The following is a 288,358-nucleotide window of genomic DNA, read 5'->3' on the forward strand; positions in this document are numbered from 1 at the left end:
CTGCACACAGTATTATGTCCCATAGTGACCCCTCCACACAGTATTATGTCCCATAGTGACCCCTCCACACAGTATTATGTCCCATAGTAGCCCCTGCACACAGTATTATCCCCCATAGTGGCCCCTGCACACAGTATTAGGTCCCCTAGTGGCCCCTGCACACAGTACAATGTCCATAGTGGCCCCTGCACATACAGTATAATGTCCTATAGTGGCCCCTGCACACAGTATAATGTCCCATAGTGGCCCCTGCACACAGTATTATGTCCCATAGTGGCCCCTGCACACAGTATCATGCCCCATAGTGGCCCCTCCACACAGTATAATGTCCCATAGTGGCCCCTGCACACAGTATAATGTCATATAGCGGCCCTTGCACACAGTATTATGTTCCATAGTGTCCCCTGCACACAGTATTATGTCCCATAGTGTCCCCTGCACACAGTATTATCCCCCTAGTGGCCCCTGCACACAGTATTATCCCCCATAGTGGCCCCTGCACACAGTATTATGTCCCATAGTGGCCCCTGCACACAGTATTATACCCCATAGTGGCCCCTCCACACAGTATAATGTCCTATAGTGGTCCCTCCACACAGTATTATGCCCCATAGTGACCCCTGCACACAGTACAATGTCCATAGTGGCCCCTGCACATACAGTATTATGTCCCATAGTGGCCCCTGCACACAGTATCATGCCCCATAGTGGCCCCTCCACACAGTATAATGTCCCATAGTGGCCCCTGCACACAGTATAATGTCATATAGTGGCCCTTGCACACAGTATTATGTTCCATAGTGTCCCCTGCACACAGTATTATGTCCCATAGTGTCCCCTGCACACAGTATTATCCCCCTAGTGGCCCCTGCACACAGTATTATCCCCCATAGTGGCCCCTGCACACAGTATTATGTCCCATAGTGTCCCCTGCACACAGTATTATACCCCATAGTGGCCCCTCCACACAGTATAATGTCCTATAGTGGTCCCTCCACACAGTATTATGCCCCATAGTGGCCCCTGCACACAGTACAATGTCCATAGTGGCCCCTGCACATACAGTATAATGTCCTATAGTGGCCCCTGCACACAGTATAATGTTCCATAGTGGCCCCTGCACACAGTATTATGTCCCATAGTGGCCCCTGCACACAGTATTATGTCCCATAGTGGCCCCTCCACACAGTATAATGTTATATAGTGGCCCCTCCACACAGTATAATGTCCCATAGTGGTCCCTGCACATACAGTATAATGTCCCATAGTGGCCCCAGCACACAGTATTATGTCCCATAGTGGCCCCTGCACACAGTATTATGTCCCATAGTGGCCCCTGCACACAGTATTATGTCCCATAGTGGCCCCTGCACACAGTATTATCCCCCATAGTGGCCCCTGCACACAGTATTATGTCCCATAGTGGCCCCTGCACACAGTATTATGTCCCATAGTGGCCCCTGCACACAGTATTATCCCCCATAGTGGCCCCTCCACACAGTATAATGTCCCATAGTGGCCCCTGCACACAGTATAATGTCATATAGCGGCCCTTGCACACAGTATTATGTTCCATAGTGTCCCCTGCACACAGTATTATGTCCCATAGTGTCCCCTGCACACAGTATTATCCCCCTAGTGGCCCCTGCACACAGTATTATCCCCCATAGTGGCCCCTGCACACAGTATTATGTCCCATAGTGTCCCCTGCACACAGTATTATGCCCCATAGTGGCCCCTGCACACAGTATTATATCCCATAGTGGCCCCTGCACACAGTATTATGTCCCATAGTGGCCCCTGCACACAGTATTATGTCCCATAGTGGCCCCTGCACACAGTATTATGTCCCATAGTGGCCCCTGCACACAGTATTATGTCCCATAGTGTCCCCTGCACACAGTATTATGCCCCATAGTGGCCCCTGCACACAGTATTATGTCCCATAGTGGCCCCTGCACACAGTATTATCCCCCATAGTGGCCCCTGCACACAGTATTATGTCCCATAGTGGCCCCTGCACACAGTATTATGTCCCATAGTGGCCCCTGCACACAGTATTATCCCCCATAGTGACCCCTGCACACAGTATTATACCCCATAGTGACCCTTGCACACAGTATAATGTCCCATAGTGGTCTCTAAGGTGTTCATTATAAATTTAGTATAAATTTCGGGTTGACGGATCCCAAATTTTTGGACGCAGATTCCTCATCAAAATCCGGCCCAAAAAATCCCGTGTGAACTCAGTCTCAGGGTATTTGCCCCTCATATTTTTCCCCCATGAGGTGCTGTCAGAAAAATAAGTCTCCGTACACCACTACTGTGTCTCTTCAGTGAGAAACCTACAGTAGAAGCCCGCAAGGTGAATGAATGAATGAAAATTAATGTTGAAATAAAAAGAATGAATGAATGAATGACGGAAAAGGATGTTAGAATAAAATAAGAGTGATTGAATAATGAATGAAAAGGGATATTTGAATTAAAAATTGAATTAATTCATGGGAAAAGATGCTTGAAGAATGAATAAATGAATGAATGAGGATGTTTGAAGAAAAATTTGTAAACAAATGAACGATTAAAATAACAAGTTTGTTTATATAGCACCGACATATTCTGGAGTGCAGAATGAATGAACGCTAAAAATATAACAGAAACGAATGAATGAATGAATGAATGAATGAATGAATGAATGAATGTAACAGTGTAAGTTATTGCGTCCATCCATTATAAATCTGCACAGAGCCTTGAGATGACTCGGTCAGTGACTTCCAGGCCTCCTCCTCCTCGAGCCTTGCAGTCGGCCGGACACATGTGATGGCTTTTCCTTGGTCCTGTGTCTTGCTGCAGCCTCTGCAGGAATGTGCGCTCAGTCTTCAGATTTCCTGTTGAACTGTATAGATTTCCTGAAATCCGTCCTCTGCACCCCAGGGCTTTCCAGGCTCTCCCTCTCTCACATGGTAGATTTTCCTTCCTGTTCTCCTCCAGCTGAAGTGTGAGCAGACAGGAGAGGACAGTCCATGGATGCAATCCCTACAATGTGCCTGTGCTAGGATTCTCTGGATCTATACGTCTCTAGAGGTGATTTCTGGATTCCATATCCTCCGCTCAGCCCAGTTTTTTCGCACTCGTGTATCATGGAATAATGGATTTAATTCCGGGACATCAATTTGGAATGGAAATTCGAGCTGAACATATCCTGGTAAGTTCTGCTCCGGCTAGGCGTGGTTACTATTGTGTTAACTTTACAATTAGGCAGATGTAGCAGAGCTGGATTTGTCCGGGATCTGTCCTTTATGTGAAGCGAGAGAACTTTTCGAGCAAAGATTAGCTGCAGTCCTATGTAAAACCACTGAGCCCATACATTGTAACTTTGGTGTCTGACAAATCCAGCTCTGCATTATATGACTATATGCTTTGGAATTGCAAAAAAAAAAAATCCATCGGTTTTAGATTTCTGCAATCTCAAAAACACCGGTATACAATATCAATATAACACAAGCCTGTGAATTGTAGCTTTAGCCTGCCGCATACTCAGCTCTGCTACATCTGATATAACCACTGTGCTTTTTGAATTGGAGTTGCAAAAAATCCAACCAGTTTGGATTTTTGCAATCTAAAAAACACTGGTACGCCAATGGTGCGTGCGATTTTATGCGCCGCCCATTGGCTCACCTCGATGTAGTGCAAAATTTGTGACACGTAAAATTCCCATGGCCATATGATAATTCACTTATCCGTTATGCGGATGTAGCAGAGCTGAAATTGTCAATGAGGATTTTTGTTAAGTGAGAGAACTTTTGTATTTGGTCGGTGTACGGGCAGTCCTATGTAAAACCTCCGATCCTTTGTAATATGCCCATAAGTGTCAATTAAACAAAAAACGTGCATCCAGCAATCTCAGCTCTGCTATATCTGACAAAATTGTCACTGCTACATCATCAGTTAGAGCTTTGCAATATGTATACTTGTGTAGTTTTTTAAGGCATATCATTGGGGGAAGGGATGATAGCGCATGTGCCCAGGAGGGAGGGGCAGGTAGCAATGAGTAAAAGGGGTGTTCCCATTTTGGCCATATATGGCATATCCATAGTGTACGGTATAGATGCCCACACTAAAGTCTCTGACCACCACAGTGACCAGAGAGGTGGTCGTACAAGTGCAACTCTCTCCATTGACTTCTATGGGAGTTGCGAGCATGTGCAGCCATCTTTACAGGTACAGCAGGGGTCTCCTTCTTGAGACAGAAGCAGGTCCCTCCTCTAGCCGGTGAATAGGCCATGAACGTCCGAGATGTTAATACCCCAGGTGAAGAAAAGCCTTCCCATACCGTACGTGGTAGTATTTCATATAAGTTACACCATTGTTAACCTCATGGGGTTTACTCATAAGTAATATCAGGTGACCTTTTCACGTTCTTGTAAATTCACAATTGCAAAAATTCTCACACCGGAAATTTTATGAAGGCTCAATACAAGGAATTTTTTGTTCCAGTTTTTCATATTTTCTATTGTTTTATGTTCTCAGTGATGCTCTGGTATCAAAGGTCATGTCATCAATCAGATGAGGGCCGTACAGTCAGAACGGGAGCGCATATATGGGGGCTCTGGGGCAAAACATTTTGTTGGGGCAGACACTTAATAAGCAGAGGAAAATGTACAGGATGTGCTATAAAATAGCTAGTGTGTGTGTATATATATATATATATATATATATATATATATATATATATATGTAGTGTGTGTATATATATATATACAGATAAAGAGCTCAAAACTGAGGTGATTCTCATACAAGGCCCTAGTAGTAGTGGTGCCATATAGCACATTCTATAGTATTAGAGCTGTATACTGTACACTATGGTACCAGTGCTGTCTACTGTACACTGTAGCACTGGTGCTCTATACCGTATTCTGTATTATCAGTGCTGTATACTGTGCATTATGGCACCAGTGCTGTCTACCGTATGCTGGTGCTATAGCCTGTATTTGATTGTACTGGTGCTGTACTATACACTATGGCACGCACTGGTGCTGTACTGTACACTATGGCACGCACTGGTGCTGTACTGTACACTATGGCACGTACTGGTGCTGTACTGTACACTATGGCACGCGCTGGTGTACTGTACACTATGGCACGCACTGGTGTTGTACTGTACACTATGGCACGCATTGATGTTGTACTGTACACTATGGCACGCACTGGTGTTGTACTGTACACTATGGCACGCACTGGTGCTGTACTGTACACTATGGCACGCGCTGGTGTTGTACTGTACACTATGGCACGCGCTGGTGTTGTACTGTACACTATGGCACGCGCTGGTGTTGTACTGTACACTATGGCACGCGCTGGTGTTGTACTGTACACTATGGAACACGCTGGTGTTGTACTGTACACTATGGAACACACTCGTGCTGCACTGTACACTATGGCACGCACTGGTGCTGTACTGTACACTATGGCACGTACTGGTGCTGTACTGTACACTATGGCACGCGCTGGTGTACTGTACACTATGGCACGCGCTGGTGTACTGTACACTATGGCACGCACTGGTGTTGTACTGTACACTATGGCACGCATTGATGTTGTACTGTACACTATGGCACGCACTGGTATTGTACTGTACACTATGGCACGCACTGGTGCTGTACTGTACACTATGGCACGCGCTGGTGTTGTACTGTACACTATGGCACGCGCTGGTGTTGTACTGTACACTATGGAACACACTCGTGCTGCACTGTACACTATGGCACGCACTGGTGCTGTACTGTACACTATGGCACGTACTGGTGCTGTACTGTACACTATGACACGCACTGATGTACTGTATACTATGGCACGTACTGGTGTTGTACTGTACACTATGGCATGCACTGGTGTTGTACTGTACACTACGGCACGCACTGGTGCTGTACTGTACACTATGGCACGCACTGGTGTTGTACTGTACTCTATGGCACGCACTGGTGTTCTACTGTACACTATGGCACGCACTGGTGTTGTACTGTCCACTATGGCACGCACTGATGTACTGTACACTATGGCACGCACTGGTGTTGTACTGTACACTATGGCACGCACTGGTGTTGTACTGTACTCTATGGCACGCACTGGTGTTCTACTGTACTCTATGGCACGCACTGGTGTTCTACTGTACAATATGGCACGCACTGGTGTTGTACTGTACACTATGGCACGCACTGATGTGCTGTATACTATGGCACATACTGGTGTTGTACTGTACACTATGGCACGTACTGGTGTTGTACTGTACACTATGGCACGTACTGGTGTTGTACTGTACACTATGGCTCACACTGGTGTTGTACTGTACACTATGGCACGCACTGATGTACTGTACACTATACCATATAGTATATCAATACAACAAAATCCAGCTGAAGTATATCGTACACCTGGACACCTGACCGGCAGTAAACCGCACACACACAGGGTGAGGCCACTGAAATAGAACTTTCCATCTCATTGAAAAGGCAATAAACGCAAAGCCAAAGTCCAAGCCAATAATCAGCGCACAAAGTAATTCACCAGTTACTACTTCTTGGGCACACAAATTACAGCCAACACCATACGGGGCACCTGCAAATATAGCGCCCAGTCCTAAACCATAAATGAGAAGGTCCCCGCAAGCCTAACCTCAGGACCACTATTCTAAATGACTGGGCCTGTACACTAGTACGCCTATAGGTCCGACCACCGTCCCAATATACCACATGTCCATCCACCATATACGGAACTCTTCAGGGAACTAGAGGTGATAAAACACTGCGGCGATATGTCGTGGGGCCCGGCCTGGGGAAGACTCAAGCACCTCTCAGTATTTACTATTTACCACCATAAAGTGGCCAAATCTAAAGTGCTATATACTATGTACTGTACTGTGCAAAGGATTTAGGCAGGTATGGAAAAAATGCCATCTATCCTATCCTACTAATCCTACTAGAAAGTTTGTGAGTTTGGATCTTTGTTCCTCAATCACGCAAAAACAGCTGAATGGATTTGCATGAAATTTGCTACATACATAGATAGGAGCACCGATTAAAACATAGGCTACTTTTTATCCCGGTAAATGATGTCACTACATGACCGCAGTGAAGGAATGTAGGTTCACACTACACTAAAGATGCCTGGGACGCATCCTACATGCCTTGTATTCACACTATAGATCAGTTCAGATGAAGGTCTACACGACCGAAATGTCAACTATTGTGATCTATTAGTCTTTTTCATATTACTACGACCCCTATGTCCAAAGGCACAACAAATGATGTACACGGTGTTGTAAATAAATTTATTTCCCTTTTTGGCAACAAAACCTGTGTGTGCGACAACATTTTTTGATTAATCTGATTGTGGGGTCGAAGGACCCTTTGACGTCTGCACCACACTTCCTAAATTTGTGAGTGTGCGGCACCATTGCCTTTTTTTTCACACTACACTAAAGGACCTGTGATGACATCATCACAGGTCCTTGAGCCATTCTCAGATAGGATCATACTAGGCAGTGGGCGGAGCTACACATTATTTTGTGGGCGGTGCTATATAGGATGAAGCTGGACAGTGTGAAAGCTGAAGAAAATGGAGTCTCATTGAAGATCATGAGACTACAGAACATGCAGGCTGTGTGAGGTCAAGAGGACTATATCGGGTGTAGAGTTTCAGTAAATACTACAGGGAATGTGTTGTTCTGCCTCTGATGGGGGAGGGGGAGAACTTTGGCACATTTCAGCAACATCCGTTCAGCCCTTTGTAACACAGAAGCTGCTCAGACAGTCACATAACAAAACCCCTGTAATCACAATTGCCCGATGTAGCAGAGTTTAGGCAGTGCTGTAGCACACTTCTATAGGCTCTCCATATGCAAACATGTACACACAGCTGGGTATCCTATACATATGCATCGATGTAGCAGAGCTGAGACGCGGGAGCAGGCTGATCGAACTGTGACAAATTTCTGCAACATCCGTTCAGCCGTTTCCAACACAGAAGCTGCTCAGACACCGACATAAGAACACCCCTCTAATCCAAATGGCCAGATGCAGCAGAGCTCAGGCAGCGCTGTAGCACAACTGAGTACGCTCTCCATATACAGAGATGTACATACAACTGAGTATGCTGTGCATATGCAGCGATGTAGCAGAGCCGAGACGCAGGAGCAAGCGGATCATCCACAACAGCAATTGGCTAAATATAAGCGGCTCAGCGCCAACAACAACCCGCAGATGAAGTCGCGTGCAGATGCTAGTTAAGAATAATTCCAGAATTAGAAGGGTTAATCGTTTATTACCAAAATAAAGTGAATGAAGAAAGGTGTGACCTTTACCATTTGGAGGAGGAGTCCTGGAAATGATGATCCAGCCCCCACAGATATAGCCCTGATCTCATCATCCTCCAATCTGTCTGGGATGACATGGAGCGACAGACGGATTGGAGCAAGCAACATCCACAGAAGATCTGGGCTTAGTTCTCCAAGATGGATAATACTACTATAATACTACTCCTATGTACAAGAATTAGATATATTCTAGTATATAGGAGCAGTATTATAGTAGTTATATTCTTGTACATAAGAGTAGTATTATAGTAGTTATATTCTTGTACATAGGAGTAGTATTATAGTAGTTATATTCTTGTACATAGGAGCAGTATTATAGTAGTTATATTCTTGTACATAGGAGCAGTATTATAGTAGTTATATTCTTGTACATAGGAGTAGTATTATAGTAGTTATATTCTTGTACATAGGAGCAGTATTATAGTAGTTATATTCTTGTACATAGGAGCAGTATTATATTAGTTATATTCTTGTACATAGGAGTAGTATTATAGTAGTTATATTCTTGTACATAGGAGCAGTATTATAGTAGTTATATTCTTGTACATACGAGCAGTATTATAGTAGTTATATTCTTGTACACAGGAGTAGTATTATAGTAGTTATATTCTTGTATATAGGAGCAGTATTATAGTAGTTATATTCTTGTATATAGGAGGTAGTATTATAGTAGTTATATTCTTGTACATAGGAGGTAGTATTATAGTAGTTATATTCTTGTACATAGGAGGCAGTATTATAGTAGTTATATTCTTGTACATAGGAGTAGTATTATAGTAGTTATATTCTTGTATATAGGAGCAGTATTATAGTAGTTATATTCTTGTACATAGGAGTAGTATTATAGTAGTTATATTCTTGTACATAGAAGGTAGTATTATAGTAGTTATATTCTTGTACATAGGAGTAGTATTATAGTAGTTATATTCTTGTATATAGGAGCAGAATTATAGTAGTTATATTCTTATACATAGGAGTAGTATTATAGTAGTTATATTCTTGTACATAGGAGTAGTATTATAGTAGTTATATTCTTATACATAGGAGTAGTATTATAGTAGTTATATTCTTGTACATAGGAGTAGTATTATAGTAGTTATATTCTTGTACATAGGAGTAGTATTATAGTAGTTATATTCTTATACATAGGAGCAGTATTATAGTAGTTATATTCTTATACATAGGAGTAGTATTATAGTAGTTATATTCTTGTACATAGGAGTAGTATTATAGTAGTTATATTCTTATACATAGGAGCAGTATTATAGTAGTTATATTCTTGTACATAGGAGCAGTATTATAGTAGTTATATCCTTGTACATAGGAGCAGTATTATAGTAGTTATATTCTTGTACATAGGAGTAATATTATAGTAGTTATATTCTTGTACATAGGAGCAGTATTATAGTAGTTATATTCTTGTACATAGGAGTAGTATTATAGTAGTTATATTCTTGTACATAGAAGGTAGTATTATAGTAGTTATATTCTTGTACATAGGAGTAGTATTATAGTAGTTATATTCTTGTACATAGGAGCAGTATTATAGTAGTTATATTCTTATACATAGGAGTAGTATTATAGTAGTTATATTCTTGTACATAGGAGGTAGTATTATAGTAGTTATATTCTTGTACATAGGAGCAGTATTATAGTAGTTATATTCTTGTACATAGGAGCAGTATTATAGTAGTTATATTCTTGTACATAGGAGTAGTATTATAGTAGTTATATTCTTGTACATAGGAGCAGTATTATAGTAGTTATATTCTTGTACATAGGGGACAGTATTATAGTAGTTATATTCTTGTACATAGGAGTAGTATTATAGTAGTTATATTCTTGTACATAGGAGCAGTATTATAGTAGTTATATTCTTGTACATAGGAGTAGTATTATAGTAGTTATATTCTTGTACATAGGAGTAGTATTATAGTAGTTATATTCTTGTACATAGGAGGTAGTATTATAGTAGTTATATTCTTGTACATAGGAGCAGTATTATAGTAGTTATATTCTTGTACATAGGAGTAGTATTATAGTAGTTATATTCTTGTACATAGGAGCAGTATTATAGTAGTTATATTCTTATACATAGGAGTAGTATTATAGTAGTTATATCCTTGTACATAGGAGCAGTATTATAGTAGTTATATTCTTGTACATAGGAGGTAGTATTATAGTAGTTATATTCTTATACATAGGAGCAGTATTATAGTAGTTATATTCTTATACATAGGAGCAGTATTATAGTAGTTATATTCTTGTACATAGGAGCAGTATTATAGTAGTTATATTCTTGTACATAGGAGCAGTATTATAGTAGTTATATTCTTGTACATAGGGGACAGTATTATAGTAGTTATATTCTTGTACATAGGAGTAGTATTATAGTAGTTATATTCTTGTACATAGGAGCAGTATTATAGTAGTTATATTCTTGTACATAGGAGTAGTATTATAGTAGTTATATTCTTGTACATAGGAGTAGTATTATAGTAGTTATATTCTTGTACATAGGAGGTAGTATTATAGTAGTTATATTCTTGTACATAGGAGGTAGTATTATAGTAGTTATATTCTTGTACATAGGAGCAGTATTATAGTAGTTATATTCTTGTACATAGGAGTAGTATTATAGTAGTTATATTCTTGTACATAGGAGTAGTATTATAGTAGTTATATTATTGTACATAGGAGCTGTATTATAGTAGTTATATTCCTGTACATAGGAGTAGTATTATAATAGTTATATTCTTGTACATAGGAGTAGTATTATAGTAGTTATATTCTTGTACATAGGAGTAGTATTATAGTAGTAAAACACTGCAAGATGGAGACACTGTATTTAAAGATGTAGCTGAGCTAACTTTGTTACTTTGGCCATTGAAGTGCTCTGTTATGGGTAAAATACATACAATCCTGTATATGAGGTCTTATTGTTGTTTTAGACATAATTCTGACCAAAGTAGAGAAGACTGTAATTTGGAATAGTGCACCTATACATGCGTAGAGAGATCCATACAGCTGTGGTTTAACCAATGCCAGAGACAGACAGACGCACATCCCGGTTATCACTTCCTACAAAGGGTTAGGCTGAAGTTATCCAAAGTATTTGAAGCCAAACTTCTCTTTGGCATAAAAGCATAGCTAATACAGGAAACAGATGTAGCAGAGCTGAACTTGTCACTGAACTTTTGTAACGCATCAGGATAGCTCATCAGTTTCTGTACAGTCTCATGTAAAACAGCTATAAAACGTGTCCCCTGACAATCTCGGCTACATTTTTAGTTTCATCAGTGATCATTTGCAATGCTTTCTTTGATCAATGGGGCCAAAAGTAGTCATAGTCGCATGACATTTTTGTAAAGAGGTTGATCCTCTAAACCAGCACTCCAGCAGCTGTGAAACTACAACTCCCAGCATGCTCCATTCACTTCTATGGGAGTTCCAAGAACAGCAGAGCAAGTATGCATGCTGGGAGTTGTAGTGCCAAGGGTTTTGCCTACCCCTGCTCTAAGCTAAACACACCAGAATTGTGGCTTCACTTGTGTGCGTACATGCTGTGCACTACATCTATTTAGTGTGTGGGGGGGTGTTAGTACCTTAGGGGAGGGGCTTAGGAAAAAAGGGAGTGGCTTGCAAAGGGTGAGTATGATAAAATTGTGGCAAAATTCTTGCGTAAATGTGTAGCACACAGTAAACTTACAAAGTGGTATAAACTTATACTAGACGGTATATAGCGCACCAGATTATCCAGCATCAACCACTGTCATAAACCTGATGTAGTATAAGGCAATCCAGTAACTTTACCCTGTCGTATTGCTGTTGTACGCCACAATTGTGATCAAATTCTGACACAAAGTTGCAAAGTAAGCCAACAAAGTAGTGTAACCTCAGACTAGATAGTGTCATGGGCACCAGACTTGTCCAGCATCAGTCACTGTAGTAAATCTGGTGCAGTATAGGACGGTCTTAGATCTGGTGCAGTATACTACTGGCCTAGGTTTTCACTTTCTAAAAATTAGACAGGAGTAAATCTGCCTTGTTGTTTATAGGCGGCTTCCCCATCCTGGCACAGGAAGCCCCTCATAGCCGTCTGCTCGCCAAGACGCTCGTGGAAACCTCTTAAGACAACACATAATGTACAAGTGCCCCACACCTCCCAGATTTCCCTTTTACAGGACCTATTCTGCTCATGGACCTTCTCTTCTGCCCAGGTAGATCTACATGGACTCATCCAAGAATTGGCGCAGTTGTGGGAGACTGAAAATTAGGTTATAGGCAATACCGGACCTGCCTTGGGTCTATAACAGTAATAGGTCAGGGTTGTCCTAGCAAATTTGACTTGTCTTAGAAAAGGGGTGGGGCTTATTGACATGTATGTTCCCTGGGGGTGGGGCTGACTCCCCCCTGACTCTACCATAGCAAATGGTTTGCTCTCAGGTCTTGCACTGGGTATATTTTTAATGTTTTGGTTTTTTTTTGCAGTACCACTTTCTACCACTGGTGGCAGCAAATACTTTCCAGACTTTTTTTCCAATATTGTGCAGTATCCTAGTTCTTTATCCCCGCCCGGGATTAGTTGTAGTGTTGTGCAATATGGCCCAGCTTGGAGGCTCCTATAGGGTTAACTAGAGCATGCGCGTATACATCATCATTTACATCGCAGTGGTCAGTCCAGGTGATTAAATATGTATAGGCCATAAATAAAAGTGCAGGGTTAGCAAAGTTCAGTGGTGAGTGAGAAGTGCAGCATTTCCGATTCCGTTGCGCACTCTAATAATACTGCAATGTTAGGACAAGCTAAGTGCTTACTAGGCACGATGGGGGGAGGGGGTATGGCCAGCTCGCTCCTTCTAGGGAACCGGCCCACAGCACCGAGATCATGGACTACTTCCTTTGGGTTCATCCTCCTCATTGCATTGGATAAAGCTGTAAGCGGACAATAGAAATACAAGGGTCTGTGATTGGCCAATGGGGGGGGGATGTGACTATCTTGAAGGACCCCGGCTTTCCGAGGCTTTTCAGGCTAAGCTGCTTTGTGTGTACATGAAGAGCCATTATGTGACTTCTATTCTGCATTGTTAGCAGTTTTCCCCTCTGCAGGTTCTATCTGTAGTTTGCAGTTCTCCCTGAGCTGGTGGGTGGAGCCTAGCCGCTATACACAGTGAGTAGAGGAGAATCTGCTTCCTAAAATGTTGTTTTCTCACAGCCCCAGGATCATGCAGGACATATATGGAGAAGTACTCGCCTGTACTAATGAATAAGGCTCTTCAGAGGAGGACATAGCATTGGTGCATCCTGAGGGGTCCAGTAGGTCAGGGGTCCCTGCCATCTTAATAGCAGCTTTCTACTTTCTATTAAATTGTGGGCAAGCTGTTAAACTTCATGGCTCAAAGATTATTGGAGGGTTGTCAGAGGTATATTGGAAATTAAGGGGCCCATAACTGTCCTTGCACAGGGACCCGCAGTCGTCTGTGTTTACCCCGAAGGTCTTGTTTAGTTCCAGTATAAAGCCTATGTCTCTCTCTCTCTCTTGCTCGCTCATCTCTTCTCCATAGACTTCTTAGACATATGTATCCATGTCACGTGAACTGCAGTCTCTCTGGCGAGCAGAGAATTTAGAGTGAAAGTCATATGAGCAGAAATTCCTGCAACAAATCCGCCAAATTTGAAGTCTTCAGTTTTTTGCTTGTGCAAGTGTCAGTCTTTACTGTAATTCTGGCATTCCATTCAAGAATCGAGAAAACTCCGGATGAATCGTGCTATGGGTCCTGCTCGGATAATGGAGCACTACAATGCAAAGTGTAAGTTTCCTCTCTACGGGAAGTGGGATAAAGTTTTGCAATGAACTTTGTGAAATGTGAGCCGGCTCTGACACCGCACGGGCATTGAGCTATTTTCAGAGGAAAAGTTCAGTGACAGCAGGAAAGCCTCTATAGAGGAAGGGAAGTTGTGCTGCGATCCCGTGTCCTGTGCCCTCCTCTCCCTGCTCAGTGTGTGGAACAATATCCTGTATCCCTTTAATTAACAGAGTGTTTGTGGCACAGGGTGGGGGGGGGGGGGCTGCAGCAGATGTTAACAGCTGGGAGTACAGCATCAATGTGTGTGCTAGGATCTAGAATCCTGGGGGCAGGGAGAGAGCACGAGACACAAATTGCGCAATGGTGGGGGGGCATTAATAACAATCATGAGGGGTCCCATATGGAACGCAGAGCGGATACATGGAGGGGGATAGAGCTGCGGACAACACCCCACTAGTGCCAAATGGGGCAGATTTATTATCATGTCTCAAACAAAAACTGTCACACCCCAAAAGACCCAAACAATGGAGAGGCGCCATATTCAGGACAAGGCATATGTTTCCTAGTAAATGAGGTGAGCCCTCCTCTGGGTCGTGAACCTGGACGGTATTCTTAAAGGGATTCTACCATTAAAATCAAATTTTTTGTCCCTAACACGTAGGAATAGCCTTAAGAAAGGCTATTCGTCTACTACCTTTAGATGTCTTCTCCGCGCCGCCGTTCGGTATATAATCCAATTTTCGTCGGTATGCAAATGAGTTCTCTCGCAGCACTGGGGGCGTCCCCAATGCTGCCAGAGAACTCTCCAGCGCCACCTCCATCTTCTTCTGGAACGGCCTGTCTTCTTCCGGCGGTGGGGATCAAACTTCTAGGCCTCGGGCCTAGGGAAAAGCCGACTGTGCATGCCCGCCGACCACAAGAAAATGACCGCTTACACAGTATTGTAAGCGGCCATTTTCTTGTGCCCGGCAGCCGGAAGAAGACAGGCTGTTCCAGAAGAAGATGGAGGCGGCGCTGGACAGTTCTCTGGCAGTATTGGGGACGCCCCCAGTGCTGTTTGAGTGCTGGGGACCGCCCCCAGTGCTGCGAGAGAACTAATTTGCATGCCGGCGAAAACCGGGATTTCAACGAAACGGCGGCGCAGAGAAGACATCTAAAGGTAGGAGACAAATCGCCTTTCTTAAGGCTATTCCTACGTGTTAGGGACAAAAAATTTGATTTTCATGGTAGAATCCCTTTAAGGCCTCTTGCAGACGACCGTGGACTAGTTCAGGTTTTTCCCGGATCGCACCGTGACCCGTTCATTTCTGTCGGCCCACACCCCTGACTGTTTATTACACGGATAAGTGTCCGGGCCACAAAACTCAGAACAGGTCTTATTCCTGTCCGGTTTTGTGGCTGTACTTCCGTAGCGACCTTTCATTGAATGTATGGCCCGCGGAAGCGTGGCCGGTGGCCGGCAGCCTGCACACGTTCATGTGCAACGGGCCTAAATGACAATAAATCTGGTGAGGCCAATGTCCGCACCCCTGGCACGTGCTCACCACGTAAACTTGATAAACGGAAAAATGGCACAAAATTTATGATGTGTACAAAGGGGTGTGGCTTAAAGGAGTCGAACGTTGCTCCGATTATATTAACATTGAGGGAAGAGATTGAGACTTGAGACTGTAAAGGAAAAAATCTGTCTCTGTTACCCGTACACCTTGACCTGCCCCCCCGAGGGGGTGACGAAACATGCGGAGAGGAAAGTGCGACTTGTAGGACTTTTCTCTCCGCATGTTTCGTGTGGAAATAGAGCGGAGACCGCACGGACCTCATTATAGTCTATGGGGGTCCGTAACACCGTTTTCATTTGGGGGGGTCCCCAAGTGTAAACCCGAATGCAGATGTGCACCGGGCCTAAACTTTCTGTTAAAAGATTTTGGCTGCTGATGGATTTAGATCACAGAGGATTATCTAGACCGGATACAATTGTAACAAACCCTCAGCTCTGCTATTAGATATTATAGTTATATGAAACTTGGGGCAGGGATCAGCCGCAATGCCAGCGGCGGCGGTTCAGTTTCGGCTGCTGCGACTCCGATCTGCAGTTGTTTTCATTAGCAAATCCCCCCCTCCAGAATAACAGAGGAGTGAGTGGCCACGTGCCATGTGTGTGATCTCACAGTAACCAGACCTCACCTCTGAATAATTCAGACCTGCTCGCTCAAGTGCAAGAATAACACAAGCCGATGATTTCTGGGGGGTGTATTTTTATATTTAGCTTCCAGATTGCTGCCCCTCACACGAGTGCTCGGGAGCCCCGGGGAAGGGTCAGCACAATGTCTGTTTACAGAAGGGCGGCTCATCTACACAAACTGCGAGGCTCTAGAAATAACTTTGGGAATGAAACTGTTCTCTGTGTCGGAAAGAAAAGTGAAAAAATTCCAGGGACGTGCACCATGATAGGAACAAAATTATAATGCCCCCCATTCCCACTTTACAGGCCGATATATCTATACATACAGATGGTCAACAACCTCACAGACCAACACAGGGAAACTAGGAGGCGGAGTCTGGCACGGGAATGCTCCTCCTCCAACACGCCCCCGAGGAAAAGTCACAAATGCAAAAACCATAGAAATGGAAAACTGGTGGGGCCATAAAGTTCTTAAAAGGGCACTTGGGTAGTTTATAACAGTAACTCAATAGCTTATTACCATGGCACAGATACCAGGTTTGCACAATGTACATTATCTCCAGTGCAGATGTGAACTTGGCCTTAATTTGAACACCATATGGCAGTATTATTCAGAAACTATATTGCACTGTATAGTGGTATTCCTTGGGTAATATTTAACAGTACTAGCATTTGTCCGCGACTTCGTCCGCGTGTAGTTATTGGCGCCGTTCCGCCGGCGCCTGCGCTGTGGTACATTTGTGTGTAGGCACACAAACCCACCGCCAGGTCGAGACCTTTCCCCCACCCCCCCAAATTCCTGTCCCGTGTGCCTCCCTTTTCCCCCGCCCCCAGCCCCACACTCCTCTGCCGCGGCCACCTCTCCCGCACACCCCTGTGCGGCCCCCCTCAAACTACTCTCCCTCGCAGTGCCGGGGGCACCTATGGCCCCCCCCCAAACCACTGTCCCATGCCCACCTCCTCACCCCCCTGCGCCATCTCTGAACTCCTCTCCTCCGCCCCCCTGCCATGTGGAACCAGTGCACCCCCGGCCTATGAAGACCCACCTCCCGCATAACCCCCCCCCCCCTGCAGCACGCGGCACCAGGCGGGCACCAGAGCCCAACAGTTTCCGCATGGTACTCACCGAGCCAGCACACCCGATAGACGTGGCATGGCCCGCACAGCGAGGCTGCATGGTTGTGTCTTGGCGGTGCTGCAAGTAGCCGCCATGTTCTTCGGATTGCACACTGTCTCTTGGGCCGCCCACATAGTGCTGCGAACCTATAGGCCGCCAGCCAAAGGATCTTGGATCTTCAAGTCATCTTGGGTCTTCAAGCGTAGCCAGCGCATTTGTTCGGCGGCCGTGGTTGGGAATTCCGTGGTTTTAGCCTTATCGCAAGTAGCCTATGTTTCCTTCCAGGTGACCGTCTAGGTATGTATGCAATTTCAGGGCAATCCGTATTGCCGTTTTGGCGTGATTGAGGAACAAACATCCAAACACACAAACATCCAAACTTTTTAGGATTAGTAGGATTACTATGTCGCACTGCCTAGTGGTGCACAGTGCAATACCTAAATCCCCCTGTGGTGGCGCTGCAGGACAATTGAACACTTACCACTAAGTTTCTTCCCAGGTTACAGTTGAGCACTGTCTGTTCAAGAAGCCAAAGTGGAAAATCCCTTTAAGAAAACAAACTTAGAAATAAGGAGTATGTGAAACAAGGGAATGTTTCCGGCCACAGGGCAGAGCGCCAATGTATCCGCTTCGTCCTATATACAGCATCAATTTCTTTTACACCCGACCTTCGTTACAGTGGCAGAGAGGTAGGGAATAAATCATCGGACGTTAATGTATTCTTCCTGGGCGGAGGAGCGGCGGTCTGGCAGCCCCCGTATAATTTACTATCGCAGGTATTTCCATCCAGTTAATCAATGCTTTAATTATCACCGTTCCAGATAATTAATCTGCTCAGTCCAGTAAGTACAGCAACAAATTATGTGGTCAGTACAGGAGCCCAGATGAAGGACTTAAAGGGATCTTCTGGCCAATAACATTGACAGCTTATCCTTAGAGTATGCCATTAAAGGAGACCACCACTGATCGAACACATCCGGGTCCTGTGTCCCCTGTTTGCATTTGCGCATGCGCGCTACCATTTTATTCATAGACTATGTGAACTGATGAAGATGGCTGAACGTTGTACTCTGCCGGGGACATAACGAAAGGCTCTGATGCAAAAGCTCATTTTATCTTACGACTGACATTCTCCTTTCCTTCTCTATCTGGGCCCAGTTTCCATGAAGATTTGTTCACAATATGACTGCGCATACGCTCCCCATCATTCCGGGCCCCTGTCTGTAATTCTGCCACAGCTTCCCTCCACAGAATCCTTCCTTGACCAGCTCTTAGGTAATTTTCTCCTTTCTGACAGTGGAAGGCTCTGTATCATAAATCTTCTCCCTCCAGTGCACCAGAAGCCAAGGAGGATATAATTATGATGCACAGACTGCCAGGCATCAAAGGAAATCAGAAATCAGACTAACCATCCCTAGTATGGTGAGGGGGACCTGTGGGCCCCCCTAGCTTTCAGGCCCGGTTCCAGGTAATGCAACCCCTATAGTTACATCAATGTGCTCTATTAACCCCAAGGTGTCCCATATGAACTTGGCCGCTTGTTAATTCATTGCTCCATTCCAGACAAGGGACCCCAATTTTTGTCATTAGTGGGACCCCAAAGATCAGACACAGGATAGGTCATAAGTTGTGATTCTACGATGACCCCTGCAAGCTGTTAATGGAATCCTTAAACACAGTCCAACCAGTAGACAGAAGGGGCTGCAGTACACAACTGCTACAATCTACAGCTACATGCACTGTATACAGCTCCTGGCTCTGTACACTATAATGGGGGTTGCAGGGAGCTACAACTTTATTCCCATGCACTTCGATATGAGCAGAGCTGCTTCCGGTTATATACCTTTCCTAAGGCAAATCAGTTGATCTGTGCAGGGTCTGGATGTCGGACCCCCACCGAACTGATTCTGTGGATAGGTCATCAGTATCCATTACCCATGGGACTCGGACAACTGCTTTAACCCTGTCTACGTGTATCCTGGGAAACACCCAGAGTAACTTTAATTGAGTAGTAATTCTGAGTATCACAAGAATGTGTCACCTGATAAAAACCAGTCCCATGGTATGAGCAGCTTGAAGGGATCATAAACTTGCACAATGCACGAGGCACTACATTCACTCCTACTATGATGGACATTTTTATGTCTTAAAGCCCAAGATTCTTATCTTCAAGTTCACGTTCAAAAACAATGAGGTCCTTCTAGAAATGCCTGGGGAAAAGACAAATAAAATATTTAATTGTAGACTTCATGCATACCATGAACATAGAAACCATTACAACGTGTTTCCCATAGAGGTATCTGAAGTATACAGAAATGTAAAGTATTCATAGGTAAGGCATTGTAAAAACGCCAAATGCAAACATCTCCTGCGCAATATGTGAGCGGAACAGAAGGTGACAGGATCTCCACTCATGGAAGTTACATTGCATTAACCAACAGGGGGTGACAATGAGCATGTAAAACTCTGAGAGAATTGCAGAAAGAAAGTGAAAAAGAATATAAGTACAATAACTACTATAATACTGCCGCTATGTATAATAAATACTATAACAAAGCCCCTATGTGATAGAAAGTAACTTAACATACTGTAATATAATTACTACAATACTGCTCCTCTGTACAAGAATATAACTACTATAATACTGCTCCTATGTACAAGAATATAACTACTATAATACTACTCCTATGTACAAGAATATAACTCCTATAATACTACTCCTATGTACAAGAATATAACTACTATAATACTACCTCCTATGTACAAGAATATAACTACTATAATACTACTCCTATGTACAAGAATATAACTACTATAATACCACCTCCTATGTACAAGAATATAACTACTATAATACTACTCCTATGTACAAGAATATAACTACTATAATACTACCTCCTATGTACAAGAATATAACTACTATAATACTGCTCCTATGTACAAGAATATAACTACTATAATACTGCTCCTATGTACAAGAATATAACTACTATAATACTGCTCCTATGTACAAGAATATAACTACTATAATACTACTCCTATGTACAAGAATATAACTACTATAATACTGCCTCCTATGTAGAAGAATATAACTACTATAATACTGCTCCTATGTACAAGAATATAACTACTATAATACTACCTCCTATGTACAAGAATATAACTACTATAATACTACCTCCTATATACAAGAATATAACTACTATAATACTACTCCTATGTACAAGAATATAACTACTATAATACTACTCCTATATAAAAGAATATAACTACTATAATACTGCCCCTATGTACAAGAATATAACTACTATAATACTGCTCCTATGTACAAGAATATAACTACTATAATACTGCTCCTATGTACAAGAATATAACTACTATATACTACCTCCTATGTACAAATATATAACTACTATAATACTACTCCTATGTACAAGAATATAACTACTATAATACTACTCCTATGTACAAGAATATAACTACTATAATACTGCTCCTATGTACAAGAATATAACTACTATAATACTGCTCCTATGTACAAGAATATAACTACTATAATACTACTCCTATGTACAAGAATATAACTACTATAATACTACTCCTATGTACAAGAATATAACTACTATAATACTGCTCCTATGTACAAGAATATAACTACTATAATACTGCTCCTATGTACAAGAATATAACTACTATAATACTGCTCCTATGTACAAGAATATAACTACTATAATACTACTCCTATGTACAAGAATATAACTACTATAATACTACTCCTATGTACAAGAATATAACTACTATAATACTACTCCTATGTACAAGAATATAACTACTATAATACTGCTCCTATGTACAAGAATATAACTACTATAATACTACTCCTATGTACAAGAATATAACTACTATAATACTACTCCTATGTACAAGAATATAACTACTATAATACTACTCCTATGTACAAGAATATAACTACTATAATACTACTCCTATGTACAAGAATATAACTACTATAATACTGCTCCTATGTACAAGAATATAACTACTATAATACTGCTCCTATGTACAAGAATATAACTACTATAATACTACCTCCTATGTACAAGAATATAACTACTATAATACTACTCCTATGTACAAGAATATAACTACTATAATACTACCTCTTATGTACACGTGCACTCCCCTGTTCTGTATACGCTGCTGACACTGTATGTAGCGGTGACATGTGAGTGTGTTGGAGTTGTCAGTCTTATCTATGATATAACCGCGCTGCTTGTTATTCCGCCATTCCTATTAGATCTCATGAGTCATTCTTTTTGCTTTCTCAGCCATGTAAACTCCAGTAATAACAAGTAAATTGCTGCCATTTGGATCTATTGTGTCATAAGCTTTTCTCTTGTTTCCGTCACAGGTAATTTTGCGGCGGTGACAGCTGAGACATGCGATCTTCAGCCTCCAGGCTCTCCAGTTTTTCATCCAGGGACTCATTATGGACTCGGTAGGTGACCTGGTATTGCCCAGATCCAGCAATGACTCATTATCTGTTTCGGGCCTAATTCCTCTAATCCCAGGACCTTGTGTGTGTATACGGTCTTACTTATAGGGGAATCGCTGGGGTCGTTCCTCTCTTACTCGGCTTAATCGCTCTCACGTGCCATCAGTATTACATTGTCATTATATTTGAGTCATTTATAGTCACATTGTTAGAATAGAATATGAATGAAACACAATGGGAAGAAATGCGGCATGGCGGTATAATGGCATCATTCAAGATGGAAGGGGCTGAGGAGGCATGTGCACCAGGTGCACAGGGGAGGGGGACTAAAGGTACTCTGCTTTTAGTGACATCAAGTTCTAGGGCCTATGCACAGACAGTATTATGGACTACATGTGCCGCCATATGGTGCTTTCGGAAACTAATCTTACATAGGAGAATCCAGGACAGGGATTGGAATATGGCTAAGGTATCAAGATTACTCATCGCTCATTACTGATTATCAAGTTTGATATAACATTGATATCAAGTTTTTGCGTTTAGATATATCTTGCAGCAAACACACGGATCCCATTATAGTCTATGGGGATCTGCATGCTTTTACTGCACAGGGCTTGCAATTACGTTTGGTATTTTGTTTGGGGTGTGGGGGGTGCCGATGTGAACGCAGATGTGAATCAACCCTGAGAAAGTTTAGATGTTTGTCATTCAATCAAAAACGGCTGAACGGATTTGGATAAAATTTGGCGTAGATAGTTTGTAACCTCGATTAACACACAGGCTACTATTTATCCCGGTCAATGACATGGCTTCACGACTGTTATGAATTTATGTTCACATACTATATTACACTGCTCCTGCAGCAGGCTGATAAAGCCAGGTCTGTTATCTCTCTATGTAAACACACAGATAACACTGAGTCCATTCTGTACATGCATCTGCATATTATCTGATCTGCTCCAGGCAGTGCTGACACACTGGATGGGAAAACACCTTTAATCCAAATTGGCAGGTTAAACATGCCGGGAAAAAGAAAGTCTAGTTTGTCGCAAAATTCTAAAACAACGACAGTTATGAAGGAAGCCAGAAGTCACAAACTTCTCCTCAAGCGGAGCCAACAACATGCTCATTATATGGCGTCCCAGAGAGCTGCTGAGATGTCGGAACAATCACGGGCACGGCACAAGGAACAAGTTCAGCAGCAGGACAGATGAGAGCTGCCAAAACACCGAAGCAGGCAGCAATTTGCTGAATATAGGCGATCATTGATGCCAACGACACGCAGACGGAGTCACGGGCAGAGGCTTAGTAGTGTGCTACATTAGGCAAGGAGGGCCACTAACAAACTACTTGAGGCTTCAGCCACACACTGACTCCACTTCCTGCTAACACCTTATATAACCTCCTCCTATATTTTCTAAGACAGAGCCATCTAGTGGTAACAGTTAATATTGCAGTATAAATCCTATGCATACTATGCAAGCATTTTTGGTGCAGCAGGACAGTCCACTCTCTTGAGACACAGAACTTCTGTACGGCCGCCTATCACAAGATGTTAGACAAGGTGAGCCTTGTGGTGACTATGACAACAGTGGCCGTAACTGGAGTTCAGTGGCCAACCCTGGGGGCACTGGAGCTAGGGGTAGGGGTACATAATGGCTTTGTAGCTTGAGCCCTGTGAGTCTGTGACCCCTTTACTAATGTAAGTGCATGGATTTGCATCGCAAGTCCGAGAGTACTGCAGCTTTTAGTAGCAAAAAAATCCAACATCGCTCAATCTTTTGTCAAAGAACCGCAGTGCGACTCCATTCACTTATATTTGCGAAGAAATCTATGGACAACGCGGTGATCTTTGGTCGTGCGACAAAAGTCGCCACATAGTCTTAGTCTGTGCGCTCTGCACAACCAAGCGAATTCACCTTACTATTGCAAACGCATGTACATTTCCTACCACTAGTGAGACCAGGTTTGCTGGAATCACCGGGAATTTTATCCAATAGATACAACTGTAGCAAACTCTGTGCTGTGAGAAGTATGAAATCTGTACAGGATTTTCACCGTAGTATTCAGTAATGTCTTGAGCTCCCCCTAGTGGTGACTGCAGCTACCCAGTATATTATCACTGGACTCTAAGGCTATGCAGAGGATTTGGAGCTCTGTATCATAACAACAAAGCTCAGCGCAGAGGAGTAGACCTAAAATGACCTGGTGTTAGTAGGTAGACTTTTCCTTTAAGCGTGGCTCTGGCCAGGACACTCAACTCGTCCGCTTATTCTTCATCCCTGAGTCAATCTTTAGATTTTATTCAATTGTAAACTACTAAATAGATATTTCTGGAGCAACAAATTGATGCCGGAATCGATAGCCCCATTTAGAGCCATTATTGCTGGCCCTCGAGATGTAGCAAGGCTCTAATATTGAGATGCTTACATTACGGCACGCCGCTCGTATACTACGCGCTTTATAAGTACTTAGCCGGAGCGGTCTCGGGAGGCGCAGCCTGATCGCTGGTGTTATGTTCACAAAAGAGATCTCGTTTAGCTCAGAACACACAAGTGATTCAACAGATGACTGCGAGGCAACGCAGCGTTCCAGCGGGACTGCAGGCAGCCAGGAGGAGCAGACCCTTCCCTAATTAATCCTCCTTTTATCTCCCCACTCACTAATTATTTATCAGCTCTCTCTGCTGCCTAGGTACGAGCCGCATCCTACAGAGCCGTGCATCAAGGCATAGACGGTGACAGTCCTGGGATCTGATAAACCAAAGAAATCTTAAAATCTGGGAATAGTTTCCAGCATTTTTTACATCTGCCAATAGGTGGCGCTCCCCCCATTCTGACGCAGTTGGAATTTTTTTTCTAGCCCCCATCGTTCCTGAGCAATCCTCTTTCAAAAAATGCTAATTAGGCTAGCTACTTTTAAGTGGGCGGTCCTGAGCTGGAGCGGATAGTCTGGGACACGCCCACCTGAGTTGTTTAATGGACCTTGAAACTAACAGCTTTGCTTGCTCAGGAATGGTGGGGGCTAGAGGAGAAATTCCAGCTGCGCCAGAATCAGTGGAGTTTCGGTTGAGTCTAGAATGAAGTGGCATGCCTCCTATAGGTGGCGCTGACTGGGATACATTGTAGGATACGGTGATACGTTATAGGATATTGTGATATATTGTAGGATACGGTGATACATTGTAGGTTATGGTGATATATTATAGGATGCAGTGATACAATATCTGATATGGTGATCCATTGTAGGTTACGGTGATACATTGTAGGATATGGGGATATATTATAGGATATTGTGATACATTGTTGGATACGGTGATGCATTATAGGATACGGTGATACATTGTAGGATATGGTGATACATTGTAGGATATGGCGATACATTACAGGATACGGTGATACATTGTAGGTTACGGTGATACATTGTAGGATACAGGGATATATTATAGGATACGGTGATATATTGTAGGATACGTCGATACATTATAGGATATTGTGATGCATTGTAGATACGGTGATATATAGTATATATATATATATATTGTAGATACGGTAAGATATTGTGATACATTATAGCAGGGGTCTCAAACTCGCGGGCCTAGGGACGCCGGATCTGCGTTGAATACATTGCGAGATGATTATATCCACTAGCGGCTAGTGGATATAATCATCTCGCAATGTATTCAACGCGGATCCGGCGTCCCTAGCGTGACTAGCCACTACGTTCCGGCTAGTGGACATATAGGCGCGATGTGATGACGTCACATCATCACATCGCGCCTACAGGTCTATTAGTGAAACTGCAAAGCGCGGCGGGGGAGCGTTGGATAGTGAGTATAAGTGTTTTTTTTGTGTGTTAAAGAGGACCTTTCACCATTTTGCCCACAGGCAGTTCTATATACTGCTGGAACGCTGACAGTGCGCTGAGTTCAGCGCACTGTCGGCTTTCCCGATCTGGGCCCGGTGTGAAGAGCTTACGGTCCCGGTACCGTAGCTCTTCTATGGTCAGAAGGGCGTTTCTGACACTCAGTCAGAGACGTCCTTCTTCACAGCACAACCAATCGCGCTGTACTGTGAGAGCCGGGAGGAACGCCCCCTCCCTCTGCTCGCAGTACTCGACCATAGACGAGCATTATCAGGGAGGGAGGGGGGAGTTCAGCGCGAGTGTCAGGAACGCCCTTCTGACCATAGAAGAGCTACGGTACCGGACCGTAAGCTCTTCACACCGGGCCCACATCGGGAAAGCCGACAGTGCGCTGAACTCAGCGCACTGTCAGCTTTCCGGCAGTATATAAAACTGCCTGTGGGCAAAATGGTGAAAGGTCCTCTTTAAACATTGAGGTGGAATGAAGGAGCTCATGACACTGGGGGCAGACGAAGGGAGGGGGGAGAACGGCATGACACTGGGGCAGAGATGGAGGGACATGAATCTGGGGGCAGAGATGGGGGACATGAATCTGGGGGGAGAGATGGGGGGACATGAATCTGGGGGCAGAGATGGGGGACATGAATCTGGGGGCAGAGATGGGGGACATGAATCTGGGGGGAGAGATGGGGGGACATGAATCTGGGGGAAGAGATGGGGGACATGAATCTGGGGGCAGATGAAGGGTGTATATGTAACTGGGGGAAAGATGGAGGGGGGCATATAGTTTACGGGTGACTGTAGGAGGATTATACAGTGTGGGGGCACATGAAAAATGAATGGGCGGAGTCAACATAAAAGTGGGTGGAGCTAAATTTGCCGCGGTGTGGCCCGCCGATTGGCTGGGATCTTGCTCTGCGGCCAATATGCTGAGTTGAGTTTGAGACCCCTGCATTATAGGATATTGTGATACATTATAGGATACGGTGATACATTGTAGGATACTGTGATACATTATAGGATATGGTGATACATTGTAGGATACGGTGATACATTGTAGGATACTGTGATACATTATAGGATATGGTGATACATTATAGGATATGGTGATACATTGTAGGATACGGTGATACATTGTAGGATACTGTGACACATTATAGGATATTGTGATACATTATAGGATACGGTGATACATTGTAGGATACTGTGATACATTATAGGATATGGTGATACATTGTAGGATACGGTGATACATTGTAGGATACTGTGATACATTATAGGATACTGTGATACATTATAGGATATGGTGATACATTATAGGATATGGTGATACATTGTAGGATACTGTGATACATTATAGGATACTGTGATACATTATAGGATATGGTGATACATTATAGGATATGGTGATACATTGTAGGATACGGTGATACATTATAGGATACTGTGATACATTATAGGATATGGTGATACATTATAGGATATGGTGATACATTGTAGGATACGGTGATACATTATAGGATACTGTGATACATTATAGGATACTGTGATACATTATAGGATATGGTGATACATTATAGGATATGGTGATACATTGTAGGATACTGTGATACATTATAGGATACTGTGATACATTATAGGATATGGTGATACATTATAGGATATGGTGATACATTGTAGGATACGGTGATACATTATAGGATACGGTGATACATTATAGGATACGGTGATACATTGTAGGATACGGTGATACATTGTAGGATACGGTGATACATTATAGGATATGGTGATACATTGTAGGATACGGTGATACATTATAGGATACTGTGATACATTATAGGATATGGTGATACATTGTAGGATATGGTGATACATTGTAGGATACTGTGATACATTATAGGATATGGTGATACATTGTAGGATACGGTGATACATTGTAGGTTATGGGGATACATTGTTGGATACGGTGATACATTATAGGATACGGTGATACATTATAGGATACTGTGATACATTGTAGGATACTGTGATACATTATAGGATATGGTGATACATTGTAGGATACTGTGATACATTATAGGATATGGTGATACATTGTTGGATACGGTGATACATTATAGGATACGGTGATACATTGTAGGTTATGGGGATACGTTGTAGGATATTGTGATACATTATAGGATATTGTCATACATTGTAGGATACGGTGATACATTATAGGATACGGGGATACATTGTAGGATATGGTGATAAATTGTAGGATACGGTGATACGTTATAGGATATTGTGATACATTGTAGGATACGGGATATATTATAGGATACGGTGATATATTATAGGATACAGGGATACATTATAGGATACAGGGATACATTATCGGATATTGTGATACATTGTAGGATACGGGATATATTATAGGATATGGTGATACATTATAGGTTACGGTGATACATTATAGGATACGGGGATACATTATAGGATACGGGGATACATTATCGGATATTGTGATACATTGTAGGACGTGATCAGGTCAGCTCTGGAGATTTGTGGATTTGTGCTGCAAGTGTTTTTGGCTCTTATTCACATATTGGCCGACAAAGCTTTTAGTAATATAGATCTGCACAAAATGATGTAAAACAAGTGTGATCTGCATTTTTACTGCAATGTGGAGGGTTTCTCATTCCCAGAGACTGAACGAGCAGATTTATCCAGGACTCCAACATCATCAGAAATGCAGAAAAGGCACCAACGTGTCCTCAGATCACTCGGATCTGACTTTGGTCCTCGGAGCTTTTTCACATTAAAACTGCTCTAAAATAATGTTCAGACCTGGCAGATTCCAATTACAATTTACAGTACAAGGGGATGAGATTTGTAGAATCCTATTCACATGTGGTGGATAAATCTACATTAGCACATCAGCAGAGGCTCATTCTTGTGCAGAGAAGCCAATGTTTTTCAGGGGAGTCTGACCTCTGAGACCCCGGAGATCCCAAGAACCAAGGCTGGCTATACACAGTAGATAACTGCCCGCCCCATATACATGCACACTTGGCTCCACATGTGTTCCCAATAGGGAGACCCCAGATTCACCATATCTTAGCTTATCTTCCTTGACAGTAAAAGGATTGGGCATATTGAGATCCAACATGTCTGACCCTTCTGTTACCCATCTGGGAGAGTTGAGACGTCCCCATACACATTGGGATCCAGTGGGATCAGCTGAACTTTATCTATTGGGTAGGGCTATCCCTCCGACTTCCTCTCATCCACCTGCTGCGCAAGGATGAGCCCCAATGATTCTGAAGATGGTAACCCTGGGCCCCCACTGACCAGGAGCCGGTGACCGATCCGTATTACTGGCTGACAACAAAGACCAAACGGACGGCCCAACTTGTTCCAGTTGCCCCAGGTGTCCGCGCTTGCAGGACTTTTCTCTACGCCGATTTCGAGCGGAAACCCGACAGATCCCATTATAGTCTATGGGGTCCGCGAGAATCGACGGGTAATCGTTTTTTTTTTTAAGTCGATAGGGTTTCTGTTTTTTGAGTCACCAAGTGGACCCGAAGAATGGAAACCCGAACACTAGTGTGAACATAACATTACTGGCATCAATAGAAGAGGTAAAAGCCGAAAACGAGAGCGAGCTATGGTAGGTAATAGGGAGGCGCCCAGATTACTGTCCAGATAACGCCACAGGAAACCTCACAGATCACAGCCAAGACATAAGACGAGAGCGAGACAGCGGGAGAATATTAGGGGTTATATATGGTGGATGTATAGAATAAGCCTAATACAGTCAGTATAAAGTACAATGTCTAATAGTCAGTATACAGTATAATACAATTAGTATACAGTACAATATGTCTGATACAGTCAGTATACGGTACAATATGTCTGATACAGTCAGTATACGGTACAATAGGTCTAATACAGTCAGTATACAGTACAATGACTGATACAGTCAGTATACGGTACAATAAGTCTGATACAGTCAGTATACAGTACAATGTCTAATAGTCAGTATACAGTATAATACAATTAGTATACAGTACAATATGTCTGATACAGTCAGTATACGGTACAATATGTCTGATACAGTCAGTATACGGTACAATATGTCTGATACAGTCAGTATACAGTACAATATGTCTAATACAGTCAGTATACAGTACAATATGTCTAATACAGTCAGTATACAGTACAATATGTCTGATACAGTCAGTATACAGTACAATGTCTGATGCAGTCAGTATACAGTACAATGTCTGATACAGTCAGTATACAGTACAATGTCTGATACAGTCAGTATACAGTACAATATGTCTGATACAGTCAGTATACAGTACAATAAGTCTGATACAGTCAGTATACAGTGCAATAAGTCTGATACAGTCAGTATACAGTACAATGTCTGATACAGTCAGTATACAGTACAATGTCTGATACAGTCAGTATACAGTACAATAAGTCTGATACAATCAGTATACAGTACAATATGTCTAATACAGTCAGTATACGGTACAATATGTCTAATAGTCAGTATACAGTATAATACAGTCAGTATACAGTACAATATGTCTAATACAGTCAGTATACAGTATAATACAGTCAGTATACAGTACAATATGTCTAATACAGTCAGTATACAGTATAATACAGTCAGTATACAGTACAATATGTCTAATACAGTCAGTATACAGTATAATACAGTCAGTATACAGTATAATACAGTCAGTATACAGTACAATATGTCTAATACAGTCAGTATACAGTATAATACAGTCAGTATACAGTACAATATGTCTAATACAGTCAGTATACAGTACAATAAGTCTGATATGAGTATGCAGTATAACGCGTATAATACAACCAGATTACAGAACAATAGATCTCTGCATTTGCACTTCTGTAACAGTCAGTTGTCTGTACCTGACTCTACATGTATGTATTCAGCATACATGTTATACGTGTGGCCTTATATGTAGTGACAGTGCACGTTATGTTGTGAGCATACTTGTATGTTGTGTGTACTTGTATATGATACTAAGTGTGGTTAGGTATTTGTGAATTCAGAGACATGGCTATAAGGTGTACAGAGGAGCCGTCATGTCAGCCTTCATCCCCAATATCCTCCGCCACATAAGAAAACATCAGCCCGGTCCATGGCACTTGATAGATCAGGGGAGTCGTAGACTTTGTTTTTGGGTCCAGGAGCGTCATGTATGTACTAAGTATTGTATACGTGTGTCTTAGCTGGGCAATCTGTGTCTCATTTAATTCCTATGTGGCGGTATTATTTGAACACAATATGTGGGGGTCAAGGCTGTGGACTTGGTAGCCCAACTCCTGACTCCTAAATGACTCTCAATGACTCACCGATTAAAAGTAAATCTGTAACAAACAATCCATCTAATTATATCGTATCAATAATTGCGTCATTAAAAAGCATTTTATTTTGAAGTCAGAGTCGATAACTTTGTTTCAACTCCAACTGTACCCAGAATTCTTTCCAATGCGGTGTGGCGGCATTCTTTGGAGCGCATTGTGGCGGTACTATATTGAATGTTGTGTAATGGTTTCAATTGAGCAGTATGGCAGTATTATTTAAACACTTTGTGACGATATTAATTCGCCCTGGCCCGTTGCTGACTTACTGTACAAATATAGACTATTGCCAAGTGCTGCCTGACATGGAGCGGCGGTCGGGCCGCCATTACTGGTATCTACTTCTTTGGTGTTTGTGCAGGAAGCAGCTGGCTCTCGGAAAGTTTAGGTTTCAATTAACACAAGAAGACACGAAGAAAACACAACAGGAAATGATGAGTCAGTAAATTCATCATATGACATTACATCCAGCTTGTTTACTCCGAATAGAGGCGATCCGATGTGCGCCATGCGGAGGGCAGGCTGGAAGTGACACATTGCAGGACGGGGATGGGGAATGCAGTTGTTTTCCTGCATGAACTGAGATGATCCTGTGCTGTGAGATAAGTGCGGACATGTGGAGCGCACGTTATAGGAACCTGGATCCAATTACCCTGAGTATTACATCCAGTGGGTTTCTATCAGGGTGCGCGGCCAAGAGCGTTCTGGCTGGAAGTGACTGAAGAATTGCACATATCTGCCTAAGCTCATAGACCGGAATAGGGATATATATATAGGAATCTGGGAAATGGAGAATCCAAAGTGTAAGACAAACAGCAGAAAATATAACCTGGAGCCTCCGCCCTGATACTGGTCTGTGACTCCACCTGTCATCATATACCCACCCCCAATTCTACAGTGTCACAGTACAGGATAATACACACAGTGATGTCACAGTACAGAGATAATACACACAGTGATGTCACAGTACAGAGATAATACACACAGTGATGTCACAGTACAGGGATAATACACACAGTGATGTCACAGTACAGGGATAATACACACAGTGATGTCACAGTACAGGGATAATACACACAGTGATGTCACAGTACAGGGATAATACACACAGTGATGTCACAGTACAGAGATAATACACACAGTGATGTCACAGTACAGGGATAATACACACAGTGATGTCACAGTACAGAGATAATACACACAGTGATGTCACAGTACAGAGATAATACACACAGTGATGTCACAGTACAGAGATAATACACACAGTGATGTCACAGTACAGGGATAATACACACAGTGATGTCATAGTACAGGGATAATACACACAGTGATGTCACAGTACAGAGATAATACACACAGTGATGTCACAGTACAGAGATAATACACACAGTGATGTCACAGTACAGGGATAATACACACAGTGATGTCACAGTACAGAGATAATACACACAGTGATGTCACAGTACAGAGATAATACACACAGTGATGTCACAGTACAGAGATAATATACACAGTGATGTCACAGTACAGGGATAATACACACAGTGATGTCACAGTACAGGGATAATACACACAGTGATGTCACAGTACAGAGATAATACACACAATGATGTCACAGTACAGAGATAATACACACAGTGATGTCACAGTACAGAGATAATACACACAGTGATGTCACAGTACAGGATAATACACACAGTGATGTCACAGTATAGGATAATACACACAGTGATGTCACAGTACAGAGATAATACACACAGTGATGTCACAGTACAGAGATAATACACACAGTGATGTCACAGTACAGGATAATACACACAGTGATGTCACAGTACAGAGATAATACACACAGTGATGTCACAGTACAGGGATAATACACACAATGATGTCACAGTACAGGATAATACACACAGTGATGTCACAGTATAGGATAATACACACAGTGATGTCACAGTACAGGATAATACACACAGTGATGTCACAGTACAGGATAGTACACACAGTGATGTCACAGTACAGAGATAATACACACAGTGATGTCACAGTACAGAGATAATACACACAGTGATGTCACAGTACAGGGATAATACACACAGTGATGTCACAGTACAGAGATAATACACACAGTGATGTCACAGTACAGAGATAATACACACAGTGATGTCACAGTACAGAGATAATACACACAGTGATGTCACAGTACAGAGATAATACACACAGTGATGACATCAATCCCAGGCTCCCACTAGTATCCGGTTTTCCATTCTCCACTATGGTATTGGTCACGGTTGTAGTCTGACAGGCCGCACTCTCTGTAATTTTGTCCATCTTTTTACTTGACACGTGTGACGTGTGACAGACACTCCATTACAGATGTGAACGTCGCCTAAGCTGTGTGAATGAGCCCCAGTGGTGTCGCAGCTTCCTGAGCTCTGTCAGCGTTTCCTGCGACCTGGACTAGTAGAAGGAGGATTATTATAATGACAGGACTAATAGAGCAGCAGGGTATGGCGGCGCACTATTTGTTCGTGTGTAATCCAGTAATTAGCAGAGTTACTCATGCAAGCGCCAAACAATAGCTCGCTGCACGGTACCGGTGCACTAACATTTAGTCATTACAGGCTATGCCGCATTCTCACAGAATGTAATGGACTGGTTCTGTATAATGGGGAGGGGGCGCCTATCCATCTGGCACTTATCCTCTATTCACAGTTCTTCACGATTCAACCCCCAGGATTACAAAAACAAGGCTTAATCAGAAACAGCACCACACTTGACCAAAGGTTGTAAGTGGTATTGCAGTTCAACCCAATTCACTTCAATGGAAGTCAGTGCACATAAGCAATATATCGCCATATCATTGCTAAGTATAACACCACCAGTTATACAGCCCTCCATGTGTAGCTATACGGGGTGCAAATGCGGACGTTTCACCCAGGCCCAAACCCCTCTACCACAAAAGAAGGTATTACAAGTAGCCCCTATTATTATTACCCACGTATATGAGCCACCAGGCTCTGTTCACATCTACAAGCACTTTGCGAATTGGTTTGCTTACCTCTGGTAGTGTTGGACGAACTTTGGATGTCCAGGAGTAATACTGAGGCCTGTGGGTGGTCACTGATGGCATTCAGGAGGCCCAAATAGGACACGGACCCTCACCGGAAGCCCCGCCGGAGCAGGAGAGGTGAGTAAGACTGTATGTTATGTTTACTCACCTCCCCTGGTCCTACGCTTTTTATAATCTAGGGTCTTAATGGTTTGGGGATGGTGAATCCCAAAAATTTTGGTTTCAAAATACCCCTGTATATGCTACAGCAGTGCACAAGGAAATGACCTATTATTGAAACCAAATTTTTATATTAATCATTTTTTTAAGAATTGTTGTTGATCGTCCAAAATCCTGCAATATTAACTCTAACCACTATGCCTAATTATAGACCGCATCTTGCCAATTCTGTTTATCTTTGCAGCAGTCACCCCATATACAGTATACCATAAATAGGATTACAATATAAGATAACACCTCTATAGATAACACCACTGAGCCATCATTACATCACTACTGACCATAGATGATGTCACAGCTTATCTCCTCCCCCTCCCGGCATGGAGCACGTCTAGAAGACTCTCCCATAGACCTTAATGAGTCGGCTCAGGATTATTGCCGCCTATGGTCATGATGGTGCTGTAAAGCAGATCACTAAATGCTGTTAACAGAGCAGAGGAAACGTTCCTGCAAGATGGCGGCAGAAAATAGAATAAAAAAATAAAACTACAATTAGAAAATTAAAATTAGAAAAAAGATGATAGATTTTGTCATTTGGTAACATATATATAAAGAAATTGTGACTATTTGATGTCTCGGATCTATATGTGCAAATTAAAACACTTTTTACGAGCGTTGCGATGTGTCATGTGACTTCTTCCTCCCTCGGTGCAGATACGGGATGAGTCAACCCCTAGAAACTGGAAGGCAATGACATCTAATAGTTCAGTCTGCAGCTAGAAAGGGCCGTAATTATTATAATTGTGGTCAGTGACTAGAACAGATCTCTCGTGTCTACAGTATATCAGGTTGTGACTCTATATACAGTGTACAGGAAGCATGGCCACAGGTCCGCATGGTCAGCGACCGTCATCCTTCAGTATGTTTAACCCTTTCCTGCTCTGCATAGCACATGTATGATACATAGGTGTCCATATAACCTGATGTACAGTGCTCGTAACACCGGGAGAGGTCAACGGTGCCATTGGCTGTGGCTGTATAACAACTGTATGTCAGCAAAGGATAAGTGTACATAGGAGCAGTATTATAGTAGTTATATTCTTGTACATAGGAGGTAGTATTATAGTAGTTATATTCTTGTACATAGGAGTAGTATTATAGTAGTTATATTCTTGTACATAGGAGGTAGTATTATAGTAGTTATATTCTTGTACATAGGAGCAGTATTATAGTAGTTATATTCTTGTACATAGGAGCAGTATTATAGTAGTTATATTCTTGTACATAGGAGCAGTATTATAGTAGTTATATTCTTGTACATAGGAGCAGTATTGCAGTAGTTATATTCTTGTACATAGGGGGCAGTATTATAGTAGTTATATTCTTGTACATAGGAGTAGTATTATAGTAGTTATATTCTTGTACATAGGAGGTAGTATTATAGTAGTTATATTCTTGTACATAGGAGTAGTATTATAGTAGTTATATTCTTGTACATTGGAGCAGTATTATAGTAGTTATATTCTTGTACATAGGAGTAGTATTATAGTAGTTATATTCTTGTACATAGGAGTAGTATTATAGTAGTTATATTCTTGTACATAGCAGTAGTATTATAGTAGTTATATTCTTGTACATAGGAGTAGTATTATAGTAGTTATATTCTTGTACATAGGAGTAGTATTATAGTAGTTATATTCTTGTACATAGCAGTAGTATTATAGTAGTTATATTCTTGTACATAGGAGTAGTATTATAGTAGTTATATTCTTGTACATAGGAGTAGTATTATAGTAGTTATATTCTTGTACATAAGAGTAGTATTATAGTAGTTATATTCTTGTACATAGGAGGTAGTATTATAGTAGTTATATTCTTGTACATAGGTGTAGTATTATAGTAGTTATATTCTTGTACATAGGAGTAGTATTATAGTAGTTATATTCTTGTACATAGCAGTAGTATTATAGTAGTTATATTCTTGTACATAGGAGTAGTATTATAGTAGTTATATTCTTGTACATAGGAGTAGTATTATAGTAGTTATATTCTTGTACATAGCAGTAGTATTATAGTAGTTATATTCTTGTACATAGGAGTAGTATTATAGTAGTTATATTCTTGTACATAGCAGTAGTATTATAGTAGTTATATTCTTGTACATAGGAGTAGTATTATAGTAGTTATATTCTTGTACATAGGAGTAGTATTATAGTAGTTATATTCTTGTACATAGCAGTAGTATTATAGTAGTTATATTCTTGTACATAGGAGTAGTATTATAGTAGTTATATTCTTGTACATAGGAGTAGTATTATAGTAGTTATATTCTTGTACATAGGAGTAGTATTATAGTAGTTATATTCTTGTACATAGGAGTAGTATTATAGTAGTTATATTCTTGTACATAGGAGTAGTATTATAGTAGTTATATTCTTGTACATAGGAGGTAGTATTATAGTAGTTATATTCTTGTACATAGGAGCAGTATTATAGTAGTTATATTCTTGTACATAGGAGTAGTATTATAGTAGTTATATTCTTGTACATAGGAGGTAGTATTATAGTAGTTATATTCTTGTACATAGGAGCAGTATTATAGTAGTTATATTCTTGTACATAGGAGGTAGTATTATAGTAGTTATATTCTTGTACATAGGAGGTAGTATTATAGTAGTTATATTCTTGTACATAGGAGTAGTATTATAGTAGTTATATTCTTGTACATAGGAGTAGTATTATAGTAGTTATATTCTTGTACATAGGAGTAGTATTATAGTAGTTATATTCTTGTACATAGCAGTAGTATTATAGTAGTTATATTCTTGTACATAGGAGTAGTATTATAGTAGTTATATTCTTGTACATAGGAGTAGTATTATAGTAGTTATATTCTTGTACATAGGAGTAGTATTATAGTAGTTATATTCTTGTACATAGGAGTAGTATTATAGTAGTTATATTCTTGTACATAGGAGTAGTATTATAGTAGTTATATTCTTGTACATAGGAGTAGTATTATAGTAGTTATATTCTTGTACATAGGAGTAGTATTATAGTAGTTATATTCTTGTACATAGGAGCAGTATTATAGTAGTTATATTCTTGTACATAGGTGTAGTATTATAGTAGTTATATTCTTGTACATAGGAGCAGTATTATAGTAGTTATATTCTTGTACATAGGAGTAGTATTATAGTAGTTATATTCTTGTACATAGGAGCAGTATTATAGTAGATATATTCTTGTACATAGGAGTAGTATTATAGTAGTTATATTCTTGTACATAGGAGCAGTATTATAGTAGTTATATTCTTGTACATAGGAGCAGTATTATAGTAGTTATATCCCTGTACATAGGAGTAGTATTATAGTAGTTACAGTCCTATGAAAAAGTTTGGGCACCCCTATTAATCTTAATCATTTTTAGTTCTAAATATTTTGGTGTTTGCAACAGCCATTTCAGTTTGCTATATCTAATAACTGATGGACACAGTAATATTTCAGGATTGAAATGAGGTTTATTGTACTAACAGAAAATGTGCAATATGCAGTAAACCAAAATTTGCCCGGTGCAAAAGTATGGGCACCTCAGCAGAAAAGTGACATTAATATTTAGTAGATCCTCCTTTTGCAAAGATAACAGCCTCTAGTCGCTTCCTGTAGCTTTTAATCAATCCCTGGATCCTGGATGAAGGTATTTTGGACCATTCCTCTTTACAAAACAATTCAAGTTCAGTTAAGTTTGATGGTCGCCGAGCATGGACAGCCCGCTCTCAAATGATCTGAAAACAAAGATTGTTCAACATAGTTGTTCAGGGGAAGGATACAAAAAGCTGTCTCAGAGATTTAACCTGTCAGTTTCCACTGTGAGGAACATAGTAAGGAAATGGAAGACCACAGGGACAGTTCTTGTTAAGTCCAGAAGTGGCAGGCCAAGAAAAATATCAGAAAGGCAGAGAAGAAGAATGGTGAGAACAGTCAAGGACAATCCACAGACCACCTCCAAAGAGCTGCAGCATCATCTTGCTGCAGATGGTGTCACTGTGCATCGGTCAACAATACAGCGCACTTTGCACAAGGAGAAGCTGTATGGGAGAGTGATGAGAAAGAAGCCGTTTCTGCACGTACGCCACAAACAGAGTCGCCTGAGGTATGCAAAAGCACATTTGGACAAGCCAGCTTCATTTTGGAAGAAGGTCCTGTGGACTGATGAAACAAAGATTGAGTTGTTTGGTCATACAAAAAGGCGTTATGCATGGCGTCCAAAAAAAGCAGCATTCCAAGAAAAACACTTGCTACCCACTGTAAAATTTGGTGGAGGTTCCATCATGCTTTGGGGCTGTGTGGCCAATGCCGGCATCGGGAATCTTGTTAAAGTTGAGGGTCGCATGGATTCCACTCAGTATCAGCAGATTCTTGAGAATAATGTTCAAGAATCAGTGACGAAGTTGAAGTTACGCCGGGGATGGATATTTCAGCAAGACAATGATCCAAAACACCGCTCCAAATCCTCAGGCATTCATGCAGAGGAACAATTACAATGTTCTGGAATGGCCATCCCAGTCCCCAGACCTGAATATCATTGAACATCTGTGGGATGATTTGAAGCGGGCTGTCCATGCTCGGCGACCATCAAACTTAACTGAACTTGAATTGTTTTGTAAAGAGGAATGGTCCAAAATACCTTCATCCAGGATCCAGGAACTGATTAAAAGCTACAGGAAGCGACTAGAGGCTGTTATCTTTGCAAAAGGAGGATCTACTAAATATTATTGTCACTTTTCTGTTGAGGTGCCCATACTTTTGCACCGGTCAAATTTTGGTTTAATGCATATTGCACATTTTCTGTTAGTACAATAAACCTCATTTCAATCCTGAAATATTGCTGTGTCCATCAGTTATTAGATATATCAAACTGAAATGGCTGCTGCAAACACCAAAATATTTAGAACTAAAAATGATTAAGATTAATAGGGGTGCCCAAACTTTTTCATAGGACTGTATATTCTTGTACATAGGAGGTAGTATTATAGTAGTTATATTCTTGTACATAGGAGCAGTATTATAGTAGTTATATTCTTGTACATAGGAGCAGTATTATAGTAGTTATATTCTTGTACATAGGAAGTAGTATTATAGTAGTTATATTCTTGTACATAGGAAGTAGTATTATAGTAGTTATATTCTTGTACATAGGAAGTAGTATTATAGTAGTTATATTCTTGTACATAGGAGTAGTATTATAGTAGTTATATTCTTGAACATACGAGCAGTATTATAGTAATTATATTCTTGTACATAGGAGCAGTATTATAGTAGTTATATTCTTGTACATAGGAGTAGTATTATAGTAGTTATATTCTTGTACATAGGAGCAGTATTATAGTAGTTATATTCTTGTACATAGGAGTAGTATAATAGTAGTTATATTCTTGTACATAGGAGCAGTATTATAGTAGTTATATTCTTGTACATAGGAGTAGTATTATAGTAGTTATATTCTTGTACATAGGAGTAGTATTATAGTAGTTATATTCTTGTACATAGGAGCAGTATTATAGTAGTTATATTCTTGTACATAGGAGGTAGTATTATAGTAGTTATATTCTTGTACGTAGGAAGTAGTATTATAGTAGTTATATTCTCGTACATAGGAGGTAGTATTATAGTAGTTATATTCTTGTACATAGGAGTAGTATTATAGTGGTTATATTCTTGTACATAGGAGCAGTATTATAGTAGTTATATTCTTGTACATAGGAGCAGTATTATAGTAGTTATATTCTTGTACATAGGAGCAGTATTATAGTAGTTATATTCTTGTACATAGGAAGTAGTATTATAGTAGTTATATTCTTGTACATAGGAAGTAGTATTATAGTAGTTATATTCTTGTACATAGGAAGTAGTATTATAGTAGTTATATTCTTGTACATAGGAGTAGTATTATAGTAGTTATATTCTTGAACATACGAGCAGTATTATAGTAATTATATTCTTGTACATAGGAGCAGTATTATAGTAGTTATATTCTTGTACATAGGAGCAGTATTATAGTAGTTATATTCTTGTACATAGGAGGTAGTATTATAGTAGTTATATTCTTGTACGTAGGAAGTAGTATTATAGTAGTTATATTCTCGTACATAGGAGGTAGTATTATAGTAGTTATATTCTTGTACATAGGAGTAGTATTATAGTGGTTATATTCTTGTACATAGGGGCAGTATTATAGTAGTTATATTCTTGTACGTAGGAAGTAGTATTATAGTAGTTATATTCTTGTACATAGGAGCAGTATTATAGTAGTTATATTCTTGTACATAGGAGTAGTATTATAGTAGTTATATTCTTGTACATAGGAGCAGTATTATAGTACTTATATTCTTGTACATAGGAGCAGTATTATAGTTGTTATATTCTTGTACATAGGAGTAGTATTATAGGAGTTATATTCTTGTACATAGGAGTAGTATTATAGGAGTTATATTCTTGTACATAGGAGTAGTATTATAGTAGTTATATTCTTGTACATAGGAGTATTATAGTAGTTATATTCTTGTACATAGGAGTAGTATTATAGTAGTTATATTCTTGTACATAGGAGTAGTATTATAGTAGTTATATTCTTGTACATAGGAGTAGTATTATATTAGTTATATTCTTGTACATAGGAGTATTATAGTAGTTATATTCTTGTACATAGGAGTAGTATTATAGTAGTTATATTCTTGTACATAGGAGTAGTATTATAGTAGTTATATTCTTGTACATAGGAGGTAGTATTATAGTAGTTATATTCTTGTACATAGGAGGTAGTATTATAGTAGTTATATTCTTGTACATAGGAGTAGTATTATAGTAGTTATATTCTTGTACATAGGAGTAGTATTATAGTAGTTATATTCTTGTACATAGGAAGTAGTATTATAGTAGTTATATTCTTGTACATAGGAAGTAGTATTATAGTAGTTATATTCTTGTACGTAGGAGCAGTATTATAGTAGTTATATTCTTGTACGTAGGAGCAGTATTATAGTAGTTATATTCTTGTACGTAGGAAGTAGTATTATAGTAGTTATATTCTTGTACATAGGGGGCAGTATTATAGTAGTTATATTCTTGTACATAGGAGCAGTATTATAGTAGTTATATTCTTGTACGTAGGAGCAGTATTATAGTAGTTATATTCTTGTACGTAGGAAGTAGTATTATAGTAGTTATATTCTTGTACATAGGAGCAGTATTATAGTAGTTATATTCTTGTACATAGGAGTATTATAGTAGTTATATTCTTGTACATAGGAGGTAGTATGATAGTAGTTATATTCTTGTACATAGGAGGTAGTATTATAGTAGTTATATTCTTGTACATAGGAGCAGTATTATCCTATTAATATTATAAATGTGAAAGTTTGTGGGTTTGTGAGTTTGGATGTTTGGATGTTTGTTCCTCAATCACGCAAAACCCGCTTGACCGATTTGGCTGAAATTTTCCACAAACATAGTTAATACACCCGATTGCGCAATAGGCTACTTTTCGTCACAATAGCGCACATACGTTTGTACCAGGACCCTCACAAAACCCGAACTCACATCACCATCTCTGCAATCTCACACACTTTGGACCATAGCAAGCCCCAAAATTCATATTGCCCTCTACAGCCTAGCCCCTAACCCCACACACTCACATATACATATACTTTACCACTTTGCCCCTCACCTTAACGATACTCCAGGAGGCTCTCTTTAACGCTCCGGAGCAGCCATGTTTGCCGACCCCCACCAGTCTGACAATCCGCGACACGGCCCACCCATGTCAATACCCCTAGGAGGTCTAATAAATGCAAAAAAAAAGTTTTAAAAAAGTTAAAATATATATATATATATATATATATATATATATATATATATATAAAAAAGGATTAATAATTCAAATCACCCCCCTTTCCCTAGAACACATATAAAAGTAGTTAAAAACTGTGAAACACATACATGTTAGGTATCCCCGCGTCCAAAATTGCCCGCTCTACAAAGCTATACAAATATTTTTCCTGTTCGGTAAACGCCGTAGCGGGAAAAATGGTCAAAAGTGCCAAACTGCCGTTTTTTCACTGTTTTGAGTCTGATAAAAATTTGAATAAAAAGTCATCAAAGCAATAAAATTTACCGAAAATGGTAGAACTACAAAGTACACCCAGTCCCGCAAAAAAAGACGCCCTATACATCCCCGTACACGGACGTATAAAAAAGTTACGGCTGTCGGAATATGGCGACTTTTCAAAAAAAAATTTTTTAACACAGTTTTGGATTTTTTTTAAGGGGTCAAAATGTTAATAAAACCATATAAATTTGGTATCCCCGGAATCATAATGAAACACAGAATACAGGGGACATGTCATTTTGGTTGCACAGTGAACGCCGTAAAATTAAAGCCCGTAAGAAAGTCGCAGAAATGCATTTTTTCTTCAAATCCACCCCATTCGGAATTTTTTCCCTGCTTCCCAGTACGTTGTATAGAATAAATAATGGTGGCATCATGAAGAAAAATTTGTCCCGGAAAAATTAAGACCTCATATGGCTCTGGGAGCGGAGAAATAAAAAAGTTATGGGGTTTAGAAGGAGGGGAGTCAAAAACGAAAATCAAAACATGCCATCGGCGGGAAAGGGTTAACTTCAACTCCCTCTGTCCCAAAGTCACTATGTAAAGTTTATACCAACACCGTATATATAGCAGCTCAAATACAAAGTAACTTCAACACAAAAGGCTCATGTATTCTCAGAATTACAGCGAAAACAAGATACAAAGTTATATTTCATATCTCATACCTTATACACACTACGAAAACCTTACCCGCGCCTGTATATACCCACTGCCACAATCACCGCAGACGAAGTCGTGGGTACCAGCTATACTCAATATAACCTGGAGAATTTGCTATCCACTCCACTTTTTCAAGTACGCAAACATTTAACAAATCTGTATCCACCCAATTCTCGAATCACCGCAGACGAAGTCGCGGGTAACAGCTAGTAGTAGTTATATTCTTGTACATAGGAGCAGTATTATAGTTGTTATATTCTTGTACATAGCGGACAGTATTATAGTAGTTATATTCTTGTACATAGGAGTATTATAGTAGTTATATTCTTGTACATAGGAGTAGTATTATAGTAGTTATATTCTTGTACATAGGAGGTAGTATTATAGTAGTTATATTCTTGTACATAGGAGCAGTATTATAGTAGTTATATTTTTGTACATAGGAGGTAGTATTATAGTAGTTATATTCTTGTACATAGGAGGTAGTATTATAGTAGTTATATTCTTGTACATAGGAGGTAGTATTATAGTAGTTATATTCTTGTACATAGGAACAGTATTATAGTAGTTATATTCTTGTCCATAGGAGTAGTATTATAGTAGTTATATTCTTGTACATAGGGGACAGTATTATAGTAGTTATATTCTTGTACATAGGAGCAGTATTATAGTAGTTATATTCTTGTACATAGGAGTAGTATTATAGGAGTTATATTCTTGTACATAGGAGGTAGTATTGTAGTAGTTATATTCTTGTCCATAGGAGTAGTATTATAGTAGTTATATTCTTGTACATAGGAGTAGTATTATAGTAGTTATATTCTTGTACATAGGATCAGTATTATAGTAGTTATATTCTTGTACATAGGAGCAGTATTATAGTAGTTATATTCTTGTACATAGGAGTATTATAGTAGTTATATTCTTGTACATAGGAGGTAGTATTATAGTAGTTATATTCTTGTACATAGGAGCAGTATTATAGTAGTTATATTCTTGTACATAGGAGCAGTATTATAGTAGTTATATTCTTGTACATAGGAGTAGTATTATAGTAGTTATATTCTTGTACATAGGAGTAGTAATATAGTAGTTATATTCTTGTACATAGGAGTAGTATTATAGGAGTTATATTCTTGCACATAGGAGTAGTATTATAGTAGTTATATTCTTGTACATAGGAGCAGTATTATAGTAGTTATATTCTTGTACATAGGAGGTAGTATTATAGTAGTTATATTCTTGTACATAGGAACAGTATTATAGTAGTTATATTCTTGTCCATAGGAGTAGTATTATAGTAGTTATATTCTTGTACATAGGGGACAGTATTATAGTAGTTTTACTCTTGTACATAGGAGCAGTATTATAGTAGTTATATTCTTGTACATAGGAGTAGTATTATAGGAGTTATATTCTTGTACAAAGGAGGTAGTATTGTAGTAGTTATATTCTTGTACATAGGAGTAGTATTATAGTAGTTATATTCTTGTACATAGGAACAGTATTATAGTAGTTATATTCTTGTCCATAGGAGTAGTATTATAGTAGTTATATTCTTGTACATAGGGGACAGTATTATAGTAGTTATATTCTTGTACAAAGGAGCAGTATTATAGTAGTTATATTCTTGTACATAGGAGTAGTATTATAGGAGTTATATTCTTGTACATAGGAGGTAGTATTATAGTAGTTATATTCTTGTACATAGGAGTATTATAGTAGTTATATTGTTGTACATAGGAGGTAGTATTATAGTAGTTATATTCTTGTACATAGGGGACAGTATTATAGTAGTTATATACTTGTACATAGGAGCAGTATTATAGTAGTTATATTCTTGTACATAGGAGTAGTATTATAGGAGTTATATTCTTGTACATAGGAGGTAGTATTGTAGTAGTTATATTCTTGTATATAGGAGTAGTATTATAGTAGTTATATTCTTGTACATAGGGGACAGTATTATAGTAGTTATATTCTTGTACATAGGAGTAGTATTATAGTAGTTATATTCTTGTACATAGGAGTAGTATTATAGTAGTTATATTCTTGTACATAGGAGTAGTATTATAGTAGTTATATTCTTGTACATAGGAGCAGTATTATAGTAGTTATATTCTTGTACATAGGAGCAGTATTATAGTAGTTATATTCTTGTACATAGGAGCAGTATTATAGTAGTTATATTCTTGTACATAGGAGCAGTATTATAGTAGTTATATTCTTGTACATAGGAAGTAGTATTATAGTAGTTATATTCTTGTACATAGGAGTAGTATTATAGTAGTTATATTCTTGTACATAGGAGCAGTATTATAGTAGTTATATTCTTGTACATAGGAGCAGTAATATAGTAGTTATATTCTTGTACATAGGAGCAGTATTATAGTAGTTATATTCTTGTACATAGGAGCAGTATTATAGTACTCATATTCTTGTACATAGGAGCAGTATTATAGTTGTTATATTCTTGTACATAGGAGTAGTATTATAGGAGTTATATTCTTGTACATAGGAGTATTATAGTAGTTATATTCTTGTACATAGGAGTAGTATTATAGTAGTTATATTCTTGTACATAGGAGTATTATAGTAGTTATATTCTTGTACATAGGAGTAGTATTATAGTAGTTATATTCTTGTACATAGGAGTAGTAATATAGTAGTTATATTCTTGTACATAGGAGTAGTATTATAGGAGTTATATTCTTGTACATAGGAGTAGTATTATAGTAGTTATATTCTTGTACATAGGAGCAGTATTATAGTAGTTATATTCTTGTACATAGGAGGTAGTATTATAGTAGTTATATTCTTGTACATAGGAACAGTATTATAGTAGTTATATTCTTGTCCATAGGAGTAGTATTATAGTAGTTATATTCTTGTACATAGGGGACAGTATTATAGTAGTTTTAGTCTTGTACATAGGAGCAGTATTATAGTAGTTATATTCTTGTACATAGGAGTAGTATTATAGGAGTTATATTCTTGTACATAGGAGGTAGTATTGTAGTAGTTATATTCTTGTACATAGGAGTAGTATTATAGTAGTTATATTCTTGTACATAGGGGACAGTATTATAGTAGTTATATTCTTGTACATAGGAGTAGTATTATAGTAGTTATATTCTTGTACATAGGAGCAGTATTATAGTAGTTATATTCTAGTACATAGGAGGTAGTATTATAGTAGTTATATTCTTGTACATAGGAACAGTATTATAGTAGTTATATTCTTGTCCATAGGAGTAGTATTATACTAGTTATATTCTTGTACATAGGGGACAGTATTATACTAGTTATATTCTTGTACAAAGGAGCAGTATTATAGTAGTTATATTCTTGTACATAGGAGTAGTATTATAGGAGTTATATTCTTGTACATAGGAGGTAGTATTGTAGTAGTTATATTCTTGTACATAGGAGTATTATAGTAGTTATATTGTTGTACATAGGAGGTAGTATTATAGTAGTTATATTCTTGTACATAGGGGACAGTATTATAGTGGTTATATACTTGTACATAGGAGCAGTATTATAGTAGTTATATTCTTGTACATAGGAGTAGTATTATAGGAGTTATATTCTTGTACATAGGAGGTAGTATTGTAGTAGTTATATTCTTGTACATAGGGGACAGTATTATAGTAGTTATATTCTTGTACATAGGAGTAGTATTATAGTAGTTATATTCTTGTACATAGGAGCAGTATTATAGTAGTTATATTCTTGTACATAGGAGCAGTATTATAGTAGTTATATTCTTGTACATAGGAGGTAGTATTATAGTAGTTATATTCTTGTACATAGGAGTAGTATTATAGTAGTTATATTCTTGTACATAGGAGCAGTATTATAGTAGTTATATTCTTGTACATAGGAGCAGTATTATAGTAGTTATATTCTTGTCCATAGGAGTAGTATTATAGTAGTTATATTCTTGTACATAGGAGTAGTATTATAGGAGTTATATTCTTGTACATAGGAGTAGTATTATAGTAGTTATATTCTTGTACATAGGGGCAGTATTATAGTAGTTATATTCTTGTACGTAGGAAGTAGTATTATAGTAGTTATATTCTTGTACATAGGAGTAGTATTATAGTAGTTATATTCTTGTACATAGGAGTAGTATTATAGTAGTTATATTCTTGTACATAGGAGCAGTATTATAGTAGTTATATTCTTGTACATAGGAGCAGTATTATAGTAGTTATATTCTTGTACATAGGAGCAGTATTATAGTAGTTATATTCTTGTACATAGGAGCAGTATTATAGTAGTTATATTCTTGTACATAGGAAGTAGTATTATAGTAGTTATATTCTTGTACATAGGAGTAGTATTATAGTAGTTATATTCTTGTACATAGGAGCAGTATTATAGTAGTTATATTCTTGTACATAGGAGCAGTATTATAGTAGTTATATTCTTGTACATAGGAGCAGTATTATAGTAGTTATATTCTTGTACATAGGAGCAGTATTATAGTACTCATATTCTTGTACATAGGAGCAGTATTATAGTTGTTATATTCTTGTACATAGGAGTAGTATTATAGGAGTTATATTCTTGTACATAGGAGTATTATAGTAGTTATATTCTTGTACATAGGAGTAGTATTATAGTAGTTATATTCTTGTACATAGGAGTATTATAGTAGTTATATTCTTGTACATAGGAGTAGTATTATAGTAGTTATATTCTTGTACATAGGAGTAGTAATATAGTAGTTATATTCTTGTACATAGGAGTAGTATTATAGGAGTTATATTCTTGTACATAGGAGTAGTATTATAGTAGTTATATTCTTGTACATAGGAGCAGTATTATAGTAGTTATATTCTTGTACATAGGAGGTAGTATTATAGTAGTTATATTCTTGTACATAGGAACAGTATTATAGTAGTTATATTCTTGTCCATAGGAGTAGTATTATAGTAGTTATATTCTTGTACATAGGGGACAGTATTATAGTAGTTTTAGTCTTGTACATAGGAGCAGTATTATAGTAGTTATATTCTTGTACATAGGAGTAGTATTATAGGAGTTATATTCTTGTACATAGGAGGTAGTATTGTAGTAGTTATATTCTTGTACATAGGAGTAGTATTATAGTAGTTATATTCTTGTACATAGGGGACAGTATTATAGTAGTTATATTCTTGTACATAGGAGTAGTATTATAGTAGTTATATTCTTGTACATAGGAGCAGTATTATAGTAGTTATATTCTAGTACATAGGAGGTAGTATTATAGTAGTTATATTCTTGTACATAGGAACAGTATTATAGTAGTTATATTCTTGTCCATAGGAGTAGTATTATACTAGTTATATTCTTGTACATAGGGGACAGTATTATACTAGTTATATTCTTGTACAAAGGAGCAGTATTATAGTAGTTATATTCTTGTACATAGGAGTAGTATTATAGGAGTTATATTCTTGTACATAGGAGGTAGTATTGTAGTAGTTATATTCTTGTACATAGGAGTATTATAGTAGTTATATTGTTGTACATAGGAGGTAGTATTATAGTAGTTATATTCTTGTACATAGGGGACAGTATTATAGTGGTTATATACTTGTACATAGGAGCAGTATTATAGTAGTTATATTCTTGTACATAGGAGTAGTATTATAGGAGTTATATTCTTGTACATAGGAGGTAGTATTGTAGTAGTTATATTCTTGTACATAGGGGACAGTATTATAGTAGTTATATTCTTGTACATAGGAGTAGTATTATAGTAGTTATATTCTTGTACATAGGAGCAGTATTATAGTAGTTATATTCTTGTACATAGGAGCAGTATTATAGTAGTTATATTCTTGTACATAGGAGGTAGTATTATAGTAGTTATATTCTTGTACATAGGAGTAGTATTATAGTAGTTATATTCTTGTACATAGGAGCAGTATTATAGTAGTTATATTCTTGTACATAGGAGCAGTATTATAGTAGTTATATTCTTGTACATAGGAGTAGTATTATAGTAGTTATATTCTTGTACATAGGAGTAGTATTATAGGAGTTATATTCTTGTACATAGGAGTAGTATTATAGTAGTTATATTCTTGTACATAGGAGCAGTATTATAGTAGTTATATTCTTGTACGTAGGAAGTAGTATTATAGTAGTTATATTCTTGTACATAGGAGCAGTATTATAGTAGTTATATTCTTGTACATAGGAGCAGTATTATAGTAGTTATATTCTTGTACATAGGAGCAGTATTATAGTAGTTATATTCTTGTACATAGGAAGTAGTATTATAGTAGTTATATTCTTGTACATAGGAGTAGTATTATAGTAGTTATATTCTTGTACATAGGAGCAGTATTATAGTAGTTATATTCTTGTACATAGGAGGTAGTATTATAGTAGTTATATTCTTGTACGTAGGAAGTAGTATTATAGTAGTTATATTCTTGTCCATAGGAGTAGTATTATAGTAGTTATATTCTTGTACATAGGAGTAGTATTATAGGAGTTATATTCTTGTACATAGGAGTAGTATTATAGTAGTTATATTCTTGTACATAGGGGCAGTATTATAGTAGTTATATTCTTGTACGTAGGAAGTAGTATTATAGTAGTTATATTCTTGTACATAGGAGTAGTATTATAGTAGTTATATTCTTGTACATAGGAGTAGTATTATAGTAGTTATATTCTTGTACATAGGAGCAGTATTATAGTAGTTATATTCTTGTACATAGGAGCAGTATTATAGTTGTTATATTCTTGTACATAGGAGTAGTATTATAGGAGTTATATTGTTGTACATAGGAGTAGTATTATAGTAGTTATATGTACAAGAATATAACTCCTATAATACTACTCCTATGTACAAGAATATAACAACTATAATACTGCTCCTATGTACAAGAATATAAGTACTATAATACTGCTCCTATGTACAAGAATATAACTACTATAATACTGCTCCTATGTACAAGAATATAACTACTATAATACTACCTCCTATGTACAACTATATAACTACTATAATACTCCTATGTATAAGAATATAACTACTATAATACTGCTCCTATGTACAAGAATATAACTACTATAATACTGATCCTATGTACAAGAATATAACTACTATAATACTACTCCTATGTACAAGAATATAACTACTATAATACTACTCCTATGTACAAGAATATAACTACTACAATACTACCTCCTATGTACAAGAATATAACTCCTATAAAACTACTCCTATGTACAAGAATATAACTACTATAATACTGCTCCTATGTACAAGAATGTAACTACTATAATACTGTCCCCTATGTACAAGAATGTAACTACTATAATACTACTCCTATGGACAAGAATATAACTACTATAATACTGTTCCTATGTACAAGAATATAACTACTATAATACTAGTTAATACTAGTTATATCCTTGTACATAGGAGTAGTATTATAGTAGTTATATTCTTGTACATAGGATTAGTATTATAGGAGTTATATTCTTGTACATAGGAGTAGTATTATAGTAGTTATATTCTTGTACATAGGAGGTAGTATTATAGTAGTTATATTCTTGTACATAGGAGTAGTATTATAGTAGTTATATTCTTGTACATAGGGTAGTATTATAGTAGTTATATTCTTGTACATAGGAGTATTATAGTAGTTATATTCTTGTACATAGGAGTAGTATTATAGTAGTTATATTCTTGTACATAGGAGTAGTATTATAGTAGTTATATTCTTGTACATAGGAGTAGTATTATAGGAGTTATATTCTTGTACATAGGAGTAGTATTATAGTAGTTATATTCTTGTACATAGGAGTAGTATTATAGTAGTTATATTCTTGTACATAGGGGACAGTATTATAGTAGTTATATTCTTGTACATAGGAGTAGTATTATAGTAGTTATATTCTTGTACATAGGAGCAGTATTATAGTAGTTATATTCTTGTACATAGGAGGTAGTATTATAGTAGTTATATTCTTGTACATAGGAACAGTATTATAGTAGTTATATTCTTGTCCATAGGAGTAGTATTATAGTAGTTATATTCTTGTACATAGGGGACAGTATTATAGTAGTTATATTCTTGTACAAAGGAGCAGTATTATAGTAGTTATATTCTTGTACATAGGAGTAGTATTATAGGAGTTATATTCTTGTACATAGGAGGTAGTATTGTAGTAGTTATATTCTTGTACATAGGAGTAGTATTATAGTAGTTATATTCTTGTACATAGGGGACAGTATTATAGTAGTTATATTCTTGTACATAGGAGGTAGTATTATAGTAGTTATATTCTTGTACATAGGAGCAGTATTATAGTAGTTATATTCTTGTACATAGGAGGTAGTATTATAGTAGTTATATTCTTGTACATAGGAGCAGTATTATAGTAGTTATATTCTTGTACATAGGAGGTAGTATTATAGTAGTTATATTCTTGTACATAGGAGTAGTATTATAGTAGTTATATTCTTGTACATAGGAGCAGTATTATAGTAGTTATATTCTTGTACATAGGAGCAGTATTATAGTAGTTATATTCTTGTACATAGGAGCAGTATTATAGTAGTTATATTCTTGTACATAGGAGCAGTATTATAGTAGTTATATTCTTGTACATAGGAGCAGTATTATAGTAGTTATATTCTTGTACATAGGAGCAGTATTATAGTAGTTATATTCTTGTACATAGGAGCAGTATTATAGTAGTTATATTCTTGTACATATGAGTAGTATTATAGTAGTTATATTCTTGTACATAGGAGTAGTATTATAGTAGTTATATTCTTGTACATAGGAGCAGTATTATAGTAGTTATATTCTTATACTGTACATAGGAGGTAGTATTATAGTAGTTATATTCTTGTACATAGGAGGTAGTATTATAGTAGTTATATTCTTGTACATAGGAGTAGTATTATAGTAGTTATATTCTTGTACATAGGAGCAGTATTATAGTAGTTATATTCTTGTACGTAGGAAGTAGTATTATAGTAGTTATATTCTTGTACATAGGAGCAGTATTATAGTAGTTATATTCTTGTACATAGGAGCAGTATTATAGTAGTTATATTCTTGTACATAGGAGCAGTATTATAGTAGTTATATTCTTGTACATAGGAAGTAGTATTATAGTAGTTATATTCTTGTACATAGGAGTAGTATTATAGTAGTTATATTCTTGTACATAGGAGCAGTATTATAGTAGTTATATTCTTGTACATAGGAGGTAGTATTATAGTAGTTATATTCTTGTACGTAGGAAGTAGTATTATAGTAGTTATATTCTTGTCCATAGGAGTAGTATTATAGTAGTTATATTCTTGTACATAGGAGTAGTATTATAGGAGTTATATTCTTGTACATAGGAGTAGTATTATAGTAGTTATATTCTTGTACATAGGGGCAGTATTATAGTAGTTATATTCTTGTACGTAGGAAGTAGTATTATAGTAGTTATATTCTTGTACATAGGAGTAGTATTATAGTAGTTATATTCTTGTACATAGGAGTAGTATTATAGTAGTTATATTCTTGTACATAGGAGCAGTATTATAGTAGTTATATTCTTGTACATAGGAGCAGTATTATAGTTGTTATATTCTTGTACATAGGAGTAGTATTATAGGAGTTATATTGTTGTACATAGGAGTAGTATTATAGTAGTTATATGTACAAGAATATAACTCCTATAATACTACTCCTATGTACAAGAATATAACAACTATAATACTGCTCCTATGTACAAGAATATAAGTACTATAATACTGCTCCTATGTACAAGAATATAACTACTATAATACTGCTCCTATGTACAAGAATATAACTACTATAATACTACCTCCTATGTACAACTATATAACTACTATAATACTCCTATGTATATGAATATAACTACTATAATACTGCTCCTATGTACAAGAATATAACTACTATAATACTGATCCTATGTACAAGAATATAACTACTATAATACTACTCCTATGTACAAGAATATAACTACTATAATACTACTCCTATGTACAAGAATATAACTACTACAATACTACCTCCTATGTACAAGAATATAACTCCTATAAAACTACTCCTATGTACAAGAATATAACTACTATAATACTGCTCCTATGTACAAGAATGTAACTACTATAATACTGTCCCCTATGTACAAGAATGTAACTACTATAATACTACTCCTATGGACAAGAATATAACTACTATAATACTGTTCCTATGTACAAGAATATAACTACTATAATACTAGTTAATACTAGTTATATTCTTGTACATAGGAGTAGTATTATAGTAGTTATATTCTTGTACATAGGATTAGTATTATAGGAGTTATATTCTTGTACATAGGAGTAGTATTATAGTAGTTATATTCTTGTACATAGGAGGTAGTATTATAGTAGTTATATTCTTGTACATAGGAGTAGTATTATAGTAGTTATATTCTTGTACATAGGGTAGTATTATAGTAGTTATATTCTTGTACATAGGAGTATTATAGTAGTTATATTCTTGTACATAGGAGTAGTATTATAGTAGTTATATTCTTGTACATAGGAGTAGTATTATAGTAGTTATATTCTTGTACATAGGAGTAGTATTATAGGAGTTATATTCTTGTACATAGGAGTAGTATTATAGTAGTTATATTCTTGTACATAGGAGTAGTATTATAGTAGTTATATTCTTGTACATAGGGGACAGTATTATAGTAGTTATATTCTTGTACATAGGAGTAGTATTATAGTAGTTATATTCTTGTACATAGGAGCAGTATTATAGTAGTTATATTCTTGTACATAGGAGGTAGTATTATAGTAGTTATATTCTTGTACATAGGAACAGTATTATAGTAGTTATATTCTTGTCCATAGGAGTAGTATTATAGTAGTTATATTCTTGTACATAGGGGACAGTATTATAGTAGTTATATTCTTGTACAAAGGAGCAGTATTATAGTAGTTATATTCTTGTACATAGGAGTAGTATTATAGGAGTTATATTCTTGTACATAGGAGGTAGTATTGTAGTAGTTATATTCTTGTACATAGGAGTAGTATTATAGTAGTTATATTCTTGTACATAGGGGACAGTATTATAGTAGTTATATTCTTGTACATAGGAGGTAGTATTATAGTAGTTATATTCTTGTACATAGGAGCAGTATTATAGTAGTTATATTCTTGTACATAGGAGGTAGTATTATAGTAGTTATATTCTTGTACATAGGAGCAGTATTATAGTAGTTATATTCTTGTACATAGGAGGTAGTATTATAGTAGTTATATTCTTGTACATAGGAGTAGTATTATAGTAGTTATATTCTTGTACATAGGAGCAGTATTATAGTAGTTATATTCTTGTACATAGGAGCAGTATTATAGTAGTTATATTCTTGTACATAGGAGCAGTATTATAGTAGTTATATTCTTGTACATAGGAGCAGTATTATAGTAGTTATATTCTTGTACATAGGAGCAGTATTATAGTAGTTATATTCTTGTACATAGGAGCAGTATTATAGTAGTTATATTCTTGTACATAGGAGCAGTATTATAGTAGTTATATTCTTGTACATATGAGTAGTATTATAGTAGTTATATTCTTGTACATAGGAGTAGTATTATAGTAGTTATATTCTTGTACATAGGAGCAGTATTATAGTAGTTATATTCTTATACTGTACATAGGAGGTAGTATTATAGTAGTTATATTCTTGTACATAGGAGGTAGTATTATAGTAGTTATATTCTTGTACATAGGAGTAGTATTATAGTAGTTATATTCTTGTACATAGGGTAGTATTATAGTAGTTATATTCTTGTACATAGGAGCAGTATTATAGTAGTTATATTCTTGTACATAGAAGTAGTATTATAGGAGTTATATTCTTGTACATAGGAGCAGTATTATAGTAGTTATATTCTTGTACATAGAAGGTAGTATTATAGTAGTTATATTCTTGTACATAGGAGGTAGTATTATAGTAGTTATATTCTTGTACATAGGAGTAGTATTATAGTAGTTATATTCTTGTACATAGGAGTAGTATTATAGTAGTTATATTCTTGTACATAGGAGCAGTATTATAGTACTTATATTCTTGTACATAGGAGTAGTATTATAGTAGTTATATTCTTGTACATAGGAGTAGTATTATAGTAGTTATTTTCTTGTACATAGAAGGTAGTATTATAGTAGTTATATTCTTGTACATAGGAGGTAGTATTATAGTAGTTATATTCTTGTACATAGGAGCAGTATTATAGTAGTTATAGTCTTGTACATAGGAGCAGTATTATAGTAGTTATATTCTTCTACATAGGAGTAGTATTATAGTAGTTATATTCTTGTACATAGGAGTAGTATTATAGTAGTTATATTCTTGTACATAGGAGTAGTATTATAGTAGTTATATTCTTGTACATAGGAGGTAGTATTATAGTAGTTATATTCTTGTACATAGGAGTAGTATTATAGTAGTTATATTCTTGTACATAGGAGCAGTATTATAGTAGTTATATTCTTGTACATAGGAGCAGTATTATAGTAGTTATATTCTTGTACATAGGAGGTAGTATTATAGTAGTTATATTCTTGTACATAGGAGCAGTATTATAGTAGTTATATTCTTGTACATAGGAGGTAGTATTATAGTAGTTATATTCTTGTACATATGAGTAGTATTATAGTAGTTATATTCTTGTACATAGGAGGTAGTATTATAGTAGTTATATTCTTGTACATATGAGTAGTATTATAGTAGTTATATTCTTGTACATAGGAGGTAGTATTATAGTAGTTATATTCTTGTACATAGGAGTAGTATTATAGTAGTTATATTCTTGTACATAGGAGTAGTATTATAGTAGTTATATTCTTGTACATAGGAGTAGTATTATAGTAGTTATATTCTTGTACATAGGAGTAGTATTATAGTAGTTATATTCTTGTACATAGGAGTAATATTATAGTAGTTATATTCTTGTACATATGAGTAGTATTATAGTAGTTATATTCTTGTACATAGGAGTAGTATTATAGTAGTTATATTCTTGTCTATAGGGGGCAGTATCATACTTGCCTTTATTTAGGTCCCGGTTACCATTATCCTGATTAGTTTCTGTGCACATGAAATACTTCCAGTAAAGAGTTAATAATCCGATCCAGGTATTGGAAGTTTTGTCCTTATGTCACTTCCTGGCCGGTAATATTAATCATAAGAGCTCAGCACATTTATTGGTTTGTCTTCAGTTTTGCTGATTCAGCTGCAGTTCTTTGGCTACATCTCGGCTGCCCGTCTGCTTTGTTGTTAGGGTTTACACAAAAATGTTCTGCATGGGTTCACCGGAGAGGATGACTTCATAGCGTGTTATGGGATATCATGATATGAGCTGGCGACCGTCCATACATGGCCCCTGCATTAGACTAATGCAAAGAAAACTCGGTGCACGTCTTACATTGATATACATATGGAGTATTTTTTTTGAGGAGGATAAATCCTTAAACTATCACTATCAGGTCCTATTGGTGCTGAATTAATGTGATAGTTTGGATTATTGAGCGGTGAAGAGACCTGTATAGAATCCATCTAATGGCTGAAATACACGGACATTGCCATACATTCCACATCACAGTGTCGGGCTTGGAGTACATGTCAGGTTATCAAATATTCTGGATTATCAAGACGCAGGATTAGAGATTTCACATTATGTTGGATACATTTGACATCCATCTCTGACACTAGAGTTTCTTGCTGTAGGCATGGCGTGCTTGGCATGTTGAGTATTTCTAATTTCTCCTGGGGTTTTATAATGACTCCATCATAGGTTTATCTCCAGGTGTTCCTGCATTCCCTGGGGGCTCCACTAGTGGGCACTTATCAATCAGCAAGGGCACCCGAAATCCTCAGCGACATGGGTAATAGATATACACTGATCAGCGCTAACAACCACCTGGCCAATATTGTCTTCGGACCCGTGAAGGCCTGGACCCCACAAGGTCCCATGTTGTCCCCAGGAGGTTTGCAGCAGATCCTTTAAATTCTGTAAATCTCTTGGTGCAGTCTCCATGGATTGGGCTTGTGTTTCCAGCTCATTGCACAGATGCTCGAGTGGACTGACATCTTGGAAATTTGGAGCTGAGTGCGGGTTCACACCAGCGCCCGATCCCCGCTTTGCAGGTTTCCGAGAAACTGGACAGGAGACGGAAACTTGTCAGTCAGTTTTCAAGCCCATTCACTTGAATGGGTTTGCAAAGTGTCCGCCTGTGAGCGTCGTCTACCTCTCCGCGGGGAAACCGCTTTTTTTTAACCGGACACAAAGTCGGACACGCAGGACCATTGCGTTTCAGATCCATGGGGTCAATGAATCCGGCTGAGGAACAATCACAGGACGCTGCGGCCCACCAGGAGTCTGGTGGATGACCAAGGGGGAGCCCAGGGGAGGTGAAGGAAGGTGAGTAGGACTGTTTATCGTCCCTCCTCTCCCCCAGGGCCTTGGATTATTATACTATGGGGTCTTGTGGTATACTATTGATTTGAGATGCTGAACCCCAAGTATCTCAGGTTCCCCAGAACCTGCAGTAGCATTAACATGAGGTCAGGACCTGAGGGTTCCCAGCAATATATTGTCCAGAGCATCCCATTGTCACCTGGTGCCATCTCTTCCCTGGTAAGTGACACCTGTACCCAGCGGCCCACCTGATGTGGCATGTAACTCATTAGTCCTGGCACCTCCATGGTCCAGGTAAGTTGGTATGAAGAGGCCAGGAAGACGTTTCCCCGCCATAGCCTGGACATGAGGAGGTGACCTATGGCCAATACTTGTACGTATAGCGGTATGTGCCAGTACAGACAGGTCTTCATACTCAGCATGGATTCTGTAGGGTTTTCTCTATGATAATGGCAGGGCCGCTCCGGCACATGGCCATATATTCTCCTGAATAGTCTCTTCTCATAGTGTTTAGAGCGGTAATTATTATTGACTCGTTAATTAAAGGTTCATTATCGCTTATGAAAATCACTTGTCTATTGAACAGATAGTTTATTCGCATTAACAAGGGCAATGTCATATCTAGAGGAGAATCCTTCACACGCAGCTGCAGTACCGCGTCTTACCACTGGTGGCAGCAAAGCCTTCTCCTAGTCTGTATGAAGTATACAGCGGGCAGTGCTACCGTATACATATGGAGAACATACCACAGGGTAGCACATGTATAAGGATGGACTATTTGCACAGATGTCATGTATGAGGATTAGCAGGTTATATGTGTGGACATCACCTGGGCCAATATGAGCAGGTTACATGATGTGTATAGATGACATGTATGAGTAGCACTGTTACATGTGCGGATGTATGGGATGAGCAGGTTACATGTATATCTGTATGGGGATGAGCAGGTTACATGTATGTCTGTATGTAGGTGACTGGGTTACATGTATATGTGTATGTAGATGAGCGGATTACATGTATATGTGTATGTAAAATGAGCGGGTTACATGTATATGTGTATGTAGATGAGCGGCTTACATGTATATGTAGATGAGCGGGTTACATGTATAGGTGTATGTAGATGAGCGGGTTACATGTATAGGTGTGTGTAGATGAGCGGGTTACATGTATAGGTGTGTGTAGATGAGCGGGTTACATGTATATGTGTATGTAGATGAGCGGGTTACATGTGTATGTAGATGAGCGGGTTACATGTGTATGTAGATGAGCGGGTTACATGTATATCTATGTAGATGAGCGGGTTACATGTATATGTAGATGAGCGGGTTACATGTATAGGTGTATGCAGATGAGCGGGTTACATGTATAGGTGTATGTAGATGAGCGGGTTACATGTATAGGTGTATGTAGATGAGCGGGTTACATGTATAGGTGTCTGTAGATGAGCGGGTTACATGTATAGGTGTATGTAGATGAGCGGGTTACATGTATATGTGTATGCAGATGAGCGGGTTACATGTATATGTGTATGCAGATGAGCGGGTTACATGTATATGTGTATGTAGATGAGCGGGTTACATGTATATGTGTATGCAGATGAGCGGGTTACATGTATAGGTGTATGTAGATGAGCGGGTTACATGTATATGTAGATGAGCGGGTTACATGTATAGGTGTATGTAGATGAGCGGGTTACATGTGTATGTAGATGAGCGGGTTACATGTGTAGGTGTGTGTAGATGAGCGGGTTACATGTATAGGTGTGTGTAGATGAGCGGGTTACATGTATAGGTGTATGTAGATGAGCGGGTTACATGTGTATGTAGATGAGCGGGTTACATGTATAGGTGTATGTAGATGAGCGGGTTACATGTATAGGTGTATGTAGATGAGCGGGTTACATGTATATGTAGATGAGCGGGTTACATGTATAGGTGTCTGTAGATGAGCGGGTTACATGTATAGGTGTATGTAGATGAGCGGGTTACATGTATATGTAGATGAGCGGGTTACATGTATAGGTGTCTGTAGATGAGCGGGTTACATGTATAGGTGTATGTAGATGAGCGGGTTACATGTATATGTAGATGAGCGGGTTACATGTATAGGTGTATGTAGATGAGCGGGTTACATGTATATGTAGATGAGCGGGTTACATGTATAGGTGTCTGTAGATGAGCGGGTTACATGTATAGGTGTATGTAGATGAGCGGGTTACATGTATAGGTGTCTGTAGATGAGCGGGTTACATGTATAGGTGTATGTAGATGAGCGGGTTACATGCATAAGTGTCTGTAGATGAGCGGGTTACATGTATATCTATATGTATATGAGCGGGTTACATGCATATGTGTACGGGGATGAGCCGGTGATTGTCCGCGTGTGGATGTGACCGGGGAGTGAATGAGCCCGCTCCCTCAGCCCCACCTTCCTCTCCTTCTGGCGCTGTTGCTGGGCGGGTGGTCGCGCAGGCGCAATGTCAGTCAGCTCTGCGCGCGCTCCCGCCGCTGCTGCGCGTCCCCGCTGTTCGTGCACGTCGTGTCCCGCGGAGCGCTGCCTGCAGGCGGCTGACGGTGAGAGACGGGACCGAGCAGCCGTACACCCGGGTCACCGAGCGCTGCAGCACGGCTGGGCATGGTCCTGCTCCCGGGAGGTGTGAGCCAGGCAACGGGAGAATGAGCAGACATCCCCGGGGGACATCTATGTGACACCGGAGAGCAGACAGGAGGAGGCTGCACCCACTGACTGCACCGCCAGCTGCTGACATGTATGTACTGCCCGACATGGCACACCGATGGAGACTGCAGGGACTGCATGTATGATGGGCTATAGGCAGAGTGACTACATGTATGATGTATGGAAGGACTATAGGTATAGTGACTACATGTATGATGGGCTATAGGCACAGTGACTGCATGTATGATGTATGGAAGGACTATAGGTATAGTGACTACATGTATGATGGGCTATAGGCAGAGTGACTACATGTATGATGGACTATAGGTATAGTGACTACATGTATGATGGGCTATAGGCAGAGTGACTACATGTATGATGGACTATAGGTATAGTGACTACATGTATGATGTATGGAAGGACTATAGGTATAGTGACTACATGTATGATGGGCTATAGGCAGAGTGACTGCATGTATGATGGGGTATAGTGACTGCACATATGATGGACTATAGGTATAGGGACTGCATGTATGATGTATGGAAGGACTATAGGCAGAGTGACTGCATGTATGATGGACTATAGGTATAGTGACTACATGTATGATGGGCTATAGGCAGAGTGACTACATGTATGAGGTATTGAAGGCCCATAGGTATAGTGACTACATGTATGATGGACTATAGGTATAGTGACTACATGTATGATGTATGGAAGGACTATAGGTATAGTGACTACATGTATGATGGGCTATAGGCAGAGTGACTGCATGTATGATGGGGTATAGTGACTGCACATATGATGGACTATAGGTATAGGGACTGCATGTATGATGTATGGAAGGACTATAGGCAGAGTGACTGCATGTATGATGGACTATAGGTATAGTGACTACATGTATGATGGGCTATAGGCAGAGTGACTACATGTATGAGGTATTGAAGGCCCATAGGTATAGTGACTACATGTATGATGGACTATAGGTATAGTGACTACATGTATGATGTATGGAAGGACTATAGGTATAGTGACTACATGTATGATGGACTATAGGTATAGTGACTACATGTATGATGTATGGAAGAACTATAGGCAGAGTGACTACATGTATGATGGGCTATAGGCAGAGTGACTACATGTATGATGTATGGAAGGACTATAGGTATAGTAACTACATGTATGATGGAATATAGGTATAGTGACTACATGTATGATGTATGGAACGACTATAGGTATAGTGACTACATGTATGATGTATGGAAGGACTATAAACATAGTGACTGCATGTATGATGGACTATAGGTATAGTGACTACATGTATGATGGGCTATAGGTATAGTGACTACATGTATGATGGGCTATAGGCACAGTGACTACATGTATAATGGGCTATAGGCACAGTGACTGTATGGAAGGTCTGTAGGCAGAGTGACTACATGTATGATGTATGAAAGGACTATAGGTATATATAGTGAATGGGAGAGACTATATGTATGATGTGTAGTGTATATGTGAGTGGTTGTGTAATTTGTATAGTAACTACATGTCTGTATCATCTGCATAGTGATATAGTTTAAGTACAGCTTGATTAGTGTAATATACATGTATTTAGCCCTCAGGCATGTATTTATTATGTGTATATGATGCTGTATGTGTATATACGGTGTATTATCTTTTACTCTGGCTATGCTATCACTCTTGTTACACATGTACATGTATGTATCTATGTAATTTCTCACAGTATATACCCTGCTGTGTGATATTTATTATCTATCCTATTTGCATCTATAACATTCTCCATTCCATCCTGGTGACATATCTGTGTATATGGTACAGTCCTCCTGACACATCCGTGTATATGTCCTCTCCTGCTGACATATCTCTCTACATGTACGGTCCTGCTGACATGTTTGTATACTTGTATGGTATTGCTGACTGATATGATCTTTCTGACATGTTTGTGTGTATATATACAGTCCAGCTGATACGTCTGTGTGTATATGTATGATATTGCTGACAGATATATGATCTTTCTGATATGTATGTGTATGATCCTTCTGGCAGGTCTTTCTATGGTTCTACAGACAGGTATGTATGTATGGCCCTGCTGACTTGTATGTGTGGTTCTTCTGACAAGTGTATTCGTATATGTGCATGGCCTTTCTGACGTGTAAGTGTACGGTTCTGCTAACATATGTATGTATATGTGTGGTTCTTCTGACAAGTGAGTTTGTGTGTGTGTATATATATATATATATATATATATATATATATATGTACGTACAAGTATGTTCCTGGTGACATGTCTGTATATATGTACGGTCCTGCTGACATGTATGTGTATGGTTCTGCTGACAAGTATATAGATATGATGTTATGATCTTTCTGACATGTATGTGTATGATCCTTCAGGTCTTTCTATGGTTCTACTGACAGGTACGTGTATGTGTATGGTCCTGCTAATATGTGGATATATATGTGTGGATCTTCTGACCGCTATGTATATGATCTTGCTGACATGTCTGTGTACATGTATGATCCTTCATACACAGATCTGTGTATGGTCCCGCTGATGTGTGTCTATGTGTGGTCCTGCTGACAGATATATGATCTTGCTGACATGTATGTGTATGATCTTTCTGACAGGTCTTTCTACGGTTCTACAGACAGGTACGTGTATGTGTATGGTCCTGCTGACATGTATGTTTAATGTTTATGGTCCTGCTGACATGTATGTATATGGTCCTGCTGACTTGTATGTGTATTGACCTGTTGACATGTATGTGTATGGTCCTGCTGACATGTAATGTGTGTGTATTGATCTGTTTACATGTATGTGTATGGTCCTCCTGACATGTACTGTATGTGTATGGTCCTGCTGACATGTACTGTATGTGTATGGTCCTGCTGACATGTACTGTATGAGTATGGTCCTGCTGACATGTACGTGTATGGTCCTGCTGACATGTACTGTATGTGTATGGTCCTGTTGACATGTATGTGTATGGTCCTGCTGACATGTATGTGTATGGTCCTGCTGACATGTAATGTGTGTGTATTGACCTGTTTACATGTATGTGTATGGTCCTGCTGACATGTACTGTATGTGTATGGTCCTGCTGACATGTATGTGTATAGTTCTTCTTCACGTGTTTGTACAGTCTGTACACTGTACACCTTCCTTTTCTAATCTTTTACCACTGAATGTGAGGCTTTTCCCCGTGTCCCGGGGCATCTATTTGGGCGCTTCCCATGTCCCCTCCACCTGGTATGTGCCCCGTGGTTCCCCAGGCCGTGTCTGTCTCTTATTGTATGTTCTTAATATGCTGAGTCCTCTCACCTATGACCGGACGCAGGTTCTGACCACTGAGACCCTCGCAGAGGCCTAAAGCCCACCCATCCCTCCATATTACAGAACAGCCCTATAAAATGCTCCGTCCTTCTCACCAGCTGAGGGTTTGTTACAGTTGTATCCAGTCCACATGTTGTAATCTATATACCCTACCTGCCCCTGTTGCGTGTAATTTGCGTGTACGCTGCATCACGTGTGTCTATTACCTATGACCGGCTCGCTGTAAATCCTTGCCGGGATTAGACTGTCAGTCAGGCATTTCCCTGGCGTGGATGTGCCGCATATTTTGCAGGGCACGTGTGTTGTGTGGGTATGGACTGTGTCATCCTGCAGCGTGTGGATATGATGTGGCAGAGCGTATACCCAGAGCGAGCGTGTCATCGGTGAGCGTGTCACTCAGGAATGTGCTGTGTGCACCACTTCCACGCCGGTCGCTAGTGAATACAAATAATGGGATGTGGTGACGCCTCCATCGGGGGACTTTGTGTCATGAGGGCGTGCGCCCTGTCCCATATTAGAAATCCTGACAAATACAGCTCTGCTACATCTGCCAGAACGAAGGCCTCAAGGCAACCTAAAACCTTTAAAGGGCTAGTCCTGTCTCGTAAAGTGATGCCATATTGTTTGGGTATGGCATCTATTTATGATCTGTGGGGGTCCGACCTCTAGGAGGGGCCGCGGCGCTGAATCGCTGTTTTACCCCCTGCAGAGTAGCCTTCACCTCCCCATGGTGCAAGGAGACCTAGTAGGCCCAATTAATTGAATTTCGCCATGTTCCCTCTACAGGGGGTGGCCCAGGTGGGAATTTGTTTTGGGGCCTTGATGCTAAATCAGCGCTGTGACCCCCTCATTATCCCCCCCCCCCCCCCCAGGGGTCTGCATTCTCAGTAATGGTCGGACCCCCGGTAATCATGAAATGATGGCATATCCCAGTGAGGTAGGAATACTCGCTATCAATGGGGAACCCCTTCTCTATAATTTAAAGAGAATCTTCCACCAACTCCAGCTCTCCTCCTCTTTCAATAGCCCCCTCCTCTGATTCTGGAACAGTTAGAATTTTTTCTCTAGCCCCCGCTGTTCCTGAACAATCAGTGCAGTTAGTCTTGGTGCCCGATATCTTATCTAGGCTCTCTTATGTCAAGTGGGTGAAGTCAGTCAAGGTGGGGCGTGACTTAGGGTTCCTATCAGAGGTAGACCCTGTCACAGCTCTGAGTCACGCCCCTTTACCTGCTCCTGACACCACCCACTTGCCATAAGAGAGTCTAGTTAGCTTTTCAGTGGGTATGGACTGTGTCATCCTGCAACGTGTCTATGTGATGTGGCAGATCAGGGCAGTTAGTTTTGATGCCCGATATGCCATCTAGACTCCCTAATGTCAAGCGGGTGGTGTCAGGCAGGAGCGGATAAGGGGGAAGTGACTGAGTACTCCAGTTAGAGATGGACATTGTAAGCGCTCAGAGTTCTGAGTCACGCCCCCGACACCTGCTCTCACCTGACACCACCCACTTGCCATAAGAGAGTCTAGTTCGGATATTGAGCCCCGAAACTAACAACACTGATTGCTCAGGAATGGCGGGGGATAGAAAGAAAATTCCAACTGCGCTAGAATCAGTGGAGCGCCACCTTTCGAACAATGAAAAGCGGTGGAGGTGGTGAAACATTGTCTTTAAAGGGGTCTCCCTCCTGCACTGAAAGGATTTGGGATATCCTGGTCCCCCTAACGGTGTTGCCTCCTCGATGTACACCTGACACTGGGGCATCTTACATTAGACATGCAGGGGGCGCACACATACCCACCGAAAGTATGTAATGCTAGTGATAGTGGGAAGTAGAGGGGAGGCCGAGGTCATGGATGGGATTTCCCAGCTCCTATAGTCTTGCGCGTGTCTGACCCACTTGGACGGCCTGTTCTAGGGGGAGGGGTGTATATGGGAACGGGCGCACTGCTGTCACCCTGCCATAGACGTGATGCATGAAGGCTTCTGCCGCCATTCATTAGATGCTCCCCATTGTGTGCACTTTCATTATCTCAGCCCTTCTCCCCGTACCCACCAATGTGAATTCTCTCCAGAAGGCCAGGCAATTTATTTAACAGCTTCACTGCCAGGCCGCATGCGCCTGTACTGCTAGATGATGTAGTGTGCAGTGGTATTGGGAGCTCTGCTACATCTGGCACCGCCAACAAACTCCGTTGTTAAAATTCTGATGCAAGTTCTTAGTAACACTACATGATAGATAGAGCTATGTCACCGCTGACAAACTCAGCACTGCTACATCTGACACCTCTGATGATGGGATTATCTGCAGTCCTATGTAATACTAAGATGTCACCCTAAATCACAAACCTGAACCCCTGATATTCCTGGCATCATTACACGCACCGACAGATCGAACCTATCCAGCTCTGCTACATTTGGTCAACCCAGCTCCAGTACCTTTTGATAAACTCCAGTGTTAAACTTTGTTTCCGAATAGTCTAAACGCTACAATGTAGTACACGAAATGACAAATATAGCTATACAAACTCGGCTCTGCTACATCTGACACTGCCGGTGCGTTGGTAAACTTCTGAGATTGGGGATAACTGCAGTCCCATGTAATACTAAGATGTTTTAGCACCTAGCCCAATGACACCCCAGTTCTTTGCCACTATTACACTTCACCACAACTGTGTCTAACATACTCAGCTCTGCTGCCTCTGACATTCCTGACTTTGACCAACCCTGTCCAGTACCTATGATGGACGTCAGCCGCTGTTAGACTTCACCTGCAGTCCTATGTAATGCCTTGATGTGCTATGCTAAGTGACTATTATAGCTTTGATATGGATGACAAACTCATTTCTGCACTCCATCTGATGTGACACTACAACTCCCAGCATGCATGCTTGCCTTTGAGTTCTCATGAAAATGAATGGAGCATGCTGGGAGTTGTAGTGTCACACCAGCTGGAATGCTGAATGTCGCCGACCCCTGACCTTCAGTTCTTTGTAGTAATGTATTTATCCCAAATGGTGCCCAATATACCCGACCCCGTTGTATTCCGCTACATCTCACGCTCGGCACTGCTACATCTGCCATGAATCCTCTGTAATAGTAAGGTCTTCTAAGAGACGGACCTAGGCCAGTGACACCCGATGTTTGCAGCTTTTTCTAACATACCCAGCTCTGCTACATCTGACAACCTGAGAAATGAGGGTTTTACCTGCTGCTTGGTGACTTATACAGTATACCTGCAGTATATGACATACTCAGCTCTCCTACACCTGTCATTTGTACCAAGCCATTACATTCCACTACAACCCTGCTACATTCATACTATGCTTTGCTGTCCCTGACAAACCCAGCACTACTACATCTGACCCTTCCAGCCTGCTATTAAACTTGAGACTGTGTTTACATGTTGGTATATATAATTACGTTCCCCTACTCGTGTATACTACATACCTCTGCTACATCATTGTTATAGGCTCTGAAATGGGTTTTCCCTGCAGTCCTATGTAACATTAAGGTGATGGCCCAGTGACATACACTTTACACTATACTGCCACAGCTCTGCTACATCCATACCGTACTCTGCTGTCCCTGACAAACTCAGCACTGCTATGTCGGACAGTTCCAGCTGCTGTTAAACCTCTGGGATTGGGTTTGTCTTATCCTGGCCCCATTATATTACCCTGCAGCTCTCTAACATACTTAGCTCTGCTACATCTGATAGCCATAGACCCATATGAAGCTTTGACATGGCTACTCTCTGCAGTCGTACGTGATGTAAGATCTGATAGATTGGTACCCCATGTATCTGTGTGTGACATACTCAGCTCTGCTACATCTGTGAAGCTGCAGGGATCCCGTATAATCTGGCTAATGTTCTATTCCTCCCTGTGCCTCGCTCGCTGTCTGCTGCCGCCTCTCCTGACCTTTAGCTGCCTCTTCTGCGGTTGCAGCGTCACCAGAAATAGTCGCATTTGTGATTCTCGTCTGCCTGTGCGGATTACTGACTGTATATACGGCACGCGGCGGTGGTCGTCCTTCCCCCGGGGGGCGCTGCCGCTGTGCTGCATTGTATCTGGGTGCTGCGGTTCTCCAAGCCGCTCTGCCAAAAATAAAAAAATATCCTATTTATTAATGTTTTGCAGTGTAGCAGTGTTGTGTCAGTGTTGTAGCCAGTGCGGCCAGTCATTGTCTGCTCCCCGCCCCCCCCTGTATACAGTATGTTGTGGAGGGATCTCCGGTCACCCCGCCCCTCGCCCGCTCTCCCCTCCCCTCCTGGACCTTCTCTGGCTTCTCATTTCCTCATCGCTTGTGTTTTTTCCCTCTGTCCCTATGGCCAGGATGCCGGATCAGATCTCGGTGTCAGAGTTTATTTCCGAGACCACAGAGGATTACAATTCCCCGACCACGTCCAGCTTCACCACCAGACTGCAGAGCTGCAGGAACTCCATCACCGTGCTGGAAGAGGTAAGGACGGGGCGCCAGGTGGGACCTATAGATGTGTATAGGATCGGGTGACTATGGATGTGTATAGGAAGGGACTGGTGTATATAGAGGTTTATAGGATGGAGTGACTATAGATGTGTATAGGAAGAGACCGCTGACTATAGATGTGTATAAGATGGGGTGACTATGGATGTGTATAGGAAGGGACTGGTGTATATAGAGGTTTATAGGATGGAGTGACTATAGATGTGTATAGGAAGGAACCGCTGACTATAGATGTGTATAAGATGGGGTGACTATGGATGTGTATAGGAAGGGACTGGTGTATATAGAGGTTTATAGGAGCGGGGGACTATAGATGTGTATAGGAAGGAACCGCTGACTATAGATGTGTATAAGATGGGGCTGGTGAGTATAGATGTGTATAGCATGGGGCTAGTGTATATGTATATACATATATGTATATTATGGGGCTGGTGACTATGGATGTGTATAGGCTGGGTCCAGTGAATATATATTTGTATAGGATGGAGTGACTATAGATGAGTATAGGAAGGGACTGGTACCTATAGATGTGTATAGGAAGAGACTGGTACCTATGGATGTGTATAGGATGAGGCTGGTGACTATAGATGTGTATAGGAAGGGACTTGTGACTATGGATGTTTATAGAAAGGGACTGGTACCTATAGATGTGTATAGGAAGAGACTGGTGACTATAGATGTGTATAGGATGGGGCTGACTATGGATGTTTATATTATGGGGCTGGTGACAATGGATGTTTATAGGAAGGAGGTGGTACCTATAGATGTGTATAGAAAGGGACTGGTGACTATGATTGTGTGTAGGATGGGTCCAGTGAATATATATATATATAATATATATATGTGTGTGTGTATAGGATGTGTCAGGAGTCATATATGTAAGGGATTGGTTCAGTTAATTTAGATGTACGTAGGATAGGTCCCTTGTCTATATATGTGTATAAAATGACACTGTTGTCTATAGATGTGTATAGGATGGGTTCAGTGTGTGTGTGTATATATATATATATATATATATATATATATATATATCTATTGCATGAGTTCAGTATTTGTATATGCTCATGTGTGTGTTGTACATGTATAAAGTATAGGTTCAGTATGTACATGTATAGTATGTGACTGGTACATGTGTTATATATATTTGTAGCTGGAACTGCTACCCATATATGTTTGGATACCTATATACGTGGCTCAGAAACCTTTGGCGCTTCATCTACAACTTCCAGCAGGTTCCATTCAAACCTATGAGAGGTGAAAGAACAGCGGAGCATGCTGGGAGTTGTAGTGTCACAGATAATACGTCCAGCAAGTATATACGAGTCCAGTTTCCATGCAGTGTGTATATGTGATGGGGCCAAAATACTATATACAGTGTGTATATATGATAGGGATGGATCCTATATACAGTGGGTATATGGGATGGGGTCAGTATCTGTTTATCTTCATGTGATGGAATTGGTTCCTATATACAGTTTGTCCAACATTTCTATATGTTTTGTTCCTCTGGTTGTTAGAGGCGTATATGGCCCGGTAGCTACATATAGGATCACATTAGGGCAGGGGGGAGGGGTGTCAGTCAGTGATGTCCAAACCGTCAGTATATGCGTGCGTATATATATATATATATATATATATACATATACATATGTTCTTCTTGGTCAGACCCGATGGTTTTATTCTTGCACCTGTAAGAGTGATCCATTTCTATACGGTATAACATGTCGGGGACGAGCGGACGAATAAAACCATTTCTCAAAAGAAGCATAGGGGGCGTCCCTGAGGGATTTGTCACTGCAGACGCCGTCCGGACAGGTTGTAGAATTGGGGACCTCCTTGTATCTTTGCCTCGGGGGGTGCATAGGATGTGACGCCCCTTGTAGGATCAACCATCATTTAGGATTTTATGGCCTCCTTGTAAACAATAATTCTGGCAGCGTTATCTAATGCCGGATTAAAGGGACGTATCCCCTACCCTGCGGTTATTGAAAACTCCTTTAAGGGCCTACTCTAGCAAACATGAATGTCTAGCGCAGCTGGGGTTCCTGGGTCCAGCTTAGATACGCGTTCAGTTAGATGCAGCTTGCATCACATCTTGTATATAGTCGCAGGCTGCCGGTTTTCCCTCCTCCATGCTTTACACTGCAGCTCTTCCACTTCAGATCGGCTGCTATATATAAACACAAGCTCTCCAGGTCTCGGGGTGGTTATTTTGGGGTGTTCTTTATCTGTGGCGTGGTCAGTTTTATTCTAGTCCTCGTTTTCTATATCACGCTCTCCCTCCTCCATGCTTTATCCTGCAGCTCCTCTTGTTCTATTTGGCTGTTTTTTTCATGAGCCCAAACTTCAGGAAATCCCTCGTAGCAATGCAGAAGTGTGAAGGGAAATGACAGGTCATGAAGATGTGGTATAAGGTGTGAATGGCGATGGCCGGTCAGTGGAGCTGCCGCCCCGACCCGGGCACTGACCTGCAGGTGGACGTTGCTCTCGGCTGACTCAAGCGCTGAGTGAAAAGGGAATCCATGTTGGTTTTTTCCCCCCATACATATATATTCATCCGGTGTAGTTCCCTCTACATATATATTGCCATGATAGTTCTCTGTACATACCGTATATATTTTTCCCATTTATAACCTATATACCCAGTCTAGATTTTCGCCCGTAGCGCCGCGTTTTCTGCAGTATTTCTTCACAAGGTGACTCCTCTGACAAATGCCGCTTATAGACGGCGGAGATAAGCCGGATAAAGCTCAGTAGGTACAGACGGGGGACGCGGGGATGTCACACAGCAGTGTCGGCCCGTCTGTCCTCCTCCGCCCCACGCGTGGTCACCTACAGCAGAGGATGAGGAGGCGTCCTAGGCCGAGGTCCGTCCTACACCGCACTGAGGACTCCGCTGACCCCGCACTGACTGCCGCTGCGGACCGCCGAGTGGTTTATTGGGTTACCAATATTAGTATCGCAATCAGGCGTGAAAAAGCAGAAGTAACGTAAGCGGGTGTCAGATTCTTTCCTCCATAGACGTATATACCGGATATTTATAGTTTACATGACAGACCTGACTACAGCCGTTTCCTCTCACGACGCGCCCTATGTCGAGTGACATCTGAAGGGCGATGTCCACACTTGGGCCTGGAAACCGCAAACAAAATGGTGTAGTCTGGCCCTATAGTGATACTCCCTTCCATCCCTCCTGTTATACGGGTTTCTTGGATATTCCTATTTCAAGGTAACTTATTGAATTGCATTGTTTCGCACAGGAGCTGCAGACACAAAACGGCAGGAGATTTTATTTTATTTTTTTAATCAAAACGATTTGCAAAGTTCACTTTTTTTTTTAGTAAAGATGTAAATGAGGATATAGCCTTTTTTTGGGGTTGTTCAATGACGTCATCCCCAGTTTATATAGATCAGGGAATGCCCACTGTAAGAGCCGTATACCCTCATAGTTCATATAATAGGGCCTTGACTAGACATACGTGGGGTTAATAGACGACTGTATATATTGTGTATACGTTTTATAAGAGCAGATGAATACAATCCTAAGCACTGGAAGTTCTCTGTTTTATGCTAAGTTTCTGCATTCATGAATAGAATGCCAGAATGACAGTAGAGACTGACACTGAGAAGAACAATTAATATATATATAGATCACTTCTATGCTATTGTAATGCCACCCTCGGTGTCTCTATGACCTCAGGTTTGGATGTGATTGGGGTTATGAGGAGGGTGAGCGCAGTGTCATGGTGCAGGGCTGACAGGATGTGTGTGTGGGACAGGTAGGAGTTCAGGGCAGTGGTTCAGCAGCGTGTTGTCAGCTCTTTGTACTGAGGTGCCTACACTTTGCAATTAAAAAAGGACTTTGTTGCAGCGCTCTGTAGGTTTGCAGTTTTTTTTTTTTCTCTTTTAAAATACCTGATGTCACTCAGACTAAAGAATATGGAGGAAGAGGAGGGTATCACCCCTGGGGCTACATCTTTCAATTGATAATACATTACATTACTTATCCTGTATTATACTCCAGAGCTGCACTCACTATTCTGCTGGTACAGTCACTGTGTACATACATTACATTACTTATCCTGTATTATACTCCAGAGCTGCGCTCACTATTCTGCTGGTGCAGTCACTGTGTACATACATTACATTACTTATCCTGTATTATACTCCAGAGCTGCGCTCACTATTCTGCTGGTGTAGTCACTGTGTACATACATTACATTACTTATCCTGCATTATACTCCAGAGCTGCGCTCACTATTCTGCTGGTACAGTCACTGTGTACATACATTACTTATCCTGTATTATACTCCAGAGCTGCGCTCACTATTCTGCTGGTACAGTCACTGTATACATACATTGCATTACTTATCCTGTATTATACTCCAGAGCTGCGCTCACTATTCTGCTGGTGCAGTCACTGTGTACATACATTACATTACTTATCCTGTATTATACTCCAGAGCTGCGCTCACTATTCTGCTGGTGCAGTCACTGTGTACATACATTACATTACTTATCCTGTATTATACCCCAGAGCTGCACTCACTATTCTGCTGGTACAGTCACTGTGTACATACATTACATTACTTATCCTGTATTATACCCCAGAGCTGCGCTCACTATTCTGCTGGTGCAGTCACTGTGTACATACATTACATTACTTATCCTGTATTATACTCCAGAGCTGCGCTCAGTATTCTGCTGGTGCATTCACTATATTGTATGTACTGCGCTGCAGTATATGTGCATATATCCGTGTCTTCTCCACCACTGAGCTGAGGTTCTGTACCACTTGCAGCTCTGGCAGGTCGCTGTATCTTGGTGCGGCCTCCACAATAAATCTTGAGTTGAAGTCTTTGTGCAGAATGTAGGCCACACTGTTATGTGCAGGTAAACCGGAGCCGGTGTGTCATCCCTTAGCGGCCCCAGGGACCCTGTGGGTGGAGGGGACGGGATCTGTGCAGTAATTCATTGCGCCATTAGTTTTCTTCTCAGGAACTGTCAGACCTGTCTGTGCTTAGACCTTTCTCAGGTTCTGTAATTTTTACCCCCAGGGGCATTAAAGTGACAGCAGTATTTATAACATTATAAGAGGGTGCCTAGAAGGGCGGTGATATCTATATCAGGCCGTGGTGCCCAAACTGCAGCCCTAACACCACTGACCTGATGGGCCTGCGCTCATCCTCTACCTTGTCTGGTGTCAGTTTTATGGGGACACAGAGGAGCATTGTGTCTGGCGGGGGCACTGAAGTGTAACTGGAATCTGTTGGGCCCCTATGTAAAATCTGTAGAAGGTCCCAACCATGGGCCATCCATATAGAATACCGCTGTCTTGTTATGTTGTGGGAGGGCCTATAGACCCACTCAGGCCCCAGGGCCAATTGATGACTTCAGGGGTGGTCCTGGAGCAGGGCTTGTGGGGCCGGTCCTGGAGCAGGGCTTGTGGGGCTCGGTACTGGAGCAGGGCTTGTGGGGCCTTGTCCTGGATTAGGAATTGTGGGGTCGGTCCTGAAGCAGGGCTTGTGGGACCAGTCCTTGAGCAAGGCTTGTGGGGTCCTGTCCTGGAGCAAGGCTTGTGGGGCCGGTCCTGGAGCAGGGCTTGTGGGGCTGGTCCTGGAGCAGGGCTTGTGGGGCCGGTCCTGGAGCAGGGCTTGTGGGGCCGGTCCTGGAGCAGGGCTTGTGGGGCAGGTCCTGGAGCAGGGCTTGTGGGGCAGGTCTTGGAGCAGGGCTTGTGGGGCAGGTCTTGGAGCAGGGCTTGTGGGGCCGTTCCTGGAGCAGGGCTTGTGGGGCCCGGTCCTGGAGCAGGGCTTGTGGGGTCGGTCCTGGAGCAGGGCTTGTGGGTCCGGTCCTGGAGCAGGGCTTGTGGGGCCGGTCCTGGAGCAGGGCTTGTGGGGCAGGTCCTGGAGCAGGGCTTGTGGGGCAGGTCTTGGAGCAGGGCTTGTGGGGCCGTTCCTGGAGCAGGGCTTGTGGGGCCGTTCCTGGAGCAGGGCTTGTGGGGCCCGGTCCTGGAGCAGGGCTTGTGGGGTCGGTCCTGGAGCAGGGCTTGTGGGGCCGGTCCTGGAGCAGGGCTTGTGGGGCCGGTCCTGGAGCAGGGCTTGTGGGGCCGGTCCTGGAGCAGGGCTTGTGGGGCAGGTCCTGGAGCAGGGCTTGTGGGGCAGGTCTTGGAGCAGGGCTTGTGGGGCCGGTCCTGGAGCAGGGCTTGTGGGGCCGGTCCTGGAGCAGGGCTTGTGGGGCCCGGTCCTGGAGCAGGGCTTGTGGGGTCGGTCCTGGAGCAGGGCTTGTGGGGCCGGTCCTGGAGCAGGGCTTGTGGGGCCGGTCCTGGCGCAGGGCTTGTGGGGCCGGTCCTGGCGCAGGGCTTGTGGGGCCGGTCCTGGAGCAGGGCTTGTGGGGCCGGTCCTGGAGCAGGGCTTGTGGGGCCCTGTCCTGGAGCAGGGCTTGTGGGGCCGGTCCTGGAGCAGGGCTTGTGGGGTCGGTCCTGGAGCAGGGCTTGTGGGCCCGGTCCTGGAGCAGGGCTTGTGGGGCCGGTCTTGGAGCAGGAATTGTGGGGCCGGTCCTGGAGCAGGGCTTGTGTGGGCCGGTCCTTGAGCAGGGCTTGTGTGGGCCCGGTCCTGGAGCAGGGCTTGTGGGGCCCGGTCCTTGAGCAGGGCTTGTGGGGCCCTGTCCTGGAGCAGGGCTTGTGGGGCCGGTCTTGGAGCAGGAATGTGTAGTCTGATCCTGCAACTCCCCCATTCTTTACACTGCAGGCGGTTCCGACCGCCAGACCCCATTGATCAGACCCCTATCCTGTGCTGAGGGGGTAAGTCTTGTTTTTGGTAGGGTCCCTTTAAGTCTACAAGCTATACAGTCCCCTGCCAGCGGGGTATCTCAGGAGGGGGTAGCGCAAAGGACAAAGCAAGACAAGGGGGCAAAACTGTAAGTAAGAGAACGATCTGCACCAAGGGGGAGACGTCGTCTATATTCGGATCACATGACTAATATCTGCCCTTTAATTCCCTCCCACCATCGCACATGAACCATCTGCAGTGACTTTGTGACAATATCGGCCGTTGCGTTAATTTTAGCTCAGGTGTCGGCGCTCGCCACTGGCCCGGCGCAGCCCATGCATTATTTATAGAGGAGGAAGCCTGTGTATCCTGAGCCACGCTTATCATCTGCCAGCTCCGTGGCCAAGAACAACAACTCGTGGCTCTCTCCTCTGGCGCACTTGTCCTAGGCAGGCAGAAGACATCACAGGAAGCATGTGTCACGTCTCCCACACAGCGCTGCTTGGCTCTGCTGCATCGGCAGGAATGTGACCGTGGGGAGAAGTCCAGGCTTTCTTTGTTTTAGGTCGGGTTTACCCATAGAAGTTCCGAAAGGAAGACATTTTTATTTGCTTTTGCAAACGTGTCAGTCCTTACTGTCATCTTGGTATTCTATTCATGCACTAAAAAGATCGGGTTGAACGTGTTAAAGGTCCTGCTCTGTCGAGAGAGTGTTTGCCCCCGTGCCGTGGATTGAAAGCAATATTTTTGAGTTATTGTAATCGAACATGAATTTCCACTCTCATCCTGTCAGTCTAAACTGTTCTAGTATTCTATTCCCGAGTCAATAAGATCAGGGTAAACCAAGGGAAAAGGTTCCATGTCATTCCATAAAATGTTCGCAGCAGTGTGTGATATGGAATTGTGCGCGGATACATTTCACTAGGGCTGGAAACACACGTGCAGTTTTTGATGCTGTTTTTTTATGTTGTTTTTGGTGCAGTTTTGAGTCAAAGCCAGGAGGGATTTCAACTGGAACAGGAGATCTGACCTTGTCCTTGTCCTGCGGGATCTATTTCTGGCTTTGGTTCAAAAAACTGCATCAAAACCTGCATGTGTGATTCCAGCCTTAGGCTGAGGCCCTACGTTGCCGAAACGCAGCTTTTTTTTTTTTTTTTTTTGTTGCAGATTTTGTTGCGTTTTTTTGAGCCAAAGCCAAGAATGGCTGCAAAAGGAATGGCAAGGATCTATAAAGTTCTTATACTTTTACCTTCTGCTCAATCCACTCCTGGCTTTGGCTCAAAAAAAAAAACGCAACGAAAAAAAGCTGCGTGTGCGCAATGTGGGGATTTAGTTTTCTAGAGACTGTCTGAGTCTCCTCCATGGTGTCTGGGTTTTTAGCCTACAGGTAAACGTTGCCGGTCCCTGCGCAGGATCGCGTTCTTTCTGTATCACATATCTGCTGTAATACCAGTTTTTGGATCTCACGGTATCATGGGGGGGGGGGCGGGAGCAGAAGGGGCGGTCTGATAATCTGGCACCTTCTAGGACCCCGCGGACTTTGTGCGTTTTCTGGAACGTTTGCAGCCATTTCTTACGTTTCTGGTTGTTGTGTTTACTAAACAATCCAGATTGCATCCGTCACATCACCGGGCCCCGAGTTGTGTTTTCCTTGCTGTCACTACACAGATTGCATGACAAGCTGCGTTTACGACTCCGCATTGTTATTGTCTTTTACAAATATTGTGACGGGTGCCGGAGAAAGTAAGAACTTGTACTCCGGTAACATCCAAAGCTGCGTTTAGGAATCCATCTACGTGCTCACAGCTATAAACTTAACCGCTTTCTGTTGCATTGCATCATGGGAAACTTAAGTAATGAATTTAGTGTAAAACTAGCTGAATTTTAAATGCTGCTTTGTGTGTGACTAGAGTATAACATGGGAAGTTTTCACTGCATAAACTTCTCTGAATGTGCAGTAAACTGGCAGGGGTCTGCAGGGAGACTTGCAATTGGGGGGGGGGGGGAGACGTGCAGCCTTGGCAATCAACAGAGTTTGGAATGCTGCTCTGTTTGTGACTAGAGTATAAAACAGGACTTGATATGTCTGTTCCTACAGGTAAAACCCATTGGTCAATATACTCATACATTTCCAGGAAGAATAACAGAGGAACAGCAGTTCCAAGATGTTCCAGAATTGCAGACATGGCAGGAGAAGGTTCTGCTTCTATACTAGAAGGCCTGGTAGTAGGTGCGGGCCCTCCTATAGGTCCTGTATTGGGGCCCCCGGGGTCTCCTGTGGCCCTTCTGCTCTGGTGAGCTGGCCGCTGCCCCCTGCTGTCCTCCATCCGGCGCCGCAGCTTTTGTTTTTCTCATTTGCATACGTCTCCAGGATAATCATTGGCAGCGGCCGCGGTTAATAGAAGACAGACATGCTGGTGGTAAAGCGAAATGTGCTGGACGCTGCGAAAGATCATCACATGATGATGAGGATTAAATCTCTCGACTGCTGGAAAGTATTTTTTTTTTCTGTTTTTCCAGCCAGAGCTTCTCCTGCACGTGATCGCGTCGTGGAGGGGCGGAGATATAGTTTTTTTCGTTTTTTTTTCCCTGCTCGCTCTTTTTGACAGGCAGAGTTATCATTTATCGTCCATATGTTGTACAATATGCTTTATACTCCAGTCACATCTAAAGCTGCATCACAAATTCTGGTTTCTTGGTAACAGCCTTGTTCACACTAGCTTCTGCTAACCACACGGCTTTACCTATGTGGGACCTTAATGGGGAGAAGTCATGGGACAATCAATAGAAACTTATACTCTGGTCACATCTGGAGCTGCATCAAAAATTCTGCTGGTTTCCTAGTAACAGCCTGTGAGTTAGGCTCTGTTCATATAAGCATTATGTCTCCTGTTTGTCACAGGACACAGCTTTACCATGACTCGTGTATGACCTTACATGACGCCATATAGTCCAGTCACATCCAGAGCTGCATCTAAAAATCTGCTGGGGTCCTTGAAACAGCTTGGAAGTTGGGCTCTGTTCACATTAGCCTGCGTTATCCACAGAGATATTGGATACAGCTGCGACTCATATGTGACTTTGTGGGGACAAGACTCATGACTATCACCAGAAACGTACAGCTCTAGATGTGATTGGAGTATAGCTAAGAGTCTGCTGGGAACAGCCCCAGTTTTAGGCTGTATTCACATTAGCTGTCCACACATCAATAAGAAGTCACATGGCAGTCACTAGGCTTATAATATGGACAGAAGTCACTCACTATATATATACAGAAAGTCACAACTTGCATATCTATATCTATCTATCTATCTATCTATCTATCTATCTATCCATCGATCTACAGTGTTGGCCAAAAGTATTGGCACCCCTGCAATTCTCTCAGGTAATACTCGTGTTCTTCCAGAAAATGATTACAATCACAAATTCTTTGGTATTATCTTCATTTAATTTGTCTTCAATGGAAAACCACAAAAAGAATTGTCAAAAAGCCAAATTGGATATAATTCCACACCAAACATAAAAAAGGGGGTGGACAAAAGTATTGGCACTGTTCGAAAAATCATGTGATGCTTCTCTAATTGGTGTAATTAACAGCACCTGTTACTTACCTGAGGCACCTAACAGGTGGTGGCAATAACTAAATCACACTTGCAGCCAGTTGAAATGGATTAAAGTTGACTCCACCTCTGTCCTGTGTCCTTGTGTGACCACATTGAGCATGGAGAAAAGAAAGAAGACCAAAGAACTGTCTGAGGACTTGAGAAGCAAAATTGTGAGGAAGCATGAGCAATCTCAAGGCTACAAGTCCATCTCCAAAGACCTGAATGTTCCTGTGTCTACCGTGCGCAGTGTCATCAAGAAGTGTAAAGCCCATGGCCCTGTGGCTAACCTCCCTAGATGTGGACGCAAAAGAAACATTGACGAGAGATTTCACCGCAAGATTGTGCGGATGGCGGATAAAGAACCTCGACTAACATCCAAACAAGTCCAAGCTGCCCTGCAGTCCGAGGGTACAACAGTGTCACCCCGTACTATCCAGTGTCAGCGTCTGAATGAGAAGGGACTGTATGGTACGAGACCCAGGAAGACCCCACTTCTTACCCACAGACAGAAGCCAGGCTGGAGTTTGCCAAAACTTACCTGAGAAAGCCAAAACCGTTCTGGAAGAATGTTCTCTGGTTAGAGGAGACAAAAGTAGGAAAAGGCCTCAACATAGAGTTTTCAGGGAAAAAGAGGCCTTCAAAGAGAAGACGCCCCCTACAGTCAGACATGGCGGAGGGCCCTGATGGTTTGGGGTTGCTTTGCTGCCTCTGGCACTGGACTGCTTGACCGTGTGCATGGCATTATGAAGTCTGAAGACGACCAACACATTGTGCAGCATCATGTAGGGCCCAGTGTGAGAAAGCGGGGTCTCCCTCAGAGGTCAGGGCTCTTCCAGCAGGACAAGGACCCAAAACACACTTCAGGTCAGCACTAGAAAATGGTGGTGAGAGAAAGCCCTGGAGACTTGTAAAGTGGCAGCAATGAGTCCAGCCCTGAATCCCATAGAACACCTGTGGGGGAGGGGGAGAGATCTCTTGGTGGCAGTTTGGAGAAGGCCCCCTTCACATCTCAGGGGGGACCGCGAGCAGTTTGCCAAAGAAGAAGGGTCTAAGATTCCAGCAGAGCCTTGTAAGAAACTCATTGCTGGTTAGCGGAAGCGGTTGTGCGCAGTTATTGTGTCTAAAGGTTGTGCCACCAAGTATTAGGCTGAGGGCGCCAATACTTCTGTCCGCACCATTTATGGAGTTTTGTGTAAAATGATCAATGATGTGACTTTTTTGTCATTCTCTTTGGTGTTTTTTAATTGCAAGCAAAATAAATGAAGATATTACCAAAGAGTTTGTGCTTGTAATCATTATCTGGGGGACACCGAGGATTATCTGACAGAACTGCAGGGGGGCCAATATCTCCTATCCATCCACCCATTCCGCTGTTCTTTCCTATCAGCTCCAGGCTCAGCGGTTCTTCTACCCTCCGTATCCCGTTGTCACATCTTATACTTCTAGAACTTTCTGATCTGTCTTTTTGGTGACTGTAGTCTTGGATGGAGCCGTGTGTTTCCTTGGCTGATTCCTCTCAGGATATTCAATATTTCATTTTCCACTCCTTTTCTGTGCTCCTCGCGCCGGGCTCAGCCGTCCCTCCTCAGCCTTCCTGAGGCTTCTCCAGTCTTGCTCGCTGGTATCTTGTTGGCAGGTCTCAGACGCGGCAGAATTCCTTCACTTCAGGGCTCCTTTCACACACGTCAGTTTGATGCAGTGCAGATTCTGTGTGGTATGGCAGCTCAACTCTATTAAAGTGAATAGGGCTAAAGTGCAATACCACACACAACCTATAGACAGATGTGGCGCTGTCTTAAAGAAAAAAAAATTCAGCCATGTATTTCCAGTCATTGTCCAGTATTGATATTTGATATTACATAGTATATGTGTTTTTTTTCTTAAGAAAATTGGTTGCCCAATATTTGCTTTATGGATTTTACCATTTCATAGATAGGCACGGACCCATCCTGATCATCATTTTCTTGAATAAAATACCGGTATTGCAGTATAGACTGACTCATTAATAAGCGAGGAATATTTCTGCCTATAGGTTCACATGTATATACTGTATATATCATTCAGGAATTGTAGTACGCTGTTTACAGGTAGTCGTCAGTGGCTTGTCCAGTTTCTGTAAGTGTTTGAATGGAAAGGGACCTTTCACCACCTCCAACATCTCCAACTTTTTGCCCCTTCACTGATTCCAACGCAGTTGGAATTTTTCCTCTAACTCCCACCATTCCTGAGCAATCATTTCTGTCAGTTTTGGTGCCTGATCTGCCATCTAGACTCCCTATTGACAAGTGGGTGGTGTCAGGTTATAGGGGGTGTGACTCGGAGCTCCAATCAGAGCTCAGAATCCTGCCTGACACCACTATCTCTGATTGGATCTCTGAATCACGCCCCCTTGCCCGATCCCTTCTGACACCACCCACTTGTCATTAGGGAGTCTAGTTAACCTATCAGGCACAAAAACTAACAGCACCGATTTCTCAGGAACGTTGGGGACTAGAGAAATAATTGCAGCTGCACCAGAATCAGTGGAGGGGAGCCTATTAACAGATACTAAAAACTGGAGCCAGTGAAGGTAGCGAAAGGTCCTCTGTAATAGGCTGTAAAATCCTGGATTCTGCAATGCAGAGGCATGGTGTGACAGTATAAGACGTGAGGGATCAGTCGGCATCTTGTAAGAAAATAATGCGACATAAGACGTTGCAGAAGGCTTTGAACGCTGAGCGCAGATCCTCCCGGAGACCTTCTGTTCCAGAAATGTTGCGTCTCTCTGTTTGATAATATTTCCTGACTTTCTGCTGCAGTATTTATAGACTCTTGTGAGGATCCGCCACCGCCGCAGAGGACTGATAGTGTAATGTGCAGCGTCAGCAGCGCCTGCTACAGTCCGGTGTGTGGGCACGGACGACGGCCCGCCTGGTATTTCTGCAATTCAGAGACTCAGATCTCAGAATGTTTCTGTGTGACCTCACTGGGTCACTTCTGCCAGTGACAAATACCATTCAGTTATGATTTGACTTGCCATTCGGGTGCCTGGGAAAGTTGAGTGGCAGCAGATTGGACGTCCTCTAGCTTTGCCACTTAATATTACTGGGACCTTTTTCTTGAAAGTGACCATTGTGGTGAAGACGTTTTGTTTGGTTTACTTTTCTTCTACTCCAATCACAGCCAGAGCTGCACTCACAATAGTACAGGACGCTTCATACAGGTCTATGGTTTCTTTCGTGAGGCAGATATGGGATAATGGCATGGACATGTTCACTTGTCATCCGAGCTCCCACAATGCATTGCTGAATGAGAGGGGTATGTAAGGGCCAAAGCTGGATTGGGAAGACCCCCAAGGGTGACTGGTCTCACATTACTTGGAGGAGTTTATGGAGCTCCTGTGCAGTTGCTCCTTAGTTGTTGCCCTCTTGCAGCCATCGATGGGGATCCTGACAGTCAAATCTCAGCAGGTGTAGCGCACTGTGCAGGGTCCCGGGGTAACAGAAGGGTATAACAGTGGGAAACTGCTATACCAGTGTCCGGGCCCTTGTGCTATGCCAGTATCCGGGCCCCTGTGCTATGCCAGTGTCCGGGCCCCTGTGCTATACCAGTGTCCGGGCCCCTGTGCTATACCAGTGTCCGGGACCTTGTGCTATGCCAGTGTCTGGGCCCCTGTGCTATGCCAGTGTCCGGGCCCCTGTGCTATGCCAGTGTCCGGGCCCCTGTGCTATGCCAGTGTCCGGGTCCTTGTGCTATGCCAGTGTCCGGGCCCCTGTGCTATGCCAGTGTCCGGGACCTTGTGCTATGCCAGTGTCCGGGCCCCTGTGCTATACCAGTGTCCGGGACCTTGTGCTATGCCAGTATCCGGGCCCCTGTGCTATACCAGTGTCCGGGCCCCTGTGCTATGCCAGTGTCCGGGCCCCTGTGCTATACCAGTGTCCGGGACCTTGTGCTATACCAGTGTCCGGGTCCTTGTGCTATGCCAGTGTCCGGGTCCCTGTGCTATGCCAGTGTCCGGGACCTTGTGCTATGCCAGTGTCCGGGCCCCTGTGCTATACCAGTGTCCGGGTCCTTGTGCTATGCCAGTATCCGGGCCCCTGTGCTATACCAGTGTCCGGGCCCCTGTGCTATACCAGTGTCCGGGTCCTTGTGCTATGCCAGTGTCCGGGTCCCTTGCTCTGCAGCATCTCAGCACTGTCCACTCCCTATACGTTCCCTATTCTTTAGCTCTGTCCCTTCCCTCTGCTGCCTTTGAGGTGTCAGAGACCCCGCAGGGGTAGTATGTAAACCCCTCCATATATCACGGCAATGACATATGTATCTGGCTGGCCAGTCTCATGATGTAGACTGTTACATGGCTTCCAGTGATACAAATGTCCTGTCCTGGCCGGGCACAGCACTGGATGGCGCCATCAGTCTTACTGGGGTAACAATAGAAATGGGAGGAGAAGATTCTAGAGATGAAGGGGCGGTAAGAATGGCAGCACTGAGTACAATGTAGGAAAAACTTCAGATATATCAGGGGGTATATACATGTATCCCTCTATGTCAGCTATATAAATGTATCCCTCTATATCAGCTGTATACATGTATCCCTCTATATCAGCTGTATACATGTATCCCTCGTCTCTCAGCTGTATACATGTATCCCTCGTCTGTCAGCTGTATACATGTATCCCTCTATATCAGCTGTATACATGTATCCCTCTATATCAGCTGTATACATGTATCCCTCTTCTGTCAGCTGTATATGTATATTAGATGTGGATCAATCTTGTGTCACACCTGCAGATTTTGAGTCTGTCCTCGCCTGTCCCCTCTCTTCTCTCCTCTTCCTTGACATCAGAGCTACGTTTTGTCCTCTGATACCGATGTCTCCCTCCTGCTTCTCCCTCTCCCCTCTCACAGCATTCGTTTCACACACACACAGTGAAGGGGAGAAACTGCAGCTGCATCCCCCTCCTCTCCCAGATTAGTGTAGACGGATCCCTTGGTGAGTGCGGAGTATTGTGAACCTAACGGGACGACATTTGCTGAATTTCTATCATGGATATTCAATAGCATGTTTGCTGCCCCAAAAAGCCCCCAGAATGGGCTGCTTCTTGCTGTTGCAGCCTGTGGCTGAGATTTGGTTTAGTCTCATTGTCTATACTGGACATGTACTATATAGTGGTGACTATCCTGCTGCGACCGTGTCCTGTGTGACCCTACAGAGTAGATGGCGGTGTTTTCTTATCCCTATCGTGTCATTGAGATTCCCTGGTTGGTTCCCTTGTTCTCCCTGTTCCAGGCATCGGCCCCTTCATTCTTACATTAGATATAGCACAGTCTAGAATGTTCCGTGCAGGGATCTGATACCCAGCTTTTCCCGACCGCTCAGTGGTTACGTCTCAGTGTTTCTATGCAAGTTTTAGATTTGTATTGCAGATATTTTTGGCACGGCCTCACTTGTAAATTTTGGAACCTGGATGTCTCCTTGATATGCGCTTCCAGCTGGCAGGGTGACAACGCTGCAGCAAATACAGGATAAGTGACCGGCTGCTGCAGCCACGTCCTTGGGCTCGGATACAGCACATAGCATGTTGCAGTGATATAGCGGGTGCCATACTCAGAATCGTCCCATTCCTTCTCCTTCTTTTAGCCGCAGTCTTTGGGTTTCTCAGTTTTGCAAAATTTCACATTAAAATTCCCAGCAAGTGCCGGAGACTGAGCGTCGGATTGTAGAGATGAGGCGGGCGAGTTCTAGGAGCGCGGGGAGAGTTCGCCTCCAGCAATTCTGAAATAGAGATGGTCGTGGAAGATTGCCAAAATGTATGCTGTGTCCAGGCATGCTCATCTGTAAAATAAAGGTCTATTCTCAGCGAGGGGGTGCGCTCCATTATTGTAGTCAGGATGAGACGGGAACTTACATTTCTAGGGTTACTCCAGTCCATTGTCCAGAAGTGCGATGTCATGTAACATCCGGAATCCAGAATGTATCTATTAGTGCTGCACCGACACATTGTAGCAAACGAATAGGACAGCCTCTCACTTTGGAGGACCTGACCTGTCCTCTGTGACTTAGACAACTCATTAATGTGAATGGACATTGTGTAATGCTTCATTTCTTCTGTGGTGGCGCTGCAGGAAAATGGAACACTTGCTGCAGGTTCTCTACAGTGTACAGCGGATCGCCAGGGGTCTTGACATGGGACACTGTCATACAGATTGTCCATACACATTGTCAATGTCCTTCTAACTAATACATATTGTCCAAAATGGAGAATTTTGCAGAATTTTCATTTTTCTTTGTTTGTATACCGCCAACACCATACCACAAATCGCCGACACCTTCCTCAAAAGCAAGCCCTTAACCCCCCGTGTTTCTATATGACTCGATTCCTGTCGCCCATTGTGGTTTTGTTACAGAATTCGTTATCCATATCCGACCTCTGCAGTGATAATAGGGGGTGAGTACTTTTGCACCGCACTCTGTACGCCTGTATACCTCCGCACTGGGAGATGTGGAGCCCGCACATGATGGAGGTGATCATTATGTGGGAGGTTTGATGTCGTATAAACAGCCATTTACTTTCTTGTTTGGAATTTTGACTGTTAAAGAACACGTGGCGCAATAATGATAGCATGGGGCGTAGGGAGGATTAATCTGAATATACCGTGATTAGTCCGTCGCTGCGTTCCAGCGTTCTCCACTCCTGGCTGGATTTAACATCTGTTTACATTATGCAGTTGTAATAACCAGAGTCCTCAATGGTGGCAAATTACTATGTGTATGGGCCCAGAAAGACCACCGAGGAGCAGTGATGGCGGCCGGAGCATGTACACGAATCGTGTGTTTGGTGTACGAGCTGTGTGTAACGTTTACTGCACACACATCCATATTTCCCCCATGTCTGTGGAATTGTACCTGCATATATTTCTTCAGATATCAGTTTACATAAAGAAATAATGTATGCAAAAAGATCCAGAGTTACATCCTGTATTATACTCCAGAGCTGCGCTCACTATTCTGCAGGTGCAGTCACTGTGTACATACATTACATTACTTATCCTGTATTATACTCCAGAGCTGCGCTCACTATTCTGCTGGTGCAGTCACTGTGTACATATATTACATTACTTATCCTGTATTATACTCCAGAGCTGCGCTCACTATTCTGCTGGTACAGTCACTGTGTACATACATTACATTACTTATCCTGTATTATACTCCAGAGCTGCACTCACTATTCTGCTGGTGCAGTCATTGTGTACATATATTACATTACTTATCCTGTATTATACTCCAGAGCTGCGCTCACTATTCTGCTGGTACAGTCACTGTGTACATACATTACATTACTTATCCTGTATTATACTCCAGAGCTGCACTCACTATTCTGCTGGTGCAGTCATTGTGTACATATATTACATTACTTATCCTGTATTATACTCCAGAGCTGCGCTCACTATTCTGCTGGTACAGTCACTGTGTACATACATTACATTACTTATCCTGTATTATACTCCAGAGCTGCGCTCACTATTCTGCTGGTACAGTCACTGTGTACATACATTACATTACTTATCCTGTATTATACTCCAGAGCTGCGCTCACTATTCTGCTGGTACAGTCACTGTGTACATACATTACATTACTTATCCTGTATTATACTCCAGAGCTGCGCTCACTATTCTGCTGGTGCAGTCACTCTGTACATACATTACATTACTTATCCTGTATTATACCCCAGAGCTGCGCTCACTATTCTGCTGGTGCAGTCACTGTGTACATATTTTACATTACTTATCCTGTATTATACTCCAGAGCAGCGCTCACTATTCTGCTGGTACAGTCACTGTGTACATACATTACATTACTTATCCTGTATTATACTCCAGAGCTGCGCTCACTATTCTGCTGGTACAGTCACTGTGTACATACATTACATTACTTATCCTGTATTATACCCCAGAGCTGCACTCACTATTCTGCTGGTGCAGTCACTGTGTACATACATTACATTACTTATCCTGTATTATACCCCAGAGCTGTGCTCACTATTCTGCTGGTCCAGTCACTGTGTACATACATTACATTACTTATCCTGTATTATACACCAGAGCTGCACTCACTATTCTGCTGGTCCAGTCACTGTGTACATACATTACATTACTTATCCTGTATTATACACCAGAGCTGCACTCACTATTCTGCTGGTACAGTCACTGTGTACATACATTACATTACTTATCCTGTATTATACTGCAGAGCTGTGCTCACTATTCTGCTGGTACAGTCACTGTGTACATACATTACATTACTTATCCTGTATTATACCCCAGAGCTGCGCTCACTATTCTGCTGGTGCAGTCACTGTGTACATACATTACATTACTTATCCTGTATTATACTCCAGAGCTGCGCTCACTATTCTGCTGGTACAGTCACTGTGTACATACATTACATTACTTATCCTGTATTATACCCCAGAGCTGCGCTCACTATTCTGCTGGTGCAGTCACTGTGCACATACATTACATTACTTATCTTATATTATACTCCAGAGCTGCACTCACTAATCTGCTGGTACAGTCACTGTGTACATACATTACATTACTTATCCTGCACTGTTCTCTGTATATAGTCAGCTGTCAGGAGGTATATAGGCAGTATGGGCAGTGTATACCTGAGCTGCTCCTGGTATGTGTCCTCTATATACACTTGTATACATCAGGCTCAGCAGTGCTGCAGGGTAAATATATGGGATTGTTCACATATGACACACTGTTCTGCATCCTCAGCTGTTTACTGCTACAATCTTAAGTAAACATTTGCATTGGTAAGTGATGGAGGATTAGGGGTAATTGGTGCAGATAAGCGGGTGTAGTTTTGGCGCGGTGCCAGCTGCAGACTGCTGCGCTCTCTATTCCTATGACCCGCTCTCTACAGTTGTGGCCCCTCACAGTTGTCTTCTGCGCAGGCTCCGCCCCTCTCCTGATGTTTGTTACATTGTATACTGAGAACTTCAGTCCAGATTCTTGAGTATTCTAGAATTCCTTGGTGTTCCAAGATCTGCTCATCTCCTCTTGGGAAGAATATGTAAATCTTTCAGTAATCCCTCCTCCGTTCTGTATTGAGCGGTCACCCAGCTTTCTAGAGTTCCATCTGACATGAGTTGACATTTAAAGGGACAGTGCCCCAAATTTACTAATGGGTGTGGGGTCACTTAGACAAGCGCAAGATTTATTCCAGCAACTAGCTAAAGGTTTATACCTATTGGTCGGCCTAATTTACACCCAAATTTTGTCTCCGTTCTTTTAAGCCACACCCCTTTTATCTAAGGCACGCCCCTCGTCCTATGCTTAAATCAGCTACAACATTTACTGCCAGATTTTGGCCTTTTTTGTGCCACATTCTAGATGGAAACACATTTATACGTCTGCCCCAATGAGCCGAATCGACTTCCTGTGTCATGCTCCGCCCCTCAGATCCTGCATTGGGTATAACTCAGTGTATCAAGGGGTTTTCCAACTCATGGCACCCCCACCGATCAGATTATCGAAGACGCCACAAGTTTCGGATGAGCTGTGCGACCTCTGCATATCCAGCACAGCGCCACATATTGTATAGTGGCTGTGCTCGGTATTGCAGGTCAATCCCATTAGTTTCAATGAGAATGAGCTGTGGCTGGATACTGTCAGTGACAGTCGCCCTTGTGCTACCCTGGGTTGTCAGTTCCCCTTCACTGAATTTTCCGCCCCTGTTCCTGTATCTGTATATTGGGTGGGGGGGGGGGTTTGCGTTCGCCTCCCCGAAGCTGAGTCACATTAGGCGGCTTCTACGTGAGTGGTCTAATGACGCTGCGCCGCCTGCCTTCTAAATATACCTTTTCCATCAGCCGGCCCGCTCCTGAAACCAATTAAAATGCCTGGCTATGTGTATTTAACCGTCATGTGCTTATCCTTTAATTGAACCCAAAATGGAGCGCAGTCAGTAATTTTCTCTTCTCATCAGTCTTAGCAATTTCCATTCCGACGTAACCCTCCTGAGCCGAGCAGCTGTGGAGACTCTGGTGACGTCCGCTCCGCGTGAGCAAGAGGGTTTTATATTTTTCCCATTTTCTTGCCCTTTAGACTGCAGCCAGGGTTCTGCTTCATCTAGATCAGCAGTGTATCGGCCCCACACCGCCCCCGATGGTGGGAGGCGGCAAGGGGCAAAGCTGTGTAAGGACAGCGTGCTAAAAATGGTGACGGTACTAAAAATAAAACCCATGATGGGTTAATTATAATCTACTGGGTGCAAAAGTAGTTCCTATCTGGTCCGTGTTAATAAGGCTTAAAGGACATGTCCACTTTTAATAATTTATAGTAATATTCTGTGCCGTTTTCTTTCCTGATAGATCTGTAATGGGGTTTTAGTGTGGTCGTCCTGATGCAGAGTTCCAGATCTCCTGCATAGATAGAAAAAAATTTTAAATTCCATACTACCTGCAGTCACCAGTAGAGGGAGCTCAGGAGGTTACTGCAGACAGGTTTATGACAGAGCTCATTGTATAGATCCATGGTGAAAGCTAGAATGGAGAGGTGAAAAATAAGTTCAGCCTGGCCCGGATCCAGTGGGTGGGAGTTAATTTGCATACCCTTTCCCAGGGAGCATTGCAAGACCCCCAAGTCTCCACAAGGTGTAACATGACCCCATATACCTTTTAGAAAGCTGGGTGTTTTGGGACTTGCATATGATTGACCCGTCTTTAGATGGGGGTGTCCAGATCAGCTGATTGATTAGGCCGCAGTGTTAGGTTGAGCACAGTGCGGTTCATCATAGTGGCCATGCTGAATGTGATGTCACCGGTACAGGGAAGCGACACTGTGGTCTCTTCAACCAGCTGATCGATGAGGACCCGGTGTCGGACCCCCACTAATCTCGTATTGATAGGTTCAGTCCCCTTTAATAGGGTCCCATAGCTCAGACCGCCACCAGTCATCCATTTAGGATCTGGTGGTTGTACGTTGGTGCACCGCCGCTGCAGGTTGCCCCCCGTTTTTCAGCGCCCTGTATTTTTACGGCAGGGTATTTGCAGAGTTCTGAAATCTCTCACCTGTAACGTCCAGGTCGATTCTCGGTTACATCTCTAATTGTCTCGGTTTCTGGCCTCACCCCACATCCTGGAGTCAGCGGTCACTTTCACGGATCACGTCCTGTGTGGGGAGATGCGCTGATTCGCCCAGTCCGCGGCGTCCGTAAGATTTACAAGGCGCACTGATTTCTTCTAATTGACACCTTTATGACTCCGTCTCGAGTGCAGAGCTGTAAACGCGCCATGTTCTCCGTGTCAGGGGCAATAGACGCTCAGTCAGCACAGATTGGACGTGATTGGTACTAAGGCCAAGGAGTCTGCACTAGGGAGATGGTCACACGCTGCAGATTTGTTGCAGAAGTTAACAGTTCTTTCTGTCGTGTGCACACAGATTCCTACAAAAATTTTTGCAATGAATTTTTTGCATTGAAGCCCCTAAGGCTGCATGCACACGGTGCAGATATAACTGCATTATGTGCATGCACCCTAAGTGGAGGCCGAGTGTGGTCGCACGTGAGTCCAGGTAAGCCTCTGTTCACACCATAGGACCGTATAGTTGCAGTTTATTTTTCTAACAAACACACTTTAGGATCTGTATTATGGCTACCGCCCCTTTATGGTTTCTTAAAGGGATTTATGCAAATTAAGAGATTGATGGCCTGTCCTTAGGTTGGGTCATCAGTATCAGATCGGTGGGGTCCAACACCCAGCACCCTCACGATAACGAGGTTAAAGAGGCCCCAATGTTCAAGCCTGCACCACTTCCTGCACTTCCTGTCTTCAGACCAGTGATGTCATATTAATCAGTCACATGACCAGCTCTGTCCCATGCAAATGAATGAGGATGAACTGCAATACCAAGCACAGCCTTCACACTGCTTAGTCACTAGAGGGTCATGTAGCATGGTCAGATGACTGGAGCTGGTGCTTGATGGGGGTACGACTAATTGGGGGGCAGGGTGTGGCGTCCCAAGCAGAGCACCCTGTTATCAACTCTTTGCATCGTCCAGTAGATGGCGCTCCGCCTGTTACAGAGCTGTTTGCTTTTTCCCTAGTCCCCTCCATTCCTGAGTAACCCGTGTTGTTACTTCCAGCACCCAATACGTTAATTTTTCTACAGTCCTGAGCTGGAGCAGATAGTCTAGGACCCGCCCACCTGACAGTAGAGAGCCTAATTAGCATATTGGGTGCTAAAACGTTACAAACGATAGCTCAGGAACAGTACGGGCTAGAGAGAAAATCCCAACTGCACCAGAATCGTTGGAGCGCCCCCTATCGAAGGATGCAAAGAGTTGGTGTTGGTGCATTCCTCTCACTCTCCCCCTGGAAGTCCCGGATTTGGACGCGTGCTCTAATCTTAGCTACGCCCGTCCAGTAACAGCCGGGTCAGACGGTTTCTGGGCTCGTGCCTTTGCGATGCGGCGGCTTCTGATAATTGAATGAAGTCTATTTTAGTAAAAGCAATAACAGGAAATAAAAGAAGCGGAGCGGGAGCCATTAGCTGCCCCGGTGCCGACCGCGGTAAGTGCACTCTCGCCGGAGCTGATGCATCTGCGGTCGGATCATCATTAACATTTACTCGGCCTCCATGTAAAGCTGGAATGACTGCGCAACCTGACGAGTAAAGCGGAAGAGTCATCAGAATAGCACGACAGGCAGGGACGGATCCAGGATTTTATGGGCCCTTGGGCGACAGAGCCTCAGTGGGTCGGGACACTGCGCCCCGCTGCGAGCGGGCGGACGAAGCGAGTGACGTCATGCAGGAGCGTGGCGTCACCTACTCCATACCTCCCAACTTTTGAAGAATAGAAAGAGGGCGTGCCGCGGCAAATTTAGCTCCGCACACTTTTATGTTGACTCCGCCCATTCTCATTCATTTTTCATGTGCCCCGCACAGTATAATCCTCCTACAGTCACCCGTAAATTATATGCCCCCCTCCATCTCTCCCCCAGTTTCATATACACCCTTCCTCTGCCCCCAGTTTCATGTCCCCCTTCCATCTCTGTCCCCAGTGTCATGCCGTTCTCCCCCCTTCATCTGCCCCAGTGTCATTCCGTTCTCCCCCCTTCATCTGCCCCAGTTTCATGCCGTTCTCCCCCCATTCATCTGCCCCAGTGTCATGCCGTTATCCCCCCTTCATCTGCCCCAGTTTCATGCTGTTCTCCCCCCCTCATCTGCCCCAGTGTCATGCCGTTCCCCCCATTCATCTGCCCCAGTGCCACGCCGTTCTCCCCCCTTCATGTGCCCCAGTGTCATGCCATTTCCCCCTCCTTCATCTGCCCCAGTGTCATGCCGTCCCCCCCCCTTCATCTGCCCCAGTGTCATGCCGTCCCCCCCCCTCCCCCCCTTCATCTTCCCAACGGACACCGATGAACCGGAAACTAGACAGGCAAGTGCCGAGGGGCCCCCAGAGGCTCTGTGGGCCCCAGCACTTGCCCGACTATGCCTTGTGCTGATGCCGGCCCCGACGAAAGGTTCTGCTGCTCTCTGGTATCAGCCAGAGATGAATGATCGAGAATTAAGACATATCCTGACCAGGACAGGTCATCAGTATCAGATTGGTAAGGATCGGACACCCGACACCCCCACTGATGAGCTGTTCTCAGCAATTAATACATGGAGCATGGAACAGGAAGCGGACAGCGCCATTGCCTGTGTGGTGGCCACATCAGGTATTGCATATCCGCTCTCATTCACTTGAATGTGAACTAAGCTGTAGTGACTCTGTTTAGTCAATGCACCGATCCCCACAATCTGATATTGATGACCTAAGCTAAAGAGAAGTCCTCGGTAATTTTACCCCAGGAAAGTGTAGTATCCCTTTAAGACGTACGGGGTCATAGTGGAGGATGGGCGCTGGTTGGTAGGGTCGGGCCACAAACAGATCAGCTCCAGTCATGTGGTATAGGAGCCGATCTATAGCTATAGGTTCTATCTATAGCCCTTATCTTATCTTGTGAACCTGGTAACAGCCCTGACAATGTGCCGGAGCGGTCAATAGGCCAGCAACTGAATTCTGAGTCACTCCTGAGGAAGTCTCATCTGATGCGGTGCGCGTGGTGGATGGACGGACGTGGCCCACACCCCTTTCCCCCAGTCCGTCTCCTTGGGCAAGATCCTTGTATTCAGAGGGATTTGGGCTATCTGTACTCGTAGAGTTCCCAGTATAATCTGTGGGAAAGCCTTTCAGTAAGTGTTCAGTTTCCCTACAGCGCCTCCACAGGGGAAGTGAAGTATTACGCTGTGTCCATTCACGTCAATGGGTTGTTTGTGTATTAGGGCAGGACGGGTCCTCCAGAACTAGAGACACTCTTTATAACCAGTCGAGGACCCAAATAAGGACAGAGCTGAGGGGCCTGGGATACAAAGTGGTATAGTGTATACAGCGCCACCATCTGGAGTCCCTCACAGTTACATCGTCCCTCCCTATCCTGCCAGTAGGGTGTAGTGTGACACGTGCCCGGCACCCACTGACACTTCTACCCCCGATAAGACTTTGTTTTGCATCTTGTTACATCTGAACTCAACACTTGATCAAAAAGGAGGAAGTTTTGCCGGAAATATTAAGACTTTGGTATTGTGCTCGTTCATGGCATCAGGCTTCCTGTCAGGCAGTCACCACCAGCTCAGGGGCTGCAGAGTTTCTTTTGAGTTTTTCAGGGGTGGAGAAGCCAATAGTTTCACATCAGCTTTTGTTAGTTTTGATTTTTTTTCCAGTGACTGCACCAGCAGAATAGTGAGCGCAGCTCTGGAGTATAATACAGGATAAGTAATGTAATGTATGTACACAGTGACTGTACCAGCAGAATAGTGAGCGCAGCTCTGGAGTATAATACAGGATAAGTAATGTAATGTATATACACAGTGACTGCACCAGCAGAATAGTGAGCGCAGCTCTGGAGTATAATACAGGATAAGTAATGTAATGTATGTACACAGTGACTGCACCAGCAGAATAGTGAGCGCAGCTCTGGAGTATAATACAGGATAAGTAATGTAATGTATGTACACAGTGACTGCACCAGCAGAATAGTGAGCGCAGCTCTGGAGTATAATACAGGATAAGTAATGTAATGTATGTACACAGTGACTGTACCAGCAGAATAGTGAGCGCAGCTCTGGAGTATAATACAGGATAAGTAATGTAATGTAATGTATGTACACAGTGACTGTACCAGCAGAATAGTGAGCGCAGCTCTGGAGTATAATACAGGATAAGTAATGTAATGTATGTACACAGTGACTGTACCAGCAGAATAGTGAGCGCAGCTCTGGAGTATAATACAGGATAAGTAATGTAATGTATGTACACAGTGACTGTACCAGCAGAATAGTGAGCGCAGCTCTGGAGTATAATACAGGATAAGTAATGTAATGTAATGTATGTACACAGTGACTGTACCAGCAGAATAGTGAGCGCAGCTCTGGAGTATAATACAGGATAAGTAATGTATGTACACAGTGACTGTACCAGCAGAATAGTCAGCGCAGCTCTGGAGTATAATACAGGATAAGTAATGTAATGTATGTACACAGTGACTGCACCAGCAGAATAGTGAGCGCAGCTCTGGAGTATAATACAGGATAAGTAATGTAATGTATGTACACAGTGACTGCACCAGCAGAATAGTGAGCGCAGCTCTGGAGTATAATACAGGATAAGTAATGTAATGTATGTACACAGTGACTGCACCAGCAGAATAGTGAGCGCAGCTCTGGAGTATAATACAGGATAAGTAATGTAATGTATGTACACAGTGACTGCACCAGCAGAATAGTGAGCGCAGCTCTGGAGTATAATACAGGATAAGTAATGTAATGTATATACACAGTGACTGCACCAGCAGAATAGTGAGCGCAGCTCTGGAGTATAATACAGGATAAGTAATGTCATGTATGTACACAGTGACTGCGCCAGCAGAATAGTGAGCGCAGCTCTGGAGTATAATACAGGATAAGTAATGTAATGTATGTACACAGTGACTGCACCAGCAGAATAGTGAGCGCAGCTCTGGAGTATAATACAGGATAAGTAATGTAATGTATGTACACAGTGACTGCACCAGCAGAATAGTGAGCGCAGCTCTGGAGTATAATACAGGATAAGTAATGTAATGTATGTACACAGTGACTGCACCAGCAGAATAGTGAGCGCAGCTCTGGAGTATAATACAGAATCAAGAGCATCTTTCTGAAGCAGCATGAGGGGAGGAGCAGATCTGTTCCGTACAGTGTTACTTGTATCCGTCGCTCCTCGTATGACCCTTCTGAGCCTTCACATTCTGTAGATATCTGATTTAGTGTCCTATAAAGTATTAATGTTTATACTGCTCAGTAGTTTATTGTGTTCCTTTATATGTTCGGGGGGCACATACTTTTTGGTGTAAAAGAAAAGACTAGATTGTAATTAAAGAGAAGATATATTTTCAGGGAAAGTAGTATGAACTGAGAGAGGAACCGGGCTCCTGGGTGGTTAACCACAGCTTTAACCGTTTACTTGAAATTCTCAGTAACTTCTCACCCTCTGCGCAATATCCTGACTGTGGAAATATTGTATATCTTTTCTGTTCTGTAGCAGAGCACATGTGTGAAAGTGAATGGGCCCTATAGAATTGTAACGTTCACTATCGGTGCGGAGCCCTCCGGTCACTACACTTACACCGCGGCTGGTGCTAAAAGTCATGCTTGTTCCAAAGTCTTTCGAAACGTTCTGACTATGCAGCAGAAATCCAGGTTCTGACGTGTTCTGAATGGTTTGAGGATCAGTTAAAGAATTAAAATACACATCCGCTGGAACACGACGCGTTTCCTCCTCTGTGAAATTGCCGCTTGTGATAACATTGCTGAGCGCTCGGCAGGTTGTGTCACTGACAGCAATGGTTTGTAGTGTCAGAGAGTGCGGGTGAGTGTGAGTGATGTGTGACCAGATCCGGCGCCTCTGTGTTTTACCGTTACTGCGTCTGACCCTGCGGTTTTTGGCACAGTTTTTCACAGTTTTTGATGCAGAATTCCAAATCTGCATAAGAACAACTCTTCTCCTGTGTGAGCGGCAGGGCAGATTACCATAAATTATGTGACATATTATAAAAATAAAAAAAAATAATCGGTCTTGCCTTATTTTGACAGTCCCTTTCCATTTGAATGGCCACATGTAATACTACCTCCCTCCTGTAGTGGCCACTGCAGGGAAACTGAGCAAGTGATCAATGGAGCCAGATCAGCAGCGATCAGTTGATTTCCTCATAAGGAAAGGATCATCTGTGACTACAAGAACAAGTGTGCTCGCACAGTAGTGGCTCAGGTGATGCTGCGGCCAATGTCCGACCTCAGTGGTCACATTTTGGGCAGGGCAGATTACACGTGTAAAAATACACCTGTAAAATGTCATTGAAGTCAATGGGAGTCTTATTTTTACACGTGTATTTTGCAAAAATACACGCGCGTTTACTCGGTGTGAAGGGTCCCTTACAGTGCGCCATATGAAGGGCAGGACTTCTAATATTAAAGTGGTATAAAGGGCTGGGGTAGCCAAGGGTGGGCTAAAATAAAAAACAAAGCGATACTCACCTATCCCTAGTCCTCCTTTCGGCATCAGGTTCTCTGTTCCGTTCTCTGCTCTGACTGTCCTGGAAGCGAAGCAGCTTCACTGGTGCCCAAAATGTGACCACTGAGGCCGGACATTGGCTGCGGCGTCACCTGAGCCACTTCAGTGCAAGCACACTTGGCCTTGTAGTCACAGATGATCCTTTCCTGATGAAGAAATCCACTGATCGCTGCTGATCTGGCTCCATTGATCACTTGCTCAGTTTCCCTGCAGTGGCCACTACAGGAGGGAGGTAGTATTACATGTGGCCGTTCAAATGGAAAGGGACTGTCAAAATAAGGCAAGACCTTTGTATTATTTCTATCCAGAAGCTGAAGACCGTTCACACCTGGTTGTATAGATTGTAGATAATCCTCAGTGAGATAACACTTCAGCAGTACCCATCTCTCCCATGTCCTGATAGGTTCCTACAATGTATCAGACCTCGTGCATATCACTGTAGTTGTTATCTGTATATTGCAAATAGTATATGGACCCATTCACACAAGTGTAGTTTTTATCACTATCATAGTTTTTACTGATCAGTCGGTGACCCTTAGAAACCATCCGCGTATCATGGTGCAGCTCTGGTTTTTAGTCCATATCTGCAGCACCAGATACAAGTGTAGGGGATCAGACAAGTCTTTTGCGGACCGGTTTGGTTCCAGACATTATGTGCTTTTAGCCTAAGTGCAGGTCTGGATTTCAGACCACCCCGATGCAATGGTACCAAACCCTCCGCTGTGAGAAGTATTAGCTATTTACAGCACACAGGCCCACAGCGCCATCTTGGTGACCGCCAGGTAGAGACTCTGTGACTTCTTATTGTTCAGCGCCTGATATAGAATCCAGGGCACGGTGAATTAATTAACCGCGTAGTCTCCAGAGTCCGAACTCCACGGGACGACGCTTCGTTAATTACTAAACCTGGTTAACCCCTTGGGCATCAAAAACGTAATATTACATTACAGACTATTTAATGAGAGCCTGACACTGTTTCCCTGTAAAGCTGGGCCTTCAAGGGCGTACAGGTCCTTTAGACAATGCTGTGGGGTTCTGCAGACTTGGGGGGGGGGGGGGGGGGAGAGCAGACCCCACATATCTAATGGCTATTATCTTAGAACAGATAGGGGGCGCCACTACCAAATAAGGTGCATTTAATCCAAGCAAAAAATAAGCGACTTTGCTCAACATAATCACATGATAAGTATTGTAGACTCCTTGGAACATCATATAGGAGATTGAGGGAGGCTGAACTGCAAATACAGGGCATCGTGCAGCTAAACACAGGGTAATAACAATCTATGAGCACAGTCAGTAAAGCTGCTGCTGTCTGTGAATAATATCCCAAGCAGTCAGGAGTATATACAAGTAGAGAGGAGACTTCTAACACTGTAAGATGCGAGTTTGCAGAATGTTCAGTCCTTTGCACAGAGCAACAATTTGCAATGTGAGAAGAATCAGCCACAATGAGGTCTATGGGAGAGTTTTCTGTGCAGGGAGGGAAAGTGGATAAACTGTGACATCATCTGTTGTCAGCAGTGACGTAATGATGACTCAGTGGTGTTCTCTATAGAGGTGTTATCTTCTATAGAGGTGTTATCTTCTATTGTACGCCTGCCTGTGATGTAAATGAGATGACCGATGCAAAGCAAACCACTACAGAATTGACAAGTGTCAAATGAGATGACCGCTGCAAAGCAAACCACTACAGAATCGACAAGTGTCCGTCTATTGTTAGGCTTAGTGGTCAGAGTGAAAATTGTGGCGTAAAAAAATGTATATATACATGGAAACTAAAAAAAAAACTTTCAGGACTTTTCTCTATATGATGTTTTAGTTGTACTGATGCCTCGGTTCAGTCTCTCTATCTATTTTCTGGAGATTTAGCGCACTTTGGGGAGTTGGCGATTTCCCATTTTTCCTAGTCGTCCATGACAGAAGCTTCCATGAGGATTCCCTTCAGCTGCAGAACAGTCGTCTGCGTTGCGAGCACCAGCTGGCAGCGCCGATATCCCTCTGCTGGTCGGCTCCACGCCAGGAGGAACCCAAGTGTATCCGCCCTGGCAGACATCTGTCGGAGTTAGCGGGAGACCCGTACAAGTGGAATCGCTGGAGCGCACCGGAGCTGTCACATCACCGGATACTAAAAGGGACTGAGACACCGGCGACAAATAACGCGGTGATGATGTCGTAGATCAATATGGCCGCGCCGTTTTATCATAGAGGTTACTCAAGTTTAACTTTTAAAATTTCCTTATTTGGATTGAATATCAGGATCCTGTTTTTGGGAATGTAGCCTTTAGTATAGGTCATCCGTATGGGATCGAAGGGGGTCCAACACCCAGGACCCCCACATTGGGATCACCCCAGCACCCCAACTGATCAGCTGCCTTGCAGTGTAATGGAAATACCACTGCTCCTTACACTCTAGTGGTCGGGAGCGGTACTACAAGCTCAGCCCCAAACACTCTTCTTAAAGGGAAACCATTGGTAGGGATGCAGTACGCCATCACTTGTAGATCTGCAGGGGTCCCGGGTGTCGGCCTCTCTCAACCCTAAGACATCAACCTGGAAAATCCTTTAAAAGGAGTTTTCCACAAACGCCATCTATTCCTTTTCCAGTAACATTGATCCCCTATGTTGACGGAATATCCCTTTAAGACGTGAAGTATCATTTCTAATAGGAAATTAAACCACGTGTGACTATGAGCCGGGTGACGGACGCTGTGTCTACCTCTAGGGCTGTGACCCAGCTTTTCCAGACCCCTGCATGGGGCTGCGGGGGCAGTATTATGTGCACTCCTGACGCGTTGCTCTTGGCAGGGCACTGCGGGTTACATAATGCTATTGATATGAGATCTGTCATCCGGCTTCTGATACATCTGGCTCCGATTTAACCACTTAACCGCAGCGCTGGGCCCGGAGATGCCGGAGTCGTCGCTGCTTCTCATTACAGTAAACCTGCAACCCCGCCATATCCAACAATAACATCTCCATATAATGCGAGAACCCCGACCGGCCCGGCCCTGTGTTTATACAGCCGGGGCCACAGATATAGAGTAACAAGTGCAGGTTCTCAATCACTCAGGATCGGGGGGGGGGGGGGGGGGGGTATTTAGTATTGTGCCTTATAATGCCCATCCCATCATGGGATATCCCCTGTATTACACTCCTCATGTAGGAAGCCCCTATAGATTACCGGTATGGCATTGCTTATACGGAAGATTGTCCTCCTGCAATTCTCAGTGCCGCAGCATTCATTTGTCTGCACATGTTCATCCTGAGCCTCCTGATTCATGAATGGACAACCATTCAGAATTACCATTCATTGCAACCTGTGTCTACTTAAAGGGGCTGCCCAATTCAGCAGACCCATTATCCTATACCCTAAACTTTGGGTTAATTTGGTGGCGCGATGTGTGTTCTAGTGGCCTATCTGTTGTCAGTGGTGTTATCTATAGAGGTGTTGACTTCTATTCTAATTCTGAATCCTGCTGCAAAGCAAACCCCTGCAGAACAGGCAAGTGTCAGTCTATCATTAGGCTTAATGGCCAGAGTGAAAATTGCAGGATATAATTATTTAAAATCTAGAGAGTGACTTGGAAAAATAAAAATAAAATCCAAAAATTTTACATAATTTTTCAGTCAAGTCTGACAACCCACGAGAAGGGAACGAACCTACAGACCCCATAAATAAATGACCCCATATATTGTAGGGTTTATGGGACATTGGGGCATATATGTAGCAGTAACCCCTGCAGTTTGGTCTCAGGCTGGCACCGTACATGAGGAGGCCGCGTTGCGCCCCTCCGTGCCGTGTGCACAGACCAGCTTTGTTCCCCCCCTTCTAGCGTGCGGCTCGCTCGGACTTCCTCTTTTTGTGTGTTTTTTGTTTTGATAATGGCATCGCACTAATTGTGTCGGCGATGAGCTCAGAATGTAATGAGCGGAGTTTAGCGTGGGGGGAAGTCATTAGCGCGGATGGCATTGTCCCCGCATTCATTCTCAGCTGCATCTGAATGAGCGTTTTCATGGCTGCCGCTGAGATTTAGCAGCAGATGGGTCTTTATTACAAATAATCTGGGTACAAATAAAAAAATATTGATATAAACATCGCTAGCGTAGCTTCAGAGGCGGAGTACTGCCTGCCTGGAGATGTGTGGTGTGCTGCGTGATATCGCCACATCAGGCGCCTGTAATGTGCTGCCCCCAACCCGATAGGATGGGCTACCCAGTGCAGAAACAAATTAAAGAGGATTGTGCTTTGCCTCCACTGCCATGCATAATAAAATAGTCTCCACTTCACTGATTCTGGCACAGTTGGAATTTTTTCTCTAGCCCCTACAGTTCTTGAGCAATCATTGATGTTATTTTCAGCACAATTATGTTCTCTGCTGGCAGGGGCGGTCCCAGACTACCTGCTCCAGCTTAGGACCGCCCACCTTACAGGAGAGGGCATAATTGTGTTGAAACATAATGCACTTATTGCTCGGGACTGGTAGGGGCTAGAGAAAAAATTCCAAGTGCACTAGAATCAGTATAGAGGCATTGATTGAAGGCTGCAATGAGTTGGTGGTGAAGGGTCCTCCTTTTAAAAAAACAAAAAAATACTCAAAGAACAAAAGAGAGATTATTAAGAGAGCGTCTGTCTCCTGCTCTCAGCCAGTCAACACTGTTTAAAACGTTCCCATTCATTCTGATTGGCTTGGAGAAGCTGAGTGACATACAACATCTCCTAGTGCTCCTCCCACTTGTCATTTTCAGCTGGATAGCGAGCGTAGTATTCCATTACATACTGAGGATTTGTAGCCTCAAAATCTGTTTTATAACTACTTGATATCTGCCTCCCCTTCATTTCAGTGGGAACTAATATTTTTTTCAGAGAGGTGGAAAAAGTTGCATTCTTCCTGTATTTTGGACTGGTTTTTTGAAGTGACACACAGCAGTTGGCTCCTCCCTCTTGTCTTTTTTCAGTTGGATGTCAGGCACAGTGTGCAATTTCCCTAAAATAGGCTTTTGCCCTTATTATACAACCTACTGTATTTATTCTGTACGTGGCATCCAACTGGAAAGGAGAGTCGCGTCCATTGGCGCCTCTCAACCAATCAGCATTGCTCTGAGCATTCCCCTTCCTTCTGATTGGCTGGGAGCAGCTGAGTGACGTCCCATGCTCCCAGTGCTCCTCCTCCTTGTCATTTTACTATACTTTCCTTATCACTGGCTCCGCCGCTATTGCTTTAACCCTTAGTGTGCATTTTAGAAATTTTGTTACTGCACTCCATGTACATATGTGTACGGTAGAAAGCATGTAAGGGTCTCCAGCTTTTCGGCAAGCACTATGACTCTCCTATGGCCAGTGGGGGTAGGATCATGTAAAAACCCTTTAAAGGGATCCTATCACTGGATTCCCTTTTTTTCTAACACATAGGAATAGCCTTAAGAAAGGCTATTCTTCTCCTACCTTTAGATGTCTTCTCCGTGCCGCCGTTCGGTAGAAATCCGGGTTTTCTTCGCTATGCAAATGAGTTCTCTCGCAGCACTGGGGGCGGGCCAAGCGCTCAAACAGCACTGGGGGCGTCCCTCTGCATGCGTCGTCTTCCATCCTGGGTTTCAATCTCCTAGGCCTCGGGCATGCCCGTGGCCATAAGAAAAATGGCCGCTTACACAGTAAGCTATGTAAGCGGCCATTTTCTTGTGGCCATGGGCATGCGCAGTCTGCTCTGCCCGAGGCCTAGAAGATTGAAACCCAGGACGGAAGAAAACACAGGGAGAGGCCGTGCCTGAAGAAGATGGAGGTGACGCTGGAGAGTTCTCTCACAGTATTGGCGACGCCCCCAGTGCTTTTTGAGCGCTGGGGCCCGCCCCCCAGTGCTGCGTGAGAACTCATTTGCATACCGAAGAAAACTGGGATTTCTACCAAACGGCGGCGCGGAGAAGACATCTAAAGCTAGGAGAAGAATAGCCTTTCTTAAGGGTGTTCCTATGTGTTAAAGAGAAAAAAAAGGAATCCAATGATAGGATCCCTTTAAAATGATGACTGCGGCGCTTTATCAATGCAACCTATTCTCCTATTATAAATCGTAGGTGTGAATTAGCGCCTACGTCAGTGTCCTACTTTCCCTGGAGCAGGCGCACCCGTAGGTGAGTGATCTCCTGCAGAGAAGACGCTAATGGTCTCCTTCCAGAAGAGAGCCGGCGCAGCCCTCCTCCGGTTATTTATATACCGCAGCGTAATGGCTTCTTGAAGACTTTGCCGTCGTCCTGTATAACCTGCAGATGAAGGTCTCCCGTGTCTGATCACCGGCCAGGAACGTGGAGGAGGATGATGATGATTTGTGCCGGTGCCTCACGAGAACGCCTCAAGTCGTTGTCACTTCCGACCCGCAGCGCGCCTGCTTTTAGACACACTGATTTCCGTTGTCGAGCCGTCCTCGCCTTCCATAGAGCAATCATCCGGATTGTTTTACCGATTGACAGGCGGTGAGTTTTACTCAAAGGGATGTATTTCCGTATTGTTATTTTATCAAGCGTGGCGAATTTACCGGAAGATCTCGCGTCTATTTTAGCTGACGCTTCTGTAGTTGATCCCTTCCTCATGTCACCCCAGACAGAGTGGATGATGATGAGATCAGGGCTCTGCGGGGGCTGGATCACCACTTCCAGGACTCCGCCTACAAAGGGCAAAGGTCACACCAAATATTGATGGGATTGATATTTCTCTTATCTTCAGTTTGGTAATTGCTATAATTCCCATCGTGCCCCTGCAAATAGGTGGCTGACTCGTCCTGAGATTTGTAGTCCTACGAGTTCATAGATCACAGTCCTAAGGAATTATCCTGAAAGGATTCTCCAGGTTTAAACTATTGATCATAAATCCTAAGAATAGATCACTAATATCAGATCTGTTGGATTCTCAGCTTAGCTTGTGATCTGATCTGCAGTACCTGGTCTGGCCACTACCCCGAGAGCGGCGCTGTCTGCTTCCTGCTCCGTTCTCTATGTATCACCTGCTGAGAGCAGCTGATCGGTGGGGGGGTCCTGGATGTCCGGCCCCCACTAATGTGATATAGATGACGTGTCCTTAGGATACAGCATGAATATATTATATACTGACGCACGACAATAGGAATGGATAATCTCTGCTAAATCTGAGCTCATGTCTTACCGGTCGCACCTGATAGCCCTGCCGGCCGCGGCGGATTAAGAAAGTTTATATATAATGCAGGGCCGGCTTCTATATAATCCTGTGCAAGCTCTGTACAGCGCCGGGGTCTATGTTTCTGCTATATCAATAAATCTGTCATTGGTAGGGGACACAGTTACACTCGGAGTATCTCTATAAGACGTGCAGCATTACACTCGGAGTCTCTCTATAAGACGTGCAGTATTACACTCGGGGTATCTCTATAAGACGTGCAGTATTACACTCGGAGTATCTCTATAAGACGTGCAGTATTACACTCGGGGTATCTCTATAAGACGTGCAGTATTACACTCGGAGTATCTCTATAAGACGTGCAGTATTACACTCGGAGTCTCTCTATAAGACGTGCAGTATTACACTCGGGGTATCTCTATAAGACGTGCAGTATTACACTCGGAGTATCTCTATAAGACGTGCAGCATTACACTCGGAGTCTCTCTATAAGACGTGCAGTATTACACTCGGGGTATCTCTATAAGACGTGCAGTATTACACTCGGAGTATCTCTATAAGACGTGCAGTATTACACTCGGGGTATCTCTATAAGACGTGCAGTATTACACTCGGAGTATCTCTATAAGACGAGCAGTATTACACTCGGAGTATCTCTATAAGACGTGCAGTATTACACTCGGGGTATCTCTATAAGACGTGCAGTATTACACTCGGGGTATCTCTATAAGACGAGCAGTATTACACTCGGAGTATCTCTATAAGACGTGCAGTATTACACTCGGAGTATCTCTATAAGACGTGCAGTATTACACTCGGGGTATCTCTATAAGACGTGCAGTATTACACTCGGGGTATCTCTATAAGACGAGCAGTATTACACTCGGAGTATCTCTATAAGACGTGCAGTATTACACTCGGAGTATCTCTATAAGACGTGCAGTATTACACTCGGAGTATCTCTATAAGACGTGCAGTATTACACTCGGGGTATCTCTATAAGACGAGCAGTATTACACTCGGGGTATCTCTATAAGACGTGCAGTATTACACTCGGAGTATCTCTATAAGACGTGCAGTATTACACTCGGAGTATCTCTATAAGACGTGCAGTATTACACTCGGGGTATCTCTATAAGACGAGCAGTATTACACTCGGAGTATCTCTATAAGACGTGCAGTATTACACTCGGAGTATCTCTATAAGACGTGCAGTATTACACTCGGAGTATCTCTATAAGACGTGCAGTATTACACTCGGAGTATCTCTATAAGACGTGCAGTATTACACTCAGAGTATCTCTTTAAGCCGCGCGCTCCTTTGTTCCCTCGCCGCCTGATAATGACATGTTCCCATCTCCGGTAGATTTCGATGTTCTACATGTCGCCTCACCTAAGGAAACCTCCGACGTCACCAGGATCAGAGGGGGCGCTCTAGCGCCGCCGCTCTCCGGCAAATTGTTGGCTTAGTGTAACAAAGCGCGGCTGATCTGTTAGATGACTCGGAGCTGCCAGGTTTTGTGATGCGGCGGAGTATTCACGACAAGCATTTGTCAGCCGCCTCCTCTTCATCTCCTGCGAGCTGCGGCGTCTCTCCAGACCGATGATTCACCGCACTCCGTAGGGAGAACACATGGCAGCGGCGCAGCGGCAGCTCCTCACCGTCTCTCGTCTTCCTCCCGGGGTCTCGGGCCTGTCTTCGGGTGCAAGCAGCCAAATCCAAATATTGAAAGGGCCCCGGTGATTTGCATGTATGTAAATGAGAAGAATTTACATATCAATGTGAAAGCCATTGACCCGAAAAATAAAATGTGATTTATGTGTCGTCTGCTCGGGCCCTCCGCCGCCATTGTTACACCAATATTCCCAGGGGCGACTTATTGTGCTGCCTGGAAAGGGCCAAAAGTCTGAATTAACCCCTAATATTAGCAGCTCGCACCCAGCCCCATCCATGTGCACGCTTCTCTGCTCGCTTACTATGGCTGCCGCTAGCTCCGCGTTTAGGACCTTCAGAGCATTTTTGTGAATCTCCGGTCACACCTAGTGCTGTTTTTGGGCTGAGCTGCAATTTTTTGGAAATAAAATGAATTATTTTTCACTAAAATGAGTTGCTATTTGCCCCAAACGCCACACGGGGGCGTATTCTCGGGGTGCAACCACAGCCCAGTAACCTCCATGTGCATTGCTTGCTTACGATGGCCACTGCTACCTTTGTGCAAAGAGGGGTTTTGCACCATTTTTGCACCGTTTTTTGGGCTATGCTGCAACTTTTTTGGAATTTTTTTCCACTAAATTGGTGTTTATCGTTCATCATTCCCCCCTCCCCCCATTGCTATTATCCAGTAACCTCCATGTGCATTGCTTGCTTATGATGGCCACTGCTACCTTTGTGCGAAGAGCGTTTTTGCAAAACCCGAGTTCACATCTAGCACCATTTTTTGGGCTACGCTGCAACTTTTTGGGAATTTTTTTCCACTAAATTGGTGTTTACGTTCATCATTCCCCCCCCCCCATTGCTATTTGCCCCAACTTTCACATATACCGTTGTCTTACCGGGGTTCGAACTCGCGTGTATGGCCGTGTTACCTGCTGCTAGCTCCCTATTCAGTCCCATAGAGTAGGATCTTTCCTGTCCATTCATACAGTGCACCCAGGACCCCCGACCTCTAGCCGTCAGACCCCTACCAAATAGACACTTCTCTCCTATCCTGGATATAAGGGGTAACATCCCGTTGCTGGAATACCCCTTTAATGTTCCGCGTCTATCCCGCTCTCTGTATACACCATCCATATACTAGGTTATAACCTGACATAACACACAGACCCGCACACGCGTGCTCTTGTTTCCTAGATTTCGGCAGTCTAATGTGTCCCGTGGCTTCCCTCTATACCCTCCTTGCTGTTATAATGTGCTGTTTGCCTGAAGTGGGAGCGCAGCTCCGGAGAATGGAAAGGCTGATTATTATGATTAGCTTGTTTATTACGTTAAGTTATGTGGCATTGTGTAAAGCGGGGCACCGCTGCTCGGCCTCACCCGGGGCATTCATTACGCCCTGTATACAGAAAGGATTGCGTTACACTCGTCGCGTCACATTGTATAGAACGAACAAAAAAAACGCTTCAACGATTGATTGAGAATCGCGGCACTCGACTTTGTTAACCGTTCGCAGTCACGGCCTCGGCAGATGTGAGTCATGGAAGTCGTTTATAGTATCAGACCTGGAACCGCTCTCTTACCCATGATGAAGTATGGACCGTCTTATTCTGCCGTAGTCGTGTCAGATGGGCGGGGGGAGAACCTCTCAAGTATCCAGGTACAGGGACCCTCTGGTCTTTCTCCATTGTATCAAGTAACGGAACACTCACAAGATCCACCATGACCTATGAACACATTCGTCTTCCATCGTAGTCGTGTCTGATGGGAGGGGGAGCACCTCAGACACCCTAATACAGGAGAGGAGCGTTCTCCTGACCCGGGTCCCACTCGCTTGTCGTCTTCACATCCAGCTATTCCCCGGGTAAGTGACACACTCGGCCGTCCACGTTCTTCAGACCCAGTCACCTTCTTCCATGGCTCCATGATCCAGACGCTCTTCTGTGGTCTCTGACCAGATGGACAAGCCTTTACACCCCACATGTATCCATAAACCTTGGACATCCCATAACTCCGTCCATCCTTAGAGAACTTTTATTAAAGGGATCCTGTCATTGGATTCCCTTTTTTTTCTGACTACCACATCGGAATAGCCTTAACAAAGGCTATTCTTCTCCTACCTTTAGATGCCTTCTCCGTGCCGCCGTTCAGTAGAAGTCCGGGTTTTCTTTGGTATGCAAATTAGCTCTCTTGTAGCACTGGGGGCGGGCCCCAGCACTTAAACAGCACTGGGGGCGTCCCCAGTTCTGCAAGAGAACTCTCCAGCGACGCCTATATCTTCACCTGGAACGCCCTCTCCCTGCTTCTTCTTCCATCCTGGGTTTCAATCTTCTAGGCCTCAGGCAGAGCCGACCGCGCATGCCCAAGGCCACAAGAAAATGGCCGCTTGCGCTGTAAGCTGGCATGTGGCCACTGGCATGCGCAGTCGGCTTAAAAGATTGAAACCCAGGATGGAAGAAGAAGCAGGGAGAGGGCGTTCCAGGCGAAGATATGGGCATCGCTGGAGAGTTCTCTCGCAGCACTGGGGATGCCCCCAGTGCTGTTTGAGCACTAGAGACCACCCCCAGTGCTGCGAGAGAACTCATTTGCATACCGAAGAAAACCCGGATTTCTACCAAACGGCGGCGTGGAGAAGACATCTAAAGGTAGGAGAAGAATAGCCTTTTTTAAGGGTATTCCTACATGTTGGTCAGAAAAAAGGATCCCTTTAACCACTTCATACCGGGGACACCCCACAGGTGCCGCCATTTTGGATCCAGTTGTCTAGAGATTAAAATGTGGCCCTTGTCACAGTCTTTCAGGTGCTTGCGCTTGCTCATTTTTCCTGCTTGCAACACATCATTTTCAAGAACTGACTGTTCACTTGCTGCCGGATATATCCCACCTCTGAGAGGCGCTGTTGTCACCAGAGAAGCATTGTTTTTAATGTGCAGATAAGGCTATACTCTCGTTTTTTGTGATTTCGTTGTTACCTTGTGGCCATTCCGGAGACTGTACTAGTCCTCGTTCCTGCGGCAGCAGAGGAATTGTCCAATCTCTCTCATCTTTTCCATACTGAAAGCCAGAAATGGCTACAATGAAATACTGCTCTGACAAATCTGTGCTCCTCGAGACAAGGACATAGGAGTCAGAGTGGAGGAAGACCCCTTTAAATAAGGACCCACTAAAACAGCAAACGGCTCCACATTCCTCCGTTTCTTGGAGGGGGATGGGTGATCAGACAGTTTGTCCACTACTTTAAATAGAACTAGCGCCACACTTGTCCACAGGTTGTATGTGGTATTGCAGCTCAGTCTCATTTACTCTATTGGAGCTGAGCTGCAACAGCAGATACAAACCATGAACAGGTGTGGCGCCATTTCAGTCACAACACCTTTATAATAGTTTTATTCTCAAATACAAAATTCATCCGAGTCCTCTGCTATAAAAAATTATATATATGGCCATCTTAATCTAAAATATCTATACACTGATTTTTTTTTAAAATATGGATCAGCTCAGTTTTTTCTGATGCAGAGCTCCAAATTCCCTGCCTAGACATAGAATTACATGATACAGTTCCTGCCGTCACCACTAGAGGGAGCTCGGGAGCTTACTGCATACTGATCATGCGTAGAACTCTACTAGCACAGTACGCAGCGAGTGCCTGAGCTCCCTCTAGTGGTGGCTGCAGGTAGTCAGATTCCACAGATTTACCCCTATGCAGGGGATTTGGAGCTCTGTATCAGAAAAACTATAAAGATCTTATAAGAAATTAGTTGGCACATTAAGTTCTACTTGGAGGTGGGCCGTCAATAGTTATATCCTCTCAGTAATATCTGTTTTTACATGTCTTACACTAAAAGAATGCAAAAAAAAAAAAAAAAAAAATCCACATAAAAACCAACAATTTTCTATATTCATGATAAATTCTGTTCGGGTCTAGCCTTAGGCTCACATGTCTGACACGCCTAGAGTCGTAGTGTCTGGGCTTGCACATACCGTACATCTCCAGTCCATAGAGGAGACAGGACATATAGGTGTATACTGTATAGAATGGGAGTAGGTTTGTGTATACAGCACAAGAGCTCACTGTACTGTATACAGGTATCATTGGCTGCAATGTATCATCAGTATGTGAGCTCCCTCTAGTGGTGGCTGCAGGAAGCCTGAGTTTTATCCTTTGCCTCTGTTTATACAGGGGATTTGGAGCTGTGTATTATAAAATGCATCAACCACTATAAAGAGATGGGAAAAAATAATAAGATCCGGATTTTTGGACCTAATATAGATTAGAGGAGCAGAATTGTATTGAAGAGTGGGAATTTGCATCTAATATTTACCCTCTATTTCCCATAATTCCACTTTTTTAATGTAATTTATCATCCATTGTTGCTCATTTCTCGAGATTTGTGAATCTTGAAAGATATCGGCGTAACTAGAGCAGATTTACCCGATCCGGTTAGCGATGGTTCCATCTGTATATCGGCAGCGCTAAAGGGTACGGCTGAGGTTCGCCGGTATACAGGGCCAATGATTGCTGATTCTTTCATGAATTAATCCAGGAGACATATATATGTTTGTATTGTCTGTGTTGTGCTGTTCCTCTGTTATTCTTCCTGGAAGTTTATAAATCCGCTGATCACTAGGTGTTACCTGCTGGCAGTGCGTCCCGGCAGACACTGGCCAGTCAGAGGTAATATTACCAGGCGGTGCAGGGAAATGTCCCCTTCACAAAGAGAACACCCAGTTACTGAAATATTCAGGAGGAGTAACAGAGGAGCGGGGATCTAATAGACGGCGCTCCAGTGTAGTTAGATTTCAGGAACTGTGGAAGTGAAATTCTAATAGTCCAGAAATTCAGGAAGGATCGCTGGGACTGGTGCAGGGGGCTCCGTTCTTGGATTACTTCTTACTGGGATGCTTGGTCATGGCTGTCCAGTAGTCTGCCGTCCGTATAGTCCGCCGTCTGTGTAGTCCATCATCCATGTAGTCCGCCGTCTGTGTAGTCCATCAACCATGTAGTCCACTGTCTGTGTAGTCCATCATCCACGTAGTCGCTGTCTGTGTAGTCCGCCATCCACGTAGTCCGCCGTCTGTGTAGTCCATTATCCATGTAGTCCGCCGTCTGTGTAGTCCATCATCCATGTAGTCCACTGTCTGTGTAGTCCATCATCCACGTAGTCGCCGTCTGTGTAGTCCATCATCCACGTAGTCGCTGTCTGTGTAGTCCGCCATCCACGTAGTCCGCCGTCTGTGTAGTCCACCATCCATGTAGTCCACTGTCTGTGTAGTCCATCATCCACGTAGTCTGCCTTCTGTGTAGTCCATCATCCACGTAGTCCGCCGTCTGTGTAGTCCATCATCCACGTAGTCACCGTCTGTGTAGTCCATCATCCACGTAGTCTGCCTTCTGTGTAGTCCATCATCCACGTAGTCGCCGTCTGTGTAGTCCGCCATCCACGTAGTCCGCCGTCTATGTAGTCCACCATCCATGTAGTCCACTGTCTGTGTAGTCCGCCATCCACGTAGTCTGCCTTCTGTGTAGTCCACCATCCATGTAGTCCACTGTCTGTGTAGTCCATCATCCACGTAGTCTGCCTTCTGTGTAGTCCATCATCCACGTAGTCTGCCTTCTGTGTAGTCCATCATCCACGTAGTCGCCGTCTGTGTAGTCCGCCATCCACGTAGTCCGCCGTCTGTGTAGTCCACCATCCATGTAGTCCACTGTCTGTGTAGTCCGCCATCCACGTAGTCTGCCTTCTGTGTAGTCCACCATCCATGTAGTCCACTGTCTGTGTAGTCCATCATCCACGTAGTCTGCCTTCTGTGTAGTCCATCATCCACGTAGTCTGCCTTCTGTGTAGTCCATCATCCACGTAGTCCGCCGTCTGTGTAGTCCATCATCCACGTAGTCGCCGTCTGTGTAGTCCATCATCCATGTAGTCTGCCTTCTGTGTAGTCCACCATCCACATAGTCCGCCGTCTGTTATCTGTTTGTATTTCTTCTATTGTCATATATGTAATCACAGAAGTTTTTAGTTGTTGAATTATAATACAGAAAATACTTAGTAATATTTGACATACTTTGTGTATGGTGTGTGGATATATTTGTATATTTTCTGTATATTTTATATATATATTTGTGTATTTTCTGTGCGTGTCTGCCGTGCACATTGTAATAAATCCTCTCTCCATTTTCCAGGCCTTAGACCAGGACAGGACCGCGCTGCAGAAAGTAAAGAAATCTGTAAAAGCCATTTATAATTCAGGTCAAGGTAAGCGCTGACTACCAGGCGGCTATTTTTAAGTTGCGTTTCACAAAGGACCTTGAAACGTTTTTTCTTTTGTCATCAGTTTCCAGTTGTTTTTTTTTCCTTATATGCTATTGAGAAGAGGAAGGAATTAGTACAAGCTATTGGATAGTTTGAGCAGCACAGAGTATTTCAGGGAATGACAAAGTGAGGCTGTGACGATAAGTAAGGGGCTGCTGTAACACGACAACGTCTGAATGTGAAGAAGGGCACGGAGACAAGTGAGAGGTGTCAAGCTGAGGAATCGGGGTCCCAGCAGCACAGAGTATTTTAGCAAATGATTGTGCGAGGCTTTGATGATGAGTCAAGGTTACCTGTCATGAGACGGTGTCATAATGTAAAGAAGGGCCTGGGGACAAGTGAGAGGTGTCAAGCTGAGATTTGGGTACTAGAGGAATCGGCGTCTCAGCAGCACAGAGTATTTCAGAGGAATTGCTATGCAGGGGTCAGTATGGGATATCCTTACCATATCCATCCCCTCCTCCTCCTTACTGTCCTATATTATGGCTGCAGTAGGAGCCTCTCCCCTATATTATGGCTGCAGCAGGAGCCTCTCCCCTATATTATGGCTGCAGCAGGAGCCTCTCCCCTATATTATGACTGCAGCAGGAGCCTCTCCCCTATATTATGGCTGCAGCAGGAGCCTCTCCCCTATATTATGGCTGCAGCAGGAGCCTCTCCCCTATATTATGGCTGCAGCAGGATCCTCTCCCCTATATTGTGGCTGCAGTAGGAGCCTCTCCCCTATATTGTGGCTGCAGCAGGAGCCTCTCCCCTATATTATGGCTGCAGCAGGAGCCTCTCCCCTATATTATGGCTGCAGCAGGAGCCTCTCCCCTATATTATGGCTGCAGCAAGATCCTCTCCCCTATATTATGGCTGAAGCAGGAGCCTCTCCCCTATATTATGGCTGAAGCAGGAGCCTCTCCCCTATATTATGACTGCAGCAGGAGCCTCTCCCCTATATTGTGGCTGCAGCAGGAGCCTCTCCCCTATATTATGGCTGCAGCAGGAGCCTCTCCCCTATATTATGGCTGAAGCAGGAGCCTCTCCCCTATATTATGACTGCAGCAGGAGCCTCTCCCCTATATTATGACTGCAGCAGGAGCCTCTCCCCTCTGCTAATAGGACACAAGTTCATTTCTAAGATTCTTTATGTTGCTCTTTGTTACCATGGAAACCCATAACCTGCAGAGGAGCTGTAGAGACAAAAAACATTGGAAATTTTAATTAATTTTTTTATTTATTTATATTTTTTTTAATGAAGATTTATTGCAAAGTTTCTGTATTTTTCATGTGACCTTTAGTGGGACACAGGTTGTGAAGATAGACAATTCCTTTAAGTGACTTCTCCGATCTGCCTACATGTGTGCAGGGGTGATTGTAAGAATTATCCACAGGGCGATTATTTGTGTAATTGGCGCGGTTACGTATGGCCGCGGTTAGCAGATTGCCACCTGCACCTTCTGATGTATTCCAAGCTGCCAATTGGACGCCATTAAACACTTAACAAGACATTAGTTTTGCAGCCGGCCCCCTGTAGAGACGCAGGGTTTGTCTTGGCCCCGGTATAAGGATCGGTTTCCTATGAAGCGCCTTCTTTCTTCTCGTCTTCCCAGTTACGTATTAGTGCACGGCTATAGGGTACGCAGCGTGTCCTGGGATGGGTCAGTGCAGGTAACAAGAGGAAGGTATATTCCTTATTACAGAATCTGCAATCCTGCAACGTTATACCTCTGTCAATGTTCGGCTCATAGTGGTTGTTTTTGGTATTACAGCTCAGCCTCATTCACTTGAATGGGACTGAGCTGCCACTATACCATGTGACCAATGAATGTGACATCATCCATGGGGTAGGGCTCCTGCTTCAGCCAGTTGCCTTACAGCCATAGCGAGTTGATCTTATGGGAGACGTACAGGATAATTTTAAGATGTTTTTCGCATACTGTGCACAAATAGAACCATGAAGAGGAGGAGATTACGCAATGGCTTATTGAGAAAATTTTGGTAAAATTTTCTGGTTTGGGACGTTACAGCTCAGGCCCCAGTGACCAGACAAGGTGCAGATTATTGTACAAATAGCTCCGAGTCTTCCGCATCTTCTTATTCAGCAGAAGAAAAAAAAAAGAAAGTGTTTTATTGTCGCCTCCTCGGGAGTCTTTGGGCAGAGGCCAAGATATTTGTTAAATAATAGATGAAGGCCATATGGTTGGAGAACACACGTCTACTACGCACCGCACGTTCTACAGCCAGGGATATGGCGGAGGGTGAACATTTGGACAGCGGCCGAAATAATAAAACAAGATGCGTTATTACGGCGGGATGAGATATGGATGTGCGCGGGCGGCGTACACTTCAGCCCATCTGTACGGAGGAGCCTGGGGAGACGCCAGACGGCGAGATCTTGTCTTATTTATTGGACTGGAGGTCTATCTGTAAATTTGTGCCAGGGCCCCGACCTATCATAGAGACTTCTTATTCGGCCTTTGGTCTTTTAACCCCCTCAGGCACTAGCCCCGACCTCTGCACCCCCTATAGCGCCACCCCTGCTGCACCCCCTATAGCTCCACCCCTGCTGCACCCCTAAAGCTTTACCCCTTCTGCACCCCCTTTAGCTCCACCCCTGCTGCACCCCCTATAGCGCCACCCCTGCTGCACCCCTTATAACTCTACCCCTGCTGCACCGCCTATAGCGCCACCCCTGCTGCACCCCCTATAGCTCCACCCCTGCTACACCGCCTATAACTCCACCCCTGCTGCACCCCTTATAGCTCCACCCCTGCTGCACCGCCTATAGCTGCACCCCATATAGCTCCACCCCAGCTGCACACCCTATTAGCTCCACCCCTGCTGCACCCCCTTTAGCTCCACCCTTTCTGCACCCTGAGACCCCGTCGAAGGCTTGTAGGAGTATATGATAGAGGAAGATTCTATAGCGCTCTGATGTTACTACTCTTCCAGTAATTGTGCTGAAATACTCTGTGCTGCCAAGAACTCTTCTCCTCCTATCACTCAGTAAATGAGTGGACTGGTCAGAACCCTCCACATCGGTACTGAAATACTTGGTGCCGCTGTGAATCCACTTAACAATCTCTTAAATCCGTGACCAATAGCTTCATGCAGCCCTTGTCCTATTGACAGGATTTGACAGCCCTCTGCCCTCCACAAGGTCAACTCACACTTGTCCTGAAACACTCTGTGCTGCTGGCAATCCTGCTCGCTCTTTCATCAATCCCGTGACCTCCATCTTTATTTCCATTGCATTCCTTATGTCATGTCCTTGCCCCATCACATATCACATCACATTATTGGGCAGGCTTGAATGATGAGCTCCCTGCTGAAATACTCTGTGCTGCAAGGGGACGCTAGTCCTTACAGTGTTTAGTCCTCAGATCTATACAATGTTACAAATAATGTAAACTGGATACATGGTAGCGATGCATACTGTTTATGACATGTAGCTGTACTGCTGCAATTACTCTGTGCTGCTGTGAACTCTGCCTTACCTATTATTAGTATATGACCTGCTCATAGTCTGTATACCCCTCCTCGTATTGATGTCCTATCCCTAAACCCCGAGGGGATCCTGGTGTGTATCTGCAGCCTCGTATTCTGTATGCAGCCCCAGTGCAAACGTGGGGTCCAGTGAGGGCTCCTTGTGTCAGCCTGAAGGATGCCGTAAGATGTTCTCACTCTGTCTTCTCCAGATCATGTCCAGAATGAGGAGACCTACGCGCAGGCTTTAGATAAATTCGGGAGCAATTTCTTAAGCCGCGACAACGCAGATTTAGGCACCGCGTTTGTGAAGTTTTCCACTCTCACCAAGGAGCTGTCGACACTTCTCAAGAACCTGGTAAGTGCTTAGAGGACTCGTCTTATGTTACCTCTCACTGAAGTCAGTGACCTGTTTACAGGGTGACGGGGGTGGTTAACCTAGGACAGTGATGGCGAACCTTTTAGAGACTGAGTGCCCAAACTGCAACCCAAAATCTGCTAATTTATCACAAAGTGCCAATACGGGAATCTAACCTTAACAATGTGCGGATCCACAATTGCAGACATTTACAGACCTGCAAAATACAGTCATGTGAATGGGGCCACACAAAGTACAATCTGCTCCACAGTGGTCCCCACACAGTATAAGATGCTGCTCAGTGGCCCCACACAGTATAATCTGCTGCACAGTGGCCTCCACACAGTACAATCTGCTGCACAGTGGCCCCCACACAGTACAATCTGCTGCACAGTGGCCCCCACACAGTATAATCTGCTGTACAGTGGCCCCCACACAGTATAATCTGCTGCTCAGTGGCCCCACACAGTATAATCTGCTCAACAGTGGCCCCTACACAGTATAATCTGCTCAACAGTGGCCTCCACACAGTATAATCTGCTGCACAGTAGTCCCCACACAGTATAATCTGCTGCACAGTGGCCCCACACAGTATAATCTGCTCAACAGTGGCCCCTACACAGTATAATCTGCTGCACAGTGGCCTCCGCACAGTATAATCTGTTCCACAGTGGCCCCCACACAGTATAATCTGCTCCACAGTGGCCCCCACACAGTATAATCTGCTGCACAGTGGTCCCCACACAGTATAATCTGCTGCACAGTGGCCCCTACACAGTATAATCTGCTGCACAGTGGCCCCCACACAGTATAATCTGCTGCACAGTGGCCCCCACACAGTATAATCTGCTGCACAGTGGTCCCCACACAGTATAATCTGCTGCTCAGTGGCCCCACACAGTATAATCTGCTGCTCAGTGGCCCCACACAGTATAATCTGCTCAACAGTGGCCCCTAAACAGTATAATCTGCTGCACAGTGGCCTCCACACAGTATAATCTGCTGCACAGTGGCCCCACACAGTATAATCTGCTCAACAGTGGCCCCTACACAGTATAATCTGCTGCACAGTGGCCTCCGCACAGTATAATCTGCTCCACAGTGGCCCCCACACAGTATAATATGCTGCTCAGTGGCCTACACACAGTATAATCTGCTCCACAGTGGCCCCCCACACAGTACAATCTGCTGCACAGTGGCCTTCACACAGTATAATCTGCTGCACAGTGGTCCCCACACAGTATAATCTGCTACACAGTGGCCCCTACACAATATAATCTGCTGCACGGTGGCCCCTACACAGTATAATCTGCTGCACAGTGGCCTCCACACAGTATAATCTGCTGCACAGATGGGTGCCCAAAGAGAGAACAGTGCCACCTCTTGCACCCGTGCCATAGGTTTGCCATCACGGACCTAGGACATGTGTTGGATTTAACAAAGCTGAACTAGGAGGCGCCGGGGCACCACCCCCTGAGTCTTCATAGTGCCAATCGGGAACGCAAAGCTCCTTAAAATCAGGACTGAAACTAAGTGAGAAATGAAACTTTGCAGATTTTCGGGACCCAGAATATTCTAATAATATTACGGTAGATTTTGTGTTTCGGGTGGACTTTGCTCTTTTATTCAGATTTGTTCTTTTTCTTATTTTTTTGCTTTAGCTCCAGGGATTAAGCCACAATGTCATCTTTACACTGGATTCTCTTCTTAAAGGTGACTTGAAAGGAGTTAAGGGGGTAAGTAATGAAACAACATTGGTTCTTTTCTGCGGCTTCCCTTTGATCTGACATTCACTCTGAAATCTCTGCTGAGTCAGTCTTGGTCTCCCAGGATGGACTGTCAGCTCACTGATGTATCAAATTACATAGATGGGGGAGGAGCTGAACAGTGGCAAAAGCTGACTCAGCCAAATAGGAAGTTGTTATCTCGGCCCAAGTGCTTTATTCCCTTCAGTATGAGTCAGTGTTCCCCTATAATGTCCCGTATGGTGCCGTCAGTTGGTTCCCATTCAGATTGCTGTATAATGTCCGCTTTATGTTCTCTTTCAGGATCTCAAAAAGCCATTCGACAAGGCCTGGAAGGATTATGAGACCAAATTGTAAGTCCTCGAGTACCTGGATATTAAGTGAAGGATGTGGCCCCGTCCTGGTGCTGATAGCCCTGCACTAGGAGTCTTGTAGTTGTCTGGAAGGTTTAGGACACTATGGGGGGTTTTTGTGGGTACTTTTTGTATTTTTTTTTTTTTGCGTGATTTTAATGGATTATTTTTTTTTAGCACCAAAATTGAGAAGGAGAAGAGAGAGCATGCCAAGCAACATGGAATGATCCGGACAGAGATAACGGGGGCAGAGATCGCTGAGGAAATGGAGAAGGAGCGGAGACTGTTCCAGTTACAGATGTGCGAGGTGAGACACGACGTCCCCCGTGCGTTGAAAAGGAATTCTATTTCCTGTGCATGATTATGGGGGCGGCCATCTTTCCTTAGCTTTTCCGCTTCTCTGTTAACAGCATTTGGTGATCTGCTTTACGGCACAGTCATGACCATAGGCAGCAATGGTCTGTAGCGGACTCATTGAGTTCTATGGGAGACATGCTTTGTACAGGGAAAGGGGAATAGATAACCATCATCTATAGTCAGTAGAAGGTATACTAAGGAGTCAGTTGAGGTCACTGCTGCAAAGAAAACAAATACAGAATTGGCAGGTGTCTGTCTGTTATTAGGTTTGGTGGTCAGAGTGGAAATTTGAGATCTAGTACTTTTTTTTTATGTAGATGTTGACCTGGCAAAATGAAAAGAAAAACGAATTCTAGATCAAAAAAATCTTAAAACCATGTTTTAGCAAAAGCTTGGTTTGAAAAATAGGTCATCAAACGCTACGATTAAGGTGAAACCCCAACCTAATATATGAGTGATGATGTCATCACTGTTATGTGACATCATCACACAGCAAACAGAACCAAAATGGTATCACTGGTGTGCCACTGTTGTATTTATTGAGTTGGGCTGAACTGTAATACCCTATTCAGCCTATGCACAATAGTGGCGCCTTTTCTGGAGGGCGGGAGAAAAAGCTGCTTTTTTTTTTTTTTAATACATTCCCTTTAATTGGGGAATGACTTCATGTGAAAGCCTTACAGAGGATGTAAAATTATTATTTTGGTGAAGATTTATGACATATACTTAGTATGCTGCCATCCCTTGTGCACGTCCACCTAATGAGCTGAATGCTCGGGGTCGCACATGCTCAGTCACTCTCTTCACATCCAGGTCTTTGCACAATGATCACGTCAAGGCGACCAATAGGATTAGCTGTTTGTCAGGGAAGGAGCAGATTGTATGGAGCAGGTGGCAGTATAGCGGAGAAGACTACTTCTGTAGGGGAGGTAAAAAAGGGCTATATGGTCAGCTGCCAGAGGAGGAAGGAGACTGATTTCAGGGAAGGAGAAAATTGTATGCAGTAGGTGGCAGTATAGCTGAGTAGACTCCTTTGGCAGGGGAGGTAAGAAGGGGCTATATGGTCAGCTGCCAGAGGAGGAAGGAGACTGATTTCAGGGAAGGAGCAAATTGTATGCAGTAGGTGGCAGTATAGCTGAGTAGACTCCTTTGGCAGGGGAGGTAAGAAGGGGCTATATGCTCAGCTGCCAGAGGAGGAAGGAGACTGATTTCAGGAAAGGAGCAAATTGTATGTAGGAGGTGGCAGTATAGCTGAGTATACTCCTTTGGCAGGGGAGGTGAGAAGGGGCTATATAGTCAGCTGCCAGAGGGGGACGGAGACTGATTTTGTCCCGATCAGGAAGAAGGAGGACTTGTTGCACTCGTATACAGACTAAATATGTTTCAATACAACAGCATAGAATTTTCCATCTCCTCCTCCGCATAAATATATGGTAGCAGTAGCTGGATGTCTGATATTAACATAATAACATAGGCATGATTATTTCATTATCCGCTCGCCCCCCTGCACCGATACACTGCGCTGAATACCCCGCACTACAACCTACAATTATCTACTAACCGCCGTATTTGTCTTCTGACAGTATCTTATTAAAGTTAATGAAATCAAGACAAAGAAGGGCGTGGACCTGCTGCAGAATCTGATCAAGTATTACCACGCGCAGTGCAAGTGAGTACACTCTGCGGGAAGCGACTACTGCGCCGCTATAACCGTCCTGTACATGAAAGGCCGGCTGTCCATATGGTGTCCATGTGGCGCCATCCCATGACAGAGCAACTTATTCATGTTGTCTGTCTTCTCAGTTTCTTCCAGGACGGCCTGAAAACCGCAGATAAACTGAAACAGTACATCGAGAAGCTGGCGGCGGATCTGTACAATGTAAGTAATGTGGACGCTATAGGCTACCGCCAAGGCTTTGGGCTTCAGAGGGTTGAGCGCATAGTACATATGGCTGCCATAGACAACGCCTCTGCTTTTGTCACTGTGTAAGTACATTCTCCATTAAGGAGTTGGGAAAAGCTGGATGACAACTTGTGGGTGCTGCAGGGATGGGTGGCCTTGTTAGTTGTCACTGATCTTGCTTAGAGTCTGATATAACTAAAAAGCAACTAAATAGTTCAGTAGAAGAATCGTCTGCAGTGTAATCCTAGTGGGAATAATGTGTAACTGACTCACTATATGTGTATGGGCTCACTATATACTATAGTCCGTTCACTGTATATACTGACAGATAAAACAGACTTTCACTTTAATTGTGAACTTCATGGTAATTCCATGGAATCAGTTCAAGGAGAAGTAACCATAAATCATCGCAACTGAGTAATACAACTTCCTGCTCTATACAATCTATTTCACTTACTGATTTCCACTTTGACAATAAGGAAGTTTCGCTTCCGACTTTTATAAATGTAGAATAGGCAAACAATTTATAACTACTATAATACTGCCCCCTATGTACAAGAATATAACTACTATAATACTGCCCCCTATGTACAAGAATATAACTACTATAATACTGCTCCTATGTACAAGTATATAACTACTATAATACTGCTCCTATGTACAAGAATATAACTACTATAATACTGCTCCTATGTACAAGTATATAACTACTATAATACTGCTCCTATGTACAAGAATATAACTACTATAATACTACTCCTATGTACAAGAATATAACTACTATAATACTACTCCTATGTACAAGAATATAACTACTATAATACTACTCCTATGTACAAGAATATAACTACTATAATACTGCTCCTATGTACAAGAATATAACTACTATAATACTGCTCCTATGTACGAGAATATAACTACTATAATACTGCTCCTATGTACAAGAATATAACTACTGTAATACTGCTCCTATGTACAAGAATATAACTACTATAATACTGCTCCTATGTACAAGAATATAACTACTATAATACTGCTCCTATGTACAAGAATATAACTACTATAATACTGCTCCTATGTACAAGAATATAACTACTATAATACTGCTCCTATGTACAAGAATATAACTACTATAATACTGCTCCTATGTACAAGAATATAACTACTATAATACTGCTCCTATGTACAAGAATATAACTACTATAATACTGCTCCTATGTACAAGAATATAACTACTGTAATACTACTCCTATGTACAAGAATATAATTACTATAATACTACTCCTATGTACGAGAATATAACTACTATAATACTACTCCTATGTACAAGAATATAACTACTATAATGCTACTCCTATGTACGAGAATATAAGTACTATAATACTGCTCCTATGTACAAGAATATAACTACTATAATACTGCTCCTATGTACAAGAATATAACTACTATAATGCTACTCCTATGTACGAGAATATAAGTACTATAATACTGCTCCTATGTACAAGAATATAACTACTATAATACTGCTGCTATGTACAAGAATATAACTACTATAATACTGCCTCCTATGTACAAGAATATAAATACTATAATACTACTCCTATGTACAAAAATATAACTACTATAATACTGCTCCTATGTACAAGAATATAACTACTATAATACTGCTCTTATGTACAAGAATATAACTACTATAATACTACTCCTATGTACAAGAATATAACTACTATAATTCTGCTCCTATGTACAAGAATATAACTACTATAATACCTCCTATGTACAAGAATATAACTACTATAATACTACTCCTATGTACAAGAATATAACTACTATAATACTGCTCCTATGTACAAGAATATAACTACTATAATACTACTCCTATGTACAAGAATATAACTACTATAATACTGCTCCTATGTACAAGAATATAACTACTATAATACTGCTCCTATGTATAAGAATATAACTACTATAATACTACCTCGTATGTACAAGAATATAACTACTATAATATTACACCTATGTACAAGAATATAACTACTATAATACTACCTCCTATGTACAAGAATATAACTACTATAATACTGCTCCTATGTACAAGAATATAACTACTATAATACTGCCCCCTATGTACAAGAATATAACTACTATAATACTGCCCCCTATGTACAAGAATATAACTACTATAATACTGCTCCTACGTACTATAATACTAGACGTATTTTTATATTGCTTTTACTCTTTAGATAAAACAAACACAGGATGAGGAGAAGAAACAACTCACCGCCCTCCGGGACCTTATCAAGTCCTCTCTTCAGCTGGATCAGAAGGAGGTAGGTGTACACAGGGGAACCCAATGATGAAGGTTGCTGCTATTTCGGTACTTGAGTTTGGAGGAGCTGAGCAGATTAATCTATAGATTTATGGGCAAACATTCTGCACAATTTACTTCCTGAGATTTCTGATCGTTATGAGTCCAGGGGGCGGGCCTACTGAGTGTCACTGTTCTGTGTATCTGTAGCTCCGCCCCTTGGACTCCTCTTTCTAGATTGAACAGAACATTATCTCAATAATATACAAGTTCTACTGAATCTTTTCCTATAACCTATATATCAATCCGCTCAGCTCCTCCTGCTCTATAACATGCTGCCATCAGATTGGACTGTATATTAAGTGTGATGGGTTCCTTTAAGTGTCGGTGAAGTGTATTGTATCATCTCCTCTCCATCAATGTCTTTTGAGATGGGCGAGATCCAGTTATATCCTATATAATATTGAGTTTTGTGGGTATCCTCGCGCCTCATACACGTAGGACTGGCGGAGCCATGTACAGGGCTTTTTAATATCCCTGCTTGCTGTCACTGAATATGTAGATTACTTAAGATCCATAGTAAGCTAGCAACGCAAAGTACATTATTATTATTATTATTATTATTAATTTATATAGCGTCATTAATCCCATAGTGCTGTACATTATTAGATTAATTCCATGGTGCTCTGTACATTATTATATTAATCCCATAGTGCTGTACATTATTAGATTAATTCCATGGTGCTGTACATTATTATATTAATTCCTTGGTGCTGTACAGTATTATATTCATTCCATGGTGCTGTACATTATTATATTCATTCTATGGGGCTTTACATTTGGGGGTTACATACAATACACAGAATATACAGGCAGATATAATACTAGCAATGACTGACTGGCACAGTGGGGTAGAGGGCCCTGCCCGCGAGGGCTTACAATCTATGGGGGAAGGGGGTAGAGACAGAAGGAGAGGGGGAGACTGTACAGATGGGGGTGCGGTGATAGTGTTATTGGGGGGTGTAGGCCTTCCTGAATAGGGGAGTCTTCAGGGCCTTCTTGAATCCTGTGATTGTGGGGGTCAGTCTTATGTGTCGTGGTAAGGAGTTCCAGAGTATGGGGGATGCACGGGAGAAGTCTTGGAGACAGTTGTGTGAGGAGCGGATGAGAGCAGAGCGGAGTAGGAGGTCATTGGAGGATCTGAGGTTACGTGTGGGCAGGTAGTGGGAGATGAGGTCAGAGATATATGGAGGGGACAGGTGAGGTCAGAGATATATGGAGGGGACAGGTGAGGATGAGGTCAGAGATATATGGAGGGGACAGGGTGTGGATGAGGTCAGAGATATATGGAGGGGACAGGTTGTGGATGAGGTCAGAGATATATGGAGGGGACAGGTGAGGATGAGGTCAGAGATATATGGAGGGGACAGGTGAGGTCAGAGATATATGGAGGGGACAGGTGAGGTCAGAGATATATGGAGGGGACAGTTGTGGATGAGGTCAGAGATATATGGAGGGGTCAGGTTGTGGATGAGGTCAGAGATATATGGAGGGGTCAGGTTGTGGATGAGGTCAGAGATATATGGAGGGGTCAGGTTGTGGATGAGGTCAGAGATATATGGAGAGGACAGGTTGTGGATGAGGTCGGAGATATATGGAGGGGACAGGTGAGGATGAGGTCAGAGATATATGGAGGGGACAGGTGAGGTCAGAGATATATGGAGGGGACAGGTTGTGGATGAGGTCAGAGATATATGGAGGGGACAGGTGAGGTCAGAGATATATGGAGGGGACAGGTGAGGTCAGAGATATATGGAGGGGACAGGTTGTGGATGGCTTTGTATGTTTATGTTAGTAGCTTGAACTCAATTCGCTGGGCTTTAGGTAACCAGTGGAGGGACTGGCAGAGGGGAGCAGCCGATGAAGATCGGGGGGTGAGGTGGATTAAGCGAGCAGCACAGTTTAAGGTGGACTGGAGGGGGCGAGGGTGTTTGCTGGGAGTCCATGGAGAAGGGTGTTGCAGTAATCTAAGCGGGAGATTATGAGTAGAGATGAGCGAGTACTGTTCGGATCAGCCGATCCGAACAGCACGCTTGCATAGAAATGAATGGTCGTAGCCGGCACGTGGGGGGTTAAGTGGCCGGCCACCGTCAAAGCGGAAGTACCAGGTGCATCCATTCATTTCTATGGAGCGTGCTGTTCGGATCGGCTGATCCCAACAGTACTCGCTCATCTTGGTAGTTTCCGGGGTGAGGAAGGAGCGGATTCGATGTATGTTCTTGAGCTGGAGGCGGCAGGAGGTGTTGAGGGTTTGAACGTGTGACTTGAAGGATAGGTCGGAGTCCAGGGTAACCCCAAGACATCGTGACTGGGGAAAGTAGGGTTCCGTTAACTTTGATAGATGGGTCAGGTGGAGGGGCCATATGGGGTGGGGTTAAAATGATGAACTCCGTTTTCTCCATGTTCAGTTTGAGAAAGCGGTAGGAGAGGAAGGAGGCTACGGCTGCTAAACAATCTGGAATTCTGGCCAGCAGGGAGGTCATGTCTGGTCCAGAGATGTAGATTTGGGTGTCATCGGCATAGCAGTGGTATTGGAAACCATGAGATTCTATGAGTTGGCCCAGACCAAGGGTGTAGATGGAGAACAGGAGGGGTCCTAGGACGGAGCCCTGGGGGACACCTACAGAGAGAGGGCGCGGTGAGGAACGTTCCAGAGGTAACATCTTACATAGTCAGGGGACGACACCTACAGACCTTACCCTAATAATATATAATATGAGCGCCCCTTTAAGACATAAACATCATAATACTAAGTTAAAGCGTCTTCGTCCCAGGATTGTATGACCTTTCTTCTGGACTTGGAGAATACTTAAGATTCTTATGTGGAAGGTCTGAATATATAACATATTATTACCCGGGGTCAGACACGCTCTGGAGACCGGTCATTCAGTGACCTGAAAAATACTGAATCCAAAATGATAGCAAAAAATCTACATCACTGTGCATAGGGCCGTGTTCTCACAATGCCATATTAGTGGGGTTTCTAGACCATTGGATGCCAGATAATGTCATTTTAGTGGGATCTTTTAGGTTTTTGGGTTTTGCCGATTTCTCCTTTGTTGGAGTTGTCAGTGCTGTACCATGCTGGTAGCCAGTGTGATAAGACGCCTTCCTGGCAACCAGTGTTGTGCCACCCTGGCTGCTCAGTCTATGTGCCATATAGAGCGTGGGCTAGACAGGACCTACATATAGCGCAGCCAGAGACCAGGACCCGGCCGTATAGTGTTGTAGGACCCTGCATGGTTAGCAACGAGACTGACCGCTCTGTATAGAAATAAGGATTCTCATTCACTGACAGCAAGCAGAGATGTTAGAAAGTTCTTTTATTATAGGATCTGGTCTTGAACACTCACTATATGCACTCGGGTACTTCCCTTTAACTCCTTGTTTCGTACCTGAGGACTAAATTTGACCTATATTAGGGCCGGGCTCTGTCGGTTCCGCACGTTGGGTTTCAAGGCCGATTCCAAAATACGGAGGGGGCACGTGATTGGATTTAGCATCCAAGTCTGTCGCCTTCTCCCGTCTCTTCTGTTATACCCATGGTATAGGTAATACTAATGACTATAGGAGAGGAGGGTGTCGGCTGCTGGTTCTGATCCCGTGACCCTCCCAACTCAAATAACTTGGGTCAGAAGTAGGGGGTAAAATTTTAGGGGGCACCTGACCCTGTTCAGGATTTCAGAGCTTACAGATAATGGTGAGAATTTGTCAACCCATCTATGATAGTTTCTGACTGGGGCCTCCTTTCTCATTTTGATTTTAGTAGTGTACGTGTAATTCTTTGTCTGCCCTGCGGGGGAGCTGTAGGAAAGTTGAACACTTAGTTTTTATGTTTCTAGGAGATGACGATGCACAGCTCCCGCGTACTCTGTATTTATGGGTAGTATATACTCCTGGAGTACTTTGAGTTCCCAGATAGCTATAGGGGGTTACTATATATCAGTGTTAGGAAGTATATAGTGTTATACGATATTACACGCCACCATGGAGCAGAATCATTGTGGAATAGTTTATGTTCGCCTCTATGTACCGTACGTAGTCACTTGATATCACTGCACATGCCAATACGTGATATTACTGGTATCATAGTACAATATGGGTTCTTATGGGATATTACATTGCACCCTATGGCAGTGACCTCCTGACAACCACAAGCTCTCCGTGTTACACCCCTTAGAGGCACATACTGGAGACCAATCTCCAGCTCCATTATATGGGGGGGGGGGGGGGGGAGGGGGGGGTCTGGTCTTATTTTTCAGAATTTCAGAACAGTTTCCAGAAATATTTCTTCTTGCCCTGGGATTTCTCATAGAACGTCAGCTGTCGGCACTTCTCAAGGAAATTCCTGTCCCTGTGTGGGAAAAATGCGACACCCGTAAGATCGGAATGTCAGTGTCATTGTGGACATCAAAAAGGGCTGGAAACGAGCAAAGACATCGGGTCAGAGAGCGCCGAAATATGGGACATGTGATTAAAGGGGAACTCCACCCGAAGAGTGACGTGCGCTGCCATAACCATGAGCGACATACCACCGGCGCTGGGGAGTCTCCATCCTTATCGTCTTCTCTTCATGTTCTTAGGGAGGAGCAAGATGGCAGACAGGAGCGGTACTATATATAGGGTGAATGAATACCAAAGGGAGAGCGTATAGGACGATATCTCCCAGAATGCATTGCTGTCACAGTCCATGAGGGGTTGTATGAGGACCCTAAAGATTGTGTCCACTGTGTGTGTAAATTTGGATCCGTGAGCTCTTTCTACCACTCAGGAGGACTAAGAGAAGCCGGAAGTCGACCACTTGCAGCTACTTGGTCTTAAGATGGAACTTAGAGCAAATCCACATTTGGCAACTTGACAGTTTTCTAGGCATAAGATGAAATCTACAGCGAGAGTTTGTGTCATGTCCGCACCATAAAGACTACAGTCCTGTGTGAGATAAACAGCCTAGATTGGGTACGCTAGAACAAAGTAACAGAGAGAGGTGTGTTTAGCTCACAGAGCATTGTCTAGACTGGATACATTGTTGCAAAGTAGCTGAGACGATGCCTTTTGCTTACAGAGCATTGTCTAGACTGGATACATTATAGCAAAGTAGTAGAGAGAGATGTGTTTAACTCATAGCTCACAGAGCACTGTCTAGAGCGGATACAGTTGTAACCATTTCCTAGCTGAGAGCAGGACTCTCTATATACAGGGTTACTGTATCTGCCTGGAAACAAGATGGATTCCATTTACTGAGATTCTCAACTTTCATAGGACACCAAGGTTATACTACCCAAAACTTCAGGGGTTCGTCCCTCACAAAACACTATCATGCTCTTGGGTCTCTTAAAGGGAGGTGAGTAAAAATATCAGAGCGTTATACTCGCCTCTCTCACCTCTTTTGCACATCCTTGTGGTATACAAATGGCTCCCCGGCGTCCTCTTCTGGCCTCTGCAGTTGGTGTTGGACCCCGACCAATCTGATACCGATGACCTATCTATTACCTTCAGGTCCTGGACAACCCCTTTAAGGCACGCTTTTAGTGGGCGCAGATCCCTCCTATAACTTCTCTACTAGGTGTCAGGTGTTCTGGGTTGTCAGATGCCAGATCTAGGCCTGTACCTGGATAGACTGTTTGTGTCACTTGTGGGTTTTTAACTCCTGGAAGGATCAGACGTTCCCGTCTCAGAAGCCGCTGTGTCACTTTACATATTACATAGCGCTCTATAATGCATTCACGCTGGGAATAACGCACTGACTTTACTACAAAACCATTGCGCGAGACGAGGCGTGGGCTGCAGTAAGGTTTTGTGTACGTCGGGGGTTTGTTGCTCCTGGTTCCTGGCAGGAGGCAGACGTCTTATATCCCTTCATGTTCTTCTTTGTTTGCCTTGTCTTGTATATGGAGGAGTCTTCGCATTGAAACCTTTTATCTGCGCAGCACAGGACACGTCAGCTCTGTGACGGCGATCTCGTACGGTATGTTCTCAGTGTGACAATACACTGCAGCGACAATAGCCATACCCGATCGTGGCGGCTTTTATTTTTTCTATGTTCTTTTTACTTTGGAATCTGCTGTCTGGCTGAGACAATGGTTTTCAGAAGACAATGTCACATGACGGAGTCGCTGAGAACCTCCACCTAATGCGGTCAGTAAACAGAGAGTGCAAGAACAGAGTATAGACCGAAATCGTTTCCCCCTATACAATAACCGTGCTTCAGAGCCGCATTCACAGTTCTGCAGACTTCAGAGCAGAGATCTCCCAGCTGGTCTTCTCTATATTACTGAGCATCAAATCAGTCACAAGTTGTGAAATGAATATCGTACAAACAGATGATGTTGACATTTTCTCCTTGGGGTCAAGATTTAGGTCCATGTTCACATTGGACACTTCATCGATATCTGCAGCAGTGACTGAGTGTGATGTCTGTTCTGATGATTTACTTGTTAATGATGTTTAATTAGTCTTCTGTTCTCTCCTCCTTGTCTCTTATTTGCTTCCCTGATCGAAGTCTAGGAGAGTAAGTCGTGTCTTATGTTGATCTGACTTCATTGTCAGCGTATTCCTCCATATTCACTCATCCTGTATCTGCGTTATATGTAAGGTGTAGTGAGTGAGAATAACAAAACCCACAAGGGTTCTCTAGTGACTACAAAGATAGTTATATTATATTCCTCATTTGTCTTCAATGTAAAATATATGCATGTAACTGCTATAATACTGCCCCCTATGTACAAGAATATAACTACTATAATACTGCTCCTATGTACAAGAATATAACTACTATAATACTACCTCCTATGTACAAGAATATAACTGCTATAATACTGCTCCTATGTACAAGAATATAACTACTATAACACTACTCCTATGTACAAGAATATAACTACTATAATACTACTCCTATGTACAAGAATATAACTACTATAACACTACTCCTATGTACAAGAATATAACTACTATAATACTACTCCTATGTACAAGAATATAGCAACTATAATACTGCTCCTATGTACAAGAATATAACTACTATAATACTACTCCTATGTACAAGAATATAACTACTATAATACTACCTCCTATATACAAGAATATAACTACTATAATACTGCCCCTATGTACAAGAATATAACTACTATAATACTACTCCTATAATACTACTCCTATGTACAAGAATATAGCAACTATAATACTACCTCCTATATACAAGAATATAACTACTATAATACTGCCCCTATGTACAAGAATATAACTACTATAATACTACTCCTATGTACAAGAATATAACTACTATAATACTACCTCCTATGTACAAGAATATAACTACTATAATACTACCTCCTATGTACAAGAATATAACTACTATAACACTACTCCTATGTACAAGAATATAACTAATATAATACTACTCCTATGTACAAGAATATAACTACTATAACACTACTCCTATGTACAAGAATATAACTACTATAATACTACTCCTATGTACAAGAATATAACTACTATAATACTACCTCCTATGTACAAGAATATAACTACTATAACACTACTCCTATGTACAAGAATATAACTACTATAACACTACTCCTATGTACAAGAATATAACTACTATAATACTACTCCTATGTACAAGAATATAACTACTATAATACTACCTCCTATGTACAAGAATATAACTACTATAATACTGCTCCTATGTACAAGAATATAACTACTATAACACTACTCCTATGTACAAGAATATAACTACTATAATACTACTCCTATGTACAAGAATATAACTACTATAATACTACTCCTATGTACAAGAATATAACTACTATAATACTACCTCCTATGTACAAGAATATAACTGCTATAATACTGCTCCTATGTACAAGAATATAACTACTATAACACTACTCCTATGTACAAGAATATAACTACTATAACACTACTCCTATGTACAAGAATATAACTACTATAATACTACTCCTATGTACAAGAATATAACTACTATAATACTACCTCCTATGTACAAGAATATAACTACTATAACACTACTCCTATGTACAAGAATATAACTACTATAATACTACTCCTATGTACAAGAATATAACTACTATAATACTACTCCTATGTACAAGAATATAACTACTATAATACTACCTCCTATGTACAAGAATATAACTGCTATAATACTGCTCCTATGTACAAGAATATAACTACTATAACACTACTCCTATGTACAAGAATATAACTAATATAATACTACTCCTATGTACAAGAATATAACTACTATAATACTGCTCCTATGTACAAGAATATAACTACTATAATACTGCTCCTATGTACAAGAATATAACTACTATAATACTGCTCCTATGTACAAGAATATAACTACTATAATACTACTCCTATGTACAAGAATATAACTACTATAATACTACTCCTATGTACAAGAATATAACTACTATAATACTGCTCCTATGTACAAGAATATAACTACTATAATACTGCTCCTATGTACAAGAATATAACTACTATAATACTACTCCTATGTACAAGAATATAACTACTATAATACTACTCCTATGTACAAGAATATAACTACTATAATACTGCTCCTATGTACAAGAATATAACTACTATAATACTACTCCTATGTACAAGAATATAACTACTATAATACTACTCCTATGTACAAGAATATAACTACTATAATACTGCTCCTATGTACAAGAATATAACTACTATAATACTGCTCCTATGTACAAGAATATAACTACTATAATACTACTCCTATGTACAAGAATATAACTACTATAATACTACTCCTATGTACAAGAATATAACTACTATAATACTACTCCTATGTACAAGAATATAACTACTATAATACTACCTCCTATGTACAAGAATATAACTACTATAACACTACTCCTATGTACAAGAATATAACTACTATAATACTACTTCCTATGTACAAGAATATAACTACTATAATACTGCTCCTATGTACAAGAATATAACTACTATAATACTGCTCCTATGTACAAGAATATAACTACTATAATACTACTCCTATGTACAAGAATATAACTACTATAATACTACTCCTATGTACAAGAATATAACTACTATAATACTACCTCCTATGTACAAGAATATAACTACTATAATACTACCCCTTATATACAAGAATATAACTACTATAATACTACCTCCTATGTACAAGAATATAACTACTATAATACTACTCCTATGTACAAGAATATAACTACTATAATACTACCTCCTATGTACAAGAATATAACTACTATAATACTGCTCCTATGTACAAGAATATAACTACTATAATACTACCTCCTATGTACAAGAATATAACTACTATAATACTACTCCTATGTACAAGAATATAACTACTATAATACTACCTCCTATGTACAAGAATATAACTACTATAATACTGCTCCTATGTACAAGAATATAACTACTATAATACTACTCTTATGTACAAGAATATAACTACTATAATACTGCCCCTTATATACAAGAATATAACTACTATAATACTACTCCTATGTACAAGAATATAACTACTATAATACTACTCCTATGTACAAGAATATAACTACAATAATACTACCTCCTATGTACAAGAATATAACTACTATAATACTACCTCCTATGTACAAGAATATAACTACTATAATACTGCTCCTATGTACAAGAATATAACTACTATAATACTACCTCCTATGTACAAGAATATAACTACTATAATACTACTCCTATGTACAAGAATATGACTACTATAATACTGCTCCTATGTACAAGAATATAACTACTATAATACTGCTCCTATGTACAAGAATATAACTACTATAATACTACTCCTATGTACAAGAATATAACTACTATAATACTACTCCTATGTACAAGAATATAACTACTATAATACTGCCCCTATGTACAAGAATATAACTACTATAATACTACTCCTATGTACAAGAATATAACTACTATAATACTACTCCTATGTACAAGAATATAACTACTATAATACCGCCCCCATGTATCAGATTAGGTTATTATCACAGTCCTCTTATTACACATCACTGATTATCTCGTATTAGTTGACATTCTGATAATTTGTTCCCTTTGTATAACGTTCATTGTCTCCCCTTCTCCTCAGGACTCTCAGAGTAAGCAGGGCGGGTATAGCATGCACCAGCTCCAAGGCAACAAGGAGTACGGCAGCGAGAAGAAAGGTTACCTGTTAAAGAAGAGCGATGGGTAAGGACTAGGACATTATACACCCGGTCTACAGGGATTTGTGCCCTATCTATCACCTTGTATATTCATTATCCCCTTCACCCTCATGGACACTGTATACGCTTAGCTCTGCTGTCTCTTTTCCATATGGTAATATCTTTCTAGATAGAACTCTGTTCACATGTCACTCAGTTTCCTTATGTTGCTGACTTAGACAGCAGAAGGTGTCACATATGGAAGAGAGTAACACATAACTGAAGAATTCGCTAACATTTCGTGTTGTGTGCGCTCGCTAGACATGTGTAGCTCTGCATATTAGCTGTTTTACGGTAGAATATTTCTAGTTCAGGTTGTTACCAGAAATGAGCGAACGGCGTTCGATCGAATTGATATTCGAACGAATATCAGGCCGTTTGAGGTGTTTGATTCCAATCGAACACCAGATGGCAAACTCACTAAAAATCCGATTCCCCTCCCACCTTCCCTGGTGCGTTTTTTTGCATCGAATAAAAAATCGGAAAAAGGAATTGGCGGCTATAAACAGATAACCTCCAATTTATACCAATGGTGGATTTACCATTCGACTAATTTGGGACTGTGAACTATGTGACTTTGAGACAGGGACAGATGTACTGGCAGGGTTAGCTGGGGATTACCTTTATTTAGGGGGGAATGTCACTCACCCAGCTCTTTGGGGCTCTATCTGGTCGGGATCCCTGTCAGCTTGCGATGTGCAGGAGCTGACTTTTTCCCCATAGGAATGCATTGGCCAGCGTTGATTGGCTGAATGCCCGTACACTGGCCAATCAATGCTGGTTAATGCATTCCTATAGCGAGATATAGCAGAGCCCATGCGGTTAGCTCGGCTACTCCAGACACTGGAGATGAAAGAGCTCTGCACTACACCCAACCATCCCTCCAGCTACTCCTCCTGTACTAACACGACTAGCTCAGCTTGGCTATTCCTTAGTACTACTAACACGCTCAGCTTGGCTGTTCCTTAGTGTAATAGCCGATCTGAGCATGTTAGTAGTACTAAGGAATAGCCAAGTTGAGCATTTTAGTCTGCTGCATATCTGTCAGCTCTCCTACATCTCCTACACACTCAGCTTGGCTATTCCTTAGTACTACTGACATGCTCAGCTCGGCTATTCCTTAGTAATACTGAAACGCTCAGCTCGGCTATTCCTTAGTACTACTGACACGCTCAGCTCGGCTATTCCTTAGTACTACTGCCACGCTCAGCTCGGCTATTCCTTAGTACTACTGCCACGCTCAGCTCGGCTATTCCTTAGTACTACTAACACGCTCCGATCGGCTATTCCTTAGTACTACTAACACGCTCCGATCGGCTATTCCTTAGTACTACTGCCACGCTCAGCTCGGCTATTCCTTAGTACTACTGACACGCTCCGATCGGCTATTCCTTAGTACTACTGACACGCTCAGCTCGGCTATTCCTTAGTACTACTGACATGCTCAGCTCGGCTATTCCTTAGTAATACTGAAACGCTCAGCTCGGCTATTCCTTAGTACTACTGACACGCTCAGCTCGGCTATTCCTTAGTACTACTGACACGCTCAGCTCGGCTATTCCTTAGTACTACTGCCACGCTCAGCTCGGCTATTCCTTAGTACTACTGCCACGCTCAGCTCGGCTATTCCTTAGTACTACTAACACGCTCCGATCGGCTATTCCTTAGTACTACTGCCACGCTCAGCTCGGCTATTCCTTAGTACTACTGACACGCTCAGCTCGGCTATTCCTTAGTACTACTGACACGCTCCGATCGGCTATTCCTTAGTACTACTGACACGCTCAGCTCGGCTATTCCTTAGTACTACTGACACGCTCAGCTCGGCTATTCCTTAGTACTACTGACACGCTCAGCTCGGCTATTCCTTAGTACTACTGCCACGCTCAGCTCGGCTATTCCTTAGTACTACTGCCACGCTCAGCTCGGCTATTCCTTAGTACTACTGCCACGCTCAGCTCGGCTATTCCTTAGTACTACTGCCACACTCAGCTCGGCTATTCCTTAGTACTACTGACACGCTCAGCTCGGCTATTCCTTAGTACTACTGACACGCTCAGCTCGGCTATTCCTTAGTACTACTGCCACGCTCAGCTCAGCTATTCCTTAGTACTACTGCCACGCTCAGCTCGGCTATTCCTTAGTACTACTAACACGCTCCGATCGGCTATTACACTAAGGAATGGCCAAGCTGAGCTAGTTGTGTTAGTACAGGAGGAGTAGCTAGAGGGATGGTTGGATGTAGTGCAGAGCTCTTTCATCTGTCCGGAGTAGCCGAGCTAACTGTACGGGCACTGCTATATCTCACTATAGAAATGCATTGACCAGCGTTGATTGACTGGTCTACAGGATTCGGCCAATCAACGCTGGTTGTGCCTGAGGAGGCGGAGTCTAAAATCCGACCAAAATGGAATCTGCTGTGGACCGATTTTAGACTCCGCCTTCTCAGGCAGAACCAGCGTTGATTGGCCAAATCCCGTAGACTGGCCAATCAACGCTGGTCAATGCATTCCTATGGGAAAAAGTCCGCTCCGGCATATCGCAAGCTGACAGGGGATCCCGACATAATCAAGGTACTTGATGCCCCAGACATGCTTCCCCAGCTGTCCCAGTTGCATTGCAGAGGTGTTGGCATCATTTTCTGGGGTGTCATAGTGGACTTGGTGACTCTCCTGAGTCGGATGGTGGGATCCCCTGTAGCGAAGCATTTTCTCCCATAGACTATAATGGGGTTCGATATTCGTTCGAATAGTCGAATATTGAGCGGCTACTCGAAACGAATATCGAATCTCGAGCATTTTACTGTTCACTCATCTCTAGTTGTTACATCTTTTAGTTCGGATACATTAAATCAATGCAAAAACATAATTGCAAAAATGTGCCTCCCCTTTAAGTATCGGTATTACAGGCTTGTAATGGCGGCCGGTATATAATGTGCTCACGTGACTGCCTCAAAGCAGTATACAGAGCTGCAGTATAATAATACTACACGATGGTGTAAGAAATGGTGAACACATAGCAGTAGTCGTCCTACAGCATAGTATGATGTCAGTGGCGCCATCATGTGGCAGCCAGAGGTCACTGAGGGTTGTGTTGTCTTTTCAGCTTGAGGAAAGTTTGGCAAAGAAGAAAATGTATGGTGAAGAACGGCATCCTGACAATATCGCACGCCACAGTAAGTCACGCACAAGTCAACTATGGTAGTCGTTTTTATTCTTTAAATTTTTAGATTTTATGAATTTATTACCGTACTTATTTTTTAAGTCCATGTCATTTATATTAAAAGCAATATGCAGTTTTTACTCTGGCTGCTAGGCTAAAGAATAGTTTGGCACTTCCTGTTCTGTCGAGATCACTTCTCACTGTTCATCTTACTGTCATCACAGGCTGGATGACACTGACAGGTAACACCGGATCTACCATTCACAATAGATCATGTCCCAGCTTACCTCCTTCCGCCACCCTGCACACTGACCTTTATACAAGTCAAAAAGCATGGCCACAACTTAGAGATCAATTAGTCACATCCAGACTAAAGGTTCCTATAGTCCATGTAGCTGCTGTAAAGCATATCATTGAATGCTGTAAAAAGCAGTTCAGGCAATATTCCATACACATAATCATAATCATTATCTGACCCTTCCTGTTCTGTAGAGATCACTTCTCATCTCATTATCATCACAGGCAGGATTAAAATGGCAAACAATAACATAGATAGAGATAGAGAGATAGAGAGATAGATAGAGAGAGAGAGAGAGAGAGAGAGAGAGAGAGAGAGACCATTTATTAAAGGTGATGTCACTGCTTATCTCATCACCCTTCCTGCACAGTGACTACCACACAGGTAACAAAGCATGCCCACAACACTCACCCACAGAAAGCAATGAGTCACCTCAAGGCTACATCGTCCATGTGGATGTTGTAAAGCAAATTTCTAAGTGCTGTAAAGAGCAGCTCAGGCCGTCCCCATAGTGATCGTCTAACACTTCACAGTGGTCATTTTATTATTTCGTCAGGCTGGATTACAATATCTCCTATAACTCATATATATATATATATATATATATATATATATATATATATATATATATATATATATATATAACACCATTATGCTCCAGTTTATCTCCCCTCTATCCCTGCACAGTGACTTTTGCACAGGTCACAGAGCATGCCCACAACATCCCCATAGAAATCAATGCGTCATTTCTAGACTCCATGTTCCTATGGTCCATACAGATCTCTGAATGCAGCAGCTATTGCCGTTATCATGAACAGACAGCACTGTTTTAGCCTGCTCAGTGGCGCACCCAGCCACCTGGCTGACCAGCCGACCCTATGTGAATGGTGCTGGGCATCAGTTCCACAAGCTGCAATTTTTTCCTATTTTTTGCTGTCTAGAAATCTGCAGAGATCTCTGACGTTACCTCTTGGGACACTCCAAATGTTTCCCGTCAGCGGAGCCGCTTGTGCGCTGTTTGCCATGTTTAGGCTGATACTTCAAAGCACAAGCAAATAAATCTGCTCCTGCGAATGTATCCCATGTGCCGATGAAAATATATTTACTGGCGTCTCGGAGGAGCAGCTGACGCGAGCTGGCAGGCGCCCGGGCCTGACAACAATTAGCCAGTCACTCACATGACTAGGGACGCTAATACATTCTCACTAAGCAGCTGCTAGTGCGGCAGGGTCCTGTCTGCTCGCCACGGTGCTCGGGCCATTGTCTGCTGCTGTAATCATCATCTCACAATGACAGCGCGAGATCGCACCGCTGGGCAGCCGGCGCCAAAATGAATTCATAACACCTCCGCGCAATTTACACTTGTCATCTTACACGGAACACTTGACATGATGACCCGCACGGTTTGTTAGACGCTGTGCTAATTTCATTACCGTGTGATTTCTGTCTGTATGCGGAATCTTCCTGTTTAGACCAATATGTTTTTTGAAGGGGTGCACGTACAGGATTTGGACCCCAGACTGGCAACACCCTCCTGGTGATACCATAGTTCATACCATCATACACCCCCTGGTGAGATGTCTAGGCACAGGATACGTCATCAGTATCTGATCTATTGGGGTCTGACACCCGGCCCCCACACTGATCAGCCTTCCTGTGCAAAGGACTGGAAGCAACTTTGCTCCTTGCCTCTAGGCTTTGAGCTGCAGTACTGGACAGTGGAGGGCGCTGCAGCTCCAAGCCTATTATTACTGGAATAGGAGTTGCTTCCAGTGCCAGGGGTCATGCACATCAGCTGATCGGAGCAGGGACCAGGTGCAGGACCTCCACCAATCAGATACTGATGACCTATCCTGTGGGTAGGCCATGTGACTAATGAATGTGATGTCACTGGTCTGTGAAGGGCACCGCTGCTGACTGGTGGGGGTCTCAGGTGTCGGACCCCCACCGATCACATATCGAGGACCTACCGTATCCTATCTGCTCATCCCTTTCCCTGCCTCCTCTTCAGCCCCTGACCTCACCAGCAGTAATACAATACACGCTGTTGCCCCCCCTTCCCGAGGAGCCCCGTGGCAGCTGTCTAGTCTGCCGTACCCTCAGCCCTAGGACCGATGCAGATGCAGCGCTGAGGCTTGGTGTTCGCGTCCCACAGGGACAACATCTGCTTTCCTCATGTTTTTGTGGATTTCCTCCCACACTTCACACATGTACAGCACTTAGGTTAATTGGTGTCCTGCGATTCGTCCCCACGCAGCAGAACGGGGCAGTAATGGGCCCCCCAAAATGGTTTACTCCGGCCACAAATGGACTATTCCGCCCTCTCTTTTTTTTACTCCTTGTCGATCTTGCGCCGTCTTTGCACTATTATTTATTTTCCTTCTCCGACCACACGTGGCGCCGTCCGAGACCTGCCTTTAATTATGCATTAACTCCACGCCGTGATAATAGGACGTATTACACAATTAAAGGAACAGCCGGAGCTCGGAAGCAAGAGGCGGTTTTATTTTTTCCACTGATTTTAATGTGTACCTGTCAGTCCGCACGTGGAGGCATTATCTGCCGTGAGTCACCGTCCTCCAGCCCAGAAAATAAAAAAGGCTTTGTTAAAACGCAGCTCTCGCTGTGAGTTGTGTACATCGAATCCGGGTAAATATAGAGGTCTCCTGAGCTGAAATACCATTCTATAACAAAACCGGTCAACGTCTGGCTTCTGGAAACCTCGGGTTATGCAGGACGTGGATGGTGCTGGTTCTGCTTGAGGAGATCCAGTCCAACAGGCAGTGCTCCCTGGGAAATATATGCAAATTACTTAATGCATAGCGGCCTCTAGGTGGCACTAGAGAGACAGTGTTTGTCAATTTGGAGTCGTGCCATTCATATGGATGGACGTCACCGTATTACATAGAATGGGCCGGGTTCACTTTCTACTTTGGTTTGTGGGTAGGTGGTGCTGAGTCCGATCCATGGCCACTGGTAAGGTGACGGATGTGAGTGCCGTAACTGCTTCCTCTCCAGCGCCATCGACGCAAGTGATCAGGAGACCAAGACTGGACAATGAAGCACCACAGATAGGCGAGTGCACCCGGCTGTTCTATATTCCTCATTCCTCTGCCATCGATGAACTACATTTCCTAGAATGCCGGGCTGTCGGGGAGGTCACTGGGGAGCGATCGGTGTCCGCTTATATATTATTTAGCGCTCTCGTTCATTGCTCACATATATTATTAATGTGCTTTGTATATACAGAACTGTTTATGGGATCGCACATCCACTTAAACCAGTGGCGGCAACTACAAGTACCAGCATGTCATGGGAATTGAAGACTTTACAACATTGAGCACCCTGAGCTCTGCAGCTACGGATTTAGTCAGGAGGGTCTGCACCGTAACAGGAGAGTAAGGGGGGGGAGGGGACATCTAAGGCCTTAAGTATAGGACCGAGAAGTGTCCTCCGAATACCTTCCGCCCCTCTATTGATCTCAGTGGGCTGTTCCAATTTCACAGACCAGTTAAGGACTTGCTCTATAATTATTGGACTAGAGCATCGGACCACGATCAGAAGACCCGGAGCAGCAGACGTGGCAGCACTCTATAAGGCTCTGATGGTGACATATGGCAGTATAACAGTCCTGTGGGGTGACAGGGGTTAATATCACGCATTCAGTTCTTGCATTGATTCCATCTCTGTGTCACAATGGCCCTGATGACATACAGCACTGGGTATTATTGACCCCCCCCCCCCCCCCCCCCCGTTGGTTCCTGGTGCCCGGGCTCTTACGATTACATTGTGCAGACTTGTTGCGGTTTCTCTTGGCTTTGAGGCACTAACAGGACCCGTCTACAAGTCCCTCGTCTGACGGTTTTATCCTCTCGTAGTCTTGTTCCGTATCTCCTAATCCTGATAATAGGGGATGATGGGTGACTTATGATATTATTATACCCGGACTATCACTGCTGTGTCAATATTTGCTCCTCCATTGTCTTGTGCAGATGCTACATTGTATGTCCTGGCGTATATTCAGGAAAGTACCGTAATGACTGTCACTGCGCGGATCACGTTCCACAAGCAAACAGCGGGATAGCGATATAAAGGAGGACGATCCGTGTTATATGTCTATATACTGTATTACATGGACCAGTGTCAGTGCATATGTAATCTAGAGTTAGATTATAAATACTTATCTTGTCCAGGTCATGAGTTATATCGTGTTTACTTCCATCTGCTGCTCTCTATAAATCTACAATTTCTGTATATACTTGCTGGGGGGGAGAATTATTCCTGGTGTGAGGTCAGAGCTGTGGTCTATGTCCTGACCAATCACATGGCCCCTCATGATGTTTGAGAAAGAAGCTCTTGATTCTGTATTATACTCCAGAGCTGCGCTCACTATTCTGCTGGTGCAGTCACTGTGTACATACATTACATTACTTATCCTGTATTATACTCCAGAGCTGCGCTCACTATTCTGCTGGTGCAGTCACTGTGTACATACATTACATTACTTATCCTGTTTTATACTCCAGAGCTGCGCTCACTATTCTGCTGGTACAGTCACTGTGTACATACATTACATTACTTATCCTGTATTATACTCCAGAGCTGCGCTCACTATTCTGCTGGTACAGTCACTGTGTACATACATTACATTACTTATCCTGTATTATACTCCAGAGCTGCGCTCACTATTCTGCTGGTGCAGTCACTGTGTACATACATTACATTACTTATCCTGTATTATACTCCAGAGCTGCGCTCACTATTCTGCTGGTACCGTCACTGTGTACATACATTACTTATCCTGTATTATACTCCAGAGCTGCGCTCACTATTCTGCTGGTGCAGTCACTGTGTACATACATTACATTACTTATCCTGTATTATACTCCAGAGCTGCGCTCACTATTCTGCTGGTGCAGTCACTGTGTACATACATTACATTACTTATCCTGTATTATACTCCAGAGCTGCGCTCACTATTCTGCTGGTACAGTCACTGTGTACATACATTACATTACTTATCCTGTATTATACTCCAGAGCTGCGCTCACTATTCTGCTGGTACAGTCACTGTGTACATACATTACATTACTTATCCTGTATTATACTCCAGAGCTGCGCTCACTATTGTGCTGGTACAGTCACTGTGTACATACATTACATTACTTATCCTGTATTATACTCCAGAGCTGCGCTCACTATTCTGCTGGTACAGTCACTGTGTACATACATTACATTACTTATCCTGTATTATACTCCAGAGCTGCGCTCACTATTCTGCTGGTGCAGTCACTGTGTACATACATTACATTACTTATCCTGCATTATACTCCAGAGCTGCGCTCACTATTCTGCTGGTGCAGTCACTGTGTACATACATTACATTACTTATCCTGTATTATACTTCAGAGCTGCGCTCACTATTCTGCTGGTGCAGTCACTGTGTACATACATTACATTACTTATCCTGCATTATACTTCAGAGCTGCGCTCACTATTCTGCTGGTGCAGTCACTGTGTACATACATTACATTACTTATCCTGCATTATACTCCAGAGCTGCGCTCACTATTCTGCTGGTACAGTCACTGTGTACATACATTACATTACTTATCCTGTATTATACTCCAGAGCTGCGCTCACTATTCTGCTGGTGCAGTCACTGTGTACATACATTACATTACTTATCCTGCATTATACTCCAGAGCTGCGCTCACTATTCTGCTGGTACAGTCACTGTGTACATACATTACATTACTTATCCTGCATTATACTCCAGAGCTGCGCTCACTATTCTGCTGGTGCAGTCACTGTGTACATACATTACATTACTTATCCTGCATTATACTCCAGAGCTGCGCTCACTATTCTGCTGGTGCAGTCACTGTGTACATACATTACATTACTTATCCTGTATTATACTTCAGAGCTGCGCTCACTATTCTGCTGGTGCAGTCACTGTGTACATACATTACATTACTTATCCTGCATTATACTTCAGAGCTGCGCTCACTATTCTGCTGGTGCAGTCACTGTGTACATACATTACATTACTTATCCTGTATTATACTCCAGAGCTGCGCTCACTATTCTGCTGGTACAGTCACTGTGTACGTACATTACATTACTTATCCTGTATTATACTCCAGAGCTGCGCTCACTATTCTGCTGGTACAGTCACTGTGTACGTACATTACATTACTTATCCTGTATTATACTCCAGAGCTGCGCTCACTATTCTGCTGGTGCAGTCACTGTGTACATACATTACATTACTTATCCTGTATTATACTCCAGAGCTGTGCTCACTATTCTGCTGGTACAGTCACTGTGTACATACATTACATTACTTATCCTGTATTATACTCCAGAGCTGCGCTCACTATTCTGCTGGTGCAGTCACTGTGTACATACATAACATTACTTATCCTGTATTATACTCCAGAGCTGTGCTCACTATTCTGCTGGTACAGTCACTGTGTACACACATTACATTACTTATCCTGTATTATACTCCAGAGCTGCGCTCACTATTCTGCTGGTGCAGTCACTGTGTACATACATTACTTATCCTGTATTATACTCCAGAGCTGCGCTCACTATTCTGCTGGTGCAGTCACTGTGTACATACATTACATTACTTATCCTGTATTATACTCCAGAGCTGCGCTCACTATTCTGCTGGTGCAGTCACTGTGTACATACATTACATTACTTATCCTGCATTATACTCCAGAGCTGCGCTCACTATTCTGCTGGTGCAGTCACTGTGTACATACATTACATTACTTATCCTGTATTATACTCCAGAGCTGCGCTCACTATTCTGCTATTTATTTTTCCAGTCCAACAGGCCACCGGCAAAACTGAACCTGCTGACCTGCCAGGTGAAGCCCAACGCTGATGAGAAGAAATGCTTCGACCTGATATCACGTATGTGGACATCATAATGATCCTAACAGTAATGCAGTGCTTACTTCTCTGTGTCAGTCTTAACTGTACTTCTGGCATTCTGTTCATAAGCCATGAGGATCAGGTGGCAGCTCTGTATGTAGACGGCTGATCGAGCCCTTATTTCATTGATTCATTGATATTTTTTGTAATTGGCCTGCCTTGATTTTTCAGATAACAGAACGTACCACTTTCAGGCCGAGGACGAGCAGGATTATATAGCGTAAGTGATTCTCCTCAGTCTCTAGCGCCACCTGCCTGCTGTTCTGCGGCCCTGCAGCATCATACACAAGATACTATCAGTATAGTGTTTATGTGTTGTACGTTTTGTGATTCTAGAAGGGAGATGTATAAGCTCTTGGAGTTCTAGATCATGGCATGCATGGACATTTAGAGTTCTAGATAAAGTGCACAGCCATCTGTGATTCTAGACAGGAGATACAATAGCACTTGGCACTTTAGGTCAGATAGGGTGACATGGTGTTCTAGAACAGATGGGCATTGACGTGTGGGATTCTAGATGGTGTTCATTATAGGCTGGAGATAGATTATCCCATAACATCCTCCATCACACTTGTATAGACATGTAGTGTTCTAGAGCAGATGGGCTTCGACATTTGTTGTTCTAGATCGGATGTATTACAGTTTATGAGATCCACTGTCACATGACCTTCTATCACTGTTGCCCATAGGTATTTGTGGATCAAGAACAGATCTACTTGTGGGCAGGAGATACATTGACGTTCTAGATTTGTGTTGTGTTGACCTGCCGGGTTCTAGATCAGATGTGATTTGACACTTGTGGTTCTAGGTCAGGCATACAGTGTTGCAAGTTCCTTCACACTGGTGCTCTAGAACATCTGTGCTCTGGCCGGGGGTTATTGCAGATTTTGCTACATGTTTGCACTCACAGCTGACAACTTCCACCATGTCTGAGCATAGATGAAGACTCGTATGTGATGTGATGTAACGAGTGTTCTGCCACTTTCTAGTAGACTTTGCGTTGCGTTCGCCGTGGTCAGTGAATGCCAGTATTACGATTTACGTTACACAGCTGAGGATTCGCTACAGTTGCATCTTCCTTTGAACTAAACAGTCTGTATTGTAGACGGAACTATGTTGCCTGCACTGATACATTGTAACAGACTACCAGGCGCAGAGCGCTCACTGCGGATTGTTCCTTGTCCCTTCCTACAGGTGGATATCGGTTTTAACCAACAGTAAGGAGGAGGCGCTGAACATGGCCTTCCATGACGGTCAGAGCACTGGAGAGAGCAGCCTGGAGGATCTGACGAAAGCCATCATCGAGGACGTGCAGAAGACGCCGGGGAATGACGTGTGCTGTGACTGCGGGTCGGCAGGTAGGTCGTTGCCTATATAGCTCACGACCGAGCGTGCAGCCGAGTTGGGGCTGAGATTGCCATGGACGGCCGTTGGATGACATCAGAGTCTGTGATTTATTCGCATGGCTGAGGCTTCCGGATCCATCTACATGGAGGATTCTAGAGCAGGTCCTGTTCTGCCTCCTACACCGGACTAGACCATGAGATGACACCGGGCTGCAGTTCATGATCAACTCCGTCCCCAACTCATGTGCATGGGCCGTAATACTGGATAATCCCTGGAAATAATAGAAACCGAGGAGTCAGGAGGGCGCAGTGATGTCAGGTGTCACAATGGCGGCATCATCCGATTGCACATGCCTAAGGATAAAGCATTGATATACACGGTGATACAATTCTGCCGGACAGTAGGTGGCACTAGAGGATCTCGCCACCTATGGGGCATTGCTCTAGATCAGGCAAACAGAGATCCCACCCCTACAAAGTCACACTTTTGTCCTTTATTACCTCTTTACTAATGGACGCTGGGGTTATTATGTATATGATATTGCACCAAGAGAGTTCAAGGAATTGTCCAGGGCTTTCCTATTCATGATCTAACCCCCCCCATACCCAGCACCTCACTGCTTACCAGACACAGCGCCATACTGTATACAGTGGCTGTGCTGAGTATTGCAGGTTTGAGTGGAAATTTGCTGCAAACAGGCAGGAGACCAATGAACGTCAGTGGCGTCCGAATGGGTGATCTGACCTATCGTATAGTCGTTGTATTTGCGCTCGTCCCCGTCGGCCCATGTGACCTGCCGTCCGCGCTTACTCTATAATTAGTGATATCACCGCCGCCTTTGTTTGGCGCTCTCAGTACATGGCGCGGTCTGCGGCACACCTACAGAGACTGAGGCTCTTTGTTATTTGCACACTTTCTCTCCATATAATAGAAAATGACAGGACTTCAGGCCGCGCTCGGCGATAATTAGACCGTTCCGTAAATATGAAAACATAGCGTTCATTCTTCAGCATGGCGGTGTAATTCTCCGCCGCTCAGGACTGTAATAACCGTAATGAATATAATTATCCCAGTGTAACAATGTGTTCGTATGGAAGCTATACCCATGGAAACAGGAGGACGTGTTTATACCGGGGTGTATACAGCAGTTATGGGGGAGGGGTGCTAGGGGGCGGCCAGTCCTGTGCAACTGAATGGGCTGTACGTTGCGGATATAGCGGGCGCTGCGATTGTTCTTCATTTTCAAGAGCGCAACTTATGGTGGTTAAGGATATGCCATAGTATTATGACTGAGGGGTGCGACCTCTGGCACCCCCACCAATCATTAGAAATAAGGGACTGATGTCCCTTTGGCTTCATCCCTTTAGCTGGGGGTCTCTCTCTTCTAGGACTCTGGGGGTCTCTCTCTTCTAGGATGCTGGGGGGCCCTCTCTTCTAGGATGCTGGGGGTCCCTCTCTTCTAGGACGCTGGGGGTCCCTCTCTTCTAGGATGCTGGGGGTCCCTCTCTTCTAGGACGCTGGGGGTCTCTCTCTTCTAGGATGCTGGGGGTCCCTCTCTTGTAGGATGCTGGGGGTCCCTCTCTTGTAGGACGCTGGGGGTCCCTCTCTTCTAGGACGCTGGGGGTCCCTCTCTTCTAGGACGCTGGGGGTCTCTCTCTTCTAGGATGCTGGGGGTCCCTCTCTTCTAGGACGCTGGGGGTCCCTCTCTTCTAGGATGCTGGGGGTCCCTCTCTTCTAGGACGCTGGGGGTCCCTCTCTTCTAGGACGCTGGGGGTCTCTCTCTTCTAGGATGCTGGGGGTCCCTCTCTTGTAGGATGCTGGGGGTCCCTCTCTTGTAGGACGCTGGGGGTCCCTCTCTTCTAGGACGCTGGGGGTCCCTCTCTTCTAGGACGCTGGGGGTCTCTCTCTTCTAGGATGCTGGGGGTCCCTCTCTTCTAGGACGCTGGGGGTCCCTCTCTTCTAGGATGCTGGGGGTCCCTCTCTTCTAGGATGCTGGGGGTCCCTCTCTTCTAGGACGCTGGGGGTCTCTCTCTTCTAGGATGCTGGGGGTCCCTCTCTTCTAGGACGCTGGGGGTCTCTCTCTTCTAGGATGCTGGGGGTCCCTCTCTTGTAGGATGCTGGGGGTCTCTCTCTTCTAGGATGCTGGGGGGCCCTCTCTTCTAGGATGCTGGGGGTCCCTCTCTTCTAGGACGCTGGGGGTCCCTCTCTTCTAGGACGCTGGGGGTCCCTCTCTTCTAGGACGCTGGGGGTCTCTCTCTTCTAGGACGCTGGGGTCTCTCTCTTCTAGGATGCTGGGGGTCCCTCTCTTCTAGGACGCTGGGGGTCCCTCTCTTCTAGGACGCTGGGGGTCCCTCTCTTCTAGGACGCTGGGGGTCCCTCTCTTCTAGGACGCTGGGGTCTCTCTCTTCTAGGACGCTGGGGGTCCCTCTCTTCTAGGATGCTGGGGGTCCCTCTCTTCTAGGACGCTGGGGGTCTCTCTCTTCTAGGACGCTGGGGTCTCTCTCTTCTAGGACGCTGGGGGTCCCTCTCTTCTAGGATGCTGGGGGTCCCTCTCTTGTAGGACGCTGGGGGTCTCTCTCTTCTAGGACGCTGGGGTCTCTCTCTTCTAGGACGCTGGGGGTCCCTCTCTTCTAGGACGCTGGGGGTCCCTCTCTTCTAGGACGCTGGGGGTCCCTCTCTTCTAGGATGCTGGGGGTCCCTCTCTTCTAGGACGCTGGGGGTCCCTCTCTTCTAGGACGCTGGGGGTCCCTCTCTTGTAGGATGCTGGGGGTCCCTCTCTTCTAGGACGCTGGGGGTCCCTCTCTTCTAGGATGCTGGGGGGCCCTCTCTTGTAGGATGCTGGGGGGCCCTCTCTTGTAGGACGCTGGGGGTCCCTCTCTTGTAGGATGCTGGGGTCCCTCTCTTCTAGGACGCTGGGGGTCCCTCTCTTCTAGGACGCTGGGGTCCCTCTCTTCTAGGACGCTGGGGGTCCCTCTCTTCTAGGACGCTGGGGGTCCCTCTCTTCTAGGACGCTGGGGGTCCCTCTCTTCTAGGATGCTGGGGGGCCCTCTCTTGTAGGATGCTGGGGGGCCCTCTCTTGTAGGACGCTGGGGGTCCCTCTCTTGTAGGATGCTGGGGTCCCTCTCTTCTAGGACGCTGGGGGTCTCTCTCTTCTAGGACGCTGGGGGTCTCTCTCTTCTAGGATGCTGGGGGTCCCTCTCTTCTAGGACGCTGGGGGTCCCTCTCTTCTAGGATGCTGGGGGTCCCTCTCTTCTAGGACGCTGGGGGTCCCTCTCTTCTAGGATGCTGGGGGTCCCTCTCTTGTAGGATGCTGGGGGTCCCTCTCTTGTAGGATGCTGGGGGTCCCTCTCTTCTAGGATGCTGGGGGTCCCTCTCTTCTAGGATGCTGGGGGTCCCTCTCTTGTAGGATGCTGGGGGTCCCTCTCTTCTAGGATGCTGGGGGTCCCTCTCTTGTAGGATGCTGGGGGTCCCTCTCTTCTAGGACGCTGGGGGTCTCTCTCTTCTAGGACGCTGGGGGTCCCTCTCTTGTAGGATGCTGGGGGTCCCTCTCTTCTAGGATGCTGGGGGTCCCTCTCTTCTAGGATGCTGGGGGTCCCTCTCTTCTAGGATGCTGGGGGTCCCTCTCTTGTAGGATGCTGGGGGTCCCTCTCTTGTAGGATGCTGGGGGTCCCTCTCTTCTAGGATGCTGGGGGTCTCTCTCTTCTAGAATGCTGGGGGTCCCTCTCTTCTAGGACGCTGGGGGTCCCTCTCTTCTAGGACGCTGGGGGTCCCTCTCTTCTAGGACGCTGGGGGTCCCTCTCTTCTAGGACGCTGGGGGTCCCTCTCTTGTAGGATGCTGGGGGTCCCTCTCTTCTAGGATGCTGGGGGTCTCTCTTCTAGGATGCTGGGGGTCTCTCTCTTCTAGGATGCTGGGGGTCTCTCTCTTCTAGGATGCTGGGGGTCCCTCTCTTCTAGGACGCTGGGGGTCCCTCTCTTCTAGGACGCTGGGGGTCCCTCTCTTGTAGGATGCTGGGGGTCCCTCTCTTGTAGGACGCTGGGGGTCCCTCTCTTGTAGGATGCTGGGGGTCCCTCTCTTCTAGGACGCTGGGGGTCCCTCTCTTCTAGGACGCTGGGGGTCCCTCTCTTCTAGGACGCTGGGGGTCCCTCTCTTGTAGGATGCTGGGGGTCCCTCTCTTCTAGGATGCTGGGGGTCTCTCTCTTCTAGGATGCTGGGGGTCCCTCTCTTCTAGGACGCTGGGGGTCTCTCTCTTCTAGGACGCTGGGGGTCCCTCTCTTGTAGGACGCTGGGGGTCCCTCTCTTCTAGGACGCTGGGGGTCCCTCTCTTCTAGGATGCTGGGGGTCCCTCTCTTCTAGGACGCTGGGGGTCCCTCTCTTCTAGGACGCTGGGGGTCCCTCTCTTCTAGGACGCTGGGGGTCCCTCTCTTCTAGGACGCTGGGGGTCCCTCTCTTCTAGGATGCTGGGGGTCTCTCTCTTCTAGGATGCTGGGGGTCCCTCTCTTCTAGGACGCTGGGGGTCTCTCTCTTCTAGGACGCTGGGGGTCCCTCTCTTGTAGGACGCTGGGGGTCCCTCTCTTCTAGGACGCTGGGGGTCCCTCTCTTCTAGGATGCTGGGGGTCCCTCTCTTCTAGGACGCTGGGGGTCCCTCTCTTCTAGGACGCTGGGGGTCCCTCTCTTCTAGGACGCTGGGGGTCTCTCTCTTCTAGGATGCTGGGGGTCTCTCTCTTCTAGGATGCTGGGGGTCCCTCTCTTCTAGGATGCTGGGGGTCCCTCTCTTCTAGGATGCTGGGGGTCCCTCTCTTCTAGGATGCTGGGGGTCCCTCTCTTCTAGGATGCTGGGGGTCCCTCTCTTCTAGGATGCTGGGGGTCCCTCTCTTCTAGGACGCTGGGGGTCCCTCTCTTCTAGGACGCTGGGGGTCCCTCTCTTCTAGGACGCTGGGGGTCCCTCTCTTCTAGGACGCTGGGGGTCCCTCTCTTCTAGGATGCTGGGGGTCCCTCTCTTCTAGGACGCTGGGGGTCCCTCTCTTCTAGGACGCTGGGGGTCCCTCTCTTCTAGGATGCTGGGGGTCCCTCTCTTCTAGGATGCTGGGGGTCCCTCTCTTCTAGGATGCTGGGGGTCCCTCTCTTCTAGGATGCTGGGGGTCTCTCTCTTCTAGGACGCTGGGGGTCTCTCTCTTCTAGGATGCTGGGGTCCCTCTCTTCTAGGATGCTGGGGGTCCCTCTCTTGTAGGATGCTGGGGGTCCCTCTCTTCTAGGACGCTGGGGGTCTCTCTCTTCTAGGATACTGGGGGTCCCTCTATTACGCCCCTTGTCTCCTGCTACCTGACACCACCCACTTGTCATTAGGGAATCTAGTTAACATATCAGGCACCAAAACTAACTGCACTGATTGCTGAAGAATGGTGGGGGCTAGAGAAAAAATTCCAACTGTGCCAGAATCAGTGGAGGGGCGACTATTACAGTGCTGGCGTTGTTAAGGGTGGTGACTGGTCCTCTTTATTACCCCTGTCTGTATCCCCCTATCTACCTGTATCCCCCTATCTATCTGTATACATTGTGGTAAGCCTCTTAGATCTGCCTTGTGCCTGACGTTTCAGAGATCAGTGTCTGCTGCCACCTGCTGGAGGACTTTGGCATTAACATTTATAATTTACTATTAATTAGATTTTTATGATTTTCTGCCTTTCCTACGGAGTTGTAGTTATCAGGGGCCCAGCCTGCAGATTCTATGGATGTCTAAGAACTTATTGAATGCAGAAAACATTCAGAGGCAGAAGGAAATAATAACATGTATATATTACATGTCTTCTCCCTTAATGGTTAAATTAAGCTGAAAATTTGATATTTCAGGCCTAGTTAGCCATTGTGATGGTCAGACTTGCCTACAAGAGAGGCTGCATTGTGTCCCCTCCCCATGCTTTACACTACAGCTCTTCTTTTCTATTACAAGGATTGCTTATAACCTACAATTTACTTCATACAACTCTTGTTATTTCTTCTGCAGATCCGACCTGGCTGTCGACCAACCTGGGGATACTAACCTGTATAGAATGCTCCGGCATACATCGGGAAATGGGGGTTCACATCTCTAGGATCCAGTCTCTGGAACTGGACAAGTTAGGCACTTCTGAACTCTTGGTGAGTAGTGGTATTATTATTATTATTATTATTATTATTATTATTATTATTATTATTTATTATTATATTTATTATCATATTTATTATTATTATTTATTTTATTATTATTATTTATTATTATTATTTATTATCATATTTATTATTTATTATTTTATTATTTATTATTTTATTATTTATTATTATTGTAACTAATTACTATTAATATTAGTAATAATAATAATTAGTATTAATTAAATAGTATTATTTAGTGTCAGTATTCTTCATTGCTATCAGTATTGTTATTAGTAATATTAATATTATTCATCACAGGTATTATTTGGTATTAGCCTTTTTAATGATTAGTATAATCTGGTATTAGTGCTGAGTATCAGGTTATTATTACTGTTATCTGAGGTCCCACATTGGCTTTACCCCATCACCAGCATAGACACTGGCAGTGCTCAGGAGACGTGTCCTGCCGAGCAGTTTCCCTGATCTTTCCCCTTAGAGAATATTCATGACGCTCTGTCAGATCATAGAGAGAACCGTGTGGTTGTTCAGCTGCACAGTTCTCTCTATCTCTTCCCTGGACTCATCTCCAGTGCAGAGAGAGAAGAGGGAGACGAATCTTCAGTGTTCACCCTCCTGTTACATCCAGGAAAACACTGGACTCTGGAGAGGTGGGTAACCATTGGACACCCGGTATGAAGGCGTAGTACTAGGGCTGGGTGTTTCATCGAAAGATAACAAAACTGAACATCCACCAGGATAACGGATGTGATTTGGTTCAGTTATTACAATATTTGTGAGGTTCTACCTGCAGTTTTGTCTGACCCGAAACTGCTTTATTATACTCTGGGCACCGAAGAGACTCCAGAATAGAGTAAGTAGAGGGCCAAGGGTGGTGGCAAACATAAAAAAAAAACAACATTACTCACCTCTCCTGGGTCTGGCCCGACTCCCTCCTCTTGGTGCATTCTGACTGCCATCAGGGGACTCTGAGACCCAATCACAGGGGTTACATGGGTCATGACACATGCACATGATACAGACATCAGTCAGAAGACCCGAAGGTAGCAGGGAGTTGCGCCGGAGCTTAGTAGAGGTGAGGAACACTGGTTTTTATATATACTCACCTCCCCTGTGGCTCCAATCATTATACTCGGGGGTCTGAAGCGACCCCACAGTATAATAGCAGTTTTGGTTTGCAAGCTTTGCCCAACACAATGTCTTACTGTAAAAGGGGCGTGGCCTAAATAGTTGCCATCAATCGTATTTGAGGTAAACTGTCTGACTAATAGTGATTTTGATTTAGGCCATACTCGCCCCACCCTTACACAGTGACTCCCCATGCGGATCTCTTCTGTACATAAACTGTAGACTATTACCAAGTATCCCTTTAAGACGTTGACTGCGCCTTCTTGCCATGTTGTGTACGTAACGTCTGATCTTCTCTCCCTGTATTCTGCGTATTTACAGCTGGCCAAGAATGTAGGAAACAATAGCTTCAATGAAATTATGGAAGGGAATCTTCCTTCTCCGTCACCAAAACCTACTCCTTCCAGCGATATGTAAGTACCGTGTGGCGGGATGAGGCCCTGTAAGCCGACAGTCAAATAACGGTTATATATGTACTACCCTCTCCCCCCGTAGGACTGCACGTAAAGAATACATCACCGCCAAATACGTAGAGCACAAGTTCTGCCGGAGGTTGTGCTTCTCGGGGGCGGAGAAACAGGGCGAGCTGCTGGAGGCGGTGAAATCACGGGACTTACTTGCACTAATCCAAGTCTATGCAGAAGGAGTCGAGATCCTGGAACCACTGTTAGAATCGGGGCAGGTAAGGACAATGACCCTTGTAGTGTTTGCGGTATTATACAAGGGGGAGTGTCTTTGTTTTATCCCGCCCCTTCTATGATCATGTTACCACCCCTGAATATCTCCTCGGGGGAGGTCCAAACAATGATTTTCCACATAAAAACCTGACACAATCCATTGCAGAGGAAGCGATATATGAGTGATTATGTAATATTACTCTCAGTATGGACATGTTGGACATGATATTAGACAATTGCTTACGTAGTAACTCCCTCATGTATTTTCTCCATATGTCTCTTCTCCTCTCTCCGGGCCCAGGTAAGTGACCTCAGATATTCACTGACCGTATCCGTATCTTGTGTCGTCTATCAGGAGCCGGGTGAGACAGCTCTTCACTTTGCGGTGCGCACGGCCGACCACACGTCCCTGCCCTTAGTGGACTTCTTAGTACAAAACTGGTGAGAATTATTATTGTGTATTCTCTGGGTTTGTGGGATTTGTCTTGTAGTGTGGAGCTGGTTACAGGCTCATCTACAATCAGTGGGGGGAAACGGTCAGCAAGGGTCATGATTCCCTGCAGCGCCCCCACAGGGGAAGCAAAGTATTACACAGTTCTATGTGGTGTGTGGTAGTTTTGCTGCAGCTTGTGTAGTGTAATATAGTTTTGCTGCAGCTTGTGTAGTGTAATATAGTTTTGCTGCAGCTTGTGTAGTGTAATATAGTTTTGCTGCAGCTTGTGTAGTGTGATGTAGTTTTGCTGCAGCTTGTGTAGTGTAATATAGTTTTGCTTCAGCTTGTGTAGTGTAATATAGTTTTGCTGCAGCTTGTGTAGTGTGATGTAGTTATGCAGCAGCTTGTGCAGTGTAATATAGTTTTGCTGCAGCTTGTGTAGTGTGACGTAGTTTTGCTGCAGCTTGTGTAGTGTGACGTAGTTTTGCTGCAGCTTGTGTAGTGTGATGTAGTTTTGCTGCAGCTTGTGTAGTGTTCTGAGCACAGTAGATCTAGGACTGCTCGGTCGGCTTACATGATATTATCTTAACCTTCTGCTTTCTCTATCCACAGTGGAAACTTAGACAAGCCGACCGGTAAAGGCCACACGGGGCTGCACTACTGCTGTATCTACAACAAGCCCGAATGTTTAAAACTGCTTCTAAGGGGAAAACCAACTATCGACCTGGGTGAGGATCAAAACCTACAGCTAACCTCCTGCACATGCATGCTCAGCCGTCACATGGCCAGATCACACCTCAGTCCCATTCAAGTGAATGGGGCTGAGCTGCAATACACGACATCCGGTGCTGTCCTTAGTAAGTAGTGATGAGGCTGCAGCACTCACCCAACTGCTGCAGCCTCCTCAAACAGGTGATCGGCCGGGGGCTCGGGTCTTAGACCCCCACCAATCTTTAATTGTGACCTATCCTAAAGAAGGTCATTGGTTATTTAGCCTGGAGTAACTGCAATATGGACGTTCTTTTTGTATACAATACTTATTATGTCGCCCCCTAGTGTCCAGTTTACCTTTGCACCAGTTTTGATAAATCTCCCTTAAAGTGCTTGTGTACGGGCGATCTATCTATAGAGAGGTGTAACGTGAAGGTCCGGGGCCCCAATGCAGAATCTGTAATCGGGCCCTTACCTTGTGGCATTTAGAATAGTGGTATATATTTGCAGCAGAGGGACCTTTGGGCCCCCCGCAGGTTTTAGGGCCCGCCACTGCTGCACCCCCTCTAGCTCCGCCCCTGTTACGCTATACATTGTACATATATATAACCTATGTATATTCTCTCGTTGCAGTTAACCAGGTCGGTGAGACTGCATACGACGTGGCGAAGAGATTAAAGGCGGCGCAGTGCGAGGAGCTGGTGAGTGGCCGCCTGGGCTTATATCACCACTAGGGGGGGTTGTAGTCTCTATGGATGATGGGAGTTTCCTTCACTTCTCATGTCTGTATTCTCAGCTTTCTCAAGCCATGGCCGGTAAGCTGAATCCGCATATTCACGTAGAGTACGACTGGAACCTGCGGCTGGAAGAGATCGACGAGAGCGACGACGACTTAGACGATAAGGTGAATCCCGATGCACGTACACCCGGAGATAAGCAGCTGCTGGGCGCCTGGGGCACCGCTCATCCATATGCTTAATTTTTTTTTTTCTCTACTCAAAAAGCCAAGTCCAATCAAGAAGGAGCGATCCCCGAGACCCCAGAGCTTCTGCCACTCCTCCAGTATCTCGCCCCAAGACAAGCTGTCACTGCCGGGCTTCAGCACCCCACGGGATAAGCAGAGACTGTCCTACGGAGCCTTCACTAACCAGATCTTCATGTCCACCAGCACGGACTCCCCCACCTCCCCCATCACAGACGCCCCTCCGCTACCCCCCAGGAATGCAGGCAAAGGTAAGCTTAGGGGGCCGTGGCCTGTGTGGTGTCTATAGGTGTACAGAATGTATAGGCCGGTGCTATGGGGTCAGGGGTCAGCTCGGTGTGACCCCATCCAATGACCTGAACCAATACTATATAGCAATTCTTTACTGTCCAATGACAGCAAGCAGAGATCTAGGAATAGGTATAAAAATATGTATCGGGGAAATTAAGGAAAAATATCATTTATTTGCTGGAAGTGGCGCGCCCCTTTAATAAACCAGACCGGGCCGTGATCCTTCCGGCAGAGCATAGGCCTGGTCTCTGCACATACTAATAGGGTTCTGGCATCTCTTCAGTGCTGACCTCTGTTCCTTTTTCCCATCCTTGTCAGATGCCTGTTGTCACCACTAGAGGGCAGACCGTGCACGTGGCTTCTATTCAGATCAATAGGAGTCTCTTCCACTGCACTCAGATCACCCCCTAGTGGTGGCAGCAGGCAGCTGAAATGTATATTCTTATGCAGGGATCAGCAACCTGTGAAACTACAGATCTCAGCATGCACACAAACCCCTACAGAACTGCCTGGGACATGCTGGGAGTTGTAGTTTCTCACCTGGAGGGCTCAAGGCTACTAATCCCTGTTCTATATGGGATATTTTCAGCCCCAAAGTGATTTTACATACTGATGAGTCTTCAATCTGCGATTTGTGGGGTTCCGACACCCAGACCTCGTACAGATCAGCTGTTCCTGTAACCTCCAGGTGCAGAAGCTGCTTGTGGACTGGAAGCGCATGCAGCACCGATCCCATACAAGTAATAGGAGCAGCCCTGCACTTCTCCAGAACCAGCACCATACAGTGGGTAGGGCTGCTGGGCTGCTCCTATTACTTGTATAAGACTGATCCTGCAGGCGCTGCCCGTTCTCTGTCCTGGAGGTTGCAGGAACAGCTGATCTGTGCGGGATCCCATACACATCACATACTAGAAACTCCTTTTTAATCCATATAACACCATTTTACCCTATTAGTACGTCTTTGGAGTATTAGCAGCGGAGGAAATACTGTCAGGTGTTGGCAGACCCTACAAGCTCCATGCAGATATTTGCACCCAGGACCCCAGCGCTGCAGTGCTAACCCTGAGTGACCCGGCGCCCTCCACGGCACATGCTATACATATATAATAGATGCAGGTCACCCGTATGGGATCCGCACCTATACTTGAGCACAGATCCCACAATCTGAATGGAGATGTGTCGGTGCAGGTGCAGGGTCGGCCATGGTTATGACACTGACTCTATAGAGGTGCGATGTCGGAGCCTTACCAGGTATATGAGGATAATACTGTTTATGCCGCTGGTTTTGTCATGGCCGCCGTGACCATAATGCTGATACATTACCTACTGCAGGTCCTAAGATTTTTGTGTGTGCTTTTCCAGTTGTACCTGGTTCTACGCCAGCCCTCCCTGTAGGCACCCAAACCCCTAGCGGCAGCTCCACTTTATCCAAGAAGAAAGCTCCTCCCCCACCCCCCGGACACAAACGAACTCTCTCCGATCCGCCAAGCCCGCTACCTCATAGTAAGGGCTCGGTATCCTGGGGTGAGTTGTGACATGAAGGTGACGGACTGCCCTTCCTTGCACTCTGTGCTTCGCTCTCAGCTTTACTTCCACTTCCTAAGGATATCTGTCACTTCTGACTTTCCTGCTCCTTCTAGTGGCCTTCACCAGGCGTCTCGGCGGGAGGCCCCGCTATGTCGTAAAATTCTGAGGCCCCTCCTTACCAGTCATATTAACTATGGTGTCTATGAACAAGGAGTGAGAGGGCCTGAAAGCGAACCCTCCTATTATGGTGAAACCGGAGATGTTCACTGCGCATGCGCCTGAGATCCGGAACATGCGCAGCAAACTCAAGGTGTACATATCCAACTTCACTTAAGAAATGCGCCGTCACGGGGATTGTAACGGGGACTAAAACCCTGGTCCATAAGGCCTTGTGGGTGGTTTGGTGTCCCAGACTTATTTTGATGACCTATCCTTAGCATAGGTCATCAGTATGTGATCAGACAATCAGGACCCCCAAGATAAGTGAATGGGGCTGGGGCGACACACATATGTCATGGCCGGCTCCATGTTGCCTCAGGCTGTACATCTGATATAACCTGTGTCCACGTCTGTTAAATATCCTCCTCCCACTTAGGTCCCAGAATTCTCTGCGAGTCCGCCTCGGAGCTGTGAGACGCCTTTATTATCCCACCCACTTACTGCACGTTCCGCGGGGGCGGGAACTGTTTTTCTATTGCGCACCTTTTTCTAAGTGAAGAGCCCCCTAGTGGACATGTTCTAAACTACCTGCAGTGTTGTATAGGAGTATGGCATCCAGTGTGGGGCCCGGTGTCAGCCATCACTGCTTCTTACTATGATTCCGCTTCTCCTTTTGCTTCTTACTCACTTGATCTTCTCTGACTCTTCTTGGATGTAGATGCCGTTCCGATATCGGGCTGATGGGACGCGACCGGCCTTGTCTCACCTACTTGTCTGTATTTTCCTCCCCAGGCAATGACACGGGCCACAGCCCAGGAGAGAAATCTCTGAATAAGTTCGAGAGACTGACTCACTCCGCCAGGTCAGTGCCTGATACAGGTCTCAGTATTTGCCTTGGCCACTAGAGGGCGTTACATAGACCACCACTTTCTGTTTTGTGCGATATGCTAATGAGCTCTTTGGAGCAATGAGGGCGTTGCCATTTAAAGAAGTTTTCCAAAGAGCTAATTTGCATATTGATATAGACAGCAACATCTCAAGCAATGGAGGCAGCAAATTACAAGGCCCTACACACGACAGAGAGCGCCATCCGATGTGGGGCAGCAGAATGCCCTTGGATGACACTTCTGTGCCGTTCTGTGACCTACTCACCTCTATGGAGGCATCTGATGTGTTCTGTTCCAATAATGGCTCGGAGCTCCTCTATGTCCATCGGGTGACGCACTCGGACGCGTGTATGGGGCTTATCCTATCATATCTGTGGGGCTGGGATCTGGTGACACTCCCTTTAAAGGGCATCAGAAAGATCCCTTTAATTGCAGCACCGATGGGACAGACATGGACGGCTCCGCTCACTATTATTATGTCAAGTTTCTTACTTTCTTCTCCTTTTTTCAGCACCGGAACCACAAAAACTACATTAGGGCCCCGAGTTTTGCCAAAACTACCTCAAAAAGGTAAGTCGTAGCCCCGCTGGTCCCCCCCCCGTAGACCTGAGTAATATGGGACAGACTGGTTGCTGACAGGTGCCTGACAACCCCATAACCGGGGGAGGTGCGTCCCCTGCCAGGCCGTGCGTGTTTCCGGAAATCTGCGCCAAGTGATGATAAATCTGGTAGAGCTGATGGTCCGGCCCCCCGCACGTCCTCGCCCCCCGCACTTTTTATGTCTTGTAGGACAGAAAATCGAAGCAGATCTGCACAACTGTCTTAGCCATGACGTTATTTTGTCACATGGTATTGGGTCGCCCTTTTTGGTTATGTGTTGGCCCCAGCAATGAAGCGGTTAAATAGCGAGGATCGGGGGCTCTGTCCTGACTTTAGACAGCCATGCTCGTACTCAGCGGTGACCCCACCCCCCCCATTATTCTATAAGGCCCCTAACAAGCTATATAGGCAGACCTGAAGCCATTAAAGGGATCATCCAGAGTAAGAGAAAGTCAGCTTCTATCCCAGAAACAGCGCCACTCTTGGTTGCCTCTGGTATTACAGCTCAGCTTCATGAACTTAAATGGGGCTGAGCTGCAATACTTGACATTGCCCACGGGGAAAAAGTGGCGCTGTTCTGGAAAAGAAGCCGACTCGAATCCTGGACGACCCCTTTACCATCTGGCCATGTCCTAGGAAGGAGGAAACGGCCTAGAGGACTGTAAGGTTGTGTCGTAGTGACTGTGATCGCCGTATAACGCTCCGTCCCACTCATCCTCATGTTTTCTGATCTTCTTCAAAGTGGCTCTTCGAAAAATAGACACCACTCATCATCTCTCTATGGACAAATACAACCAGCCGGCGGACATCTTCCAGAAATCGCCACAGCCGGGAGACTTGCCTCAGAAGCCACAGCTTGCCGATCTTCCTCCAAAACCGCAACCTTCTGAGTTCACGCAGAAGCCGCACGTTGGAGATCTACCGCCAAAGCCTGGAGAACTGCCTCCGAAACCTCAGCTAGGAGACCTGCCCCCCAAGCCGCAGCTCGGAGATCTACCTCCTAAGCCCCAGCTGAAGGATCTTCCACCCAAACCCAACCTGGCAGACTTGGTGCCCAAGGTACCCCTAGCGGAGCCGGCCCCCAAACCTCAGACCCCCGAGGCGAACCAGAATTCCCAGCCAGCCGAGGTGAATCAGAACTCGCAGCCGGCCGACCACACGCCTGTCCAGAAACAGGGCTCAGAAGCTTCCAGTGACGGCCCACCGCCCCTCCCCGAAACACCGGTGCCGCTCCCTCGCAAAATCAACACAGTAAGTGTCCTCAAGAGCTGCCGACCCCCGCGGTGTTACATAAAGGGAACCTCTATCTTGTCAGTTATACCTGTGGGAGTTTATATAGTGAGTATATAGGAGTATACGGGAGTTATATATATGTGTGTGCATGTACGTAGTGAGTATACAGGAGCTATAGGTACGTAGTGAGTATACAGGAGCTATATGTATGTAGTGAGTATATAGGAGTATACGGGAGTTATATATGTAGTGAGTATACAGGAGCTATATATATGTAGTGAGTATATAGGAGTATACGGGAGTTATACATATGTGTGTGCATGTACGTAGAGAGTATACAGGAGCTATATATGTAGTGAGTATACAGGAGCTATATGTATGTAGTGAGTATACAGGAGCTGTATGTATGTAGTGAGTATACAGGAGCTGTATGTATGTAGTGAGTATACAGGAGCTGTATGTATAGTGAGTATACAGGAGCTATATATATGTAGTGAGTATATAGGAGCTGTATGTATGTAGTGAGTATACAGGAGCTATATATATATATGTAGTGAGTATACAGGAGCTGTATGTATAGTGAGTATACAGGAGCTATGTATATGTAGTGAGTATACAGGAGCTGTATGTATGTAGTGAGTATACAGGAGCTGTATGTATAGTGAGTATACAGGAGCTATATGTATGTAGTGAGTATACAGGAGCTATATGTATGTAGTGAGTATACAGGAGCTGTATGTATAGTGAGTATACAGGAGCTATATATATGTAGTGAGTATACAGGAGCTGTATGTATGTAGTGAGTATACAGGAGCTGTATGTATGTAGTGAGTATACAGGAGCTATATATGTAGTGAGTATACAGGAGCTATATATATGTAGTGAGTATACAGGAGCTATATATATGTAGTGAGTATACAGGAGCTGTATGTATGTAGTGAGTATACAGGAGCTGTATGTATGTAGTGAGTATACAGGAGCTATATGTATGTAGTGAGTATACAGGAGCTGTATGTATGTAGTGAGTATACAGGAGCTATATATATGTAGTGAGTATACAGGAGCTATATATATGTAGTGAGTATACAGGAGCTGTATGTATAGTGAGTATACAGGAGCTATATGTATGTAGTGAGTATACAGGAGCTATATGTATGTAGTGAGTATACAGGAGCTGTATGTATAGTGAGTATACAGGAGCTATATATATGTAGTGAGTATACAGGAGCTGTATGTATGTAGTGAGTATACAGGAGCTGTATGTATGTAGTGAGTATACAGGAGCTATATATGTAGTGAGTATACAGGAGCTATATATATGTAGTGAGTATACAGGAGCTATATATATGTAGTGAGTATACAGGAGCTGTATGTATGTAGTGAGTATACAGGAGCTGTATGTATGTAGTGAGTATACAGGAGCTATATGTATGTAGTGAGTATACAGGAGCTGTATGTATGTAGTGAGTATACAGGAGCTATATATATGTAGTGAGTATACAGGAGCTATATATATGTAGTGAGTATACAGGAGCTGTATGTATAGTGAGTATACAGGAGTTATATATATGTAGTGAGTATACAGGAGCTATATATATGTAGTGAGTATACAGGAGCTGTATGTATGTAGTGAGTATACAGGAGCTATATGTATGTAGTGAGTATACAGGAGCTGTATGTATAGTGAGTATACAGGAGCTATATATATGTAGTGAGTATACAGGAGCTATATGTATGTAGTGAGTATACAGGAGCTATATGTATGTAGTGAGTATATAGGAGCTATATATGTAGTGAGTATACAGGAGCTGTATGTATGTAGTGAGTATACAGGAGCTATATATATGTAGTGAGTATACAGGAGCTGTATGTATGTAGTGAGTATACAGGAGCTATATATATGTAGTGAGTATACAGGAGCTGTATGTATGTAGTGAGTATACAGGAGCTATATGTATGTAGTGAGTATACAGGAGCTATATGTATGTAGTGAGTATACAGGAGCTGTATGTATGTAGTGAGTATACAGGAGCTGTATGTATGTAGTGAGTATACAGGAGCTATATGTATGTAGTGAGTATACAGGAGCTATATGTATGTAGTGAGTATACAGGAGCTATATGTATGTAGTGAGTATACAGGAGCTGTATGTATGTAGTGAGTATACAGGAGCTATATGTATGTAGTGAGTATACAGGAGCTGTATGTATGTAGTGAGTATACAGGAGCTATATATATGTAGTGAGTATACAGGAGCTATATGTATGTAGTGAGTATACAGGAGCTATATATATGTAGTGAGTATACAGGAGCTGTATGTATGTAGTGAGTATACAGGAGCTATATGTATGTAGTGAGTATACAGGAGCTATATGTATGTAGTGAGTATACAGGAGCTATATGTATGTAGTGAGTATACAGGAGCTGTATGTATGTAGTGAGTATACAGGAGCTATATGTATGTAGTGAGTATACAGGAGCTATATGTATGTAGTGAGTATACAGGAGCTATATGTATGTAGTGAGTATACAGGAGCTGTATGTATGTAGTGAGTATACAGGAGCTATATGTATGTAGTGAGTATACAGGAGCTATATGTATGTAGTGAGTATACAGGAGCTGTATGTATGTAGTGAGTATACAGGAGTTATATATATGTAGTGAGTATACAGGAGCTATATGTATGTAGTGAGTATACAGGAGCTGTATGTATAGTGAGTATACAGGAGCTATATATATGTAGTGAGTATACAGGAGCTGTATGTATGTAGTGAGTATACAGGAGCTGTATGTATGTAGTGAGTATACAGGAGCTATATATGTAGTGAGTATACAGGAGCTATATATATGTAGTGAGTATACAGGAGCTATATATATGTAGTGAGTATACAGGAGCTGTATGTATGTAGTGAGTATACAGGAGCTATATATATGTAGTGAGTATACAGGAGCTATATATATGTAGTGAGTATACAGGAGCTGTATGTATGTAGTGAGTATACAGGAGCTATATGTATGTAGTGAGTATACAGGAGCTATATGTATGTAGTGAGTATACAGGAGCTGTATGTATAGTGAGTATACAGGAGCTATATATATGTAGTGAGTATACAGGAGCTGTATGTATGTAGTGAGTATACAGGAGCTGTATGTATGTAGTGAGTATACAGGAGCTATATATGTAGTGAGTATACAGGAGCTATATATATGTAGTGAGTATACAGGAGCTATATATATGTAGTGAGTATACAGGAGCTGTATGTATGTAGTGAGTATACAGGAGCTATATGTATGTAGTGAGTATACAGGAGCTGTATGTATGTAGTGAGTATACAGGAGCTATATGTATGTAGTGAGTATACAGGAGCTATATATATGTAGTGAGTATACAGGAGCTGTATGTATAGTGAGTATACAGGAGTTATATATATGTAGTGAGTATACAGGAGCTATATATATGTAGTGAGTATACAGGAGCTGTATGTATGTAGTGAGTATACAGGAGCTATATGTATGTAGTGAGTATACAGGAGCTATATATATGTAGTGAGTATACAGGAGCTATATATATGTAGTGAGTATACAGGAGCTATATGTATGTAGTGAGTATACAGGAGCTGTATGTATGTAGTGAGTATACAGGAGCTATATATATGTAGTGAGTATACAGGAGCTATATATATGTAGTGAGTATACAGGAGTTATATATATGTAGTGAGTATACAGGAGCTATATATATGTAGTGAGTATACAGGAGCTATATATATGTAGTGAGTATACAGGAGCTATATATATATGTAGTGAGTATACAGGAGCTGTATGTATGTAGTGAGTATACAGGAGCTATATATATGTAGTGAGTATACAGGAGTTATATATATGTAGTGAGTATATAGGAGCTGTATGTATGTAGTGAGTATACAGGAGCTATATATGTAGTGAGTATACAGGAGCTATATATATGTAGTGAGTATATAGGAGCTGTATGTATGTAGTGAGTATACAGGAGCTATATATGTAGTGAGTATATAGGAGCTATATATATGTAGTGAGTATACAGGAGCTATATATGTAGTGAGTATATAGGAGCTATATGTATGTAGTGAGTATACAGGAGTTATATATATGTAGTGAGTATACAGGAGCTATATATATGTAGTGAGTATATAGGAGCTGTATGTATGTAGTGAGTATACAGGAGCTATATATGTAGTGAGTATACAGGAGATATATGTATGTGTGTGCATGTATGTAGTGAGTATATAGGAGTATACAGGAGTTATACATGTATGTGCATGTACGTAGAGAGTATACAGGAGCTATATATGTAGTGAGTATACAGGAGCTATATGTATATGTGTGTGAATGTGCGTAGTGAGTATATAGTCAGTGCACATCAGTGTATATATAGGATATAGATTTTTATGATTTTTCTTTTATTTTATTTTATTTTAGGGTAAAACCAAGCTGAAGAGGGTGAAGACGATATACGATTGCCAAGCAGATAATGATGATGAGCTGACGTTTGTTGAGGGGGAGGTGATCATAGTGACCGGTGAAGAGGACCACGAGTGGTGGGTGAGTGCCACAGAATAGACCTCACAGCAAAATATCAGAGACATTGCTGCAAACGTGCGGGAAAGGGGTGTTTGTATGGGAGAAGGGGAACAAGACACAACTGTGATAATGGGGGGCCCTGCTGTGACTATAGGGTGGAAGAAACGGCTTTAACTATTGAGTAATAGGGGACTCTGCTATGACTAGAGGGTAAAGGAAGGGGGGCCCTGTTGTAACTATTAAGTAGTAGGGGACACAGGTGTGACTAGAGGGTAAAAGGGGGCCCTGCTGTGACTAGTGGGTAAAAGAGGGGCCCCGCTGTGACTAGAGGGTAAAGGAGAGGGGCCCTGCTGTGACTAGAGGGTAAAAGAGGGGGCCCTGCTGTGACTAGAGGGTAAAAGAGGGGGCCCTGCTGTGACTAGAGGGTAAAAGAGGGGGCCCTGCTGTGACTAGAGGGTAAAAGAGGGGGCCCTGCTTTGACTAGAGGGTATAAGAGGGGGCCCTGCTGTGACTAGAGGGTATAAGAGGGGGCCCTGCTGTGACTAGAGGGTAAAAGAGGGGGCCCTGCTTTGACTAGAGGGTATAAGAGGGGGCCCTGCTGTGACTAGAGGGTAAAAGAGCGGGTTCTGCTATGATTAGAGGGTAAAAAAGGGGCCCTGCTGTGACTAAAGGGTAAAAGAGCGGGTCGTGCTGTGACTACAGGGTTAAGAAGGGGAGCCTTGTTGTAACTATTAAGTACTAGGGGACCCAGCTGTGACTAGAGGGTAAAAGAGGGGACACAGCTGTGACTCAATGGTTAGGATGAGGGCCCTGTTGTAACTATTAAGTAGTAGGGGACCCTGCTGTGACTAAAGGGTAAAGGGAGCCCTGTTGTAACTATTGAGTCCTGCTGTAATGATTGGGGAAAGGGGAGAGACACTGCTCTGACTCCTATAACGTGATGTAATTGTTGGGGTTGGGGTGCAGCCATGAATCTGGATGGGACGCCCTGCTATATGGGTTACAGTCCTGTCTGATATTTTGGGGTGACACGGGAACACCCTGCTGTGACTACTAGGAAGAGTAGAAAGACTCTGATGTGTTTTTGAGGGAAAGGGTAAAGACTGCTATGAGGAGAGAGTAGGGGAGGGGGCTCATGTAATGCAAATTACACTTGCGTTTTTTTTTCTATTTTACCCCCATTTTGATCACACTGGAATTTTTTGGAAACTGATGTTTTTTTGTTTTTTGTGTTTTTTTTTTTTCTTTCTTTAGATCGGTCACGTAGAAGGAAACCCCGAAAGAAAAGGAGTCTTCCCGGTGTCTTTCGTCCACATCTTGTCAGAATAGAATTTGGATGTTTAAGTGTCGCAAATCTGCCCCCCCCCCCCCCCCCCGGCTCGCCCTCCCCCGTGTCCCCCTGCGTCTGTATATAAGCTACTGTTACCCCATCCAGTACTTCCATTCTGTGTATTGTAAATGTACGATGTTACCCGCTCTCCGCCAGTATTACTCTAACCAGAGCTGCCCCCTCTGGTGCCCCCCAATGGTTATCAGCACTTTGACCCCTCTGCGGGCAAACTTCATGAACTGCCAGAGCTGTCTTGTCCGTATACCTATAGATACAGTATATATACAGTATATCTAATATGCACTCACTCCCCGATCACATGGACGTCCTCGGTTACAGTATCACTCACAGTATTGGGGGGGGAGGGGGGTCCGCCAGGTCGCCCCTCCAGTATTCCCACCTAAAAAGCAATCACCCTGCGTATTTATTACGGATAGAACAAATTCAGGATAGTTTTTGGGAAAAAAAAAAGGAAAAAAAGTCTCGTCTTTCCGTGCGCCGTTTCTTTTTGGGACTTTTGCAACACACATAGCTGTTACTTTGCTACAAGTAGGAAGAAGAAGAAGAAGAAGATATATTTGTATCTAAAGGCTTCTCTTATCAGAAGTGATATACATAGATATATATAGAATATACAGAAATATATATATTAAAAAAAAACACAAAAATCGCCACATTTCCGTTTCAGTTCATCGGACGACCGCGAAACGATGATTCGTCTGTTTACATTATGCATGCGTGTATCGAAAACCACACAAGAAAAAAAAAAATACAAAAAAAATACTCCAGAATACTTGAAACCTGTAACAACAGGGACAAAAAAAAGTGTCGTCCTATATTCTTTGTCGTTCTGTAGCCGCGAGGATCCGGGGGAAGATTTTTTTTTTTTCATGGACAGTATTAAGTAAAAAAAAAAAAGTGGATCAAAACCGTGTGGGAATAAATATGTATGCCTATGTAGAATTTTAAAAAAATTTTTTAAATTTTTTTAAATTTTTTTTTTTTTTTTTAGAATTTTTTTTTATTATTATTATTTAAACTGTACCATAAATTATTCATTGCCGAAAAGTGGAATGGACTGAAAATTGTCAGCGGCAGTATTCGACACGGATGGGGGAGGGGTCTCTCTAGTCGTTCTTGGGCTGTTGCGGGATCCTACGGACTGGAACTTTGTTCATTGTGGTGATTTGTTTAGATAGAGATGAAAAAAAAATAAAAAATTGTACATAGTGTAGGAGCGTTTCCTTTTTGTCCAAATTTTTTTTTCCCCAAGAAAAAAAAAGTTGACGGAACTTTTTGAAATTTTTTTTTTTTTTTTATTCCTGTGCACTTCTAAAAAAAATTAAAAAAAATAATTTTATGTACTATAATTTTGGGTATTTTAAAGGCACATATTTTCTGCATGTAGAAATATTTTATTTATATATTTTTTATTTTTTGATTTTTTTTTTTTTTTTCTGACCAAAGTATTCAACCGATTTTCAATGTGATGAAAAAAAAAAATTAAAAAATTAAAATTTTTTGGCTGCGGAATTGCTAAGATTGGCCATCGAATCTGTCAGACTTTGCATGGAGGACATTAAAAAAACAAAAACTTCAAGTATTTTCAGCAATACTCTCAGAGCCGCGTGATGGACGGACGTACCCGAAGGATATGAGACTGGTGGGACTGTAGCAGAGTATTACACCACATGGTACAGGAGACGGTTTTTAACGCAAAGTCACAAAACTCATTTTATTAATCATTCCATATTTTAAATTAATAAAAATGTTTAAAGTGACCAAATCTGAGTGTTTTTATAAAAAAAAAAATAAAAAATAAAATACAAGAATATAAAAACTGTAAAATAATATATGAGTGGGGGGGAAGGGGGAAGAAGGCGCAACTTGGAACCCATTAATATAAGCCATCCAGTATCATGGGGTCCTGACCTGGCAGACAGCGCCGACCTCTGTGTAGTGGCCAAGTCAAGTCACTGCAGCTCAGCCCACTCAGTGATCAGCTGAGTGATAGGGATGCTGTAATCAGCCGATCCGAACAGCACGCTCCATAGCAATGAATGGAAGCACCTGGTACTTCCGCTTTGACGCCGGCCGGCCGCTTAACCCCCCGCGTGCCGGCTACGTCCATTCATTTCTATGCGAGCGTGCTGTTTGGATCGGCTGATCCCAACAGTACTCGCTCATCTCTAGTGCTGGGTACAGACCCCCCTTCGATAAGTATAGGTCATAGAGATGAGTATATACTTGAGTATAAGCCCAATCTGTCTAGAAGGTGAGTCATAGAACAGATGCGGAGACCCTCCCTCTATTAAGGGGCTGAGTGTGTCCTGGTTATGTGACCAGATCTATATAATAAGATGGAGGTTGTCATGGCAGACGGCGCTGGCCGGAGCTTCCTCTTTCTTACCCCTCCACCAGTCGCAGACCCGTAATACATCTGACACCTTATCACCACTTCTCACGGCTTAAAACTGTCATAGATCCGGTACCGCCTTCTTAGTAACTCTCCCCGGAGGGATCATCACTGAGCCAGTCCACTATAACAGCGCCTCACTATGTACAGATAGGGTAGGGTATTGTAGACCTGCTGTATTCACTTATGGACAGGTGTGGTGCTGTTTACAAATGTAATTAGCTGTATATACAGTGTTAGCCCCCCTGCAGTTCTGTCAGATAATCCTCGCTGTCCCCCAGACAATGATTACAAGCACAAACTCTTTGGTAATATCTTCATTTATTTTCTTGCAATGAAAAAACACAAAAGAGAATGAAAAAAAAAGTCACATCATTGATCATTTTACCCAAAACTGGTGCGGACAGAAGTATTGGCGCCCTCAGCCTAATACTTGGTGGCACAACCTTTACACACAATAACTGCGCACAACCGCTTCCGCTAACCAGCAATGAGTTTCTTACAAGGCTCTGCTGGAATCTTAGACCCTTCTTCTTTGGCAAACTGCTCGCGGTCCCCCCTGAGATGTGAAGGGGGCCTTCTCCAAACTGCCACCAAGAGATCTCTCCCCCTCCCCCACAGGTGTTCTATGGGATTCAGGGCTGGACTCATTGCTGCCACTTTACAAGTCTCCAGGGCTTTCTCTCACCACCATTTTTTAGTGCTGACCTGAAGTGTGTTTTGGGTCATTGTCCTGCTGGAAGACCCATGACCTCTCCATGTGGTAACACAAGGACAGAGGTTGAGTCAACATTAATCCATTTCAACTGGCCGCAAGTGTGATTTATATATTGCCACCACCTGTTAGGTGCCTCAGGAAAGTAACAGGTGCTGTTAATTACACAAATTAGAGAAGCATCACATGATTTTTCAAACAGTGCCAATACTTTTGTCCACCCCCTTTTTTATGTTTGCTGTGGAATTATATCCAATTTGGCTTTTTGACAATTCTTTTTGTGGTTTTCCATTGAAGACAAATGAAACGAAGATAATACCAAAGAATTTGTGATTGCAATCATTTTATGGAAGAAACAGAGTATTATCTGACAGAATTGCAGGGGTGCCAATACTTTTGGCCAACACTGTAGGTTTTCTACTCCCGTCATCCCCTTTAAGTTTCAGTATTTTAGGTCATTTCAGAGTGTGAGAAACTAGAATTTTGAGAGACCTCTCTCCCACCCCCCATGTAATATCTGGTCTGCTGCAGTCTACTCATTCACCACCAGAGGGCGAGCCTTAACAAAAATCTGAACGTACTTACATTGTATTTAGGTTTCCCCTTATATAGGTTTGCAGTAGTCACAGCCATTGTATAGTTATAACAAATCAGAATCTGCAATGTTTTATCTGCTTAAAGCCACAATATACAGTAGTCAGCTATACCTTGGCTATGAGTTACTATGCTTTACACTGCAGCTCTGCTTGTGCACCACCTTAGGAAAACCTGCAAAAGGCCATGAATAGATGACAAGTGACCCTTTCAATTAGTAGGATCCCTGTGCCATGTGTAGTGCTGTTACCCTTCTGGATATGGAGGGCAGAGCTATAGTGACCAGTCTATTCCTACAGGACCATAATGGTGACCCCCATAGACAGACTGATGATCCCTGACCTGAATTTGTCATTTATGTCACATGATATGCACTTTTATAAAGAACCTGCCTCGCCCTCATCAAGGAGGGGATGTGAAGGGCTGACGGCTATAACTCAGAAATCAATTGCCTTTTACCAATTCCAGGACTTCGCTTTGGGAATTTCTCTCTAGTCCCCACCGTCCCTGAGCAATCTGTGCTCTTAGTTTTGATGACTGTCAGCGCTCAGTCACATCCTTTGCCTGCTGCTGCCGCCAGGACAGATACTAGAGCGGAGCAGGCACCAAAACTGACAGCACTGATTGCTCAGGAATGGAGGGGGTAAGAGAAGAAGAGCCAGAATCAGTGGAGCAGAGCCTATTGAAGTGCAAAGAGCTGATGTGGAAGTGAAGGGTCCTCTTTAAAGGGACGTTCTCCAACCCAGTAAGGAAAGTTTAAGACTGGTATATAGCAGGGATTACTTTCTGCACTAGATGGCCATCCCTATAGAGTGGTGGGACCCTGCGATACAAAAGGTGAAAAGTTTGCAACAAAATAAAGTTTGCATTATCATACCCGATAACCTTGGTATAAATCTGCCTTCATCTGTTGAAGGGCCATAAACAAGAACCTTTAAGGTCTTCCCTGAAGATCCCATCTAAGATTTGGAGTCAGTTTTGCAACTAGAATTTGAGATTTTCTCCAACCATCTTGTCTCGGTTGCTAATACCCCCATGAATTCAGGAACTTTCCATGATCTGGGGCTTGTCAGAATCCCCACCATGAGGTCCTTCTCTACAGCCCCCGCCATGATAGGCAGATGAGTTAGCTTGATGACCTCTACCACTTCCATCCACCAGCCCAGTCATGGCACTCATACCCTCACAAGGGGCCAATACGTAGCGGAGACTTCCCAGACCACGCACACACCGCCATGCTTCTTATATCTTTATTATGAAGACCATATTAACACAAGGCAGCAGTTACTTCACTGCTGGGGCAGAAATCTCTGCAAGGCTACATGTAACGAGAAGCTGAAGGACATCGAGGTCTTCACTTCACCAGGATGGGCTTCTGGGCTTGTTTCCTGGCCAAGTTGTTCAGTTTTCTTTCTACCGACTTGACGACACCCACTGCGACCGTCTGCTTCAAGTCCCGGGCAGCAAAGCGTCCTGCAAAAGTAGATGTAGCCATTAACCAACAGGTCAAGCATTGACTACAAGGTCCATTTACACTGGATTAGAGGATGAAGCCCAGTGGCCAAAGCAAGATTGGTGGAGGCCATACCTAGAGGTGGGTAGTCGTAGAACCTCTCCACACAGAAGGGTTTTATGGGCTTGAGTCTCACAATGGCAGCGTCCCCAGACTTCAGTTGATGAGGACTGTCCTCCAGTTTCTTGCCAGACCTACGATCAATCTTCTCCAGAAGCTCAGAGAACTTGCAGGTGATGTGGGCGGTATGGCAGTCTATGACTGGAGAGTAGCCAGTCTTGATAAAGCCCGGATGGTTCAGAATGATGACCTTAAAGGAGACAAACCCAACACTTTACCATCTCCACAGGTTACCCAGACGTTTGTTCTGGTAGAGGTTACTTACCTGGGCCGTGAAGCTGGTGGCCTCGGTTGGTGGGTCACTCTTGGAGTTTCCAGCAACATTTCCACGTCTTAGACTCTTCACAGCTATATTCTTGACGTTAAATCCTATATTGTAGCCTGGAAACGCTGTCTGGAGCGGCTCGTGATGCATCTCTATAGACTTTACTTCTGCAGTAAAGTTCGATGGGGCAAAGGAGATGGTCATCCCTGGCTTAAGGACCCCAGTCTCCACTTTACCCACAGGGACGGTGCCAATTCCTTTGAAGGACACCATTGTCATAGGAGAGAAGAGAAATCCAGTTCCAGATGAGATTATAGCAGCAAGTCCTAGACCTTACCAAGTGGGAGACTACTTACCACCGATCTTGTACACGTCTTGTAATGGCAGTCTTAAAGGTTTGTTGGCCGGTCGGACCGGAGGAACCAGGTTATCCATGACTTCCAGTAGGGACTGTCCTTTAGTAAAGCCTTCTTTTCGTTTCACCTTCCATCCTTTAAACCAACCCATCTGTGTATGACATGGCCAGTGTAAGTATGTGGACCAAGGAGAGTTTAGAGGTTCACCATAGATGGTACCATGGTCAAGGGCTTTCCTTTACTGAAGACATGTCAAGTAGTATCTACCAAGTTATTCTTCAACATATGGAAGTAGCAAGTCATCTTACCTTAGTTGGTCAAGCGCAAGTGTTGAGTGAAGGCCAATGGTGAACCCATTCCTAGGGTAGCCCCCAGTTCAGTAGACCACAAGCTTCAGTGTAGAGGGTACGTTAAAATAACTCAATATCTAAGTCATGGAATTTAAAGCTTACCTTCTGACTTGGAGATGATATGTTCTCTCCCGTCCACCCCGATACTGGTACAAACGGGATGGAGTTTGGGTTGTAGCCAATCTTCTTGAGGTAGGTCGTCACATTCTTCACCACCTCATTGAATCTCTGCTCATTGTATGGAGGCTCAGTCAGGTCCATCTTGTTCACGCATACGATGAGCTGCTTGACTCCCATGGTGTAGGCCAGAAGAGCGTGTTCTCTGGTTTGACCATTTCTGGACACCCCAGCCTCAAACTCACCTGTGGCTGCAGAGACAACTAGAAGAGCCACGTCAGCCTGAAATAAGAGACCATTAGAATTAAACTTAGAGGCCCACCTGGTTCTGGAGGGGAGGAACCAAGATTATTAGCAACATTTTGATGAGGACCAACAGTACTAAACCATGATATGAAATGGACACTCCAATCCTATAGGTCGTTCCATCAGGTGGCCACCTACCTGGGACGTGCCAGTGATCATGTTCTTGATGAAATCTCTATGTCCCGGGGCATCAATGATCGTAATGGTGAACCTGTTGGTTTGGAACTTCCATAAGGAGATGTCAATGGTGATCCCGCGCTCCCTCTCCGCCTTCAGCTTGTCCAGGATCCAGGCGAACTTGAAGGATCCCTTCCCAATCTGAATACAGAGATTACCATTAGACTTCAGCACTATATACAAGTATATAGTTATACTGTATACTACATCTAAGATTTAATAGTGTACAGGCTATTGGGTCCCAATTAAAGGCAATGTCACCAGAAACTTAAAGTTTTATATTAAACATTAAAGACATTTTTGGTGAAGTTTAGAAGTTTCCCAAGTCATTAGGTTTAAAAATAAATTCTTAAACAGATCCTGCAATTTTGACCCTGACCACCAAGCCAGAGAATATGCTGAGACTTCCTGTTTTCTGTAGATTTGCAGCAGTCACCTCACTTACAACACACTGATGATCACAGCGATCGTATAGATCTATATAAGACAATTCACCAGTCATAAAATTTGCCCAATGCAAAAAAAATTCCCATACAAATGGATAGTCTGCCCAGTATGGTCCTATAGGAAAAAGGAAGTCCCAGAGTGTTTTAGGCTTAGTGGCAAGATTTGGCATTGCAAGATTTTTAAAAAAGAAGAGGAAAGGCAATACACAAGTTTTGGAGGAAACGGTTATCCAAAAGTCTACAAACCAAACCTACTGGAGGAAAGAGGTCACCAGCCAAACCAGTACAGTGTGGTGGATACTGGGCACATACAGAAGAGGGGAGGACTTACATAGGACTGCAGGCAAGTCCTCCTAGGTTCAGGACTAGAGCAACATAGACAATCACACCCCCAGCTCTGCTACATCCCCCCCATACATCAGGCTCCTGCACATAGGAGGACACATCCTTAGACCTCACCATCACCAGTAGAAGACACAGACCCCACCATTACCTGACCAGCTGCAGCCTCCAGCTTCTCCAAAGACCTGGGGTCAAAGCCCCCGCACTTGTAGATGAGATGGCCGGTGGTGGTGGACTTGCCTGAGTCCACATGGCCAATGATGACCACATTCAGGTGAGTCTTGCCCTTGTCAGCCATGATCGTTCTCCTGCTCACTCCAAACCCTCACAAAGCTCCTGAGTGTCTCTGTGTGGTGAGGACACCTCCCCCCCAGCGGGACTATATAGTCTCCTCACCTGGCCTCATCTAGGTCCTCCTGGGTCTCATCAGAGGTCCAGGTTCTCCTAATAGAGCAGGTGTATTATTAACCCATTACATACTGTTTTCTGTCCTTCTCTTTCATGATCCCCATCTGTGATTTTACCTTCAAAAAATGCATCTGCAAACCTGAACGTGTGAACTAACACTAAGGCAGTGGCCGCACACTGCAGAAACATGCCCGAAATAAACGCTGCACTGTAGCGACCCAGGAAAGGTCTCATTTAAAGGGGTTTTCCAGACCCCAAATTGACCTTTAATACTGATGACCAAGACGCTACAAGTCAGGATAGCTTTCCCCTATGGATCCGTGAAACTCCCGGACAGCAGGCGGCCGCAATCTGTGCAGTCACCGGTCCAGAGACGCCGTAAAGCCTAGGAACGGATCAACCCGGACAATAAGATCTTATAAGTATATGGTATACAGGACAAGGCGCAGAGTCGGGCCCAAGACTGTAGGTAAGAGCGTTGCCAGGCTCAGGGGAGATTTATTAGGCCTTCTACCACTTGTCTGATGTTACAAAGGCGCAAATTTGTTTCTGCAAATTGGTGACATTTGAATTAGTGTAGGGGGTCATGTGTGGGGTTGTATCGGGTTTGGTATTTAGTTTAAAGTTTTATTAGTCTGGGGTCTGTATTAGTTTAGAGGTCTGGTCTGGGGTCTGTATTAGTTTAGGGGTCTGGAGTCTGTATTAGTTTAGGGGTCTGGTCTGGGATCTGTATTAGTTTAGGGGTCTGGTCTGGGGTCTGTATTAGTTTAGGGGTCTGGTCTGGGGTCTGTATTAGTTTAGGGGTCTGGTCTGGGATCTGTATTAGTTTAGAGGTCTGATCTGGGGTCTGTATTAGTTTAGGGGTCTGGTCTGGGGTCTGTATTAGTTTAGGGGTCTGATCTGGGGTCTGTATTAGTTTAGGGGTCTGGTCTGGGGTTGTATTAGTTTAGGGGTCTGGTCTGGGGTCTGTATTAGTTTAGGGGTCTGGTCTGGGGTCTGTATTAGTTTAGGGGTCTGGTCTGGGGTCTGTATTAGTTTAGGGGTCTGGTCTGGGGTCTGTATTAGTTTAGGGGTCTGGTCTGGGGTCTGTATTAGTTTAGGGGTCTGGTCTGGGGTCTGTATTAGTTTAGGGCTCTGGTCTGGGGTCTGTATTAGTTTAGGGGTCTGGTCTGGGGTCTGTATTAGTTTAGGGCTCTGGTCTGGGGTCTGTATTAGTTTAGGGGTCTGGTCTGGGGTCTGTATTAGTTTAGGGCTCTGGTCTGGGGTCTGTATTAGTTTAGGGGTCTGGTCTGGGGTCTGTATTAGTTTAGAGGTCTGGTCTGGGGTCTGTATTAGTTTAGGGGTCTGTATTAGTTTAGGGGTCTGGTCTGGGGTCTGTATTAGTTTAGGGGTCTGGTCTGGGGTCTGTATTAGTTTAGGGGTCTGGTCTGGGGTCTGTATTAGTTTAGGGGTCTAGTCTGGGGTCTGTATTAGTTTAGGGGTCTGGTCTGGGGTCTGTATTAGTTTAGAGGTCTGGTCTGGGGTCTGTATTAGTTTAGGGGTCTGGTCTGGGGTCTGTATTAGTTTAGAGGTCTGGTCTGGGGTCTGTATTAGTTTAGGGGTCTGATCTGGGGTCTGTATTAGTTTAGGGGTCTGGTCTGGGGTCTGTATTAGTTTAGGGGTCTGGTCTGGGGTCTGTATTAGTTTAGGGGTCTGGTCTGGGGTCTGTATTAGTTTAGGGGTCTGGTCTGGGGTCTGTATTAGTTTAGGGGTCTGGTCTGAGGTCTGTATTAGTTTAGGGGTCAGGTCTGGAGTCTGTATTAGTTTAGGGGTCTGGTCTGGGGTCTGTATTAGTTTAGGGGTCTGGTCTGGGGTCTGTATTAGTTTAGGGGTCTGGTCTGGGGTCTGTATTAGTTTAGGGGTCTGGTCTGAGGTCTGTATTAGTTTAGGGGTCAGGTCTGGAGTCTGTATTAGTTTAGGGGTCTGGTCTGGGGTCTGTATTAGTTTAGGGGTCTGGTCTGGGGTCTGTATTAGTTTAGGGGTCTGGTCTGGGGTCTGTATTAGTTTAGGGGTCTGGTCTGAGGTCTGTATTAGTTTAGGGGTCTGGTCTGGAGTCTGTATTAGTTTAGGGGTCTGGTCTGGGGTCTGTATTAGTTTAGGAGTCTGAGGTCTGTATTAGTTTAGGGGTCTGGTCTGGGGTCTGTATTAGTTTAGGGGTCTGGTCTGGGGTCTGTATTAGTTTAGGGGTCTGGGGTCTGTATTAGTTTAGAGGTCTGGTCTGGGATCTGTATTAGTTTAGAGGTCTGGTCTGGGGTCTGTATTAGTTTAGGGGTCTGGTCTGGGGTCTGTATTAGTTTAGGGGTCTGGTCTGGGGTCTGTATTAGTTTAGAGGTCTGGTCTGGGGTCTGTATTAGTTTAAAGGTCTGTATTAGTTTAGGGGTCTGGTCTGGGGTCTGTATTAGTTTAGGGGTCTGGTCTGGGGTCTGTATTAGTTTAGGGGTCTGGTCTGGGGTCTGTATTAGTTTAGGGGTCTGGTCTGGGGTCTGTATTAGTTTAGGGGTCTGGTCTGGGGTCTGTATTAGTTTAGGGCTCTGGTCTGGGGTCTGTATTAGTTTAGGGCTCTGGTCTGGGGTCTGTATTAGTTTAGGGGTCTGGTCTGGGGTCTGTATTAGTTTAGGGCTCTGGTCTGGGGTCTGTATTAGTTTAGGGGTCTGGTCTGGGGTCTGTATTAGTTTAGAGGTCTGGTCTGGGGTCTGTATTAGTTTAGGGGTCTGTATTAGTTTAGGGGTCTGGTCTGGGGTCTGTATTAGTTTAGGGGTCTGGTCTGGGGTCTGTATTAGTTTAGGGGTCTGGTCTGGGGTCTGTATTAGTTTAGGGGTCTAGTCTGGGGTCTGTATTAGTTTAGGGGTCTGGTCTGGGGTCTGTATTAGTTTAGAGGTCTGGTCTGGGGTCTGTATTAGTTTAGGGGTCTGGTCTGGGGTCTGTATTAGTTTAGAGGTCTGGTCTGGGGTCTGTATTAGTTTAGGGGTCTGATCTGGGGTCTGTATTAGTTTAGGGGTCTGGTCTGGGGTCTGTATTAGTTTAGGGGTCTGGTCTGGGGTCTGTATTAGTTTAGGGGTCTGGTCTGGGGTCTGTATTAGTTTAGGGGTCTGGTCTGGGGTCTGTATTAGTTTAGGGGTCTGGTCTGAGGTCTGTATTAGTTTAGGGGTCAGGTCTGGAGTCTGTATTAGTTTAGGGGTCTGGTCTGGGGTCTGTATTAGTTTAGGAGTCTGAGGTCTGTATTAGTTTAGGGGTCTGGTCTGGGGTCTGTATTAGTTTAGGGGTCTGGTCTGGGGTCTGTATTAGTTTAGGGGTCTGGTCTGGGGTCTGTATTAGTTTAGGGGTCTGGTCTGAGGTCTGTATTAGTTTAGGAGTCTGAGGTCTGTATTAGTTTAGGGGTCTGGTCTGGGGTCTGTATTAGTTTAGGGGTCTGGTCTGGGGTCTGTATTAGTTTAGGGGTCTGGGGTCTGTATTAGTTTAGAGGTCTGGTCTGGGATCTGTATTAGTTTAGAGGTCTGGTCTGGGGTCTGTATTAGTTTAGGGGTCTGGTCTGGGGTCTGTATTAGTTTAGGGGTCTGGTCTGGGGTCTGTATTAGTTTAGAGGTCTGGTCTGGGGTCTGTATTAGTTTAGGGGTCTGTATTAGTTTAGGGGTCTGGTCTGGGGTCTGTATTAGTTTAGGGGTCTGGTCTGGGGTCTGTATTAGTTTAGGGGTCTGGTCTGGGGTCTGTATTAGTTTAGGGGTCTGGTCTGGGGTCTGTATTAGTTTAGGGGTCTGGTCTGGGGTCTGTATTAGTTTAGAGGTCTGATCTGGGGTCTGTATTAGTTTAGGGGTCTGGGGTCTGTATTAGTTTAGAGGTCTGGTCTGGGGTCTGTATTAGTTTAGGGGTCTGGTCTGGGGTCTGTATTAGTTTAGAGGTCTGGTCTGGGGTCTGTATTAGTTTAGGGGTCTGGGGTCTGTATTAGTTTAGAGGTCTGGTCTGGGGTCTGTATTAGTTTAGGGGTCTGATCTGGGGTCTGTATTAGTTTAGGGGTCTGGTCTGGGGTCTGTATTAGTTTAGGGGTCTGGTCTGGGGTCTGTATTAGTTTAGGGCTCTGGTCTGGGGTCTGTATTAGTTTAGGGGTCTGGTCTGGGGTCTGTATTAGTTTAGGGGTCTGGTCTGGGGTCTGTATTAGTTTAGAGGTCTGGTCTGGGGTCTGTATTAGTTTAGGGGTCTGTATTAGTTTAGGGGTCTGGTCTGGGGTCTGTATTAGTTTAGGGGTCTGGTCTGGGGTCTGTATTAGTTTAGGGGTCTGGTCTGGGATCTGTATTAGTTTAGGGGTCTGGTCTGGGGTCTGTATTAGTTTAGGGGTCTGGTCTGGGGTCTGTATTAGTTTAGGGGTCTGGTCTGGGGTCTGTATTAGTTTAGGGGTCTGGTCTGGGGTCTGTATTAGTTTAGGGGTCTGGTCTGGGGTCTGTATTAGTTTAGGGGTCTGGTCTGGGGTCTGTATTAGTTTAGGGGTCTGGTCTGGAGTCTGTATTAGTTTAGGGGTCTGGTCTGGGGTCTGTATTAGTTAAGGAGTTTGAGGTCTGTATTAGTTTAGAGGTCTGGTCTGGGGTCTGTATTAGTTTAGAGGTCTGTATTAGTTTAGGGGTCTGGTCTGGGGTCTGTATTAGTTTAGGGGTCTGGTCTGGGGTCTGTATTAGTTTAGGGGTCTGGGGTCTGTATTAGTTTAGGGATCTGGTCTGGGGTCTGTATTAGTTTAGGGGTCTGGTCTGGGGTCTGTATTAGTTTAGGGGTCTGGTCTGGGGTCTGTATTAGTTTAGGGGTCTGATCTGGGGTCTGTATTAGTTTAGGGGTCTGGTCTGGGGTCTGTATTAGTTTAGAGGTCTGGTCTGGGGTCTGTATTAGTTTAGGGGTCTGTATTAGTTTAGGGGTCTGGTCTGGGGTCTGTATTAGTTTAGGGGTCTGGTCTGGGGTCTGTATTAGTTTAGGGGTCTGGTCTGGGGTCTGTATTAGTTTAGGGGTCTGGTCTGGGGTCTGTATTAGTTTAGGGGTCTGGTCTGGGGTCTGTATTAATTAAGAGGTCTGATCTGGGGTCTGTATTAGTTTAGGGGTCTGGGGTCTGTATTAGTTTAGAGGTCTGGTCTGGGGTCTGTATTAGTTTAGGGGTCTGGTCTGGGGTCTGTATTAGTTTAGAGGTCTGGTCTGGGGTCTGTATTAGTTTAGGGGTCTGGGGTCTGTATTAGTTTAGAGGTCTGGTCTGGGGTCTGTATTAGTTTAGGGGTCTGATCTGGGGTCTGTATTAGTTTAGGGGTCTGGTCTGGGGTCTGTATTAGTTTAGGGGTCTGGTCTGGGGTCTGTATTAGTTTAGGGCTCTGGTCTGGGGTCTGTATTAGTTTAGGGGTCTGGTCTGGGGTCTGTATTAGTTTAGGGGTCTGGTCTGGGGTCTGTATTAGTTTAGAGGTCTGGTCTGGGGTCTGTATTAGTTTAGGGGTCTGTATTAGTTTAGGGGTCTGGTCTGGGGTCTGTATTAGTTTAGGGGTCTGGTCTGGGGTCTGTATTAGTTTAGGGGTCTGGTCTGGGATCTGTATTAGTTTAGGGGTCTGGTCTGGGGTCTGTATTAGTTTAGGGGTCTGGTCTGGGGTCTGTATTAGTTTAGGGGTCTGGTCTGGGGTCTGTATTAGTTTAGGGGTCTGGTCTGGGGTCTGTATTAGTTTAGGGGTCTGGTCTGGGGTCTGTATTAGTTTAGGGGTCTGGTCTGGGGTCTGTATTAGTTTAGGGGTCTGGTCTGGAGTCTGTATTAGTTTAGGGGTCTGGTCTGGGGTCTGTATTAGTTAAGGAGTTTGAGGTCTGTATTAGTTTAGAGGTCTGGTCTGGGGTCTGTATTAGTTTAGAGGTCTGTATTAGTTTAGGGGTCTGGTCTGGGGTCTGTATTAGTTTAGGGGTCTGGTCTGGGGTCTGTATTAGTTTAGGGGTCTGGGGTCTGTATTAGTTTAGGGATCTGGTCTGGGGTCTGTATTAGTTTAGGGGTCTGGTCTGGGGTCTGTATTAGTTTAGGGGTCTGGTCTGGGGTCTGTATTAGTTTAGGGGTCTGATCTGGGGTCTGTATTAGTTTAGGGGTCTGGTCTGGGGTCTGTATTAGTTTAGGGCTCTGGTCTGGGGTCTGTATTAGTTTAGGGGTCTGGTCTGGGGTCTGTATTAGTTTAGGGCTCTGGTCTGGGGTCTGTATTAGTTTAGGGGTCTGGTCTGGGGTCTGTATTAGTTTAGGGCTCTGGTCTGGGGTCTGTATTAGTTTAGGGGTCTGGTCTGGGGTCTGTATTAGTTTAGAGGTCTGGTCTGGGGTCTGTATTAGTTTAGGGGTCTGTATTAGTTTAGGGGTCTGGTCTGGGGTCTGTATTAGTTTAGGGGTCTGGTCTGGGGTCTGTATTAGTTTAGGGGTCTGGTCTGGGGTCTGTATTAGTTTAGGGGTCTGGTCTGGGGTCTGTATTAGTTTAGGGGTCTGGTCTGGGGTCTGTATTAGTTTAGAGGTCTGGTCTGGGGTCTGTATTAGTTTAGGGGTCTGGTCTGGGGTCTGTATTAGTTTAGAGGTCTGGTCTGGGGTCTGTATTAGTTTAGGGGTCTGATCTGGGGTCTGTATTAGTTTAGGGGTCTGGTCTGGGGTCTGTATTAGTTTAGGGGTCTGGTCTGGGGTCTGTATTAGTTTAGGGCTCTGGTCTGGGGTCTGTATTAGTTTAGGGGTCTGGTCTGGGGTCTGTATTAGTTTAGGGGTCTGGTCTGGGGTCTGTATTAGTTTAGAGGTCTGGTCTGGGGTCTGTATTAGTTTAGGGGTCTGTATTAGTTTAGGGGTCTGGTCTGGGGTCTGTATTAGTTTAGGGGTCTGGTCTGGGGTCTGTATTAGTTTAGGGGTCTGGTCTGGGGTCTGTATTAGTTTAGGGGTCTGGTCTGGGGTCTGTATTAGTTTAGGGGTCTGGTCTGGGGTCTGTATTAGTTTAGGGGTCTGGTCTGGGGTCTGTATTAGTTTAGGGGTCTGGTCTGGGGTCTGTATTAGTTTAGGGGTCTGGTCTGGGGTCTGTATTAGTTTAGGGGTCTGGTCTGGGGTCTGTATTAGTTTAGGGGTCTGGTCTGAGGTCTGTATTAGTTTAGGGGTCTGGTCTGGAGTCTGTATTAGTTTAGGGGTCTGGTCTGGGGTCTGTATTAGTTTAGGAGTCTGAGGTCTGTATTAGTTTAGGGGTCTGGTCTGGGGTCTGTATTAGTTTAGGGGTCTGGTCTGGGGTCTGTATTAGTTTAGGGGTCTGGGGTCTGTATTAGTTTAGAGGTCTGGTCTGGGGTCTGTATTAGTTTAGAGGTCTGGTCTGGGGTCTGTATTAGTTTAGGGGTCTGGTCTGGGGTCTGTATTAGTTTAGGGGTCTGGTCTGGGGTCTGTATTAGTTTAGAGGTCTGGTCTGGGGTCTGTATTAGTTTAGGGGTCTGTATTAGTTTAGGGGTCTGGTCTGGGGTCTGTGTTAGTTTAGGGGTCTGGTCTGGGGTCTGTATTAGTTTAGGGGTCTGGTCTGGGGTCTGTATTAGTTTAGGGGTCTGGTCTGGGGTCTGTATTAGTTTAGGGGTCTGGTCTGGGGTCTGTATTAGTTTAGAGGTCTGATCTGGGGTCTGTATTAGTTTAGGGGTCTGGGGTCTGTATTAGTTTAGAGGTCTGGTCTGGGGTCTGTATTAGTTTAGGGGTCTGGTCTGGGGTCTGTATTAGTTTAGAGGTCTGGTCTGGGGTCTGTATTAGTTTAGGGGTCTGGGGTCTGTATTAGTTTAGAGGTCTGGTCTGGGGTCTGTATTAGTTTAGGGGTCTGATCTGGGGTCTGTATTAGTTTAGGGGTCTGGTCTGGGGTCTGTATTACTTTAGGGGTCTGGTCTGGGGTCTGTATTAGTTTAGGGCTCTGGTCTGGGGTCTGTATTAGTTTAGGGGTCTGGTCTGGGGTCTGTATTAGTTTAGAGGTCTGGTCTGGGGTCTGTATTAGTTTAGGGGTCTGTATTAGTTTAGGGGTCTGGTCTGGGGTCTGTATTAGTTTAGGGGTCTGGTCTGGGGTCTGTATTAGTTTAGGGGTCTGGTCTGGGATCTGTATTAGTTTAGGGGTCTGGTCTGGGGTCTGTATTAGTTTAGGGGTCTGGTCTGGGGTCTGTATTAGTTTAGGGGTCTGGTCTGGGGTCTGTATTAGTTTAGGGGTCTGGTCTGGGGTCTGTATTAGTTTAGGGGTCTGGTCTGGGGTCTGTATTAGTTTAGGGGTCTGGTCTGGAGTCTGTATTAGTTTAGGGGTCTGGTCTGGGGTCTGTATTAGTTAAGGAGTCTGAGGTCTGTATTAGTTTAGAGGTCTGGTCTGGGGTCTGTATTAGTTTAGAGGTCTGTATTAGTTTAGGGGTCTGGTCTGGGGTCTGTATTAGTTTAGGGGTCTGTATTAGTTTAGGGGTCTGGTCTGGGGTCTGTATTAGTTTAGGGGTCTGGTCTGGGGTCTGTATTAGTTTAGGGGTCTGGTCTGGGATCTGTATTAGTTTAGGGGTCTGGTCTGGGGTCTGTATTAGTTTAGGGGTCTGGTCTGGGGTCTGTATTAGTTTAGGGGTCTGGTCTGGGGTCTGTATTAGTTTAGGGGTCTGGTCTGGGGTCTGTATTAGTTTAGGGGTCTGGTCTGGGGTCTGTATTAGTTTAGGGGTCTGGTCTGGAGTCTGTATTAGTTTAGGGGTCTGGTCTGGGGTCTGTATTAGTTAAGGAGTCTGAGGTCTGTATTAGTTTAGAGGTCTGGTCTGGGGTCTGTATTAGTTTAGAGGTCTGTATTAGTTTAGGGGTCTGGTCTGGGGTCTGTATTAGTTTAGGGGTCTGGTCTGGGGTCTGTATTAGTTTAGGGGTCTGGGGTCTGTATTAGTTTAGAGGTCTGGTCTGGGGTCTGTATTAGTTTAGAGGTCTGGTCTGGGGTCTGTATTAGTTTAGGGGTCTGGTCTGGGGTCTGTATTAGTTTAGGGGTCTGGTCTGGGGTTGTATTAGTTTAGGGGTCTGGTGTCTGTATTAGTTTAGGGGTCTGGTCTGGGGTCTGTATTAGTTTAGGGGTCTGGTCTGGGATCTGTATTAGTTTAGGGGTCTGGTCTGGGGTCTGTATTAGTTTAGGGGTCTGGTCTGGGGTCTGTATTAGTTTAGGGGTCTGGTCTGGGATCTGTATTAGTTTAGGGGTCTGGTCTGGGATCTGTATTAGTTTAGGGGTCTGGTCTGGGGTCTGTATTAGTTTAGGGGTCTGGTCTGGGGTCTGTATTAGTTTAGGGGTCTGGTCTGGGGTCTGTATTAGTTTAGGGGTCTGGTCTGGAGTCTGTATTAGTTTAGGGGTCTGGGGTCTGTATTAGTTTAGAGGTCTGGTCTGGGGTCTGTATTAGTTTAGGGGTCTGGTCTGGGGTCTGTATTAGTTTAGGGGTCTGGTCTGGGGTTGTATTAGTTTAGGGGTCTGGTCTGGGGTCTGTATTAGTTTAGAGGTCTGGTCTGGGGTCTGTATTAGTTTAGGGGTCTGTATTAGTTTAGGGGTCTGGTCTGGGGTCTGTATTAGTTTAGGGGTCTGGTCTGGGGTCTGTATTAGTTTAGGGGTCTGGTCTGGGATCTGTATTAGTTTAGGGGTCTGGTCTGGGGTCTGTATTAGTTTAGGGGTCTGGTCTGGGGTCTGTATTAGTTTAGGGGTCTGGTCTGGGGTCTGTATTAGTTTAGGGGTCTAATCTGGGGTCTGTATTAGTTTAGGGGTCTGGTCTGGGGTCTGTATTAGTTTAGGGGTCTGGTCTGGAGTCTGTATTAGTTTAGGGGTCTGGTCTGGGGTCTGTATTAGTTAAGGAGTCTGAGGTCTGTATTAGTTTAGAGGTCTGGTCTGGGGTCTGTATTAGTTTAGAGGTCTGTATTAGTTTAGGGGTCTGGTCTGGGGTCTGTATTAGTTTAGGGGTCTGGTCTGGGGTCTGTATTAGTTTAGGGGTCTGGGGTCTGTATTAGTTTAGAGGTCTGGTCTGGGGTCTGTATTAGTTTAGAGGTCTGGTCTGGGGTCTGTATTAGTTTAGGGGTCTGGTCTGGGGTCTGTATTAGTTTAGGGGTCTGGTCTGGGGTTGTATTAGTTTAGGGGTCTGGTGTCTGTATTAGTTTAGGGGTCTGGTCTGGGGTCTGTATTAGTTTAGGGGTCTGGTCTGGGATCTGTATTAGTTTAGGGGTCTGGTCTGGGGTCTGTATTAGTTTAGGGGTCTGGTCTGGGGTCTGTATTAGTTTAGGGGTCTGGTCTGGGATCTGTATTAGTTTAGGGGTCTGGTCTGGGATCTGTATTAGTTTAGGGGTCTGGTCTGGGGTCTGTATTAGTTTAGGGGTCTGGTCTGGGGTCTGTATTAGTTTAGGGGTCTGGTCTGGGGTCTGTATTAGTTTAGGGGTCTGGTCTGGGGTCTGTATTAGTTAAGGGGTCTGGGGTCTGTATTAGTTTAGAGGTCTGGTCTGGGGTCTGTATTAGTTTAGGGGTCTGGTCTGGGGTCTGTATTAGTTTAGGGGTCTGGTCTGGGGTTGTATTAGTTTAGGGGTCTGGTCTGGGGTCTGTATTAGTTTAGAGGTCTGGTCTGGGGTCTGTATTAGTTTAGGGGTCTGGTCTGGGATCTGTATTAGTTTAGGGGTCTGGTCTATGGTCTGTATTAGTTTAGGGGTCTGGTCTGGGGTCTGTATTAGTTTAGGGGTCTGGTCTGGGATCTGTATTAGTTTAGGGGTCTGGTCTGGGATCTGTATTAGTTTAGGGGTCTGGTCTGGGGTCTGTATTAGTTTAGAGGTCTGGTCTGGGGTCTGTATTAATTTAGGGGTCTGGTCTGGGGTCTGTATTAGTTTAGGGGTCTGGTCTGGGGTCTGTATTAGTTTAGGGGTCTGGTCTGGGGTCTGTATTAGTTTAGGGGTCTGGTCTGGGGTCTGTATTAGTTTAGGGGTCTGGTCTGGGGTCTGTATTAGTTTAGGGGTCTGGTCTGGGGTCTGTATTAGTTTAGGGGTCTGGTCTGGGATCTGTATTAGTTTAGGGGTCTGGTCTGGGGTCTGTATTAGTTTAGGGGTCTGGTCTGGGGTCTGTATTAGTTTAGGGGTCTGGTCTGGGATCTGTATTAGTTTAGGGGTCTGGTCTGGGATCTGTATTAGTTTAGGGGTCTGGTCTGGGGTCTGTATTAGTTTAGGGGTCTGGTCTGGGGTCTGTATTAGTTTAGGGGTCTGGTCTGGGGTCTGTATTAGTTTAGGGGTCTGGGGTCTGTATTAGTTTAGTGGTCTGGTCTGGGGTCTGTATTAGTTTAGAGGTCTGGTCTGGGGTCTGTATTAGTTTAGGGGTCTGGTCTGGGGTCTGTATTAGTTTAGGGTTCTGGTCTGGGGTCTGTATTAGTTTAGAGGTCTGGTCTGGGGTCTGTATTAGTTTAGGGGTCTGGTCTGGGGTCTGTATTAGTTTAGGGGTCTGGTCTGGGGTCTGTATTAGTTTAGGGGTCTGGTCTGGGGTCTGTATTAGTTTAGGGGTCTGGGATCTGTATTAGTTTAGAGGTCTGGTCTGGGGTCTGTTCTAGGGTCTGTATTAGTTTAGGGGTCTGGTCTGGGGTCTGTATTAGTTTAGGGGTCTGGTCTGGGGTCTGTATTAGTTTAGGGGTCTGGTCTGGGGTCTGTATTAGTTTACGGGTCTGGTCTGGGGTCTGTATTAGTTTAGAGGTCTGGTCTGGGGTCTGTATTAGTTTAGAGGTCTGGTCTGGGGTCTGTATTAGTTTAGGGGTCTGTTCTGGAGTCTGTATTAGTTTAGGGGTCTGGGGTCTGTATTAGTTTAAAGGTGTGGTCTGGGGTCTGTATTAGTTTAGAGGTGTGGTCTGGGGTCTGTATTAGTTTAGGGGTCTGGTCTGGGGTCTGTATTACTTTAGGGGTCTGGTCTGGGGTCTGTATTAGTTTAGGGATCTGGTCTGGGGTCTGTATTAGTTTAGGGGTCTGGTCTGGGGTCTGTATTAGTTTAGGGATCTGGTCTGGGGTCTGTATTAGTTTAGGGGTCTGGTCTGGGGTCTGTATTAGTTTAGGGGTCTGGTCTGGGGTCTGTATTAGTTTAGGGGTCTGGTCTGGGGTCTGTATTAGTTTAGGGGTCTGGGGTCTGTATTAGTTTAGAGGTCTGGTCTGGGGTCTGTATTAGTTTAGGGGTCTGGTCTGGGGTCTGTATTAGTTTAGGGGTCTGGTCTGGGGTTGTATTAGTTTAGGGGTCTGGTGTCTGTATTAGTTTAGGGGTCTGGTCTGGGGTCTGTATTAGTTTAGGGGTCTGGTCTGGGATCTGTATTAGTTTAGGGGTCTGGTCTGGGGTCTGTATTAGTTTAGGGGTCTGGTCTGGGTTCTGTATTAGTTTAGGGGTCTGGTCTGGGATCTGTATTAGTTTAGGGGTCTGGTCTGGGATCTGTATTAGTTTAGGGGTCTGGTCTGGGGTCTGTATTAGTTTAGGGGTCTGGTCTGGGGTCTGTATTAGTTTAGGGGTCTGGTCTGGGGTCTGTATTAGTTTAGGGGTCTGGGGTCTGTATTAGTTTAGAGGTCTGGTCTGGGGTCTGTATTAGTTTAGGGGTCTGGTCTGGGGTCTGTATTAGTTTAGGGGTCTGGTCTGGGGTTGTATTAGTTTAGGGGTCTGGTCTGGGGTCTGTATTAGTTTAGAGGTCTGGTCTGGGGTCTGTATTAGTTTAGGGGTCTGGTCTGGGATCTGTATTAGTTTAGGGGTCTGGTCTATGGTCTGTATTAGTTTAGGGGTCTGGTCTGGGGTCTGTATTAGTTTAGGGGTCTGGTCTGGGATCTGTATTAGTTTAGGGGTCTGGTCTGGGATCTGTATTAGTTTAGGGGTCTGGTCTGGGGTCTGTATTAGTTTAGGGGTCTGGTCTGGGGTCTGTATTAGTTTAGGGGTCTGGTCTGGGGTCTGTATTAGTTTAGGGGTCTGGTCTGGGGTCTGTATTAGTTTAGGGGTCTGGGGTCTGTATTAGTTTAGGGGTCTGGTCTGGGATCTGTATTAGTTTAGGGGTCTGGTCTGGGGTCTGTATTAGTTTAGGGGTCTGGTCTGGGGTCTGTATTAGTTTAGGGGTCTGGTCTGGGATCTGTATTAGTTTAGGGGTCTGGTCTGGGATCTGTATTAGTTTAGGGGTCTGGTCTGGGGTCTGTATTAGTTTAGGGGTCTGGTCTGGGGTCTGTATTAGTTTAGGGGTCTGGGGTCTGTATTAGTTTAGAGGTCTGGTCTGGGGTCTGTATTAGTTTAGGGGTCTGGTCTGGGGTCTGTATTAGTTTAGGGGTCTGGTCTGGGGTTGTATTAGTTTAGGGGTCTGGTCTGGGGTCTGTATTAGTTTAGAGGTCTGGTCTGGGGTCTGTATTAGTTTAGGGGTCTGGTCTGGGATCTGTATTAGTTTAGGGGTCTGGTCTATGGTCTGTATTAGTTTAGGGGTCTGGTCTGGGGTCTGTATTAGTTTAGGGGTCTGGTCTGAGATCTGTATTAGTTTAGGGGTCTGGTCTGGGATCTGTATTAGTTTAGGGGTCTGGTCTGGGGTCTGTATTAGTTTAGGGGTCTGGTCTGGGGTCTGTATTAGTTTAGGGGTCTGGTCTGGGGTCTGTATTAGTTTAGAGGTCTGGTCTGGGGTCTGTATTAGTTTAGGGGTTTGTATTAGTTTAGGGGTCTGGTCTGGGGTCTGTATTAGTTTAGGGGTCTGGTCTGGGGTCTGTATTAGTTTAGGGGTCTGGTCTGGGATCTGTATTAGTTTAGAGGTCTGTATTAGTTTAGGGGTCTGGGGTCTGTATTAGTTTAGGGGTCTGGTCTGGGGTCTGTATTAGTTAAGGAGTTTGAGGTCTGTATTAGTTTAGAGGTCTGGTCTGGGGTCTGTATTAGTTTAGAGGTCTGTATTAGTTTAGGGGTCTGGGGTCTGTATTAGTTTAGGGGTCTGGTCTGGGGTCTGTATTAGTTAAGGAGTTTGAGGTCTGTATTAGTTTAGGGGTCTGGTCTGGGGTCTGTATTAGTTAAGGAGTTTGAGGTCTGTATTAGTTTAGAGGTCTGGTCTGGGGTCTGTATTAGTTTACAGGTCTGTATTAGTTTAGGGGTCTGGTCTGGGGTCTGTATTAGTTTAGGGGTCTGGTCTGGGGTCTGTATTAGTTTAGGGGTCTGGGGTCTGTATTAGTTTAGGGATCTGGTCTGGGGTCTGTATTAGTTTAGGGGTCTGGTCTGGGGTCTGTATTAGTTTAGGGGTCTGGTCTGGGGTCTGTATTAGTTTAGGGGTCTGATCTGGGGTCTGTATTAGTTTAGGGGTCTGGTCTGGGGTCTGTATTAGTTTAGGGCTCTGGTCTGGGGTCTGTATTAGTTTAGGGGTCTGGTCTGGGGTCTGTATTAGTTTAGGGCTTTGGTCTGGGGTCTGTATTAGTTTAGGGGTCTGGTCTGGGGTCTGTATTAGTTTAGGGCTCTGGTCTGGGGTCTGTATTAGTTTAGGGGTCTGGTCTGGGGTCTGTATTAGTTTAGAGGTCTGGTCTGGGGTCTGTATTAGTTTAGGGGTCTGTATTAGTTTAGGGGTCTGGTCTGGGGTCTGTATTAGTTTAGGGGTCTGGTCTGGGGTCTGTATTAGTTTAGGGGTCTGGTGTGGGGTCTGTATTAGTTTAGGGGTCTGGTCTGGGGTCTGTATTAGTTTAGGGGTCTGGTCTGGGGTCTGTATTAGTTTAGAGGTCTGGTCTGGGGTCTGTATTAGTTTAGGGGTCTGGTCTGGGGTCTGTATTAGTTTAGAGGTCTGGTCTGGGGTCTGTATTAGTTTAGGGGTCTGATCTGGGGTCTGTATTAGTTTAGGGGTCTGGTCTGGGGTCTGTATTAGTTTAGGGGTCTGGTCTGGGGTCTGTATTAGTTTAGGGCTCTGGTCTGGGGTCTGTATTAGTTTAGGGGTCTGGTCTGGGGTCTGTATTAGTTTAGGGGTCTGGTCTGGGGTCTGTATTAGTTTAGAGGTCTGGTCTGGGGTCTGTATTAGTTTAGGGGTCTGTATTAGTTTAGGGGTCTGGTCTGGGGTCTGTATTAGTTTAGGGGTCTGGTCTGGGGTCTGTATTAGTTTAGGGGTCTGGTCTGGGGTCTGTATTAGTTTAGGGGTCTGGTCTGGGGTCTGTATTAGTTTAGGGGTCTGGTCTGGGGTCTGTATTAGTTTAGGGGTCTGGTCTGGGGTCTGTATTAGTTTAGGGGTCTGGTCTGGGGTCTGTATTAGTTTAGGGGTCTGGTCTGGGGTCTGTATTAGTTTAGGGGTCTGGTCTGGGGTCTGTATTAGTTTAGGGGTCTGGTCTGAGGTCTGTATTAGTTTAGGGGTCTGGTCTGGAGTCTGTATTAGTTTAGGGGTCTGGTCTGGGGTCTGTATTAGTTTAGGAGTCTGAGGTCTGTATTAGTTTAGGGGTCTGGTCTGGGGTCTGTATTAGTTTAGGGGTCTGGTCTGGGGTCTGTATTAGTTTAGGGGTCTGGGGTCTGTATTAGTTTAGAGGTCTGGTCTGGGGTCTGTATTAGTTTAGAGGTCTGGTCTGGGGTCTGTATTAGTTTAGGGGTCTGGTCTGGGGTCTGTATTAGTTTAGGGGTCTGGTCTGGGGTCTGTATTAGTTTAGAGGTCTGGTCTGGGGTCTGTATTAGTTTAGGGGTCTGTATTAGTTTAGGGGTCTGGTCTGGGGTCTGTATTAGTTTAGGGGTCTGGTCTGGGGTCTGTATTAGTTTAGGGGTCTGGTCTGGGGTCTGTATTAGTTTAGGGGTCTGGTCTGGGGTCTGTATTAGTTTAGGGGTCTGGTCTGGGGTCTGTATTAGTTTAGAGGTCTGATCTGGGGTCTGTATTAGTTTAGGGGTCTGGGGTCTGTATTAGTTTAGAGGTCTGGTCTGGGGTCTGTATTAGTTTAGGGGTCTGGTCTGGGGTCTGTATTAGTTTAGAGGTCTGGTCTGGGGTCTGTATTAGTTTAGGGGTCTGGGGTCTGTATTAGTTTAGAGGTCTGGTCTGGGGTCTGTATTAGTTTAGGGGTCTGATCTGGGGTCTGTATTAGTTTAGGGGTCTGGTCTGGGGTCTGTATTACTTTAGGGGTCTGGTCTGGGGTCTGTATTAGTTTAGGGCTCTGGTCTGGGGTCTGTATTAGTTTAGGGGTCTGGTCTGGGGTCTGTATTAGTTTAGAGGTCTGGTCTGGGGTCTGTATTAGTTTAGGGGTCTGTATTAGTTTAGGGGTCTGGTCTGGGGTCTGTATTAGTTTAGGGGTCTGGTCTGGGGTCTGTATTAGTTTAGGGGTCTGGTCTGGGATCTGTATTAGTTTAGGGGTCTGGTCTGGGGTCTGTATTAGTTTAGGGGTCTGGTCTGGGGTCTGTATTAGTTTAGGGGTCTGGTCTGGGGTCTGTATTAGTTTAGGGGTCTGGTCTGGGGTCTGTATTAGTTTAGGGGTCTGGTCTGGGGTCTGTATTAGTTTAGGGGTCTGGTCTGGAGTCTGTATTAGTTTAGGGGTCTGGTCTGGGGTCTGTATTAGTTAAGGAGTCTGAGGTCTGTATTAGTTTAGAGGTCTGGTCTGGGGTCTGTATTAGTTTAGAGGTCTGTATTAGTTTAGGGGTCTGGTCTGGGGTCTGTATTAGTTTAGGGGTCTGGTCTGGGGTCTGTATTAGTTTAGGGGTCTGGGGTCTGTATTAGTTTAGAGGTCTGGTCTGGGGTCTGTATTAGTTTAGAGGTCTGGTCTGGGGTCTGTATTAGTTTAGGGGTCTGGTCTGGGGTCTGTATTAGTTTAGGGGTCTGGTCTGGGGTTGTATTAGTTTAGGGGTCTGGTGTCTGTATTAGTTTAGGGGTCTGGTCTGGGGTCTGTATTAGTTTAGGGGTCTGGTCTGGGATCTGTATTAGTTTAGGGGTCTGGTCTGGGGTCTGTATTAGTTTAGGGGTCTGGTCTGGGGTCTGTATTAGTTTAGGGGTCTGGTCTGGGATCTGTATTAGTTTAGGGGTCTGGTCTGGGATCTGTATTAGTTTAGGGGTCTGGTCTGGGGTCTGTATTAGTTTAGGGGTCTGGTCTGGGGTCTGTATTAGTTTAGGGGTCTGGTCTGGGGTCTGTATTAGTTTAGGGGTCTGGTCTGGAGTCTGTATTAGTTTAGGGGTCTGGGGTCTGTATTAGTTTAGAGGTCTGGTCTGGGGTCTGTATTAGTTTAGGGGTCTGGTCTGGGGTCTGTATTAGTTTAGGGGTCTGGTCTGGGGTTGTATTAGTTTAGGGGTCTGGTCTGGGGTCTGTATTAGTTTAGAGGTCTGGTCTGGGGTCTGTATTAGTTTAGGGGTCTGTATTAGTTTAGGGGTCTGGTCTGGGGTCTGTATTAGTTTAGGGGTCTGGTCTGGGGTCTGTATTAGTTTAGGGGTCTGGTCTGGGATCTGTATTAGTTTAGGGGTCTGGTCTGGGGTCTGTATTAGTTTAGGGGTCTGGTCTGGGGTCTGTATTAGTTTAGGGGTCTGGTCTGGGGTCTGTATTAGTTTAGGGGTCTGGTCTGGGGTCTGTATTAGTTTAGGGGTCTGGTCTGGGGTCTGTATTAGTTTAGGGGTCTGGTCTGGAGTCTGTATTAGTTTAGGGGTCTGGTCTGGGGTCTGTATTAGTTAAGGAGTCTGAGGTCTGTATTAGTTTAGAGGTCTGGTCTGGGGTCTGTATTAGTTTAGAGGTCTGTATTAGTTTAGGGGTCTGGTCTGGGGTCTGTATTAGTTTAGGGGTCTGGTCTGGGGTCTGTATTAGTTTAGGGGTCTGGGGTCTGTATTAGTTTAGAGGTCTGGTCTGGGGTCTGTATTAGTTTAGAGGTCTGGTCTGGGGTCTGTATTAGTTTAGGGGTCTGGTCTGGGGTCTGTATTAGTTTAGGGGTCTGGTCTGGGGTTGTATTAGTTTAGGGGTCTGGTGTCTGTATTAGTTTAGGGGTCTGGTCTGGGGTCTGTATTAGTTTAGGGGTCTGGTCTGGGATCTGTATTAGTTTAGGGGTCTGGTCTGGGGTCTGTATTAGTTTAGGGGTCTGGTCTGGGGTCTGTATTAGTTTAGGGGTCTGGTCTGGGATCTGTATTAGTTTAGGGGTCTGGTCTGGGATCTGTATTAGTTTAGGGGTCTGGTCTGGGGTCTGTATTAGTTTAGGGGTCTGGTCTGGGGTCTGTATTAGTTTAGGGGTCTGGTCTGGGGTCTGTATTAGTTTAGGGGTCTGGTCTGGGGTCTGTATTAGTTTAGGGGTCTGGGGTCTGTATTAGTTTAGAGGTCTGGTCTGGGGTCTGTATTAGTTTAGGGGTCTGGTCTGGGGTCTGTATTAGTTTAGGGGTCTGGTCTGGGGTTGTATTAGTTTAGGGGTCTGGTCTGGGGTCTGTATTAGTTTAGAGGTCTGGTCTGGGGTCTGTATTAGTTTAGGGGTCTGGTCTGGGATCTGTATTAGTTTAGGGGTCTGGTCTATGGTCTGTATTAGTTTAGGGGTCTGGTCTGGGGTCTGTATTAGTTTAGGGGTCTGGTCTGGGATCTGTATTAGTTTAGGGGTCTGGTCTGGGATCTGTATTAGTTTAGGGGTCTGGTCTGGGGTCTGTATTAGTTTAGAGGTCTGGTCTGGGGTCTGTATTAGTTTAGGGGTCTGGTCTGGGGTCTGTATTAGTTTAGGGGTCTGGTCTGGGGTCTGTATTAGTTTAGGGGTCTGGTCTGGGGTCTGTATTAGTTTAGGGGTCTGGTCTGGGGTCTGTATTAGTTTAGGGGTCTGGTCTGGGGTCTGTATTAGTTTAGGGGTCTGGTCTGGGGTCTGTATTAGTTTAGGGGTCTGGTCTGGGATCTGTATTAGTTTAGGGGTCTGGTCTGGGGTCTGTATTAGTTTAGGGGTCTGGTCTGGGGTCTGTATTAGTTTAGGGGTCTGGTCTGGGATCTGTATTAGTTTAGGGGTCTGGTCTGGGATCTGTATTAGTTTAGGGGTCTGGTCTGGGGTCTGTATTAGTTTAGGGGTCTGGTCTGGGGTCTGTATTAGTTTAGGGGTCTGGTCTGGGGTCTGTATTAGTTTAGGGGTCTGGGGTCTGTATTAGTTTAGTGGTCTGGTCTGGGGTCTGTATTAGTTTAGAGGTCTGGTCTGGGGTCTGTATTAGTTTAGGGGTCTGGTCTGGGGTCTGTATTAGTTTAGGGTTCTGGTCTGGGGTCTGTATTAGTTTAGAGGTCTGGTCTGGGGTCTGTATTAGTTTAGGGGTCTGGTCTGGGGTCTGTATTAGTTTAGGGGTCTGGTCTGGGGTCTGTATTAGTTTAGGGGTCTGGTCTGGGGTCTGTATTAGTTTAGGGGTCTGGGATCTGTATTAGTTTAGAGGTCTGGTCTGGGGTCTGTTCTAGGGTCTGTATTAGTTTAGGGGTCTGGTCTGGGGTCTGTATTAGTTTAGGGGTCTGGTCTGGGGTCTGTATTAGTTTAGGGGTCTGGTCTGGGGTCTGTATTAGTTTACGGGTCTGGTCTGGGGTCTGTATTAGTTTAGAGGTCTGGTCTGGGGTCTGTATTAGTTTAGAGGTCTGGTCTGGGGTCTGTATTAGTTTAGGGGTCTGTTCTGGAGTCTGTATTAGTTTAGGGGTCTGGGGTCTGTATTAGTTTAAAGGTGTGGTCTGGGGTCTGTATTAGTTTAGAGGTGTGGTCTGGGGTCTGTATTAGTTTAGGGGTCTGGTCTGGGGTCTGTATTACTTTAGGGGTCTGGTCTGGGGTCTGTATTAGTTTAGGGATCTGGTCTGGGGTCTGTATTAGTTTAGGGGTCTGGTCTGGGGTCTGTATTAGTTTAGGGATCTGGTCTGGGGTCTGTATTAGTTTAGGGGTCTGGTCTGGGGTCTGTATTAGTTTAGGGGTCTGGTCTGGGGTCTGTATTAGTTTAGGGGTCTGGTCTGGGGTCTGTATTAGTTTAGGGGTCTGGGGTCTGTATTAGTTTAGAGGTCTGGTCTGGGGTCTGTATTAGTTTAGGGGTCTGGTCTGGGGTCTGTATTAGTTTAGGGGTCTGGTCTGGGGTTGTATTAGTTTAGGGGTCTGGTGTCTGTATTAGTTTAGGGGTCTGGTCTGGGGTCTGTATTAGTTTAGGGGTCTGGTCTGGGATCTGTATTAGTTTAGGGGTCTGGTCTGGGGTCTGTATTAGTTTAGGGGTCTGGTCTGGGTTCTGTATTAGTTTAGGGGTCTGGTCTGGGATCTGTATTAGTTTAGGGGTCTGGTGTCTGTATTAGTTTAGGGGTCTGGTCTGGGGTCTGTATTAGTTTAGGGGTCTGGTCTGGGATCTGTATTAGTTTAGGGGTCTGGTCTGGGGTCTGTATTAGTTTAGGGGTCTGGTCTGGGTTCTGTATTAGTTTAGGGGTCTGGTCTGGGATCTGTATTAGTTTAGAGGTCTGGTCTGGGGTCTGTATTAGTTTAGGGGTCTGGTCTGGGGTCTGTATTAGTTTAGGGGTCTGGTCTGGGGTTGTATTAGTTTAGGGGTCTGGTCTGGGGTCTGTATTAGTTTAGAGGTCTGGTCTGGGGTCTGTATTAGTTTAGGGGTCTGGTCTGGGATCTGTATTAGTTTAGGGGTCTGGTCTATGGTCTGTATTAGTTTAGGGGTCTGGTCTGGGGTCTGTATTAGTTTAGGGGTCTGGTCTGGGATCTGTATTAGTTTAGGGGTCTGGTCTGGGATCTGTATTAGTTTAGGGGTCTGGTCTGGGGTCTGTATTAGTTTAGGGGTCTGGTCTGGGGTCTGTATTAGTTTAGGGGTCTGGTCTGGGGTCTGTATTAGTTTAGGGGTCTGGTCTGGGGTCTGTATTAGTTTAGGGGTCTGGGGTCTGTATTAGTTTAGGGGTCTGGTCTGGGATCTGTATTAGTTTAGGGGTCTGGTCTGGGGTCTGTATTAGTTTAGGGGTCTGGTCTGGGGTCTGTATTAGTTTAGGGGTCTGGTCTGGGATCTGTATTAGTTTAGGGGTCTGGTCTGGGATCTGTATTAGTTTAGGGGTCTGGTCTGGGGTCTGTATTAGTTTAGGGGTCTGGTCTGGGGTCTGTATTAGTTTAGGGGTCTGGGGTCTGTATTAGTTTAGAGGTCTGGTCTGGGGTCTGTATTAGTTTAGGGGTCTGGTCTGGGGTCTGTATTAGTTTAGGGGTCTGGTCTGGGGTTGTATTAGTTTAGGGGTCTGGTCTGGGGTCTGTATTAGTTTAGAGGTCTGGTCTGGGGTCTGTATTAGTTTAGGGGTCTGGTCTGGGATCTGTATTAGTTTAGGGGTCTGGTCTATGGTCTGTATTAGTTTAGGGGTCTGGTCTGGGGTCTGTATTAGTTTAGGGGTCTGGTCTGGGATCTGTATTAGTTTAGGGGTCTGGTCTGGGATCTGTATTAGTTTAGGGGTCTGGTCTGGGGTCTGTATTAGTTTAGGGGTCTGGTCTGGGGTCTGTATTAGTTTAGGGGTCTGGTCTGGGGTCTGTATTAGTTTAGGGGTCTGGTCTGGGGTCTGTATTAGTTTAGGGGTCTGGGGTCTGTATTAGTTTAGAGGTCTGGTCTGGGGTCTGTATTAGTTTAGAGGTCTGGTCTGGGGTCTGTATTAGTTTAGGGGTCTGGTCTGGGGTCTGTATTAGTTTAGGGTTCTGGTCTGGGGTCTGTATTAGTTTAGAGGTCTGGTCTGGGGTCTGTATTAGTTTAGGGGTCTGGTCTGGGGTCTGTATTAGTTTAGGGGTCTGGTCTGGGGTCTGTATTAGTTTAGGGGTCTGGTCTGGGGTCTGTATTAGTTTAGGGGTCTGGGATCTGTATTAGTTTAGAGGTCTGGTCTGGGGTCTGTTCTAGGGTCTGTATTAGTTTAGGGGTCTGGTCTGGGGTCTGTATTAGTTTAGGGGTCTGGTCTGGGGTCTGTATTAGTTTAGGGGTCTGGTCTGGGGTCTGTATTAGTTTACGGGTCTGGTCTGGGGTCTGTGTTAGTTTAGAGGTCTGGTCTGGGGTCTGTATTAGTTTAGAGGTCTGGTCTGGGGTCTGTATTAGTTTAGAGGTCTGATCTGGGGTCTGTATTAGTTTAGGGGTCTGATCTGGGGTCTGTATTAGTTTAGGGGTCTGTTCTGGAGTCTGTATTAGTTTAGGGGTCTGGGGTCTGTATTAGTTTAGAGGTGTGGTCTGGGGTCTGTATTAGTTTAGAGGTGTGGTCTGGGGTCTGTATTAGTTTAGGGGTCTGGTCTGGGGTCTGTATTAGTTTAGGGGTCTGGTCTGGGGTCTGTATTAGTTTAGGGATCTGGTCTGGGGTCTGTATTAGTTTAGGGGTCTGGTCTGGGGTCTGTATTAGTTTAGAGATCTGGTCTGGGGTCTGTATTAGTTTAGGGGTCTGGTCTGGGGTCTGTATTAGTTTAGGGGTCTGGTCTGGGGTCTGTATTAGTTTAGGGGTCTGGTCTGGGGTCTGTATTAGTTTAGGGGTCTGGTCTGGGGTTGTATTAGTTTAGGGGTCTGATCTGGGGTCTGTATTAGTTTAGGGGTCTGATCTGGGGTCTGTATTAGTTTAGGGGTCTGGTCTGGAGTCTGTATTAGTTTAGGGGTCTGGGGTCTGTATTAGTTTAGAGGTGTGGTCTGGGGTCTGTATTAGTTTAGAGGTGTGGTCTGGGGTCTGTATTAGTTTAGGGGTCTGGTCTGGGGTCTGTATTAGTTTAGGGGTCTGGTCTGGGGTCTGTATTAGTTTAGGGGTCTGGTCTGGGGTTGTATTAGTTTAGGGGTCTGGTCTGGGGTCTGTATTAGTTTAGGGGTCTGGTCTGGGGTCTGTATTAGTTTAGGGGTCTGGTCTGGGATCTGTATTAGTTTAGGGGTCTGGTCTATGGTCTGTATTAGTTTAGGGGTCTGGTCTGGGGTCTGTATTAGTTTAGGGGTCTGGTCTGGGATCTGTATTAGTTTAGGGGTCTGGTCTGGGATCTGTATTAGTTTAGGGGTCTGGTCTGGGGTCTGTATTAGTTTAGGGGTCTGGTCTGGGGTCTGTATTAGTTTAGGGGTCTGGGGTCTGTATTAGTTTAGGGGTCTGATCTGGGGTCTGTATTAGTTTAGGGGTCTGATCTGGGGTCTGTATTAGTTTAGGGGTCTGGTCTGGAGTCTGTATTAGTTTAGGGGTCTGGGGTCTGTATTAGTTTAGAGGTGTGGTCTGGGGTCTGTATTAGTTTAGAGGTGTGGTCTGGGGTCTTTATTAGTTTAGGGGTCTGGTCTGGGGTCTGTATTAGTTTAGGGGTCTGGTCTGGGGTCTGTATTAGTTTAGGGATCTGGTCTGGGGTCTGTATTAGTTTAGGGGTCTGGTCTGGGGTCTGTATTAGTTTAGGGATCTGGTCTGGGGTCTGTATTAGTTTAGGGGTCTGGTCTGGGGTCTGTATTAGTTTAGGGGTCTGGTCTGGGATCTGTATTAGTTTAGGGGTCTGGTCTATGGTCTGTATTAGTTTAGGGGTCTGGTCTGGGGTCTGTATTAGTTTAGGGGTCTGGTCTGGGATCTGTATTAGTTTAGGGGTCTGGTCTGGGATCTGTATTAGTTTAGGGGTCTGGTCTGGGGTCTGTATTAGTTTAGGGGTCTGGTCTGGGGTCTGTATTAGTTTAGGGGTCTGGTCTGGGGTCTGTATTAGTTTAGGGGTCTGGTCTGGGGTCTGTATTAGTTTAGGGGTCTGGGGTCTGTATTAGTTTAGAGGTCTGGTCTGGGGTCTGTATTAGTTTAGGGGTCTGGTCTGGGGTCTGTATTAGTTTAGGGGTCTGGTCTGGGGTCTGTATTAGTTTAGGGGTCTGGTCTGGGGTCTGTATTAGTTTAGAGGTCTGGTCTGGGGTCTGTATTAGTTTAGGGGTCTGGTCTGGGGTCTGTATTAGTTTAGGGGTCTGGTCTGGGGTCTGTATTAGTTTAGGGGTCTGGTCTGGGGTCTGTATTAGTTTAGGGGTCTGGTCTGGGATCTGTATTAGTTTAGGGGTCTGGTCTGGGGTCTGTATTAGTTTAGGGGTCTGGTCTGGGGTCTGTATTAGTTTAGGGGTCTGGTCTGGGATCTGTATTAGTTTAGGGGTCTGGTCTGGGGTCTGTATTAGTTTAGGGGTCTGGTCTGGGGTCTGTATTAGTTTAGGGGTCTGGGGTCTGTATTAGTTTAGAGGTCTGGTCTGGGGTCTGTATTAGTTTAGGGGTCTGGTCTGGGGTCTGTATTAGTTTAGGGGTCTGGTCTGGGGTTGTATTAGTTTAGGGGTCTGGTCTGGAGTCTGTATTAGTTTAGGGGTCTGATCTGGGGTCTGTATTAGTTTAGGGGTCTGGTCTGGGATCTGTATTAGTTTAGAGGTCTGGTCTATGGTCTGTATTAGTTTAGGGGTCTGGTCTGGGGTCTGTATTAGTTTAGGGGTCTGGTCTGGGATCTGTATTAGTTTAGGGGTCTGGGGTCTGTATTAGTTTAGAGGTCTGGTCTGGGGTCTGTATTAGTTTAGAGGTCTGGTCTGGGGTCTTTATTAGTTTAGGGGTCTGGTCTGGGGTCTGTATTAGTTTAGGGTTCTGGTCTGGGGTCTGTATTAGTTTAGAGGTCTGGTCTGGGGTCTGTATTAGTTTAGGGGTCTGGTCTGGGGTCTGTATTAGTTTAGGGGTCTGGTCTGGGGTTGTATTAGTTTAGGGGTCTGGTCTGGGGTCTGTATTAGTTTAGAGGTCTGGTCTGGGGTCTGTATTAGTTTAGGGGTCTGTATTAGTTTAGGGGTCTGGTCTGGGGTCTGTATTAGTTTAGGGGTCTGGTCTGGGGTCTGTATTAGTTTAGGGGTCTGGTCTGGGATCTGTATTAGTTTAGGGGTCTGGTCTGGGGTCTGTATTAGTTTAGGGGTCTGGTCTGGGGTCTGTATTAGTTTAGGGGTCTGGTCTGGGGTCTGTATTAGTTTAGGGGTCTAATCTGGGGTCTGTATTAGTTTAGGGGTCTGGTCTGGGGTCTGTATTAGTTTAGGGGTCTGGTCTGGAGTCTGTATTAGTTTAGGGGTCTGGTCTGGGGTCTGTATTAGTTAAGGAGTCTGAGGTCTGTATTAGTTTAGAGGTCTGGTCTGGGGTCTGTATTAGTTTAGAGGTCTGTATTAGTTTAGGGGTCTGGTCTGGGGTCTGTATTAGTTTAGGGGTCTGGTCTGGGGTCTGTATTAGTTTAGGGGTCTGGGGTCTGTATTAGTTTAGAGGTCTGGTCTGGGGTCTGTATTAGTTTAGAGGTCTGGTCTGGGGTCTGTATTAGTTTAGGGGTCTGGTCTGGGGTCTGTATTAGTTTAGGGGTCTGGTCTGGGGTTGTATTAGTTTAGGGGTCTGGTGTCTGTATTAGTTTAGGGGTCTGGTCTGGGGTCTGTATTAGTTTAGGGGTCTGGTCTGGGATCTGTATTAGTTTAGGGGTCTGGTCTGGGGTCTGTATTAGTTTAGGGGTCTGGTCTGGGGTCTGTATTAGTTTAGGGGTCTGGTCTGGGATCTGTATTAGTTTAGGGGTCTGGTCTGGGATCTGTATTAGTTTAGGGGTCTGGTCTGGGGTCTGTATTAGTTTAGGGGTCTGGTCTGGGGTCTGTATTAGTTTAGGGGTCTGGTCTGGGGTCTGTATTAGTTTAGGGGTCTGGTCTGGGGTCTGTATTAGTTAAGGGGTCTGGGGTCTGTATTAGTTTAGAGGTCTGGTCTGGGGTCTGTATTAGTTTAGGGGTCTGGTCTGGGGTCTGTATTAGTTTAGGGGTCTGGTCTGGGGTTGTATTAGTTTAGGGGTCTGGTCTGGGGTCTGTATTAGTTTAGAGGTCTGGTCTGGGGTCTGTATTAGTTTAGGGGTCTGGTCTGGGATCTGTATTAGTTTAGGGGTCTGGTCTATGGTCTGTATTAGTTTAGGGGTCTGGTCTGGGGTCTGTATTAGTTTAGGGGTCTGGTCTGGGATCTGTATTAGTTTAGGGGTCTGGTCTGGGATCTGTATTAGTTTAGGGGTCTGGTCTGGGGTCTGTATTAGTTTAGAGGTCTGGTCTGGGGTCTGTATTAATTTAGGGGTCTGGTCTGGGGTCTGTATTAGTTTAGGGGTCTGGTCTGGGGTCTGTATTAGTTTAGGGGTCTGGTCTGGGGTCTGTATTAGTTTAGGGGTCTGGTCTGGGGTCTGTATTAGTTTAGGGGTCTGGTCTGGGGTCTGTATTAGTTTAGGGGTCTGGTCTGGGGTCTGTATTAGTTTAGGGGTCTGGTCTGGGATCTGTATTAGTTTAGGGGTCTGGTCTGGGGTCTGTATTAGTTTAGGGGTCTGGTCTGGGGTCTGTATTAGTTTAGGGGTCTGGTCTGGGATCTGTATTAGTTTAGGGGTCTGGTCTGGGATCTGTATTAGTTTAGGGGTCTGGTCTGGGGTCTGTATTAGTTTAGGGGTCTGGTCTGGGGTCTGTATTAGTTTAGGGGTCTGGTCTGGGGTCTGTATTAGTTTAGGGGTCTGGGGTCTGTATTAGTTTAGTGGTCTGGTCTGGGGTCTGTATTAGTTTAGAGGTCTGGTCTGGGGTCTGTATTAGTTTAGGGGTCTGGTCTGGGGTCTGTATTAGTTTAGGGTTCTGGTCTGGGGTCTGTATTAGTTTAGAGGTCTGGTCTGGGGTCTGTATTAGTTTAGGGGTCTGGTCTGGGGTCTGTATTAGTTTAGGGGTCTGGTCTGGGGTCTGTATTAGTTTAGGGGTCTGGTCTGGGGTCTGTATTAGTTTAGGGGTCTGGGATCTGTATTAGTTTAGAGGTCTGGTCTGGGGTCTGTTCTAGGGTCTGTATTAGTTTAGGGGTCTGGTCTGGGGTCTGTATTAGTTTAGGGGTCTGGTCTGGGGTCTGTATTAGTTTAGGGGTCTGGTCTGGGGTCTGTATTAGTTTACGGGTCTGGTCTGGGGTCTGTATTAGTTTAGAGGTCTGGTCTGGGGTCTGTATTAGTTTAGAGGTCTGGTCTGGGGTCTGTATTAGTTTAGGGGTCTGTTCTGGAGTCTGTATTAGTTTAGGGGTCTGGGGTCTGTATTAGTTTAAAGGTGTGGTCTGGGGTCTGTATTAGTTTAGAGGTGTGGTCTGGGGTCTGTATTAGTTTAGGGGTCTGGTCTGGGGTCTGTATTACTTTAGGGGTCTGGTCTGGGGTCTGTATTAGTTTAGGGATCTGGTCTGGGGTCTGTATTAGTTTAGGGGTCTGGTCTGGGGTCTGTATTAGTTTAGGGATCTGGTCTGGGGTCTGTATTAGTTTAGGGGTCTGGTCTGGGGTCTGTATTAGTTTAGGGGTCTGGTCTGGGGTCTGTATTAGTTTAGGGGTCTGGTCTGGGGTCTGTATTAGTTTAGGGGTCTGGGGTCTGTATTAGTTTAGAGGTCTGGTCTGGGGTCTGTATTAGTTTAGGGGTCTGGTCTGGGGTCTGTATTAGTTTAGGGGTCTGGTCTGGGGTTGTATTAGTTTAGGGGTCTGGTGTCTGTATTAGTTTAGGGGTCTGGTCTGGGGTCTGTATTAGTTTAGGGGTCTGGTCTGGGATCTGTATTAGTTTAGGGGTCTGGTCTGGGGTCTGTATTAGTTTAGGGGTCTGGTCTGGGTTCTGTATTAGTTTAGGGGTCTGGTCTGGGATCTGTATTAGTTTAGGGGTCTGGTCTGGGATCTGTATTAGTTTAGGGGTCTGGTCTGGGGTCTGTATTAGTTTAGGGGTCTGGTCTGGGGTCTGTATTAGTTTAGGGGTCTGGTCTGGGGTCTGTATTAGTTTAGGGGTCTGGGGTCTGTATTAGTTTAGAGGTCTGGTCTGGGGTCTGTATTAGTTTAGGGGTCTGGTCTGGGGTCTGTATTAGTTTAGGGGTCTGGTCTGGGGTTGTATTAGTTTAGGGGTCTGGTCTGGGGTCTGTATTAGTTTAGAGGTCTGGTCTGGGGTCTGTATTAGTTTAGGGGTCTGGTCTGGGATCTGTATTAGTTTAGGGGTCTGGTCTATGGTCTGTATTAGTTTAGGGGTCTGGTCTGGGGTCTGTATTAGTTTAGGGGTCTGGTCTGGGATCTGTATTAGTTTAGGGGTCTGGTCTGGGATCTGTATTAGTTTAGGGGTCTGGTCTGGGGTCTGTATTAGTTTAGGGGTCTGGTCTGGGGTCTGTATTAGTTTAGGGGTCTGGTCTGGGGTCTGTATTAGTTTAGGGGTCTGGTCTGGGGTCTGTATTAGTTTAGGGGTCTGGGGTCTGTATTAGTTTAGGGGTCTGGTCTGGGATCTGTATTAGTTTAGGGGTCTGGTCTGGGGTCTGTATTAGTTTAGGGGTCTGGTCTGGGGTCTGTATTAGTTTAGGGGTCTGGTCTGGGATCTGTATTAGTTTAGGGGTCTGGTCTGGGATCTGTATTAGTTTAGGGGTCTGGTCTGGGGTCTGTATTAGTTTAGGGGTCTGGTCTGGGGTCTGTATTAGTTTAGGGGTCTGGGGTCTGTATTAGTTTAGAGGTCTGGTCTGGGGTCTGTATTAGTTTAGGGGTCTGGTCTGGGGTCTGTATTAGTTTAGGGGTCTGGTCTGGGGTTGTATTAGTTTAGGGGTCTGGTCTGGGGTCTGTATTAGTTTAGAGGTCTGGTCTGGGGTCTGTATTAGTTTAGGGGTCTGGTCTGGGATCTGTATTAGTTTAGGGGTCTGGTCTATGGTCTGTATTAGTTTAGGGGTCTGGTCTGGGGTCTGTATTAGTTTAGGGGTCTGGTCTGAGATCTGTATTAGTTTAGGGGTCTGGTCTGGGATCTGTATTAGTTTAGGGGTCTGGTCTGGGGTCTGTATTAGTTTAGGGGTCTGGTCTGGGGTCTGTATTAGTTTAGGGGTCTGGTCTGGGGTCTGTATTAGTTTAGAGGTCTGGTCTGGGGTCTGTATTAGTTTAGGGGTTTGTATTAGTTTAGGGGTCTGGTCTGGGGTCTGTATTAGTTTAGGGGTCTGGTCTGGGGTCTGTATTAGTTTAGGGGTCTGGTCTGGGATCTGTATTAGTTTAGAGGTCTGTATTAGTTTAGGGGTCTGGGGTCTGTATTAGTTTAGGGGTCTGGTCTGGGGTCTGTATTAGTTAAGGAGTTTGAGGTCTGTATTAGTTTAGAGGTCTGGTCTGGGGTCTGTATTAGTTTAGAGGTCTGTATTAGTTTAGGGGTCTGGGGTCTGTATTAGTTTAGGGGTCTGGTCTGGGGTCTGTATTAGTTAAGGAGTTTGAGGTCTGTATTAGTTTAGGGGTCTGGTCTGGGGTCTGTATTAGTTAAGGAGTTTGAGGTCTGTATTAGTTTAGAGGTCTGGTCTGGGGTCTGTATTAGTTTACAGGTCTGTATTAGTTTAGGGGTCTGGTCTGGGGTCTGTATTAGTTTAGGGGTCTGGTCTGGGGTCTGTATTAGTTTAGGGGTCTGGGGTCTGTATTAGTTTAGGGATCTGGTCTGGGGTCTGTATTAGTTTAGGGGTCTGGTCTGGGGTCTGTATTAGTTTAGGGGTCTGGTCTGGGGTCTGTATTAGTTTAGGGGTCTGATCTGGGGTCTGTATTAGTTTAGGGGTCTGGTCTGGGGTCTGTATTAGTTTAGGGCTCTGGTCTGGGGTCTGTATTAGTTTAGGGGTCTGGTCTGGGGTCTGTATTAGTTTAGGGCTTTGGTCTGGGGTCTGTATTAGTTTAGGGGTCTGGTCTGGGGTCTGTATTAGTTTAGGGCTCTGGTCTGGGGTCTGTATTAGTTTAGGGGTCTGGTCTGGGGTCTGTATTAGTTTAGAGGTCTGGTCTGGGGTCTGTATTAGTTTAGGGGTCTGTATTAGTTTAGGGGTCTGGTCTGGGGTCTGTATTAGTTTAGGGGTCTGGTCTGGGGTCTGTATTAGTTTAGGGGTCTGGTCTGGGGTCTGTATTAGTTTAGGGGTCTGGTCTGGGGTCTGTATTAGTTTAGGGGTCTGGTCTGGGGTCTGTATTAGTTTAGAGGTCTGGTCTGGGGTCTGTATTAGTTTAGGGGTCTGGTCTGGGGTCTGTATTAGTTTAGAGGTCTGGTCTGGGGTCTGTATTAGTTTAGGGGTCTGATCTGGGGTCTGTATTAGTTTAGGGGTCTGGTCTGGGGTCTGTATTAGTTTAGGGGTCTGGTCTGGGGTCTGTATTAGTTTAGGGCTCTGGTCTGGGGTCTGTATTAGTTTAGGGGTCTGGTCTGGGGTCTGTATTAGTTTAGGGGTCTGGTCTGGGGTCTGTATTAGTTTAGAGGTCTGGTCTGGGGTCTGTATTAGTTTAGGGGTCTGTATTAGTTTAGGGGTCTGGTCTGGGGTCTGTATTAGTTTAGGGGTCTGGTCTGGGGTCTGTATTAGTTTAGGGGTCTGGTCTGGGGTCTGTATTAGTTTAGGGGTCTGGTCTGGGGTCTGTATTAGTTTAGGGGTCTGGTCTGGGGTCTGTATTAGTTTAGGGGTCTGGTCTGGGGTCTGTATTAGTTTAGGGGTCTGGTCTGGGGTCTGTATTAGTTTAGGGGTCTGGTCTGGGGTCTGTATTAGTTTAGGGGTCTGGTCTGGGGTCTGTATTAGTTTAGGGGTCTGGTCTGAGGTCTGTATTAGTTTAGGGGTCTGGTCTGGAGTCTGTATTAGTTTAGGGGTCTGGTCTGGGGTCTGTATTAGTTTAGGAGTCTGAGGTCTGTATTAGTTTAGGGGTCTGGTCTGGGGTCTGTATTAGTTTAGGGGTCTGGTCTGGGGTCTGTATTAGTTTAGGGGTCTGGGGTCTGTATTAGTTTAGAGGTCTGGTCTGGGGTCTGTATTAGTTTAGAGGTCTGGTCTGGGGTCTGTATTAGTTTAGGGGTCTGGTCTGGGGTCTGTATTAGTTTAGGGGTCTGGTCTGGGGTCTGTATTAGTTTAGAGGTCTGGTCTGGGGTCTGTATTAGTTTAGGGGTCTGTATTAGTTTAGGGGTCTGGTCTGGGGTCTGTATTAGTTTAGGGGTCTGGTCTGGGGTCTGTATTAGTTTAGGGGTCTGGTCTGGGGTCTGTATTAGTTTAGGGGTCTGGTCTGGGGTCTGTATTAGTTTAGGGGTCTGGTCTGGGGTCTGTATTAGTTTAGAGGTCTGATCTGGGGTCTGTATTAGTTTAGGGGTCTGGGGTCTGTATTAGTTTAGAGGTCTGGTCTGGGGTCTGTATTAGTTTAGGGGTCTGGTCTGGGGTCTGTATTAGTTTAGAGGTCTGGTCTGGGGTCTGTATTAGTTTAGGGGTCTGGGGTCTGTATTAGTTTAGAGGTCTGGTCTGGGGTCTGTATTAGTTTAGGGGTCTGATCTGGGGTCTGTATTAGTTTAGGGGTCTGGTCTGGGGTCTGTATTACTTTAGGGGTCTGGTCTGGGGTCTGTATTAGTTTAGGGCTCTGGTCTGGGGTCTGTATTAGTTTAGGGGTCTGGTCTGGGGTCTGTATTAGTTTAGAGGTCTGGTCTGGGGTCTGTATTAGTTTAGGGGTCTGTATTAGTTTAGGGGTCTGGTCTGGGGTCTGTATTAGTTTAGGGGTCTGGTCTGGGGTCTGTATTAGTTTAGGGGTCTGGTCTGGGATCTGTATTAGTTTAGGGGTCTGGTCTGGGGTCTGTATTAGTTTAGGGGTCTGGTCTGGGGTCTGTATTAGTTTAGGGGTCTGGTCTGGGGTCTGTATTAGTTTAGGGGTCTGGTCTGGGGTCTGTATTAGTTTAGGGGTCTGGTCTGGAGTCTGTATTAGTTTAGGGGTCTGGTCTGGGGTCTGTATTAGTTAAGGAGTCTGAGGTCTGTATTAGTTTAGAGGTCTGGTCTGGGGTCTGTATTAGTTTAGAGGTCTGTATTAGTTTAGGGGTCTGGTCTGGGGTCTGTATTAGTTTAGGGGTCTGGTCTGGGGTCTGTATTAGTTTAGGGGTCTGGGGTCTGTATTAGTTTAGAGGTCTGGTCTGGGGTCTGTATTAGTTTAGAGGTCTGGTCTGGGGTCTGTATTAGTTTAGGGGTCTGGTCTGGGGTCTGTATTAGTTTAGGGGTCTGGTCTGGGGTTGTATTAGTTTAGGGGTCTGGTGTCTGTATTAGTTTAGGGGTCTGGTCTGGGGTCTGTATTAGTTTAGGGGTCTGGTCTGGGATCTGTATTAGTTTAGGGGTCTGGTCTGGGGTCTGTATTAGTTTAGGGGTCTGGTCTGGGGTCTGTATTAGTTTAGGGGTCTGGTCTGGGATCTGTATTAGTTTAGGGGTCTGGTCTGGGATCTGTATTAGTTTAGGGGTCTGGTCTGGGGTCTGTATTAGTTTAGGGGTCTGGTCTGGGGTCTGTATTAGTTTAGGGGTCTGGTCTGGGGTCTGTATTAGTTTAGGGGTCTGGTCTGGAGTCTGTATTAGTTTAGGGGTCTGGGGTCTGTATTAGTTTAGAGGTCTGGTCTGGGGTCTGTATTAGTTTAGGGGTCTGGTCTGGGGTCTGTATTAGTTTAGGGGTCTGGTCTGGGGTTGTATTAGTTTAGGGGTCTGGTCTGGGGTCTGTATTAGTTTAGAGGTCTGGTCTGGGGTCTGTATTAGTTTAGGGGTCTGTATTAGTTTAGGGGTCTGGTCTGGGGTCTGTATTAGTTTAGGGGTCTGGTCTGGGGTCTGTATTAGTTTAGGGGTCTGGTCTGGGATCTGTATTAGTTTAGGGGTCTGGTCTGGGGTCTGTATTAGTTTAGGGGTCTGGTCTGGGGTCTGTATTAGTTTAGGGGTCTGGTCTGGGGTCTGTATTAGTTTAGGGGTCTGGTCTGGGGTCTGTATTAGTTTAGGGGTCTGGTCTGGGGTCTGTATTAGTTTAGGGGTCTGGTCTGGAGTCTGTATTAGTTTAGGGGTCTGGTCTGGGGTCTGTATTAGTTAAGGAGTCTGAGGTCTGTATTAGTTTAGAGGTCTGGTCTGGGGTCTGTATTAGTTTAGAGGTCTGTATTAGTTTAGGGGTCTGGTCTGGGGTCTGTATTAGTTTAGGGGTCTGGTCTGGGGTCTGTATTAGTTTAGGGGTCTGGGGTCTGTATTAGTTTAGAGGTCTGGTCTGGGGTCTGTATTAGTTTAGAGGTCTGGTCTGGGGTCTGTATTAGTTTAGGGGTCTGGTCTGGGGTCTGTATTAGTTTAGGGGTCTGGTCTGGGGTTGTATTAGTTTAGGGGTCTGGTGTCTGTATTAGTTTAGGGGTCTGGTCTGGGGTCTGTATTAGTTTAGGGGTCTGGTCTGGGATCTGTATTAGTTTAGGGGTCTGGTCTGGGGTCTGTATTAGTTTAGGGGTCTGGTCTGGGGTCTGTATTAGTTTAGGGGTCTGGTCTGGGATCTGTATTAGTTTAGGGGTCTGGTCTGGGATCTGTATTAGTTTAGGGGTCTGGTCTGGGGTCTGTATTAGTTTAGGGGTCTGGTCTGGGGTCTGTATTAGTTTAGGGGTCTGGTCTGGGGTCTGTATTAGTTTAGGGGTCTGGTCTGGGGTCTGTATTAGTTTAGGGGTCTGGGGTCTGTATTAGTTTAGAGGTCTGGTCTGGGGTCTGTATTAGTTTAGGGGTCTGGTCTGGGGTCTGTATTAGTTTAGGGGTCTGGTCTGGGGTTGTATTAGTTTAGGGGTCTGGTCTGGGGTCTGTATTAGTTTAGAGGTCTGGTCTGGGGTCTGTATTAGTTTAGGGGTCTGGTCTGGGATCTGTATTAGTTTAGGGGTCTGGTCTATGGTCTGTATTAGTTTAGGGGTCTGGTCTGGGGTCTGTATTAGTTTAGGGGTCTGGTCTGGGATCTGTATTAGTTTAGGGGTCTGGTCTGGGATCTGTATTAGTTTAGGGGTCTGGTATAGGGTCTGTATTAGTTTAGAGGTCTGGTCTGGGGTCTGTATTAGTTTAGGGGTCTGGTCTGGGGTCTGTATTAGTTTAGGGGTCTGGTCTGGGGTCTGTATTAGTTTAGGGGTCTGGTCTGGGGTCTGTATTAGTTTAGGGGTCTGGTCTGGGGTCTGTATTAGTTTAGGGGTCTGGTCTGGGGTCTGTATTAGTTTAGGGGTCTGGTCTGGGGTCTGTATTAGTTTAGGGGTCTGGTCTGGGATCTGTATTAGTTTAGGGGTCTGGTCTGGGGTCTGTATTAGTTTAGGGGTCTGGTCTGGGGTCTGTATTAGTTTAGGGGTCTGGTCTGGGATCTGTATTAGTTTAGGGGTCTGGTCTGGGATCTGTATTAGTTTAGGGGTCTGGTCTGGGGTCTGTATTAGTTTAGGGGTCTGGTCTGGGGTCTGTATTAGTTTAGGGGTCTGGTCTGGGGTCTGTATTAGTTTAGGGGTCTGGGGTCTGTATTAGTTTAGTGGTCTGGTCTGGGGTCTGTATTAGTTTAGAGGTCTGGTCTGGGGTCTGTATTAGTTTAGGGGTCTGGTCTGGGGTCTGTATTAGTTTAGGGTTCTGGTCTGGGGTCTGTATTAGTTTAGAGGTCTGGTCTGGGGTCTGTATTAGTTTAGGGGTCTGGTCTGGGGTCTGTATTAGTTTAGGGGTCTGGTCTGGGGTCTGTATTAGTATAGGGGTCTGGTCTGGGGTCTGTATTAGTTTAGGGGTCTGGGATCTGTATTAGTTTAGAGGTCTGGTCTGGGGTCTGTTCTAGGGTCTGTATTAGTTTAGGGGTCTGGTCTGGGGTCTGTATTAGTTTAGGGGTCTGGTCTGGGGTCTGTATTAGTTTAGGGGTCTGGTCTGGGGTCTGTATTAGTTTACGGGTCTGGTCTGGGGTCTGTATTAGTTTAGAGGTCTGGTCTGGGGTCTGTATTAGTTTAGAGGTCTGGTCTGGGGTCTGTATTAGTTTAGGGGTCTGTTCTGGAGTCTGTATTAGTTTAGGGGTCTGGGGTCTGTATTAGTTTAAAGGTGTGGTCTGGGGTCTGTATTAGTTTAGAGGTGTGGTCTGGGGTCTGTATTAGTTTAGGGGTCTGGTCTGGGGTCTGTATTACTTTAGGGGTCTGGTCTGGGGTCTGTATTAGTTTAGGGATCTGGTCTGGGGTCTGTATTAGTTTAGGGGTCTGGTCTGGGGTCTGTATTAGTTTAGGGATCTGGTCTGGGGTCTGTATTAGTTTAGGGGTCTGGTCTGGGGTCTGTATTAGTTTAGGGGTCTGGTCTGGGGTCTGTATTAGTTTAGGGGTCTGGTCTGGGGTCTGTATTAGTTTAGGGGTCTGGGGTCTGTATTAGTTTAGAGGTCTGGTCTGGGGTCTGTATTAGTTTAGGGGTCTGGTCTGGGGTCTGTATTAGTTTAGGGGTCTGGTCTGGGGTTGTATTAGTTTAGGGGTCTGGTGTCTGTATTAGTTTAGGGGTCTGGTCTGGGGTCTGTATTAGTTTAGGGGTCTGGTCTGGGATCTGTATTAGTTTAGGGGTCTGGTCTGGGGTCTGTATTAGTTTAGGGGTCTGGTCTGGGTTCTGTATTAGTTTAGGGGTCTGGTCTGGGATCTGTATTAGTTTAGGGGTCTGGTGTCTGTATTAGTTTAGGGGTCTGGTCTGGGGTCTGTATTAGTTTAGGGGTCTGGTCTGGGATCTGTATTAGTTTAGGGGTCTGGTCTGGGGTCTGTATTAGTTTAGGGGTCTGGTCTGGGTTCTGTATTAGTTTAGGGGTCTGGTCTGGGATCTGTATTAGTTTAGAGGTCTGGTCTGGGGTCTGTATTAGTTTAGGGGTCTGGTCTGGGGTCTGTATTAGTTTAGGGGTCTGGTCTGGGGTTGTATTAGTTTAGGGGTCTGGTCTGGGGTCTGTATTAGTTTAGAGGTCTGGTCTGGGGTCTGTATTAGTTTAGGGGTCTGGTCTGGGATCTGTATTAGTTTAGGGGTCTGGTCTATGGTCTGTATTAGTTTAGGGGTCTGGTCTGGGGTCTGTATTAGTTTAGGGGTCTGGTCTGGGATCTGTATTAGTTTAGGGGTCTGGTCTGGGATCTGTATTAGTTTAGGGGTCTGGTCTGGGGTCTGTATTAGTTTAGGGGTCTGGTCTGGGGTCTGTATTAGTTTAGGGGTCTGGTCTGGGGTCTGTATTAGTTTAGGGGTCTGGTCTGGGGTCTGTATTAGTTTAGGGGTCTGGGGTCTGTATTAGTTTAGGGGTCTGGTCTGGGATCTGTATTAGTTTAGGGGTCTGGTCTGGGGTCTGTATTAGTTTAGGGGTCTGGTCTGGGGTCTGTATTAGTTTAGGGGTCTGGTCTGGGATCTGTATTAGTTTAGGGGTCTGGTCTGGGATCTGTATTAGTTTAGGGGTCTGGTCTGGGGTCTGTATTAGTTTAGGGGTCTGGTCTGGGGTCTGTATTAGTTTAGGGGTCTGGGGTCTGTATTAGTTTAGAGGTCTGGTCTGGGGTCTGTATTAGTTTAGGGGTCTGGTCTGGGGTCTGTATTAGTTTAGGGGTCTGGTCTGGGGTTGTATTAGTTTAGGGGTCTGGTCTGGGGTCTGTATTAGTTTAGAGGTCTGGTCTGGGGTCTGTATTAGTTTAGGGGTCTGGTCTGGGATCTGTATTAGTTTAGGGGTCTGGTCTATGGTCTGTATTAGTTTAGGGGTCTGGTCTGGGGTCTGTATTAGTTTAGGGGTCTGGTCTGGGATCTGTATTAGTTTAGGGGTCTGGTCTGGGATCTGTATTAGTTTAGGGGTCTGGTCTGGGGTCTGTATTAGTTTAGGGGTCTGGTCTGGGGTCTGTATTAGTTTAGGGGTCTGGTCTGGGGTCTGTATTAGTTTAGGGGTCTGGTCTGGGGTCTGTATTAGTTTAGGGGTCTGGGGTCTGTATTAGTTTAGAGGTCTGGTCTGGGGTCTGTATTAGTTTAGAGGTCTGGTCTGGGGTCTGTATTAGTTTAGGGGTCTGGTCTGGGGTCTGTATTAGTTTAGGGTTCTGGTCTGGGGTCTGTATTAGTTTAGAGGTCTGGTCTGGGGTCTGTATTAGTTTAGGGGTCTGGTCTGGGGTCTGTATTAGTTTAGGGGTCTGGTCTGGGGTCTGTATTAGTTTAGGGGTCTGGTCTGGGGTCTGTATTAGTTTAGGGGTCTGGGATCTGTATTAGTTTAGAGGTCTGGTCTGGGGTCTGTTCTAGGGTCTGTATTAGTTTAGGGGTCTGGTCTGGGGTCTGTATTAGTTTAGGGGTCTGGTCTGGGGTCTGTATTAGTTTAGGGGTCTGGTCTGGGGTCTGTATTAGTTTACGGGTCTGGTCTGGGGTCTGTGTTAGTTTAGAGGTCTGGTCTGGGGTCTGTATTAGTTTAGAGGTCTGGTCTGGGGTCTGTATTAGTTTAGAGGTCTGATCTGGGGTCTGTATTAGTTTAGGGGTCTGATCTGGGGTCTGTATTAGTTTAGGGGTCTGTTCTGGAGTCTGTATTAGTTTAGGGGTCTGGGGTCTGTATTAGTTTAGAGGTGTGGTCTGGGGTCTGTATTAGTTTAGAGGTGTGGTCTGGGGTCTGTATTAGTTTAGGGGTCTGGTCTGGGGTCTGTATTAGTTTAGGGGTCTGGTCTGGGGTCTGTATTAGTTTAGGGATCTGGTCTGGGGTCTGTATTAGTTTAGGGGTCTGGTCTGGGGTCTGTATTAGTTTAGAGATCTGGTCTGGGGTCTGTATTAGTTTAGGGGTCTGGTCTGGGGTCTGTATTAGTTTAGGGGTCTGGTCTGGGGTCTGTATTAGTTTAGGGGTCTGGTCTGGGGTCTGTATTAGTTTAGGGGTCTGGTCTGGGGTTGTATTAGTTTAGGGGTCTGATCTGGGGTCTGTATTAGTTTAGGGGTCTGATCTGGGGTCTGTATTAGTTTAGGGGTCTGGTCTGGAGTCTGTATTAGTTTAGGGGTCTGGGGTCTGTATTAGTTTAGAGGTGTGGTCTGGGGTCTGTATTAGTTTAGAGGTGTGGTCTGGGGTCTGTATTAGTTTAGGGGTCTGGTCTGGGGTCTGTATTAGTTTAGGGGTCTGGTCTGGGGTCTGTATTAGTTTAGGGGTCTGGTCTGGGGTTGTATTAGTTTAGGGGTCTGGTCTGGGGTCTGTATTAGTTTAGGGGTCTGGTCTGGGGTCTGTATTAGTTTAGGGGTCTGGTCTGGGATCTGTATTAGTTTAGGGGTCTGGTCTATGGTCTGTATTAGTTTAGGGGTCTGGTCTGGGGTCTGTATTAGTTTAGGGGTCTGGTCTGGGATCTGTATTAGTTTAGGGGTCTGGTCTGGGATCTGTATTAGTTTAGGGGTCTGGTCTGGGGTCTGTATTAGTTTAGGGGTCTGGTCTGGGGTCTGTATTAGTTTAGGGGTCTGGGGTCTGTATTAGTTTAGGGGTCTGATCTGGGGTCTGTATTAGTTTAGGGGTCTGATCTGGGGTCTGTATTAGTTTAGGGGTCTGGTCTGGAGTCTGTATTAGTTTAGGGGTCTGGGGTCTGTATTAGTTTAGAGGTGTGGTCTGGGGTCTGTATTAGTTTAGAGGTGTGGTCTGGGGTCTTTATTAGTTTAGGGGTCTGGTCTGGGGTCTGTATTAGTTTAGGGGTCTGGTCTGGGGTCTGTATTAGTTTAGGGATCTGGTCTGGGGTCTGTATTAGTTTAGGGGTCTGGTCTGGGGTCTGTATTAGTTTAGGGATCTGGTCTGGGGTCTGTATTAGTTTAGGGGTCTGGTCTGGGGTCTGTATTAGTTTAGGGGTCTGGTCTGGGATCTGTATTAGTTTAGGGGTCTGGTCTATGGTCTGTATTAGTTTAGGGGTCTGGTCTGGGGTCTGTATTAGTTTAGGGGTCTGGTCTGGGATCTGTATTAGTTTAGGGGTCTGGTCTGGGATCTGTATTAGTTTAGGGGTCTGGTCTGGGGTCTGTATTAGTTTAGGGGTCTGGTCTGGGGTCTGTATTAGTTTAGGGGTCTGGTCTGGGGTCTGTATTAGTTTAGGGGTCTGGTCTGGGGTCTGTATTAGTTTAGGGGTCTGGGGTCTGTATTAGTTTAGAGGTCTGGTCTGGGGTCTGTATTAGTTTAGGGGTCTGGTCTGGGGTCTGTATTAGTTTAGGGGTCTGGTCTGGGGTCTGTATTAGTTTAGGGGTCTGGTCTGGGGTCTGTATTAGTTTAGAGGTCTGGTCTGGGGTCTGTATTAGTTTAGGGGTCTGGTCTGGGGTCTGTATTAGTTTAGGGGTCTGGTCTGGGGTCTGTATTAGTTTAGGGGTCTGGTCTGGGGTCTGTATTAATTTAGGGGTCTGGTCTGGGGTCTGTATTAGTTTAGGGGTCTGGTCTGGGGTCTGTATTAGTTTAGGGGTCTGGTCTGGGGTCTGTATTAGTTTAGGGGTCTGGTCTGGGATCTGTATTAGTTTAGGGGTCTGGTCTGGGGTCTGTATTAGTTTAGGGGTCTGGTCTGGGGTCTGTATTAGTTTAGGGGTCTGGTCTGGGATCTGTATTAGTTTAGGGGTCTGGTCTGGGGTCTGTATTAGTTTAGGGGTCTGGTCTGGGGTCTGTATTAGTTTAGGGGTCTGGGGTCTGTATTAGTTTAGAGGTCTGGTCTGGGGTCTGTATTAGTTTAGGGGTCTGGTCTGGGGTCTGTATTAGTTTAGGGGTCTGGTCTGGGGTTGTATTAGTTTAGGGGTCTGGTCTGGAGTCTGTATTAGTTTAGGGGTCTGATCTGGGGTCTGTATTAGTTTAGGGGTCTGGTCTGGGATCTGTATTAGTTTAGAGGTCTGGTCTATGGTCTGTATTAGTTTAGGGGTCTGGTCTGGGGTCTGTATTAGTTTAGGGGTCTGGTCTGGGATCTGTATTAGTTTAGGGGTCTGGTCTGGGATCTGTATTAGTTTAGGGGTCTGGTCTGGGGTCTGTATTAGTTTAGGGGTCTGGTCTGGGGTCTGTATTAGTTTAGGGGTCTGGGGTCTGTATTAGTTTAGAGGTCTGGTCTGGGGTCTGTATTAGTTTAGAGGTCTGGTCTGGGGTCTTTATTAGTTTAGGGGTCTGGTCTGGGGTCTGTATTAGTTTAGGGTTCTGGTCTGGGGTCTGTATTAGTTTAGAGGTCTGGTCTGGGGTCTGTATTAGTTTAGGGGTCTGGTCTGGGGTCTGTATTAGTTTAGGGGTCTGGTCTGGGGTCTGTATTAGTTTAGGGGTCTGGTCTGGGGTCTGTATTAGTTTAGGGGTCTGGTCTGGGGTCTGTATTAGTTTAGGGGTCTGGGATCTGTATTAGTTTAGAGGTCTGGTCTGGGGTCTGTTCTGGGGTCTGTATTAGTTTAGGGGTCTGGTCTGGGGTCTGTATTAGTTTAGGGGTCTGGTCTGGGGTCTGTATTAGTTTAGGGGTCTGGTCTGGGGTCTGTATTAGTTTACGGGTCTGGTCTGGGGTCTGTATTAGTTTAGAGGTCTGGTCTGGGGTCTGTTTTAGTTTAGAGGTCTGGTCTGGGGTCTGTATTAGTTTAGGATGTCTAGTCTTAGGTTGTATTAGTTTAGTGGTCTGGGGTCTGTATTAGTTTAGGGGTCTGATTTGGGGTCTGTATTAGTTTAGGGGTCTGATCTGGGGTCTGTATTAGTTTAGGGGTCTGTTCTGGAGTCTGTATTAGTTTAGGGGTCTGGGGTCTGTATTAGTTTAGAGGTGTGATCTGGGGTCTGTATTAGTTTAGAGGTGTGGTCTGGGGTCTGTATTAGTTTAGGGGTCTGGTCTGGGGTCTGTATTAGTTTAGGGGTCTGGTCTGGGGTCTGTATTAGTTTAGGGATCTGGTCTGGGGTCTGTATTAGTTTAGGGGTCTGGTCTGGGGTCTGTATTAGTTTAGGGATCTGGTCTGGGGTCTGTATTAGTTTAGGGGTCTGGTCTGGGGTCTGTATTAGTTTAGGGGTCTGGTCTGGGGTCTGTATTAGTTTAGGGGTCTGGTCTGGGGTCTGTATTAGTTTAGGGGTCTGGTCTGGGGTTGTATTAGTTTAGGGGTCTGATCTGGGGTCTGTATTAGTTTAGGGGTCTGATCTGGGGTCTGTATTAGTTTAGGGGTCTGGTCTGGAGTCTGTATTAGTTTAGGGGTCTGGGGTCTGTATTAGTTTAGAGGTGTGGTCTGGGGTCTGTATTAGTTTAGAGGTGTGGTCTGGGGTCTGTATTAGTTTAGGGGTCTGGTCTGGGGTTGTATTAGTTTAGGGGTCTGGTCTGGGGTCTGTATTAGTTTAGGGGTCTGGTCTGGGGTCTGTATTAGTTTAGGGGTCTGGTCTGGGATCTGTATTAGTTTAGGGGTCTGGTCTGGGATCTGTATTAGTTTAGGGGTCTGGTCTATGGTCTGTATTAGTTTAGGGGTCTGGTCTGGGGTCTGTATTAGTTTAGGGGTCTGGTCTGGGATCTGTATTAGTTTAGGGGTCTGGTCTGGGGTCTGTATTAGTTTAGGGGTCTGGTCTGGGGTCTGTATTAGTTTTGGGGTCTGGGGTCTGTATTAGTTTAGGGGTCTGATCTGGGGTCTGTATTAGTTTAGGGGTCTGATCTGGGGTCTGTATTAGTTTAGGGGTCTGGTCTGGAGTCTGTATTAGTTTAGGGGTCTGGGGTCTGTATTAGTTTAGAGGTGTGGTCTGGGGTCTGTATTAGTTTAGAGGTGTGGTCTGGGGCTGTATTAGTTTAGGGGTCTGGTCTGGGGTCTGTATTAGTTTAGGGATCTGGTCTGGGGTCTGTATTAGTTTAGGGGTCTGGTCTGGGGTCTGTATTAGTTTAGGGATCTGGTCTGGGGTCTGTATTAGTTTAGGGGTCTGGTCTGGGGTCTGTATTAGTTTAGGGGTCTGGTCTGGGGTCTGTATTAGTTTAGGGGTCTGGTCTGGGGTCTGTATTAGTTTAGGGGTCTGGTCTGGGGTTGTATTAGTTTAGGGGTCTGATCTGGGGTCTGTATTAGTTTTAGGGGTCTGGTCTGGGGTCTGTATTAGTTTAGGGGTCTGGTCTGGAGTCTGTATTAGTTTAGGGGTCTGGGGTCTGTATTAGTTTAGAGGTGTGGTCTGGGGTCTGTATTAGTTTAGAGGTGTGGTCTGGGGTCTGTATTAGTTTAGGGGTCTGGTCTGGGGTCTGTATTAGTTTAGGGGTCTGGTCTGGGGTTGTATTAGTTTAGGACGTCTAGTCTGGGGTTGTTTTAGTTTAGGGGTCTGGTCTGGGGTTGTATTAGCTTAGGACGTCTAGTCTGGGGTTGTATTAGTTTAGGGCGTCTAGTCTGGGGTTGTATTAGTTTAGGATGTCTAGTCTGGGGTTGTATTAGTTTAGGACGCCTAGTCTGGGGTTGTATTAGTTTAGGATGTCTAGTGTTGGGTTGTATTAGTTTAGGACGTCTAGTCTGGGGTTGTATTAGTTTAGGACATCTAGTCTGGGGTCTGTATTAGTTTAGGACGTCTAGTCTGGGGTCTGTATTAGTTTAGGACATCTAGTCTGGGGTCTGTATTAGTTTAGGACGTCTAGTCTGGGGTCTGTATTAGTTTAGGACGTCTAGTCTGGGGTTGTATTAGTTTAGGGGCCCTGGTCTGGGGTCTGTATTAGTTTAGAGGTCTAGTCTGGGGTCTGTTTAAGTTTAGGACGTCTAGTGTTGGGTTGTATTAGTTTAGGAAGTCTAGTCTTGGGTTGTATTAGTTTAGGATGTCTAGTCTGGGGTTGTATTAGTTTAGGACGTCTAGTCTGGGGTTGTATTAGTTTAGGACGTCTAGTCTGGGGTTGTATTAGTTTAGGACGTCTAGTCTGGGGTTGTATTAGTTTAGGACGTCTAGTCTGGGGTTGTATTAGTTTAGGACGTCTAGTCTTGGGTTGTATTAGTTTAGGATGTCTAGTCTGGAGTTGTATTAGTTTAGGATACCTGGTCTTGGGTTGTATTAGTTTATAACGTCTAGTCTGGGGTTGTATTAGTTTAGGATGTCTAGTCTGGGGTTGTATTAGTTTAGGACGTCTAGTCTTGGCTTGTATTAGTTTAGGATGTCTAGTCTGGGGTTGTATTAGTTTAGGACGTCTAGTTTTGGGTTGTATTAGTTTAGGACGTCTAGTCTTGGCTTGTATTAGTTTAGGATGTCTAGTCTGGGGTTGTATTAGTTTAGGACGTCTAGTCTTGGGTTGTATTAGTTTAGGATGTCTAGTCTGGGGTTGTATTAGTTTAGGACGTCTAGTCTTGGGTTGTATTAGTTTAGGATGTGTAGTCTTGGGTTGTATTATTTTAGGACACCTAGTCTGGGGTTGTATTAGTTTAGGACGTCTAGTCTGGGTTTCTATTAGTTTAGGATTCCTTGTCTTGGGTTGTTTTAGTTTAGGATGTCTAGTCTGGGGTTGTATTAGTTTAGGATGCCCAGTCTTGGGTTGTATTAGCTTAGGATGTCTAGTCTTGGGTTGTATTAGTTTAGGACGTCTAGTCTTGGGTCTGCATTCACTAAGGGCAACTGGACTGGGATCTATATTAGTTTAGGGGGATTGAATTTATTTCGGTAGGTTTAGTCTGCCTCTGTTTTTGTTTAGAGGGTCTGGATTTGTGTAGCGGAGCCGGTCTGGGGTGTGTATTCATTATGAGACATGGTAAGGGGTTTTGTTAGGGGGACACATTGGAAATCCCTTTGTATGCAGTCCCTCGTCTTAGTCCTGTAAGTCCTCTTAGGGGTGACATGTCCTATAGCGCTCGCTGCCCACCTGTCCTGCAGCCCCCTCCCCAGTGTTAACCCCTGAGTGCCCCTCCTGCAGCAGTGGAGGTGAGCTTCCTCTTCCTCCATCCTGTGTCTCTTCCTTTTATAGAGATCTTTCTCAGTCGCTGCCTCTCTCTCGGCACATCTCTGCCTCTGACGCTCAGATTCACCAACCCGGAAGCTCCTTACAGCAGAAATCAGGAGAAGGAGAAGCTGAGAGCAGCCTGCAGCCCCCTGTGCCCAGCTCTGAGGAGGGGGTCTGGCCCAGGTACATGACCCTGCATGCAGGGGGAGGGGGGCGCTGCAGGTGCCTGCAGGCAGGAGATTGTATAATAATGTGTAATGGCACCTGCTAGCATGGGATGTGTATGTATGAATGTATGTATGAGTGGTGTGTGCACGTATGTAGGTGTTGTATATCTATGTGTGGTGTGTGTATATATATACGTGTGGTGTATGCGGTGTATGTGCAGGGGATGCATTCAATGATATCAACCTGTATACAGCTGACATATCCACAACAGCTTAGTAATACATTGTATATACATAGACACAAAGCTAAATACACACCGAGCCATACACAGAGCTAGATATACTGTATACACACAGGTACACGTAGCCGAATACACAGGACCTCTCTTGTCCTCTACGATGTGACATCTTATATACGGTCAGTTTTGCAGGTACGTGCCCCATGTGATATATTATATACGGCTGTCAGTTGTGCCCCTACTATAAACCTACACACAACTACATTCAGTAAATCCTCTGTGTGAATTTCACTCCTTTCTTTACCCAGACCAGGATTTCTGGGATGGATTTTCAGTTTCACCGTATATTACGGGATATGCCATTATGGACACCGAGGTCCTATCCACAGAACAAGGGATAAGTGTCCGACCGCCAGGTGCCAGAATCCATATACAGACCTCATATATATACAGAAAGGCCTCCTTGTGTATATAGCACTAGTGCCATTGTGTGACCGGCGCTCCATTCACTTCGTTGTCATCTCCGGCAATGTCACATAGAAGTGAATGGAGCGTCGGTCACACAATGGCACTGGTGCTATAGTCACAAGACTCCTGATCATTGGGGCCCCCGGCGATCGGACACTGCGGACTGTGATCCATAACCCCACAACCCCTTTAACCAGCCCTTTAGCAGACGGGGTTTTTAGGGCAGTTTTGTGGGCCTTATTAAAGAGGTTTCACACCTATAGGCAGATACATATATTGAGTAATATGGTATATACACACCTGTATACCTACACTCAGCATGGTACACAGATTCATAAACACACACTGCATACAAACTACATATACATTCATATATACATACAGATGTAGCAAAGCTTACCATAATGTGCTACATATCATTCATTTCAGTGGTGTGTAATGCTAGAACCAGGCACACAAATACACATACAATGGGGCAACACGGTGGCTCAGTGGTTAGCATTGCATCCTTGCAGCGCTGGAGTCCTGGGTTCGAATCCTGCCAGGAACAACATCTGCAAGGAGTTTGTATGTTCTCCCCGTGTTTGTGTGGATTTCCTCCCATTCTACAAAGACATACTGATAGGGAAAAAAATGTACATTGTGATCTCTATATGGGGCTCACAATCTACATAAAATAAACAACACCCATACAATGTGACAGACATGTTCATTCATACTGTACATACACAAGCAGACAGCTCAATATCCATTACACTTACACACCTTCATTCATACATACACATGCACTAGCACATACATTCATACAACCTCAGCTACATATATACATGCACACCCAGCTACGTACACACACCCATATACATATAGTCACTCCCATCGTGTGTGGCGGGGTTAGCTAAGCTTGAATGAATCTCCGTACACAGCGCTGGATGGCGGTGCTCTATATATACTGCCCTGATGATGATAACAATTGTGTTATTATTTCCCATTATATTATTCCTATGTTGCTCTCTATCTGGTTCTTGTCTCCTCTCCCTTTGGCGCCGACCATGGAGGCTGTACAATAAGATTTTGGGACGTACCTGTGATAGGGGCTGGTGTAATATACAGGATTATGTGTATGTGTATGTGTCAGGTGATACAATGTAACCGTCCTCTCCTGTGATACACAGAGAATTCTAAGCACATCCTGAGATACAATGTTGCAATTCTCATTACTGTAAGATTATTATTATTATTATTATTATTATTATTATTATGGCGCGGTGGCTATGTGCCCCCCCCCTCCCCGTGTTACACCAACATCAGCAAAGTGACAAGGGGTGTGGCTTATAGTCACTCGCAGGGCGACCATTGTGGCGTCACATTTATTAGCGCAGGGATAGTAATTAGCCCATACGTGCCAGTCTGTATTGGGTTAATGACACTTCCAGCCGGCGACACATTTTACGGGTACGATCCGGGCGCACGTGACATCGCATTGACCTCTGTGACATTGAACCTGATTGTTTCCTGTTTGGAAGTGAATTGGCGAATAATAATGACTGAATTGTCCTTTGTCATCACCATCACTTGTCAGACGTCCTGATTATTAACTCTTCAGACGCCGCTGTGGGCTGACGTTGCGTTCACTCCTGTTGGGGTTGTATCTGTTGTGGGTGACTGTAACGTCTGCTGGATCCAGAGGAATCTATCATGATAGGATTATTATAGGGTGATGTAATGGATACATAATCCACGGACACGCGGAATCCTCCAGAGCAGGGATAGGTGATGTCTAGTGAATGGCTGCTGGAGAACGCTGCAGAAACGCAACGTAAAAAAGGAGTTTGGCATTTTTGCCTACTTGGGGGAGGCAAAATTAGAAAGGTAGTGAACATTGCAAGATTTTTTGCGGCATTTTTGCTTCGCTGTGTTTTTGCTGTAGTCCCTTCCACAGCAGTTTTTGGCCGCGTTTCGCTGTGTGACCCGAACTGTGGACTGAGGCCGAACCTTGGAAACGCAGAATACGCAGGATGTTCATTTTACCTGTGTTGATCCCATAGGCGTATATTAGGTTCACATCTGTACCCGGGTCTCGTCCTCCATTGGCGGACCAGAACAATGGACACACAGACCGCCGAAACGGCAGACAGCAATAGTGACCAATGGACTGTTTTAGCTGCGATTCGCTAGGTGTGACCATAGCCTTAAAGGGGCTCTGCAGTTTTGTCATTGTCTGGGTTGGCTGTAGTGACCCCCTGATCTCTCGATTGTGATCTACAGGGATCTAGAATCCCCCTTTAGTCAGAGCATTGGTGGGTTCCCAGCTCCGGGATCTCTACGATTTTCGTCTTCGTGTTTTTCCTCCATATTTTTATTTCTAACACAGGAGGGAAAGTATCTTTGATATGGAAATATCTGTAGCCAGAGGCGAAGCCTGAAGCTCCTGAGCCCCGGTACAAAGCCCCTCACCCCCTCCAACTATGATATACTGGTGTGCACAGTGTATGAGCTGTATACGGTGTCTCCAGACTGCGGTGTGTCATGATGGCGCTGTATCATCGCACCTCAACACTGCGGCTTTTTACGATGTGTTGATCTCTTTGGGGACCCTTTGATGTCGGAGACCATGTACAACTCCAGCCCCTGCACCATTTCCAGCCACTGTTTGCAGAATTATGTAAAGATGATTAAGGGGTTAATGATCCCTGATGGTCTAGGGCAGTTAAGAGTTAACGGAGACATCCTTTGTGGTCTGGAGCGATGAAGGAGGATGGCGGCATCCCTGGACATCTAGAGTAGAGAAGCTGGAAATGGGAATGTCTATGATGGTCGGACTTGGTTAATGAGCTAAATCCCTGGTGGTCTAAAGGGTTAAATCCCTGGGGATGTTTAGGGTTAAATTCTTGGTTAGCTATGGCAATGAATGGATGGCGCATCTATAGGAGTCTAGAATACAGAAGGAGTCAATGGTGTAATGAGCAAACTTGGACAAAGGGCTAAACCCCTGGTGGTCTAGTGGGTAAATTCATGGTGACCTTGGAGGTCAAATCCTTGACGTAGTCCTCCAAGGATTTGGATAGATCCGTGGTGGTCTAGTGGGTAAATTCATAGTGACCTTAGAGGACAAATCCTTGGAGGACTAGGAGGATAAATCCCTGGTGGTCTAGTGGGTAAACCCATAGTGACCTTGGAGACCAAATCCTTGGAGGACTAGAAGGATAAATCCTTGGTGGTCTAGTGGGTAAACCCATAGTGACCTTGGAGACCAAATCCTTGGAGGACTAGAAGGATAAATCCTTGGTGGTCTAGTGGGTAAATTCATAGTGACCTTGGAGGCCAAATCCTTGGAGAACTAGGAGGATAAATCCCTGGTGGTCTAGTGGGTAAATTCATGGTGACCTTGGAGGACAAATCCTTGGAGGACTAGAAGGATAAATCCCTGGTGGTTTAGTGGGTAAACCCATAGTTACATTGGAGGACAAATCCTTGGAGGACTAGAAGGATAAATCCTTGGTGGTCTAGTGGGTAAATCCATAGTGACCTGGAGGCCAAATCCTTGGAGGACTAGAAGGATAAATCCCTGATGGTCTAGTGGGTAAATCCATGGTGATCTTGGAGGACATATTCCTGGAGGTTTAGAAGGACAAATCACTGGTGGCTAATAGGTTAAATCTCTAGCGGATCAATGGGTCAATCCTTGGAGATCCATAGAGTCAGTCCCTCATTTCTATTGGTTACTGACCTGTACAGTCTCTAGTATTGTGTTGCGACGTCAGGGAGATGACATGCAGCCTGCTGTGAGCTCCTGACCCTGGTGTGGATTCCCATTGGGGTGCGCGGGCCCTTTATTAAGACTGGGGTACAAATTGCCGGTCTTAATAAACCCTCCCCATAATGTTTTGGCGTTATTCGATACAGAGAAGGTTTTTATATGACATTCTAGTTTACTGTGTTGTTCTGCAGAGCTTACAATCTAAAGTCTCGATTCTATCAGTATATTCACCCCTTATAGACAGGAATAGAACAACTGATAGATTTAGTAGACGCCAGAAGAAGCCGAATCTCCTCACAAGTCCAGCGGCCGACCCATGACCCTGCTATAGATTTGGTCTTAGTGGTCTGATGTAACACAGGACTCTCATAACCTTATTGTCCAACCTCTCAGGGAATTCTGGGTTTATAGAACGGGGTCAGATGTTCAGGGGCCGACTGCACAGTGACTGCACCAGCAGAATAGTGAGCGCAGCTCTGGAGTATAATACAGGATAAGTAATGTAATGTATGTACACAGTGACTGCGCCAGCAGAATAGTGAGCGCAGCTCTGGAGTATAATACAGGATAAGTAATGTAATGTATGTACACAGTGACTGCACCAGCAGAATAGTGAGCGCAGCTCTGGAGTATAATACAGGATAAGTAATGTAATGTATGTACACAGTGACTGCACCAGCAGAATAGTGAGCGCAGCTCTGGAGTCAATGATTGTACATGAACAGTATAAATAAATGTACAGTATTTGTCTAATGAATGAATGTTTATATAGAAATACATAGACATAGTTACAACCATTGTGGTTTTGGAAATCGCAGCATGTCAATTACACCTACAGAAATGCCGTCTGTTTCCCTACAGATATAATGATAGCAGTGAGTGTATAGTGGGGCCTTAGCCTAGGGTTAATCCTTCCATGTGTGTCCGGGGTCTTACAATAGTTATGTTATAATTCTCGGGTTTTCTTTGTATCAGCCTCTCTCTGCAGGAGGTGAAGGGTTAAGCAGCCCTTGTTCCTCATTACATGAGGTGTATGTTCTTGTATAGACACTTCCTCCATACATTGTGTGATGTGATACTATGGGGTTGAGGCGCACACATCGGCGGTGTAAGTCTCCTCTGATGGCAGGATGTGTTGTGTAAAGTTGTGCCTGGAATGACTGGTCAGTTCCTGCCTGTTACCCGTACGCCGTACAGCGCCGATTACACATTACCAGGTGTTGTAATAGCCCTGCAGGGACACCATCTTGCTTGGTCAATGGGAGGTCATTGCAACTGCTGGATATAGATTAGGAAATGTGCTGACCATAATGCGGCAATGCCATTGGGAGGGGGATGGCGGGTGCTTAGTCAGTGGCCTGGTCTACATTCCTGCATGGATCAATCTCTCTATACGCTGTATATATAGCCTCACCTTCCTTGCCTAGACATAAAATAAGATGCTACAATTCTGGCAGCCTGTGGCCTCCACTAGGGGGCGCTTACAGCACTACACTCCTATACCCCTCCTAGTGGTGGCAGGCAGCATGTCATCCTTTACATCTATGCAGGCGGCAGGTGCTATGCTGTTCCTCACCTGTCCTACATGGTACATCCCTCTGCCCCCCCCGGCCATGGTCTTACTAGTGGCATCACCCATCGGGGTTATTGCAGGTGACCCAGCCTAAATTTAATGGTGCGTTCCCCATCTGCTGCTGCCTGTACCGTAACCACAGCTATATTAAACCACAGCCCTGATAGATCAGCCACCCAGCACTGCTACATCAACCGCCAAAGCTCTGCTATATCAGCGGTGTAACGCTGCTACATCAACAGCCACAACTCTTATCCATTGGTGGCCTGGCCCTGCGCCATAGCAGCCCCAGCTCTGCTGCATCATTGGCCTCAGCTTAGCTATATGTGTAACCTTACCATGCTGTAACCTCTGCACTACCACAGCTCTGCTTCATCACCGCGTATTGTACACATAGTATCAGCAGCAGTTCTGGAGCCTTAGCCAGCTGATCAGCAGAGGAGCCTTGTTGGACCCCACGCCATGTATATAACAGTCCCTGAACCCCCCTTAGTGGTGCTGAGCTAGTGCTTATACACAGCAGCCAGTCTGAACGGGCAGAGCTTCAGTATAAAAGGAGGGGGTTTCCTCAAACCTTGATAGACATTGTCGATCGAGCTGGAGACAATGTAACCAGAACCTGTAGATAAGCCCAATATGGTGGAAATGGTCGAGCCTTTATACTATGGGGGGTCTTACATTTGCAAACTTCAGGTACAGGAACACAGAAGTGACAAGCGCGTTTCCAGCTTTGACCAGTTTTCTAAAGTTTGAGAAGGAAGAAGAACTTACTATAGCAATAAGCAGAACTGGAGGACAACAATGACTTCCTCCTGTGGTCTTCAGCCGCCGGACCTGTGCAAGGGGAGACTCCTTCTCCTCAAATAGAGCTTGTCATGCCGATACTGTCACCAACCACTTTGTAATCCCTGCTGTCAGGAACTGAAACAATAGTGCTAAAATGTCTCCCAAGAGTCTATTATGACCTTATGGAAGAAAAACTATTCTAAAATATGTCTTAGTAGCAATTTGTGAAAGGTTAAAAACCGACGCGTTTCAGGAATAGCTGCACATGGTGAACTTATACAGGATAAAACCGGCAAGACCAAGGGCAAAAGTGCGGGAACATGAAGGATTATAGATGTCCTGCCTGTCAGCCATGAGGGACCAGGAATATAAAGGAGATGAGAACTTCTTTACAGAGATCAGGAAGGACCGAACTTCATGGAAACAAATTCTCCAAAATGTGATGTCTGGGTGTTATAGAGCCGAAAGAACAGCAGAAGAGGAAGTCATAGCCAAACACTTCTCCTTTCACATGTCAGTAAATGACAAATCCCACCTGAGACCTGCAAATGTGTCATTTATAATACTGACCGCCGGGCATGAGAGCCAATATATAACCTGACATTAGCTTGTTTTGCTTGTAATGGTAGGGAAAGGGTTAATTGTACTGGAGCAGTATTATAGCAGTTATATTCTTGTACATAGGGGGCAGTATTATAGCAGTTATATTCTTGTACATAGGGGGCAGTATTATAGTAGTTATATTCGTGTACATAGGCGCAGTATTATAGTAGTTATATTCTTGTACATAGGAGCAGTATTATAGTAGTTATATTCTTGTACATAGGAGCAGTATTATAGTAGTTATATTCTTGTACATAGGAGGTAGTATTATAGTAGTTATATTCTTGTACATAGGAGTAGTATTATAGTAGTTATATTCTTGTACATAGGAGGTAGTATTATCGTAGTTATATTCTTGTACATAGGAGTAGTATTATAGTAGTTATATTCTTGTACATAGGAGCAGTATTATAGTAGTTATATTCTTGTACATAGGAGCAGTATTATAGTAGTTATATTCTTGTACATAGGAGGTAGTATTATAGTAGTTATATTCTTGTACATAGGAGTAGTATTATAGTAGTTATATTCTTGTACATAGGAGTAGTATTATAGTAGTTATATTCTTGTACATAGGAGTAGTATTATAGTAGTTATATTCTTGTACATAGGAGGTAGTATTATAGTAGTTATATTCTTGTACATAGGAGTAGTATTATAGTAGTTATATTCTTGTACATAGGAGCAGTATTATAGTAGTTATATTCTTGTACATAGGAGGTAGTATTATAGTAGTTATATTCTTGTACATAGGAGCAGTATTATAGTAGTTATATTCTTGTACATAGGAGGTAGTATTATAGTAGTTATATTCTTGTACATAGGAGTAGTATTATAGTAGTTATATTCTTGTACATAGGAGTAGTATTATAGTAGTTATATTCTTGTACATAGGAGTAGTATTATAGTAGTTATATTCTTGTACATAGGAGGTAGTATTATAGTAGTTATATTCTTGTACATAGGAGTAGTATTATAGTAGTTATATTCTTGTACATAGGAGCAGTATTATAGTAGTTATATTCTTGTACATAGGAGTAGTATTATAGTAGTTATATTCTTGTACATAAGAGTAGTATTATAGTAGTTATATTCTTGTACATAGGAGCAGTATTATAGTACTTATATTCTTGTACATAGGGGGCAGTATTATAGTAGTTATATTCTTGTACATAGGAGCAGCATTATAGTAGTTATATTCTTGTACATACGAGCAGTATTATAGTAGTTATATTCTTGTACTTAGGAGCAGTATTATAGTAGTTATATTCTTGTACATAGGAGTAGTATTATAGTAGTTATATTCTTGTACATAAGAGTAGTATTATAGTAGTTATATTCTTGTACATAGGAGCAGTATTATAGTAGTTATATTCTTGTACATAGGAGTAGTATTATAGTAGTTATATTCTTGTACATAGGAGCAGTATTATAGTAGTTATATTCTTGTACTTAGGAGTAGTATTATAGTAGTTATATTCTTGTACATGGGAGCAGTATTATAGTAGTTATATTCTTGTACATAGGAGGTAGTATTATAGTAGTTATATTCTTGTACATAGGAGTAGTATTATAGTAGTTATATTCTTGTACATAGGAGTAGTATTATAGTAGTTATATTCTTGTACATAAGAGTAGTATTATAGTAGTTATATTCTTGTACATAGGAGCAGTATTATAGTAGTTATATTCTTGTACATAGGGGACAGTATTATAGTAGTTATATTCTTGTACATAGGAGTAGTATTATAGTAGTTATACTCTTGTACATAGGAGCAGTATTATAGTAGTTATATTCTTGTACATAGGAGCAGTATTATAGTAGTTATATTCTTGTACATAGGAGTAGTATTATAGTAGTTATATTCTTGTACATAGGAGTAGTGTTATAGTAGTTATATTCTTGTACATAGGAGGTAGTATTATAGTAGTTATATTCTTGTACATAGGAGTAGTATTATAGTAGTTATATTCTTGTACATAGGAGTAGTATTATAGTAGTTATATTCTTGTATATAGGAGGTAGTATTATAGTAGTTATATTCTTGTACATAGGAGCAGTATTATAGTAGTTATATTCTTGTACATAGGAGTAGTATTATAGTAGTTATATTCCTGTACATAGGAGTAGTATTATAGTAGTTATATTCTTGTACATAGGAGCAGTATTATAGTAGTTATATTCTTGTACATAGGAGTAGTATTATAGTAGTTATATTCTTGTACATAGGAGTAGTATTATAGTAGTTATATTCTTGTACATAGGAGTAGTATTATAGTAGTTATATTCCTGTACATAGGAGTAGTATTATAGTAGTTATATTCTTGTACATAGGAGTAGTATTATAGTAGTTATATTCTTGTACATAGGAGTAGTATTATAGTAGTTATATTCTTGTACATAGGAGTAGTATTATAGTAGTTATATTCTTGTACATAGGAGGTAGTATTATAGTAGTTATATTCTTGTACATAGGAGTAGTATTATAGTAGTTATATTCTTGTACATAGGAGCAGTATTATAGTAGTTATATTCTTGTACATAGGAGTAGTATTATAGTAGTTATATTCTTGTACATAAGAGTAGTATTATAGTAGTTATATTCTTGTACATAGGAGCAGTATTATAGTACTTATATTCTTGTACATAGGGGGCAGTATTATAGTAGTTATATTCTTGTACATAGGAGCAGTATTATAGTAGTTATATTCTTGTACATACGAGCAGTATTATAGTAGTTATATTCTTGTACTTAGGAGTAGTATTATAGTAGTTATATTCTTGTACATAGGAGTAGTATTATAGTAGTTATATTCTTGTACATAGGAGCAGTATTATAGTAGTTATATTCTTGTACTTAGGAGTAGTATTATAGTAGTTATATTCTTGTACATGGGAGCAGTATTATAGTAGTTATATTCTTGTACATAGGAGGTAGTATTATAGTAGTTATATTCTTGTACATAGGAGTAGTATTATAGTAGTTATATTCTTGTACATAGGAGTAGTATTATAGTAGTTATATTCTTGTACATAAGAGTAGTATTATAGTAGTTATATTCTTGTACATAGGAGCAGTATTATAGTAGTTATATTCTTGTACATAGGGGACAGTATTATAGTAGTTATATTCTTGTACATAGGAGTAGTATTATAGTAGTTATACTCTTGTACATAGGAGCAGTATTATAGTAGTTATATTCTTGTACATAGGAGCAGTATTATAGTAGTTATATTCTTGTACATAGGAGTAGTATTATAGTAGTTATATTCTTGTACATAGGAGTAGTGTTATAGTAGTTATATTCTTGTACATAGGAGGTAGTATTATAGTAGTTATATTCTTGTACATAGGAGTAGTATTATAGTAGTTATATTCTTGTACATAGGAGTAGTATTATAGTAGTTATATTCTTGTATATAGGAGGTAGTATTATAGTAGTTATATTCTTGTACATAGGAGCAGTATTATAGTAGTTATATTCTTGTACATAGGAGTAGTATTATAGTAGTTATATTCCTGTACATAGGAGTAGTATTATAGTAGTTATATTCTTGTACATAGGAGCAGTATTATAGTAGTTATATTCTTGTACATAGGAGCAGTATTATAGTAGTTATATTCTTGTACATAGGAGTAGTATTATAGTAGTTATATTCTTTTACATAGGAGGTAGTATTATAGTAGTTATATTCTTGTACATAGGAGCAGTATTATAGTAGTTATATTTTTGTACATAGGAGCAGTATTATAGTAGTTATATTCTTGTATATAGGGGCAGTATTATAGTAGTTATATTCTTGTACATAGGTGCAGTATTATAGTAGTTATATTCTTGTACATAGGAGGTAGTATTATAGTAGTTATATTCTTGTACATAGGAGCAGTATTATAGTAGTTATATTCTTGTACATAGGAGCAGTATTATAGTAGTTATATTCTTGTACATAGGAGGTAGTATTATAGTAGTTATATTCTTGTACATAGGAGCAGTATTATAGTAGTTATTTTCTTTTACATAGAGGATAGTACATTTGTCAACTATTTATTATTTCTGAAGATGTTCAGCAGTGTTCAGTGTGGGTGTTGATATATAGTACCGACTATTTCAGTGTTCTTTTTGCTTGCAGCCTATTGCTGCATTGCTGTGACTTCCTGCAGTGAGAGGGGAGAGGGAGCTGCTTCATTCAATATCTGTTTAATAAGCTTTTGCTGTGGGAATACAAAAAAGAGAACATCACACATAACGTTTTATGTACAATTCGTTTGTTACACTTACCTTTTGTTCCTGTGAATCTTCCAGTACCATTGTAGTAGAAATCTTGTTGAATTTACAGACAAATCTCTTTTCCTTTTTACGTGCAAAGTTAATTTCTCACTTTCTAAGTCTCTGGCAGTGCCGGGGATTATCATATTAATGAACAGGGTATTATTACGGTTCAGTGTCTCTGCCGCCGCAGACTCAGCTACTAAATTCATTTTGGGTAACTTATCTGTTCCGGCAGGACTGTCTGCGAAGGTGGAGTTAATATTCTTTTGTTTTGTCTTTTTTTTTGTGTGCTTTTGTTCATAAGAAACAACATTTCATTGAGGTCATGTGAAGAGGCAGAAAAAAACGCTGAGAATGCTATAAATGGATGTCACGTTCCTATTGCCATGTTTTAGTTTTGCAGAGGAGAAATTGCAAGATTATTCCATGTAGTTGCCAAATCTGGACTGCACCTTCACTTTGCGATCACATGATCCGGTAGCTGTAATGTGCTATTTTCTGTTATAGTGGCCACTGCTGGTGAAATGTGGTATTACATGGTGCCTATTGAAATGAATTGTGACCATGTAGTTAACATTCATACTGAGTGTGAGGTTTTTATCGGTGGGGTGCCACAGCCGACCCCTTGACCTATTAGCTGTACTATAGACAGTACAGGGCCAGAAGTAGAAAGCATCGCTCACTGTATGGCATCCTGATGCCGTCACTGTAGCTCGGCTGATCGGTCTGGGGGTATTTATGGCCATACAAATATTAACCGTGGACAACCCCTTGAAGATTGGTTTCATAGAAAATTCTGCTCTGAAGTTCCCCTTCTGCTAACTATTTTTAGACGGTTGTTCCCTAAATTTCAGCCTATATATCCTCATTCTATCATGCAAAGCTAAGATAATAGTGATCCTATTATAGATAGGGCCCAAGTCGTATATAGTATCTGATAATGCAAGGAGCCCACCAGGGCTGTGGAGTCAAACGCCGACCTACCACAGCTCATACATGGCTGACAGTCATGGCCATACAAAAGAAGTGAAGATCCTCTAATTCATTAGAAACCCAGTGGTTGATCCTATTAATATGTATCAAACGCTCCATCTAATTCATTATATAATATTAATAATTCTATAATAGAATTAAAAATAATAAGTCGGTGTCGGTAACTTTTTAACAACTCCGACTCCATCCATTAATGACCCTAAGTACTGATAAGCTAATAACTGTGGCCACCAGAGCTAACACAGTGAATGGAGCTGGAAGCAGACAGCTCTGTGCACCATGTAGTGGCCATTCCTGGGTACTGCAGGTTAGCTCCCATTACATGTATAGCACACAGTGTATGGCGCTGTCTTGTATAGAGCCCATAGCAATTGGCAGGGTACTGAGTGTAGGATCCCCACCAATCTGATATTAATGAGATATCCTAAGGAGAGGTCATCAGTATATAAACATCCAATAAACCCCATTATGTCTTTTCCCTTTAAGTCATGCCTAGCATCAATTTGGTCCAATGGCTCCTCCCAGTGGACAAAAACATCTCTTCTAGATCTCCTCCATTTGCTGTAATGTTAAGGTTAAAATATTGATGACCTGTCCTAAGGATACGTCATCTATATCAGATCAATGAGGGGACAACACCAGGCACCCCCATCCATTACCTGGTACACAGAGAATGGAGCAGGAAGCGGACAGATCCCTTCTCTGTGTAGTGGCCATACCAGGTACTGCAGCTCAGCTCCTATTCACTTGGATGGGAGCTAAGCTGCAGTGTCTTAGTTCAGCCACTATACAGAGGACGGCGCTGTCTGTCTCCTGCTCTATTCTCTGAGAACAGCAAGTGTTGGCCCCTCACCAATCCTATATAGATGACCTGTATGAAGCCATACTTACCTGTAGATCCCACTGGATGACGTCACATTGACAAGTGACCACTGCAGCCACCCTGGTGGTGCAACGTTGAGAAAAAAGCACCAAACATGACATCCAGGTTGACCTTATATCACCTCTACTACTTTCCTTGTTATTTTTTACTACATCCTGTTGTTGAGTCTTTATTCATTAGCCGGTAACTACCAGACTGTGAAGGAAGAACGCTCTGGAGGACCCGACCGCCGAGGGGTATTTATCATACAGATAAATCTCCTGGCCGGTAGCTCGGTCCCCCGATGTGTATCCAGTATCATATCCCCGCGTCCCGGCCAGGCTGATCGTTCTGTAATCTAGCGTTGATGAGTCGCAGAATACAAGCAGCATGATTTATACATGATTCCTTGCCGGCTTTATGGATTTGCTGGAGAAACAGTTCATGAATATTTATAATCCCCTTTTCTGGCAGCGTGAATACAAGGCGGCTCCAGACGTTGTTGTTCTCGATGAGCGAAGAGACTTTTGTTGCAGAAGTGGATGTGAAGTCGTTCCGGCCGATGCAGGAAGCGCTGGTTACATATTTATGACACATTTTGCAACCACTTTTGCTCGATGAGATGAAGCTCAGTCCTAATGCAGTGAATGTCGGACATGGAGGAATAGGAGGTCCCTGAAATTTGGACCTTTTGAGAGGACCACGACAAGGAATATAAGAAATCAAGACCTTCCACTTGAGTAGAGTGAAAAATTTAGGATATTTTAGGATTTAAGAAGACGGTGCTCATGGCGGAGGGATTAGACTAAAAAAATAAATGACTTGGGCACGTTTGGCTCTGAAGACTAAAAATTTGAAAGATGAATGACAATTTTTTGGGCTGTCAATTTATGGTATGAAAGTGGACTATTTGGGGGCAGGGTGTACACTAGACTGTGGACTGATCGGGGGCAGGGTGTACACTAGACTGTGGAATGAACTGGGGCAGGGGGTACACTAGACTGTGGACTGATCAGGGGCAGAATTTAGACTAGACTGTGGACTGATCGGGGGCAGAATTTAGACCAGACTGTGGACTTATCGGGGGCAGAATTTAGACTAGACTGTGGACTATTCGGGGCAGTGTGTACACTAGACTGTGGACTATTCGGGGGCAGTGTGTACACTAGACTGTGGACTATTCGGGGGCAGTGTGTACACTAGACTGTGAACTATTCGGGGGCAGTGTGTACACTAGACTGTGGACGGATCAGGGACAGGGTGTACACTAGACTGTGGACGGATCAGGGACAGGGTGTACACTAGACTGTGAACTATTCGGGGGCAGTGTGTACACTAGACTGTAGACTATTCGGGGGCAGTGTGTACACTAGACTGTGGACTATTCAGGGGCAGTGTGTACACTAGACTGTGGACTATTCGGGGGCAGTGTGTACACTAGACTGTGGACGGATCAGGGACAGGGTGTACACTAGACTGTGAACTATTCGGGGGCAGTGTGTACACTAGACTGTGGACGGATCAGGGACAGGGTGTACACTAGACTGTGGACGGATCAGGGACAGGGTGTACACTAGACTGTGGACGGATCAGGGACAGGGTGTACACTAGACTGTGAACTATTCTGGGGCAGTGTGTACACTAGACTGTGGACTATTCGGGGGCAGTGTGTACACTAGACTGTGGACTATTCGGGGGCAGTGTGTACACTAGACTGTGGACTATTCGGGGGCAGTGTGTACACTAGACTGTGGACTATTCGGGGGCAGTGTGTACACTAGACTGTGGACTATTCGGGGGCAGTGTGTACACTAGACTGTGGACTATTCGGGGGCAGTGTGTACACTAGACTGTGGACTATTCAGGGGCAGTGTGTACACTAGACTGTGGACTATTCGGGGGCAGTGTGTACACTAGACTGTGGACGGATCAGGGACAGGGTGTACACTAGACTGTGAACTATTCGGGGGCAGTGTGTACACTAGACTGTGCACTATTCGGGGGCAGTGTGTACACTAGACTGTGGACGGATCAGGGACAGGGTGTACACTAGACTGTGAACTATTCTGGGGCAGTGTGTACACTAGACTGTGGACTATTCGGGGGCAGTGTGTACACTAGACTGTGGACTATTCGGGGGCAGGGTGTACACTAGACTGTGGACGGATCAGGGACAGGGTGTACACTAGACTGTGAACTATTCGGGGGCAGTGTGTACACTAGACTGTGGACGGATCAGGGACAGGGTGTACACTAGACTGTGAACTATTCGGGGGCAGTGTGTACACTAGACTGTGGACGGATCAGGGACAGGGTGTACACTAGACTGTGAACTATTCTGGGGCAGTGTGTACACTAGACTGTGGACTATTCGGGGGCAGGGTGTACACTAGACTGTGGACTATTCGGGGGCAGGGTGTACACTAGACTGTGGACTTTTTGGGGGCAGGGTGTACACTAGACTGTAGACCGATCGGGGGCAGGTTTTACACTAGACTGTGGACTGATGGGGGCAGGGTATACACTACATTGTGGACTGATCGGGGGCAGGGTTTACACTAGACTATGGACTGGCTTTACTGCATCTAGAAAACTACAGTATTTGACAACGTGATCCAAAAGTAAACAATCTTTCAGAGGTCGTAGAACACAAGGGTTCATTTCCTTCTTATACTTCCTATACTTAGTTTAAAGACAACGCAATAGGTGGGTAAATGTAGGAAGTCGTCTCCTACTGAAGTCCGAGCAGTGGGGGGAGGATCCTGCTGCAGCCAGTTGTCTTATAGCTAAAGTCAGATCCACAAGTTATGGTTGATCTCTTGGAACACATAGATTGGTCTCCACATTTGGTGTAGATATTGGATGAGGAGTACATAGGGTCAACTTTATCTCCCATAACTAGATCAATTTCCATTCCATGCGAGAAAGTCACATTATATAGAAAGACAATCCGCTTTTTCGTCCATCCTGTTCTAGAGACTTTGCTTGTTTATTCAGAGGAACAGAATCTGCTATGCCAAAAGCTTATCGCCATGTGATCCGTATATCACGCTGATCAACAGCTGGGCTGGCGATGCTACACAGAGCAGTTGTGCTTTTAATGCCGGGTGTCGGAATGCGCACTCCTTTGTTTTTGGCGTAATTCTAAAGAAATGTCATTTTCTTCCGAAAGCCATCTGAGAAGTTTCTGGTGTCTTCTCTGTGCACATTCTGCTGGTCTTCTGCCCTTGGGGCGCCCCAGTCGTCTTCTGTCTTATCAAAAATAAATCCAAATTGGAAAGTGCCATAATAAGGGAGGCTAAAAACCTGTGCCAAAAAAATCCCAAGATTTACCACAAACAGCCGGCATCTTCATCACGTCACCTACACAGACTGGCACTGAGATCCTGAGTCTATACAATTATGTGAGGGGGTGGTGAAAAAAAGGACTTTGGCAGCGGTGGCCGTGCCCTGGGGCACCAAAATGATTTTCTCTCCAACTTAATTGTACCTTGCCACAAAAAAGGTATGTTCATCCAGGAACAGACAGGTCAACTATGGGACATTTGGTTCTCGGGTCCACATGAGGGTTTGGAGTCTGTGGGGTATCTTATTTACATATATACTGATGAGGGGTAATATGTTACTCTGGATTCACACCTGCGCCCGGTTTTCGTTCAGGGCTTCTGTTCTCCATTCACCTAAAGTCCTGCAAGGAGGACTTTTCTGTCCACATTTGTTGGGCGGAAACCAAGCGGACCCCATTATAGTCTACGAGGTCCACGGGTTTCTGTGCTTTCTGATCTGCAAACCCAAGCACAGGTTTGAACCTAGTCTTGATAAAGTCAGGGACGTAACTTGAGGGGGTGCAGAGGGTGCAGTCACACCGGGGCCCAGGAGCCTTAGGGGCCCATAAGCACTAGCATCAGTATTGAGATTGCAACTTCCATCTGGCCCATAGATGACCCCGAACTACACTAAGGTGGATTAAACTCCTTGGCTCCCATAACCATCACTATCAAGAATTCATTGTAGGGAAGAGGAAGGGGCCCCGGACAAAAGTTTGCAGTGGGGCCGGCAAGACTTTAATTACACCACTAGGTAAGGTCTTTCTTTTGGAACCCGTCCATGGTTCTGTAATGGGAACTACTAGGTAGTGGCACACTGGTTGCTCCTTATACGAGTTCTGTAGAGGCTTTTATGGAGATACATGCAGATGGGTATGAGAAGGAAAGAAGAATAGGAACACAGCTGAGAAAGTAAATGTGAAAATTAGATGATGGCCAAATGATGGTTTCTGATGATTTACACACCACATATCATGTAGCACATGGGCCATTCAGTCTTCAGAGGATAAAGCTGAATCCTCCTTAAAAAAGGACTTTTCATGTCCTTAGGCACAGGCGGTATTATATATATCTTACCGCTAGAAAGCTGACAGTGCGCTGAACTCAGTGCACTGTCAGTTTTCCCATAATGTGCCCCTGGTGAGGAAGTATCGGTGTATTTACCGAGAGCCCCTCACTGTCAGAAGGGTGTTCCTGACAGTCTAGCCGGGAACGCCCCTCCTATAACAGTACCTGTCCATAGACTAGTATTGGGGAGACGTTCCTCATGGCTGGGTGGTAAGGAACGCCCTCTCATAGTACAGCTCTACAGACAGACCGTCAGGAACGCCCTTCTGATGGTGAAGAGCTCTTAGTAAATGCACCAATAACTCTTCACCAGGGGCACATTATGGGAAAACCGACAGTGCACTGAATTCAGCACACTGTTGGCTTTCTAGCGGTATATAATACCGCATGTGCCCGAGGACATGAAAGGCATAGATAGTGCTGGCCAAATATTGGATAATAATTTATAGACAAGAGTGACACCAATGGTCCCCTAAACCTTTATAGCTAGTACGTGGCAACTAGGGACCGGGTCACTCTTCCCTCTAAGCCTGACAATACAGATCTGCTTCATATAACTATTAGCAAACAGCGTTCTAATAAATAAAGCGACCAAATATACAGGGCTGCAACCCTCCACTCAAAGCCAAGCGGGCATCTAAAGCTGAGCACCGTAATAGTATGCTACAGTCTTATACCCTCTTGCCCCCAATTCCCATATGGTTTACAAGTAGACTAGCAACAGCCTCTAGATTTTTATTTACGGAAGCCAATGAGGCCATGCCAGAAACAGGACCTAATAGGCACCTGCTCTAGTGTACCATATACTGCAACAAAGATGTATAATATAATATTGTAAAGGCAGCCAAATGATCTTAAGTGAACTGTACAACAAACCACACAAAAAAAAAAACTTTGGAAAAACAAAACTAAAAAATGTTATATGGCGGATGGTGCTGTATAGTGAATGGAAAAAAAAAAAAGCAAGAATTTTTTGGTTACCTCTCCTACTCCAAAAGAAAAAAAAAAATTATTTAAAAAATAAAAATTATCTGAGTTATACCCATTAAAACTACAGCTCGCCCCACAAAAAAAAATAGTCCTTACAGAGCACTGTCAATCAAAAGTAAATTTGATTAGAAAATGTATGGGTCAAAATATCAAGTAGTTTTTTTCTAAAGGGGTTTTGTTTAGTAACATAACAACACCGATATAAATACGGTAGAGTTATAATAATGGGGAAAAGTTACTAACTTATTAACACAGTGGCCCTCAAAAACATTAATACCGCTAAACAAAACATAATGTGTTCCCCTAAAATGGTGTCCTCTAAAAATACAACTCGTCATGCAAAAAACAATGCCTTGGGCCTAGGCAGTTTCAGGCATTTAATGTTGCAGATATCACTTTATCAGCGTAATACCTGGGCATTGAATATCATTAGACAGGTCTCTGTATTGGCCAGACGTTAGGGGGTGGAGGAGGCCGAGATGCGGCTGGACCCATGCAGACCACGGCCGACATCAGGGCCAGAGGAGGACGTGACAGCCATGAGCTGAAGAACATGCCACCAGAAGCGAGGTATCAGATATATTTATATATAGGGATGAGGTCATCCTACCGGCTTCTTCTCTAACCCCAATTTTCACCTTCTTTCTCTGGAGTCGGTGCTTTAATCATTATAAAACCCCCTCCCCCATGTACTATTATTACGGCCTTATGTCGCGGTTGGGGTCAGACGAGGTGAAACTACAATGGAGTTAGGCCGGTGACCATACCGTGTTACAGAATAGAATTTTTAGATAAAAGATTGATACTTTTTGATGAATTTTTTTGATTTTAGTAGGATGTGCTCTTTGAATGACTGGTGCGCGGCACATTATCCCTCCAGTGCGGACACCGCTATAACCTTTCCAAGCCCGCACTCTTCCATTCCCCATATTGTTGTGTATTGTGATGGAGGCATTCACTTCTGCTTTATACCCGTATGATTTCATCCCCGCTGAATCCATTGGATGTACTTTATAAGCTTCTGCTGCTTTTTATGTCGTTTTTTTTTTTTTTTTTTGTTCTTGCTCGGTATATTGGAACAATAGGAAAGTATTTTAGCCTGAACGCAAGCCCGGAGGAGGACGAGCCGAGATCTATGGAGAGTGAAGATCTGTGCCGCATCTTTTAACAAGGCTTGTAAAGGAGAGCACAATGTACATGTCTGATGTCCTCCATAGCCGTAAGATAACATTTACATTTCTCCCGTAAAGTCATCGAAAATCTCGTCTTCTGTCGGATAGAAACGCGTTTTCTTCCTTTAAGGATGAGATGTCTGACCAAATGGGAGATGAGATATTAGACAAACCATATGGTCATATAGTACATAAGGCGGCGTCAACTTTCTAGCCTCGTCTCATAGGATTGGGTTCTTTTTGTGTGCATTTGGGCAATTGTGGCGCCCTCTTCAGCCGATATGACCTAAATGACCAAACCAGTGGCACAGCCCTAAAGCCAGTTCTGATTAGTAACACATGGGGTGCACATACTTTTCACAGGGCACATTTATTACTCAATGAGTGGTTCTGTACCAATGGTTTGGACTTGGGAAAGTCTTAGGCATTCCAAAAATTTCCAAGATTTTCAGTTCATTTGGAAGCCCAAGCGAAGGAAACAGTAATGTTTTCTGTACCTATCCAAAGGTGGCACCTGATACCCCCAACAATCAGATGTTCTCTGTAACTCATATAATGAGAATGGAGCAGGAAGCAGATAGCGCTGTTCTCTGTGTAATGGCCAGACCAGGTACTGCAGATCAGCTCCCTAGTGGGACCTAAGCTGCAGTGACTCAGTTGCACCACTACACGGAGAACAGCGCTGTCTGCTTCTTGCTCCATTCTTTGTTGCTGAGAACAGATGATTGAAGAAGTGGCCGAAGGTTTGGTGATCTGATGTTAGTGACTGATCTTTCAGATAGGTCATCAATATTGTTAGCCTAGATAACCCCTTAATGTGTGATCTGCTGGCTGGAGACTCCTACTATATTATCCCACTTACTCCAATAGCCTCACCTGGCCTTACTTCTAGCATAGAACAAGGACCACTATTTATCCCACTGATTCAGTTTGCAGAAGACCAGGGTGTAAATAGGAACCTGTCACTAAAACTGAAAGTCCTAATGATCGGCGCTTGTAGACCCTTTATGGGTATTTTAGACCTTGTAGAACTTTTATGGCTATTTTAGAACTTGTAGACCCTCTATGGGTATTTTAGATCTTGAAGACCCTCTATGAGTATTTTAGATCTTGTAGACCCTCTCTAGGTGTTTTGAACATTGTAGACCCTATGTGGTTATATTAGACCGTGTAGACCATTTATGGATATTTTAGACCTTGTAGACCATCTGTGGTCATTTTAAACCTTGTAGATTCTCTATGGGTGTTTTAGACCCTCTATGGTTATTTTAGATGTTGTTGACCCTCCATGGCCATTTTAAAACTTGTAGACCCTCTATAGGTGTTTTAGAACCTGCAGACCATCTATGGCTATCTTAGATCTTGTAAACTCTCTATGGCTATATCTATATCTTAGACCTTGTAGCACCTCTGGAGTTATTGAAGACGTTATAGACCTTCTAAGGTAATTTTAGACCTTCTGTGGTTATAGACCCTCTTCGGCTATCTTAGACCCTTTGTAGACCCTCTATGGGTTTAAGGACGCCAGGCAGAACTTTCTATACTTCTACCAAGCTGTTATGTTTCTACATCTGCCGCCGTTTCCAGCCTCGGCTTCCTACCTCCCCCACATACATCACTTCAGGGAGAACTCAGTGTGAACAAGATCCTGAATCCTCCTCTTGATACTTGTCCTAGAATCCAGGTCACTCCATCAGATGAGATATTATGTTAATGTGAGAGCAGCCGCAGCAGACACGAGGCTTTGAAGGGATCTCAGCGTGAACCGAGAATGGTTTTATTACAAGAATATGAAAGGAAAATGTTTTAGTGTCTATGAAGAAATTTCATTCAAGGAGACGCAGAAATATTATCATTGTTAAGCTGGTAATGAACGTGGCGGCCGCGAGGACAAAGGACTCCCGCAGGCTGAAAATGGAGACCATTACAGGGCCTTCTGTTATGTCTGTTGGTGGAGATGTATGGGCGCGATAGGAACGAAAGGTGGAAAGGGTTGATTTTGGAGGCCGGAGGCATGACCTATGTCACGTGTAAGGGCCATCTATAGATGGCTCCTAGCTAGAAACTTCTTCATAAACAGGTGTCTTGAGAGAGGATGGTCAAACAGATCTAAGGTCACGAGCACCATAGTCAGGTATTGTATGTAAGGCTTATAGACTGTCCACCACTGTACCCATACCCTTAGATTGGGAGCCATTTGTTGTGGACGCCCTCCACCTTGCCTAAATAATATACGGCTCACTGCTGCATTGCATTGTGTGAGATGTATACTTTGCCCGATGAGCTCGCACTACAGAGTATATGCTATTGAGACACTAAACCAGAAAAGGGCAGCAAGGAAATGCAAAGCTGTGAAAGATAGGAAACCAGCCAAGTTGTGAATGCAGCTTTAGGTGTGAATAGAGGATGCCACTAATATAACAAGAGAAGCAAATACATTGTAAAATGTAGAAATGTTATTTACATTTTGGTTTTGAGTTATCTTTTTCCGCACTTCTGCTTGCTGTAACTATAGGCGAATATTCTTGTTACAGCCAGAGGCTAAACTCCATCCTGACCTAATATATCTAAAGCCCGGTCCGTTCGCCTATCCGCATGACGTCCTACAAGTAACACTTATCTCTGTGCATTTTTCATTTGGAAACCGATCGGCCACCACACAGACCCCATTATAGTTTATGGGATCTGTTGGTTTCCTTTGGTAAACACTATTTTATGCAGATAGGTTTTGTCCGCGAGTCTTCTTGGAGAGACCCAAACGCAGGCGAGAGCCGGGCCATAGAGGATAAATTGCTGATCAGTGGCGGCCCTGACTTCTGAGACCCCCATTGATCATGAGAACTGGATCAATTCCCCCACATTGATTTTAACTGGAGCACTAGAGATAGTCAAAGTAGAGCACTCAACATTGACGCTCCCATTGAAGTGAATGGCAGCAAGAATGTGTCTGAACCCACCAGGGGTTTCAATATGACTGTATTGTTAGGATTAGTGGGGGTCTCAGTGATCAGACCACCATTGATCGGAGTCCACCAGGGGTTTGGCTGGCTTTAATGCAGCTGCGTTCACAACAGGAGTAAAATACCGCCCCATTCTCAAGATCGGTGAGGGTCTCGGCAGTCAGACCCGACCAATCATTCAATTATCATGTATCCTATAAATAAACCATTAATTCTATACTGATCGGGCTTCTGTACATAGGCTGGATGTTGATGTTCAGATGCGGAGGTTCCCTTTAATACCGCTGAATCACGTAACGGCCTCTTTAAGCGGATCGGGGGCCCTGTCAGTTCTCTGGCTTTTTCTCGACTAGAGAAATTGATTTTCACAGAGATCATTAGAAAGCAGAGAGGGTCATGGAGGCTTATTGAAGTCGAGCCGTACATGAATAATTAAGAGGAGCTTGCAGGCTCAGCTCAGTGCCGAGCGCACACAGCAAACAGGGATATTCACTGCGCCCAAAGTACATGGACTGAATAAACACATTGATCCCCGCGCAGAGTCAATCAATGGACTTGTCAGAACTTTCACCAACATTTTGTCTGAGATCTTTGTCAGAACTTATCTCCGTCTCTTCCTTTACCATTAACTGTGTCATCTACTATCAATATAAAGATATTAATCTTTGCGTAATGAAGTTGTAGAATTTTCCAATAAACGTAGTGTGATAACTCTTCTTGGTTTTTATGATCTCTGCTTACTGTCATTGTTTACTACCGGGGATAAAAAAATATCCTGTAGCATCAGATTGTTCATAATGTCCCAAAGTATTGTGGGAAAGCTGAGCGTCAACGATTTATTATATCTGGGATTCAGATTTGCAGACTGAAATAAATAATATAATACTGCACCTATGTACAAGAATATAACTACTATAATACTGCCCCTATGTACAAGAATATAACTACTATAATAATACTCCTATGTACAAGAATATAACTACTATAATACTACTCCTATGTACAAGAATATAACTACTATAATACTGCTCCTATGTACAAGAATATAACTACTATAATACTACCTCCTATGTACAAGAATATAACTACTATAATACTGCCCCCTATGTACAAGAATATAACTACTATATTACTGCTCCCATGTTCAAGAATATAACTACTATAATACTGCTCCTATGTACAAGAATATAACTACTATAATACTGCTCCTATGTACAAGAATATAACTACTATAATACTACTCCTATGTACAAGAATATAACTACTATAATACTGCCCCCTATGTACAAGAATATAACTACTATATTACTGCTCCCATGTTCAAGAATATAACTACTATAATACTGCTCCCATGTACAAGAATATAACTACTATAATACTGCTCCTATGTACAAGAATATAACTACTATAATACTACTCCTATGTACAAGAATATAACTACTATAATACTGCTCCCATGTACAAGAATATAACTACTATAATACTACTCCTATGTACAAGAATATAACTACTATAATACTGCTCCTATGTACAAGAATATAACTACTATAATACTGCTGCTATGTTCAAGAATATAACTACTATAATACTACTCCTATGTACAAGAATATAACTACTATAATACTGCTCCTATGTACAAGAATATAACTACTATAATAATACTCCTATGTACAAGAATATAACTACTATAATACTACTCCTATGTACAAGAATATAACTACTATAATACTACTCCTATGTACAAGAATATAACTACTATAATACTGCTCCTATGTACAAGAATATAACTACTATAATACTACTCCTATATACAAGAATATAACTACTATAATACTACTTCTATATACAAGAATATAACTACTATAATACTGCTCCTATGTACAAGAATATAACTACTATAATACTACTCCTATGTACAAGAATATAACTACTATAATACTGCTCCTATGTACAAGAATATAACTACTATAATACTGCTCCTATGTACAAGAATATAACTACTATAATACTACTCCTATGTACAAGAATATAACTACTATAATACTGCTCCTATGTACAAGAATATAACTACTATAATACTGCTCCTATGTACAAGAATATAACTACTATAATACTACCTCCTATATACAAGAATATAACTACTATAATACTGCCCCTATGTACAAGAATATAACTACTATAATACTGCTCCTATGTACAAGAATATAACTACTATAATACTACTCCTATGTACAAGAATATAACTACTATAATACTGCCCCTATGTACAAGAATATAACTACTATAATACTGCTCCTATGTACAAGAATATAACTACTATAATACTGCTCCTATGTACAAGAATATAACTACTATAATACTACCTCCTATATACAAGAATATAACTACTATAATACTGCCCCTATGTACAAGAATATAACTACTATAATACTGCTCCTATGTACAAGAATATAACTACTATAATACTACTCCTATGTACAAGAATATAACTACTATAATACTGCCCCTATGTACAAGAATATAACTACTATAATACTGCTCCTATGTACAAGAATATAACTACTATAATACTGCTCCTATGTACAAGAATATAACTACTATAATACTACTCCTATGTACAAGAATATAACTACTATAATACTACTCCTATGTACAAGAATATAACTACTATAATACTGCTCCTATGTACAAGAATATAACTACTATAATACTGCTCCTATGTACAAGAATATAACTACTATAATACTACTCCTATGTACAAGAATATAACTACTATAATACTGCTCCTATGTACAAGAATATAACTACTATAATACTACTCCTATGTACAAGAATATAACTACTATAATACTGCTCCTATGTACAAGAATATAACTACTATAATACTACCTCCTATATACAAGAATATAACTACTATAATACTGCCCCTATGTACAAGAATATAACTACTTTAATACTGCTCCTATGTACAAGAATATAACTACTATAATACTACTCCTATGTACAAGAATATAACTACTATAATACTGCCCCTATGTACAAGAATATAACTACTATAATACTGCTCCTATGTACAAGAATATAACTACTATAATACTACCTCCTATGTACAAGAATATAACTACTATAATACTACTCCTATGTACAAGAATATAACTACTATAATACTACCTCCTATGTACAAGAATATAACTACTATAATACTACTCCTATGTACAAGAATATAACTACTATAATACTACTCCTATATACAAGAATATAACTACTATAATACTGCTCCTATGTACAAGAATATAACTTCTATAATACTACCCCCTATGTACAAGAATATAACTACTATAATACTACCTCCTATGTACAAGAATATAACTACTATAATACTGCTCCTATGTACAAGAATATAACTACTATAATACTACCTCCTATGTACAAGAATATAACTACTATAATACTACTCCTATGTACAAGAATATAACTACTATAATACTACTCCTATATACAAGAATATAACTACTATAATACTGCTCCTATGTACAAGAATATAACTTCTATAATACTACCCCCTATGTACAAGAATATAACTACTATAATACTACCTCCTATGTACAAGAATATAACTACTATAATACTGCTCCTATGTACAAGAATATAACTACTATAATACTACCTCCTATGTACAAGAATATAACTACTATAATACTACTCCTATGTACAAGAATATAACTACTATAATACTACTCCTATGTACAAGAATATAACTACTATAATACTACTCCTATATACAAGAATATAACTACTATAATACTACTCCTATATACAAGAATATAACTACTATAATACTGCTCCTATGTACAAGAATATAACTACTATAATACTGCTCCTATGTACAAGAATATAACTTCTATAATACTACCCCCTATGTACAAGAATATAACTACTATAATACTACTCCTATGTACAAGAATATAACTACTATAATACTACTCCTATGTACAAGAATATAACTACTATAATACTACTCCTATGTACAAGAATATAACTACTATAATACTACTCCTATGTACAAGAATATAACTACTATAATACTACTCCTATATACAAGAATATAACTACTATAATACTGCTCCTATGTACAAGAATATAACTTCTATAATACTACCCCCTATGTACAAGAATATAACTACTATAATACTACTCCTATGTACAAGAATATAACTACTATAATACTACCGCCTATGTACAAGAATATAACTACTATAATACTGCTCCTATGTACAAGAATATAACTACTATAATACTACCTATATGGCAGGAGTATGACATGAATGAGATTGTCTGTTAGTTCCTTCATTGCCTGTGATGATACAGATGTGCTTTACACTTCAGCACTTGAGTATTAGATATATAAGCTGCAGTACAGATTGTGAGTTACTACCATCACTATGATGACAGGTTACGGTGTATTTTCTTACACCGCAGGATACATTATAGTCATTATGTGTCATCGATTGGTGGTTAGAGTACAATGACTTATAACAAAAACCTGCAACATCTATGTAAGTGAATCATATCTCCTGGAGTATTACAAATGTATCACAATGATATATCATGGTGTGAGATACATATAGTATCGCCTCACGTCGCCTTTTCAGAGGTGCGGTGCTGCATGGAGCCTTATAGGGAGGGCAATAAGCAGCTTCCTCCAGTCATAGGTGGCTGCTAGATAACATAGACAACGCTTATCTCCTGTTATAAATAGAATCTGGCATGTAATATCCAGCATGCACATGATGACCATAGGATGTAAGCTCCTCTAGAGCTGCAGGTGCCTATGGGGCTTGGTCCACTACCATAAGTAAATGCATCCTGAGTAATCCTATAATCTGCTAATCTGGGGTTTGTGATTGTACGTTTCTCCTGTATATGACAAGACATGACTTTGCTTCCTGAGTATGTGCTGACGGTTTCTTCACCGAGCCCTATAGCGCAGCATCCAGTGGGATTGGATGGCGGCTCCCACGCACAGCTGCAGCGCTCTGTCTGTCGCCTTGACACAATTAACTCGTCTGCACAGACGAAGAAAATGAGATAAACACTCGGAGCGCAGGTCTGGCGAGCAGATTATCATTATTAGGGATGTTTAGGTGACAAGCTACAGAAGACGCAGAGACGGCAGACCGCCCTATAGTGGGGACGCTACTATACACATTGGACACTATAGGACACCCCTGAATCCTATATGAAAATAGGCAGATAAGTTCTGAGTGGTGGGAAAAGGAAGACTTGCTCTAGCGCCATCCTTTGGAAGGAAGCTCTCTATAGATCAATGCTTGTGTCGTGATCTGGATTTAAAGCCAAACTAGAATATCTCCTGTAGAAGGAAGAGGAACAGCAGACAGCTGTTGCCCTCATCAGTGGGGTCCGATTTTATATAGGGATATACAGTATATAGGGATCACAATGTACATTTTTATTTCCTATCAGTATGTCTTTGTAGAATGGGAGGAAATCCACGCAAACACAGGGAGAACATACAAACTCCTTGCAGGGATTCGAACCCAGGACTCCAGCACTGCAATGCTGCAATGCTAACCACTGAGCCACCATGTTGCCCCAGGACACCGCTTTTCAACAGTTTTCTAAGACTGGGCACACTGCTACACCTCTAGTCCTCGTAGACGGGAAGGGAGTTGATGGCACCTACTGATTGGTGACCCCCAAAATTTCTGACCCTGACTTAATTCCCACCATGTACCCCTTTTTTTTGCAATTCTGTCCAGGCCGGTCAGCTTTACAAGCCTAGGAGAAGTTAGCTACTTCCTCCACAATGATATTACTATATGGCTGGACTCTTCTCACCCCCCCTCCCCCACATTAATATCATCCAGATACAGTCGTAGCCAAAAGTTTTGAGCCTGATACAGTTTTTTGTTTTGCAGCTTCAGTGTTTTTGGATCTTCTCGTCAGAGGTTTCTATGGTTACTGAAGTACAATTCCAAGGATTTCATAAGATTTTACACGATTATTGATAAACTCACCAAGATTCTGTAAAGACCCAATGGGGGAGATTTATTAAACTGGAGTAGAGGGATAATATTGTTCCGCGCCTCTTCTTAAATCACTCGCTCCCGGCATCACTCGGGGCTTTATTAAGACTGGTGTACAATATACCCGATTTATCAAACCCTCCCTACTATTTCCAGTGTTGACTAAGGTTGAGCGGTCGTGAAAGATGAAAATGATCGAAAATCGGATTTTAAAAACGATCTTGAAATCTCAAGATCGGCTCATGCCTAGTGTTGACTCCTACTTTTCCAGGTTTCTGCACTTCGCCCTGGCATGAAGGATATCAGCTCAGGGGACAAATCCTGAGTGGTGACAACCCATTCTTATCTAACCAATGCTTGGAGGTTATCACAACTTCTGTGTTTTTGTTTGTCCACCACTAGGGTTGAGCCGATCTTGACTTTTCAGGATCGATTTTGAAATCCGATTTCCGATCATTTTTCATTCGAACCCAATCTCGATCCCAATCCCGATCCCAATGCAAGTCAATGGGATTTTTTTTACTAATTGGAGATTGGATTTTAAAAACAATCCTATTCACTATACAGCATGGAATCTAACAATTGAAGGCTTTAATTGTTAGAATCCACGCAGTGTAGTGATTTTTTTTTAATCTTCTGGCTACTTAGTCCCCCCTGGTGTCCACTTACCTGCAGAGATGGCTGGTCCGGTGCTTGGTGTTCTCGTTCTTCTTCGCCTCGCTGCCCCCGCCTCCCAGGTTAGGAGTGTGTGGGCGGGTACTGGGAGGGGAGACATCATGTCTCCCTGCCCTGTACCCGCCCACACTCTCCTAAGCCACAAGCCCCGCCTTCTTCCTAGTTCTTTAAACACTAACCTGGGAGGCGGGGGCAGCGAGGTGAAAAAGAACAAGAACACCGGGCACCGGACCAGCCATCTCTGCAGGTAAGTAGCTACTAGAGATGTTAGCTAGTCTCCCATTAGAATGAATGGACGCAGCCGGCACGCAGGGGGTTAAGGCTGTGTGCCGGCTGCTTCCGTTCATTCCTATGGAACCGCAGCGGAGCCTTCACACTGAGTATACACTCCGCTCAGAATGAGCGGAGCGTATACTCAGTGTGAAGGCTAACATTGTGAGCTTTTCCCCAATGCTTGGCCAGTAGCAAAGCATTGTGGGAAATAATCACCGATCTCAATCCCACCTAAAAAGATCGTGTTCGGAACTCTGATCGCGATCGTGAAATTTTCTCGATCACCGATTGGAATCCAATCTTTTCCGAACACAATCGCTCAGAAGTTCTTGGAGGAGGTTTAGATACTATTGCTTATTCTTGGCAAAACTGTGAGTGATCTCCCATCCCTGAATAAGAAGTGACCCCGCACACGAGTGGCCTCAGGTTGTATGATACAAGACTTGTGGTAGCCCTCACCTTTTCCTCTTTCGACAATCGTTCTTCCAGATGGCCCAGACAATCTTGAGGACTTTCTTCATCAGAGGATATAACTTTACCCCAGTCCTTTGCAGTCCAATCCCTACCTTGTTATTTTGCCCTGTTGGAGAGAAGGGACTTCAGGGAGCTACACTGAACTTTTGGGTCCAAAGTCAGGAAACTCCTTAGATCTGATTTCCATTGAGAACCTGGGATCAGTCCTCAAAAAGTGGGTGGACAACTAAAAACACAGCAAGCCAAGAAAGGGTTGTCAAACTGGGAAAAAAAAAACATTTGTGTCAGTCTGAATACAAGTGTATATGTATATAGTGTATGTATAATGCCTGTACTATAGTAGCGTTATACTGATGAGTGTATTTGCAGCCTGTGCAGTAATTCTCTTCTGGTTCCTCCAGATCCCTGTTTATGACACTGGATTTACGCCACGAGCTCGGGGATATCCTGACATCTCTGTAAAGCCTCTGGATTTTGATCTGTTGCAGGACCAGGGCCGGTCACAGCGGTGAGAATATTCAGGTATAACCTTGTCTAACGAAAGATACATTTAGCATTGCTAGTTATGAGGACGGTTACATTGTATCTCATTGGAGGGAATAACTTCTATTGTAACCGTCTTGTTTCATTGCTCCATTGAATAGAACATAAAAGGGAAATAAAAGATGAAATATATAAGCGCGCTTTGTGTCTACGGCTTCTGTGCAGATCTGTATTCTCTATGGTTACAGACTACACACAAGCCCTGTGTAGTCTGATCCTGCAGCCATGTTCTCTTCCATCTCTCTAGAACTTCTTAATAATTAGTATTATGATCATTTATTTATAGAGCTCCGCTAATTCCATGGTGCTTTACATTATTATATTAATCCCATGGTACCAGACATTATAATAGTAGTTCTATGTTGCTGGTCATTATTATATTCATTCCATGGTGCTGGACATTATTATAGTAATCCCATGGCTCTGTATGTTTTTATATTCATTCCATGGTGTTATACATTATTTTATTAATCCCATGGTGTTGGACTTTATTATAAGGGTTAAGGGGATATTGTCACTCCTTAGGGAGAGACCACCATATAGGTGTGTGGAGACTTATTAAGCCTTTAGCACTCCACTTTGCAAGGAACTATGGGAAGAATATGCAAATCTGCCTTCCATGATGTAATTAGGAAGACAGTTGCTGCCTCAGTGTTGCAAACCAATAGAGGGCGCTCATGGAAGGCAGATTTGCATATTCTTCCCATAGTTCCTTGCAAAGTGGAGTGCTAAAGGCTTAACAAGTCTCCACACACCTATATGGTGGTCTCTCCCTAAGGAGTGACAATATCCCCTGAACCCTGTCTAAGCCTCTCACCTCTACCAGGTTATAGTCCTCTCTACATCGGGCTGAAGAGATCCAAGTAGATCGAAACAGCTGTCCTCGATTGAGACTATACCTGGTAATAATCCCAGCGTCATTGCAAAACAAAGGCCTCTTGGAAGGTCGGGCGTGATGCTAAAGGGATCAGCTATTATTGGGTTATTTCACTGGAATCCTGTCATAAGACAGACTTGCACATTCCAGTGAGCGCCCTCTATTGGTTTGCAACACTGAGGCAGCAACTGTCTTCCTAATTACATCATGGAAGGCAGGTTTGCATATTCTTCCCATAGGACTTTATTATAGTAATTCCATGGTGTACTGTACATTATTATATTCATTCCATGGTGCTGGACATTATTATATTCATCCCATGGTGCTGGACATTATTATAGTAATCCCATGGCGCTGTATGTTATTATATTCATTCCATGGTGTTATACATTATTATATTAATCCCATGGTGTTGGACTTTATTATAGTAATTCCATGGTACTGTACATTATTAGATTCATTCCATGGTGCTGTACATTATTAGGGAGCCTTCACATGGAGTACACGCTCCGCTCATTCTGAACGTAAAACACGTTCAGAATGAGCACGTAAAAACTAGATCCTATTGACTTGAATGGGTGCCGGCATACGAGTGTATCACATTGTAAGCAATAGAGAAAAAGCCTCTCATTGATTTCAATGCCGACACCCATTCAAGTCAATGGGAGCTGGTTTTAACGCAGTCATTCTGAACGACTTTTACGTTGAGAATGAGCGGAGCGTATACTCTGTGTGAAGACTCCTGTATATTCATTCCATGGTGTTGTACATTATTATATTAATCCCATGGTATTGTACATTATTATATTAATCCCATGGTGCTGTACATTATTATATTAATCCCATGGTGCTTTACATTTGAGGGTTTACATATGGTACACAAAATATACAGGTAGATATAATACTAACAGTGACTGACTGGCACAGTGGGGCAGAGGGCCCTGCCCGCGAGGGCTTACAATCTATGGGGGAAGGGGGTAGAGACAGAAGGAGAGGGGGAGACTGTACAGATGGCGGTGCGGTGATAGTGTTATTGGGGGGTGTAGGCCTTCCTGAATAGGGGAGTCTTCAGGGCCTTCTTGAATCCTGTGATTGTGGGGGTCAGTCTTATGTGTTGTGGTAAGGAGTTCCAGAGTATGGGGGATGCACGGGAGAAATCTTGGAGACGGTTTGTGAGGAGCGGATGAGAGCAGAGCGGAGTAGGAGGTCATTGGAGGATCTGAGGTTACGTGTGGGCAGGTAGCGGGAGATGAGGTCAGAGATATATGGAGGGGACAGGTGTGGATGAGGTCAGAGATATATGGAGGGGACAGGTGTGGATGAGGTCAGAGATATATGGAGGGGACAGGTGAGGTCAGAGATATATGGAGGGGACAGGTGTGGATGAGGTCAGAGATATATGGAGGGGACAGGTTGTGGATGGCTTTGTATGTTAGCGTTAGTAGCTTGAACTCAATTCGCTGGGCAACGGCTAACCAGTTAAGGGATTGGCAGAGGGGAGCGGCCGATGAAGATCGGGGGGTGAGGTGGATTAAGTGAGCAGCGCAGTTTAAGGCCTAGTTCACACGGGGACAGAATAGCGGGAAGTCGTGTCAAAATCAGGACCAAAATACACTTGCCGCGACTGTCAGTAACTATGTAGACACATAGTTCTGCAAGGGAGCTGTAGACACAAAATGACACAGTTTATCTAACCAAGACAATTTGCAGTACAGGTCGCTTATACCACATCATAGAGCTTCATAACTCTAGGTTATCTATGCTTTCTCAGACTCCTGAAAGGCTAATGTGCTGTAGTATGTGAACCCAACAGCAGTGGCGGATTCAGGGTTTGTGGGGCCCTGGGCAATTGACTTTGGCGGGGCCCTACTTACTGGGGGGTCTCGCACTTCTAACCTGTACTTCCCAACTGTTGAAGATTAGAAAGAGGGAACAAAAAGTGCGGCGCGCGCAGCGTGCCGCAGCAAATTAGGCCCTGCCCACTTTTATGTTGACTCCACCCATTCTCATTCAATTTTCATGTGATTCCACACAGTATAATCCTCCTACAGTCACCTGTAAATTATATCTCCCCCCCATTTTCATATACACCCTTCATCTACCCCTAGTTTCATGTCCCCCCCTCTATCTCTGTCCCCAGTTTCATGCCATTCTCCCCCTTTATCTGCCCACAGTTTCATTTCCCCCCTGTCTCTGCCCCAGTGTCATGCCGTTCTCCCCCTTCATCTGCCCCAGTGTCATGCCGTTCTCCCCCCTCCATCTGCCCCAATGTCATGCTGTTCTCTCCCTCTCTATCTGCCCCAGTGTCATGCCATTCTCCCCCCTTCATCTGCCCCAGTGTCATGCCGTTCTCCCCCCTCCATCTGCCCCAGTGTCATGCCGTTCTCCCCCCTCCATCTGCCCCAGTGTCATGCTGTTCTCCCCCCTCCATCTGCCCCAGTGCCATGCTGTTCTCCCCCTTCCATCTGCCCCAGTGCCATGCTGTTCTCCCCCTCCATCTGCCCCAGTGTCATGCTGTTCTTCCCCCCTTCATCTGCCCCAGTGTCATGCCGTTCCCCCCTCCATCTGCCCCAGTGTCATGCCGTTCTCCCCCTCCATCTGCCCCAGTGTCATGCTGTTCCTTCCCCCTTCATCTGCCCCAGTGTTATGCCGTTCCCCCCCTCCATCTGCCCCAGTGTCATGCCGTTCTCCCCCCTCCATCTGCCCCAGTGTCATGCTGTTCTTCCCCCCTTCATCTGCCCCAGTGTCATGCCGTTCTCCCCCTCCATCTGCCCCAGTGTCATGCCGTTCTCCCCCCTCCATCTGCCCCAGTGTCATGCCGTTCTCCCCCTCCATCTGCCCCAGTGTCATGCCGTTCTCCCCCCTCCATCTGCCCCAGTGTCATGCCATTCTCACACACACTCACCATTCCTCGTTCCCTCGCAGCTCTCTCCCTCATACACATATTGTAGCCGCGATGTGATGACGTCATCACATCGCGGCTACAAATGCCAGAGCTCAGCGTTAAAGTAGGAGCTGAGCTGTGACAGCTCCTGCTTTAAACGCCTATGCATTCAGCTCATCGGAGTCCTACCGCCGATGAGCCGAATACATAGGCGTTTAAAGCAGGAGCTGTCAGCTCCTGCTTTAACGCTGATCTCAGTTGGAATCGGGACATGCTGACCGGGACCATTTTGTTAGGTCCCGGCCGCGCCGTGCCGCCCTGGATCCGCCCCTGCCCAACAGTGACTACCTGCAGCCATGTCACTAGCAGGTGTATAGCGGGGGGGGGGGGACACATAATTGGGTGCTCTGGGTAATAAATACAATAGGGGGGCACAAGGTGAACCTGATAGAGCGACGCCTATATAGCATGCTACACTTGATTGTCGTCTTTCTTACACCCTACCTTTTTGACATTTGCTTAATTTCCCGTGGGACGAGGCTCATAGACACAGTGTTCTCTGTCACTGATAGATTGGTCTCCAATATTTCATACCGCATTTCCCAGAGGTCATCTGAAGGTCGATGGCCAATTTCATAATCCTGGAAAGAAATCCATCAAATCTATAAGTTACAAAGGTTATTGCCTTAAAGGGTAACTCCACCTAAACAATCCAATTCCTCTATCTCCTAGACGTGGCTCCTCGATCAGGGCTTGGAGGTCTCTCCTCTTTACATATTCATGTGCATGGAGCTGGGTACGGCGTCTTTCTGTGAGGAACAAGTTGACATTTTTATTGATCCCATTTAGGGAAAGGGAGGGATTTGAACATTTGTATTTTTTTGTTTTTTATACTTTACTTTTATTATCAGACCGCCAGAGACCTTGAACCCTAGAGGGTCTGATCGCTCACACGACACACTCATATATTGCAATGTATAGTGACTTCTATTATATGCTGTCTATGGCAGCGTGTAATAGAGCTAATATAATGACAAGCCTGAGAATCTTCCATAGGCTCTCAGCGGTCACGGCAAATGATCGCCACCCTCCAATGAGGTTGATTGGTTAATGATGGCGGAGTTCATGGCGAATGCGCACTTTAGATGCAACGGTTGCATTTAACAGCTGCGGTTGCAGCGTTTACGATCCCGGCTCCCATTGAAATCAATGGGAGCGTATACGGCCCGAAAAAACTCACGTGGCGTCTACGTGCCACATCACGCGGCACGTTACTCCGTGTGAACTCACCCTAATATTCCCATTTATCTGTTCAGTATATCTTGCATTTTGGCGACCATTGAGATGAAACCCAATATTTGTTCCCCTTTAAGACAAACCATCTAACAATAGGTATTTGTTGTTTGTTATGTATTTATTCTATATTTTTTCTGGTTTTATCCCCATTTCCGATGTTGTATGTGGAGCGGAGGCCATGCTCGGGATTATTAGTGATATCCATCTTCCATGGAAGCTGCTTCTGTCATAGAGATGAGAGGGGAGCGCGGGGCCGTGACGGCGGCTCCCAGAGAACCTTAATAAGAGACACATCTTCTACTTTCTGGTTATATTACATGTGACCGTATATAGACATTTCACAGGTCAGGGAAGTGCAGGGGAAGCAGAAGGCTGCAGTACGCAGGGCGGGTTTTTTTTCACCCTTTACTTCTTGTTTTATAGGTTTGCATAATGTCATTTTAGGTTGATGGGCGATTTCCATAATACGGGAAGATGATAAAAGCCTAAAAACTAAAAAAAAACCTAAAATATTTGACTGCATTTAAAAAACAATATACTGAAGTCACGGGGTCCAGAAAGCTGAGATATGGGGAGCGGTGTGATAGGGTCCTCACTATATTGAACTGACCTGGAAAAAACACTGTGGTTACCAAGTTTTTTTTTTTTCACTTCCTGACACTGCAGGGTTAAAGTGGTTTCCTGTTTTATGTAAATAAAGTTTTCCCACTGTGTAACAAAAAGTTCAGCAACTTTTTATAATCTTTGTGTTTCATTTTGTGCCATTTTGAAAGGGAGTGTGTCACCAGTACTAGCATATCACCCCAGCCCTGCAGATAGATAGGTTACTGTCACCAGAACCAGCATATCACCCCAGCCCTGCAGATAGATAGGTTACTGTCACCAGAACCAGAATATCACCGCAGCCCTGCAGATAGATAGGTTAGTGTCACCAGAACCAGCATATCACCCCAGCCCTGCAGATAGATAGGTTACTGTCACCAGAACCAGCATATCACCCCAATCCTGTAGATAGGTTACTGTCACCAGTACTAGCATATCACCCCAGCCCTGCAGATAGATAGGTTACTGTCACCAGAACCAGCATATCACCCCAGCCCTGCAGATAGATAGGTTAGTATCACCAGACCCAGCATGTCACCCCAGCCCTGCAGATAGATAGGTTACTGTCACCAGACCCAGTATATCACCCCAGCCCTGCAGATAGATAGGTTACTGTCACCAGAACCAGCATATCACCCCAGCCCTGCAGATAGATAGGTTACTGTCACCAGACCCAGTATATCACCCCAGTCCTGCAGATAGATAGGTTACTGTCACCAGTACCAGCATATCACCCCAGCCCTGCAGATAGATAGGTTACTGTCACCAGAACCAGCATATCACCCCAGCCCCGCAGATAGATAGGTTACTGTCACCAGACCCAGCATATCACCCCAGCCCTGCAGATAGATAGGTTAGTGTCACCAGTACTAGCATATCACCCCAGCCCTGCAGATAGATAGGTTAGTGTCACCAGAACCAGCATATCACCCCAGCCCTGCAGATAGATAGGTTAGTGTCACCAGACCCAGCATATCACCCCAGCCCCGCAGATAGATAGGTTACTGTCACCAGACCCAGCATATCACCCCAGCCCTGCAGATAGATAGGTTACTGTCACCAGAACCAGCATATCACCCCAGCCCTGCAGATAGATAGGTTACTGTCACCAGAACCAGCATATCACCCCAGCCCTGCAGATAGATAGGTTACTGTCACCAGAACCAGAATATCACCGCAGCCCTGCAGATAGATAGGTTAGTGTCACCAGAACCAGCATATCACCCCAGCCCTGCAGATAGATAGGTTACTGTCACCAGAACCAGCATATCACCCCAATCCTGTAGATAGGTTACTGTCACCAGAACCAGCATATCACCCCAGCCCTGCAGATAGATAGGTTACTGTCACCAGAACCAGCATATCACCCCAGCCCTGCATATAGATAGGTTAGTGTCACCAGAACCAGCATATCACCCCAGCCCTGCAGATAGATAGGTTACTGTCACCAGACCCAGCATATCACCCCAGCCCTGCAGATAGATAGGTTAGTGTCACCAGTACTAGCATATCACCCCAGCCCTGCAGATAGATAGGTTAGTGTCACCAGAACCAGCATATCACCGCAGCCCTGCAGATAGATAGGTTACTGTCACCAGAACCAGCATATCACCCCAGCCCTGCAGATAGATAGGTTACTGTCACCAGAACCAGCATATCACCCCAGCCCTGCAGATAGATAGGTTAGTATCACCAGACCCAGCATGTCACCCCAGCCCTGCAGATAGATAGGTTACTGTCACCAGACCCAGTATATCACCCCAGCCCTGCAGATAGATAGGTTACTGTCACCAGAACCAGCATATCACCCCAGCCCTGCAGATAGATAGGTTACTGTCACCAGACCCAGTATATCACCCCAGTCCTGCAGATAGATAGGTTACTGTCACCAGTACCAGCATATCACCCCAGCCCTGCAGATAGATAGGTTACTGTCACCAGACCCAGCATATCACCCCAGCCCTGCAGATAGATAGGTTACTGTCACCAGACCCAGCATATCACCCCAGCCCTGCAGATAGATAGGTTACTGTCACCAGTACTAGCATATCACCCCAGCCCTGCAGATAGATAGGTTACTGTCACCAGAACCAGCATATCACCCCAGCCCTGCAGATAGATAGGTTAGTATCACCAGACCCAGCATGTCACCCCAGCCCTGCAGATAGATAGGTTACTGTCACCAGACCCAGTATATCACCCCAGCCCTGCAGATAGATAGGTTACTGTCACCAGAACCAGCATATCACCCCAGCCCTGCAGATAGATAGGTTACTGTCACCAGACCCAGTATATCACCCCAGTCCTGCAGATAGATAGGTTACTGTCACCAGTACCAGCATATCACCCCAGCCCTGCAGATAGATAGGTTACTGTCACCAGAACCAGCATATCACCCCAGCCCCGCAGATAGATAGGTTACTGTCACCAGACCCAGCATATCACCCCAGCCCTGCAGATAGATAGGTTAGTGTCACCAGTACTAGCATATCACCCCAGCCCTGCAGATAGATAGGTTAGTGTCACCAGAACCAGCATATCACCCCAGCCCTGCAGATAGATAGGTTAGTGTCACCAGACCCAGCATATCACCCCAGCCCTGCAGATAGATAGGTTACTGTCACCAGACCCAGCATATCACCCCAGCCCTGCAGATAGATAGGTTACTGTCACCAGAACCAGCATATCACCCCAGCCCTGCAGATAGATAGGTTACTGTCACCAGAACCAGCATATCACCCCAGCCCTGCAGATAGATAGGTTACTGTCACCAGAACCAGCATATCACCCCAGCCCTGCAGATAGATAGGTTACTGTCACCAGAACCAGCATATCACCCCAGCCCTGCAGATAGATAGGTTACTGTCACCAGAACCAGCATATCACCCCAGTCCTGCAGATAGATAGGTTAGTATCACCAGACCCAGCATGTCACCCCAGCCCTGCAGATAGATAGGTTACTGTCACCAGACCCAGTATATCACCCCAGCCCTGCAGATAGATAGGTTACTGTCACCAGAACCAGCATATCACCCCAGCCCTGCAGATAGATAGGTTACTGTCACCAGACCCAGTATATCACCCCAGTCCTGCAGATAGATAGGTTACTGTCACCAGTACCAGCATATCACCCCAGCCCTGCAGATAGATAGGTTACTGTCACCAGAACCAGCATATCACCCCAGCCCTGCAGATAGATAGGTTACTGTCACCAGACCCAGCATATCACCCCAGCCCTGCAGATAGATAGGTTACTGTCACCAGTACTAGCATATCACCCCAGCCCTGCAGATAGATAGGTTACTGTCACCAGAACCAGCATATCACCCCAGCCCTGCAGATAGATAGGTTAGTATCACCAGACCCAGCATGTTACCCCAGCCCTGCAGATAGATAGGTTACTGTCACCAGACCCAGTATATCACCCCAGCCCTGCAGATAGATAGGTTACTGTCACCAGAACCAGCATATCACCCCAGCCCTGCAGATAGACAGGTTACTGTCACCAGACCCAGTATATCACCCCAGTCCTGCAGATAGATTGGTTACTGTCACCAGTACCAGCATATCACCCCAGCCCTGCAGATAGGTTACTGTCACCAGAACCAGCATATCACCCCAGCCCTGCAGATAGATAGGTTACTGTCACCAGACCCAGCATATCACCCCAGCCCTGCAGATAGATAGGTTACTGTCACCAGAACCAGCATATCACCCCAGCCCTGCATATAGATAGGTTACTGTCACCAGAACCAGCATATCACCCCAGCCCTGCAGATAGATAGATTAGTGTCACCAGTACCAGCATATCACCCCAGCCCTGCAGATAGATAGGTTACTGTCACCAGAACCAGCATATCACCCCAGCCCTGCAGATAGATAGGTTACTGTCACCCGAACCAGCATATCACCCCAGCCCTGCAGATAGATAGGTTAGTGTCACCAGAACCAGCATATCACCCCAGTCCTGCAGATAGATAGGTTACTGTCACCAGAACCAGCATATCACCCCAGTCCTGCAGATAGATAGGTTAGTGTCACCAGATCCAGCATATCACATCAGCCCTGCAGATAGATAGGTTAGTGTCACCAGACCCAGCATATCACCCCAGCCCCGCAGATAGATAGGTTAGTGTCACCAGAACCAGCATATCACCCCAGCCCTGCAGATAGATAGGTTACTGTCACCAGAACCAGCATATCACCCCAGCCCTGCAGATAGATAGGTTACTGTCACCAGAACCAGCATATCACCCCAGCCCTGCAGATACATAGGTTAGTATCACCAGACCCAGCATGTCACCCCAGCCCTGCAGATAGATAGGTTACTGTCACCAGACCCAGTATATCACCCCAGCCCTGCAGATAGATAGGTTACTGTCACCAGAACCAGAATATCACCCCAGCCCTGCAGATAGATAGGTTACTGTCACCAGACCCAGTATATCACCCCAGTCCTGCAGATAAATAGGTTACTGTCACCAGTACCAGCATATCACCCCAGCCCTGCAGATAGATAGGTTACTGTCACCAGAACCAGCATATCACCCCAGCCCTGCAGATAGATAGGTTACTGTCACCAGACCCAGTATATCACCCCAGCCCTGCAGATAGATAGGTTACTGTCACCAGAACCAGCATATCACCCCAGCCCTGCATATAGATAGGTTACTGTCACCAGAACCAGCATATCACCCCAGCCCTGCAGATAGATAGATTAGTGTCACCAGTACCAGCATATCACCCCAGCCCTGCAGATAGATAGGTTACTGTCACCAGAACCAGCATATCACCCCAGCCCTGCAGATAGATAGGTTACTGTCACCCGAACCAGCATATCACCCCAGCCCTGCAGATAGATAGGTTACTGTCACCAGACCCAGTATATTACCCCAGCCCTGCAGATAGATAGGTTAGTGTCACCAGAACCAGCATATCACCCCAGTCCTGCAGATAGATAGGTTACTGTCACCAGAACCAGCATATCACCCCAGTCCTGCAGATAGATAGGTTACTGTCACCAGAACCAGCATATCACCCCAGCCCTGCAGATAGATAGGTTAGTATCACCAGACCCAGCATATCACCCCAGCCCTGCAGATAGATAGGTTACTGTCACCAGAACCAGCATATCACCCCAGCCCTGCAGATAGATAGGTTACTGTCACCAGACCCAGTATATCACCCCAGCCCTGTATATAGATAGGTTACTGTCACCAGAACCAGCATATCACCCCAGTCCTGCAGATAGATAGGTTACTGTCACCAGACCCAGTATATCACCCCAGCCCTGTATATAGATAGGTTACTGTCACCAGAACCAGCATATCACCCCATTCCTGCAGATAGATAGGTTAGTGTCACCAGGACCAGAATATCACCCCAGCCCTGCAGATAGATAGGTTAGTGTCACCAGAACCAGCATATCACCCCAGCCCTGCAGATAGATAAGTTAGTGTCACCAGTACCAGAATATCACCCCAGCCCTGCAGATAGATAGGTTAGTGTCACCAGAACCAGCATATCACCCCAGCCCTGCAGATAGATAGGTTACTGTCACCAGACCCAGCATATCACCCCAGCCCTGCAGCTAGATAGGTTAGTGTCACCAGAACCAGCATATCACCCCAGCCCTGCAGATAGATAGGTTACTGTCACCAGTACCAGCATATCACCCCAGCCCTGCAGATAGATAGGTTACTGTCACCAGTACCAGCATATCACCCCAGTCCTGCAGATAGATAGGTTAGTGTCACCAGAACCAGCATATCACCCCAGTCCTGCAGATAGATAGGTTACTGTCACCAGAACCAGTATATCACCCCAGCCCTGCAGATAGATAGGTTACTGTCACCAGAACCAGCATATCACCCAGTCCTGCAGATAGATAGGTTACTGTCACCAGACCCCAGTATATCACCCCAGCCCTGCAGATAGATAGGTTAGTGTCACCAGAACCAGCATATCACCCAGTCCTGCAGATAGATAGGTTAGTGTCACCAGAACCAGCATATCACCCCAGTCCTGCAGATAGATAGGTTAGTGTCAGCAGGACCAGCATATCACCCCAGTATGTAGATAGATAGGTTAGTGTCACCAGAACCAGCATATCACCCCAGCCCTGCAGATAGATTGGTTAGTCAGTGTTTTCCCCTTGTGAATCACTACCTCATTTTCTGAGAAATCTCTGTTTTGAATATGCAAGTGAGCTCTTTGGAGCAATGGCAGCTTTCTTCATTTCATCCAAAGAGCTCATTTGCATGACCAAAACCGCGATATCTCAGCAATGGAGGCAGTGATTTACAAGGGGAAACCAGTATGATTCAGGTGACCCTAACCGGCGGGACTTGGATGATATTCTGGGCTCTGGTCACACACTGCCTTTATTGCTGTCAGTAGAGGGGAACCTTCTTGTTTGCATGTAAAGGTTTAACTGTCCATAAAGACCGAATACTGATTCTCAGAGATCAGAGTTTGCCACAGTTGTATCCCGTCTAGACAACTCCTTTAAGAAGGCATTGCCCCTGGCTGATCAGCTGATGGCCCCGGGTCCTGCTCACAGCAAACAGCCAGGTTCCTTTCACTAAAGAGGTTCCAGAGTAAAAACTCCCCCCTTCCCAGAGTGCCCATTTCCCCTATATAATCCCTATAAATGCGTCAGCAGATGCACAAATCTTTCTCCTGTCCTGGTTTGTTACTGCGTATCAGTGCACGTAAAATATATCCCACAGAGTCTGAAAACCTATAGGGTCCACTGATTTTCGTGTGTTACTGCTTTCTAAGTGGACAGGGTTTCCGTCTTTCTGGTCCCCATACAAAAGCCTGAACACTAGTGTGAACCTAATGCATGGGACGGTTTGTTCTAGGCAGACCCTCACGGGGTAGGTACACATACATCACATTCATTGCAGAAATTTCTGTAAATATAAAACTGACATTTTTATCAAAATGAATAGGGCTTCTTTGCAACAGGTGCATGGGTTTCTCAAAGCTCCATTCAGATGAACAGGACAGTGGCACAAATCTTTGCAAACAAATCTGCTACATGTGAACTTACCCTTATATTTATATGATCACAAACCTCTCTGAGCCTGCAGCGTTTCAGCTGCTCTTCCCGTTGCTAGGGCGGGTTCACACCAACGTCCGTCCTCCGCTTTGCAGGTTTCCATCTTCTGCCCGAGGAACTGGACAGGAGACGGAAACTGGCAGACAGTTTTCAAACCCATTCACTTGAATGGGTGTCCACCGTGAGCATCTTCTGCCTCTCCGCAGCGAAACCGGACACAAAGTCGGACATGCAGGACTTTGTGTATGGTTAAAAAAAAACAAAAACGGTTTTGCCGCGGAGACCAGAAGACACTCACGGGTGGACACCGACTGTCAGGTGTCCGTCTCCTGTCCGGTTTTTCGAGCAGAAGATGGAAACCCACAAAGCGTCATTTCTATAGGATAATGCATTGAATACTGGTCTAGAAGAGGCCACATGAGCGTCCACATACAACGTGGGAGCAGACAATGCAGATTTCTCTATATAGGGCCTAGTCACCAATTGTCAGGGAGACTTATACGATGTCCATCTTACCAGAGCCCCCATTAAAACTACTGGTGAGGGAATGTAGAAGGGGGCGCTCACTAGATACATACAGTCCTCAGATTGAACCCCTAAATATATACAGTCCCTTCAACCAACCCTAAACTAATTCAGCCCCCATGCCAGGCCTCCTAATACAAAATACAGCCGACTGTACCCAAAATTATTTGAGACCTCTGAATAGAGGTCAACAGAGATCAGCGGTTGGGATGTGTTTGTTTCGTCGCGGGGTCAGGGGTCGACCGCTCCTGCCGGATAGTTTGGGACACGGTCGCACATCTGGAGACCCCTGAAAAGAATCCAGAGATGATAAATAATTATAACATATGTGTGGAGTATTTTACCTTGATTATAGACATTAAATATATTAATAAAAAGTCGAAAGGAAGAGGTTAATTATATAATGTGTTATTATATTATTGTACTGAGGGTGATGATAATAATTCAGGGACTCCTAATAGCATTGCCAACCATTTGCCAACCATAACAAGGCGACCGGAAGTCGGATGTCGTCACAGCGCGGGCGCCATCTTGCTCCCCCCATTTGAAGCCGCTCTTGCCGGCAGGCAGAGGAGGGGGCGGGGAGGCTGCTGAGGGTGTCCGCCCCCGCCGCTGCTGCAGTGTGTGTCAGAGCCGGGAGCTTCAATGAGGAGGAAGCAGTGAATGGAGATGCGGCAGCGGGGACTCTAGGCCCGAGGAGCGACCTTCTCTATCGTGCCCCGGCCCAGCTACAGCAGGTGAGTGAGGAGGGAGACCTGGTACAGTGTGCCAGCCTAGCCATGATCTCCCCTGTGTGCCAGCCTAGCCATGATCTCCCCTGTGTGCCAGCCTAGCCATGATCTCCCCTGTGTGCCAGCCTAGCCATGATCTCTGCTGTGTGCCAGCCTAGCCACGATCTCCCCTGTGTGCCAGCCTAGCCACGATCTCCCCTGTGTGCCAGCCTAGCCACGATCTCCCCTGTGTGCCAGCCTAGCCATGATCTCCCCTGTGTGCCAGCCTAGCCATGATCTCCCCTGTGTGCCAGCCTAGCCATGATCTCCCCTGTGTGCCAGCCTAGCCATGATCTCCCCTGTGTGCCAGCCTAGCCATGATCTCTGCTGTGTGCCAGCCTAGCCATGATCTCCCCTGTGTGCCAGCCTAGCCATGATCTCTGCTGTGTGCCAGCCTAGCCATGATCTCTGCTGTGTGCCAGCCTAGCCATGATCTCTGCTGTGTGCCAGCCTAGCCATGATCTCTCCTGTGTGCCAGCCTAGCCATGATCTCCCCTGTGTGCCAGCCTAGCCATGATCTCCCCTGTGTGCCAGCCTAGCCATGATCTCCGCTGTGTGCCAGCCTAGCCATGATCTCTGCTGTGTGCCAGCCTAGCCATGATCTCCCCTGTGTGCCAGCCTAGCCATGATCTCTCCTGTGTGCCAGCCTAGCCATGATCTCTCCTGTGTGCCAGCCTATCCATGATCTCCCCTGTGTGCCAGCCTAGCCATGATCTCCCCTGTGTGCCAGCCTAGCCATGATCTCTCCTGTGTGCCAGCCTAGCCACGATCTCTGCTGTGTGCCAGCCTAGCCACGATCTCTGCTGTGTGCCAGCCTAGCCACGATCTCCCCTGTGTGCCAGCCTAGCTATGATCTCCCCTGTGTGCCAGCCTAGCCATGATCTCCCCTGTGTGCCAGCCTAGCCATGATCTCCCCTGTGTGCCAGCCTAGCCATGATCTCCCCTGTGTGCCAGCCTAGCCATGATCTCCCCTGTGTGCCAGCCTAGCCATGATCTCTGCTGTGTGCCAGCCTAGCCATGATCTCCCCTGTGTGCCAGCCTAGCCATGATCTCTGCTGTGTGCCAGCCTAGCCATGATCTCCCCTGTGTGCCAGCCTAGCCATGATCTCTGCTGTGTGCCAGCCTAGCCATGATCTCTCCTGTGTGCCAGCCTAGCCATGATCTCCGCTGTGTGCCAGCCTAGCCATGATCTCCGCTGTGTGCCAGCCTAGCCATGATCTCCGCTGTGTGCCAGCCTAGCCATGATCTCTCCTGTGTGCCAGCCTAGCCATGATCTCCCCTGTGTGCCAGCTGGGCTTATGTCTGCCAGCCTAGCCATGATCTCCCCTGTGTGCCAGCCTAGCCATGATCTCTCCTGTGTGCCAGCCTAGCCATGATCTCCCCTGTGTGCCAGCCTAGCCATGATCTCTCCTGTGTGCCAACCTAGCCATGATCTCCCCTGTGTGCCAGCCTAGCCATGATCTCCCCTGTGTGCCAGCCTAGCCATGATCTCCCCTGTGTGCCAGCCTAGCCATGATCTCCCCTGTGTGCCAGCCTAGCCACGATCTCCCCTGTGTGCCAGCCTAGCCACGATCTCCCCTGTGTGCCAGCCTAGCCATGATCTCCCCTGTGTGCCAGCCTAGCCATGATCTCCCCTGTGTGCCAGCCTAGCCATGATCTCCCCTGTGTGCCAGCCTAGCCATGATCTCCCCTGTGTGCCAGCCTAGCCATGATCTCCCCTGTGTGCCAGCCTAGCCAGGATCTCCCCTGTGTGCCAGCCTAGCCAGGATCTCCCCTGTGTGCCAGCCTAGCCATGATCTCTCCTGTGTGCCAGCCTAGCCATGATCTCCCCTGTGTGCCAGCCTAGCCACGATCTCCCCTGTGTGCCAGCCTAGCCAGGATCTTTCCTGTGTGCCAGCCTAGCCACGATCTCCCCTGTGTGCCAGCCTAGCCACGATCTCCCCTGTGTGCCAGCCTAGCCACGTTCTCCCCTGTGTGCCAGCCTAGCCATGATCTCCCCTGTGTGCCAGCCTAGCCATGATCTCCCCTGTGTGCCAGCCTAGCCATGATCTCCCCTGTGTGCCAGCCTAGCCATGATCTCTCCTGTGTGCCAGCCTAGCCATGATCTCTCCTGTGTGCCAGCCTAGCCATGATCTCCCCTGTGTGCCAGCTGGGCTTATGTCTGCCAGCCTAGCCATGATCTCCCCTGTGTGCCAGCCTAGCCATGATCTCTCCTGTGTGCCAGCCTAGCCATGATCTCCCCTGTGTGCCAGCCTAGCCATGATCTCTCCTGTGTGCCAACCTAGCCATGATCTCCCCTGTGTGCCAGCCTAGCCATGATCTCCCCTGTGTGCCAGCCTAGCCATGATCTCCCCTGTGTGCCAGCCTAGCCATGATCTCCCCTGTGTGCCAGCCTAGCCACGATCTCCCCTGTGTGCCAGCCTAGCCACGATCTCCCCTGTGTGCCAGCCTAGCCATGATCTCCCCTGTGTGCCAGCCTAGCCATGATCTCCCCTGTGTGCCAGCCTAGCCATGATCTCCCCTGTGTGCCAGCCTAGCCATGATCTCCCCTGTGTGCCAGCCTAGCCACGATCTCCCCTGTGTGCCAGCCTAGCCAGGATCTCCCCTGTGTGCCAGCCTAGCCATGATCTCTCCTGTGTGCCAGCCTAGCCATGATCTCCCCTGTGTGCCAGCCTAGCCACGATCTCCCCTGTGTGCCAGCCTAGCCAGGATCTTTCCTGTGTGCCAGCCTAGCCACGATCTCCCCTGTGTGCCAGCCTAGCCACGATCTCCCCTGTGTGCCAGCCTAGCCACGTTCTCCCCTGTGTGCCAGCCTAGCCATGATCTCCCCTGTGTGCCAGCCTAGCCATGATCTCCCCTGTGTGCCAGCCTAGCCATGATCTCCCCTGTGTGCCAGCCTAGCCATGATCTCTCCTGTGTGCCAGCCTAGCCATGATCTCTCCTGTGTGCCAGCCTATCCATGATCTCCCCTGTGTGCCAGCCTAGCCACGATCTCCCCTGTGTGCCAGCCTAGCCACGTTCTCCCCTGTGTGCCAGCCTAGCCACGATCTCCCCTGTGTGCCAGCCTAGCCATGATCTCCCCTGTGTGCCAGCCTAGCCATGATCTCCCCTGTGTGCCAGCCTAGCCATGATCTCTCCTGTGTGCCAGCCTAGCCATGATCTCTCCTGTGTGCCAGCCTATCCACGATCTCCCCTGTGTGCCAGCCTAGCCACGATCTCCCCTGTGTGCCAGCCTAGCCACGATCTCCCCTGTGTGCCAGCCTAGCCACGATCTCCCCTGTGTGCCAGCCTAGCCACGATCTCCCCTGTGTGCCAGCCTAGCCACGATCTCCCCTGTGTGCCAGCCTAGCCACGATCTCCCCTGTGTGCCAGCCTAGCCACGATCTCCCCTGTGTGCCAGCCTAGCCACGATCCCCCTGTGTGCCAGCCTAGCCACGTTCTCCCCTGTGTGCCAGCCTAGCCACGTTCTCCCCTGTGTGCCAGCCTAGCCACGATCTCCCCTGTGTGCCAGCCTAGCCACGATCTCCCCTGTGTGCCAGCCTAGCCACGATCTCCCCTGTGTGCCAGCCTAGCCACGATCTCCCCTGTGTGCCAGCCTAGCCACGATCTCCCCTGTGTGCCACCCTAGCCACGATCTCCCCTGTGTGCCAGCATATCCATTTTTATCCTTGTTTGCCAGTCTAGCCATGATTATCTTTGGGTGCTGGCCTAGCCATGATCTTCCCCATGTGCCAGCCTAGCCATTATTCTCTCCAGTGTTCCATCCTAGCCACGGTTTATCCTGTGTGCCAACCTGCCTGTGATTTTCCCATGTGCCCTGTGACCTTCATTGCCCCATAGTGCCATCATGCCCCTTATTCCCCTTGCCAGATAGCCCATCATTTCTGTAGTGTACCAGCCTACCCACTATTCCCTCTCTGTGATAAATTGCTTGTCGTTTCCACTTTGTGCCAGTTTGCCTATTTTTTCTCTTATGCCATCTCACCCGTCATCTTTACTATGTGGGCCAGCTTGCCCATGATTCCCCCTGTGTGTCAACCTACACACTACCCCCTACTGTGCCAACATGCTCTTCATCCCCCCCTCCAGTGTCAACATGCTCTTCATTGCCCCCCCCCCCCCATGTTGAGCATGTTGGCACGGTTGGTGGGAGGGGATGAAGAGCCTTCTCTTGGCCCCCCCCCTCTGTGTCAACATCCATTATAGTAGTTATGGGAGCCTTCACACAGAGTATACGCTCTGCTCATTCTGAATTTAAAACACGTTCAGAATGAGCGCGTAAAAAACAGCTCCCATTGACTTGAATAGGTGTCGGCATACGAGCGTATCACATTGAAAGCAATAGGAGGCTTTTTTACGCGCTCATTCTGAATGTGTTTTACATTCAGAATGAGCAGAGCGTATACTCCGTGTGAAGGCTCCCATATTCTTGTACATAGGAGCAGTATTATAGTAGTTATATTCTTGTACATAGGGGGCAGTATTATAGTAGTTATATTCTTGTACATAGGAGCAGTATTATAGTAGTTATATTCTTGTACATAGGAGCAGTATTATAGTAGTTATATTCTTGTACATAGGAGCAGTATTATAGTAGTTATATTCTTGTACATAGGAGCAGTATTATAGTAGTTATATTCTTGTACATAGGGGGCAGTATTATAGTAGTTATATTCTTGTACATAGGAGCAGTATTATAGTAGTTATATTCTTGTACATGGGAGTAGTATTATAGTAGTTATATTCTTGTACATAGGAGCAGTATTATAGTAGTTATATTCTTGTACATAGGAGTACTATTATAGTAGTTATATTCTTGTACATAGGGGGCAGTATTATAGTAGTTATATTCTTGTACATAGGAGCAGTATTATAGTAGTTATATTCTTGTACATAGGGGGCAGTATTATAGTAGTTATATTCTTGTACATAGGGGGCAGTATTATAGTAGTTATATTCTTGTACATAGGAGCAGTATTATAGTAGTTATATTCTTGTACATAGGAGTACTATTATAGTAGTTATATTCTTGTACATAGGGGGCAGTATTATAGTAGTTATATTCTTGTACATAGGAGCAGTATTATAGTAGTTATATTCTTGTACATAGGGGGCAGTATTATAGTAGTTATATTCTTGTACATAGGAGTACTATTATAGTAGTTATATTCTTGTACATAGGGGGCAGTATTATAGTAGTTATATTCTTGTACATAGGAGCAGTATTATAGTAGTTATATTCTTGTACATAGGGGGCAGTATTATAGTAGTTATATTCTTGTACATAGGAGCAGTATTATAGTAGTTATATACTTGTACATAGGAGCAGTATTATAGTAGTTATATTCTTGTACATAGGGGGCAGTATTATAGTAGTTATATTCTTGTACATAGGAGTAGTATTATAGTAGTTATATTCTTGTACATAGGAGCAGTATTATAGTAGTTATATTCTTGTACATAGGAGCAGTATTATAGTAGTTATATACTTGTACATAGGAGCAGTATTATAGTAGTTATATTATTGTACATAGGAGCAGTATTATAGTAGTTATATTCTTGTACATAGGAGTAGTATTATAGTAGTTATATTCTTGTACATAGGAGTAGTATTGTAGTTATATTCTTGTACATAGGAGCAGTATTATAGTAGTTATATTCTTGTACATAGGAGCAGTATTATAGTAGTTATATTCTTGTACATAGGGGTAGTATTGTAGTAGTTATGTTCTTGTACATAGGAGCAGTATTATAGTAGTTATATTCTTGTACATAGGAGGTAGTATTATAGTAGTTATATTCTTGTACATAGGAGTAGTATTATAGTAGTTATATTCTTGTACATAGGGGTAGTATTGTAGTAGTTATGTTCTTGTACATAGGAGCAGTATTATAGTAGTTATATTCTTGTACATAGGAGGTAGTATTATAGTAGTTATATTCTTGTACATAGGAGTAGTATTATAGTAGTTATATTCTTGTACATAGGAGTAGTATTATAGTAGTTATATTCTTGTACATAGGAGTAGTATTATAGTAGTTATATTCTTGTACATAGGAGCAGTATTATAGTAGTTATATTCTTGTACATAGGAGTAGTATTATAGTAGTTATATTCTTGTACATAGGAGTAGTATTATAGTAGTTATATACTTGTACATAGGAGTAGTATTATAGTAGTTATATTCTTGTACATAGGAGCAGTATTATAGTAGTTATATTCTTGTACATAGGAGCAGTATTATAGTAGTTATATTCTTGTACATAGGAGTAGTATTATAGTAGTTATATTCTTGTACATAGGAGCAGTATTATAGTAGTTATAGTCTTGTACATAGGAGCAGTATTATAGTAGTTATAGTCTTGTAGATAGCTGGTAGTATTTTCCTCCTTGTGCTATTCCTTGTGGATACAGAACAGTTGTAATGTCTTCTCATGTCCTTACACTACAGTTAATGTGCTGCTTTCAGTCTTTCTGGATTATCAGATGTCAGATTATTGGATTTGTTCTACTACTTGGCGTCTTTCCCCTGTTTGTTCCATCACTTCCCGCCTTTGGCTTCTCTCCTGTGGTCTGAGGTGTTGCAGCAGAGACATGTGTGTGTCTATCTGATACGCTTGTTCTTTGGAGTGGGTCAGATGGATCCTGTGAAGATGCCTGGGCCGGCCACACGCCGTGTGGTGTCGGTCAGATCACTTAATCTTGGCCAGGCCTTATTATTACCCAATTACAGGTTGGTGAGTTAATGCCGGCCTTCTCGGCTTCCTCGCTTTGAGCCGCTGCCATGCATACTAATTGATAGGCTCGGTGTAAATGGAAGGTATTATTACGGGACTCAGGCCTCTGCACGGTGCAGCCACAACCCGGCCCCGTCCTGTAATCTGGAGCTTGAAGTGCTCTGATTTGCAATATTGTTCGAGACCTCATTAATGGTGAGATCAGAGGAGCTGCCGAGCATAGATCTTTAACCCTTCGAATGCTGCAATTGACCTGTCTTTAAACGAAGCTGCTTTGAGGATGTGGTTGCAATGCAAACCTTGTATGGGCAGACTGGCGATGGGCTCTCTGTGGGGTCCGGGTCCTGACAGATCACCTACAGATACCGATGATTTCGATTTGGTGTTGTAAAACCGCATTAATGGAAAAAATGAGAACTGCCGTATAAATAGGGGGTGTGACATTAATTGTCCACCAGGTAAAATGTTCATTTTCTCAGGATTTTGATTTAGGTTCTCACCTGGATCGCACCTATCATGAGAACAGGGGTCCCCTGTACCCCCTTCTGAATGGAGTTGTGATCTGTGTGGGACTGGCTGCGTACAGCTCAGAAATCCCTATTACTCCCCTAGAGCGTGTGCGAGTCCACCTATTCATTCACATGGGGGGTCCCAGTGATGTGACCCCCTCCGCTCATCCACTTGCTCCCTACAAGTTGTAAATTTGACACAGTCTCAGAACCCCAATATCTGCACCTTATATTCAGGGACTGCCTTACGCCTCCCTGAATGTCGTCTTGTATTACTCAGTTTGGGGTCACAGGTGCGGATATATGAAGACTGGTGTTATTAATTCATATTGCCTTCACCACGGGACAGGGGGCCTCTGTTGGCCACCCGGGGTTCGGATACTGGGTGGGATACAGGTTGCCTATCAACCGCTGGACTCTTATCTGGGTGTCCACCATTTCAGGACGTGTAGTGAAGTGTCTACAGGAAGTTCTGGCCATAGACTTAAAGGGGTTAAATATTGATAACCGCGGGTGGGTCATCAAGATCAGATGGGGGAGGGGGGTAATCGAACTCCTGTGATCGCCGTTTTCACTTTTCAGGCCATATGATGTCTTGTTCACTAATGCCGTGGCCTGTTTGCGGTTCAGTCCCATTCAAGTCCCGTGGTCCCTTCAAATGGCTGTCCGGCCGTCCCTGTCCCTAATCCTAGACAACCCCTAAAGTGTAAAAAAAAAAAATGGGACAACATTAAAGTGACTCTCCCCATCCTCAATGTTTTGAGTACAACATATCGGGGTCCGTTGACTTGTGCCTCATCCAAAAGAAGATCTAATAAAGTCAAATTGGAAGGGGGGACGTTTGTTTGCCCAATAGATGGGACCCCACCATGTCCATTGGATAGGACGCCATTATCGGAGATGGGATCAGAGCCAGTTAGACCGGACTAAGGGGCCAGTTTGACTTTATTTTGGTAGTATGGTAACAAAGACAGACGGTAGTAGTAAATGAGGCCTAGTATTTTGGGATTTGTTGGATCCAGTTTGAACATTTACCCCCTCATTTAAGACCCCCCCCTTCCATAGGGCCCGCACTATATACAGCGTATACAAGAGTAACGAATAAAGTTTTCTATGTATTCGTCCCAGAGTTTGTGAAAGAGGAACCGAGCCTCGTACCCTTGTCAATCCTGACGGGTCAACTATGATATCTGTCATTTCCCACACTGTCGGGCGTGGGCCGATGTAATGTGCAAAAAATATTAAAAACGGTGAAAATTCTGCAAAAAACAGGGAATTTATGAAGACGTGTATAAACATCCAATGCAGTGGGATTATAAGCGTCTGTTCACACCCAGCAATTTTTTACAGTGTGTCAGTGCAGGAGGCCATGCCGTCTAGCTCACGGATACTTGTCTAGAATGAATGCGATTGTGACAGACCTTCAGCTCTGAGAAGTGTTGGAGAAAACTGGAAGACCTCGCTCTCTTGTGTCACAGACTACGGAGTGCAAGCAGCAACGGCAACTATTTAGCACCCTAAGGCTGGGGACACCCATGAAGAGTTCGCAACGGGATATCGCCGTGAAATAATCGGTTGCGTTGTGAACGGCACACACTGCCTAAAATACCCGCAGCACAAAGCAACGCGTGAATTATTGCATTGCAGTCGGTAGCGGCAAAACCAGCGGTTTTTGGAGGGTCCGCTGTGGCCGTAGCCTAATCCGGCGTGCACCTGATACCTGACCGCTCCAGTGATTGATTAGATTGGCTGCGCAGGATCATGTGACCAAGTAAAAACGAATGGGGGTATTGGTCTGTCCTCCAATGAGCCGAGGGTATAACGTATAGACCTCACTCCGTAGGGGAAGGCGGTTCTGCAAGCTGTCCATGTATTACCTGACTGCTGCCATGTAATACAGGATGGTGCAGGGACCCCAGAACTAGAGACACTCTTTATATCCAAGAGATGAAGGCCCTGAACATGGGACCACCAGTCAGCAAGACCCTATTATAGTGGGGAGATATACAGTGTCCAGAGCCGTATCCACCAGCCCTGCGTCGGTCAGTGGTCACACACTGTAGTGGGTAGTCACGGTTTTACCTGCTGCATCCTATGCAGATCTGTTAACAGCAGCTTGCTGACTGTTTCCAGACTCCATATGAAACAAGTACGACCAAGAAAGTTGCAGGTGTTGGCCGCCGTCCACCTAAGGCGCGGTGTGTCGTCAGCGTGAAGGGCCTCCCATCATTTCATGTACAATACGACGCCCGCACTTCCTCATTGTATAATAGTTGTCAGGAGGAAGTTTGTGGTGTCGTTGTGCGATCAGTATCACCGCCTGGTTGTATCACTGCTGACCGCCCGCTCTACTTTTACTTACGTAAATGGATTAGTGCTGGATCCCTCGCAAGCGTATTGGCGGAGGGTGGGGGGTATTATCGACGGCGGAGTGTAATTTTTTAAAAATGTAGTATTTTAGCCTGATGCAGCAGAGCTGAACGTGTTGTGCAAGCCATTAGAGCGCCAGTTTGTGTTGAATGACAGGCTGAGCTCTGCTATGTCCGTCCGTACTTGACTCATCTTTGCTACACCTTCATGTACTAAACTCGTCTCTACTCTCCGCTAATTATGACTAATTATGTGATCTTCATTGTAGATTTCCACCCAAGCCTCTTTAGGGTAGTTCTGGTCAATGGGAGAAGCAGAAAAGCTGAGTGACGGCCCCTGCGCAAATGTTGGGAAAACTTGATCTAGAAGCGTAACGTAACTAGGACACTTCTGATCAGTTTAACCCCTTGTGTGCTGCAGGGGATGAATAATCGATAGCATGCGGCCTCCGGCATCTGTTCCGGGGGCGGCCTATTGATCCAGCGATGTATATAATGAGCCGTGGAATTAATTGGGTCAGCCACGTGTTTGCTGCCACTGATAGAGCTGGATGGAGAGAGGTCACATGAGGGGAGGAATGAGTGGCTTGTGCTGCCCGTCTATTCTGTTCTAGCCAGGACTGGTGATATGCCCAGTCACAGGATGGCATTATAGTGAAGGCGATGGCAACCCTGTCTAAGAATAAACTCAGAATTCACTGAACTTTACCACAGAAAGTAGGACCTGACAGAAAAAATACAGCGTGAGAATTGGTTGTTGTCCTGGCCTGAGACTTCCTCGGTGCGATGACAATATTACAGCCAATGGAGAACGTTATTGGGGAAAACTGTGAGCCGGGATACAAGATGAGATACGGCAGGACATGGAGGTATATACAGGCTGTGTATGGTATATAGCAGTACATTTACCACAGATGTTACACCTGTAGTCTGGATACAAGATGAGATACGGCAGGACATGGAGGTATATACAGGCTGTGTATGGTATATAGCAGTACATTTACCACAGATGTTACACCTGTAGTCTGGATACAAGATGAGATACGGCAGGACATGGAGGTATATACAGGCTCTGTATGGTATATAGCAGTACATTTACCACAGATGTTACACCTGTAGTCTGGATACTAGATGAGATACGGCAGGACATGGAGGTATATACAGGCTCTGTATGGTATATAGCAGTACATTTACCACAGATGTTACACCTGTAGTCTGGATACAAGATGAGATACGGCAGGACATGGAGGTATATACAGGCTGTGTATGGTATATAGCAGTACATTTACCACAGATGTTACACCTGTAGTCTGGATACTAGATGAGATACGGCAGGACATGGAGGTATATACAGGCCTGTATGGTATATAGCAGTACATTTACCACAGATGTTACACCTGTAGTCTGGATACAAGATGAGATACGGCAGGACATGGAGGTATATACAGGCTCTGTATGGTATATAGCAGTACATTTACCACACATGTTACACCTGTAGTCTGGATACAAGATGAGATACGGCAGGACATGGAGGTATATACAGGCTCTGTATGGTATATAGCAGTACATTTACCACACATGTTACACCTGTAGTCTGGATACAAGATGAGATACGGCAGGACATGGAGGTATATACAGGCCTGTATGGTATATAGCAGTACATTTACCACAGATGTTACACCTGTAGTCTGGATACTAGATGAGATACGGCAGGACATGGAGGTATATACAGGCTGTGTATGGTATATAGCAGTACATTTACCACAGATGTTACACCTGTAGTCTGGATACTAGATGAGATACGGCAGGACATGGAGGTATATACAGGCTGTGTATGGTATATAGCAGTACATTTACCACAGATGTTACACCTGTAGTCTGGATACAAGATGAGATACGGCAGGACATGGAGGTATATACAGGCTCTGTATGGTATATAGCAGTACATTTACCACACATGTTACACCTGTAGTCTGGATACAAGATGAGATACGGCAGGACATGGAGGTATATACAGGCTCTGTATGGTATATAGCAGTACATTTACCACACATGTTACACCTGTAGTCTGGATACAAGATGAGATACGGCAGGACATGGAGGTATATACAGGCTCTGTATGGTATATAGCAGTACATTTACCACAGATGTTACACCTGTAGTCTGGATACTAGATGAGATACGGCAGGACATGGAGGTATATACAGGCTCTGTATGGTATATAGCAGTACATTTACCACAGATGTTACACCTGTAGTCTGGATACAAGATGAGATACAGCAGGACATGAAGGTATATACAGGTCTGTATGGTATATAGCAGTACATTTACCACAGATGTTACACCTGTAGTCTGGATACAAGATGAGATACGGCAGGACATGGAGGTATATACAGGCTGTGTATGGTATATACCAGTACATTTACCACAGATGTTACGCCTGTAGTCTGGATACTAGATGAGATACGGCAGGACATGGAGGTATATACAGGCTGTGTATGGTATATAGCAGTACATTTACCACAGATGTTACGCCTGTAGCCTGGATACAAGATGAGATACGGCAGGACATGGAGGTATATACAGGTCTGTGTGGTATATAGCAGTACATTTACCACAGATGTTACGCCTGTAGCCTGGATACAAGATGAGATACGGCAGGACATGGAGGTATATACAGGTCTGTATGGTATATAGCAGTACATTTACCACAGATGTTACACCTGTAGTCTGGATACAAGATGAGATACGGCAGGACATGGAGGTATATACAGGCTCTGTATGGTATATAGCAGTACATTTACCACAGATGTTACACCTGTAGTCTGGATACAAGATGAGATACAGCAGGACATGGAGGTATATACAGGCTCTGTATGGTATATAGCAGTACATTTACCACAGACGTTACACCTGTAGTCTGGATACAAGATGAGATACGGCAGGACATGGAGGTATATACAGGCTCTGTATGGTATATAGCAGTACATTTACCACAGATGTTACACCTGTAGTCTGGATACAAGATGAGATACGGCAGAACATGGAGGTATATACAGGCTGTGTATGGTATATAGCAGTACATTTACCACAGATGTTACACCTGTAGCCTGGATACTAGATGAGATACGGCAGGACATGGAGGTATATACAGGCTCTGTATGGTATATAGCAGTACATTTACCACAGATGTTACACCTGTGTCAGTTATATCTGAGTTGCCCTGCTGTGCAGCGTTGTAGGAGATGTAGTGTATATAGCATATACTGTATCGGCATCATACTGACTGTTTCCAGTTGGCGCCTTCAGGCTTGTGAATACAGCTCTGAAAGTGACTAGCAGTGATTCCTCTGTGTAGCCATGTGGTGGGTTCTCTGCCGCCGCCGGCCCCTTCCCACCTGACAGCTGCAGTTACATTCACTGACCGTAGCAGACGTCAATTACTTCAGTTCTCCTCCATTTCACATGGTTCTGTATGGCAGAACACGCCGTAACCTTTCAATTTTTCGCATTCCTCTTCTGGAATTTTAATTTGCCGCGTATTTCATTGGGTATTTTATATATTTTGCATAACGATATTTAGTAAGACTGAGTAATAGTAGAATTCCAGTAAGCTGGCATGTCTGGTACCCAAGTCATCCTCAGCCCCACGGGGCTGTAATGGGGCCTTATATACAGTATGTGAGGGTATATGGGGCCCTTCATAAGAATGTGAGGGTATGTGGCCCCTTCATACAGTATGTGAGAGTATATGGGTTCTTAATACAGTATGTAAGGGTATACAGGGCCCTTCATACAGTATGTAAGGGTATACAGGGCCCTTCATACAGTATGTAAGGGTATACAGGGCCCTTCATACAGTATGTAAGGGTATACAGGGCCCTTCATACAGTATATGAGCCGTGTGAGGGTATATGATACACTTCATAAAGTATGCGAGGATATATGGGGCCCTTCATACATTATTTGAGGCTATATGGGGCCCTTTATACAGTGTGTGAGGATATGCTGGGCCCTTTATACAGTGTGTGAGAGTATACAAGGTCTTTCATACAGTATGTTAGGGTATACTGGTCGCTTCATACAGTATGTGAGGGTATACCGGACGCTTCATACAGTATGTGAGGGTATACCGGACGCTTCATACAGTATGTGAGGGTATACCGGTCGCTTCATACAGTATGTGAGGGTATACTGGTCGCTTCATACAGTATGTGAGGGTATACCGGACGCTTCATACAGTATGTGAGGGTATACTGGTCGCTTCATACAGTATGTGAGGGTATACCGGTCGCTTCATACAGTATGTGAGGGTATACTGGTCGCTTCATACAGTATGTTAGGGTATACCGGTCGCTTCATACAGTATGTGAGGGTATACCGGTCGCTTCATACAGTATGTGAGGGTATACTGGTCGCTTCATACAGTATGTTAGGGTATACTGGTCGCTTCATACAGTATGTGAGGGTATACTGGTCGCTTCATACAGTATGTTAGGGTATACTGGTCGCTTCATACAGTATGTGAGGGTATACCGGACGCTTCATACAGTATGTGAGGGTATACCGGACGCTTCATACAGTATGTGAGGGTATACTGGTCGCTTCATACAGTATGTTAGGGTATACTGGTCGCTTCATACAGTATGTGAGGGTATACCGGACGCTTCATACAGTATGTGAGGGTATACTGGTCGCTTCATACAGTATGTTAGGGTATACTGGTCGCTTCATACAGTATGTTAGGGTATACTGGTCGCTTCATACAGTATGTGAGGGTATACCGGACGCTTCATACAGTATGTGAGGGTATACCGGACGCTTCATACAGTATGTGAGGGTATACCGGTCGCTTCATACAGTATGTGAGGGTATACTGGTCGCTTCATACAGTATGTTAGGGTATACTGGTCGCTTCATACAGTATGTGAGGGTATACCGGTTGCTTCATACAGTATGTGAGGGTATACCGGTCGCTTCATACAGTATGTGAGGGTATACCGGTCGCTTCATACAGTATGTGAGGGTATACTGGTCGCTTCATACAGTATGTGAGGGTATACCGGACGCTTCATACAGTATGTGAGGGTATACCGGACGCTTCATACAGTATGTGAGGGTATACTGGTCGCTTCATACAGTATGTTAGGGTATACTGGATGCTTCATACAGTATGTGAGGGTATACCGGACGCTTCATACAGTATGTGAGGGTATACCGGACGCTTCATACAGTATGTGAGGGTATACCGGTCGCTTCATACAGTATGTGAGGGTATACTGGTCGCTTCATACAGTATGTTAGGGTATACTGGTCGCTTCATACAGTATGTGAGGGTATACCGGTCGCTTCATACAGTATGTGAGGGTATACTGGTCGCTTCATACAGTATGTTAGGGTATACTGGTCGCTTCATACAGTATGTGAGGGTATACCGGACGCTTCATACAGTATGTGAGGGTATATTGGGCTTTTCATACAGTATGTGAGGGTATACGGGGTCCTTCATACAGTATGTGAGGGTATACTGGACACTTCATACAGTATGTGAGGATATACTGGACACTTCATACAGTATGTGAGGGTATATTGGGCTTTTCATACAGTATGTTAGGGTATACGGGGTCCTTCATACAGTATGTGAGGGTATACTGGACACTTCATACAGTATGTGAGGGTATACTGGTCGCTTCATACAGTATCTGGGTATATGGGGTCCTTCATACAGTATGTGAGGGTATACCGGATGCTTCATACAGTATGTGAGGGTATACTGGACACTTCATACAGTATGTGAGGGTATACTGGTCGCTTCATACAGTATCTGGGTATACGGGGCCCTTCATACAGTATGTGAGGGTATACGGGGCCCTTCATACAGTATGTGAGGGTATACCGGATGCTTCATACAGTATGTGAGGGTATACTGGTTGGTTGCTTCATACAGTATGTGAGGGTATACGGGGTCCTTCATACAGTATGTGAGGGTATACTGGATGCTTCATACAGTATGTGAGGTTATACTGGATGCTTCATACAGTATGTGAGGGTATACCGGACGCTTCATACAGTATGTTAGGGTATACGGGGTCCTTCATACAGTATGTGAGGGTATACTGGATGCTTCATACAGTATGTGAGGGTATACTGGTTGGTTGCTTCATACAGTATGTTAGGGTATACGGGGTCCTTCATACAGTATGTGAGGGTATACTGGATGCTTCATACAGTATGTGAGGGTATACAGGGCCCTGCATACAGTATGACAATGTATACGGGGCCCTTCATGCACCATGTGAGCGGTGTAAGGTACTGAGTGCTCCAGATGTTTAAGGATCGTGCTGGAGGTGAACACCGACTGACAAAACCCTGAGCACGTAGGTGGGGAGGGGACGTGAGCCGGTCAGAGGCGAGCCGCAGCATGCCGATGTCCGGAGGCCAATATTCGAGTCTCTTACGTTATTCTCCTGGCACGGCGCTGCATAGAAATCATCTGCTTGTTGGTCATAGAAAGCAAAATGTCTTAAGTGCAGCCCCCAGTCCTGTGCACTATTGTCTGGAAATGTCACTGATTCCTCCATTATTCCTGGAGAGTGCTGGCTATATTGACTTATAGAAATACAAGTTCATGGGGGTCATCACTCGGCTTTTCATAGACTCTGCATGGCCCATGGCTGTGCACAGTTATTTTTTCCATGTCCTGTTATACTGCTGAACATATGCCAGTCTTCACTGTAGGTTTGGAATGCTATTCATGAACCCGGAGACACCGAACCGGCATGGCTGATAAGTCTGCACTGCTCTGTGCATATATATTCCACCTCTCCTGTTGCTCTGCTGTGTGTCAGTCTTCACTGCAGTTTTAGAATGTGTTCACTGACCAGGAGATGTATAATGAGTTTACATGTAGACAAGACCGTTATCCAGAATTGTAGAGGTAAAAACAGTGCTGAGTGTCAGTCTTCACTGTAGATTACCATTACATTCTTAAATCAGAAGGCTTAGAATGACAAGTGCTAAGATAGTCTTATTCCCACCATAGTCTGCAGGTTTTTCTGCATGCTCTTAAAGCAAACAGTCTTGTACAAATGTAGCGGAGAAAACAGGGGTTAATCTGTTAGTGGGCGTGGCTTAGCCAAGAGACAACGGTTTGACAATCTAGTTCTTACTGCAGACTTGGAGGGGTCTGTAGTGGGGAGAGGCTCCTGCTTCAGCTAGTTGCCTTATAGTCAGACACAGGACCGGATGGAGGCTCCTGCTGCGACCAGTGATCTTATAGTCAGATATAGGACTAGGGGGTGCCTGCTGCAGCCAGTTGCCTTTAAAGCCAGACTGGACAGGAGGGAGGCTGCTGCCAGTTGTCTTTGTTAGAAACAGGAGAGAGGAGGAGGTTCCTGTTGCATCCAGTTGTTATTATTTGATATGGGACAAAGGGAGGAGGAGGCTTCTGCTGCAGCCAGTTGTCATTGTTAGACACAGGACATGGGGGGGGGGAGAGGCTCCTTCTGCAGCCAGTTGTCATTGTTAGACACAGGACATGGGGGAGGCTCCTGCTGCAGCCAGTTGTCATTGTTAGGCACAGGAGAAAGGAGGAGGTTGCTGCTGCATCCAGTTGTTATTATTTGATATGGGACAAAGGGAGGAGGAGGCTTCTGCTGCAGCCAGTTGTCATTGTTAGACACAGGACATGGGGGGGGGGGAGAGGCTCCTTCTGCAGCCAGTTGTCATTGTTAGACACAGGACATGGGGGAGGCTCCTGCTGCAGCCAGTTGTCATTGTTAGGCACAGGAGAAAGGAGGAGGTTGCTGCTGCATCCAGTTGTTATTGTTTGACATGGGACAAAGGGAGGAGGAGGCTCCTGCTGCAGCCAGTTGTCATTGTTAGACACAGGACATGGGGGGGGGGGAGAGGCTCCTTCTGCAGCCAGTTGTCATTGTTAGACACAGGACATGGGGGAGGCTCCTGCTGCAGCCAGTTGTCATTGTTAGATACAGGACATGGGGGGGGGGGAGAGGCTCCTTCTGCAGCCAGTTGTCATTGTTAGACACAGGACATGGGGGGAGGCTCCTGCTGCAGCCAGTTGTCATTGTTAGACACAGGACATGGGGGGGGGGGGAGAGGCTCCTTCTGCAGCCAGTTGTCATTGTTAGACAGAGGACATGGGGGGAGGCTCCTGCTGCAGCCAGTTGTCATTGTTAGACATGGGACATGGGGGGAGGCTCCTGCTGCAGCCAGTTGTCATTGTTAGACACAGGACATGGGGGGAGGCTCCTGCTGCAGCCAGTTGTCATTGTTAGACACAGGACATGGGGGAGGCTCCTGCTGCAGCCAGTTGTCATTGTTAGACACAGGACATGGGGGGAGACTCCTGCTGCAGCCAGTTGTCATTGTTAGACACAGGACATGCGGGAGGCTCCTGCTGCAGCCAGTTGTCATTGTTAGACACAGGACTTGGGAGAGGCTTCTGCTGCAGCCAGTTGTCATTGTTAGACACAGGACATGGGGGAGGCTCCTGCTGCAGCCAGTTGTCATTGTTAGACACAGGACATGGGGGAGGCTCCTGCTGCAGCCAGTTGTCATTGTTAGACACAGGACATGGGGGAGGCTCCTGCTGCAGCCAGTTGTCATTGTTAGACACAGGACTTGGGGGAGGCTCCTGCTGCAGCCAGTTGTCTTCCAGTCAGATCCCACACCTAGTGTGCAGTGGAGCCACAGTATATGGACTTGTGGAAGGACATTGCTTGAATTGGACTTGTGTGAATTGCTCTTTTCTGAGCGGTATATAACACCAGCCTAATTATTCTCTAATCTAATATTCCTCCTCCTCCTCTTCGTAGCCCTCAGCTTTATGTTGTGTGCGCCGGAATTTGCTGCTCTCCATTCACGTCCTCAGCGAGCGCCTGCCGTCATCTTGTAGCTGCTGACATAAAGCGCAAACCCCTCTGTGGCCTCCATTAAACGTTCAGATCTGGCGATGGCCCTGCCCAGTGACCCGGGCACAGCCTGACCCCATGAGCGCTAAATTTGGAGATTCCCCCCTGAATGGTCCAAAGGCATGAAAGGGAAGACATTAATGAATGCGCTTATTTAATTTTACATCACTGACGAGCTTCCAGCTCCTTGAAGTCGGGCTGAGCGCCCCCAAGGGCGCGACTAATTAAACACCAGAGACCTGCGCTGACTAATCGGGGACAGCCAATTGGAAACGCTCTCCATTCCCAGGGTGGGATCATTTTATTTTTTTTTAAATTAAGTTTTTCTTATTTAACCCTTTCTGCATGAAGAACGACTGCTGCAAAAGAAGGACACGTCACCCGCTGAAGGGGTTAAACCGCAGGGATACATCGGAGGATCTGTCGCTCTTTGATGTTGCTGCATAGCGTCATCATCGTATAATGAATCGTTCTGGAATTTTCTAATATTGGGTGGTGACGCATTGCTGCCCACACTCCTTTCCGTGCGGGGATTTGGGTGGATATATTCATCATGTGGACATGGATATATCCATCACTAACAGCAAGCAGAGATCTTGAAAATGGCGAAGAATCGTTGATATATACAACAAAGACCGTATTGATACATGAAGCTTAATGGATTGTCGAAATGTTTTAATAACCCCTCCCCTTTAAATATTTGTTTACTGCCCCTTTAACTCCACCATTCTTCGTAGCCTCCGGTTTCGTCCTCGCAACAGGCTCCGGCCTTTGTAATATTAAGTGAAGATTTCTTGTCCGTTTCCCATTAGCGCTTGCTCGTGTGCACAGTAGTCGTATTGGGAGAACGTCCAAGAACTTTCTCTGTGGGGAATGTTGGCGTTCGTGGCCTAAGTGAAGTTCAGAGCTCCGACGCCAAACACATGGCTCGACATCACTCCGCGAAACAGTCTGGCGGGAGTCTCGACATCAGGGGAAATTTTAGTTTTTTATGATTTCAAAGACCAGGCGCAGACTCCTTGTGTTTTGTTATTGGCTATAGCGGGAACGCCTGATGGTTGGGGGTCCTCTTCTGCGGCTACAGGAGAGTGACGACCCTCTGATAGGTTCGGTGAGGATGGGGGCATCGGCTCTCTACCAGAATTAAAGATAGATTTCCTCAGAGACTTCGGTCATGTGAACAAAAATTGGGCTAATTTTCGTACTACTGGGCTGGTTCATATGTCGGATTTTGATGCCGAATTTGCCAAAAATTTTCTTTTTTTTAATGTAGATTGTGAGCCCCATATAGAGATCACAATGTACGGGGAGAACATACAAACTCCTGGCAGATGTTGTTCCTGGTGGGATTTGAACCCAGGACTCCACCGCTGCAACCACTGAGCCATCGTGTTGCCCCAAATTTTGTCAAAAAATTTCCAAGGTTTGTTAACTGATGATTTCTCCAGCACCCCTAGGGGCCACGCCAGGTTCATTGGTCACAAATGTATGGCGCTGTGCTTGGTGTCGTCACCCGAATGTGAAGAGCTGATCAGTGGTGATCGCAAGTGTTCAATCCCTGACGATCTGTGGATAGGTCATCAATTGATAAGCCTGGAAAACCCCCATGGTGCCAAAGTTGACTTGCCATCTGCGACCAAAAATCTAGCAGGCTTGGCTTTTTTCACGACTGTCGTGTCACCTGGTGTGTAATGACACAACTACACGAATCTACAGGGTGGGAGATAAATGTGTAGTCACAATTATTGAATTATTTTAGACCACGCCCTTTTTTTTTTTTTTTACCAGACTCCCGTGTCGTGGTATTCATTTGGCGAATCTTTTCAGAGTTTTCTTGCAAAAATTTTTTATGGTCTGGGGTCTGAAGAGAGGTGAGTAAACCTAACAAACAGCGGTACTCCCCTCTCCTGGGGTCCAGTACAGATCCCTGTCCCCTTTAGGCCTCCTGAATGACGTCAAAGATTGGGCTTCAGCGGATCATAAGACATCATGTCATCTGTGTCTTTGTGTCATGATGCCGCTTGAGCCGCGTGACTGCTGATGTCATTCAAGTGGCTGGAAGAGGCTCAAAGAGGATGGAGATCTGCGCCGGAGCCCAGGAGAGGTGAGTAACACGGTTTTGTTATATTCTTTTCCTCTCTACCAATTCTAGTTTGAAGAGACCCCAAAGTATAGTAACGCAGCTCCGTCTAGACTTGTTCGGTCTGAATGAATACCGTAATAAGCAAAGCGAAAATGCCCAAAAATAAGTTAATCTGAAACCTAAGGCCGTGTACGATCCGTTCTGTATTAGAGCTGTAAATCCTATCCTGACTTGGTTTTTTCCATACATAGATCCCAGTGATGCCTCTAGTGTGTGTCTTTAGACTGGATCTGCAGCAATAATACGGTCATGTTATGACAGTGTGAATGCGGCCTAAGTGGCATCTTGCCGTTCCTCCTTACACCCGATGTCCGTCCGCTTCTTTTGAAGTAGACATTGTCTTGTTCTATTCTCCGGCCTTACATCACCGATCCTGCGTGTTATTTGCATAGTGGTGTGTGAATGCAGAGTCTGCTAACCCTTCCCTTGCCGACAGCGCTGGTGACACAATGCCGTGCATGCGCCCAGAGTGCCGTACAGGATGCATCGGGAGTTAATTGCGCGGCGGTTATGGGAAGGCGTTGAGCGAGCGCTTCCCCATTCTACGAGGCTTCCCTTTTCTGTGATTACGGGATGTATAAAAGCCTCAGAAGAAGGAAGTTTCCACAAAGGAGCGCGAGACTGAGAATGGTTACGCCACCTGATGCGCGGGTACTACTACTCCCAGCATGTCGCCCCATTCATAGACCATTGAGGCGCGCTGCAATGTGACTTTCTAATGTGTATTGGGACTAATATCATCCTATACACGGCTTTAGTTATTGTGTGCCCGTCTGCATTGGAATACTCTACTCGCCTCCAGAGCAGCCTTCAAAATTCTGCATGGAAACTGACAGCCATGTGACCGGTGACTGTGTCACTGTTATCTGAGCTTGTATAAGTACGCAATACCACACGCGACCTGTGGAGCAATGGGGCGCTGTTTTTCTAGCACTATACAACCCCATTATGGCTCTGTTCACACTGCAGTTTGTACAAATGACACAGGATTTATGGGCTCATTACACCCCATTTATCAAAACTGTAAAACGGTTGTCCAATCAGAGCTCAGCTTTCATTTCTACTGGTGTCTTTGTTGACCATAGCCACCAATCAGAGCTCAGCTTTCATTTTTATCATCTTTGTTGCCCATAGCAGCCAATCAGAATTCAACTTTCATTTTTCTAGTTGCTATAGGTAGCAAAGTCAGCTGTGGGAAAATTAAAAGCTGAGCTGTGATTGGTTGCCACAGGCAATAGAGATAGGTGTGGAACATAAAAGCTGAGCTGTGATTGGCTGCTTTGGTCAACCAAGACACCAGGAGAAATGAGAGTCGAGCTCTGATTGGCTACTACAAGTGAGAAATGAAATCTGGGCTCTGATTGGTCGCTATAGGCAGTATAGATAAAGGCTGTGCTCCGATTGGCTGGTATGGACATTACAGATGTCTGCAGACAAATGACTATGCTATAGGCAACAAAGACTCCCAGAGAAATGAAAGCTGAGCTCTTATTGGCTGCTGTAGGCAATAGAGACCGCTGTGGAACATAAAAGCTGAGCTGTGATTGGTTACTGTGGACAGTCTTACTATTGGACAGTTTTTGCCTCTAATTGACGTGACATAGAGCACAGGTTGTTATTATTATTTCTATATCGCCATCTTTATCTATGGCGCTGTACAAATCCAGTCACCTATAGGAAACCCTTGCCGTATACTATATACAGGTTGCTCGGCCCGAGATTGTTGCAGGTCGCACCGTTCTGCCTGCCAATATCTGACTATAACAGGTATGGATGACCCCCCTCCCCCCATAACTAGTCTTAACTAGGGGCTCCGACTGTCTGAGCGTGCAGTGATGTTGTAGTCCTGATCTCGGAGTGGGGTACCTGGAGCATCTGTGTTATTTCTTCTCCAGTATATACATGTCCCTCTGCTGTTACCCCTGTCGGTGCTCAGAGTAACAGATAAATGGCCCCTGCAGGTAAAATAGCGGGGAGGGGGCGGCCGCAGCGAGGCTGGAACTGGTTCTACTTCATAACTGGGATTGTTACTCAGATTTCTGTGTCCTCGGGCAAGGATTTCTGCTGATGCTGACAGCTAGTCATATACTGTCATACACATGGTATATACTGTCAGATACACAATATATACTGTATACACTGTCATACACATGATATATACTGTCAGATACACAATATATACTGTATACACTGTCATACACATGGTATATACTGTCAGATACACAATATATACTGTATACACTGTCATACACATGATATATACTGTCAGATACATAATACATACCCTATATACTGTCTCACATGATATATACTGTATTTTCTGGTCACCCAGCTGTCTAAGTCCTGCTGTCCTACCTATCTCTCTTGTTGGCTCACTAGGCATATAGGTGACTAGCCACCCAGCTTTCCCAGAATCCACTGTATGCGGTTAACCCTTTAAGTACTGTGTTTTCTATATTGTGAGGTTTCTGCTTTGATCCCGATGGCTGACTCTTTGTGGGTTCTGCTTCATTCCAGGTCTTCACCATTGCGCTGCCGCACCTCGACGTCTGCTGACGGGAGATTCTCGGAAGTACTTGAGGAGCGTCTCATCTACGGGTAAATATTTGCTCAGCTGTCCCTCTTCACAAGTCGGGCCGCGTACAGAGAACGGCGTGAAGGGACTTGTCCATCGCAACGTGTCTCCTCCATCTGTGTCTGCTCTCCTGTGTTCTGTAGTAAATGCCCCCCCCCCCCCCCCCCCCCCCGTCCTCATGACTGGCGTCACCCCACAATCTGCTCTCCACTGCCGAGTCCTGGCCGCCATCTTTATATTTGGTGGGGACGCTTATTTTCTAAAAATCTACTTTTTAATAACTTTTGTGTGGAATTTACTGATCCATTTGTGCTGGTGTAGCCGGGTGTAGTCGCGCCATAGTGTTGGGGCTTGGCCCCTTATTTTGCGCCAAAGATGCGCCACATTGTTCCTTCTGCGTGCTGTGTGATACTGTGCAGGAGAGCTGTGTATCTAAGCCTCTCCTGTGTGATACTGTGCAGGAAAGCTGTGTATCTAAGCCTGTCCTGTGTGATACTGTGCAGGAAAGCTGTGTATCTAAGCCTGTCCTGTGTGATACTGTGCAGGTGATCTGTGTATCTAAGCCTGTCCTGTGTGATACTGTGCAGGTGAGCTGTGTATCTAAGCCTGTCCTGTGTGATACTGTGCAGGTGAACTGTGTATCTAAGCCTGCCCTGTGTGATACTGTGCAGGTGTGCTGTGTATCTAAGCCTGTCCTGTGTGATACTGTGCAGGTAAGCTGTGTATCTAAGCCTGTCCTGTGTGATACTCTGCAGGTGAGCTGTGTATCTAAGCCTGTCCTGTGTTATACAGTGCAGGTGAGCTGTGTATCTAAGCCTGTCCTGTGTGATACTGTGCAGGAGAGCTGTGTATCTAAGCCTGTCCTGTGTGATACTGTGCGGCTGAGCTGTGTATCTAAGCCTGTCCTATGTGATACTGTGCAGGTGAGCTGTGTATCTAAGCCTGTCCTGTGTGATACTGTGCAGGTGAGCTGTGTATCTAAGCCTGTCCTGTGTGATACTGTGCAGGTGAGCTGTGTATCTAAGCCTGTCCTGTGTGATACTGTGCAGGAGAGCTGTGTATCTAAGCCTGTCCTGTGTTATACTGTGCGGCTGAGCTGTGTATCTAAGCCTGTCCTGTGTGATACTGTGCAGGAGAGCTGTGTATCTAAGCCTGTCCTGTGTGATACTGTGCGGCTGAGCTGTGTATCTAAGCCTGTCCTGTGTGATACTGTGCAGGAGAGCTGTGTATCTAAGCCTGTCCTGTGTGATACTGTGCAGGTGAGCTGTATCTAAGCCTGTCTTGTGTGATACTGTATACTGAGCTGTGTATCTAAGCCTGTCCTGTGTGATACTGTGCAGGTGAGCTGTGTATCTAAGCCTGTCCTGTGTGATACTGTGCAGGTGAGCTGTGTATCTAAGCCTGTCCTGTGTGATACTGTGCGGCTGAGCTGTATCTAAGCCTGTCCTGTGTGATACTGTGCAGGAGAGCTGTGTATCTAATCCTGTCCTGTGTGATACTGTGCAGGTGAGCTGTGTATCTAATCCTGTCCTGTGTGATACTGTGCGGCTGAGCTGTATCTAAGCCTGTCCTGTGTGATACAGTGCAGGTGAGCTGTGTATCTAAGCCTTCCTGTGTGATACTGTGCAGGAGAGCTGTGTATCTAAGCCTGTCCTGTGTGATACTGTGCGGCTGAGCTGTATCTAAGCCTGTCCTGTGTGATACTGTGCAGGTGAGCTGTATCTAAGCCTGTCCTGTGTGATACTGTATACTGAGCTGTGTATCTAAGCCTTCCTGTGTGATACAGTGCAGGAGAGCTGTGTATCTAAGCCTGTCCTGTGTGATACTGTGCGGCTGAGCTGTATCTAAGCCTGTCCTGTGTGATACTGTGCGGCTGAGCTGTATCTAAGCCTGTCCTGTGTGATACTGTGCAGGTGAGCTGTATCTAAGCCTGTCTTGTGTGATACTGTATACTGAGTTGTGTATCTAAGCCTGTCCTGTGTGATACTGTGCGGCTGAGCTGTATCTAAGCCTGTCCTGTGTGATACTGTATACTGAGCTGTGTATCTAAGCCTGTCCTGTGTGATACAGTGCAGGAGAGCTGTGTATCTAAGCCTGTCCTGTGTGATACTGTGCAGGTGAGCTGTATCTAAGCCTGTCTTGTGTGATACTGTATACTGAGCTGTGTATCTAAGCCTGTCCTGTGTGATACTGTGCAGGTGTGATGTGTATCTAAGCCTGTCCTGTGTGATACTGTGCAGGTGAGCTGTGTATCTAAGCCTGTCCTGTGTGATACTGTGCGGCTGAGCTGTATCTAAGCCTGTCCTGTGTGATACTGTGCAGGTGAGCTGTGTATCTAAGCCTCTCCTGTGTGATACAGTGCAGGTGAGCTGTGTATCTAAGCCTTCCTGTGTGATACTGTGCGGCTGAGCTGTATCTAAGCCTGTCCTGTGTGATACTGTATACTGAGCTGTGTATCTAAGCCTGTCCTGTGTGATACTGTATACTGAGCTGTGTATCTAAGCCTGTCCTGTGTGATACTGTGCAGGTGAGCTGTATCTAAGCCTGTCTTGTGTGATACTGTATACTGAGCTGTGTATCTAAGCCTGTCCTGTGTGATACTGTGCGGCTGAGCTGTATCTAAGCCTGTCCTGTGTGATACTGTGCAGGTGAGCTGTGTATCTAAGCCTCTCCTGTGTGATACTGTGCAGGAGAGCTGTGTATCTAAGCCTGTCCTGCGTGATACTGTGCGGCTGAGCTGTATCTAAGCCTGTCCTGTGTGATACTGTGCAGGTGAGCTGTGTATCTAAGCCTTCCTGTGTGATACTGTGCAGGAGAGCTGTGTATCTAAGCCTGTCCTGTGTGATACTGTGCGGCTGAGCTGTATCTAAGCCTGTCCTGTGTGATACTGTGCAGGTGAGCTGTGTATCTAAGCCTTCCTGTGTGATACTGTGCAGGAGAGCTGTGTATCTAAGCCTGTCCTGTGTGATACTGTGCGGCTGAGCTGTATCTAAGCCTGTCTTGTGTGATACAGTGTATAGATCTGGTGCATACAGGTTTATCCGCTGAGTTGCTGTATCTAATACCGCCATGTGTGATACAGCCCTGCTGTCTTGTATGTAAATACAATCTTCTGCCGCCCCCTGCTGTCAGTTTTAGGTACCGCACTATAGTTCACCTAGTTCAGGATGAGTGATGGAGACATTTCTCACATCTCTCCTATAGCGGCTCCTTAATATGAAGATCTCACCAGGGGACCCCCATTAACCCCCAGAAGGGTACCCTGATACAGAATCTGTATCCTAACCACCAAGCCAAACTATGAGATGGCATTACTGTGGTCCATAGCGCCCTCTGAGATCGGGATCAGATCCAGCTCTTCTCTCCGCACCCCCTTCTTACCAGTTTAGGAGGATCTGAAGCTACTAACAGGGCCTCTGCGGTACTAGGAGGGGGGGGGATGTAATATACTGCATGTGTGACAGTGCTTAATACCAGGGGGTCCTGCTGTGACTAATAGTGACGTAGTGGGGGCTTCTCTCATCTCTGGGGTATTCTTGCATAAATATCCTATAAATGTCCTCACACTGGGGGTCCGGCTGCTACAATAAAGGGGTTTCATCACTGCTGTATCCATGGTACAGGGCCCTGCTACACTGCTGTGTTACTTCGCTGCCACCTTGTGGTCGTTTTTGATTACTACAAGTATAAAATACTG

At 44.4% G+C, this 288,358-nt stretch overlaps 3 protein-coding genes across 11 annotated transcripts in view; 2 read left to right on the top strand and 1 right to left on the bottom strand.

Annotated features, from left to right (window-relative positions):
- The first annotated feature begins 2,972 nt into the window (after positions 1 to 2,972).
- ASAP1 (ArfGAP with SH3 domain, ankyrin repeat and PH domain 1) lies at positions 2,973 to 165,320 on the top strand. 5 transcript variants are annotated; one of them, XM_075270091.1, is made up of 31 exons: positions 60,261 to 60,520; positions 62,494 to 62,517; positions 62,842 to 62,865; positions 68,115 to 68,241; positions 111,258 to 111,330; positions 115,074 to 115,219; positions 116,881 to 116,955; positions 117,268 to 117,317; positions 117,495 to 117,624; positions 119,258 to 119,343; positions 119,478 to 119,553; positions 121,824 to 121,910; positions 132,114 to 132,214; positions 135,334 to 135,403; positions 142,534 to 142,621; positions 142,814 to 142,862; positions 143,837 to 144,000; positions 149,992 to 150,125; positions 151,584 to 151,675; positions 151,758 to 151,944; positions 152,295 to 152,380; positions 152,985 to 153,100; positions 153,717 to 153,784; positions 153,880 to 153,987; positions 154,088 to 154,316; positions 155,719 to 155,880; positions 156,835 to 156,904; positions 157,441 to 157,499; positions 158,272 to 158,780; positions 163,219 to 163,341; positions 164,575 to 165,320. In XM_075270091.1, coding segments are annotated over exons 1-31 (3,390 nt in total). In that variant the 5' UTR covers positions 60,261 to 60,518; the 3' UTR covers positions 164,650 to 165,320. The 5 variants fall into 5 exon arrangements, with proteins under 5 accessions (XP_075126190.1, XP_075126194.1, XP_075126192.1 ...); XM_075270090.1 differs by lacking the exon at positions 62,842 to 62,865 and adding an exon at positions 63,076 to 63,099; XM_075270089.1 differs by lacking the exons at positions 60,261 to 60,520; positions 62,494 to 62,517; positions 62,842 to 62,865 and adding exons at positions 2,973 to 3,202; positions 21,886 to 21,972.
- A 4,409-nt stretch (positions 165,321 to 169,729) lies between these two features.
- Positions 169,730 to 172,665, bottom strand: LOC142201239 (elongation factor 1-alpha). Its single transcript, XM_075272065.1, has 7 exons — positions 172,519 to 172,665; positions 171,541 to 171,720; positions 171,082 to 171,378; positions 170,630 to 170,780; positions 170,274 to 170,530; positions 169,964 to 170,198; positions 169,730 to 169,848 (listed from the first exon to the last, which is right to left on the bottom strand). The coding sequence occupies exons 1-7, from the start codon at positions 172,663 to 172,665 to the stop codon at positions 169,730 to 169,732; spliced, it is 1,386 nt and encodes a 461-aa protein (XP_075128166.1).
- Positions 172,666 to 216,178: 43,513 nt separating this feature from the next.
- The window catches only part of CYRIB (CYFIP related Rac1 interactor B), a 109,746-nt gene continuing 37,566 nt past the window's right edge, over positions 216,179 to 288,358 (top strand). For 2 of the 5 annotated variants that reach the window (XM_075270100.1, XM_075270097.1), the window contains exons 1-2: positions 261,248 to 261,361; positions 284,604 to 284,684. The gene's annotated coding sequence lies outside the window, so the exon portion shown is untranslated. Of the gene's footprint in view, positions 216,309 to 247,231; positions 247,353 to 261,247; positions 261,383 to 284,603; positions 284,685 to 288,358 lie in introns of those variants that run through there. The other 3 variants (XM_075270098.1, XM_075270101.1, XM_075270099.1) reach the window with 3 other exon arrangements.

The sequence above is a fragment of the Leptodactylus fuscus genome, chromosome 4 (assembly GCF_031893055.1).
Source record: "Leptodactylus fuscus isolate aLepFus1 chromosome 4, aLepFus1.hap2, whole genome shotgun sequence".
Lineage (NCBI taxonomy): Eukaryota > Metazoa > Chordata > Amphibia > Anura > Leptodactylidae > Leptodactylus > Leptodactylus fuscus.

Excerpts from the sequence above, each read along its gene's own strand:
- ASAP1 (XM_075270089.1), top strand. The coding sequence starts at position 21,914 with ATGCGATCTTCAGCCTCCAGGCTCTCCAGTTTTTCATCCAGGGACTCA. Across the intron at positions 68,242-111,257 it reads CCATCACCGTGCTGGAAGAG|GCCTTAGACCAGGACAGGAC; the intron begins GTAAGGACGGGG and ends TCCATTTTCCAG. Across the intron at positions 151,945-152,294 it reads CACTGTTAGAATCGGGGCAG|GAGCCGGGTGAGACAGCTCT; the intron begins GTAAGGACAATG and ends GTCGTCTATCAG.
- LOC142201239 (XM_075272065.1), bottom strand. The coding sequence starts at position 172,665 with ATGGCTGACAAGGGCAAGACTCACCTGAATGTGGTCATCATTGGCCAT. Across the intron at positions 171,379-171,540 it reads TGATCACTGGCACGTCCCAG|GCTGACGTGGCTCTTCTAGT; the intron begins GTAGGTGGCCAC and ends CTCTTATTTCAG. Across the intron at positions 170,199-170,273 it reads CCACCAGCTTCACGGCCCAG|GTCATCATTCTGAACCATCC; the intron begins GTAAGTAACCTC and ends GTCTCCTTTAAG.